This window comes from Epargyreus clarus, unplaced genomic scaffold (genome assembly GCF_041222505.1).
Source record: "Epargyreus clarus isolate Ecla_fem2 unplaced genomic scaffold, WU_Ecla_fem_2.2 ptg000027l, whole genome shotgun sequence".
In the NCBI taxonomy this organism is placed as follows: domain Eukaryota; kingdom Metazoa; phylum Arthropoda; class Insecta; order Lepidoptera; family Hesperiidae; genus Epargyreus; species Epargyreus clarus.
The window spans coordinates 7,815,438-8,103,795 of record NW_027332234.1 but is presented as its reverse complement, the minus strand read 5'-3'; the positions used below and the strand labels follow the sequence as shown (position 1 = coordinate 8,103,795).

Here is a 288,358-nt window from a genome sequence, read left to right as displayed (position 1 = left end):
GGTAAGAGTTGTTCTGTAAATTTCATTTGCTGTTTTTTTCCGACTACGGAGCGTATGTTAGAGCGTATGTATGTAAGTACGTAAGTATGTATGTCTCATGCTTTGTTACATGTTTTTTTCTAAAACTTAGTGAGTGTATTGTCGGTATTGATTTGCAAGTTAAATACTTTTGGATTATATAGGTAGCGCTATAGACGAGATATTTTTCGAAATTTACATACTTTTGTGGTGACTTCTACCCCAGACCACTATTACCTAATGACATTTATGTAGATTTCAATTCCTTTTTTGAAGTTGTGTATCAGAGTTTAATGTAATTAAGCGTGGCTTGTTCTGTAACTAGGAATACTCTTATCTTACATCACAAAACACACACTTCAACATTTATACCATACAAAATATTACAAGTTACGAAAGCGTGGAAGAAAACATATTTTACGAAACTCTATATAACTATGCTACGCCTCTACACTATCTGTAAAAGGAAATTCAAGTAAGCGGTGAAACAGAAACCGTAGCAGCCTTCTTACTGCGACTTTACTTTTTATCTTTGTTACTTTACGGCTCTACAGGCTTGTTTGAAATAAATATATTATTTCTTAGTAAGAATAGGCACAGTTACATTTCATGCCATTAAAATGTGTATAACTTGAGAATTGATGCCATAAGCCTTAATTTTTAAATATTAATATTAATAGTAATAATATAATGAAGCTTCTCTATTTATTTTCGGTTAGAGTTGTAGAAGGTGGACTATTTAAATATAACATTGAAGTCACGAACTGGCATAAAACCTACCTGATGACAGGTAGAGCTTGAGTCCTACCAGTACCCTTACCATGAGTTTTTACGTTTTGGTATTTGTTTATGTATTTGCCCATACAATTTCCAGTCAGCGCCCCTAGCGGATTGTGTCAGAACTTGGAAATTGTATGGGCTAATACGTAAACAAATACCAAAAGTCATATTTGTCAAAACGTAAAAACTCATTGTAAGGGTACAGAGATGAGTCCCAAATGCTGTTCTATCCTCCCGGTTACGTTAGAATGCCTCGTATAAGAGCTTCTCCCTTATTACACTCTTTAAAGTGCAATATAGCAAAACTTAATAATAATCATCATCATCAACCCATTACTGTCCCACTGCTGGGCACGGGTCTCCTCTCAGAATGAGAAGGAATAGGCCATAGTCCACCGCGCTGGCCAAGTGCGTATTGGAAGACTTCACACAACTTTGAGATTTTTTTTATAAAGTCTCTCTGGTGTGCAGGCTTCCTAACGATGTTTTCCTTCACCGTTTTAGCAAGTGATAATTAATTTCTAATACGCACATAATTTCGAAAAATCAGAAGTGCGTGCCTGGGATATGAGCCTCGGACCCCTCGATCGAGAGGCCGAGGTTCTTAAACCACTAGGCTATCACTGCTTTAACCTTAACAATATTGTTAAATAACTTCTCTTATTTGGGAAGTCTGTTAATGAGAGGCAAAAATACTTAACCCAACATGAAAACATTATATTATCTTGTTTTTATGCGTACTCAATGTTATAACTCATATAATATTTTTTTTAGGAATTTTGTGATCTCCATTTATTAGCGTCTCTCTAAAGGCCGCAAATCCAGGCTTTCCGTAGTAATACATTCGGACAGATCTTTCGGATGTTCGCATACGAATCTACGGTTCACGTTGACATGTTGACAAGTTTTGAGGCACGGGTCAGAGAGATCTCATCTACTATTTATGGTCATTTGCTAGCCCTTCAGTTTTGGAGTTTTCGAAAAACCACGGCACAAATGGAACCTTGATTTGACCATATTTTTATAGTTATCTAGTTTTAATACAAATCAAACAAGAGGCTTGTTTATTTAACAAATTACTACATAAATAGGTAGGTTTGCAATATTTGTTATAAATAAAGTAAATCAACGAACATCACATTAAATTCATATGATGATATAGTCTGGATTAAATACCAGAAATACAGTTTTGACACGAACAATAGAGCTTAATTTGTGTAAGAGTTCCTCTCTTCATGAGCAAATGTTCAGTCATTATTATAATACTGTTAATACCGCACATCAGCTTGGGTGCTCCTTGGGGACCTATTATAATAGTGGCAAGGATTACGGCGTAATTTGAGACTACACTTACCTCTTAAGCTACAGAAACTTGGTATGAAATGCCACGGAAGACATGGATTATGTCTTCCTACATACGTATTGTACAGGGCGCATTAAGTATAACGACTTACTTTGAAATTCGAGACTAAAATACTCCTCAGGTTTCCTTTGTTCGTGATACTATTATAGAAAAAGAATGTGCGGTAAAATGCGGTCAATATTTTTCTGTTAGGTAAGAGTTGTTTTGTAAATCTCACTTGCTTTTTGTATCCAACTACCGAAAGTAGCGTTGACATTGAAATTACCTGATGACAGGTAGAGCTTGAGTCCTACCAGAGATCTTTCAGACCTCAAATGCTGTTCTATCTCTCTTTTTCGTATAAGAGTTTCTCCCTTATTACACTCTTTAAACTGCAATATAGCTAAACTTAACAATCATCATCATCATCATCATCAGCCCATTACTGTCCCACTGCTGGGCACGGGTCTCCTCTCAGAATGAGAAGGAATAGGCCATAGTCCACCGCGCTGGCCAAGTGCGTATTGGAAGACTTCACACAACTTTGAGATTTTTTTTATAAAGTCTCTCTGGTGTGCAGGCTTCCTAACGATGTTTTCCTTCACCGTTTTAGCAAGTGATAATTAATTTCTAATACGCACATAATTTCGAAAAATCAGAAGTGCGTGCCTGGGATATGAGCCTCGGACCCCTCGATCGAGAGGCCGAGGTTCTTAAACCACTAGGCTATCACTGCATTAACCTTAACAATATTGTTAAATAACTTCTCTTATTTGGGAAGTCTGTTAATGAGAGGCAAAAATACTTAACCCAACATGAAAACATTATATTATCTTGTTTTTATGCGTACTCAATGTTATACCTCATATAATATTTCCAAATAATAAAACTAAAACCAAATCTCGCTGTATTTTATGAAAATAGGCTCCCATTTTGTTGATAAAACTCCATTTACTCGACTATATGCATAAATCGAACTCTCTAGTTTTGTAATAAAACTTTTACCTATAAAAATCTTACTTTGACAGTTTGGAAGTGAACTATTCACGCTTACTTGACGTCGGAAAATACATTTTCAAATATAAAATCCGGATTTCTTTCTTTTTTTATTTTTCGTTTTTGTGGTACATTTTTTGTACGGAAATTACGATCATTATGTCCATATAATTTTAATGTATGTTGGTAGATATTTTGTGTACAAATACTTATTAATAATGCTTCTTCATAATTCTAATTTATAACTTAGTTGCTGTGGTATTTTTTGATATTTACCTAAAAAAAATAGATGGTTGACTGGACCGGAATCCTTAAATAAAGCTTGTAAATATTAAATTTAATAAGTTAAAGATTTGTAGGTACAAAAGAATACGTTGCTTAGAACCGAACGGCTAAATACGACATTCAATACGTGCTCATAGAGCACATATGTATAAGCTAGTGATAGGCAGAGAGATCCGGTAAGTCCGAGGTATGTATCCTAGAATATTACAAAACTTTGACATATTATCTTCAATTTTTTAAAGTAATATGTTATTGCACGAAAACGTTCACATCTGAAAGTTCTAAAAAAAAATAATTCAAAAGTATTTGAAATCTACCAATCCGCACTTCCAGGACAGTGGTCATATCTTAAATCCATCTGACAAATAAAACTCTGAGAGGAGACCCGTGTCGAGCAGTGTGATGATGCATTTAAGTGTAACGATAGTGCTGCTTTAATATTTATCGCCAACTCCAATTATAGAATTACTATCCATAAACAAAAGCAATAAGAGCGTTGTAGTAGAAACATCTGTTTACATTTACAGAATATATTGTTTGAGGTCAGATACCACATATTTTCCGTGTGGGCACGCGTCCAATCTCAGAGGCGATATAATCGGAATTTTATCGTGTACCAACGACATCACTATAAAACAGTCCCTGTGTGCATTGGGACACCTATTTCTATTTACTCAACCCACAATTCATCTCAACCGTCCTTCACCCTTTAATTTATCTGTGTCAGTACACTTGAAAGCCGCTATTTCGGTGTGATTTTTTCTGTGATATTTGAAGGTACATTTTGTTTGCTTTTTAGTATAATAAATCAGATATGTAGAAGTTTTTCATTTTTTAAGAGTTAAACGAGTTAGAGACAAATAATGACTACTGAAGCTATCAGGTCGCAAAGTGTATATTGATCACAAGGTTGCACTTTCAAATTATAACTCTATTAAAATATTCTACACATGACGTTTAGAAAAGTTTGATAGCGTGATTTAGAAATGGTTCTAGTGGCGCCATCTATTGACGCGTTGTGATAGATCGCGACACTTTTACAAACATATTGACTTAAATTCTGAAGAGATTATTTATTGAGATAATTATTACTTAGATTTTTTATGATACTTTAATTCTTGAGAAGATGATTGGGGCTGCACATAAAGTAGAATCCATGCACAATATGTCATGCTCATTATCATCATAAATCTTCGACACGATCTACATTAGAATGACGGGCTCAAATTTAATTTTACACTTTACAAAAATATCCTAACAAGCTAGATAATCGACCTTTAGGAAATCATTACCCTATTAATACTGTAAAGGCCAAAAACAATATTAGAACACATTTTGCTACAGTAGGTACTTCTCAGTATTAGTTATCTTAAATATATAATTCTCGTGTCATAATGTTACTTACCGTACTCCTCCGAAACGGCTTTACTGATTTTCACCAAATTTTATATTCATATTCAGTAGGTCTGAGAATCGGCTACTATCTATTTTTCGTACCTCTAAGTGATAAGGTTGTTCACCCTTAACATTTTTTTATTTTTATGGCAACACAACGTTTGTCGGGTCAGTTAGTTGTTATATATAATACATATCATATTTCACGATCTCAGATTCTAGGTACTCCTTAGTTCAAGATATTGGTAACCCAATTACCTAACATTGCACCCAGTTTGCACATATCCGATTACAACATGGATATGGCTATTAAGGTTGTATGTGATACATGGCTGGAAGGGTGAATTAGGTCTGACTTGGTGTACAGAAATACATATTACAATCCGTTAGGGTTTTATTGCGGTTCTAGTCTTATCGGTTTATAGATAGGACTCAGATAATAAATTTAATATAATAATAATAAATGGCTTTGTTTAATTACTATAGTTTTATGTACCATTGTTGGAAATAGGTGTTTTAACGTATAAAATTTAACGCTTTTTACATTCATAGTATCACACTTATTTGTTCCTATGTGTTATGGGTGTCAAAGACGGAGAGAAGAAACACCTAACCTAACCTAACCTAAATCTAGAAGAAACATCTAACTCCACCGTTTATATCTGTCTGGCTGATAATCGAACCCGGAACCCATTGCCTCGACCGGTGCGGGAACAGTGACACGCAAGTCTTCAAAATCGATGTAGGAAGTTAACAATTAGTGCTACTCTGTACAATGAGGATATAGGAGACTGAAGAGTCTAGGCCACATACTGGTTTGCTTACGACTTATATGTATATTTTTTATCATACAGGAGTAGCAGACGAGCATACAGTCCACCTGATGGTAAGTGGGTACTGCCGCTCATGGACATCTGTAATCAACCCCAGATAGGATTAGATATTCCTACCTGAGGTCGGCCACAGATGCGCCGCTACCCCTGAGGACTAAGCTGGAACGCCTGGAAGTCTGTCTTTCTTACCACACCCTTCAAACCGGAACACAGCAGCGCCTAACACTGCTGTTATTAGGTAGAAATAGTTGTGGCGGTGGTGAAGCCGGAGTCGAACCACAAACGGTTCTACCACCTTCCTTTATATTACTTCTACTAAAGCACTTACATAACCTCTTCTCTAAAGAACATAGGGATACCTCTATTTTGGTTTGTCTGCCGGCATCCGTTTAAATGTTGACTATTTGCTTTTCGTGCTTTGTATTTAAATTGAATAGCCGCCTGACTACGTGGGAGTGCGACGTGAGGCGACTAACTTAGTCCTCAGTACCCTTACCAGGAGTTTTTACGTTTTGACAAATATGTCTGTTTTGGTATTTGTTTACGTATTGGCCCATACTATTTCCAAGTTCTGACACAATCCGCTAGGGCGCTGATTGGAATCTGTATGGGCAAATACGTAAATAAATCCCAAAACAGTCATATTTGTCAAAACGTACAAACTCCTGGTAAGGGTACTGCACACGAGTGGCCACGGTGGTCGGCTTCAGGTAGAACCTCTGCTCTATATGCAGTTGGTCACAAATGTCTATTGGTAACTATTCGGTGTGTTACTTACATATCGATACTTTAATTCGCAAATTAGCCAACTCCACTTTTTGTCAAAATGTTTTTTTTATTTATTTTGATAGTAAATGGCGTTAAACGAAATCAAAATATAGATATAAATAAGATTATATTTTAATTCGGTAATGTTGTAGGTTTTTTAAGACGGATATTTGTTAATTTTTATGTAGTTGTCGTATACATTGTAGTTTTCCTGGCACTTACATTTATACTTGGGTATGTTTAATATTTTGTCCCTGTAGTTCCGGGACTAGAATAGGGCTACGGTATGCCCTGCCTGTCGTAAGAGGCGACTAAAAGGGGGCTTCCGGGGTTGCGGGCGGCAAGAGTGGGAGCTCGAACCGTCCAGTATGCTACCCCGGGAAGGACGGCGGTATGTGTGGTCGCATACCGTCGTAATCACCAGCTCCCCTAGGGCAGAGCCCGATTCGGGCATCGCGCTTGGAGGACTCCGGTTGTGTTCCGTTGGAGATCCCGGAGTTCTCCAACAAGCGCCGAGGACGGCCACCGGGGTGGTTTTAGTGCGGTAAAAATCCCACATAACCCACGTCGTCGGGTACCTTCTGAAGGTTTCCCCCTCGAAAAGAAAAAAAAAAGGGTATGTTTAATATTTAATAATAATATGTTAGTGTACATTATACAGCATTTTGGTGACTAAATAAATAAGTAAATTATGTCAAGGTAAAAGACATATCATTTATTTTGTTTTACATAACGACATTCATCTAATTTGAATACAGAAAAAAATATTTCACGATTTTCCTTCTTTATAAAGTAGATTGGAGATATGAAGACATTATCGGCTAGCTAAAACTAACCAAGGTGGTGAGTGAAGTTGCTGGCTCCGAGCCAGAATATAGTAGGTCGAACTAACAGTCTTTGTTTAAACCTGCTATGGGTATTACAATGCCTAAATATTAAACTAGGGCGCCTTTGTTTACGCTATGTTTTCGCTAGTTTAAGATTTCTTTAGTACAAACTAGTTATGATGCGTATGGTTCATCTGAGAGTATGTTGTCGACGCCTTCAATTGGAAGTAGTTATGCAAAGTAGATCCAACCACAAAAACTAGCTTTAAAGAAATTAAGTCTTATAGTAAAAATTAAATGGCTTACTTTATGGTTGGTATCACTGATATTTCAAAAGAAAAAATGTAACATGCATAAGAAAGTTGATGTAGAGATGCCATTTGGGATCGTAACTAAAAGAACGGTTTTTGTGGGTTGATTCCATTTTGCATAACTACGTCCAATTGATAATGGTAATAGTTAAGGAGTTTACAGTCCTTGACTAGCATTGAAGGAGACCTTCTTTGATCATTTTTGTGGATTATAAGTGAAGGGTTCAGTACCCTTACCAGGAGTTATTACGTTTCGACAAATTTGACTGTTTTGGTATTTGTTTACGTATTGGCCCATAGTATTTCCTAGTTCTGACACGATCCGCTTGGGGCGCTGATTGGAATTTGTATGGGGAAATACGTAAACAAATACCAAAATAGTCATATTTGTCGAAACGTAAAAACTCCTGGTAAGGGTATAGGACATAGTCCACCGCGCGGGCCAAGTGCATGGTGGTAGACATAGGCTGTTACTACACTTATTACTGACTCACATTTATTGAATTTCTATAAACAAATGGTTAGTCCTGAATAACAACTTAAAATGTACATTTGATTGATTATGACTTTCATAAAACTAATAAAAGTTACACGTACGACGTATGGATATAAAATAAAAGAGTAGAATAAAAGTAAAACTCAGGTAACTACATGTTTGTGACAGCTCTAGTATTTTGACGTCACAGTTAACTTATAGAGACTGTCCTAAAATTTAGAAGGCAGAATACAGACTTATAGAGACTATCCTAAAGTTTAGAAGATAAAATAGAGAGAACTATATAGAGACAATCGTCAAATGAACTACAATTTTTGCCGTCATAATTTTCAATATCGATAAAATTATCCACATTAAACTACGTATTGGCACCCAAGCCGTTAATTGGTCGAATTCATTGAATTTGGAAGGCGGAAATGAAGGATAGATAGGATCAGTAGATTCAGAGGCGTGATACCGGTTTAACGCACCATTGGCGTTGTTTACACTTAATAAACCTCAAATGGAGCGAACCAAATGTTTATTGCGAAAGTAGTCTACATACTGCGGAACGAATGATATGGAATAAGTGCGATTTTCTACACTATTCAATAACATTTATGGGATACTGAAGTATTATTTTGGTACAAGATTTTAGTATGTTCATCAGTTGACATACTTTTAAGATTAGGCAAAAGCATATGCGATCCACTGAATTGGTTTGGGATTGATTAGGTGGTGATATATTCGCAAAAAAAACAGCGACGCTTTCGTGTTACCGTTAAAGTTTTTAATATTGTATTATCAATTAATTTAGATCTCTCAGTCTATTGATTATTATAATAATGTATGTGTAATGGAAGAGTGAGGCTGCTTGACACGAGTATAAATTTAATTATGCTTACAAAGCAGCTTCTACGAAATGTGTAAAACGAATGTTATAATTAATAAATAAACATTTCAAAAAAAAAAAAAACCGTGCTTTACCCAATTTTGCTGGAAACAGTCGCGCGTTAGTAGTTACGGAGACGCGCGTTATTTATATGCGCTATTGAAAAAAAAAACGCCGTGCAAAACCGTGTTTACTACTTTTGGTCATAGATTAGTAGTAGAATTTCAAGGCGGCGAAAGATACTTCGCCGCCTTGAAATTGAATGAAGCCACAAATGGCCTATTAGTAAGTTCTTTTATTGAATTCTTGACAAATAAAAACATTTTTAGATAAAATTTACTAATAAATAACTAATACCTACTGCGTAATTTACATAATAATTAAATAATTATTTCAAATATTTTAGGGACATTTGGGCACGGAGACGTGGCAAAACTTTTTTACGCAACTATTTCAATTCTCAAGACTGGGTACATTTTCTTGTTAGGAGTGAGTAATCTTTACTAATCTATGCTTTTGGTGCAAGGGTCGAATATAGATACCTGCTGATTTACGTACATGTTATTATAATCATGAGGCGAATATCTTAATGTCCTCGCATCGGTGATCGGTTTGAGGTAAAATCCCCGTTCTATAATATGAACTTCTTTATAGTTAATGCACGGCCTTGAATACTTACCATCGGGAGAACTAAAACCTCTTTTATGCTAATTAAACTATTATATAAAAACTGAGTAATAAAAAAAGTTTTTATTGTTATAAGTACCTACCGCTGTCGCAGAGGTCAGTATGAAAAAAATGTACATTAAATTTTTAAAGCGAAGATTTCAAGTCACCTTTATAGCAGTGTTGTCATAATAATGTTTAGTTACGAAGTTAATATGCCAGGAATAGTAATTAGAGTTGTGTTAGTATAACATTAAGCTTTGATTAATACAATCAAAGCGAGAGAAATTACCACACTACGAACACATTCATTATTCATGTACTACACATAATGTTGAACTTTGTAGCATGCTCAAAGTTTCTCTAACTTATCAATTAGGTAAATTGTGGCAATTAGTTTACTGAGTCTAGGTAAAATTAACATTTAGGAAGACGTAGGGCCTGTTTCCTGTCACGCATGTGTACGTCCGCACGCGTATCGTACTCACATGTGATTAAACTCGTTGCAGTCTCCACGACCCGCGGCCTTGTGAGTCTTGTGACATGCGTGGCATTAAACGTAAGGAGAGACGTAAAAAATAGTAGGATGCTATTATGCGGGTGAGACACGCGTGCTGGCGTAAGCCCGCGTGATAGGGAAAATGCTATTAATCCCTATTCACACGTAACAGAATCACACACCATCACTGTAACTTCCTGGGTGGGCGATTTATAAAAAAATGCATAGTTTTCTTAACACAGTGCACATTTTTCCAAATCAGTAGTATAGACAATAGTGACCAAATCGCAACCACAATATAACTACTAGTGACGCCATGATTAACTAGCCACTATATCACAAAGACACATTATTGTAGTTACCACAATTCCGCTACCAGAAGCTGCAGCCATCCTATTCACACGTTACCACTGCTTGCCCACTTTTTTCCCTGCGATATACACAATATCGTGTAGTGCATGTGAATAGACCCTTAGATTCCTATCGTACAGTCTTTAAACAAATGGGACTCATTAATTTTACCGCAAGTAGACACAAATAATTTGCTTACATTAAATTAATCCGTAATTAATAGTAGGTAGGTAATTTACGTAATTTAATTAACAGCTATTCACTATGTAAACGCCATTCAAAATAATTTGCTTTCATCACCTTACTATAAATATTTTTACATAATTGAATTAACTTTGAAAAAGTAAAAAGAAAAGACAATTAATTAAAAAAGATGTGAGATTTACTATATTCTTTAACGACTTTATAGATTTTTCTGTAAGAAATACTTGAGAAAACTCTTTCAAAGTACGATACATTTAATGTTAAAATGAAATCTGATAAAAGTCTATTTTCGTTAAATAGTCAATTCAAATAGGTACGCTATAAGATATAGCCACTGTCAACATTTGAAGACGCCCGGGCTATTTGCAAACTCCTATAGTTTTGACCTTTTGCCAAATTGCCTATTTATCGATAGTTGATGACAACGTACTATTATATTAAATGGAATAATTTTAACTTTATTCCGTGACCCATTTCGATATATTCGCTGAAATAGTGGGTGTGGATTGAGTGGGCTCGAGAATTGAGGCCTCGTGAACTAGTGATATCTTTACGATACGAATATTCAATATTGTGTCTAGATAAATTTTGAACGGGCATTTTATGGGAAGTTTTTTTATAATTTGGGTGTATTAGATAAGCATGCAGTCCACCTGATAATAAGTGGCTACTGCCGCCCATAGGCATTTGTATTCAACCCTTAATAAGATTTGATTCCTACCAGACGTTGGACACAGATGCGCCGTTACCAGTGAGGACTACGCTGGAACGCCTCAGAAAAGTATGTCTCCCTTACCAAAGCCTTTTGATTTGAATGCAAAAATATTGCTAAATTTTGCTGTTATTAGTTAGAAATAGGTGTGGCGGTGGTGCTGCCAGATTCGAGTCACAAGGAGTACTTGATAACCATGGATCTACAGGACTTCTATTGAAAGGATAACAGCTCCGAGGATTAAGATGACCACCTCATATATGTAAGTAAGCTGTACCCTTACCATGAGTTTTTACGTTTTGACAAATAGGTGTGACTGTTTTGGTATTTGTTTACATTTTTGCCCATACAAATTCGAATCAGCAATAGTGAGAATGTTTTTGAAACGACTGGTTAATCTTTAATTTTCATACCAACTACATCAATTACCAATTTTACTAGTTAACTAATTAATCGTAGTAAAGGTAGCCAAAACTGATTTACTTAAACGATCCTGCATATATATTTAACTGCCGTAAAGTGTCTTGAAAGCTAGTACGTAGTTTCACGATTAATTAATTGATTACTACGGTATATAGTTGGTGCCTACTTGATATTCATATATTGGTACCCTTTGGCTTGTTCAAACTAAATGAGTAAATACTTCATACTGCTCAAGAGAGGGCGCTGTCGGAATATCTTATTGATAATGATCCTTTATACTATTGACGAAAAAACGGTAATATCCTAGGGGTTTTAATTTCGGCCTCGATCTAGGGATCTATGTACAATACCCAGGCACGCATCTCTAATTATTTGTAGTTACGTGTAGTTAAAATGAATTATCATGTTTACTAGTCAGTTTACCCTGATCGTAGAGTCTAGGTTAAAAACGTGGTGTCCCTGTAGTCCCGGGACTTAGAATAGGGCTACGGTATCCCCTGCCTCTCGTAAGAGGCGACTAAAAGGGGGCTTCTGGGGTTGTGGACGGCAAGAGTGGAAGCTCGAACTGTCCAGTAAGCTCCGGAAAGGACGGCGATGTGTGTGACCGCATAACGTTCTAAACACATGGTGTGTGAGAGCGTAAACTGCTCCTCCCACGGCAGAGCCCGATACGGGCATCGCGCTCGGAGAACCTCGGGTTGTGTTCCATCGGATATCCCGGAGTTCTCCACCAAGCGCTGAGGGCGGCCACCGGGGGGGGGGGTTTTAGTGCGGTAAAAATCCCACATAACCCGGCGTCGCTCCAACGTCGTCGGGTATCTTTTGAAGGTTTGCCCCTCGTAAACAAAAAAAGAAAGGTTAAAAACGTGGTGGACTTAGTCCTCTTACTCTGAGATGTGACCCATGCCCACTCATTGCTACTGCAGTTTGGGAGACAACCAAGGAAACAAAACAACAAATGGGAGAGGTCTGTAGCGATTAGGGGAGGATGTATGAGTTAGTAACCGACCCGTATCAGATGTTTTCAAACTGCCCATGGGGTTTTAACAAGATTTAACGATTCTTACCCAATTATTTATATAACAGTGACGTCTTAAAATGGCCTCCGAAGCATAAAAGCATATGTAAACCTGCCACTAGCAGCAATCCATTCAATCCCGACCGCGTCCGATGTTTCTTAACTTTCTAGATTGTGATCTAAACAAACCGCGAGGCCACGCACTTCCAATCCCTTACAGTTACATGCTAATTACATTATAACACTAGATCACAGCGATAATGGTTATTTATCTCAAAATACATAACCGAAAAGAAGCTTTAAACGTAAATGTAGAATTATTCGGGTTGAGGTATAATTTATTGTTTATCCCGTGGGAGGAAAGTCGTGGGCATGTGTGTCATTTATTACCAGTTTACGGCCCATGATTTAAACTTGGCCTGGTAAATGGTACGTGTAATTGAAAACACGAATTCCTATTTTTTGTAAATAATAGTTTTTTTTTTGCTTAATTGATTGCATGTATTGGCTTACCCAAAGGGTCATAAGAAGTTAACATTTAGCTGTCATCTTGCGTCTTTTGTTTTTATTATTTTAACTTTTGTGATATTTTACATACTCGCCGAGTATAAACGAGTCGGCGCGAACACTAATAGATAAATACTGGATTCGGGTATACTTGGCATTCCGTTCTCCATAGGGTTGTAGGTTTTTCAGCGCGAATCAAACAATTGCGCATCTGTTCTCTTGCGCAGTATTTACATACTCGTAATTATTCAGTGAGTTATTTGGCCTATTGTTCACGTGTATCTATATCTGTATCTAGCATAAAACGATAGAAAATATCTACATTGCAGACTGTGCATCACATACTTTGGTACATAGAAAAAGAAAATATCCTTATTCCACTGCAATATTCTTGTTATCAAATTTTGTTATTTTATGAAAGTTACATATTTCCCTTCAAAAAATCTCCTTCGGATTTAGTTCCTGACTCTTTATTTTCAGAAAATAGCTGCCTACGGAAGTAATTGAAAATAGCATAAAGGTTCTCGTAAGAGTTTTCTTCATTTTAAGTTTGTAGTCTTGTTATACCTCGAATAAAGTCGCGATTGAGATAAATCTATTTAGAAAGAGCATAAAGCAAGAAATAAGATCACAGTTACAGTTTAAAGTTCACTGATTCATTTTTGCAATTTCATTATTTCGCGCGGGTTTTGGTTGTATACTGTGTGTATACTTTTATATTTGATTTGTTTTTCGCTTTGTTGACTTGTAATTTTAATATTTGCATATCTTGATTAAAAATGCTGATTGTCATAAAGTTTTGTCACTGTGAAATTTACCAGCATTTTTCACACATATAATTATACCCGGCAAACGTTGTGTTGCCATACCTATAAATAAAAAAATGTTAAGGGTGAACAACCCTTATCACTTAGGGGCACAGATTACTCACTCCTAACAAGAAAATGTAACCATTTTTGACAATTGAAATTGTCACTGTCATCTATTTTTGTTTGAAAAATATTTAAAAAATATAGTTTTTAGAGCATTTACGAATGAAACGATATTTCTCCGCATTAGTTCTTCGATTTTGTGTTTTTGCACCACTTAACTGCATATGTCGGCATTGTTCCGCGTAAGTTACACCATTACAGCCATTAACAGCTTTAACGGCTGACATAGTTGTCAGCCGTTTAAGCCAATTAATGGCTTCCTTCATTTACAAGGCGGTGAGATATCTATACTTATCTATTCTTAGGGGTATGAAAAATAGATAGTAGCCGATTCTCAGACGTACTGAATATGCATATAAAATTTGGTGAAAATCGTAAAAGCCGTTTCGGAGGAGTACGGTAACTAACATTGTGACACGAGAATTTTATATATAAGATAATCGAGGGGTATGTTGGTTTATGTTTTGTAAATAGAACCAAATTACTAATAGCACCGAGTAGTTCTTAGAAATATATTATAAAAGAATAAAAAAATCTAATGTTTAAATTATTATTATTTTTTGTTTTTTTTTTTCTTCCTATAAAACTTTTATTTACAGTACTTTGATATATGGCGTAGTACATTTCCCAGATACAAAATATGTAAGCATCTATAAAATAGATATAGAATATAGATAATAAATACTACTCTAACAATACAACGAACACATTAGAACCCATTTCAGATCTCCATTACAGATGGACTGGACATTGATAGCAAAATACAAGAAAACTATTATGAAATATCGCTTACGATACTTATCTTGAGAGACATCTTCATTTCTCCTCGATATGTGGGCCGAATCACTTAAATTGATATCATTAATAGCGAGGCCACTAGATCAGAGTTTCTCAAACTTATAGCTGTTTGTACCCCTCTAGAGATTTAATCAAAAGCGAACCTCTTTCAGGGAAGAGTTTATAAATAGGTGTTTTATTAGAACAAGAAATAGGTCATAGATATGTTATTAATTATTTATTGTAAGGGATTTGTTGCATATGTGACGGTTGGGTTCGTTCATTGTATCAAAATGACGATTTAAAGACAGAACTTGCTTTAATTTGCTAAGTAATATTGCTTTAGTTAACTAAATAGCAGCTATTAAGTAAGTTTTGTCGTGTACCCTATACTATTAACCGGCGTACCCCCAGAAGTTCGCATACCCAACTTTGAGAAACCTTGCACTAGAGTTTAGGCGGGTGGACCTTCACAGTCCCCGGGGCAGCACGCATGAAACGATTTGACTAGATCAGGTCAGATCTAAAATGTGTAAAGGGGCGTGAAAGCCTACTGACTGGAATTTTAAATAAGAAAATTGCGATATATAAATAGGTATTTCTAAAACATCTGTTGCTATGTTATGTATACGCAAAAAATACAGACCGTAACTAAACCTTTCCTGGAATAGAAAAAAAACACGCATTTTTGATACCGCGACCGAACGCAGCAAGTCGCCAAAACGTGATGCCTCATCGACGCAATCATCAAAACGCAAATCGCCGGTACTGAAAGACGCATATCTTCTAGTGTCATAGTAAAAGTATTTTCCCCAATCACATTACATATTTAGGCGCAATTCTCACGTACTCTGTTAGGGAAATATTTACTGTAAATGCGAAGCCTCGACTGTTTTGTGAATTTAACGACACGAATAATTTTCAACTCAAAATAAAGGTAAGGCCACGTACGCATCTGTAAGAACGTTTCGTGGCTTTCAGCGCACCGCCTTGTTGAGATAACGACGACCTCAAGAGCCTATAAAAATGCTAATGGAATGAAGGTGATGGGCTGTTTCAAAAGAAAAGTAGAGGTAATACGAAATTGGTTGGACTATTCCTCTTTTCCTGTAGGTTTTCCGTGTATCGACTTACTAAGGTAAGCTTACTAAGGTGAGATATTCAAGTCATTGATTCTAAACTATGAACACATAGAGTTCAATATGATGATTGAATTTTGAATTTTGTTTTAATAATTAAAGTTTACTTCGTTAGGGATATATGGGAAAATAATAAGAGTGATTTTCCAAAATGACATCAAAAACCGAGACATTTCTGTTAGAACGAAAAGACGTTCCAATATTCGGGTATGCTGCTAATGTGCTTCATTTGGATTGAACTTTATCCTAAGGTGCAAAAAAGCTATCTTTCAAAGGCAGTGCTGCATTGCCAACTCCTCTCGTGTTGCAAATGTCCATGGGCGATGGCTACTACTTTCCATTAGGTAGGCAGGCTACCTAATTATAAGATTTAATTATATAAAAGAATCATAACGTTTATGCTGCTTCAACTCCTCTGGCATTGCATGTCCATGTGTGAGTGCTACCTACTTCTTTCAATCAGGTAGCCTGCCTGTCTTATTACTAGGTTTAATAATATAAAAATGGCATTAAGTTATGCAGCTACTATTTACACAAGATGATGACAAACGTCTTATCAATTTCCCCAATCAGTTCAAGAGCTAAAATTCTATAAAGGCTTAGGATTTGTGAAACTTTGTAAAGTCTAACATTTTGCGTATTCTCTAGTGGTTGGAAGTACATTAATTATTCACGTTAAATATCGCCTTCCCTAGACCTATTAATTTAAGCCACATTTTGAGGGTTAAAATGTTCAAACGCCGCCGAAATATAAACCCTTTTTAAGAATTAAAGCCATGCCGTAATTTAATGGATATCATTCCTATTTGAGAGAGAAATGTGTGATACATATGTGTATGTATTCGTGGTAGCCAATCACATCCAACTATAATAGTACTATAGATTCACTAGTAATAGTATTATAGACAATATTATGGACATGGGAAAGAAAGTGTCATCTACGAATTATTACAAATTGGTAACTATAGATTTACTAGGCAGTCCGCCACGCTGGCCAAGTTCAGATTGGTAGACAAAACAACCTTGGGCAGAAAATGTTAATGTTTATATTTATTCAAATATCCTATTTATAAAATTTGAAGTTAAGAAAAGATTGGAATTCGAACCTCGAATCTTCGAATGGAATCGAGTTGTATGTATTTATTTCATCAGTTTAAAAATCTTGTTGAAGAAGTCTTCTGACAGTTTGCTGTTATTTTAATAGATAAAAACTTGCTCAGAGAACAAAATTAAAGTTTGGTAAAGTTACCCTTCCGCCGAACTCTGTGCAAAGTCTGTTTACTCTATATAGTGTAGAGTATTAACTATGATATACTCGTATTTAAATAGCTCACTGAGGCTTAATTGTGAAAAATGATGTATATGGAGCTGAAAGATGGCTAAAATGTTTAAAGTAACACTATATCAAGTAGAAGTATGAACTTTGTACAAGTAATATTGTGTATTATTATCTACTATTTACTTAAATGTGATATTTAAAAAAAAGTAGCATAATTATATATAAATTGTGTAATGTTTAAGATTGTGAATTATCACAAAATGATTTTTTCAATTGGATGGAGTACAGGACGCCTCCCGACCAGGTGGACTGCCGACCTGAAGCGGACGGCGGGTAACCGCTGGATGCAGACGGCCCAAGACCGGTCGGAGTGGCGCAGACTAGGGGAGGCCTATGTCCATCTGTGGACTAGTAAAGGCTGATGGATGGAATATCGTATTATTTTTAAAATCTATAATCTTAGTATGAATTTTCAATCGAGGATTCGATCAATCTAATCGTGTGCTCGATTGCCCATACAACACATGCAGCGCCTCTAGTGGTCATTTTAAGAATTACAACTCGAATCAAGCTCTCGATTCTAATGATCCAACAGTGAACATTCATCATGTATAAGTAGAATTTCTGGCCCTATATTTTCACGATTCCGGGTCTTATAGAAAAAATCTTTACGACTTTTATTTGCAATACACAAGTCAACAATCAACAAGCCGTAACTGCTATGGGCGCTTATGTAACACAGTTTCTAACAAGTCATGTTTGACTAGCATTGTATATATACCCGAAAGCTAGCGAAAAACTAAAGCGCAATTCGCGAAGAAAAATTACTAACAAAAGTCGGTTAAAGGAGGAAGGTATACGAAATTTCGCGCAAACAATAAAAACAATTCCTGACTCTCACTTGCAGCAACTTTCCGAAGCGTCTAAAAGTTTCGTGTCTTTATGTATAACTGAAAATGTTTCTCATTTATTACTTTGCCTTTTTTTTCTCCACGTGTGCTTATTTATAATATTGGGTTTTTATAATTTGTTTTTTTATAACAGTTCACCTGATGGTAGCTTTTTTATTCAGAGCACGAGGAAGGTCACCCACACGATGGACTGACCAAATCAAATCGGCCGTGGGCGGCCCATTGCATGAGTGCACCAGAAAATCGGCCAGCCGCGAGAAATGGCGTGACATCGTGAGGCGATATACATCAGGCCCGTAGGAGAGACAGACATGATGACCACGACCGCTCTGCCAAGAATGCAACGACAAAGAAGAGCTTTTTTATTATATAGGTGTAGCAGACGAGCATGCAGAGCATACAGAGGACTAAGCTGGAACGCCTCGAAAAGGTACTCGTATATCTCCTTTACCGCACCTTTCAAATCAGAACACGGCAGCGCTTAACACTGCTTTATGAGGCAAAAGTGGCGGAGGTGCTGCTGAAGTCGAACCACAAAGAGTTCTACCACCGTCAAATTCTATGTAGAGCGAACACTAAAAACATACGTCGCTGCGGTCTATTGCCTATAAAATAATAATAGATGAGTCTAATATATGGGTACAAACATATAATTATTCAGAAAGGTCTCACGATAGGTACATTTAAGCATCTGTCCGGATCCACAGGTCCTCTTTACAGGATAATTCTCAAGGGTTGACCCATAGTGTACCTCAGTGTATATCGAGGTTATGTTGAGTGGCCGTCATCCGTCGACCTGGGAAGGGAGACCTTTATCATTATTGTGTTAAGGTTATGTCGGGTTTATGGTGTCATCCCAACCTTTAATTAACTATTAACATATGTATGTATTATATTAGTTCAGGTCAATGAAGTAACGTACAGGACGTTATATTTGTATTATGCTATGGAAGAGCGGGGCTTCCTGTCACAGGTATAAATATACTTAAAAGGAGGCCCCAACAATGGATTACTGATGTAACTATATTGATACAAATAAAATATTTTGATTCTTTTAAATAATTTCATTTTTTTCACTGGACACCATGCCGACCATGATAAGTCTTTAAATATTAAATGTTGAATGCTTGATTAATTGTCATGATCGTTTCAAAAATATTCAACGTATTTTATATTTCACAATATGTTGCATTTGGTAGCGTAATAGAATATCGCAGAAAATCGGTGTTTCTCAAAGTGGGCGATAACACCTCCAAGGTGCTGAATGTCTTCAAGGGGGCATTGAAATGAGTGGCAAAAATGGGGGAACGTTGTGATCGTTAAGGGGTGCTGATTTGTGTTTTTGAGATTTGCATGGCCTATAAAAAGGAAGACCGTTTGTTTTCGCTGATCTGTATTTTCCCAAAAGAGTGAAAAACAGTAGGCACTCAGTAATTAAAGAGATTACTAGACGAAATAAATTTGAGAACCTCTGGACCACAGAAGTTCTCAAACATGCAACATTCTACACTCAATATGTGGCATGCCGCAATCGACTACGATACAAAGTTATAGCTTCACATTTAACTTGAGCGTTTTGACTATTTAGTCAAAAAGTATTTTTTCACAATCAAACTACAGCTTTCAAAACATTTGACGTTCAAAATGGTGCGCCAAAAATGTTTTTCTGGCTCCCAGTATTTCCTGTCAACTGTTTCAGAATTTTATTTTCTTTTTCTCATTCGTGATTCAGTTTTCAAAAAAGAAATCCGTTTCATTTCTTGTATGTGTAAGTTGGGAACTCAAGTGGAATATAGAAATTAAGTGCTTTTGGCTTTTTTTTTAAATATAGACTTTGAGATCCTCTGGACCGTAGAAATCCTCAAACTTGCAACATTCAACACTCAATGTATGGCATGCCACAACCGAGTTGGATACAAAGTTATAGCTTCACATTTAACTTGAGCGTTTTGACTATTTAGTCAAAAAGTATTTTTTCACAATCCAACTAGAGCTTACAAAACATTTGAAACGTTCAAAATTGTGCGCCAAAAATGTTTTTTCTGGCTCCCAGTATTTTCTGTCAACTGTTTCAGAATTTTATTTTCTTTTTCTCATTCGTGATTCAGTTTTCAAAAGGAAAACCATTTCATTTCCTGTATGTGTAAATGAGAAACTCAAGTCAAACATTGAAATTAAGTGTTTTGGCCGTTTTTTTTTTTAAATGAGCATCCTTCTTGTGATCGTCGTCGATTATAGACGAGTATTATACTAATAGTTAGTTTTGAAGACAGTTAAAAAATAAAGCAGTGATAGATTAGTGGACCCAGTGGTTTTAAATTCGATCACTCATGCTATTCCTAGCAAATTTCCAAATTTCATTTTCTTTTTTTTTTAAGTTATGTGCGTTTTAGAAATGAATTATCACTCCGTTAACAATGAAGGAAAATATTATGAAAATATATGCCTTCAACTTTTGTACAAAAGTGTTCACTTACATAGGTGTGAAGCTTACTAATCTCACTTGACAACGTTACTATGTCGTAATGAGAGGAGACCCATAAGCGGTGATGATGCAACTTTGGTGGTGGAAGGATTCCATACCACCAAACTTTCATTTTGTTTTCAAGTTTTAGTTACATTTTGAAAAACGATTCAAGTGTTAATGTACTATGGTTCAAAAGATAGAGTCCTGTCACAGACAAACAACAGAGGCTTAGGACTTTTTTTTTTTTTTTTTTTTTTTTTTTTTTTTTCACGAGGGGGAAACTTTCAAAAGGTACCCGGCGCCGTGGGAGCGACGCAGGGTTATGTGGGATTTTTACCGCACTAAAACCCCCCCGGTGGCCGTCCTCAGCGCTGCGTAGAGGGCTCCGGGATCTCCAAAGGAACGCAACCGGAGTCCTCTTAGCGCGTTGCCCCGTCGGGCTCTGCCCAGGTGAGCTTGACGCTCGCCTCACCATCTGGTGTGTACGACGGTATGCGACCACACATACCGCCGCCCTTCCCGGGGTCGCTAGAGGCTTAGGACTAGGGTTCCGTTTTTACCCTTTGGATGCGGAACCCTAACAATTAGAATCAGCTTGCAACGTTTATTCAAGCATAGAAATTTGATAAATGCTCTTACAAGCGATATAAAGTTCCTGTTACACGAAGCAAATATTTTATCTGTTGGCATTTATTTCTGGAACGGCTGTGCACTGTGCATGTCACGTGACTGTGCAATTTAAAAATGTTAGAGCGTTCGAGATTTAAATGTTGATATCGATTTAATTCCGTGTACAGCTTGATATTTCGCGATATCAGGATATCTGGGTCGGTCTATTCCTTTAAAATTTAAATAGAATAGTACTCGTATACTGTAGTGTATTAAATTTTTCGTGGTTTTAGCGTTTTTTGAAAAACTAATTTTTGCAATTTCTACAGTTTATCTAGTCGTAGGGAAATTCTGGAAATGACTGATACACCTATTTCTGCCTAAAAACATCAGTGATAGGCGCTGCTGTTTTCTTATTTGAACATAATTTTTCGACATAGTTATTCGAGGCGTTCCAGCATAGTCCTCAAGGGTGGCAGCGAATCTGTGGTCGACCTCAGGAAGGAATAACTAATCCTATCTTGGGTTTATTAAAGTCATCCACGGGCAGCAATAGCCACTTACCATGAGGTGGACTGCATGCTCGTCTGCTACTCCTATGTAATAAAAAAATACAAATAAACTGTATACTAAGTAACACAAAATTTTACGGTTACTGGATCACGTTCACCGCGGTACATTTGAGCCTTTATTAAAAAGAAACTTCGCAAAGCCGCACGTGACTTGGCACTTGTTCACAAACAGACAATAACCGATAGATTTAACCTTAACTTTGACGATAAATTTAAAACCGTAAAAAGATAGATAGTTCCGCAGACAAATAACCGAAGTCTTTAACAAAAACTCGTATGACTGATTAAAATGATTTATAGGGTTCCGTACCCAATGGGTAAAAACGGAACCCTATTACCAAGCCTCCGCTGTCTGTCCATCTGTCCGTTTATCACAGGTCTGTATCTTTGGAACCGTAGTAGACAGATACTTGAAATTTTCGCAGAATATGTATAATGATGGTCGCTATGACAACAAATATTAAACAACTCTTCAACATAAATGGGGATCGCCATACAACGAAGCGCTATTTTTCGATGTTTTTCGCTTTTTGTATTGTAAAAGGAACAAAGTATTGAGATGACCAGTGTCACCTATAGACATTTATAATAAACTCTATACAGGATTAGAATACTATCTGAGGTCGCTCATAGTTGCGTTAATACACCAGAAGATTTAGTTAGAACTTGGAACGTATAGTACAAGGATGTCCCTTGCGTCATCCCTTAAACTAGAACTGGGCGGAATTTAGCATAGAGTTTAGCTTGTGAATAAGTACCACCACCGCCGTCGCTGCGTAGAGTTTTTTTAATAATTATGTTAGAAATATAGGAATTATTTTACATTTCTATTCATATAACTTTTTATCTATACCGACATATGCATTTTTAAGTGTAAATATGTAATTGTACATATTTAAACGGCCACGTAAATATTATAATTTTTATTAAAGTTATTAACGGAACAATATAAGAGAATTATATCATTCTGTTTAAACGCTTTTTAAAGAAATGTATTAAATTATAACAAATATTTAAGTTTCGTAATAACAATACATAGAAAATGCATTCTCATAAGCAAACGATTGTGTTTTTGGGAAAACAAGAAGGAAAAACATATGATTAAAACGTAAAATAAAAGAATTTCCTGAACGCAAACCTAAAACAAAAGCGTATAAGTTTGCTTAAACTAGAAACAAAGGATACGTTTATATCCAAGTGCACAAATGAAATTTCTCTTAATGTAGGTACCTGTTACCGTATTTTCGTTTTAATTCTCTATTTTAACATCATTTTCTGCATTTCGGTGTATGTATGTGTAGATGAAGTACCTGGTTCCGTATTTTCGTTCTAATTCTCTATTTTATAATTATTTTCTCCATTTCTTGGATGTGGATGCATTGAGATGAATAGTCCTCAGGAGAGGGGGTGCATTTGTGAACGGTTTTGTGTATGTAGAACTAGTTCTAAACATCATACAGATGCTTATGGGCGGCAGAGACTACTTACCATAAGATGGACTGCTAACTCGTTTGTTATCCCAATTTTATAGAAAATCTTCCTCGGTTAGGCCATAGTCAACTACGCTAATGAGTGGGGATTAATACTCTTCATACTTTTTTTACAAAATTCTCGGACACATTTCACGATATTTTCCTTCACCGCTAAAGCAATTTCAAAATCATTTCTAATTCGTAATATAATAGCCATATATAAATTCAGTTGTTTGTCTATTCGTGTTAACTACATGCTCTGTTTAGGGGCTCATGGAATATGCATGGCGTTAATGGTGTCAGGGCGGCTCGCCCTTACTATGGCATCTTACTGGCAACATTAAACGTTCAAAATGTATGTCAGGCAAAGATGGTGAACTTTACTCTGGAAATTGAAGTAGGAAACGATATGTAGATGTGTTATGGGAAGTAATTGCTACTATCTAAGTAAATTTGTAATCTATACCAATGGATTAGAGTCTTGATTAGTAGGTAGGTATACCACAGATGCATTAATGTCGCTGAAGACTAATTTGTAACGCTTTGACTAAATGTTAAACCTTATCTTAGTAGTACATTACCGTAGTTACAGCTTTGTTAAGGGAGTCCAACAGCCACAGATACACAGGACGGCCACCGGGGGAGTTTTAATGCGGAAAGAGTCGCACATAAACCTTTGTCGCTCCCACTGCACCGGGATCTTTTAAAGGTTCCCCCCTTGTCTTAAGTCCAACAGTGGCGTCATTGTGGTCAACGAAAAAGTAAGTTCTGAACGTTTTTCTTACCTCCTTGCTAAGTGTAAGGGAGAGACCGGAATAAAAGTAGTAAGAGATCTTAGAATCTTTGTCTTCTAGCCTTAAGAGGTCCGTGTATAGTGTAAGGTTACATTTTAATTGAGTTTAAATAAAACAAAACATTGATTTTAAAAATGGATTAAAAACCTTGCATTCAGGTTACATTGTTGGCCGTATCTATGACATTCTGGTATGAAATTTAAAAAAATAAAATGGAAGCTTGGGCGCGAAAAAACGGAGGGAAAGGGGGCTAATATGGAAGTTTCTAGTGAAGCCGTGAAGGCTTGTGATTGTGATGTAATTATGTACTGGATGTATTATGGTAATATATTGGAAGAACAACAATCTGAGGCTTTGATTTGTTATCCTGAACTCCCAACAATAGGTACACATACAAATACTACTTCGCCACAACTTTAAAACGTAGCTTATGACATGATGAAAATAAAAAAATAAATAGCGTCTGTGAAATCATATTATATTTATAAGCACTGCTGAACCTGATTAAAAGGCGTTTGTACAGGCCAGCGCGTGACTTGGCATTCGAAACGCGACAAAGAAAGAATAGCTCTGCGAACTTTTGCAGAGAATATAGATACCTATACTTTAGATAGATTTTATATAGACACATTACCTACTCATGTTACGTTTATGACAGAAGATAACAGATTCCGAGAACGTCTAATTCCGAAGAGAAACTATTCTTTATTCGCATTAATTGTAAGACACTAACAACGTCATAAAATAGAATCGGTAGACTTTATTAATTTTGAAAATTTCGAAAAATCGGAGGCACGTTGGTGCCTGCGATTCGAAATTGTCGATGTTAAGTTAAGTTAAGATTCTTAAATCTTTGTCATAATAATTTAACGTTATTTGAAAATATTCAATATACTGAAAATACAGACAAAAATACCACTGTTTAGTGTACTTTTATGCGTAGTTATTCAGTGAAAGTTCGGCCTTCGATTAGAGGTTGTCAGTCGAGGAAGCTCTGATGACAGCGGACGCCTCTAAGGTGGTCAATCGTATAGAGGCGCGAAACTCTTTTAATGGGAGTACGGTCTGACCTCCGCCCGCTCATACAGTAGGCAAGCAAGGCGGATCACAAACTCCTTTGGCCGAGCAGGTTGACTTGCCATTGTCCAATATCCTATCAAAACGAAAAGGCCACAAACAATTATTTCACTTTATATTTCCGAAACGAATCCAATTTTAGTAACCAATTTAATTTAGAGCGTTTTTGTAAGATTTATCCTTAAGCTAAAGTGATTCCAATCCAAGATGAGTCCGACGATAAGGGAAGTCCATTCAATCCGGTGACGGGGCACTTCCCATAATTATGATAAAATTACACTTCCTTTTAGTAACGGTTTCATTCTTATACTTATTTTTTCATTATTACTAAGTAATAATAATAAAACCTCTTAAAGTCTCTAAGAGGATTTATTGTTTTAGAAGGGAGCTCTTAGTTCCGGTGCGAGAGTACAAAGTCATGGTGTTCAACTGTTCATATTGAAGCCAGTCTCTTGTATCGCCGCCTGTTCGTAATATCCGTTTTTTTTTATAAAATCGATGTGGCCAAAAGGAGTAACAACTCCATATAGAACGTATAAGGTTTCTAACAGATGATGATCACAGATGCATTACCAGTTTAACATAGTCGATTCGAATGCAATTCATATTCTTTGATTTTCGCTAGAAATGGGTAATGTATAAAGTAATGTCGTTAAAATGTAGTAGTAAATTGTTAAAGTATATAAAATGTAAGTAAGTTATAAGATAAATTTATATTTTGATTGCTTGTTAAACTTTGTTACTTATTTATTTTTAATTATGAAAAAAATACTAACATAGGTTTAAGTACAATGTAAATACTAACAAAATATGGACTACGTCTGAATCAAATGGAAATAAATAAATAAAATGAATTTTCAAAAAATTTAAACCTAATCACAATCTTATTTAATCCGACAATGTCTATTAACTCGATGTACCATTCTAACAGCGAAATAATAATTCTAACTAGTCGTTTTCAAAATTATATAAGTAAAAATCACTAGCTCTTCACAATATTATTAGGGTTATGACGAGCCGAATTCACAATTTCGAGTAATAAAGCTGAAAAGCTTCGGATTAGTCTACAAATTCGTTGAGCGAGCATTACACGATTGCACCGACTATTCCGAAATGACTAACCCACAGAAGCGCATTCGCGGCATACAAACCGACTGACCTATTTATCTAACGCGACCGCAGCTGTAAACAGGCCCTAAATATTATTCTTCGGTTGTTCGCATTTGTACGGCAAATATGCGGAATAGGCAAATTCTAAATTTAAATATTGGTAATACACTGCTTTTCTGACAAATGAATGTTTTTTTTGTAAACAGGCCCTAAGTATCATCATAGATGTGCTGTCAATCATGATGCCTAAGATGGTCGACCTCATAATAGATGAGTTTTCAAGAACAAATCTGACAACAATCTTTTTATTATCAGACGGCGGTTATTAGACCGTTAAACCACAGTGAAGGCATGATTCGATTACGTTTAGTATTTTTCATATACCTAATAAAATACAACGTTCCGCTCGTCACAATATTATTACCGTTATGACGAGCCGAATTCACAATTTCGAGTAATAAAGCTGAAAAGCTTCGGGTTAGTCTTTACAAATTCGTTGAGCGAGCATTACACGATTGCACCGACTATTCCGAAATGACTAACCCACAGAAGCGCATTCGCGGCATACAAACCGACTGACCTATTTATCTAACGCGACCGCAGCTGTAAACAGGCCCTAAGTATTATTCTTCGGAAGTTGGCTTGCATTTGAAACTTTGCATTCGAAAATAGGCAAATTTCACCTATTACATTTGTAATACACTGTTTTTCTGACTACTATTTTTTTTAAGATAAAAGAAACAAACACGCATGCAGTCCATTTGATGGTATGTAACCACTGCTTTCCCTCTTTCCAAATCCATATGTAACCATTTCCATAGAACAGGGATTCGACCTGAAACCGGGCATAGTTGTGTTGCCACTCGCGAGGAACAAGACACCTCATAAGGAAGTAAGTCAGCATCAGCACACCCTTCAAACATAACCCAAGAACTGCTTCACGCTATATATACCCGCAGGAATGGTATCTTCCCGGTCAAACCATACTAACTACAACCTTCCAAATTTAATTTGTAAAACTTATACTTCAAGTTGGCATTGATCAGGCCTAAGCCTTAAGCCTCTTTCCATATGTATTAGATTCCTAACATTACACTAAACGTACAAGTCACAGCTGTGAAAAATCCTAGCTCCTGATTCCAATATAGATTAATTCCGGAAAAGTGCGTGGACAACTTCGGCAATAAACATTTAGTACGGTTCATTTGAGCTTTATTTAGTGGAAACAAGAGCCAATGGTGCGTTGATCCGGTCTCTGAACCTTGTCGTCTACTTTTTCTATTAAAGAAATAGCAAACGAGCATCCAGCCCTGATTGTAAGTAAAAACTGGCGCTCATGGACATATTTATTCAACCCCAGATAGAATAAGTCCTATCTTATGCTGAGAATTATGTTAAAACGGTTCATTTTAGTGTTTCTCTCTTATTAAACCTTTCAAAAGCAGAATACAGTAGCACATAACATTGTTGTTATGAGGTTGAATTAAGAGTAGCGGTGTTGCCTCCGGGGTCGAAGATATAGGTTTCAATGGTCCTATTTAGCTTGCACGTGGATTCCATTATCGCAAGCATAGATTTCAAACAATTATTTAGAAACATATTGCCTATTCTATGCAGGTACAATGCGCTTGGTAATGTTTCGGTTTCGTGATAGGTTTAATCAGTGTTAGTTCAACCTACTATATTCTGGCAAATAGCCAATGGCAGGTTTGACCAGCACTTTGTGGATACACCAGTAAAACGACAGCTGTGTTTTCTTAAGTATTTTTTATTTCAACATTTGAGGTGTTGTTGCATTCGTCTTAATTGTGTGAATGACATAGGCCAATTAGGTACATACTTTAATTATTTTATATTATATAGTATATATAATAATATATAATTTTTATATATTAGTAGGCAGTGTTTTTATAATAGTAGTTTACTAGGCTTCATCATTACGGCATAACAAGGATGCTAGTGTTAAAATAAAAGGAATATTTCCAATATATCTTGTAGCAAATATTAGATTAACTCGGTCATTACACGACAGAAAAGAATTGAGTTGATTACATGAAGGTAAATATATAATAGAGTATTAACTATTTTCTAAGAAAATAAACCTCACGAAGAGCGAATGTTTACGTATAATTACATAGATAAATACAACTCGTTAAGTGAAATATATTATCATATAAAGATGTTTATATAAGCAATGTCCTTGAACGTCGGATGATGTTGAAAGGTAGAAGAGCTCTTAAACATTTTTGAGGCTTCTGACGCTTAAAATCAGGGACAAGAGGATACAGATTATAATTTTACCAAACGACGATGAGATCGGCTGATAGAATGATACTTCATACTTGCCTCTTTGTCAATTTGATGTTACAAGTATTTTTGAATAGCCTCTTCAGTTACCATTCCTTTTCACTTAGCTTAGTAAGATAAGTAAGTATGGTAAGTATACGTGCTGTGCCCAAAATTTGCCGATTTCCCGAATGCCCGATTTTTACGCAAGAGCCGAGAAATATTCTTTGGATGGCAGCGGTTTCTTTTAATTTTGGCGATACAGATCTCAGTGTTAAATATATGCGATCATCTGTGTCAATTTATTTATTTAGCTTGTATTATATATCATGGATATTTAATATATCATAGTTAGTTAATATATCACAGTTAACCATTCCATTTACAGGTTTCTATATTTCCTAGTAATGTAGCTACATATACATTACCTACTAGTTGTGCCCCGCGGTTTCGCCCTCGTTAAAAAGAAACAGGGGAACAGCAGTTCTAAAATATAAGTAGCCTAAGTTACTCCTTATTACATCAGCTACCTGCCAATAAAAAGTCCCGTCAAAATCGGTCCAGCCATTTCAGAGATTAGTCAGAACAAACAGACAGACAGACAAAAATTTTGAAAAATGTTATTTTGGTGTATGTACCGTATGTATATTCATATGCATGTAGTAAAAAGCGGTTATTTCAATATTAAAAACATACACTCCAATTTTATTTGTATGTATAGATATGTATGTATGTTCCCTTATTCATATAACTTCAATCCACAAATCACAATTTAAACAAATTGAATTTATAGGAATAAAATCATAAATAACCGGTACAAATTGTAGAAATTGCTATTTTTAACAATGATATTTCTACATTCAACATCCTTCAATATTTCTTTACTACTTTTATAATAAAAATCGTGTTCAAAGATCCATGACATACGAGTACCTAAATATAAATAAAACATACAAGTCAAGCTAATACAAAAGCGTGGTAAAATAAATTCTGTGTAGTGAATGAATTGAAAATAAAGAAATATATGAAATCATATCTCACAAAAGTATAAATAAACCTCATTATTTGTTTCCATGAGGCTTAGGAGGTAAAAACTTAAGAAATATTCTGATATTCCCGACAGTGCTTTGAAAGAATAACCATTATTTGTCAGTACCTACTGTATAGAAAAGTTTTCATATTTAGGCTTGTTATGAAGTGTTATGTGCCATGAAGACTTGTTTTCCACGTGTAGATATAATAACATCAGATAACCAGATAGTAAGAGAACCCTTACGAGATTATGTATTCGATAAATCTCAAGCGTTGAGATTTCCTGACAACGTTTTTCGCCGCTAAAACGATCATTAGAGTTCTTCATACCAATATTTTGGCAAATTATCACCCGCCAGGCTATATGATAGAAGATCAAGCTTGGGAAACCCACAGGTCCCACAGTCCCAGTTCGAGGTTTGTTTGAATGCAAGATGTTGAGAAAACTTCCATAGTGTGATTCAGAATTACTAGTGGCGCTATCTATTGACGAGTTATGGTTAGTCGCCATTATGAAAACGTGTGACAGATATTTGATCATAGTTAGGAGGCCTTTAGTTAACTGTAGGACCGTAATGTCATTGGCATTATGTTGTTTTATTTAGACCAAAAGACTGGGACCAGACTTTAAAGGCGATGTCATCAATATTGACCTCATCATTCTCAGTCCAATAATGTCCCACGGCATAGGGCTCTCGTAGTGGACCTACGCTGGCCAAATAAATTCGAATGCACATCAAGAAAAGTTTTGTTATACATCTGGGATTTGAACCCCATACCTCTAAAACTAAAAATATTAAACCTCATATCTTAAATTTCATGAGTATTGGTAATCTATTATACGTTACTGACACAAAACACGATTTTCATTCAATGCACAGATTGCCTTTCAATTACGACATTTTACTTGAAATTATTATGAAAACTGTTACGCAGTACATTATTATAGCTTAGCTGATGGAAGCTGCTCCACTTTCTGGGTAAGTACAGCGGAAACAATGTATCAGGCGGCATTTCCATAGGCCACGAACACAATACCGACATTTCGTTTTACAACTTGCATCGGCAGTCATATCGTGAGTGGATTTCCGACATTGTGCTGAAAAGTGCATCGCTATAAAGATAATACTTGTACCATTTGAATGACTTCGCGATTTAGGACTCGGAAAGTTCATGTTCACTTAGTTTTGTCTTATAATAGTATCACGCGCTGCTGTGTTCAGAAGGCTGTGCTAAGGGAAATATTAAACTTTGGCAAAGCTAGGGGCCAACCAGGAAGAAATTACCGCTACATCCATCTGTTTCGGTGGCAAAGTGTGGACGTCACCTGTTTGAAGGGTGTGGTAAGGGAAATATTTAAAAGTGGTCGAGCCAGTGGATCAATCAGGGACAAAACACCGCCATACCTATCGGAAGTGTGAAGCTGTTCTGTTTCCGCTTCGGTGAAAAGGTGTGGATGTCGCCTGATTTTTTTTTTTTTTTTATAATATAAGAATAGCAGACGAGCATGCAGTCCACCTGATGTGGCTACTGCCGCCCATGGACATCTGTAATCAACCCCAGATAGGATTAGATATTCCTACCTGAGGTCGGCCACAGATGCGCCGCTACCCCTGAGGACTAAGCTGGAACGCCTCGGAAAAGTCTGTCTCCCTTACCACACCCTTCAAACCGGAACACAGCAGCGCCTAACACTGCTGTTATTAGGTAGAAATAGGTGTGGCGGTGGTGCCGCCGGAGTCGAACCACAAAGGGTTCTACCACCTTTAAAATTTTCTTATGAGCTTAGCTTACAGCTTAGCTGATGGAACCTGCTCCACTTTCTGGGTAAGTACAGCGGAAACAATGTATCAGGCGGCATTTCCATAGGCCACGAACACAATACCTACTTTTCGTTTTACAACTTGCATCGGCAGTCATATCGTGAGTGGATTTCCGACATTGTGCTGAAAAGTGCATCGCTATAAAGATAATGCTTGAAGCCATTTCAACGACTTCGCGATTTAGGACTCGGAAAGTTCGTGATCACTTAGTTTTGTCTTATAATAGTAGTACGCGCTGCTGTGTTCAGAAGGCTGTGCTAAGGGAAATATTAAACGTTGGTAAAGCCAGAGGCCAACCAGAAAGAAATTACCGCCCATCTGTTTCGGTGGTAAAGTGTGGATGCCACCTCTTTGAAGGGTGTGGTAAAGGAAATATTTAAAAGCGGTGGAGCCAGTGGATCAATCAGCTGTGAGTGAAGCTGTCCCGTTTCCGCTTCGGTGAAAAGGTGTGAATGTCGCCTGAATTACTAATGAGCTTAGCTTACAGCTTAGCTGATGGAAGCTGCTCCACTTTCTGGGTAAGTACAGCGGAAACAATGTATCAGGCGGCATTTCCATAGGCCACGAGCACAATACCTACATTTCGTTTTACAACTTGCATCGGCAGTCATATCGTGAGTGGATTTCCGACATTGTGCTGAAAAGTGCATCGCTATAAAGATAATGCTTGAAGCCATTTCAATAACTTCGCGATTTATAGGACTAGAAAATTTGATGTTCGATTTTCGTTGTACCTTAAGATCGACTATTTTCTCCTTATAGCAATTAAGTGCTGGTGTTATGGTTTGAAGAGTATAAGGGACATATTTAAAGGTGGTAAAACTAATGGTAATGGTTTAAGATAATATTTTTTTTTTTTATAATATAAGAGTAGCAGACGAGCATGCAGTCCTTAGTAGGCGGCAGTAGCCACTTACCTGATGGTAAGTGGCTACTGCCGCCCATGGACATCTGTAATCAACCCCAGATAGGATTAGATATTCCTAAATGAGGTCGGCCACAGATGCGCCGCTACCCCTGAGGACTAAGCTGGAACGCCTCGGAAAAGTCTGTCTCCCTTACCACACCCTTCAAACCGGAACACAGCAGCTCTTAACACTGCTGTTATTAGGTAGAAATAGGTGTGGCGGTGGTGCCGCCGGAGTCGAACCACAAAGGGTTCTACCACCTTTTCGAATTCACCACGCAATACTTGAAGCTATTTCAATGACTTTGCGATTTATTAGAGTTGGGAAGTATTTGTACGATTTTCGTTGTACGAGTACCTTCGAGTCACATAGTTCTGCCTTATAATGGCAGCTAAGCGTTTCTGTATTCTATTGAAGGATGTGGTAAGGGAGATATGGAAAAGGGTAGAGCCAGTAGTTCAACTAGGGAGAAATTACCGCTACGCCCATTAGTAGCGTGAAGCAGTTCTGCATTTCGGTGCAAAAGGGTGGATGTCGCCTGAATCACTTATGAGGCGACCATCCTAGAGCTCAGGAGTTACAACTTTTTGATTCGTGAGTGGATTTCCGAGAGAACATTGCGCTGAAAAGAGCTTCACTATGAAGATAATGCTTGAAGCCATTTCAATAACTTCGCGATTTATAGGACTCTGAAAGTTCCTGAGCGATTTTCGTAGTACCTACGACTCACTTTGTTTTATCTTATATAGCAGTTAAACATTGCTATTTTCTGGTTCTCGGCCCCAGGCAGAGGTCCAAGAACCCCTCGAGATTCGACTCTGGTGGCACCACCGCCATACCTATTTCTGCCTTATAACAGCAATGGTAAGCTCATTTCCGTACAGTGTGTTGAAGTTTATAAGATGTACTAAGGAAGACATACATATTTAATGGCAGTGTTCCTACTTCCAATTGTAGCTGTTTTTTTTTGTTTACGAGGGGGAAACCTTCAAAAGGTACCCAGTGCCGTGGGAGCGACACAGGGTTATGTGGGATTTTTACCGCACTAAAACCCCCCCGGTGGCCGTCCTCTACGTTGCCAAGAGGAGTCCGGGATCTCCTACGGAACGCAACCGGAGTCCTGGCAGGGAATACCGTAGCCCTATTCTAGTCCCGGGACTACAGGGACAAATTGTAGCTGATCTAAGGTAGAATTATATGAAGGGTTGATTTACAGATGACCATAGGTCCAAGGCCACATACCATCAGATGGACCACATTTTATGCGCTACCTCTATATTCATCATCATCGACCCAATACTGCTGGGCACGGGTCTCAGAATGAGAAGGATTAGGCCATAGTCCACCGCGCTGGCCAAGTGCGTATTGGTAGACTTCACATACCTTTGAAATTTTCCTCACGATGTTTTTCCTTCACCGTTTAAGCAAGTGATAATTAATTAGAAATTAATACGCACGTAAATTTGAAAATCAGAGGTGCCTGAGATTTGAAACTCGGACCCCTCGATCAAGAGGCCGCGTTTCTTAACCACTAGGCTATCACGGCTTTTATTGTTAAATGTAATATACCTGAATCTGTGATTGTGATGGCTTACCAGGTAATCCGGTGCTAATCCATTTACTGTATTAGAGTTGATTGTCATTCCAACAACGGATATTGTCCTATTGTTCATTAATGACATTCATAAACATATTATTATAATGACATTGTGTCTGTTTCTTGATTCGATGTAACGTGACTACCCCGATGTAACGTGAATACCCTTTATTAAAATTGAACGATTTTTGACGAAGACAATGTCTAGTAGGTAGAAATACTGAAATGTTCAGCTTTCAGTCCCATGTCCCTAGTCCTAAGGACTAGCAACGCACTTTGGAACGCTTCGTATACAGAAGTCTCCTCCTATCACACCCTTTAAAGCAGAACACAGCAGCGTTTACCACTACTGTTATTAGGGAGAAATAGATGCGGCGGTGGTGCATTCAGAGTCGAATTACTTCTACCACAGCCTACCACCTTCAAAACTTCACCAATACCAAAAATGCTTACATTAAAAGTTTTTAAACTAATCTGCCTCTATCTAAGTCTACTTTGATTACTGACGTAGACGTAGTTCATTTATTGTGCAATTCCACCGCGTATTCTCAACTTGTTACAACTTACTACTTCAATTGGGATGAGCGAAAACTATTCAAGTACATTCTTATTCGTGCATATAGATGGAAACCTTGCTAAAGTTTCGCCAAGTTGCAAATGAAAGTTAACGAAGGTCTTTATTGTGTTTGCGCGGAATTTCGTATACTCGGAATAGAGTGTTAAGTACAAAGATTTGTACTTTGCACAGTTAAATACAAAGATTTGTACTTAACTGTTCGCGAGGATATAAACTTTAGTAATTCGCGAACTTATCGGTTTACGGAATTTTAAGTATATTAAATGCTTTTAATAGAAATGTTGTAATAAATATATAAAGTAATTTCTTAATTAACCTATTCATTAAAAATTAAAATTTGCAGTGTCTTTTATAAAAAAAATGCGCGGAGGAGCTTCCCGTTTAAGTCTTAAATTATTTTAATAAAAATTATTGAAGAAACATTGACATTTTGTAACATTAAAAGATTTGATACGTTTAGTTTTTAAACTAATCTGCCTGAGTAATCAAAGTCCGTTCATTTATTGTGCAATTCCGCTGCGTATTCCCAACTTGTTTCAACTTGTTCAGTTGGGATGAGCGAAAACTATTCAAGTACATTCTTATTCGTGCATATAGACGTAAGCCTTGCTAAAGTTTCGCCAAGTTGCAAATGAAAGTTAATGAAGGTCTTTATTGTGTTTGCGCGGAATTCGTATACTCGGAATAGAGTGTTAAGTACAAAGATTTCTACTTTGCACAGTTAAGTACAAAGATTTGTACTTTGCACAGTTGAGTACAAAGATTTGTACTTAACTGTTTGCGAGGAAATTAGCTTCAGTCATTCCGAAGTAATTCTATTACAATTTAAAGTACTTTTAATAGAACCATTGTTACAGGTATAAAGTTATTTTTAATAATACATAAGTAATAATAACCTATTCTTTTTAAATTTAAAATTTACAGTGTCTTTCATCAAAAAAATACGACAAGAACTTATTCCTGATTGAGTCTAATAAGAGTGTTTAATTAGAAATATGTAAGAAATGTTGAAATTTTATAACATAAAAAGTTTAGGTTCATTCGAAATTTATAAACTAGTCGGAATAGAGTGATAAGTACAAAAGTGTATTTTTCACAGTTAAATAAAGATTTGTCAGTACAAATATTTATTTAACTTAACTTAATTTTCTCGCAAACAGTTCAGTAACTGTTTGCGAGAAAATTAGCTTTACACATTACGAATTGATCCCACTATATACTTTAAATTACATTAAATAACATTATTCAAAAATAAAAAATCAATTTAATAAAACGATTTTAATAGATTTAAAGTAATTTCTTACAGGTTGAATACAGGTTAAACAGTTCTACCTAAAGTATAAGTTGAATGTAGGTTCTGTAGGAGAAATCTCACTAGGAGAGAATTGTATTATATTATGTATCACGTACACAAAGAGACAAACGTGAAAAAGAAAAACGTGATTACCTATTTCTAGTATTCCTATTCACTATAGCACACAATATAAGAAAAAAAATTACCCAAACTCCTAAATTACCTACCTAAAACGAGTAGGCACTCGTAACGCTGATGTATGAAGCTCGGTAAGGGTTAACGACATGGAAGAGGTAACATTACAAACAAGCATTAGGTACACGATGTAACGACACACCAGTACTCTACTGGATACTAAATATATTGTCTAAATAATTATTTGTGGCCAACAGATAAACTTTTAATATCGGCTATTCGCGTTTTGTGATTGCGTCAGTGCTGTATCACGTTTTACCGAATAAATTAAAAAAAAACGCTTCTAACACTAACAGCCCCACACTACGATTTTTATGTCGTAGTTATCATGAACACACAAAGACGAATAGACAAACACCCAGACCCCTACAAATATCGTCATTCAGATATTTGTTTGGCCGGGGATCGAACCAGGAACCGGTTTGGTGACCGCCCCGCTACGCTGGTCACCGTTAATACTGCATCGCGTTTTTCACGTTTAATTGTTACAACAAGTATCCAAAAGGAACTGCGACAGACTAAAATTTGTGGGGGTGTGACGTTTTATCGCTGCATGTTCAAAAACAGCTAAATTGCTAAATTTTCGTTCGCCCATGTTAAAAGTAGTATGTCTGCTCGGGCCTTTATAGCTAAAAACGGAAGGGGAAAACATGAGTGAAAAATTACACATATTTCAAATCCACATCTTGAGGGTGGTTATAGATTTAGTTTATCTTAATAGGAATACTTATAATAGGGAACGTGATAACGTAGGCTATGCGTACCTTTTTTTACGAACTAAATAAAATTACAGAAATTACGAAAATAGTATATAATAGCACAAACCGAATAAGAAGACATACTTTAAGTGAGTTCACCGCAATAGCCCAATGAGAATTAGTCGACTTCACTCACGCTTCAAAACTGTTTTTAGTGTAAAGGTTTTACCACAAAGTCTTCCTTCAACGTTATTATTTCTAGTACATACATAAGTTTAAAAGATGTGGCGTTCGATCAAACTCAGTGTTATAGTCCGCGTAAAACTGCTAGTCCGCTCTGAATATAGAAACAAATCGCGTCGCCATAGCAGATTGAATGACTACCTGCTCGCAACAACTTCAGAGCGGTCTAGCAGTTAGACGAGGACTATACTAAACGTTACGTAAATTAATAGTACATTACAATACGAGGACGAAAAATTTTTTTCTGACAAGTGTGAGTTTGCAGGCCGAGCCGCAGGCGAGGACTGCAATCACACGAGTCAGAAAAACATTTTTCGTCCGCGTGTTGTATAAAATTTTATATTACGGGGTCGGAAATGGGGGTTTTGCGCACGCGAAGCGTGCGTAAAACGTCCATTTACGCACGCCGTGATATAAAATATATTATGTGTTACTGTTACGGGTAGTGATAGCCTAGTGGTTAAGAAACCTCTGATTTTTCTGCGTATTACAAATAAGTTATCACTTGCTAAACGGTGAAGGAAAACATCGTGAGGAAACCTGCATACCTGAGAGATTTATAAAAAAAATCTCAAAGGTATGTGAAGTCTACCAATACGCACTTGGCCAGCGCGGTGGACTATGGCCTAATCCCTCTCATTCTGAGAGGAGACCCGTGCCCAGCAGTGGGACAGTAATGGGTTGATGATGATGTGTTACTGTTTATTTTCTGTAACTGTGACGGGTATCGATGGAGCAAGAACCGATGCGTGAAGGTTTTGTCTTATCTGCAATTTCCAGTTCACTTCGTAAATCGAATTTGCTCACTGACTGTTGATTTATTAAATGCCCTAACCCATTCATTTTATTGCACAGTATCGAAAGCTCTGGCGTTTGTAAAGTGAGTCGATAAAATACGTTGCATTTGAAGTAAGATTGTAGCTACGTTTTATTGATTGAGACCAAGATGGAATTTAAATTATACTAGAACGAGCTTTTGCCCGCGACTTCGCTCTCGTTACGAAGTACTATTTTCATGCCCTATTTTATCCCCTTGGGGGTAGAATTGATCAAAATCCTTTCTTAGCGGATGCCTACGTCATAACATCTACCTGCATGCCAAATTTCAGCCCGATAAATCCAGTGGTTTGGGCTGTTCGTTGATAGATCACTACGTCAGTCAGTAACCTTTGAGTTATATATATTTAGTATATATACACTAAATGTATGTGTTATCAGTTACACATATTTTATGACGACGATAACAATATTCTAAAATCTTATAAAAAACTATAACAATAAATAGTTATAATTATATTTATTGCATAAGTTTAATTGTAAAGTTGTAGAAAACGTAGATTTTTATAAATTCTTGAAGGTTTACGTGGAATAACATTTTACTTTAAATAGAAAGCTTTTGTTTTTGCGTGAGCACAATCATTTTGAAATCGACAGTCACTGATAATATACTTGAGCCCAGAAATTTTCGTGAATTTTGACTGAATAAAATTACGCTTACATCATGTACACTTACTGAACATAATATGTAGTGGACAGGTCTTTAAAAATATTCATTAAATATAAACGAACTAACTTAACCTAACCTACATTACCTAATAAATAATAGACTACAAAAATATCTACGAAAAATATTATAGAGTAGCCTCATATTCATATTCATTCGGTTTTCCGCACCAAACGAACTTATCTTTCTTTTTATCCACTTCAGAGTGCAAATTTCAGCTAGTGTATTTTTACCGAGGGAAGAAACGATCAGGTTATGCAAATGTACGTAAACTCATTTATATGCGTATAACTGATATTAGAACTTCGACTTTGTCCTTGCAAGATCAATATTAACTTATTTTTCCATTCAATATTTAAATTCTATTACATTGGTATCCTAAAGTTTCTTTATTGAAAGGTTTTGTTGATAAAATATACTAACGGGCAGGTTGACGTTGTCTTGTCTAAATCTGGACAACAACGCCACCTATTGAGTCCAAAAGTACTATTGAGTCTTTCAAGCTACAACTAACCATATACACAAAATATTATTGATTAAAACGAACTAACCTAACCTACATTACCTGACAATATAATAAACTACAAAAATATCTGCGAAAAATATGATAGAGCAGCCTCATATTCATATTCATTCGGTTTTCTGCACCAAACGAACTTATCTATCTTTTTATCCACTTCAAAGTGCAAATTTCAGCTAGTGTATTTACCGAGGGAAGAAACGATCAGTAGCATTACCATGAGTTGGCATAGAAACGCCACTATAGAAATGGTAAATAGAAAACTATTGTCATTTTGCTAGTGAATAACATAACTACTATCGTTACGGTATTTCTTGACAACGTCTGTCAAATTAATGACTCATGGGACCGAATTTGTATGGCAATAGATCATAATGACATTCGCTAGCGATTTGATTTCGATAGGTTTTTTACGTATCGAGTTACGTCACTACGGATTTTAGTTCTACGAGTAACCACCAGAGGCGCTGTACAATTTTTCATACATTTATTTTACGCAGTCGCTAGCGAGTAATACTTTTGTAAACTCATGGTAGTCCTACAGGTTATGCAAATGTACGTAAACTCATTTATATGCGTATAACTGATATCCAAACTTCGACTTTGTCCTTGCAAGATCAATATTAACTTATTTTTCCATTCAATATTTAAATTGTATTATATTGGCATCCTAAAGTTTCTTTATTGAAAGGTTTTGTTGATAAAATATACGAACGGACAGGTTGATGTTGTCTTGTCTAAATATCGACAACAGCGCCACCTATTGAGTCCAAAAGTACTATTGAATCTTTTAAGCTACAACTAACCATACACACTTACAAAATATTATTGATTTAAGTATATATCTTATTTTTTGTTTGAAGTCGGTTAAAATTTTAAACAGAGAAACAGATGGCGCCACGCGTTTCTGAATCACGCTATAGACGTTTTCTCAATATGTTGTATATACACAAGTTTGAATCTGAGCTTGTTGGAGCACGGCCGCTCCCCGGGCATGATCACCTAGTCTGGTGGAAGATCTCCCATTGCGAAACTATTTTGCTTAACATTGAGTATATAGATAACGTCGCCCAAACTTTCAATATTGAACGATTTTAACGTTGAATCTCTCGAGAACCAGTGTTTGACTCCTAAAATTCATCGAAGCAAGCAAGGACAGACTTAATGTAAATTATTAATTCTGTTTACATCCGCTCAAAGACCTTGTTTGAGTTTACGGTGTGTTTTGTGAACGCTAAACGCTTAGTAATAATTAACATACAGTGTATTCATGCCGTCGATCTCCAATTACAAAATTTACAAACGTACGTAATACATACGAACTTACGCACATAATTAAAAACTATTTATTGAAGTTTGTTTTTATAGATAAAATAACTTGGGGGTGGGCGATGTATGCTGTAACAGGGTAACACCTAGCACGGCAGACAATGCCTTCTGAAATATTTTGTTAAACACTAAGCTAATTTATTATGTATCATATTAACTTTGTAACATTCTTGGTCAAATAAAGAATTATTATTATTATTATTGTTTTATCTACCAAAGGTCGACATTAGTTGACCATTATTCATACTAGAAGTTACTTCATATTTACTAGAAATTGTCAAATTTCTATCATTAAAGTAACTAAAAATTGGATCGATTGGGTATTGATAATGAGCATTCGTTTGTTGTGAATTGTGAAATGTAAATGAAAGCATTTCTCAATATATTTTTTTTATATTTTTAAGTAATAAAATATATATGTGAATCGCTAGAAATAAGCCTAAATTATGATTGTTCATCCTTTACCGCGCATAGTGATTAGTGTTCTCAGCTGTGTACTGTTCATACCCAAGTTTGCCCGCTCTATACTTTATATTCTCTAAGGCTATACCTTTGTAGGATCCGGATACCTAATGCCACATCCGCATCATCTTGTATGTTACAAGTCTCCGAAAACATTGATCAAAGCTCATCAATGCGCCCTTTTGTAGAATTCCTTTTGAAATGTCACATCGTCTTCATTACATTTGCATTTTTATAGGCTTATGGGGTGTCGTTATTTCAGAGCGCGCAAAAGCCTCAAAATGATGCGTGGCCTTTTCATTTATTTTGAGTTGAAAATTATGCGTGTCGTTTGATAAAACAAAGCTGTCTAGAAAGCTGATTAAACATGGTAAGTAAATATCACCCGTTTGGAGGGAGTGTGAACAGCGCTTAATACATTCTTATTATAAGCATGAATACGCCTAAAACCCTAGACTTATGCTTCACTGTTAAATTGAACAAAACGAAGCGCATATTAAATCTTAGCTATTAGCTCTTATTGACATACGCGTATAGGATTAATGTTGTTTCTCCTTAAAAATAATCTTTTGCTCATTATGCGCAATTTATAGTGATTTTCTTAAACCCAGATGGATGGCAATGAAGGTTCGACTCCGGCGGCACCACCGCCACACCTATTTCTGCCTCATAACAGCAGTGTTAGGCGCTGCTGTGTTCCGGTTTGAAGGGTGTGGTAAGGGAGACATACTTTTCCGAGTCGTTCAAGCTTAGTCCTCAGAGGTAGCGGCGCATCTGTGGCCTACCTTGGTTAGGAATATCTAATCCTATCTGGGGTCGATTACAGTAGCCACTTACCATCAGGTGGACTGCATGCTCGTCTGCTACTCTCATATTATAAAAAAAACCCAAATGGCTAGGAATCACTACCATCCATGGACCTCTGTAGCTAGCTCCATGTGCAATAGGGATTGTACTTAAAGCCCATCGCAGATACATTGCCATTCCTGAGGGCTCAGATAAGACTTCGCCTCATTATGTATGTTAACGAATGCAGGAAACTGATAACATATTTTAACAATAAATAAATAAACGCTTTTTACACTCACAGCACTAGGATTCCCTGTGTCGCGGGTGCCATGGACACACACATGGACAAATATGCTAACACCCAGACCCAGAAACAGATATCTAAATTCATCATTTAGATATCTATTTAGCCGAGGAACGAACCCGGGACCCTCTGTGTGTCAGACCGGTATGGTGACCGCTCCGCCACGCGGGTCGTCAATGTAGTATGTTTACTTCCTTCTGAGGTATTCCCGGGGCGCTATGACACGGGGCTCTTCAAAAAAGGTGCAAAAAGAGCTCTCCTTCAAAGCCGGCGATGCATTGGCGACTCCTCTGGTGTTGTAAGTGTCCATAGGCGACGTTGACTACTTTCCATCAGGTAGCACGTCTGCTTTATCGTTAGGTTCAAATATAAAAAAAAAAGTTTATCAAAAAAAGAAACTGATGACACCCCGAGAAGTTTAACTATTATTCTAACTAATTTTTTTTTTTTATAACATAGGAGTAGCAGACGGGCATGCAGTCCACCTGATAGTAAGTGGCTACGGCCGCCCATGGACATCTGTAATCAACCCCAGATAGGATTAGATACTCCTACCTGAGGTCGGCCACAGATGCGCCGCTACCCCTGAGGACTTAGCTGGAACGCCTCGGAAAAGTCTGTCTCCCTTACCACACCCTTCAAACCGGAACACAGCAGCGCCTAACACTGCTGTTGTTAGGGAGAAATAGGTGTGGCGGTGGTGCCGCCGGAGTCGAACCGCAAAGGGTTCTACCACCTTCAAAAATCCTATATTAGGTCGGTCATTGCATTGAGCTTAACGTAAGAGCTGGTATGGCAATAATTAAATTTGTATATTCAGACATTTCCTTTTACTTAGTCCGTTCATCTTTGGGTCAAGGTTTTATAGATAGAATTCCAGATAAGTGGAGTACGTACCGTCTGCCGTTCACTAAACTTGTTAATATTCTAACTGAGTATCTTCAGCTTACTCCAAAATATATAAATAAACAAAATTTAGTAGTATCTATGCTTCTAAAGGATTTGCAATTAATATAAACACTCGTTGGTATGATATTAAGTTACTAAGACATGTGTAAGCTCATTATTCCTGAAATACTTTTTTATATAATAAAAGATTCAATCACAACTCCATTATTTATTTTCTCTGACAATTCATTCTATGACATCTTATTTTTCTAGAAAAATATAATTCGAATGAGACTAAATATGTTATATCCGTAGAAGAGAAGGTTATATCTATATGTTATATTGAAAATTGATTATTATAATAGTACCTCCAAGTAGAAACAGGAGACCTTATGCAAGGTAATTGAGGCTATGTTTTACCCTAAATCAACGCATGTAGTAGAATATCTAGAATTAATCTAAAATATACAAACTCTGGAGTATTTGCGTGAGAAATGTGCACACGATTGATTACGGCTACGAGTAAGACAGCGTTAAAAATGAATTACGCAAGAAAACAATATTAAAGGAATTAACTTTGTATCTTTCTTTTATAAATATCCGTTCAAAAAATTTTGCCAATCGTGTTAATTGAATTTTTGGTTGGCGTCGTGTTATGAATGATGCTCAAGTCTCACCGCAAGCGAATAAAAGGCAAACAATAAGCTATTATTTTCATTAAATATAAAACAATATGATAAACGTAAAATAAGTACTTATAATAAGTTGTTACTGTTACTGTTAAGAAGACATAAATATTGTCTTCTTTTCAATTTAACAATTTCCAAGATTTGTTGATGTATTCTATGTTTATCTTAGTTAGTTGTAGTGTGTTAAGTGCTTTGTAATTAACTTCAATCGAACAGACCTCTTAGCTAAAACCGACGTATTAATCCAATGAATAAATCGTACGGATAAGCTTTTTTTTATAATATATGAGCAGCAGACGAGCATGCAGTCCACCTGATGGACATCTGTGATCAACCCCAGATAGGATTAGATATTCCTACCTGAGGTCGGCCACAGATGTGCCGCTACCCCTGAGGACTAAGCTGGAACGCCTCGAAAAAGTCTGTCTCCCTTACCACACCCTTTAAAACGGAACACAGCAGCGTCTAACACTGCTGTTATTAGGCAGAAATAGTTGTGGCGGTGGTGCCGCCGGAGTCGAACTACAAAGGGTTCTACCACCTTCTATTTTTATATACACGAAAATACTCCAGGCTGTAGTTATAAGGCACAAATAGAGTACCAGTAGCAAAGTGAAACCACACAGCTTTACCAACTTTAGATGCGGTTAGAGTGGTTTAGCGTTGCGTAACTATTTTTAACCGACTTTTGCCTTTTATTCGCCTGTTCTAGAAAGAAATATAGTTTGCGCATGTATATTTATCCGGATTTAATTCAGAGAGGATTTATTTGTAACCGCCAACGGCTTTGTAGCCTGATCAGCTTAACGATTTTGAAAGAGGAGGGGGCATTAGATGTTTAGAATTTCATCAAAGTATGTCACAATTTTCGTATTTTCAGATCTATTTTTTTATTGCGCCAAAACGTAATGGTATTCGAGCATTTCTGTTTTTCCCCAACTTACATTACATTTAATATTTCATCTATATAAAATCTTAATCCCATTTTCATATTATACATACTTGTTTTTCCTTTTCATGGAATTGTGTTTATGCAGACGTTATTTTGTCATATTTTTTATATTTTAGTAGATTTTTTAATTTAATCTACGATCTTCACGCTACTCGTTATCCGTAAGCACGGTGACAAGTCCTCAATAAATAACGCTCTCGTACCAAAATCGTTCCCGCGCTCTCATCTACAGAACTGCTTAATATTCAGCCTTCGGATCCGGGTGTTGTAGTGCACATGCGAATTAAAAATTAATTTTAAATTGGAACTCGAATCCCGGGTCTCGTTTCCGGATTTCCCAAGTTTTTGATTCTTTTGGGAAATCCGAACATTCGAATTTGCGATTGACTTATTTTTCGTCGCGTTGGGAATATAAGATGAATGGTTATTTGGTTTTCGGATTAGATTCTAAAAGGTATGTGTCTTAAAAGTAAACATAATTTAGTAATATCTGCATTGGTATTTAGTAACATAGAAACATATTTATTAAATGCAGGCTTCTATAATATTTTTTTAAATACGAAAATAACTTTATCTTTTTAGTGAGTATAGCAAAGTTTCTAATTTACGACATAATTCAACCCGTCATGATTTAAACGTCGTCGGTAAAGAAGTTCAACAAAATATATTGTACATTTATTTTATGAACGAATAGTTAGCATAAGCAAAATAAATTTACATTAAAATGTTTTTAAAAACAAGCTTTTTCATAAAACGAAAATACAAAATTAATTCAATATCTTATTATGCAAAACCTAAACCTTTTAAATAATGGTTGTAACAAAGTGAGGCGAAATAATTAAAGTCGTATCAGAGGCACGACCAATTAAATAACTAAATGCTTGCTCGCCACTTCATTACCATAAAGTCAGGCTAACCGACTCTTAAGATGCCTTTCCACCAAGAATGTGCGAGGTTGAAGCTGAGCTACAAAGCGACGCTAAGCTACAAATGCCATTTTTAAATAATCAATCTTTCAAACCAACTTTGCCTACCAAAGATCTAAAGTTGTCAATCTCTTATCCCTTTACACCCGAGATGATATGAGCGTGAGTTTCACTTTAAAAAATTTCCACGTGATAGCTTCTTATTTTCCGAAACGCAACCGATGCCGATCGATCGTGAGGAGAGTATCGCACGTGCTACCGGCTAAGTGAGCGGGGTGCAGGCGGTCAGTTGTGCTAGGGACTCGTCCAAAGATGGCAGATTTTTTCGACCCGCGCACTGTCACAGGTATATAATTATTTTTGGTATTAAATGTTTAGTATCTATTATTAATTATAGCTAATTTGAAAGCTAAAAGAACACTAAATACGTGGAATTTAGTAGTTTATTCGATTAACTTGCAATTTAGATACAATTAGGTTGCAAATTTCAACTGTTACGATCGTGTGCCTACGGTTGTTGGTGCAGAATAACGTTTGATGAAAATGCTTTTATTGCTATTATCAGTTATGTGTAAGTTTCGTCAGTATCCATTTTGTTTGTTTCAATTTTAGGGGTACATTTAAATGACGATCAGATTTTGCCAGTGCGGGGTGAGGAGAAATGTATCGGACATTGAAGATCTTCATGAAAGTGAAGAGCTTCAACCAAATAGATTAGAAGAGTTTCAACTTGAAGAATTGTGCCCTGAAACCGATCCAGAAGCACATGCAGACCCTCAAATAGAAACTGACCTAGAATTGGATCTGGAACTTGAGCCTGAACCTCAACCATCTACTTTAAAATCATCCCTAGAAATTTCTCGCCGCCGAGCATCTTCACGTCCAACACATCGAAAAATAGCTAGGAAAAGAATACGTTTTCAGTCTTGAAAAGGTCTACACATCCCTACCAACATCTCCAGTAAAGTTTCCAAAGAAATATTTTTCTTAATATTTTAATTATGAGGCTCTTGTATGTAACCAGATGCACAAATTTATATTATCTAAGAAGAACCGGTCGAAAACTTAATTTAATTGCAATAGATATGGCTAAAGTTTTCTCCACCTGCATTATCATTGGATGTATTCCCTAGCCAAGAATGCCTACGCCTTGGAGACCTGGATTTAAGACGGAGGCAATAACGGAAGAAAGAAGAATGTTGATTTTCATAGAATTAAGTAGTTTAGGTTTCATTGCCAAGACAGATTTTTTATAAAGACTAATGAAAATAAAGGCAGTGATGTTAAATAACTCCAAATTGTTTTAATTTTCTAGTATTTTTTGATAAAAAACTATTTTTTTTTGCAATTTTCACGATCGTGAGTGTGACAGTTCCCACCGGAGACTCACGATCGTGCGGGTCGATTTCTGGATTACGTATAAACTCTGGATTTTTTTTCGTATTTTTTGTGGATCCCTTAAGCTATATAAAAAGCCGTAATAAACGTTTTGAATCGGAAATTGCGAAAAAAAATCTTCGGGTGTAAAGGGTTATAGGTAAACATTGTCAAATTTAATCCTTGATAAGTATAATATAGGATATATTGATTATTGACAACGGAAACGGAACGTTTATGTGGAACTCCTTTGCTCCAATCCTTACTGGAGCTAGGATTTTTGACACTTAAAGTAGGCAGAAATTCTCAAATTTCTGTTTTTCGGACGTAAAACGTTGAATAAATCAATAATAAGTAACGGGCGGATAACTTTTTTATAATATAGGTGTAGCAGATGAGTATGCAGTCCATCTGATGGTAAGTGGCTACTGCCTCCCATGGCCATGCCATCTGTAATCAACCCCAGATAGGTTTAGATATTCCTACCTGACGTCGACCACATATGCGCCGCTACCCCTGAGGACTAAGTTAGATTGTCTCGAAAAAGTATGTCTCACACCACACCCTTCAAATCAGAACACAGCAGCACTTAACACTAGGGTTTATAGGCAGAAATATGTAGGTGTGGCGTTGGTGCCGCCGGAGTTGAATCACAAAGGGTTCTACCCCCTTCATTCATAGCTTTATTAAACCATCTCCGTTAGATTACCTCTGACAAAGCAATGAAAATCAAACAATCCTATTAGCGACACATCCATAGCTTAGCTACCTCGCAAATCCCTGGTGGAAAGGCACCCTTATCGGCATATCTCGAGGGAATCTATAAAGGTCCATTTGCCTCCGGCTAGCTACTAATGAAATCAATTTAAGTGGTTCATGTAGCCAGTACGACAACCCGATAAAAATAAAATTTCCCTCGGGGAGGGAGAATCTATGTTTTTTATCCATCAGTTACGAGATAATACTTCGTTTTTTTTTCAAAATAATATAAAATTATTTATAGCTTAGAGAGCTATTTTAGTTCAATAGGTTGATTATATGTATGCATATACATAAACTTCTTATATGCAGTATATAATTCTAATTATAAATCATAAGTGGTTATTTAAAATCCAAAATAATTAACCCCAAATACGATTAGGCTCCTACCTGAGATCGACTCTGATGCTTCACCCTTCAGGACTAACTTGGGACGCCGTACTTAGTATATCTCTGTTACCACACTCTTTAAATCAGAACCCAGTAGGTAAAGTGCTACTGCAATGCTTATATTAGGCAGAAATCATGTCATACTTAGAAATTGGTAGTATTTCTAAAGTCGAACCACGGAGGGTTCTACCGCCTTCATTTATTTTATATACAAAGATACATAGTAGCTAATCTTACCTTTAAGAAACTACACAATCTAAGTTTCTTGAACAAAGATTTTCTATGTCCATGGGGACTGCACGTGTTTTCCGTTTATTGAAAAACTATAGTGAATTATGTTCCTGTGATTTCCTTGTTCTTACAGTTTTCAAAGTAGAATACGTAGTATATTGACTGTTGTAAGAGCATTTTTTTTTGATTTGTCGAATTACAGAACTATTCAAAATTTAAGATATGAGGCAGGTTACACTCGAGTGACATTCTGCGATAACTGACAGTCGGCGACGCTTTTCAGCGACCTCTGGCGGCTGCACGCGACCGCGTCCAAATTTATAAAAAATATAAAAATAAAATATAAATAATACTTATAAATATAATTATTTACTAATAAACTTTCGACACTCCTGCGCCACCACCACACCTATTGGCTGCTCAACAACAGCGCTTCTATTAGACGGACTGCATGTTATTTGGATACGTCTTGCTACGTTTGTATTATAAAAAATACAATATTCGTTTTATTTTATTTAATTCTACATTCATTTTCCTATTTCGTTTTGTAGGAACATTGAGGACCATCGTGTGGAGTGGCGACTACGTGACGAGGTTAGTGCTCTGCGTGGAGTGATGTGCTGCGGCGTGGCTTTAACAGGTTGTGTAACCCTCGTGTGTGAATCAAAAGTGCTATGTTCGTAGTATGAACTTATATTAGCAACATTAATAGTATTATTTTATGTTAGCACATTATATTTAGATAGATCTTGTTACTAATATTGGTTTTTAAAGGCTATGTAGAAAAAAGAGCTCTTGGTTCGACCGAAGAAGTAACTCCGCTAGACCCATTTCTAGCGTAAAGCAGTGCTGTTTAGGTGGAAAGGTGTGGATGCTGACATACTTGTGTTCATCTTAGTCCTCAGGAATGGCAATACATCTGTTATTGGATTCAGGTAGAACCTCTGTTTTATATCCAGTTGGTTATAGATTTCCTTGAACGACAGTGACCACTTACCAGCAGGTGGAATGCATATTTATTTTCTATGTTAATCTTTAAAAACACTCCTGCCGTGTTTCATTTTACAGAAACAGTAAGGACCATCATGTTGAGTGGCGACTGCGTGACGAGATTAGTGCTCCGTGTGGAGTGATGTGCTGCGGCGTGGCTTTAACAGGTTGTGTAACCCTCGTGTGTGAATCAAAACTGCTATGTCCGTAGAGTGTTTTATAACCCTTTTCCTTAACACAATTTTGGAGCTAAATATATAAAAGCTAAATAGTACGTAAACTACCAGTATCCCATAACTCACTTCATATTTATTATTAGATATTTATGGATATTTACGTGAACTGTATTTGATAGCAATGTCTTTTCAAGCGATATGAATAATAACCGTTAAATCGCAACTTTAGAACATCAATGGCATAAGTTTCATTCGTCAAAATCATTATCTTGACTCGTAAAAATATTATTTAAAATCACCATAACTATTGTAAATTTTATTAACTGAAAAATATTTGCAATTATAATGAAACTTATAGAAAATTAAATATAATAAAATAAACTATAGGTAAATATAAAACAACTTATTTACAAAATTTACATATATACAAAAATATAAAAACCTAAAAACTACCATAAAAAATTGTCACCATCACTGTCTTTGGTCAGGGTTCCCAAGACGCTGGCAACATTTCCTCTCTGAATTGCTATAGGTACCAATTCTTTGAGTAAAATGAATGCCAGCTTTCGGGTCCCCAGAGACGTCGACCAAATAAGTTGACAGCTGTTTAAACAACTGCCAAGCATCCGGATCCTGTAAATTCCACTAAATAATCCATAATACATATTCCATATTTATTTCAACCGTACTCAATACAGGACAGAAAGGGAACTGTAGGAAGCTTGATTCAAATATATTTTTTGAGTACACATGATATTTGTGATTTTTAATTTTATAGGTATTTTTAATGTTATTAACATATTCCAGAAATATGTTACGATAATATATAATAAGGTGGCATTTATAAATTAAATTATAGATAATTTTAGAATTATGATATGTAGTTTATTTTATTTTAGTCACCGACAAATTGTATTTGATAGCAACATAAATTTCGAAAATTAATAAAACTTATAAATTACAAATATTTTATTATAAGACGGAAATAATATTTTATAAGGCGTTGGAATAATGCCATTTATTTAAAAATGTTTGGGTCACTGACCTCGTGCTCGACGTAAACTAGAATAAAATTTTATAGAATTTTATTGAAGTAGTAAATATTTGCGCCGCATTTATTTTTTATCCAAAGGCAATTGAGTCAGAATAATTCTCGCCTATTTTTAAAGTTCCATTAATGTTAGAACAGATTTTATCAACTGAAAATTAAAAGTAACGGGATGTAAAGTGAAATATAATGATGTGCAAATTGTTTAATCTTATATATAAAATTCTCGTGTCAATGTTAGTTACCGTACTCCTCCGAAAGGGCTTTACCGATTTTCACCAAATTTTATATGCATGTTCAGTAGGTCTGAGAATCGGCTACTATCTATTTTTCATAGCCCTAAGTGATGAAGGTTGTTCACCCTTAAATTTTTTTATTTATATGGCAACACAACGTTTCCCGGGTCAGCTAGTAAATTTTTATAAGATTTCAATAGCAAACGATCAGTTCACGTGATGGTAAATGGCCACTACCGGTCATGGGCTTATGTAACTAACCTCATAAAGAACAGGGGTCCTACTTGAAGCCGACCACACAATACACATGTAGTGCTATTTCTGAGGATTAAGAGGGTATCTTATAATTAATGTAACTTCGCTGGTATCCACACTTAGTCGTAAGTGGTCGCTGCGGAAACAAATTTAAAGAAATTGCAATTGTTTCTAACGTTGTAGGCCTTCAGCAGTTGTAAAAAGAGATCCGTGACCAGCAATGGGGTATCTATCAAAGATTAGCAGCCCGGTGGTTTATGAAGAGCAGATAGCAATTTGATTTTTAATGCAAACTTACTATTCAAATTTAAAGAAATTGCAATTATTTCTAGTGTTGTAGGCCTTCATCAGTTGTAAAAAGAGATCCATGACCAGAAGTGGAATATGAAAGAATTGCCACCAGGTGTTTTATGAATAGCAGATAGCAATTTGATTTTCAATGCAAACTTACTATTCAAATTTTTCTTCTATCTTTGAGTGCAGGTCCCATTAAAATGTAGATAGGTATTATTTTAAAACCATTCCATTTGATTTATTTTCAACGAGTTCTTCAATGATTTATTTTTATACGAATGTCTGTATGATATGGCCACGTATCATTTGCGTTACGTTACGCTGTTATGAAGATTTATTGTGGTAATAACAAAAAATGTAAATATATACATTTTTTTTATAATATAGGAGTAGCAGACGAGCATGCAGTCCACCTGATGGTAAGTGGCTACTGCCGCCCATGGACATATGTAATCAACCCCAGATAGGATTAGATATGCGCCGCTACCCCTGAGGACTAAGCTGGAACGTCTCGGAAAAGTATGTCTCTCTTATAACACCCTTCAAAACGGAACACAGCAGCGCCTAACACTGCTGTTATGAGGTAGAAATAGGTGTAGCGGTAGTGCCGCCGGAGTCCAACCACAAAAGGTTCTACCACCTTCAATTCTGCTAGATTAATTTCCAATTGACCGCTACTAATAAAATAATAATGCGCATTTCCATGCTTCACAGACAGTAGGCACACAGACGCACATACAGACAGAACAAAATAAGCCATCGGTCCCTTTGTAGTCGTAGCATAGCAGTCGTTAAAACTTTTCGGAGGCCTTATAGTCGATTTAACATCTAGCTCAGATTGGCTGCTCTCTTCAGGCATACTGTCTCATTGCTGAAAAGAGTTTCTTCTCATTTTTACAAGAGTTTAGGCCATAGTCCACCGCGCTATTCAACTGGCAGACTTCATACAACTTTGAGATATTTTTATAAAGAAATCGCAAGTATAAAATTAGTTTTTCTCACAACGTTTTTCTTTACCATAAAAGCAGGTGATAATCAATTTCTAATACGCACTTAGCTTCCAAAAATCGAAATACTTGTTGGCTGGGGATTGAACCTCGGTCCCCCTAATAGGCCGAGTTTAAACCACTAAGCTATCACAGCTTATCTTCCCTTTTTAATTCTCATAAAAGTAATAATCTCAAAGGATTGTTATGCTAATGAGTTCTGATAGGGCTTCCTTTTGAGGGTTTAATGGCATTACTTTTTTAAACTAAGAAGCTAACTTGCATGCAGCCTTTTACTTTTAATTAACCACTGGGCTTCGCGAATATCCCTTAAAATTGTAATAGGCAAGTGCGAGTCGAACTCGCACACTGAGGGTTCCGTACAGGGTTACCAAATTTTCAGTTTTGCTTTTATTATTTTTTTTTATAATATAGGAGAAGCAGACGAGCATGCAGTCCACCTGATGGTAAGTTGCTATTGCCACCGACACCTGTAATCAACCCCAGATAGCATTAGATATTCTTACCTGAGATCGGCCACAGATGCGCAGCTACCCCTGAGGACTAAGCTGGAATGCCTCGAAAAAGTCTGTTTCCCTTACCACACCCTTCAATACGGAACACAGCAGCGCCTAATACTGCTGTTATTAGGTAGAAATAGGTGTAGCGGTGGTGCCGCCGGAGTCCAACCACAAAGGGTTCTACCACCTTCAATAACTGTTAGTATATGTTACAATAGTAGCTATAGAAATGTATTGTGAAATTTTGAACTATGACTATTACGGTTCCATAGACAGCGTAAAACGTCGAAAAATAGTGGTTTCTTGTATGCGACTCCCAATTAGTTTAAGCTCTTTTTTTTAATTTTTAGTATGTTTTGCTATAGCGCCAACAATACACATGTTCTGTGAAAATTTCAAGTGTCTATCTACTACATAAAAATATCTTCGCTGCCTAGTATGATTTAAAATTTAATAAAAAAATACGTTTGTAAAAAAAAATTACCGACATCAGTATATCAAAATGTTATATTAAAATGAACGTCCAATCTGTAAAAGTCGGGAACATAACGTGGATTTTTCGTTGAATGGGAAACCGGTAAAATCGGTTAGCCGTTGTGTGAAAAGCCGCTATGTGGGAAGTCCACGAATACTTTGCGAACGTGATGGAATTACGACCCCACATTTGAATGAACAAAGAGGATAGCTATAGAGCTATCGTCTTTGTTCATACGAGTACTATGCTCGCTGTAAATTTTTGGTATTTATTTACGTTTGCGGGAAACGTGTACGACTGTACGTCTTCGGTAATTTATTAAAATAATATATTTATTACGCAGTCTGCTGTAATAATGTAAAATACCTCACAGACCACCCCGTTGTGATGGGTGAGTCATACCTAGAAAATAAATATTACTTATGTGAAAATAAGTATTAACTGAGCCTAAGATCAGATAAAGAAAGAAAATACTAATAAATAATCAATTATGTGTAACATCAGCGCACGCAACTCCGTTCCATAATAAAATGTGTACGTTACATCGGCGCGTGCAACAATGTTCCACGCTAAAGTACTTATACTTTGTTCTGTTTTCCCAAAACCGCCAAAAGTAGTACAACTTCAAAAATAACTGTAACTTACTTATATACATTTTCTGTTTAATCACTTATAAACACTGCCTCGCTTTCTAGTATGGTTTAAAATTTTATTAAAAATACGTTTGTAAAAAAACATTTTAACGACATCAGTATATCAAAATGTTATATTAAAATGAACGTCCAATCTGTAAAAGTCGGGAACATAACGTGGATTTTTCGTTGAATGGGAAACCCGTAAAATCGGTTAGCCGTTGTGTGAAAAGCCGCTATGTGGAAAGTCCACGAATACTTTGCGAACGTGATGGAATTACGACCCCACATTTGAATGAACAAAGAGGATGACTATAGGGTTGTAAACTTATTTCTTTATATATGTGAGAAATGTGTGTTCAGTAATTTTATTAAAATAGTCAAAAACACGTATGATGCTGGTTTGATTTATTGGGAACTCGTGACCAGTAATACTTATAGTAACTAGGTTATTCCTTCATAAAATATATTCATTTATTACTTGACTATGGCGAAGCAAATAGAAGGGTTACGATTTTGATTGGTATTTATATGTATCTTTTTCCACTTTTCTCCTAAACACTTATGATAAACTTACATACTCTGGAAAATTTTCAAGTGTCTATCTATTACGGTTCTGGAGATAGAGCCCTGTGACAGACGGGCAGACGACAGACAGTACGAAACTCCAAAAATATTATAGATCTGTAGCACTACCATGAGTTTACAAAAGTATTACTCGCTAGCGACTGCGTAAAATAAATGTATGAAAAATTGTACAGCGCCTCTGGTGGTTACTCGTAGAACTAAAATCCGTAGTGACGTAACTCGATACGTAAAAAACCTATCGAAATCAAATCGCTAGCGAATGTCATTATTATCTATTGCCATACAAATTCGGTCCCATGAGTCATTAATTTGACAGACGTTGTCAAGAAATACCGTAACGATAGTAATGCGATAGTAGTTATGTTCACTAGCAAAATGACAATAGTTTTCTATTTACAATTTCTATAGTGGCGTTTCTATGCCAACTCATGGTAGTGCTACTGTTCTAGAATTCTAGTGCCCAGCTGTCATTTTATTCATTACACGCACATAAGCAGTTAATAGCTACTATAAGTTGTAATGGTGATTGCGTGATACTATCTTATCTATGTATTAGGTATAGGCAATAGAAACTAATTTAGCCAATCTATCGAGGGAGCATTGTTGGACACTAATTAGTTTGCTGTTATATAAAGACTAAAGTAGCCTATAGCCGTATAATGAATATTGGCACGACTTGTCAGAATAGTGCCAATTAAGGTGTAGATGAAGGGCTGGGTAGATAGAAATATTGGCTTATCAATCTAATATACATATTAATTTTTCAATGTGGTAGAACCCTTTGTGGTTCGACTCCGGCGGCACCACCGCCACACCTATTTCTACCTTATAACAGCAGTGTTAGGCGCTGCTGTGTTCCGGTTTGAAGGGTGTGGTAAGGGAGACAGACTTTTCCGAGGCGTTCCAGCTTAGTCCTCAGGGGTAGCGGCGCATCTGTGACCGACCTCAGGTAGGAATATCTAATCCTATCTGGGGTTGATTACAGATGTCCATGGGCGGCAGTAGCCACTTACCATCAGGTGGACTGCATGCTCGTCTGCTACTCTTATATTATAAAAAAAAAAAAAAAAAACTTACAATCAAACGAACTGATTGCTAGTTATTGGTAACGTGAAAAACAACGTAGGGCTCGAATCGTATCTGAGATTGATTACGAATGTCCATTTGCGACAGTTGGCACTTACTTCCATTAATAATTTGGGAAACCATTTTCTAATAATGAAGTCTTACTTGTATTATGTGAAGTCATACCTTACATTTCAGTTAGAGTTGACTAGTCAAATACAATTTACGAGAAATAATAAGGAAATTTATCAAAAGCGCTATTTCCTCCCTATAATATCGCTTTGTTTGCAGAAAAGGGCGCTTTGCTTTAAGATTTCCTTTGTAATATTAATAGTGGTGTGTTTTCAAACGGTTTTCGGAATCAAATTAGTCCCCTTTGAACATGAATAGTATTTGCATTATTACCTTAAATAAACCTCTGAGGTTCACAGAATGCAAACTTGGATGTTCCATTATTATGTATGTGTAGCTCTATTCCATTTGCATAAAATAATATTATTTATTGTATATCCATTATTATTAATAAAATAATTGTCTTTAAGTGAACAAATGGAAACGTTTTTTTATATTTTTCTGTAAAAAAATTTAATGTATTTTTATAGGAAAAAGACCTCTTTGGGAGTTCACTAATAAACAGTACATTTTAAAATTATGCCACTCGGAGTAGGAGTCATCAGTAATTCAAAGTTTTCTATAAAAAAGTTGATTGTTATATAATATCAAATACTAATATTAATAAAATGGTCATATAACGTAAGGAAGAATTCATACTTATACATTATAACTATTTATTTTAATATAGGACTGGCAGATGAGCACGCAATGCAGTGATGATAAGAAACTACTGCTGCCTATGGATATCTATAATTAATCAGACAAGATTAGATTCCTACATGAGATTGGCCACAGATGCGCCGCTAACCCGTCAAATCAGAACACAGCAGCGCTTAATACTGCTTTAACAAATTATGGAACGAACCATTTGCGGTTCGATTCCGAAGGCACCAGCGCCACGCCTATTTCTTCCTAAAACTAGCGACCTTAAACACTGGTCTGTAGGTAAGTAGAATATGCTTAGGGAAACGTACTTATCCAAGGCGTTCCAACTTAGCCCTCAGGGGTAGAAACACATCTGTGGCCGAACTCATATAGGACCACAATCTTATAAGAAGTTGATTACAGATTTTTTTTATAATATAGGAGTAGCAGACGAGCATGCAGTCCACCTGATGGTAAGTGGCTACTGCCGCCCATGGACATCTGTAATCAACCCCAGATAGGATTAGATATACCCACCTAAGGTTGGCCACAGATGCGCCGCTACCCCTGAGGGCTAAGCTGGAACGCCTCGAAAAAGTATGTCTCCCTTACCACACTCTTCAAAACGGAACACAGCAGCGCCTAACACTGCTGTTATTAGGCAGAAATAGGTGTGGCGGTGGTGCCACTGGAGTCGAACCACAAAGGGTTCAATCACCTTCAAAGATGTTACCACCTTCACAGATGTTTACGTGCAGTGGTATGTACTTACAATAAGGCGGACTGCATGTTCATTTCCTACTTCTATATTACAAACAATATATACTTTATACCTATTTAAAAATATATTTAATCTAACTAAAACAAGAGTATGAACATTTTCATGTCACTAACAAAGTCACGATTCAAAAGCAATTTTAATTAAAATCGAAGATTAAACTGTATTCTGATTGACGGTAATTAACAAGGTTGACGTTGCCTTAATTAAAAGATAGAAAAACCACGTGGAAGGATTTAGAAATGCGACTGCGATGTGATAAGAATTTATGAGAAATATGCTGAAATTCTTTCGTAGCATTCCAAACATAATTATTATAATATTAATTATATTAATTGTATGTATATATACGCATACTTAATTACTAGTTTAATAGTTTATAGTTTTGTTTTTATGCACGCTAAATTTGTTTTCATATGAGCATTCCGATCTCAGGGATGCTGGAAGAGATTTCAATTTTAAATAAGCAGCCCTTTGTACCATATTTTCATAATGTTTGCTTTTAATAATTGTTTTTTCCGTGTACAAAACTTATAAATAAATAAATCTTTTTTCGAGGCATTCCAGGTTAGTCCTCAGGGTTAGCAGTGCTTCTGTGGCTGGTCTCAGGTAGGAATCTAACCTTATCTGGATAGATTGATTGATTATAGATGTCTATGGGCGGCAATGTCTTACAATCCGGCGAACTACATCCTCGTTTCCTACTTCTTTCTATATTGCAAAAGAATTCATTTCTGTATCTATTTAAACAAATCTTTAATATAAAATGACATTTTTACACGATTCAAAAGCAATTTAATTAAAATCGAAGATTAAAGTGTATCCTGATTGACGGTAATTAACAAGTAAGATAACGTTGACGTTGCCTTGATTAAAAGATAGAAAAACCACGTATAAAGATTTAAAGGGACTGCGACGTGATAGGAATTTATGAGAAAATGCTGAAATTCTTTCGTAGACGTGGGAAATTGCCGTGCTAAGGAAGTGATGTGACTTGCGGCTTTAAGATGTTAACATGTTATAAATTCATTTCAATAATAATAATAATAATAATATTCTTTATTGTACCCAATATAGTAAACAAAAATAAAAACATACAATTTAGGACGATACAAAAGGCGGCCTTATCGCTAACACAGCGATTTCTTCCAGGCAACCTTAGGGTGAGGAGTTAAAGAGGGAATTTCAAATGTTTTATTTTTCATAAACTCTTAAACGCCGAAGGAAAACATCGTGATACAGGTTATATCATGATCATACCTGAGAAATCTAAAAACAAGTTTTCAAATGTATGTGAATTCTACCAATTCGCACTTAGCCAGCGCGGTGGTCTAATCCTTCTCATTTCGAGAGGAAACCCGTTCTCGGCAGGTTGATGATGATGATAATGACTATCTCACTGCTGGGCATGTGTCTCCCAGTCTCCCAGAGTGAAAGGGCTCTAGGCCATAGTCCACTGCGCTGGCCAAGTGCGAATTGTTACATGTCAAACACTTTTGGCATTTTCTTAAGGAACTTTCAGGCGAATAGGTTTCCCCATAATATTATCGACAAGATACAGATAAATTGTCATACAAGAAATTACGCAGAAGATAATGGTTAAAGGGAAACGCAGCATGAATAAGAACGGCGTAGAAAGGGGGTAGCCACCTCGATGAATTCGGCGACAGGTCCAGTCAATTGCGGCATGACAAAGAATAACCAGCGACCTTTTTTCCTCAACAATTGGTATGTATGTATTTTTTTTTGAAATCTTGACTTTTTTTTATGGACCGAAATTTCTGTGGAGTTTACCCCAATAACTATGGATTTGGTACACCGCACAGATTCTAATTAGTTAATAGTAGATCTCGAGTACAACAAAGTTGGCCTCCCCTAGCGTAGATTCCTTTATTCAAAGGCTATATAGGAATAAGCCGAAGAGACGACAAATTGTGGGTTCGAGGAACAAATCTTTTTTAATAATTACATCAAAGAAGGTAACCTGAATAAAAAAGAATAAAATATTCTTAAGCTATTAACTTTTTTATGTGCGAATTTTAATAGCTAAATGAAATTTTTCATATTGTGTCAATTGCAAACATATTAAAATTTAACAACAGCTTATTATTTAGTATCAGTAGTTAGAAAGCTCTTTTCTATTACCGAATACATGTACGAGAATTATGAAAAAAAATTTGAAAAAAGAACACGATGTAGTCCTGTAACGATTGTACGATTGACATAACTGTGCTTATATTAGATTGTATAAAAATCCGAAAAATCTTTCAGAATTTCCACTACTAGTAAATTTATTGAAAGATACTTAAAGAACACGAAATACAATATTCAAATTCCGAGTACGTAGAATGTGACGACACATGCATTTTATTCAAGACGCCGGCAAGCCTTTGCCGCCCGCCCTCAATATGTAAAGCATCTTTCTGACCTTATACGTTCTTTCAATAAAATAAATTTTACCTATGCATTGAGAAACCGCAAAACAATCTAATAGTTCCTGATAATGGAGGATTATACGGGTATAATATATAAAGGCTATGGGGTAGTTTCGATACGTCTTAATAGAGGTCCTACAGGTTTAAGATATCATTAATCATTATTTTCTTTATTTGTTTATTAACTTTCTGTTCAACAAATTTGATTTATTTTCATATATTGCGTACATTTTCTATGCACACAGAATATAAAAAATAAAAAAAAAAGTTTTATTCAGATACTGAAAAAAAGCTTCATCATAAGAGTCCGAAAAATGCATAATTATCTTAATTAGGTCCATTAAAAAAAGGCATAGTAACTTCATAAACATACTCACAGCTGCAGATTATCCTGAACAGGACACCGAACGTCAAATACAGGGATACAGTACAATGACGCACTACCACACACAACACACCTGTCCGGATTACCTGAACGTAGCGGGAAATGAAAATTCACGAGCGTGGAAAAGTGTGGGAACCGAACACACGTCCACACTGAGTCGCGGTCGGCGCGCTACTGGCCCGGGCGAGCTAGCTCTCCGCAGAGCGTAGCAGAGCTAAGCCATCTACCTAGGGTTGGAACTTTTAGCCTTTTTTGCTCGCATTACAACTTTTACACACCCTATATTACATACACTATATTGTACACAAACTTTTTTAATGATAGGATTTACCTACTGTGACATAATGATAAATTAAAATAAATAAAATTAGGTGAAACATAAACATTTAAAGTAACTATACAATAATTATAAATAGCGTGGTCATGTTTTATTTAACTTAATTATTTCGTAACAGTTATTGCGTAAAAACCATATTGATTGTCATGTATCACTTGCTTTAAATATTTTAATATCGTCCAAATTCAAAAGTGTCATGGAGTATTTTCATACAAATATCTTAAAAAAATTAAGCCGATATGAATATCCTTTTAGAACATTTAAAACTTTTACGGTATCCACTATAATTACCTTCATCGAATAAGGATACTTTGATACATTTTGCAATAACCGGGGAACGAAAGACGACTGAACAAAAAGAGAGAATTGTTGAAGCCGTTGAAATACACGCCACATGGTAAGCTGGCTCTGAATGTCTTCCCATTATTGGTAGCCTGAAGCATAATAGATGACAACGTAAAATAGAAAGCGAAAGAAAAAATGAGACATATAGTTAATACAAATACTGCGACAGTAATAAGAGGTAAATAAATACTTTTTCGAGCGTATGTAGGTATATATGGTTTATACATTGGCGCCTTCGATCAGTTGTTATTGTTGATCGAAGATTGGCGCGCTCTACAGCTTAAAGGGTTTGATAGATTTTAACATCATTATGAGGTTTTTTGAAGGTGGTAGAACCCTTTGTGGTTCGACTCCGGCGGCACCACCGCCACACCTATTTCTGCCTAATAACAGCAGTGTTAGGCGCTGCTGTGTTCCGTTTTGAAGGGTGTGGTAAGGAAGACAGACTTTTCCGAGGCGTTCCAGCTTAGACCTCAGGGATAGCGGCGCATCTGTGCCCAACCTCAGGTAGGAATATCTAATCCTATCTGGGGTTGATTACAGATGGCCATGGGCGGCAGTAGCCACTTACCATCAGATGGACTGCATGCTCGTCTGCTACTCCTATGTTATAAAAAACAAAAAAAGGTGTCGTTGGATTCGTTTCAATTGTGTGAGTGACATAAGCTATATTTTTTTAATATGGCGCTTGCAAAAAAAAAACATCAGCGGAGATTTATAATAATTACAGAAAGACTACTAAAATTACGTTTATCATTGCACCACCTTATACTATTTAACCTCTTTATAAATATTTTTATTTCATTTTGCAGAACTTACATCTTTTTCTCATTTTATCAATATTTTCAGATTACTTACATTAATTTGTTTAGTTTCTCTTTATTGTGTCAGTTAACTTAACTACTTAATATATTACCTACTAGCTGACCCGGCAAACTTTGTACCGCCTCAAAATCTATTTATCAAATATATTTCATATAAAATATAGCTTATGTTATTCGTGCTTAATGTAGCTTTCGAATGGTGAAAGAATTTTTAAAATCGGTCCAGTAGTTTTTGAGCCTATTTATTAAAACCAAACAAACAAACAAAGTTTTCCTCTTTATAATATTAGCGTAAATAATTAAAATGATCCCATAAGTAGTATTTCATAATACTTATGGTTTATTATTAAAACCTATCAAAAATTGTCACGCCCAACATTATTACGCTGTAACAAAGTTTCATGACCTAAAGCCTCTTGAAATTATTGCTGTCACTTGTTTATTTTATGGATGTTAATATATATATATTTTCGCATAGAAACTCTGCATGACCTGAGCCTTCCAAACACATTGGTTTTACTTTTTTTACTGTTGTTTAAATTATTTTTTACCGATCTTTTTGAATGTTTCAATATTAAATGTTTAGAAATTTTACATTACTGAAAATAAATACAACTTTTCATTAGTCTCCATGATACCCAAATTACTGTTAGTGGGTGCTAGTCGCCCCCCACAGTTTTTATCTCATAATTAGCAATGCTATGACTACCTTAATTTTTTTTTAAATTTAATTATTAATTTCCAAGAAAGAAACCATTTACATCAACATCATCAATATGGTTTAAGTAACCATAGTGTGGTTTGATAAGCTTAAAACACGCAGGTTTAGGTTTTTCCTTACGGCATTTTTCTTCGTTTCCAATGTAGACAAGTAAGACTTTACATGTGCTAATAACACTTAATAATATTAAATTGAAATCTGATGTTCTAAAAACTAAACTGTGTTCTGGTTGGAAAGGTGTGGTAAGGGATAATTTTCCAAGGCGTTCCAGCGTAGTCCTCAGGGGTAGCGGCGAATCTGTGGCCGACCTTAAGCAGGAATATATAATCATATCTGGGGTTGATTACAGATGTCCATGGTCGGCAGTAGCCACTTACCATCAAGTGGACTCTGCTACTCCTATATTATAAAAAACGTATAGATATATCTATGTGTTTTACTTTTCCAGCAAAATGAATGCTGTAAATAAAATAGAATAGCATAAAATAGATGTCTAGAAGTTAGGACGCGATTTGCAATATTTGCCCGAGGGAGAACGAATTCTCGCCACTCGACAATATCGCCTGTAACGTTACGATCAAATACATTTTTCATATATTCATTTCCTATATTTTGTTTCAACAATTGCTAGGTATAGTTTCTCCAATCATCAAAGGTTGACTGGTAGAGAGTGCCATTAGACATTAAGTCTGCCCTGTTGTAATATAACTTTGTAATACTTTTACAATAAATATATATATGTCGGAGTGGTCACCTGTGACGTCATAAAATGGGTACTTCAGAACACAAGCTACACCTAAAAGCACTTGGTGGAGCTTCGACAGAGAACGTATAGAGAGCGACTTGGGACCCGACGAGTGAAGTTGACTTGCGCGCACCGAGGAACTGTCTCCGTTTTGATAGTGTCCATTTAGTTGTAGTTGTATTAATTAGAATATTCTCAGTAAAGTTATTTAGGGACTATGTAAAGTATTACCAGTGATTGAGTTAAGAGACATAAGCTAGTGATAAAAATATCTGTGACTGTATACGTGATACCGGTATCATAATTATCCTGACAAATATGAAGTAACAAAGATGTCGGTTCGGGAACACATACAAAAATTAACTAATTCGGCCATCCTGTTTCGACATATATAAATAGTTTCATGATTAAAACGAATCCATATTAAATAAACGATGGGTGTAACTCCAAGTACATGTACCTAATGTAAATAATTAAAAGTCTAATAAATGCCATTTACTTATTAATAATACAAAAGAGGCACTGCTGTCCATAGATATGTAATCAAGCCCATATAGAATTAGAGCTCTACCTGAGGTACCACTGAAGATTAATTTGAAATTACTAATGTAACTGTCTCCTTTAGTACGGGACACATCGATAGTCCTTAAATTAGGGGACAAGGGTAGTATTTAAACCAAAAGGCAGCACTTAAAACTGTTGTTATAGGTCAAGAATAGGTGTTGGCATCTCTGGAATTGAAGGACGAAAAGTTCGACCCGGCTCAACAGCAAAACGCTTCTAGCTTTGGTAATCTCTTAAAACGCTGAGACATAATCTATATTCACCAAATTTGCGACTACTTTTCAAAAGCGATTTATAAAGACATTTCAATTATCATAAATAGTTATATTTACAATTATAAGCTGAACATTTACGGAAAAGGCATAGTTACGCATTTGTATATCTCCATAAGATGAACAAGCAAAATTATTCCGAAAACAATATATTTATTCCTAAATAAACAATGTACCTCCCGGAAAATCCCGTATACTTCAGTTACAAGCGAACAAGGAGATTATGAAAAAGATAATAAGATTATGCTTGAATATATTATGTGAGTTCCATAATATAGACTGAGGTTTCATAATAACTCATGTAATCTTATATATAAAATTCTCGTGTCACAATGTTAGTTACCGTACTCCTCCGAAACGGCTTTACGGATTTTTACCAAATTTTATATGCATATTCACTAGGTCTGAGAATCGGCTACTATCTATTTTTCATACCCCTAAGTGATAAGGTTTGTTCACCCTTAACATTTTTTTATTTATATGGCAACACAACGTTTGCCGCGTCAGCTAGTTTTATTATAAGTATAACTTATTTTTGATTAAGCTTATGACACCTTTTGAAAAAATGATTAGAGTATTTTTTTCCATTTTTAAATCAGTTACAAATAGTTACAAATAAGTCGCTATTCTTCAAAACTAAGGTGATCGTCTCATAATTATATTACTTAGTACCAGCTAGTTATAATCTGTTATTTAGAATTCTAATAAAAAGTATAACAGGCAACAAAATGGTTTACCAAAGCGATAGAGTCCTTCATGATACGACTCCGAGGGGACCATCGCCGCACTTATTTTCGTCTTTACACAACAGAGTCAAACACTCCTGGTTTGAAGAGTGTGATAAGAAAAAGATACTTATTACTTACACAAAGCTTTCCAGCTTAGTCCTCAACCATAGCACCTCATCTTTGGCCCACTGCATGTAGCCCTTTAGTTATATTTACGAGTAGAGTCGATTATCTACTGGTACCAATTTGTTTCAGCGATTTCGTACCATCAGTTACCTCTGCGATTTGCTATTCTTATTTTACAAAGAGATAATAATGACTATAAAATAACATAAGAGGTCACAGAATACCCTTTAAAACTTAATATCCTATGACCTGGTCTTGCGCTAATGGCCCATTAAATGTTACTTTGAACTCACAAACTATTAACGATCAGAACTTTTAATCTACTGTTACGGTGTAGTGGAAATTTATAATTTATCCACCCTCGACGCTTTAGTTTACCTATAACTTTTGATCGCCCCTGAAACATGTTTATAATTTACTAAAACAAGATTGTGTTAACCGTTCTACGATATAGCGTGTACCGATTTTAATATATCCTTACTAATATCCTTACTAATCCTTACTAATATTATAAATCCGAAAGTAACTCTGTCTGTCTTTCTGTCTGTCTGTCTGTCTGTCTGTCTGTCTGTCTGTCTGTCTGTCTGTCTGTCTGTCTGTCTGTCTGGTTGTCTCTTCTTCACGCCTAAACCACTGAACCGATTTTAATGAAATTTTGTACAAAGATAGTCTGAGACCCGAGAAAGGACATAGGATAGTTTTTGTCCCGGAAATCCTACGGGAACTAGGGATCTAAGATCGATTAATCGGAGAATCAATCTTTTGGACCAAAAGGATTTTAATAATTTTATCCCATTCACCTTATCAGGATCGTCAGGAATCAGGATTAACGATTTTCCCTGTGCGATTTTAGTGTGGTTTTTAGTTTTTAAACTATAATTTATTTAATAATAGCCCAGGAATTGTTTTACAATTTCAAAAGAGAAAACCACAAATGTCTTAACAATCTCGCATCCTCTTGACTTTATTGCAACAATATGTAAACTACGGTAACTTTATATTCTTACGCTTTGGTATATGTCACTTCGTGTTTCATTTTAAACGAAACATGAACTTACCGAACGAGCGTTGAGATGTCAACACGTATATTTGAAGACAAGGAAACGAAGATAAAGCAGAATATGGCCTCATTTAAACAGCTGGGATTTATCTCATCTATATATAAAAGAAAGTCGTGTTAGTTACTCCACTTATAACTCAAGAACGGCTGAACCGATTTAGCTGAAAATTGGTAGGGAGGTAGTTTAGAGCCAGGAGAAGGACATAGGATACTTTTTATCCCGTTCGACCGCGTTTCCTTGAAGTCATTTTATAACTCAAGAACGGTTGAACCGATTTAGCTGAAAATTGGTAAAGAGGTAGATTAGAACCAGGAAACGGACATAGGATACTTTTTATCCCGTTCGACCGCGTTTCCGTGAAGTCATTTTATAACTCAAGAACGGCTGAACCGATTTGACTGAAAATTAATCGAGAGGTAGCTTAGAAGCAGGAAAAGGACATAGGATACTTTTTATCCCGTTCGACCGCGTTTTCGTGAAGCATTTTATAACTCAACAACGGCTGAACCAATTTGACTGAAAATTGGTGGAGAGGTAGCTTAGAACCAGGAGACGGACATAGGATACTTTTTATCCTGTTCGACCGCGTTTCCGTGAATAAATAAGAGTTGAAAGTTTGTATTAAAGTCCCCCAGTTTTGATGCAAATCTATATGAAAATTGGTATTTGATAGGATTTCGATAGAAAGTAATTAAATATCTATTTTACGATATTTGCAAAATCAACCCTTAAGTTGGTTAAGTAGGGGTTGGAATTTTATTTTAAAATCCGTTAATTTGGAAGCAAAGACTGTAAAAATTTGCATTTGGCTTTAGAAGACACTTCGTTTAGAAGTCGGCAGATTTTGAAGCAAAGTCTATGAAAATTGGAATTTAGCTTTTTGATTCAAAATAATAGAACACATTTTTCACCGTTTTTGGAAAATCAACCCTTAGGGTCGTTTAATCGGGTATGGAACTTTAATTTAATATCCGTTAATTTGGAGCACTAAGAAAATTATCATAAGACATAATGAAGCATCTGAGTCACTGTTTGTTTTTTTAGATCAACCCTTAAGACTGTTATAAACCGCCTTTCTATTTACACACCTGTTTCAGCATTTTTAGCTATTCAACAACCCGATTAGAGTACTATAAGTAAATAAACTTTCTTTAAAAAAAAACCGTTATTGAAGTTATAGTTATACCGTTATTTCTTTTCGCGTGTTTGTAAAAAAAATAATAAAAAATACAACCGACTTCTATGTCACTACAAAGTAAAAAATAATTCGAACGAAATATATTGAGCGCCGACTTCAGAATTATTTTTTACTATGTAGTGACATAGAAGTCGGTCGTATTTTTTGTTAAAATTTTTTTTACCCTTTTTAGTGATGACATAATAACATTTATATTAATACAATATAAAATTGTATAAACGTGATCTTGAATTAAGGTAAGGTCTGAATTTACATTGATTGGAACCGCCCGCTCGCAGGGCGCTGCCGCGCCCTGCCCGCTTAGTTTTATATTGTCTTATGTGTTCCAACCTAACCTAACTAAATAGTCAATGATGAACTGGCTTTGCAATTTCATTAGAACCTCCTACACCAAATATCTTCAAACACGACTCAATTATTCCCATCGGTTGAGGAGTTACATATTTTGTCTCCGAGCCACATTATCAGACCCTTAAATAGTCAATGATGAACTGACTTTGCAATTTCGTTAGAACTTCCACCAAATATCTTCAAACACAACTCAAATATCCCCATCGGTTGAGGAGTTACATATTTTGTCTCCGAGCCACATTATCAGACCCTTAAATAGTCAATGATGAACTGACTTTGTAATTTCATTAGAACCTACAATAAAAAATAACACAATAAAAAAAGAATTATTAAAATCGGTTCACTAACGGCGGAGTAATTCGTGTACATACATAAAAAAAAGATACCGGCCGTTTTGATAACCACCGAGTAAAAAAATAACAGAGTTTAGAGAGGTAGAGTGAATTTTATTTAATTGTATTTTTTATTTTCCTGTTCTCCTGTGGCCATTTCCTAATATTTACCAGTAGTTTATGGACATAATACATAAATTACACGAGTGAAACCACGAGGTACAGATAAATAGTATTATAATTTTAAATAATACTCATAATTAGGTGGTACGAAGTTCACCGGGTCATCTAGTATTCTATAATATAAAGAAATATATCTCATATTCTGCGGTGATTAATAATTAGTAATAGTAGAATCATGCGAGCGGTCGACGGGCAGAGTGCTTTTCAATGCGATTTTTTTATAATATCGGAGTAGCAGACGAACAGCAGACGTACCTAACATAAAAGTAGCAAATGGGCATGCAATCCATTTGATGGTAAGTGTCTACTGCCGATGAACTTCTGTTTACTAGAAGATGAAAGTCCTGCCGAGGTCGGCCACGGTTGAGTTGCTAGCACTGAGGACTAAATTAAAACGCCTTGAATAAGTATGTCCTTTGCCATACTCTCCAAAGCAGAACATAGTAGCTCATTATATTATTAGTCACCTTCAGAAACTAAAGAAATTTTAAAGTTATAAATACATATACATTATACATATAACGTACGTTCAAGTTTTACGTACTTTAATGAGGAATTTAGGAAGGATTATTTAGGTATGTATGCGTTTAATAAGGACTTCAGCAAGTAATACCATATGCATTACTCTAATCTATGAATATAACTCAACAACACCACAGAAACGATATTTCGCCGCTCACACCAGTAAAAATATTACACTTTTACTTACGAATAAGTGTTGTATTTGTGTTGTCTCTCGCTTGGTTCGTTAGCTACCTCTCCGCTGTTTCCTTTCAACCTGATCACTCAATTTCCGAGAGAGTACCGAAGCAAGAAAATCGTAACATAACATGAAGTATAAGTAATATACGAGTATGTCTACTGAGAGTGATTGTAAAGGAAATACTATGTGCTATTAAAAAATATATGCATACATTACACATAAAGAAACGAAAAATAAGACATTGTACAACTTGATTTCAAACATTGTTATCCTATATTTTTCGCAAATTTTTGCTTTTGAATAACTTTTTTTTTATTGTTTAACCTAACGATCAAGCAGACGTGCTACCTGATGGAAAGTAGTCAACGCTGCATATGGACATTTGCAACACCATAGGAGTCGCCAATGCATCGCCGGCTTTGAAGGAGAGCTCTATTTGCACCTTTTTTGAAGAACCCCACGTCATAGCGCTCCTCAGGAGAAAGCTCATAGCTGTTTGCAAGGTTTGTCTTTTTCCATATATTCTGTTTTTCATGAGATTTACTTATACAGTTAATCAAAGTAGTGCAGAGTTACTTTATTTGCATCACAACTATTAAATATGTGTTACATTATGAACCTACTTTGTTTGCAAAATTACTTTTTGTTTTATCGATAACACACAATTTAAAGTTTAATTTTAAAAATTAATATGTAATTCTACAATACCGTTTTATCACACTTGTATTCACCACCAAACTGAAAACGAATTCGTATCCCTGATTAAGCAGCTATTAACTTAATTAACCAATGCTATTTACTTAATGTGATGTGCATAAATGATGCGTTGACATGCATATCAGTGCTTCAACTGTGTCAACCATAGAACAGATATCTAGTAGAAGTGTCTCATTCAAACTAATATAATAATTAGCATATTATACCTTAGTCTGAGAACTCACGGAGCTTTTTTTTCCGTCTACGCGGCGAACGTGTTTTGTGCAACGCAGTTTTGTGCGTTTTTTTATAATAAAGGAGTAGAAGTATAATAAAGGATGATAAGTGACTAAAGCCGCCCATGGACATCTGTAATCAACCCCAGATAGGATTAAATATTCCTACCTGAGGTCGGCCACAGATGCGCTACTACGCTTGAGGACTAACACTGTTGTTATTAGGCAGAAATACGCATTACGTTAGGTTAGGTTACGGAGTGGCCGGGTAACCCGGCAGAAAATGAGCGCAAATCGGAAGAGATCGATATAATTTAACCATCGCTAGAAAGGAAAAGCAAAAACGGACGCAAGTCGGACGGAAAGAGATCATTATAAGTTGACCATAATTATAGCGGAAACAGTAGTTAACCGTGGGTGCCGCAGAAATAAATAAAATAAATATACCTACGTTTTCATATTACTATGCGTGTTCCATGCCCGCGCGTTGCTTCGAAAGAAACGCTTCATGTGTTCTGAGCCTTAAGATATAACGTGCGGAAACAGATGCCTTCCAAGGATGCTAAAACATAGCTAAAACCTTTAGAGAATTACTATATTCATTTTTCAATCAATAAGAACAGAAAATAATGTATACCGTATGATAACATGTACGTCATTGTATAAGTAAGGAGGTAATTAAACAACGAAACAAAATAAATACGAGCCAAATGATCTTTAAATGTGAACTTTTTATTTAACCTATTAACTTTTTATTTACCTTACCATTTCTACTTGCTGACATTGGCCTCAACACGATGTAATATCAAATTTAAATAAAATGTCCCATATCACTTAGCACGTGATTGACACGAAATGGGCTCAATTTGTGTAATGCGTTTAAATTATATCTCTTGGTTTCAATGCGTATACATACATTGATATGCGCCAATTTTTAATGATAAATAGAATATATACGTATTATGATCATAGCTACACGCCATAGTTAGTATAATGATGGCATTAAAAAAAGAGACTAATTATTATTAAAAAAAAGAGACAAACCCACTGAGTTTCTTACCGGATCTTCTCAGTAGAGGTCGCGTTCCGATCCGGTAGTAGTTTAAGAAAAATATTGTACCTGACAATTTGTAAGTGCCGTCGTTGGCCTATAAAAATAAATGTATTTCATTTCATTTCATTTCGTTTCGTTTCGTTTCGTTCCGTTCCGTTCCGTTCCGTTCCGTTCCGTTCCGTTCCGTTCCGTTCCGTTCCGTTCCGTTCCGTTCCGTTCCGTTCCGTTCCGTTCCGTTCCGTTCCGTTCCGTTCCGTTCCGTTCCGTTCCGTTCCGTTCCGTTCCATTCCGTTCCGTTTCGTTACGTTCCGTTGTGTTCATAGCCTTCAGGAATAGCAAAGCGCGAATAAAATCTGTAATCGTTTTTAGGGCCTTTTCCCAATCACGCCGATTTTTGCTCACGTGACAATGCGGACTATCGGCATTCGTACCAATATTGCTACTGTCTTATACATACTTTTTCACTCATATGTGCTCCACATACGCAGATCACGAAAACACTGCGCCACGACTGCATATACTGCATTCACGCATGAGGGCCACGCTCGCATGCGGACATAAGACCGCATGACAAGAACGAGACGCTTATATTTTATAACAGTTTATTGAAACTTTTTTTTAAATATAAGCGCTTATTTCTTTCTGCATAATAAAAAGTTATCAGTGAATGTACTCTACGTTCAGAATTACCAAAAGCATTTAAACGCGAGCTTTTTAACGGTAGAGCGAAGCGTGCAAGCTTTAAGTGCTCTAGATTTTTATTTCGAAATTGCAACGAAGACCAATGGGCACTCAATCGACTGTAGAGCGCTTGCAAACACATTGCGGTGAAACTGTTGCTAGAGTTTACTCGCTTTTTTATCACTACTTGATGATTTCTTTGAACTTGCTCTCACTTGGTAGTCGGAATAAGATAAAAACCGTTATAGAAAATTTAAGAATTATCTTTAACAACATTAAAGCTTAGCAAAAGAGTTCATCAATAGCTACCAAACTAAATAATACAGATGATTAGACGAATTATTATAAAATGTAAAAACTCGGTCTTATTTGTATTGGTTTGTATTGTGGTTTTACGGGAGGATATGTTTGCCCATTGATAACGTATTTTAATAATTAAAATATATAAATAATAAAAACTCGACTGCTTCAAAATATAGCCCATGTCTCTTCCATATTTTAGAAGAATCCAACGACACCTCGTAAGTTAAAATCCGTCAAGCCACCTGAAATGGAGGGCGTGCCAAAAATGAAACATTAAACATTGGTGGAAAACATTGGAAAAATTACTGTAACGGTTTTGTATTATCCTATTAACATACTATTATTATTTGTATAATGATAATTAAGACCATCGTAATTCGTAACCCACGTTAAAATTAGTTTCTTTTACCGGTTAATTTATATTCACGTATAAGACAGACCCAAACATTTATAATATAAATATTTATCGATTAAATACATTTATAGTTCATTCTCAGAAAACGAAGTATCAAAATGTTATAAAATGTTTCAATTAAAAACTTATATTTGCTTTCAAAGTTACGCTTCAGGCGTAGGACAATATTAGTAGCACTACCATGAGTTTACAAAAGTATTACTCGCTAGCGACTGCGTAAAATAAATGTATGAAAAATTGTACAGCGCCTATGGTGGTTACTCGTAGAACTAAAATCCGTAGTGGCGTAACTCGATTCGTATAAAAACCTATCGAAATCAAATCGCTAGCGAATGTCATTATGATCTATTGCCATACAAATTCGGTCCCATGAGTCATTAATTTGACAGACGTTGTCAAGAAATACCGTAACGATAGTAGTTATGTTATTCACTAGCAAAATGACAATAGTTTTCTATTTACAATTTCTATAGTGGCGTTTCTATGCCAACTCATGGTAGTGCTACTGTAATGAACTTCAAATGGATTCCTGGTTAATTAGACGTTAAATTCCTTCATTATAACGGAAAATTAGAAATAACGGCATCAAATATTAATATAGTAAGTTAGCACGTTATTTCGTTAATGAAAAATTAAAAAAATATCGCTTTTTTACAGAATCTGTTAATTAAGTAGCTACTGCCATCTTAACAATCTTAAGTTCTTATTGAAGAGTATTCTGGTTCGAAAGATACTCTGGAGAAATTACTGTCACAGAAGGCATTTTAATTAAATCCCACAGTATTGCTACGGATATAATCTAGCGAGTGCCTACATTGAACAATATATTCGCGTACCTTGTTTTATGTAGTTGTCTTAATAAACTTTAGTCAAGCTTTGATTTAATGGCAAAAACATATTCTTTGTTAGTGACATCATTACTTCAATTATTCTTCGGATGACGATTTATTACTAGTCTATTCAGGGCCGAATTTAAGGGAGGGCAACCGGGGCGGTAGCCCCGGGGCCCCCACAATAGAGACGTCGGATTTTTTTTTAAATTCCGACTAGTGAAAAAAATATATGTTTTCCTTTGATATTTTTTTTCGCTGTTTTACCTTTATCTACAGTACTTTGTACAAACATGAATACTAGAAGAATCTACCTGCGTTTCACAATAAAATATTTATCGAAAAACTCAACTGAAAAAATTGTTAATTTTATTCGAAAAATAATTTGGGGCCAGGGGGCCTCCACTCCTTTGTTGCCCCAAGGTCTCTAGACCTCTAAATTCGGCCCTGAGTCTATTTTACCTATTCTTACTTCACTTATTCTTTGGATGACAGTTTATTGGCACTCTCTCTATATTCTGTGTTCCCTCTCTGTGTGTATGCCAGGATTTTAAATTTGATACTGAAACATACTGTCTGAATCATGTTTATTTGTTTAAAATATGAACTTTAAATTGGTCTCGAAAAAGATCTTTTGCCTGCAAACTAAAACCCAACACAACAATTAATATAATGTAGTTATCCAATGTCTTGCAATATGGGTATCAAATGAAAATGGTTTCTAAGAAGAACACAATAAAGCTTGCTGTTAAGAGCTTTTTATATACATTTTTCTATCTCTGAGAAATAAACAATAAAATATAATTTTAAACAAAAATCCCACTAAATTTAAATAAATAGGAAACGAATTGCCGTCGCCACGTAAGGCCTCGATCTTTTTTTTTTATAATATAGGAGTAGCAGACGAGCATGCAGTCCACCTGATGGTAAGTGGCTACTGCCGCCCATTGACATCTGCAATCAACCCCAGATAGGATTAGATATTCCTACCTGAGGTCGGCCACAGATGCGCCGCTACCCCTGAGGACTAAGCTGGAACGCCTCGGAAAAGTCTGTCTCCCTTACCACACTCTTCAAACCGGAACACAGCAGCGCCTAACACTGCTGTTATTAGGCAGAAATAGGTTTGGCGGTGGTGCCGCCGGAGTCGAACCACAAATGGTTCTACCACCTTCAGAATCTGTCGAAATTTTACGTCAGAAATATTCGCGATGTTAGAACTATTGAATATCCCAATCGATTTTCTTACGACTCAATGCCTACCCTTTCAACTTCAAACTTTATGCAAATTTTCAACAAGTTTCCCCAATTAAGACCGCGTCATTTGAATAACGGTATATTTTGCTGTAGGTATATTTGGTTTTTATTATTTGTACCGAGGCATATTCATTTAAAAATATTTTATCTAATATTCTTTCTTCTTAAGCTCAATATCTTTAATTATTTGTAAAATAAAATGTACTAAAATAAAATATTATTTGTATGTAAAACATCAAATATAATAGAATATAAACGAAATAAGGAAACAATAAAGTTATAAATTTAAAATCTAAAAACTTTTCCCAAAAATCAAAAATATTAATATTCACATCAAAAAGTTAATTAATATAATATAACTATTATTAAAGATATATTAATAATGTATTAGTTTGTTTGTTGTTAATAATTGTATTAGTTTTATTTTTATTTTAAATAGTGTTAAATTGTTTATTGTTTAAATTTATATTGTTGTTAAACTTAATAAAACATTAGCCGTGAAAGTGTAACGAATATAATATGTATAATTTAATAATGTAAGTATATGAAAATACGAATTAAGTAGGTATATCTATATATTGTCTATGGATATACGAGTACTAAGTGTAGTCTAACTAATGTTAGTACATTACCTTCTACTCTGGTCGTAGAGTACTAATTTAGTAGACCCGTAAAATTTTATGTAGGGCTCAAAAGGTTTGATTTACATGCAAGACCAGTATCACTGCCGTCCTTCGGACTCTTCGGAGCAACTGATGGCTTTCGTCAAGGATAACACCGGATCTTCCATTATTAAATCTTGAGTTACAGATACAGTAGAATTTCTAGTAAAATAATTGTATATCTACATGATTTCGTCCGAGTTTTTTTTTTGTTTCATATATTTATAACTTAAAGAGTTTATGTAAATTTTGAGACTTATATAAATTGTTAATTTTTTCAAACTATTTATACCTTTTAGGATATAGGAAATAGAGACCTTGTTAAGAAGCTATAACAACTTTTGAACAATGCGAGCCCCTATGTACCGATTACTATATTCTTATAACGCGCCCTAGTAAATTCAAAAGTCTAGTTATTAACATTATAAAATCCTGTAGAACATAAAACCTTTTTACATCAAACTTTCTATTGTTAACTATCATGGAATTAATATTTTTTGGAAAATTTCTCAAATATTGAATATCTTGCTTGTAAAAAATCTCATGAATATCTAATTATGTAGTATATTGTTTAAACATAAAAATAGACTCTATTTAATAAATGAAGTAATTTGTTTTTATAAGAACCACTAGTAAGCACCAGTAAATTGTGGAAAACGGTGCTGGTAGCAAAGTTAAATATAAATGTTGGATGTACTCATATTTCTGTAATATTTTATCATTGTAACTGTTTGCTTTCTCTAATACAAAAAAAATACACATTTATTTTATACAGCCATTAAAACTGACATATTATCAACGTATACATTACCAATCAATGTTACCCAATCTATATAATGCCTGAATTAAAATGTGTATCACACTATAATATTAAAAATATAGCATGTACCTAAAATGTAAAAGCATGTAAAAGAAAATGCAAAACTTCTCTGTCATCAATATGCAAAAGCAATATCGCTAGCCCAAACAGAAATAAACAAAAATATTAAGGTTTTAAGGTTAACACGAAACTTACATACAATTTTCTACGTTAGTAGTTGCTCTACTTCGTTAAATTGCTAGCATTATCCCACTGGCCGACATAGATACAAGTTTGAAAGATTCTAAGAAACAACCATTTTCTGTATTGTTGTGTAAAGAACGGAAATAAAATTAAAAGTGGGAATACGGATCCCGACTAACTAGGGCGGTAGTCTGCGACAGACACTGTTATGATCCTACTTGTGTAAAATACTTTTCAAGAAGTATTTCTTCGTTGTTCAGTGCAGTTTAGTTGAACTAAGTTGGTTTAAAAAATGTAGCCTTGGATTATTAATATATAGGCATTCCAAACTAGTACTCTGAAACTCTTTTGTGATGAATCGGAATGTTTATTTCATTACATTTATTAATATTTACAACTGCTTCCCGTACAATATCATAAGATAAAAATAACGATTCTTTTTTATCCCCAATAATATCCTTAAAATCCTCAAAAAAACGAAGTTGCTACACGGAAAGAACCTAAAAAATAAATGGACTCATGGCGATCCTTCCATTTGCACATTGTTTTTTATTACAAACGTGCAAGATGTGGAATTATCTCACTCCTCTACACCACATATGGATGACTTCTTTGGTATTGTAAATGTCACAAATATGGACTACTTGGAACTTCTCCATACATACATTAGCAAATCCTCTGATATTGCTAAAAATTACAGGTGACAGTGACTACCCTCCACCAACACCACCAATAATAATTACATTTGCGGTACATATGCAGATTTAGTTAGCCTTAATGGCGCCCCCGAGACTCGCATCCGTCATTAACATGACGCAGTAACGCGCCAATGTCGGTATTATCCGTGTTTGTGTATCCGCAAGCCACTGAATCTAGACATTGTATTTACCCTTATCTAGACGTGGTGCGCGTCTGATGCGGTTCGTGGTAAACCAAAATCATATCGTTATATACGAGTACAATGTCAATGAAAATATTTACCTATCCCACCGCTCAGACACGGGCCAAAACATTCTGTAAAAAATATTATTTTGTCTTATACGATACGGTTTATGTCTGTAGATGTAAATGGCGCCTTAATTGTATCGAAATTATAACAAAATGCCTGTCAAAATATTGTTTAGAAAATATTATTTTGTCTCACACGATACGCTCAATATCTGTAGATATTCCTACCTGTAAATAGTAATTATAATGCGTACAGTACATAAGCAGAATTACTTTGCCATAATGGCGCCCCCGAACCTCGCATCCGTCATTAACATGACGCAGTAACGCGCCAATGTCGGTGTTATCCGCGTTATTGTATTATCCGCACGCCACTGAATCTTGTTACAGCTACCAGCATTGTCTTTGTTAGGAACCTCATTAAGACTTCTATTTGACTGTCTTCGTTATAACAAGGATGCCTCTTTCTTTACTGCTACGCATTATGGCGCGTTTATCTACACACTTCATACGTGGCAAAACAAAATCATATCATTCTTTACATTTTATATAAACGTATTTATATCCTCCTTAACTGCTCAGTCACGGGCCGTGCCGGTCAAAAAATTGTGCACAAAAATATGATTTTGTCTGATACGACACGGTTTATGTCTGTAGATATAAATGGCGCCTTAATTGTATCGAAATTATAACAAGCGCAGTACATATGTAGATACAGTTTGCCATAATGGCGCCCCCGAGACTCGCATCCTTCATTAACATGACGCAGTAACGCGCCAATGTCGGTGTTATCCGCGTTATTGTATTATTCGCACGCCACTGGATCTTGTTACAGCTACCAGCATTGTTTTTGTTAGGAGCCTCATTAAGACTTCTATTTGACTGTCTTCGTTAGAACAAGGACGCGTCTTCCTTTATTTCGATTTTTAGTGCATTTATATCAACAGTAATTATAAGCGTCAGTCACTGTCTGTGGCAAGACAAAATCATATCGTTCTATACAATGTGTAGAAACGTATTAATATCATGTATTAAGTAACACGACCACACAGACACGAGACGTGCCTTTCAAAATATTGTGTACAAAAACATAATTTTGTCTGATACGACAGGGTTAATGCCTATATATATAAATCAGTAACAGCGCCAATGTCGGTGTTATCCGCGTTATTGTGTAGTATCCACATGCTAATGAATCTTGTTACAGCTACCAGCATTGTCTTTGAGCGTCACTAAGACCTCTTTTTTACTGTGTCCGTAAAAAAACAATGCATATTTCTTAAATTCGATTCATTATAGCGCATTTATAACTATCAGGCCGTGCCTGTCAAAATATTGTTTAGAAAATATAATTTTTTCTCACACGATACGCTCAATATCTGTAGATATTCCTACCTGTAAGTAGTAATTATAATGCGTACAGTACATAACCAGAATTACTTTGCCATAATGGCGCCCCCGAGACTCGCATCCGTCATTAACATGACGCAGTAACGCGCCAATGTCGGTGTTATCCGCGTTATTGTGTTATCCGCACGCCACTGGATCTTGTTACAGCTACCAGCATTGTCTTTGTTAGGAACCTCATTAAGACTTCTATTTGACTGTCTTCGTTAAAACAAGGATGCAGCTTTCTTTATTCCAAGGCATTGTGGGTAGACATGTTGTTACTATTTATACCTTCTTTAATCATCCATAATCCTTAAATTCTCGCTGCTTGGCACGAGCTCTTTTCAAAATGAGACGCAATTTCATCATGATTTAATATATTCAATATATCAAAGAGAGCTGATAGACTTCACACACATTGGAAAACATTATCAAACTCTCACTGATATTGTAATATTCCTTGAAATATTTTATTACTGTTAAAGTATGTTAAATTTAAGGTCAAAATGTATCATTATTTCTCTTTTTGATAATTGTTGAAACACGTATAGTAATTTAGTTACTTATACATACTTTCTGCAAATATTCATTATATAAACCATAGAACTTATAAGAAATTGAATCTAATTCTCTTGTATCTGAATCTAATTCTCTCTAAGAATATATTCAGGCTTTATGTAAAGGTTTACTGCGTTTAATATAAGATTCAATAAGGAGCGTAATTTAGGTCCCAATAATTTCTTAAGGGACCCAATATTCCTTCTATGGCGAGGAATTAGTTACTAATCCAATATAGGCGAAATTTCGAGACACTGGCTCTTAGAATAGTTAGTTACATAAGATACATATATAAATTAGATATGTAGCTCAAGTAGTCGATAGTACATTAATTTTGTAAAGCGAAACTTTATGCTTAGGTATTTATGTATTAGGTATTAGGTATGTATGCATGTGTACAAATAACCAATTTGTTTTTTTTTATGATACCAGGAAATACGATGTCTGTTATTTATTTATATAGACACGCATGTAAATTTTTCAACATTAATGAAAAAAAAATCTCGTCAATCAATGTTATTATCGAAAGCTATTAAGAAGGGTACCAGTATTTTAATATACTATTTTGATGTATATAGACGCAATAGATTGAAGTTGGGAAGCAAAAGTATTATTACTAATTGGTAGTATGTCGATCTGACTGTATGTATGTTATATGTTAATCGTAAATCAATCCAAGATATTGTTAGCCTGAAGCGGGATAAATGTTTTTGTATGAAAATCCTCACAACATACGCTCCATAGCCACTCCACATATTCGATCTCCATAAATGGACAATAAATCAGTCCTTTTTATTAAAAAACAATAACTTTGCCAAGTATTTTCCTAATCCCAAGTCCACTATAATACCTATTCCGTGAACCCAACACAATAATTTAATCAGTCGGTCGTTCTAATATTAACAATCGAAGCTCGGAACCAATAACCGCGCCTATAAAGGGCTTAAATCAAATTGGATCCCGTGTGTCGGGGACATTGTCGCAATCTAGATCGAAGCCATAATCCTGTGCGTTCACACCGAAGGCCATAAATATGGAGATTGGACCGCGGAGGTAATGGCGGGCGAGACGAGATCGCCCGGTAATCTATGTGCGGATGTATGGCCCCATTTACATGGCGAACCGACTGCAATTAGCTGAGTAGTTTGGGTCCAAGACTGTTTTAATAAGTTTCCTTTACTTTGATGCCTCTCCACACCGTTATAGTAACTTTGTCTTTCTATGAGTAGTGGTCTAAAGGAGAACTTTATCTGAGCTATTCACGATAATATTTTTTTTTAAAAAGCCTTAGAGTTCCTTTGTTTAAAAACTACCTGGCCACGTGGAACTTAGGTAATATAGGACGACAACTTACATTTTGTTGATAAAATAAATAACAGTCGTCCTATATATCAATGGTCTTGCTTTTTTCATAGACTAAATTTGGCATTACAAATGTAAGATCAATTTCATTTTAAGTAAATTAACAGATTAATTTCGTTAGTAATAATCGTCGCTCGGAACCAATAAGCGCGCCTATAAAGGGCTTAAATCAAATTGGATCCCGTGTGTCGGGGACATTGTCGCAATCTAGATCGAAGCCATAATCCTGTGCGTTCACACCGAAGGCCATAAATATGGAGATTGGACCGCGGAGGTAATGGCGGGCGAGACGAGATCGCCCGGTAATCTATGTGCGGATGTATGGCCCCATTTACATGGCGAACCGACTGCAATTAGCTGAGTAGTTTGGGTCCAAGACTGTTTTAATAAGTTTCCTTTACTTTGATGCCTCTCCACACCGTTATAGTAACTTTGTCTTTCTATGAGTAGTGGTCTAAAGGAGAACTTTATCTGAGCTATTCACGATAATATTTTTTTTTAAAAAGCCTTAGAGTTCCTTTGTTTAAAAACTACCTGGCCACGTGGAACTTAGGTAATATAGGACGACAACTTACATTTTGTTGATAAAATAAATAACAGTCGTCCTATATATCAATGGTCTTGCTTTTTTCATAGACTAAATTTGGCATTACAAATGTAAGATCAATTTCATTTTAAGTAAATTAACAGATTAATTTCGTTAGTAATAATCGTCGCTCGGAACCAATAAGCGCGCCTATAAAGGGCTTAAATCAAATTGGATCCCGTGTGTCGGGGACATTGTCGCAATCTAGATCGAAGCCATAATCCTGTGCGTTCACACCGAAGGCTATAAATATGGAGATTGGACCGAGGAGGTAATGGCGGGCGAGACGAGATCGCCCGGTAATCTATGTGCGGATGTATGGCCCCATTTACATGGCGAACCGACTGCAATTAGCTGAGTAGTTTGGGTCCAAGACTGTTTTAATAAGTTTCCTTTACTTTGATGCCTCTCCACACCGTTATATTAACTTTGTCTTTCTATGAGTAGTGGTCTAAAGGAGAACTTTATCTGAGCTATTCACGATAATATATATTTTTTTAAAAGCCTTAGAGTTCCTTTATTTAAAAACTACCTAGCCACGTGGAACTTAGGTAATATAGGACGACAACTTACATTTTGTTGATAAAATAAATAACAGTCGTCCTATATATCAATGGTCTTGCTTTTTTCATAGACTAAATTTGGCATTACAAATGTAAGATCAATTTCATTTTAAGTAACTTAGCAGATTCATTTCGTTAGTAATAATCGTCGCTTGGAACCAATAAGCGCGTCTATAAAGGGCTTAAATCAAATTGGATCCCGTGTGTCGGGGACATTGTCGCAATCTAGATCGAAGCCATAATCCTGTGCGTTCACACCGAAGGCCATAAATATGGAGATTGGACCGAGGAGGTAATGGCGGGCGAGACGAGATCGCCCGGTAATCTATGTGCTGTATGGCCCCATTTACATGGGAAACCGACTGCAATTAGCTGAGTAGTTTGGGTCCAAGACTGTTTTAATAAGTTTCCTTTACTTTGATACGTATCCACGGCGATGTAGTAGTAACTTGCGTTTATATTAGGAGTCTCTTTTTTATAATATAGGAGTAGCAGACGAGCATGCAGTCCACCTGATGGTAAGTGGCTACTGCCGCCCATGGACATCTGTAATCAACCCCAGATAGGATTAGATATTCCTACCTGAGGTCGGCCACAGATGCGCCGCTACCCCTGAGGACTAAGCTGGAACGCCTCGGAAAAGTCTGTCTCCCTTACCACACCCTTCAAACCGGAACACAGCGCCCAATACTGCTGTTATTTGGTAGAAATAAGTGTGGCGGTGGTGCCGCCAGAGTCGAACCACAAAGGGTTTTTCAAACCACCTTCAAAGGAAAGTATTAGCTTAAGCTTTTCACGGCCAGAGCCCCTATATGATACCTGCAGTACGTCTAGTATATAAGCTATAGGTAACTCGTTGTCGTTAAGTCATATTAAGGTATATAGTCTTAGTCCTGTAGCTTTCCCGACCGATGATGATCCCTTCACCTTTAAAGCTATAATAATTATTAATATCGATAATTAATTTGTAATACGTAGGTAGGTACATAATTTCGAAAAGTGTAGTACCTGGGATTTGAACCCTTGTTCAATGCAGATTTATTTAGCTCGACTATCACTGCTAGAATTCTCAAAAGTGCCTGGGAGTAGTAAATAATAATAACTATTCTAATGATTTATGTACTTCAAACAGTTTGATATAAGTATTACAATATGTTGTACCTATTTACTAAGAAATAGGTACTTCTAGTCATGAATACTTAACGTAAAATTGAACTTACTACAGAAGTCAAGAGCGCGAACCATTATTCAAATAGCGCGGCCCTAATTGGACTAAGTTTTATGATATTTGCATAAAGTTTGAAGGTGAGGTTTGGGTGATGAAAATTTGGAACAGTACCCTTACCATGAGTTTTTACGTTTCGACAAATATGACTGTTTTGGTATTTGTTTACGTATTTGCCCATACTATTTCCAATCAGCGCCCCTAGTGGATTATATCAGAACTGGAAATCAAGATGTATTCTAGCGTAGGACTAAATTGTGCGCCAATGTAACACACAATCTTTACCGTGGGACAAAGTTTCGCGCATTAATTTGTAAATACAACTTTCATCTGTTGATCGTTAGTTTATTTAAAACTGGTAGAAAATATATTTTATCAATGCGCAAAATGTGTATTACTTTTTACGTGTGTACACAACACACATACGCATTTTTGTCAGAGAACAGATCCCTTTTAAATAGCTTAACATGTAAAATAAAAAAAAAAAACATGTCTTCAATATTTTGTGGATTATCGGGACAACAGCCGCCTGGGGAGCAACATCATCTTCACACCCCTTCATTTCCATCCATGAGCTCACACGAGCATGTCGAAAACAATCGTGAATTAATAAAACGGCGCTGTTGTGTTCCAGCCAGGGTTCATTTACTGCTATTTCCTATCTGACTGAATGGAAATTGCTTGAAACCGTTACTAAATATAAAGTTACACTTTTAGTAATGGTGAAAAGCTTTTTTGTATTCGAAATATTAGTAATTTTGCAAATATTTCGATGGTGGTAGAACCCTTTTTGGTTTGACTCCGGCGGCACCACCGCCACTCCTATTTCTGCATATTAACAGTAATGTTAATCACAGCTGTGTACTGGTTCGAAGAGTTTGTTCAGGGTTACTTTTCCGAGGCGTATCAGCTTAGTCCTCGTGGGTAGCGGCGCATTTGTTGCCAACCTCAAATAGGAATATCTAATTCTATCTAAGGTTGAATACAAATGTCCATGGGCGGTTGTAACCATTAACCATCAGGTAGACTTCATGCTTGTCTGCTACACATTTATTATAAATAATAATAATGATTAAGAGATGACAGTAATTTCATCATTAAATCATAATTAAGTCTTATTGAAGAGTATTTCGCTTCACTATTTGTGTAAGTCATAATTGATCTACAAAGTTAAACAAGGACGGTCGAAAGTTGGAAGGTTCAGGGTAAATTTCATGCGCACTTCCGGGCTTCGGAGAGCCAATTAAGTCGTCGATTCCGGTTATTATCATTGGATAGCAGTCGTTAGCTTGTTAAAGGCCATAGGGGCAGTCTGAAAACATCCGATAGTTGAGTGTCATGCAGTCATGTTTCGCATGTAGGTATCCTTCATCAAGTTAAGATTAAAACTACTTCGCAACAATCCGCTACAAATATGTATGATGGTATATATTTTAAACCATGCAGTATGTACAGCACGGCACGGCTGTACAGGCTAGACTTTACATTAGAATTAACTATCCTTCATCAATCCGTTTGATGAGTAAATGAGTATGCTGTAGTTTAGTTGTGAGAAATAGTCAACGTGCTTATCAGTGGTATGTGAAGAAGAGCTGTAAACAAACTTTATTTTATAGTATTTACACATTTTCAACTGAGTTACTGGCTATAATGATTTAAATAAATATGGAAATTTTAACATTATTCATTGTGCAATTGACGTTAATACACAATTAACTATTTTCACTTTGAGACATTCAGTTTTGAATACGTTATAATGAATAGTGAATTTAAAAATTATTTGTGCTTTTGTATTGCTATCACGCTTCACAAGGCATACCGCACATAGCACTAATTTGCTACGAAATATCCGTAGGTGCGACGCTCTGTAACAAAAACGGTCCGAATGTTTTATTCACGTGGAACCAATCAGCAGCATGTACCTATTCCACTGAAAGCGGTTACGTTCCTTTGGAGATCCCGGAATCCTTTACAGAACGCTGAGGCCGGCCTCTAGGGGGGTTTTATTGCGGCAAGAATGCCACATAACTCTGTGTCGCTTCCATGGCACCGGGTACCTTTTGAAAATTATCCCTTCGAAAAAAAAACAAACTTTACCATCTTCAGACTATAACCTTCAAGCTACGTTCAGGTTTTAATACATTTTCGAGCGAGTATAGGCCATAATGCAATTAACGATTTATAGTAAAAAAAAAATTAAAGGGACTCTCTTAAAATAATTTATGTTTTTTTTCATTGCTATCAACATCACTTCACAAGGTATACCGCACATAGCACTAATTTGCTACGAAATATCCGTAGGTGCGACGCTCTGTAACAAAAACGGTCCGAATGTTTTATTCACGCGGAACCAATCAGCAGCTTGTACCTATTCCACTGAAAGCTTTACAGCGTATAAAAGAGTCGGCTCCCACAGCGTTCAGCGCCACCGCAGTCGCGTGGCGGCATTCACTCATGTTTTATTGATGGGTCTATTAAGTTTTTGTAAAACTTTCGTGTATAAAATAATTACACACGAATTTTAATTTATGTAATATTTTTCGGGAGTATGTATGTTTGTCTCATTTTTAAACACGCACTACAACCCAAACAGTTTGCCAGAAGTGTCATAATCTACATAATTTTATGTTTCTGTTTATTATTTTTAATATTCGTTTCTTTTTTGTTTTTATTATATTTTTACTATCAATGTGAAGCGCTGAAATATGCTGCTTTGTAATCCAGTAAGGCACAAACTTCAGTTAATAATAGTGATAAGTAGGTACTTAATAAGCGCGGTGACAATAAATTGTACATTTATAGTAAACTAGCTGACCCGAAAAATGTTAAGGGTGAACAACCCTTATCATTTAGGGGGATGAAAAATAGATGTTGGCCGATTCTTATAGATACCGGATAAACACAAAAAATTTCATCAAAATCGGTCAAGCCGTTTCGGAGGAGTATGGCAACGAAAACTGTGAGACGAGAATTTTATATATTAGAATTATCCACAGTAACATTATCTACGTCGTGGATGCCATAGAAACACACAAATATCTTAAGTTAGACCAGAATTCATCATGCATTTAGACATTTGCCAACCAGGGATAAATCTCTTTGTCTCTGAATTAAAATCTGGTTGCCTCTGTTATTGACTGATGATTGATTAAAATAGGTAGATCGAGATACATAACACTAATGGGAATAAGCACTTTTTTAAGAGTTCATTGTCACCCATAGACATTTATAAAGAACAATTTATATAGAGGACCGGATGGTTCGAAATTTTATATCATGAAATTACAAAAGTTTTGTATTGCTTTTAATTGATCCAACAACAGTGCCTGCAAAATTAGGGTACCAAAAACTGAACACCAAAACCATAGATAAGTAAAGATACTTCGCCGCCTTGAAATTGAATGAAGCCACAAACGGCTTATTTTAGTAAGTTCTTTTTTTGAATCCTTGACAAATAAAAACATTTTTAGAGAAAATTTACGAATAAATAACTAATTTACGTAATAATTACGTAATTTACGTAATAAATAAATAATTATTTCAAATATTTTAGGGACATTTTAGCACGGAGACGTGACAAAACTTTTCTACACAACTATTACAATTCTCAAAACTGGGTACATTTTCTTGTTAGGAGTGAGTAATCTTGTGATAATAAGTGAGGGACCAAAACAAGCAAATATTGGAAAACTCTGGCTGACTAATTATTACTTTTGCACTCACCACCAGATGGCAGCACGTAATCACGGTTCTTTCTGTTTTCATTATTACTTTTGTTACCCCCATTTTAACTAAGTACCTCACCGTAAATACAGTAGCATTACCATGAGTTGGCATAGAAACGCCACTATAGAAATGGTAAATAGAAAACTATTGTCATTTTGCTAGTGAATAACATAACTACTATCGTTACGGTATTTCTTGACAACGTCTGTCAAATCAATGACTCATGGGACCGAATTTGTATGGCAATAGATCATAATGACATTCGCTAGCGATTTGATTTCGATAGGTTTTTTTACGTATCGAGTTACGTCACTACGGATTTTAGTTCTACGAGTAACCACCAGAGGCGCTGTACAGTTTTTCATACATTTATTTTACGCAGTCGCTAGCGAGTAATACTTTTGTAAACTCATGGTAGTCCTACTGGTAAGATGAAAATAAACTTCAGATTTTTAACGTAAAAAATTAAAAAGTTTTTATAGTTTAAAATAACTGTTAACACAACTCGGCACCTGAGGGATTAATCAAGTTTGAGTTGGGTCTTAAAAGTCTTAAAACTAAAGTACTGGGACTTAATTTGAATAATTTTAGCAGTACCTAAGAGCTTTGCTGAAATGCAATAGAAATAAGGTTGAAAATTATGATAAACATTGTAATATATAATGTGCCTTTCATATATAATGTAGGTAATTTCATAAAATCATAGCTTCATTTGTGAAAATGAAGGATTCTGAAGGTGGTAGAACCCTTTGTGGTTCGACTCCGGCGGCACCACCGCCACTCCTATTTCTACCTAATAACAGCAGTGTTAGGCGCTCCTGTGTTCCGGTTTAAAGGGCGTGGTAAGGGAGACAAACTTTTCCGAGGCGTTCCAGCTTAGTCCTCAGGGGTAGCGGCGCATCTGTGGCCGACCTCAGGTAGGAATATCTAATCCTATCTGGGGTTGATTACAGATGTCCATGGGCGGCAGTAGCCACTTACCATCAGGTGGACTGCATGCTCGTCTGCTACTCTTATGTTATAAAATAAAAATAAAAATGTCTAAATGTGTGTAATAAGATATAAGTGAGAAATTCATTTTCATTTTAGTTTGCTTTGAATAGATTCAAGTTAGAGCATTCAGATTATGTTCTAGGAATATAAAAAGGAAGAACAAGTAAGGAATATTCTCTAAATAAGCTTATTATTAGGATCATTGCTAAATTCCATAATGAAAATGGAAATTTATAAAACTATAACCAATATAGCGATCGTTGGGGATTTTTTGAGTTTTATTTGTTTTGTTTTTTTTATATGATATCTTTCATATGATTTTTTTGATATTTACATCAACCAAAATAGATAAAGAAAGCTTATAAACGGTGAGTTTAGATCGAAAATAATAACCAATACGTAATATTATTTAGTGGTAGCGTGCATTTATCCCTGTAGTCTCAGGAATAGAATAGGGCTACGGTATCCCCTGCCTGTCGTAAGAGGCGACTAAAAGGGGGCTTCCGGGGTTGCGGGCGGCAAGAGTGGGAGCTCGAACCGTCCAGCAAGCAACCCCGGGAAGGACGACGGTATGTGTGGTCGCATACCGCCGTAAACACCAGATGGTGTGGGAGGAGCCAAAAGTGTCTCCCAGGGCAGAGCCCGATCGGGGCATCGCGCTTGGAAGACTCCGGTTGTGTTCCCTCGGAGATCCCGGAGTTCTCCACCAAGCGTTGAGGACGGCCACCGGGGGGGTTTTAGTGCGGTAAAAATCCCACATAACCCGGCGTCGCTACCACGTCGTCGGGTACCTTTTGAAGGTTTCCCCCTCGTAAATAAAAAAAGCGTGCATTTAACTTATGAACGAGTGTTACATAATTTAGAGGTTTGTAGCCAAACCTAAAAAATATTAATACTTTTACATTTTAGATTTATTATGTATTACAAGATTTGTTGGCATCACCTGCGCATTATAAGTGACAGTAGCTGTAAATATTGTATTCATAATTCATCCCTAAACATTGGATAAAGTTGTCAGAGATGTCCTGAATATTAAACATACAAGTTACAACGTTGTCTTGAAATGTCTCACTGAAATATGCAATATTAAAATGTATATTGTGTTGTATAAAATATACGCTGCATTGTGAGAACTGTGGGTCAATGTAGATTTCATACTTTCGTACTCTACAGGATAATATTGTTTAAGATCTTTACTAATATTTTTCTTAAGATTATACAATCGCTTACGTGAAATAAACTAAAAATTTACACAAACAATCAGTAATGTTTAGTAATGAATTGTGTTATTTTTTTTTAAAACGCCTGTAGTGGCCTACATAAAGTACATTTAAAATTATTATATTTAAAAGGGTATAAGTAACATTTTTTATAGGTACCTCAATGTTATCCGAGGTCATTCCGTTTTGCACCCCCTATATTACTGACTACAAAAGGAAAGAAGTACTATGTGCTTCTAAATATTTTTCATTTTCCAGAGACGTAACAGACACTTCTTATCTGTAAAGTAAATTTCAAAAACTTCTATTGCGTTCGAGTAAAAGTTAATGTTCACATTTTTATTTCTCGTATTCAATTCGTAAAATCCTTGACCATTCCTCTGATAAATATTTGTATATAGTTGTATTTTATTCAATGCTTTTAAAACTTTAATTAGTTTCCAAGCTTGGCTTCTACAAACATTCTGGCTGTATAGAACATTTTCCTTGCGGATTTTTCGCTGGATTTATTTGAAATACGGAAATTGGACTGAGATCTATACACAGTCCGATAAACACAAATAAGTTGCGAAGAGCAACAGACCACATGCAATTGAATTTATGCAAAGCACATTATTCTTTAAACTAGGTTAAGGGAACGGAGAGATTTTTAGTACCATATTTTACTTGTATGCTATATTAGTATGTTATATGGCAAAAATTTACTTATAAAAAATAGCAATGATTAAAATTGTATCGAACTAAATTATAAAATAATATCAGAGTTCTTCAAATGAAAATAATATCCTGATAAACTTACGCTCAAATCTATTATTTAATAGTGCTTATAAACATTGGCTAAGTTCGGCAAATATTGAAAATCTGTTCACATGAAATTTGACTTTGTTGAGGTAGATACATTTCTTGCATCTTTAAAAGAAAGGGTTCATTAATAAGACGTACATACCAGACTTCATTATTGTCTGCTTGAAAGTCAAACCACGGACTCTCAAAGTGAAAGCAGCATTTATTCCACTGGACATCATATTCGACACTAAAGTTCACGATTATCACATTCCGCACAAAAGCTGAGGATAATTACTCCAAAAGTAACAAAATGGCCGCTACCCTCCTCTGCTAATAGCCACTTTACACATTTCCGACTATTTCACCGACAAATGTACGTCATTATATTTGAGATGACACGAAAATATTATTCGGTTAATTTTTCTTGTGAGTTTCGTACTGTAATTAGGTAAAATGTTTTGCGTTAAAATCAGAAATTTATGGTTACGATTTACTTTAATTAGTTTAACTTAACCACAACGGCAAATTATTTTAAGCTTAACAACTACCCACGGAATAAAAATTAAAAATCTTAAACCCGAATACAGAAGTAAACTAAAAAAAATATTTTTTATCGATACATTTTATTCGAAAATCGTTTATGTATTTAACAACCCTTCCTTCAAATTCCTCTAAATCTTTTATTTGTACAGTCACGAACGAATATAAGGCCGTTTTATTGACTTGAGAGATTGAAAGGCGATCTGGAGTACCTTGGACAAGGGGTAAATGGCAAATAAAAGCAACAATAGAAATCCGCTAAAGGTTTTTATTACACTACTTAAGGGTCCATTTTGTATTTGGTACTTACTCTTTAAGCATTGAATTATATTTATATCTCAAGTTGAGGAGGTATAGTCAGCGCCGAACTGCTAGTCTGCTCTGAATATAGAAACGAGTCGCGTCGAATAGCAAATTGTAGATAGTGGGACCCGTTCGGGGGCTCTCGCTCGCGGGTACATAGCTGCATTACTATTCCCTTACGTTATTTACTACGGAATATATACTAGTCTAATCCTTCTCATTATGAGAGGAGACCCGTGCCCAGTAGTGGGACAGTAATGGGTTGCTGCTGCTGATGATGATGATGATGATATGCTAGTAGTTGTACGCAACAACTTCAGAGCGGACTAGCAGCTTGACGAGGACTATATCACTGTCACACTTGTTCTTGCGTTTCAATGTATGTGGATACAGGCTGATTTATGAGACAACCATCTTACTCCTCCGGGGTGGTAACACATCTGTGATCGGATTCAGGCAAAAACCCTGTTCTATATATCTTATATATAAAATTCTCGTTTCACAATGTTAGTTACCGTACTCCTCCAAAACGGCTTTACCGATTTTCACTAAGTTTTATATGCATATTCAGTAGGTCTGAGAATCGGCTACTGTCTATTATTCATACCCCTAAGTGATAAGGGTTGTTCACCTTAACATTTTTTTATTTATATGGCAACACAACGTGTGCCGGGTCAGCTAGTTTTTTTTTTTATATAATATAGATGCTAAGTGGCTACTGCCGCCCATGGACATCTGTAATCAACCGGCCACAGATGCGCGGCTACCCTTGAGGACTAACAATGCCCGTCAAAGCACAAAATATGTCTCCCTTACCACACCCTTCAAACTAGAACACACGTTTGATACTGCTGTTATTATGCAGAAATAGGTGTAGCGGTGGTACCGCCGGAGACGAACCACTAAGGTTCTTCTAAGGTTCAGCTTCAGGATATGGAGTTGGTTACAGATGGTACATGATATGTGTTAAGTACTTATTGGCAGGATGAGCTAGGACTAGACTATAGGCTGGCAAGACTCTTTAAATACTAACGGTTGATAGGAAGGCTAGATTCCTTACAATCGCCATAACACAAGCTGTAGAGACTGATGTGATTTGATCTTAATTCGAGACAACAGCTAAAATACACATAGAAATGCTCTTTAGATTCTTTCAACCCGATAACATAAGCTTAGAACAGCCATGAAAATGGTTTTCCGTTAAATTATCCCGGAAATAAGCTATCCCTTGTTTTTGCTTCCATTTCTTTGTATTGTATTAGTAAAGGTTAAATAAATAATCATCTATGAGTTTCTGTAAGAAAAAAGATGTGGTAAAGGCCTCTATCTATTACTGACATAATAGAGTCTGGGTTCCGAATTTAATACGCTTTGAACGTATATATTTTAAGTGATTTCTTATGCAGCAATTATTGCAGTTGATTTACTTATAAGGGAATGGAAATGCATTTCAATTTTTTTTCAAAATCATGTCCATGGACAGGAATTCACGAACATTAATTTTTCTAAGCTTTCCATCTATAGACAACTTTAGGGTTTCCATTCTACGACCAAAGTAGGTATAGTTTTATTGATAACGAGCTTTTTCACGCGGCTTCGCTCGCGTTACGAAGTAATATTTTCATCCCCTATTTTATCCCCTTGGGGGAAGAATTGATCAAAATCCTTTCTTAGCGGATGCCTACGTCATAACATCTACCTGCATGCCAAATTTCAGCCCGATCCGTCCAGTGATTTGGGCTGTGCGTTGATAGATCACTATGTAAGTCAGTCCTTTGTCAAGTCAGTGTAACCTTTGAGTTATAAATATTGATAATTTTGAAACAAAACTCCAGCATAACTAATATTTCCTCCACCCTCTTATTGTCGTAGTACCGGCTCATCGTAGTGGCGAAATAAAAACAAAATAATACAAATAAAAACAAGAGTATTTCACGAACTTTTTAATTTTTTTGCTTACAAAGTTTTCCGTCGCTCCTAACAACAACACAACTCAGCACCTGGGATTACTCGCTCAACTTCGCTCTTCAAATTAAAGCAACGCGGCATTTTATTTATCTGGAAATGTGATTACCTCTAAGATAAAATAAATATACGAGGGAAAACAGAAGACTTTGTACCATTTTACAGTGATCGACACTATATTCTATTTTATACAGAAGAAATACCACACCTATTTTCTTCCTAATAACAGCAGTGTTAGGCGCTGCTGTGTTCTGGTTTGAAGGGTGTGGTAAGGGAGACAAAATTTTCCGAGGCGTTCTAACTTAGTCCTCAGGGGTAGCGGCGCATCTGTGGCCGACCTCAGGTAGTAATATCTAATCCTATCTGGTGTTGATTACACATGTCCATGGGCGGCAGTAGCCACTTACCATCAGGTGGACTGCATGCTCATCTGCTACTCTTATATTATAAAAAATGAAAGCAGTTTATCTCATGGTAAGTATTCATTACTAAAATGGTAAAGTCGTTGTTCGAGTCCGAAGGCACAACCGCTGCACTTACAATCTGCATACATCTGCCTTCTAACAATGCCAAGCTATGTTGTGTTCTCGTTCAAAGATTATGGTAAAGGATTATAGGAGGTGCTTCGACTTAACGGTGCAGTCTGAATTAGCTCCAGCTCCACATTACCATGTACCATTACGTTAAGTTAACATTGTCAAAAACATTTTTTTTTTAAAGATGTGTGTTATGGAGTTTCTTTCGCCGCTTCTTCTCCATAACGAAACACCTTTTGAAGTGGTGGTAGTTGTATTGACATTCAAAAATTGCTCTGTAAAGAACCTATTTTGAATAAAAAAAATTGATTTGATTTGATTTGATTTGGAATCTACGTATATTTGGTCAACCTCAAGTAGGACTCGAATCCCATCTGGGATCGATTACAGATATCCATGGACGGCAGCGGCCTCTAACTGCCAGATGAAACCCATTTGCTTCTTTTATATTGTAAAAAAATTGAATACAGCACATTAGTCTAACAATTCATTAATATGGTATTGATATCTTTTAAGAATTTAGTAAAATTGAAGTTCACGAAATAAATCTATGATGAAATGATTTTTCCTGAATTTAGCCAAAAATATATCTAATGTTTGTGACTGTACCTTACTTAATAGGAGAGCTACCTTCTTTGTCAAACCCCCGAGAGTTCTGCCACCTTTACAATACGAAACGTGTACACACAATACAAATTTCGCGTTAATATACAAGCCAGGGACAAATATAAAGGCCGGGCAGCTGTCAGAAACACGGCAGCTCTCGCCTGAAGAGAATTAGGAACTCCGGCATAGTTGCCCTGTTGCGATGGCTTCGCTAATTAGTCATCAAAGTTTTGTTGGTTAGTTTTACTAGTAAAAAATATAAACTATTATAATGTTTTGTGACCGTAATTTTTATTTTGACGAATAGCGAAGCAGAAATTTTTGAAATAGACGTAGCAGCAAGCATTCTGTTCATCTTATGCTAACTGGCCACTGCCGACCATAGACCCAAGGAGCCCAGTTAGGGGAATCCTACTTTCTAATGCTGAGGATAAGATTGGATTACCTTGTATAATTGCAAAAAGAAAGACCATTAGGCAAAAATTGGTGTGTTTAAACGCATAATATATATTTTTGTAACAGTGAGACACATATTCTAGAGCGCTAGTTCCTTATGACCTAAAAGCATACAGGGCATATAAGTTGAAACTGTGTTGATACGCCTTAAGGAAGAGCAAAGAAACACCCCATTACTGAGACCTCGCTGGGTTTGGAGCGCGGCCCGATAAGCTATTGCCTTGGGCGAATAGGCCACATTCATTTAGTATGTGAGGTTTCTTTATACGAATAATTTTGGTGGCTGTTAATTTAAGGGTAGGACTTCTGTCTGCTGTCCCTGTAGTTCCGGGACCAGAATAGGGCTACGGTATCCCCTGCCTGTCGTAAGAGGCGACTAAAAGGGGCTTCCGGGGTTGCGGGCGGCAAGAGTGGGAGCTCGAACCGCCCGGCTAGTGACCCCGGGAAGGACGGCGGTATGTGTGGTCGCATACCGTCGTGCCCACCAGACGGTGTGGCGAGCATCAAGCTCACCTGGGCAGAGCCCGATGGGGCAACGCGCTAAGAGGACTCCGGTTGCGTTCCTTTGGAGATCCCGGAGTCCTCTACCAAGCGCAGAGGACGGCCACCGGGGGGGTTTAGTGCGGTAAGAATCCCACATAACTCCGTGCCGCTCCCACGGCATAGGGTACCTTTTGAAGGTTTCCCCCTCGTAAACAAAAAAAAAAAAGGACTTCTGTCTGTAACTATAACTACTGCTAGGGAAACATTATATTAATTCTTTAAAATAATTGTCATTGTATAATTAATTCTATCTTGAATTACAATTGATATAATTATTACTATTAATTTAAAAATATTTGTTTAATGATGATAAAGATATTTCGGTGTTAAAAAATAAAATTGTAAATATTATATTGCAATACTCTAGCATGGTGCATGCTTGCACTATAATTAATTTGTAAGACCTATGATAATTAGCATAAGCAATAAAGAATTTGAATTTGAATTCGAATTTGAAACTGTTTCAGTTTGAAGATCATGGTGAAGCACATTTGATCTAGCGTCATTCTGATATTTAATGGAATCTTTTTTTAATAAGGAATATTATTCAATTTCCCTGGGAAATGTTTATTGTAGTCACCATGTTTTAAAACACACAAATTTGATAACACTGAAAATTTTACCAGTAAATTAAAGTAGACCTTACTTCAACTTTCAGTAATATTATCAGTTTTACGAGCATTTATTGGTAATTCCTAAAAACAATATATTCTCCACGCAACTAGCCATTCTGCTTTCATGTGTCATAAAATAAATGCCCAGGGAATAAAATTTATCATGTCATATTACACGTTGTTTCGGGGTTAGATCAAAATAAAACAATAACAGATTAAAACCGTTCCCATTACCTGCTATTGAGGGTTAATCCAAAATATATAATTTCGGGATAACATATACATCTTACTCCATATTACAACATATTATACGACATATTAGATAAGGGTTAATCCAAAATATAGAAGTTTAGCACAATATTTTGTCCCGAACAGCCATAAAGGTGTAACTATGTTTTTCTAGGTAGTGGTTCCCGGTAAGGGTGGTGAAAATGTTGCTCCAACTAAGTGCTCCATCTGACGTGAAAACAAAACAAATTATACACAACGAGGCACCATTAGGGTGTCTTTCCACCAGTATGTGCGAGGTAACTAAGCTATGGATGTATGTCAAGTCCAGGGCCGGATTTGAGGTCCTGAAGCCCGTGGGCAACGAAGAAGTTGAGACCCCCAATTATTTTTAATAAACCCGCCAAATAAAAGGACTTTCTCTCCGTCAAGTCTTTCAAAAATATATGTCAAGTAATAAAATTATTTTCACAATGAATGTAGTATTGATTAGTTAAGTGCAAGTACTGTTGGTAAAGATGTGAAAAATGACTGTTTAAAAAAATGTAAAATTTGAAGGTCCGTCGAAACTCAGATAGTTTTTTCTCTCTATTGTGGGATCCCAGGCAGTAGTCCTGCCTGCCGTCCCCTAAATCCGGCCCTGGTCAAATCTACCATTAGAATTGCTTCATTTTCATTCGTTTAACTTAGATTACCCCTCCTACGCGCTAGCAGTAGCTACCCTCACAAGCGGCTAAGCTCGCGGCTAGCCGCTTATTCTGTTTAATATGTACTTAATTTGCCATATAATGAAAAAAGATGCTAGTCGCGATGTTAACCACCTCGTGGTTTATCACGTAGAAGGGCTAACCCCTCCGATAGCTTAGAATAGTTATAACCGTTTTTTATATAGAAGAATGCGATTAATAAATGCGATTAAACTAAGGATTGCGACTGGTGTATCTAAATATTTTCATAGTATATTTTACTCGCTTAGCTTAGCTTAGCTTCGTTCTCGCACACCGCTTAGCTACAACACAAATCCTTAGTGGAAAGATACCCTTATGCTTACATATTCATGTGGTCGCTGAATATGTAATTCGCTCAGCAGAATAGCGCTTCCGTACTATTTTAATGATATCCGTAAAAAATATTGAATAATTGCATATATTAAGGAATATTGCGGATGTTTAGGAGATATGTTTTTTGGTAATAGTGCCAACAGGGATATTTACAACTGTACATATATTATGGTATATTACTATTGTCACTCATGAATACTATTAACTCTAAATATAATAGAATTCCTATCTATGTTGACGATATATTATTACCTCTAATAATTATACATAGTTTAAAAACTAAAAACCATGCTAAAATCCCACAAGGAAAATCGTTAATCCTGACCATCCTGATGAGGAGAGTGGGATAAAGAAAAATCGTGCTTTGTCATCGGTTCTTGATAATTGTTCAAAATTTTAAATTAATCGAACCCTTTAAAGTGGGTAAAAATCGAGTTCAAAGATTCCGTTACGTATATATATACATACAACCCAAGCTAATAAAAGTGTGGTAAAAAGTAAGTTAACCTGTTATTGGGTAAATTTGTAAAGTAATTGCAACGGATATGTGGGCGACTTCATATGTGATTCTAGTTCTACTGGAGGCTCTTGATATACAAATATATCAATAGCCACTATATATACAAATGAATATAAAAAAAATACGCTTTCTACACTAGGATTTCCTGTATCGTGGGTGCCATGGACATACACAAAGACAAATACACAAACACCCAGACCCAGAAACATAACCTAAATTATTCATTCAGATTTCTTTCTGGCCGGGGATCGAACCCGGGACCCTTTGCGCGTCAGACCAATTACCACTTACCATCAGATGAACTGCATACTCTTTCTACACTCAGTGCTTCTATGAATTTCTGTGAATATTTTTTTTTTTATATGTACCCTAACGATAAGGCAGACGGGCTACCTGATGGAAAGCAGTCACCGTCGCCTATGGACATTTGCAACACCAGAGGAGTCGCCAATGCATCGCCGGCTTTGAAGGAGAGCTCTTTTTACACCCCTCTTGAAGAGCCCCATGTCATAGTCCTGAGGGAATACCTCAGGAGGAAGTTCATTCCACATTTTGCACGTACGCGGCAAAAATGAACGATTAAACCGAACCGTGGAGGACCGCCACGGGTCCAATTGGTGTGGAATATATTCTATTCTGTGAATGAATTACAAGGGCTTAACGTTAACATGCCAAATTATTGATGATATAGAGCTAGTTAGCAAATTAGTCTACATCAGTGATTTTGCATGTGTAGCCCCGAGTACGTCAATTCATCAATTAGCACACTTTCGTTGCTAACCAACGCAAATTGGAGTCAGCCGGCCAAACGCTGTACAAACTGCGTGTAATCTGGGTGTAGTTTGACCAATCAGTAGCACTACCATGAGTTGGCATAGAAACGCCACTATAGAAATTGTAAATAGAAAACTATTGTCATTTTGCTAGTGAATAACATAACTACTATCGTTACGGTATTTCTTGACAACGTCTGTCAAATTAATGACTCATGGGACTGAATTTGTATGGCAATAGATAATAATGACATTCGCTAGCGATTTGATTTCGATAGGTTTTTTACGTATCGAGTTACGCCACTACGGATTTTAGTTCTACGAGTAACCACCAGAGGCGCTGTACAATTTTTCATACATTTATTTTACGCAGTCGCTAGCGAGTAATACTTTTGTAAACTCATGGTAGTGCTACAGTTCAAAATAGAGTGCTTCCTTCCGATCGTTTCGAAATTTTGAACGTGCGCTCAAAATATGTTAGACTGCAAAAAGGAATCAAACATAACTATTTCTCTGTTTCGTATAAAAATGTTTCATAAACGTTATATTGCTACGAACATATTATTATTACATTTCCTACAAATATTTTTTTCACGAATTTAGTACTAAGTAGATCCAACGTTGAATGACGCTGGTTAATGATAATTAGCCACAAAATATTGTAGGTAGTCGCTACCAAATATTGTCCCATTTTATATCACATTGCAATATTCTAATTGAGGCTTTCGATTGGTTGTGGCTAAATTTTAGCTACAAAATTTGTACAAGTTTACAATGATACAATCATAGATTAGTAGATACAATTTATTCGTTATTGCGTAAATATTTAGAGCGTTTGTTTTACTAGTTTATTTGATAAAATGTACATTTCACAAAGATTTGACAAGTGGAATACCTTACAGATACCTAAGGGCAACGGTGATCACTTATCATCAGATGGACTGCATTCGAGCTTTCTACTTCCATGTTGTAAGAAAAACCACTATTTTTACTCACTATTTTCCCTCGTATGAACAGACCGGGGCCGTAGTCCAGCTTATCCGTGATTTTCCTGTCACTATGCTGATCACAGCCAATATATCATTTCCGGTAATCCTCCTTATTCACGCGAGTAGCCAGATGTCGAAATAAACCAACATTTTCATAGCTATTGGAAATATCTTCAGAAAAGCAAAATTGTTCACGATTTTTATGCTCGTATTGTGTCTTCTTTATTTTGATTTTAAATACATATTGGATTTAAAAAATATTTTAAAAACAAGTTTTTCAAAGCTTAAAAAAGTTTGGAAAATCCAAAAGTGCACGACTCATAATGCTCATTTAATTATGAAATATAAAAAAAAAAAAAAAAAACTTAAGTCGTTCAAAATTAATTGCCGAAAAAACAGCTGTAGTAGGAAGAAGGTACTGCACAAGCACAAGGTGGAATAAATGTACATAATATCTATAGATATACAGTCTTGTAGTTTTCGTTTTTTATTAATTGCAATTAAACGACACTGAATTAATAATCATTCGCATTCAGTGACCTACAATCGTCGATTAGAATTTTTAAAAAAAAAATTTAACTCAAATGATGGATTTTTTCACAAGTTACAGTGTTTTCAGGTTTCACACATGACGGACAGGAAAATCTTTTGACCTATTTTGGTGTTTTTTTCCAATTCTATTGCAGTAAATCAATTTTTAAAAAGTATGGAATTAATCTCCATTAAATTATCTCGACAATAGTATGCAAAATATCTTGATTCCGTGAACTATCAAGGCTATAATAATAAAAATAGCCGCCAAAATGAAGCGAAAAAAAATTTTCGATCGTAAAGCACTCTCTGATGCTTCGCATCATGAGTCGTCCAATTCACTGTCATCATTATTCCGAAAACGCGCCAAAATAAGTATTACTCAGTATTAAAACATCCTTTCAAATAACCAAAACCCCATCCAAATTGGATCAGTAGTTTTTGAGTAAATCACATACATAAATAGCGGTCGAATACAGAACCAAATTTTTTAAGTCGGTTAAAATCGTAGATGAACCATTCTTTCGGTAAGCAAAAGCTCTTGGCTTATATATGTTACGAGAGATTTATGGCTTTTAGAAGGAATGATTCGTATGTCGTAATGGAATGTTCGTGCAGAATTAAACGCAGGGACCGCATTCCCACGGGATAACCGACGGGCAGCCAGTTAACTTTGGATTTAAATCCTTTTTTATCCCAACAACACACTGGAGTGTCCTTGTTTAAATGGACTTGTTATATTTAAATATATTGAGGTACCGAAAACGGCTTGTGTGGTATGGGTACTTTTTCGAAGCGTTCCAGCTTAGTCCTCAGGGTTAGCGGTGCATCTGTGACCGACCTTAATTAGGAATGTCTTATCCTATCTGGTGTTGATTTCAGATGTCCATGGGCGGCAGTAGCCACTTACCATCAGGTGGACTGCATGCTCGTCTGCTACTTCTATATTATATATAGAAAAACAGCTTTTGGATACCATAATATTAGAACCATCGGGCAGAGAGGTAGTGCAGGCTTCGTTATTACTAAACTTTCCTTTCCTTTCTGAATGGAACCTCAAAGTAATAAATAAATGGAGGTTGCTAATGTTACTATCGACCTGAAATAGTGTTCAACTTTACCTATAAATGCTGTGGGATGAGATCGGTTGTACTGATACTTCAAATAGAATACCTAATTCCTTTTGTGTATCGCATACAAAACGCAGAAGTCCTTATAATTAGGGAAAGTATAATCCATTCAATTGATAATCCATTTGGTTCAGTATTTCAGATATCTTTCGATTTTATGTATTAGAATAGGTTACGATTTAAATAATAGTTACTAGCACTATCGGTTGACTAGTACTTAGTCAACCGAAAATATATTGCGCCGATATTATTTTTTCAATGTTTAAAATAAAAAGTCCAATATGCTCCTTCTAATACACTGTATTTTGTATTTTAAAATGTTCGCTAATTGTTAGCAAAGGAGGAGCTCGGCAGTAGCGAGTAGCATAGTGACAAATTTAAACAGATTTCCTTGTTTCCGTGAAATATCTCTCAAGCGGATCGCACGCGTACAATTTTCGCGCCAAAAATGCGAGAAATCCATGATATTTTCCTCGGAAATGAAAACTCTTTTCTTCTCTTTTTGGATCGTTTTATAAAAGAAATGGTATCCAATGTAATCTTCTTACATTAAAATAATATGGTGAAGTATATTATGTTAAAGTATTCTCCATTAATAGATTTGTTGAATAAAAATATATTTATTTGTTATAGTAGGAGTGTTAGCGCCGTTGTGTCATAGTTCAAAGGGCCTGTAAAAAAGAGACACCTCTACAACCTGTCCTGAGGACCTGTATCTTCGGAAATAGTAACGTATCTGTGGCTAATCTTGGGTTTGATTGCAATCCCACCACGGTTTATTACGGTTATTCGTGTAGTAATTTAAAAAAATATAAAAGCTACGTAAAATAATTTCGAAATTAAATAAGTACCTTAATTTTATTTATATTTATAAATGTAACATTACTCTATAGTAACGTTTAATGTGTCGTTTACTACCCCTAAAAGCGTATATTGCTCAGGGTAGTTACGTCAAAGGCCATAATAATTTCATTAGCCGCCATTAGAACGTGGAAAAGCTAAGAATTACGAGATCGTAAGGTTTTCCTCTATTTACACCTGTTTCATAATTCAGGCTCCCTGGGGTTGGGCTACTTAGAAGAGTATTGAGTAATACCTATATATTAGCTTCGAAGGTTTATTAAAAGGATTCTCTTTATGATTATATTTTTCTTAGAAGATTTTCAGATTAACTGTTATAATATCGCAATTGCATTTTATACGGCTCGAGACATACGGATTTCATTAATTTACAATTTTTGCATTTTTATTACATAAAAAATTATAATTAATACGCCAGTGTGAAGTATTGAAAATTCATATAAAAAATTAAAAGGACTTATTTTTGAGATAAGTCGGATTTATTTAATTACAGTTACGATAACTTATTTTCAATTATTTTTTACACGTCTGCAAAACCAGAAAATATCGTTGCTTTGACTCTATAGAACTCTTAGTATTAATAAGCAGAGTAATATTAAGTATTTTAAGCGCATTTATTTCGTAAAACAATGAATTTATAACATGTTTTACTCAAAATAACACAATTAAAGTTAAATATTTTGAAGTTGAAGTATTACTCGATCTACTAACAGTAGGACTACCATGAGTTTACAAAAGTATTACTCGCTAGCGACTGCGTAAAATAAATGTATGAAAAATTGTACAGCGCCTCTGGTGGTTACTCGTAGAACTAAAATCCGTAGTGGCGTAACTCGATACGTAAAAAACCTATCGAAATCAAATCGCTAGCGAATGTCATTATTATCTATTGCCATACAAATTCGGTCCCATGAGTCATTAATTTGACAGACGTTGTCAAGAAATACCGTAACGATAGTAGTTATGTTATTCACTAGCAAAATGACAATAGTTTTCTATTTACAATTTCTATAGTTGCGTTTCTATGCCAACTCATGGTAGTGCTACAGAACGAGTATTTTTTTACACTGAATAGTAAAAACATCAATATTCCGTTTTCAAATATTATTTCATTCGTTCGAACGTAGCTTGCAATGGTCGCTCGAAGTTATAATTTTGCCGCGAGCTCCATCGCGAGTTGCCGCCAGTTCACTCAGTTACGTAACTTCATAGCGAGTTTCCGTTCGATTAAAATTATAAAGTCCTTACATGATTGGTCTGTGCATAATAGCATAGAAGTTAGTTAAGTGTCGCAGTTTCTCAGCCTGAAAGATGAAATTAGGTGCGTCCCATCGGGATATAAATTGCAAATTAAGATTTAGTAAGAATTTGTAACAATTTTTTTGTATTTTGACATAATTTTCAGTAACATTTAAATCATTAATATTACAATAATACATTTAAACGACAAGTAACAAGTATTAAGCACATTTACCAACATCGTATAAAAATACAGAGTTTATTTTTTATAACTTATTGTCGTAACTACCTCGGGCAGCAAGGAGACTTAGCGCAAAACTTTCCGTTTTCATTATAACTTTTTTAATAAAAATTGCTAGGTCCCAGTTGTCAAAATAAAAAATATAAATAAAATATACACTTTGACAATAATATCTTGGCAGTTATAAATGTACTCGTACCCGAACACCTGTAGTAATAATACTTAACAGGTTCCCAGCCCAGTAGTAAGATCTTTGTATTAAGTTGGAAGGTTGAAGTTTGAGGTTCGAGTCTAGCAACACCACCGCCACACCTATTTCTGCCTAATAACAGCAGTGCTAAGCGTTGTTGTTCTGATTTGAAGGGTGTGGGAAGAGAGACGTACTTATCCGAGGCGTTCCAGCTTTCCAGTCCTCTGGTAGGAATATCTAATCCTATCTATGGTTGATTACAGATGTCCATGGGCAGCAGCCACTTATAATCAAGTCGACTGCATGCGTAAAAGTATTACCTCACCCTAATAAAAGTAGCAGCTAAGGCCCTCAGGGAAGTGTCACTCCATCAACGTTTTAAGAATGTACTCGTAATTTAAATTCGGGCGTCATGGGATTTCATGGAAGGGCGGAATGTGATTACTCTAAAGATGAAACAACTAATAACTTCTCCACGGAGAACAAACGATAATTTTAACAAGGTAACGAAAAACTTCCACCTGCTTCGTAATTTGATTGCAATAATCACTTTCTTTGTGCGAATTTCGCGTAAAATACGAAGACATTTTAAGGTGGGAGAGGATATTACATTTTTTTGGATGAGAAGGTAAATTGTATTGATGTTTTCAGTGGTTTATTTTTATCAAAATGTGTTAGTATTGATTAGTTATATTTGGATGATTATGGTTAATAGACTCTCTTATTGGTCTCTTATTATTCTTCTTGGTTGAATCCGGTCGATTTACTTATATACATACTTCCAATTCGAACCTTTCAGAGATTAAGACCTTAGATGACGACTCGCGTGGCGGAGCGGTCACCATACCGGTCTGACGTGCAAAAGGGTCCCGGGTTCGATCCCCGGCCAGACATAAATCTAAATGATGAATTTAGGTTTATGTTTCTGGGTCTGGGTGTTTGGGTGTCTATGTGTGTGAACATGGCACCCGAGTTACAGGAAATCCTAGTGTGGGGCTGTGAGTGTAGAAAGCGTTTATTCGGAGGAAACACGGATTTAATGGCTATTAATTTTCTCAAATATGTAAAATTAAAGCAATATGTAATGTAAGCAATCTAAAGATATGATTTAATGAATCTAAATTCTGACCTTACACAAAATGAATATTTCTTACCACCTAAAGTTAGTATTGGTTACATATATACCAACTAACTAACCAGTACTCGAAATTTAGTTCTATTTAGACAACTAGTGCTAAATTTCTAGACTGGGTCTCAGCCGCAAACCGGATTGGGGCGTATTTACCGAATATAACTCAGTAATCCAGTGAGCTGTCGGCTAACTTGGTTATAAACTACGCTTCAGCTCAACTGACCTTAGATCATGCCCTCTAGGGTGTAAGCTGTGCATTACGATTTGAAAGAGATTGTTAGAATTACTGAAAGGTATACCTTGTTTTATAATATAGAAATAGCAAACTAACATACACTTCACTTTTTTATTTGCCGCGTACGTGCAAAATGTGGAATGAACTTCCTCCTGAAGTATTCCCTGAGCGCTATGACATGGGGCTCTTCAAGAGGGGTGCAAAGAGTTCTCCGTCGAAGCCGGCGATGCATTGGCGATTCCTCTGATGTCGCGAATGTCCATAGGTGACGGCTGCGTGACTGCTTTCCACCAGGTAGCCCGTCTACCTTATCGTTAGATATAAATATATATATCGGGGAAAACACGATTAGGACTTCAAAGGGGCACGTCAGTCAGTAATTCAGTAATAATAAAATAAGTTATCACAGTTAGTCGGTCAAGTATATAGCAAAATAACCATAGCGATCAAACGCGTTAATTAGGTAAACCGACAGTTTCGCATTGGAGATGCGACCGGGTCCGTGTCTCACGGTAAACTACCCTCATTCTCGAATACGACTCTATCCGCATGGCGCACTATTTTTAAATAAAAGTGACGTCACGGCGTCTACCTGAGGTACAGATAATAAAATTAGCAATCTTATTAAACAACTATATCGATATCCACGACATATATATATAAAACACCCTGCAACACTTTTGGAACACAGCAACATTTAACACTGGTATTAATTGGCAGAATTTAAGCATAAATAGTAGGACCTCCGGAATCGAACCACAAGGAATACTACCACCTTCAAAATACCTCTTTTACTGGCTGTACCTACTTAACTGGAAAGTCTTTCCATCGAGACGTAATTAATACGACAAGTAGCAAGCGAGCACTCAATTACTTCAGTATCTCTGAAGTTAAAGTTAAAGTTCTCAATGTTTGCCCAATACAGAGTTGACAGAAAGACCTTTGAGAACATGAGTAGTTTGCCCAGTGGTAGAAATTCTAGTCTAAACATAGTTTTTCTAAAATTTTAAAGTTCGTCAATACCTACCGCTACAATCGATTAACAAATACCACATAACTTTAAAACTTAAGACATAATGCCTTAATACAATTACCGTATTGTACTACAATTAATTGAACATGTGTTTTAATTATTACCTCACATTTTCACATTTTCATCGAACAAAAACTCATGTACGCTCTTCATTGAACAACTTTGTACTCGAGTACGCGTGATTGAAACGAGAAAATTACAATTTCATGCGGCATTATTAAATTGTTCCCTTGCTTTATATAATTATTTTGTTCCTTAACATTTGTTGTGAATTAAGTGGGATTAAACGGAGACTAACTTTAAAACCTTAGACAATGTGCTTATAGATCAAGTTGGATTATGAGATATTTTGAGACTAGATTTTGTATGTCTATTTTAATCTTCTTAAACTAGAGCAGTGATTTGGCAATGGAAATACGAGTATAAGTAAATTTTATAATTTGTAATGAATGCAATAATACTGTTCGATGTTCCCTACAAAAGTGCATGTTGTGGAATTAACTTCTTTCCCAAATATTCCCGTATGGCTATAACAACCATCTAAAAAGGTGCAAAAAGTGCTCGTTGAAGCCAGGCAACTCCTTAGATATTAAAAATATCCAATGTCGGTCCATCTGCCTTATCACAAGGCTTAAATATATAAAATACGTGTCAGTTAGACTTCTTTGATATTTCCATATTTCACGATATTTCTGCATCTCATATTGCACTTCTTTGACTTTTAATTTCAACACAAATCCTTCAAATATGAATGCAGACCATCAAAACCCAAATTTATGTAGGCTTACGTCATGTTATCCAACAGTGTACATATAACTAAAGCAATGTCCATAAACTTAAATATTTATGAAAAGGCCTCCTTTTATGGGCTCAATGGGGTAACATTTTTGCGCACACAACAATGCTTTACATTTTAATGCAAAGTAATGCGACCAATAAATCTAAACGGTAAGCACGAACTTTACATAAGCGTCTTGCATAAATAAAACGAGCTTTCTACACCGAGCATTGCACTTTTCTATTTTAATTCTAGACTTTTAAAGACAGTGCAAGAAATGAGTTTTTGGTATCATTAAACCACGGATTAAATTTTACGGATGAAATTCTAACAAAATCACGTTTATATTTAAGAATCTTATTCACAAAATGTGTTAAGAAAGACAACTCTTTTAATACAATGTTATCTGTTTTAGTCGCAGCCTTTTAATGAATTAGTAATTAAACGTAATCCCTGGTTTAATATGTGTTTATTTCTTCAATAATTGTAAACAAAATAAAGTATCTTTAAAGATTTTTACACTTGGTATTATAAAATCTAAGGCTTCGATAATTAAGCTATTGCCTAAGATAGTTTTATTTTGACAGCTTAAAATTGGTCACACTTTTTTTCTTTTATTAAAATAGATATCACAAAAGTGTAATCTGTTAATTAATGATGCAATTTAGTATAGATAACTATGCAATCACTGATGAATTTTACACAGCCTGATGTTAATTTTAAAAAATGTTTGGCTATTTAAAACATAACTTATCCTGCTTGGCTTAAAGATAAGTGTACTCTAACTTTACGTGGTAAAATGTTATATCTTTTAATATATAATGTTTCATCCGTGCATAGTAAATGTTCTTGAGACTATCCTGTACTATTCTGAGCCACTCTGCTCACAAGAGTGCTACACACGGCTGCTCTATTGTCTACCTATTCTGCACGAGCTTACTTGCGCTTTCAGGTTTAAGAGAACACAGTTATTATTCTTTACATAAAAATCTACACTACAGAAGGAGAACGTTGATAGATGTTATTTAAAAACTGAACCTTGTATGAAAGTATATCAATCTCAACAATTTTTCGTACACTATAAAAAATCGAAATAAAAAAGATTTCCCAATTATAGAAATTATTTAAAGGTCCATAAACTGAATCTTGTATGAAAGTGTATCCTATAACAATTACACTGTTAAAGGTCAAAATAAAAAAGACTTCCTATATTTTAATTCCAGGAATATAGTGAAGCGAAATTAATTCCCGGGAAAGCGGGCTCAAGAAAATCGTACATTCAACAACAATTAAACGTTCTAGGGTACAAAATGATTCATTAAAGGGTGGAAAAAGCCCCAACGGCCTTAAATACTCCTCTTATTTGTTCTTTGCTGTATTCGAGATCCTTTATTACTCCCACCTATACAATTCTACGGGATGGTCCATTTTCGAAAAGCTCCGATGGAAATAATTTCAACTGGAAAGATGGTTGTACTATATTTTTTGTTACTGACACCTTTAGTGCCTTTGATGTAACAATAATAGGATTTGAAAAAAAATAATAATAAAGTAAACAAGTTTTTTTAACTTAACCGTTGTTTTATAAAAGTATTTTTTTTTTATAAAATAAGAGTAGCAGGCGAACATGCACTCCACCTGATAGTAAGTAGCTACTGCCGCTATATACACCTGTAAGGAATCTCAAATAAGATTAGATATTCCTACTTGAGGTCGGCCACAGATGCGCCGCTAACCCTGAGGATTAAGCTGAAACTCCTCGGATAAGCATGCAGCAGCGCTTAACACTGCTGTTGTTAGGCAGAAATAAGGTGTGACGGACGGAAGACATGGCTATTACAGTTGACGTTCTATAATGCCTTTGACGGAAGCAACTGTAAACAAAAGCGTAAAGCGCCTTGATTCAAGCTGAAAACAGCGCTGCAATTTAATAGTCAACTAACGAACTCCATACAAGTTAAATTGCTGAAACGTATGTAGATAAATGTTTCTTTTTCATATAAAAAGGTAGGAATTAGTTCGCATTTTATAATATTATAAGATTTTAAAACATGATTTGTATGTAGTAGTTACTTATTATTTTCTTTAGACTTTATATCATTTGTCATTAATCAATGTACGAGTAGTATGCAAATGTGATGCAAATAATTGTATAATTGCATTTCACAATTTAATAGTGCAGTGGCGATACTTTGATATGATATAATGAACAGTATCCGGCCTCGATTCTCATATTCCCCAGATAGCATCACAGTCCTACCTGAGGTCAGCTGTAGGTGTGTCGCTACCCCAAGGACTAAATTGGAACGCCTCGGATGAGAATGGTTCCTTTACCACATCCTTCAGTCCTGACAGATACAGTAGCGCTTGCAACATTGCACCTAATAGGTTGAAATAGATGGGACAGTGGTGCCACCGGATTTAAACTACACCTTTAGAAAGGGTTCTACCACCCACTCATTTATAGCCGAAGGTGCATCGGAAATTATAATATTACAAATACTTCACGGCATCCGTGATTACCTTCCTTCAAATAACCCAAATACCTTAATCCGCAACAAGTGGTCTCCGTAGCACATTTATTTATCCACACCACACACAAGTAACATGTGTTGAAATATGTTTTAATCCAAACTCAACAACCTAGCGGTCCTCTGGGCATGCGGTCCCAGTTTAATTTCACACGTTCATACCATTACTACGGAATCCTTTTACAGTTAAGGCCAAGTAAAGCCTTTTAGCGCTGATTTATTGTTACCCGTGATAGCCCTTAGGGCTTTGTACCTACCAGATTTGTTAGCTTAGAGTTAGAAGTAGATTTTAGATTTAAGTCAATTATAAGACCTATCCTTCGATCGTTATTGGACACGACACAATGGCGGTAACCAATTACTGTCTCACTGCTGGGCACGGGTCTCATCCCAGATTGTGAAGGATCAGGCCTAGTCCATAGTCCACGCGCTAGCCATGTGCGTATTTGTAGACGTCAAATACCTTTGATAACTTTTTTAACATAGGCTTAGGTAGGCTTTACGATGTTTTCCTTCACCATCAAGTAAGTGATAATTGATTATATGCACATAACTTTTAAAAATCACAGATACCTGCAAACCTCAGACCTATCGATCGTGACGTCGAGTCAACCAACTTGGCTACCGAAGATACATTACATACAGGAAATTGGAAAATTAAAAACAAACATGTTAATAATTGACACTCTAGCTAGCTGGACACCGTATATATCAAACCAGCAGAGAATTCCAGTTTCAATATGTGGTCAGAGAGACTAGATGATGAATTTAGATTGCTACTTTGGATCAAGTTACTTTGCACGTTTGTGTGTGTCTGTCTATAGTATCTAAGACAAAGAGAATCGTAAGGGGCCATAAAAGTAAAAAACATGATTATCGTACTTTTGTCCAATATTTAAATATGTTATGTTATGTTTGTATTCAATAGTTAATTATAATGAACTGTCGAATTACTATGACTAAATTAACTTTCAGATTAGTTGTCAGAGTTCATAAATATATTAATGCTAATATAATTTATTAATGCTATTATAAGTGTCTTCTTGTGATCCAACGTCTCTGTATTTAGACATTGTTTCTATAACAGTTTTTAAATACATTTTTATTTGTAAAAATGTAAAAGCAATATGATCCGACATTGGTCGACATTGTAGTTAGACTCCGGCGGCACCACCGCCACACCTGTTTCTGCCTCATAACAGCAGTGTTAAACGCTGCTGTGTTCTGGTTTGAAGGGTGTGGTAAGAGAGACATACTTTTCCGAGGCATTCCAGCTTAGTCCTCAGGGCGCATCTGGTGGATTGCATGCTCGTCTGCTACTCCCATATTATATAAAAAAAGGTGAAACATGGACGGGACTACTTATAATCAGACGGACTGCATGCTTGCTACTTCAATAAAATAAAGAAAGATTACCGCTTAATGTTAAATTGACCTTTCAAAGATTGTAGCTGCATTTAATCCTCTAGGTACTAACGTTTCATTTCTATAGTGAAATTGTTACGAGTCGTCTGCAGTACGGACCACAATGAGCCCTTTTAGCGGTGATTTATCGTAACCCGGGTAACCCTCGGAGAAGTGTTATAGCTACGTGTAAAAGATTAGTTACACTAACAAATGAACATATCTAGGGAACATTCGCAGTAGGTAAGATTCTCTTAAATTTCCATTTTATAAAGGGTTAGTTTCTTCACTCATATTCGCATTTTAATTTCGCATATTTTTATATCGCCAACGGATGTGAATCCAGAAAAGGATATTTTTTGCAGTTTCCATTGAACAAGTTCTACCTGAAGCCGCTCACATACCTGAGTGTGATGTGCAACTTATTTTGCCGGCCACCGGACACTCCCTCTGAAATGCACAACTGCTTCACACTAGAAATAGAAACATTTCATAATTTTGCATAACCAAAAATATGCTGGGATTTATATGTACCTATTGTTATTGTTTTCATATGTTTTGTTTTTCCATATGGACTATCTAAAACAACTATGGTCACTGTGCTGTATTTTCGTGCTAAATCAACACATATGGAAATACGGAAAAACGTACCATTTCTCTTATTGTGAGATTTATGGAAACATTTTTATCAAAGTATGTATTATTATTTTTTATTTACGGCATAACGTGAATAATAGGCAGTCAGCTCCAAAAGTAGATGAACAGATTAAGGTTTCAAAAATCACTATACACCCAAGCTTTCATAAGTAGCTAGACACAACTAGAGCCATAATTATATGAACGTAGTAAAGTTTCAAAAGTAGATGAACACTTCAGTGTCAAAAGTAGCTGAACAATGACATATCATATACGTGACGTTAGCCATTACATTACAATAGTATTTGTAACAAAATCCACAAAAAATAGTTCACCGGAGCGTGTACAAAAAATCCTATTTCTGTGACATTAAGTGAAATATGACATTAAATGGAATAACGGCATTAGTCACAGGCGGAGAAATGTATAAAGTGGGCTATTAGCTGAAAGAAACGAGTGGCCTCGTCCATTTTGAGTGTGTTCGGTGTAATTACGAGTTACCTTTTGTGAAGGGACGAGTAATCGGGCGAAGCGTTTTACATCATTACTGTTATACCTAACTATAACTTTTTTGTTATATGAAGTAGCTGACTTACATGCAGTCTACCTGATGGTAAGTGGCTACTGCTGCCCATGGACATTGTAATCAACCCCAGATAGGGTTAGATATTCCTACCTGAGGTCGGCCACAGATGCGCCGCTACCCCTAAGGACTAAGCTGGAACGCCTCCGAAAAGTCTGTCTCCATTGCCACACCCTTCAAACCGGAACACAGCAGTGCCTAACACTGCTGTTATTAGGTAGAAATAGGTGTGGCGATGGTGCCGCCGGAGTCGAACCGCAAAGGTTTCTACCACCTTTAAAACATCTGTGATCAACTCGAGGTAAGATTATAGTTGTATGTATCTTGGATCGTCTCATGTAGGTTTCTGACTCTGAAGCCTGTTATAAAGTAGAAAGAGTGGCGCTGGTGTCTTCAAATCAGAACACGGCATTGCATAACATGGCTATTATAACGCAATTGCATATATTACCTTCTTATGAAACTATGGCATACATATAATGCAAGTATCTAAGTCCTCGGGATTCGTAGCGCTATACTTAGAACGTTGGTTACTGACGACCGTGCGAGGTAGGGAGAGCTCATTCACTTCATCAATCTTATGAAAAATATTTAAGTTATGCTGAAAATCATGTTTACAAAACGTACTAGTATTTTGCGTTCCTTTTCGCCACACAAAACCTCTACAGCGCTATGTGAGCACTTTTCGATATCCCTGTGAGGAATTTTCTTCATTGCGTCATTCAAACTGTGCAATGGTGCACGTATAATGTGAATACCACACAAATCCTTAGTCACATCGTCTGTAACCGATCTTCGTAGCACTCCAATCCTATCTGGTTCATAATTGAAATCGTCCATAGATGACAGTGGACACTTTGAACGTGGTAGAACACTTCGACTCCAGCGGCACCACCGCCACACTTATTTCTGCTTAATAACAGCAGTGTTAAGTCTACTGTCTTCTGGTTTGAAGGGTGTAGTATAAGAGACACACTTTTCCGAGCTTAGTCCTCAGGGGTATGGGCGCATCTGTGGCCTACTTCAGGTAGGAATATCTAATATCCATGCTATCTGGGATTGATTACTGATGTCCATACATATTAAAAATACTAGTCCTAGATATATATGTATGTATAATTGGTATACCTAATAACAATTTTAATAACTAAATACCATTTCCTCTTAATGTACTGATAACATTTCAATTCAGCTCTAAACAGCATTCATCCGTGAATATCAAACCGCGATTAAGTATGATAATCGCAATCAGGGCACTAGCGTCACACAATATGACCATTAAATACCAAATGTATATTTTATGGCATGCGGCATCAAATGTTAGCATCGCTTAACGTAATATACCGCATCGGAAATAAGAATTTATTATTTATCGCGCTGTTCCGATGTGATATGGATGAAATGTTTCTCTATTATCCATTTTTAGTACAGTGAGTAACATTTGAAAGGTAACAGGACCGGTTCAGTCAGTAAGGTACCACCGCCATCCTATTTTAACGTGAAGCTGTTAATGTGTTTCAGTGGAAGTGGAAGTTTTAGTAGATGCCGGCTCGTTTGTACATATGTATACAAACTGAGCATATACTTTGCCAACAAACTGTATGTACGGTTTGGCAAATTATAATTAAATGTATGTCATGTGTACTAATTTTAGAATAAATAAATAAAAAAAAATACATATACGGAGAACCTCTGGTCTAACTTTTAACAGCGAAAAAAATGGAACTCTGTTGCATTCTGGGTTTATGGATTTGGAAAAGCAGAAGTGGATACGAAGTGTTCTAACTTAATCCACATAATAATGGATCGACTTTAGATGACTTTTGAAGGTGGTAGAACCCTTTGTGGTTCGACTCCGGCAGCACCATCGTCACACCTAATTCTGCCTAATAACAGCAGTGCAGGGGTAGCGGCGCGTCTGTGGCCGACCTCAGGTAGGAATATCTAATCCTATCTCGGGTTGGTGACTGAAGTCCATGGGCGGCAGTAGCCACTTACCATCAGGTGGACTGCATGTTCGTCTGCTACTCCTATATTATGAAAAAAAAGATAGGATTCCGCTCCTATTTTAAGTCACTTGACCAGCATTGTTGAAAGTGGCCTTAAACTGGTTCATGTATGAAATACACAATCAACAACTTTATTGTCCCACGGTTGGACTTCTATCAGATAGAGAACGGTTAGGTTAGGTTAGGTTACATTATTATTGTTATTTCACCAATTTAGCTAAATTTACGGTTTATTCAACATAAGAAAAATTATATAAGTGCTTAATATTTTATTTATAGTAACTTGTGAACTACTTATAAATAAACTGAACGATGAATGTACAAGTAGGATTTATTCAAAGTTTATGCATATCATAGTGCATCCTTGTAATCCATGCAATAATTATAAGATATTCTCCAAGTTTGGCTAGGCAAATGAAGTGGGGGATGGAGTGAAGGTAATATTGCTTCTGGCGGCGGGTATTAGCTATAATCCGACCAATATTGAAGGGTAGAATCCGGCCAGACCACCCGCTACGCTATAGTTACAGCTAATACTTTAAGCTGAAAACTTTCAGTACAAAACCGATGTGTAATCGCCTCAAATATATTAAACAGGAAAACATTATACGAGAGTTTGAAAAGTATTAACCGGGTCATTAGTTTACAGATATAAATTATGCAAAACCGAATATTTATTTATACTAACATAATGTAAATAGCGGTTTCTTGTACGGCGACTCCCATTTATTTTCTACTTTTTATTTTTAGTACCTTCTTCCTGCCATCCTTATAAAAAAAATATATCTATTCCGGTTCAGGAGATAGCCCTGTGACAGACGAACAGACAGCGGAGGCTTAGTAATAGGGTTCCGCACTTACCTTTGCGTACGGGACCCTAAAAAACCCTTGATATTATGTAAATTATATGTAAAAATAATGGCATTAAAAAAAGAGAATAATTATTATTAAAAAAAAAAAGACAAACCCACTGAGTTTCTTACCGGATCTTCTGAGTCCGTCGCGTTCCGATCCGGTAGTAGTTTAAGAAAATATTGTAATTGAAAATTTGTAAGTGCCGTTGGCCGTTTTAACATTACCAAAACGTAAAACTCTTTAAATTACTTACAACATTACCTACTTATGTTTTTATAGACTAATCATGAAAGAATAAATAACTCCACAAAATATCGCATTACTATGTTCACCTCAAAATGTAAAAATTGAAAAATCGTGAGTGAAGATTGGATTATGAAAAATGTAAGATGTATGTTTCGATTGGGAATATGTATGCAATACATATTGCTCAGTACGTACATACACTAGATGCACAGATGCTGCCAGCAAATTTCGTTCAATATTTTCCATCGCGTGCCAATATTACACTTTTTCTTTTTGTTTACTTATAAATTGAATTTTACATGTTACTTACAAATAACAGAGTATTACTAAGAATGCAATATATAAGAACTTGTTATTTGTGTATCGTCTACCTTTTTCGTGACAGGGAAAACCTTTAGATACCATTTAAAAGATGCAAATATGCACACGTATGGAGTTTCTTGCGCCGCTTCTTCTCCATAGCGAAATACCTTCCGAAGCGGTGGTAGTTTGTTGACTTTCAAAAAGTATTCTATATGAATCAATTTTGAATAAATGAGATTTGAATTTGAATTTACCCGGTGCATTGGGGCTGTATAAGAACTTTCTATTTGTGTATCCTTTTATGGTGACGGGGAACTTTCTAAAGGTGCCGGTACATTAAGCGACATTGGAGTATGTGGGTTTTTTGTCCACTAAAACTTAGTCCTCAGGGGTAGCAACGCACCTAGCCTACCTTAGGTAGGACTCACATTTGTAAGTCAGCAGCAACTCTTCTACTGAAACACAAGAACTGCTTCATATTAAGTAGATGTAGCGGCGATACCTCCCCTTGTATCCAACTTGTAACAACATAGGGAGAAACAATCAAACCACAATTGCAAGTGAAACTGCACATTTATCCGATTTTGTATAGCAACCATTAAACCTTTTGGGTCGGTTGTGATAATTCTAAAAACTTGATTTGACTCCGTAAGCACCAGCTATTTCTCACATCGATATTAAGGGAAACTAATTTACACGTTCCAACTGGTAACACCGACCTCAGATAAGACTCTAATCCTATCTGGGATTGATTACAGAAGTCATTCCATCAGACGAATAGTAAGTCCGTTTACTACTTCTATTATGTTTAAAATGTTATTGCATATTGTTCTTCCAACTTACAAATTTTATGTGACTTTACTTTTTATAAGTTATTCTCCATTTTACTCTCAGCACAGCATAGTGACAAATTATCCAGAGATTAAAAATCTTAAACATCTGACCTATTAGCCGGCGGCAAGCACCATATTGGGTCGCGCGTAGACCCAGAAAAGAGGTCTTATCCCACTTTCAAGCAAGTAATGGGGTGCTTCTTTGCATTACCTCCCGGCTGTGTGGGTAACATCGTTTTAAATCCTTTGGTTTTGTGGTCCATGCCCTTCAAATTACCATATAGAAACGAGGACGAAGTTAAAGATATACAGACTATTATTTTACTTTAACATGGGCTAGATTGTAATTAATATAAAGTACCTTATTACTCATTCGGTACTTTATACAAAAACAAAAAACTTTAACATGGGACATTTTGGCCTGTGCTTTATAGGAAACTAGTTTTTGCCCGCGGCTTCACCCGCGTTTAAAAGAAAATAATATGACATATTAACATACATAAAACTGAAAATTCGTACCGTTATTAGAACGACAGAAGCACCATCTGGCGAAAATTGATCGTACCAACTCTGGAAACTTAGTGGGCTCATGGACAACAACTTTGCTCATCACTTGATCAAATGCATAGTTTACGATTCAATCCTTACTAATATCGATTAAAATAATCGATTTTTTTGGTCCAAAAGATCGATTCTCCGATTAATCGATCTTAGATCGCCATCCCTAGTTCTCGTGGGATTTCCGGGATAAAAACTATCCTATGTCCTTTCTCGGGTCTCAGACTATCTTTGTACAAAATTTCATTAAAATCGATTCAGTGGTTTAGGCGTGAAGAAGAGACAACCAGACAGACAGACAGAGTTACTTTCGGATTTATAATATTAGTAAGGATAAGGATTTTGGATGCAACTTCTTATCATATGGATCATTTTATTTCAATGGCGTATCGTTGGTTCGCGTCACTTGGGACAGAAGTTCCATTCGGCGAATTAGTCCACGAAAAGAAAATGATTGTGAAGATTAAGTACTCTCTGAAATATGTATCTCAACGTTTTAAAAACGCAGGAAAGTCTTCCTATTTACAATTTTGCTGACTAACAGCAACGATTTTAATTTTTACTTAAATGGGACGTCGCTTCGGAACGTAGTAGCACAACATGGGACAGTCCCGTTCAAAACGGGACAAATAGTCATGTTAACTATAGAGCTGTACTTGCGTATCTATACTTTATCGGGTAGGCTATCCCAACTTCAAACTATTATAGTCTTCATCAGAATTTTGGGAAACTAAAACAAGTTTTACTTAGCAATAGTAATGGTACCCAGAACCTTCTTGAAAGGTTGCCTTACTGTGATAATGTGCGGTGATAGTAGACATAGCTAGGAGTTTACTGAAATGGAATATTGGAAATGGCAGATCCTACGAAGGCCTAAACCAACATTTCTACGTCAATATACAGTAGAACTCAGCATGGTTCGCCACTGCCACTCAGGGATCATAGAGTGAGCTATTTCCTAACATTATAGGACATAATAGAATTAAATTATAATTTCGTGTAGGTATCATTAGAACATTACTTTGAGTTTTTTATCTGTACTTTAAAAAATAAAGTATAATTTGAAATTGTTTAATAAGTTCAGTTATATTTTTATACACAATAATAAACTTTTTATGTGTATATATTTAGTAAGTTTGTATGTTTGCGGTTTTCTCAAAAACTATTGTAACTATTGTAACCAATTTGTATGAGCTTTTGGTTCAAGTTATCTTACAAGATAGGTTTGTATATAATACTAGCTGACCCGGCAAACGTTGTGTTGCCATATAAATAAAAAAATGTTAAAGGTGAACTACCCTTATCACCTAGGAGTATGAAAATAGATAGTAGCCGATTCACTGACTGACTATGCATATAAAATTTGGAGAAAATCGGTAAAGCCGTTTCGGAGGAGAACGGTAATTAACATACGAGAATTTTATATATAAGATGGTACATACATTAGTTAATAAAGTATACCAGGTTTTTTAACTTTCAACTTACCCTCTTTTAGTTAAAAGTAACTATAAACTACATTTAAAAGCCAACGAGACCGTAGTCTTCTAAAAACTTACTCTGAAAACGGGTCACACTTCATTACGTTGTTTTATTTCAGTGCACGCTCTGTACCCTTACCATGAGTTTTCAAAACATCCCACAATTTTACGTTACGTTTACTCAATCCATTATTCTGTTCCGTTTGCTTCAGTAGACTGAGTAAACGTAACAATAAGTGCTCAAGTCTTTTTGTCTGCCTCACATGTTCGCATAATAGAGAGACAAGACATAAAGCGCCATTTTGTCAATTTAGACATTTAATGTTACGTTACTAACACTATAATTCTGATACAATCCGCTAGGGGCGCTGATTGGAATTTGTATGGACAGATACGTAAACAAATACCAAAACAGTCATATTTGTCAAAACGTAAAAACTCGTGGTAAGGGTACTGTCAGACGGTAAACAGGAATACTACACAACTTTGCACTTTTCGTCTCCATTACCATTTTGAAAATTTGACCCAATTCTGACAAAAGGGGATGAATAGTCGTAATACTGAACTGCCAAAAGCCATCGTTTTTTGGACTATTGGCAGTAGCGCTATACAAAGCAAAAGTTAGAAAACATGAATTCCCTATAATTCCCTTTATAGTATAATTATTAATATAATATATGTTCCCTACATACAATAACCCTTTCTTGTCAGTGGGGTAAAAAGCTGTAGAAATACAAAATACTAGTATAGTAAAATGAGAGAACGATTATCAATATTTATTTTTCCGAAATTATTTCGGTCCTTCTATAAAGTCGTCTTTCTATGAAGTCGGCCACTTCCATGAAGATGCGTTACTTGCTCATGAAGACCGACTAAGTTACAATACTTCGTGGATATATCCCTCCCTTACCATACCTTTCGAACTAGAACTCATCAATTACATTCAAAATAGACACTGCTGTTATTAGGCACATGTAGGTGTAGCTTCCGGAATTTAACCACAAAGCTTCCTATTGCATTTTACTATACTTTTATATTAGCTTGACCTGTATTAGATATGTATGTATATAACGGAAACTTTGAACTCGATTTTTACCTACTTTGAACGGTCCGATTAATTTAAAATTTTAAACATTTATCAGGTACCGAAGACAAAATACGATTTTAATAACTTTGCTTCATTCTCCTCATCAGGATCATCAGAATCCTGATCGTCAAGATCTTTTTTATTATATCCTTATTGTTACATAATAGATAATGTTCAAAAACCAGATTGTTCAGACCATTAAGATTTTTCTACAACGCCTGAACGGAACAAATATAAAAGCCACGCTTTTACTTTCACGTTTCCATTAGTATTTGGAGAATTAATCCCTGTAGCACAAACAATAGAGGACGGATGGAAACGTCAGGCCGCTCCGTTCCGGAGATATTGAAGTATGCGGCAGGAATATTGAACAAAAAGTTGCTAGTGAAACGCTGTCAAACGTTGTGTGACTTTGTAACGTTTTATATAGCGGTGAAGCTAAGCTTTGAGCTGGGTGGCGATCATCGTACTGTACCCTTACCATGAGTTTTTACGTTTTGACAAATATGACCGTTTTGGTATTTGTTTACGTATTTGCCTATACAATTTCCAATCAGCGCCCCTAGCGGATTGTATCAGAACTATAGTGTCAGTAACGTAACATTAAATGTCTAAATTGACAAAATGGCGCTTTATGTTTTGTCTCTCTTTTTTGCGAACATGTGAGGTAGACAAAAAGACTTGAGCACTTACTTATTGTTACGTTTAATCAGTCTACTAAGCAAATGGAACAGAATAATGGATTGAGTAAACGTAACGTAAAATTGTGGGATGTTTTGAAAACTCATGGTAAGAGTACTGAATAGGCAGCGGACAAATACGATTACCCACAAAGCAGAAATCTGAATTATGATGTGATTTTTAAGGTTAGTTTATCCGTGTCTTTCGTCTTTGTGTCTATAACCACTGCCACATAACTAAGAACTAATCAGCTAGTTATAAGTATAGATAACGTTATTTATTTATTCCAAAAAGTAAAAGTATATGTTTGTCCATCTTTTAGTCTTCACTTCTGTACGTACCAATCTTGGAAACTATTAAACTTATTTTTTTTAAATAGTATGTACTTTTAATGTAATATAGAGAATTTCAAAGACAGGACAGGTATTTTTGATTCTCAAATGTTTGGAGTCGCTGGGAGAAATAAAAAAAATCGTAACTTATAAAAAATTTAAGATATCGTTCGGCATTAATTATTTTTATTACTGAACATTTTAAATGTAAAGAGCTTCAAAAAGCAAAACAACCGGCACTTTCCGACACTTGTTAATGACACGTCAACAGGCCTTTTAAAGATACAAAAGAATTTAAAACCACCCAAATGGCAATTTCTTTCCTTTTTAATAGTTATAAATAATTCTATGTGACCATTACGACGAGACTATGTCTATACAGGATTCAAACAATGGTAAGGTGGTAAGGTGGTACGGTGGTAGAACCCTTTGTGGTTCGACTCCGGCGGCACCACCGCCACACCATTTCTACCTAATAACAGCAGTGTTAGGCGATGCTGTGTTCCGGTTTGAAGGGTGTGGTAAGGGGGACATACTTTTCCGAGGCGTTCCAGCTTAGTCCTCAGGGGGTAGCGGCGCTGTGGTCGACCTCAGGTAGGAATATCTAATCCTAGTTGGGCTTTATTACACATGTCCGTGGGCGGCAATAGCCACTTAACATAAGGTGGACTGCATGCTCGTCTGCTACTCTCCTATATTAAAAAAAAAAACAGATATTGTACTACTAATAAATTACCTTTAAGAACTCAGCGCCACTTATCACACCTAATCTTTTAAGCTTAAACCTAACCATACATACTCAAAAAGCATTGAAATATAGGTATTAAGCGGTTTTGGAAGTTAGCTTGAACTTACTACATAATAACATGTGATTTATATACAGTAAGATAATATTTATTACAATCTTTACAAGCTTTATTAGTTTTGTAAAGAAAACTATGTAACTATAGAGACATGTTTTATTCCATTATGTGAACAGAGGTGTTTAATTGTTATTATTATATTATTTATTACCACGCTATTATTAGCTTGACCTGATGTATGTATGAATCTTGGAACACGATTTTTACCCACTTTGAACCGTCCGATGAATTTAAAATTTTGAACAATTATCAAGAACCGATGACAATACACGATTTTAATAATTTTATCCCATTCTCCTCATCAGGATCGTCAGGAATCAGCATTAACGATTTTCCTTGTGCGATTTTAGCGTGGTTTTTAGTTTTTAAAATATAATTATGTAAATATACATTTACACTGTAGGTTTTCCAATAAAACAACATACTTTCCACTTTAATGTATTTTAAATACATTTTGTTTGTTCTCAAGTGATCATGATAAAACAACGATAGCCAGAACGAAATCAAAAACAAACACACCAAGGAGAAAACCGATGAAAGAAAATAAACCAACAACGGGTTTTTCAATCGCGTAATAAAAACACTAGATGGCGTGTCGAATTTTGAAAGAGCCTCGTTAGCCGCGTGACAATTTGTTCTCTCTAGGGATGGCGATTGTTTCCGAAAAATATCGATTCTTGAATCGATTTGAATCGAAGTGCAATAAATCGATTCACAAAAAAATTGAGGCCCAAAGTATCGATTCTCCAAAAATCAATCTTCGATCTTTTCAGCTGAAAAAGGGCGATGATAGATTCGTTTCCGTCAGCAAAAAAATATCTACAACACATTCAACCAACTTCGAAAAGATCGACTTTCGATTTTCTAGGATAAAAGATCGATTCACTGAGTCGATACATTACTGAAGATCGTTTAAAATAATCGATTATTTTGGTTAAAAAGATCGATGCTTCGATTAATCGATCTCAGATCGCCATCCCTACCTGACAATTTGTACGCTCCACGAGAACGCATGTCCAATTACGAGGAGTGACGCAACGCCTTTGTTACAATAATTTGCCTGCCCATTTTAACGTCCTTTCTGATTTAGAAATTATGTCAGCAATATATGGAATGAAGATTTTTATTAAGGTATTATTTCACGATGAGTTTTTTAGAGTTCCGTACCCACAGGGTAAAAACGGAACCCTATTACTAAGACCTCGCTGTCTGTCCGTCCGTCACAGGGCTATATCTCCGGAACCATAATAGATAGACACATGATTTTTTTACAGAGAATGCATAACGATAACCGCTATAACAACAAATACTTAAAATAAAATGAAGTTGAATATTAAAGGGGGTCTCCATACAACAAACCGATTTTTTTCGGCATTTTTTGATCTAACTGTTAAACCGTACTAGGAAGACGGTTGAAATTTTTACAATCCGTTTACTAATAACTGGTTATAATAAATACAAATAAGAACCATAAAACATATTTTAATATAGTTATTTTAATTTTATTATACGTTGCTTACGTATCATTCTACATCACCCCAACTCGATCTATTGTTGTGTCATATAAGTAAGTATTGTTAAAAATAAGTAAAAAATAATGAACATTTGGTGGTACGGAAGCCTCCATGTGCGAGTTCGACTGTTACTTGGCGAATTATTAGACAATAATAAATAATAAACAATAATCCGAAAATTGTCGCGATATATGTATTGATATTGTTGGTAGTCGTTAAACTTAACGGAGGTTTTATGATGGTAGAAACCTTCATGGCTGGAGACCGAAGAACACTGCTTAATAACGGTGTTAAACGTCAGTTTGAAGGGCGTCGTAGGGAAGGTACTTAAACGAGTTAGTTTATTAGTTCTCAAAGATAGCATATCAAAATGAAAAATTTAAACAAAAAAGGTTTTTAAAAACAAGCTTTTGTGTCATTTTATTATGTAACGGGTACGCACGATATGCGATTTAAATTTCTTTATTGCCGATATTTCGATCCAGTTGCATGGATCGTGGGGAGAAACCGTTGACCAAGTACTAGTGGTAGATTAATCTATCTACCCTACGTCTAATTCGTTTTTCTTTTCTAGGTTCCATATCACGACACACAACACTAATTGTATACTTACGCACCGTACCTTACAATACCTGTGACGATCAGACCAATTTTGATTTACTAACTTTATATTTGTGTATAAACTTCTTATATTTTACAACTACAAGTACATTAATATGAGAAAGGAGAGACACCTGTGCTCAGCTGTAGACTTTCAGCCATAGAAATATATGTGAAAACAAAATTAAATTTTAAGAAGAAAAAGTCGACTCTACGTCTTTTTGATACAAAAAGTGAATTTTCATTACCTTAAGTGTTGGAAACAATACAGGAAAAACGTTCGATAGTATTATCCCTCATCATCTGAAATGAATTTCAGCGGCGTTTGATCAGAAAGTTCAAAGGGAGTGAATAACAAAGCGAAAATACATAGAAACAATAATGTATTGATTTCATCGACTGAGACTAAAATAATGAAATAGTTAAACTGATAACAAATAAGGAATTTGATAAGAGAATCAAAAATGCATGTCGCAGCGAAGTAGCCTAACTAGCCGTTTAATAAACAGCCTAGCCTCGTTACTAAACGGCGCCTTTAATGTTATCCTGAAAAGTAGGCCTAATGACTAGTATCGATGCCATTTAACAAATTTCCCAGTGTAGTCATTTAAATTTAATTCTACTTGCAATTAATTGGACTTTTATAAAAAACGCAAATATTATGGCATTAATTTAACAGAACAAAAAATAAAGAAAAGGGGAGAAAGAAAATATAAGATAGAAAAAAAGAACATGAAATGTGCATCTAACTATTTTGTGATTGAGAGTATTGAGACATTTAAGTATTTAATAGACATACATGTTATCAAATGTGTTTTGTTTTCAAAACGTTGTTAACATCTTAGGAATATATAGGCTGAAGTTAGATGTAAATATATACTTGTATACGTAAAACGATACATGTTAAAGCATATCCTGGACTTCAAGATATTTGAAAATAAAAAACATAATTTTGGCATAAAAAAAATTCTTGAGCAGATCTCGAAAGTTAATATAAGTACATACCGTTAACATAAGTACAATGGAAGTTTATAGAACGTGCAGTTTTAAACAATAAAAACCACTTTTGTAGAACACCCATTGTTTTTCTTTTTAATAATTTCTGCTCTGAGAATTCACAATAGGCCGATATTGGTTTACTACCCTTGCAGATAAAGAACTTTGACTATTTTCATATTTATTCTGCTCGTAAAAGCAGGGTCGACTGGACCACTTATATAATAATTTAGATTAAACGTATTTTTCTATTAAAATCGAAATTACAAAAAAATGGTGAAGGTAGTCATATTTTTAGCATTACTTATTTCATTTGGTAAGTTAAGAATCCTAGTATTAAAATAATTATTTATTTACTTTGATTTATTTTGTCCAATAACACTATACATCATTTTTCTTTAGTTTATTCAAAGAATGAAGACGACTTTAGCGGATCTAATTTAGCTTCGGGCGAAATACAAACAAAATCGGATGAAAATATTGTTCATCCTAATAAAGATCTTTCTATTGAAGAAAAACGTGTTACAAAACCATGCACAGTAGATGTTTATCTCTCGAGCAATAATGACGAATCAGAAGCTTCAACCCAAAAAGACGCTGGTGTTAAAACGACTTCCATTAATAATTTAAATGCAATAAATAAAATTCCGTCAAATTTAATTAATTTTGAAAGTATGACCGGTAGCAATGATCCAACTATAAATAAAGAAAGCAAAAAGCGTGCAAGTATTGATGATATACATGAAGACACACTTCCTAAAAGGCGTCTATTACTTGGAATAAAAGAAAATCTTACTAAGCTGCAATCAGAAGATAACAAATTGTCTCGAGATAAACCGCTACATGATGAAGATAACATATGGAATCATCGCAATAATTTATTTGCAAACATAGATGAAATATCCAATAGCTTTGATTCGGAAAAAATTAAAAAAAGAGATATAAATGAATTGTCAGCTCAGGAAGCTATAAGCGAAGATTCAGTTGAAAACAAATTCATTGATCCAGCAATTGGCAAAGGTATATACGACATGAAAAATACAAAAGTTATGTTACTGGAAAATACCAGAGTGTGTTATGCTTGTAGCACTATGAGTAATCCAACATGCTGGTCTCCGGACAAGCAAACGACTGTAAAATATTGCCAGAAAGGACATCAGTCTTGTTTGACGACAACTTTTCAACACAAAGGTATGTATTGTATATCCAACATTCACCAATATTAAGTTTCCTTCTACAGCAAAATAAAGAAATACAATAACAGGAATTATGACTAGAACTAGTGTAGAAGTAAGTTGGAAGCTTCGTTTTAGGATATTTCCCTTTAAATTGTTTTTTTTTTTTATAATATGAGAGTAGCAGACGAGCATGCAGTCCACCTGATGGTAAGTGGCTACTGCCGCCCATGGACATCTGTAATCAACCCCAGATAGGATTAGATATTCCTACCTGAGGTCGGCCACAGATGCGCCGCTACCCCTGAGGACTAAGCTGGAACGCCTCGGAAAAGTCTATCTCCCTTACCACACCCTTCAAACCGGAACACAGCAGCGCCTAACACTGCTGTTATTAGGTAGAAATAGGTGTGGCGGTGGTGCCGCCGGAGTCGAACCACAAAGGGTTCTACCACCTTCAGAAATTCACCAGGTTCTTCACCTTCTTTAAATTGTAAATTTTAAACCAAACCACAACAATAATTAATAATAATGTTATTCGGCAAAACATACGATTTTTTGTTAATCATAAAAAAAGAAAGATGTTGTATCATCACCCAAGGAGTTATCCAAATCCATAAAAAATCCAACATCAAGCATAAATAAAATCAGGAACCAACAAGACTACATAACTGCCATGAGACAGATATATCTGACGATACTTTTTTTATAATATAAGATTAGCAAATGAGCATGGTACGTGGCTACTGCGACCCAAAAAAATCTGTAAGCAACCCCAGATAAAATTAGATATTCCTACCTGAGGTCGGCCACAGATGCACCGCTACCCCTGAGGACTAAGCTGGAACGCCTCAGAAAAGTCTGTCAACCTTACCACACCCTTCAAACCGGAACACAGCAGCGCCTAACACTGCTGTTATTAGGTAGAAATAGGTGTGGCGGTGGTGCCGCCAGAGTCGAACCACAAAGGGTTCTACCACCTTCAATACATATTTCTACCTAAGGTCAGCCACATATGCGCTTGTACCCCTGAGGACGAAACTGGAACGCCTCGGAAAACTACGTCTTCCTTACATACCCTCCAAACCAAAACATATCAGCGCTTAAAACTGCTGTTCATTATTAGTTAAAAATAGATATGGCGGAGGTGCCACCGGAGTCGAACCACAAAGGGTTCTACCACCTTCAAAACTGCCCACAAATCACAATTTTCTTTATTTATTTAAACGCACAGCCGTGCGTCCACCAAATTTGGGGAATGCATACAATTCCAGGCAATGTGTATAATTCAAACGATTAATTATGTCTTTATTTTTATTACAGGAACTTCGCTCATAATCCGAGACTGTGGCAGCAGTTGTGAAAGCCAAAACGCCAAGGAGAAATACAGCGCTTGCACAACGTGTCATACTGACCTCTGCAACGGTGCTTCAACTGTCATTAACACCAGTGTTGCTATGATTGTCCTTCTTGGAATATTATTCAGCAGGCAGTAGATATATTATTTGATGTATATATTTTAACAAATTCAACTGTATTTATTAAAGGACCTTCCTTAACTCTTATTTTTCAAAATAAACTTTCCAATGTCATTAAATAGGTACTTGTACTTATTTCTTGCTATTTCAATTAAGTTAAATATAATTAAGTTACATAAATCGAAGTAAAACGAAACCTAAGCAAGTTTTGGGGTAAATCCCTCAAGAGAGTCCTCCACAATAAAGGAAAAATATGCAAATTTCAACGGGTTAACTACTTTTACGTTTTTTTTTTTCAAACAGTATTTTTCACATTTACCGACAATCCTTGCACTTAACTAATTACTAAATTCTGTATTGAAATCATTTCATTTGACAGACAAAAGGCTCTTTTTATTCGGAATGTAATTAGGGGCCCCTCCGCTTCTTCTTTTCTCCATGCCTTCAAATCCGGCCCGCATTCACTCACAAATTCACATTATACCTATGGACATTAAATTATGTTAAAAAGGTTATTTAAATCCTACTTGAATTAATATAATATTTCTTTAAAGTATGTAAGTTTATATACATTTTATGATATAAACTTGTATACAGTTACAACACATAATGTATGTACTAAACTTCATCTGTAAGGAACATTACACATGCGCGACAGTTCTTATCGACAACTTTCGCTCGTTTAGTAACTCCCTAAGGAATCGACGATCGACAACCAACACTCCATTCTCCATTTCCGCTACCCAGTCATATAAATTGAGGGGAACTGTAAGGCGTAGTTTGATTTTCACTCCTGCGCCTCAATTTTCGATAGGAAATAGCTATCTGATAAAACATTAAACCCATTTTTGGAATGAATAGAGAGGGGAAATGTTTTAAACCAATTTATGAAGTAAGGTATCTATTAGAAACGGGTTAGGAGATAATTCATCATCATCAACCCATTACTGTCCCACTGCTGGGCACGGGTCTCCTCTCAGAATGAGAAGGATTAGGCCATAGTCCACCGCGCTGGCCAAGTGCGTATTGGTAGACTTCACATACCTTTGAGATTTCTTTTTTTTTTATAAATCTCTTAGGTATGCAGGTTTCCTCACGATGTTTTCCTTCATCGTTTAGCAAGTGATAATTAATTTCTAATGCACACATAAATATGAAAATCATAGGTGCGTGCCTGGGATTTGAACCACGGACCCCTCGATCGAGAGGCCGCGTTTCTTAACCACTAGGCTATCACTGCTTACTATATTATAGCATATTTTATTCAACTCGATTATGTTTTTTTTTGATTGTCATTGTTGTCAAATGTAGCAGCCGGCATCTACATCCTCCCACCGAATGACAGAACAGCTTCAGGCTGGAAATAGGCGCGGCAGTGATAGATAGATATATCTCCCGAGTAGTATCTATCCTTCCTTTGAGCCATACTGCCTATACCACCTTTCAAATTTTCATATAATTTGAAAAAATCTTTTAAAACACTGGCAACATTAAGTTATATGTAAAATCACGCGCGACTAACATGCTGATAACACATGATATGGATATCACTTCCGCGTTCGCTAAGTGACGTCGTTTGAGTTCGTTATCTATGTTATTATTAGCTATTGATATGTACTTAATGGGTATTTTATCTCATCGACGTAAAAAATGACGTGGGATTTCCTTTGGGAAGTTGTCATTGACGCTCATTATTTTGCAGTCACTTTAAATTCATTATTTTTACTCGTTATGACTAAGATGGAACTCCTTACAATAATTTATTATTTATAGCAGTAGCAAACAAGCTTGCAGTCTACCTGATGGAAGTGTTAACTGTCGTCCTAGAATAACAATAATAAATCCCAGATAGGATTGGAACCCTACATTTTTTTTTTATAATATAGGTGTAGCAGACGAGCATTCAGTCCACCTGATGGTAAGTGGCTACTGCCGCCCATGGACATCTGTAATCGACCTCAGATAGGATTAGATATTCATACCTGAGGTCGGCCACAGATGCGCCGCTACCCCTGAGGACTAAGCTTGAACGCCTCGGAAAAGTCTGTCTCCCTTACCACATCCTTCAAACCGGAACACAGCACCGCCTTACACTGCTGTTATTAGGTAGAAATAAGTGTGGCGGTGGTGCCGCCGGAGTCGAAGCACAAAGTGTTCTACCACCTTCAATTCGTACTTTCTTCAGTTCTTTTACGTGAACTCGGCACTAGAATTGTTGGTTTATGAGGATCAAGTTGAACCGCCTCGTATAAATCTCTTCCTTACCACACCTTTCAAACCTGAAAACAGCAGCACCTAACATTGCTGTTATGAAACATAAAGAGATGGTGATGTTGCCTTCCGGAAAAATTCTGCCGCCTTTATACATGTATCCTTAATTCCATAAGCAAATTATTTGTCTTACCACACACTGCATGAACACACACAATGTAAAAAATGCAGATAATACCTACATAAAGTCAGAACTTAAAGAACTACATTTTGGTAAATAAAAAAGGTATGGCAATTTGCCACGACGTATAAAAGTTTTAAGGTAATGACTAATGAATGACAATTAAAAAGAACACGACTTCAATGTATTATATTGGTACCTCGTAGCGTGATGCGAGCGAAATATAATTAACCACATTATTAAATATATCACATATATAATATATTATTATTTGTGATTCTGTTAACATAAGAAATTAACACTGTTTATTGCTTCATGCCACGTTGTTAAGTTTCTTATGTATTTTAACATGTAATGATAATATACGAACAATAAATATTTCTCTAGACACTGAGATTACTTCATAGTTGGTTCAAATAATATTTAACTTGTGTTTCTAGACCTATGTTTAGTTATTACCTGTTTCACAAGTTCTCAGAAATGGCAATACAGCTACAATTCATTTCAGTAAAGTGGCATAAGGTGATTTCTTTTATTCAAAATATTTGCCGCCTCTAAATGTGCCGCCCGCAAGCGCACATTTACTTTGCTAGGTCTTTCAATAGAAAATACGCATTAAATAATATGAAAAGGCTGTAATTTATGGTTTTGCCGTTCCCAAAAAAGTGCCGCCCGGGCAAGCTTCCCCCTCCGCCCCTAGACCGCTATGCCTTTACTTGATGTTGGGTAGAACTGGGAAGGCTTACAGAAATTCATGAGCCGCAGTGATATGACTTGAGATTAATGATGACGATTACTTAAAATTTTTGGAAACATTTATCACCTAAAATAATGAAACTAAAATGAAGTAAAAGCGTTGTTTTATTAACTTTTTCGTAGATGTAACGAAATGCGATCTTTTGGTTCATTGAACTTAATTCAGTCGGCGTAACGTGACAAACATGAAAACTCGATGTTCCAACATTTCTCCATTTTGTTCATAATTACATTTTGTCGGTCTTCAGAAGTGAGCAGCTTGTGCAAAAGTCAAAGATATATCTCAATAAATATAGTTCGAAAAACTAAAAAACACGCTTTTATGATCAAATCAAATAAAAAGTAGAAAATAATTTTCAATCTAGGAATCAATTAAGGAACAGTAAATTGTATAATTCTGAAAAAAGCGTAGAGTGCTCCACTTATCAATTTTCAAAAAGCACCCCAGCAAATAATAATAAAAATGTATTCAAATTGTAATACCTAGATTTACTCGACAACAGAATTCTTATACAAAGGTACTTAATACACGACCGAAACAATAACGAAGCCATTTAAAATAATTGTATTGTAAGCAGAGCTGTAGCGCTGTAAGCAGTTTTAGCAGAAGAAAATGTAGCAAAATTATAAGCATTGAGTGTTTTTGCTAAGTATGAAATGTCAGCGTTTGGTTCGCTGGATCTTTGATCTCATTCAGCTCACGGAAGCGCAGCGGGTTCCGCTTGCTTCTTCACGCGTGAAAATAACTTTTTTATAATAATTGCTTCATTATTTAAAACAACATTTTAGTATAATTTTAAGCCAGAAAATGGTGCTTAAATATTAGTTGCACATCAATCAATGAAGATTAGGTATTTACATGGAATGGTTAACAATTAGGTGTTAACCGTAGATGTTAACAATTTGTCAAACCTATTCCTGATTTAGTTCTCATCATCAAATTATTTGCTTGCATGTTATCATTTAATTGTGACTAATACCTATTTGTTAACGTAATAAAGTATTTTGAATTTGAATTTGAATTTGAATACCTTTACAGATTTCAACTGTGAAACTGCCCATAAACTACATTCATATTCAAGTTATTATTAAACAGTTACTTGATTCCGCAAGTTAATTACCTATCTGATACTATGTATATTGAGTTAATCAATTTTAGTATTATGATACCCAACCGGAATTTTGTTTATCTTTTCAATCTCCTTCCAATAGCCACTGTCTACTTTCGCCACTTTCGCAAATAACGCCTAAAACAGTAAAGCTTCGCCGAATGGAAAGGAATGTAAGCCAAATCCTTAATTAGTAATGTTGTTCGAGGGTTTCGAAACAATTAAAGGGCGCAAAGGAATACCTTGGATTACACAAATAGCTAAAGAAAATTTACTACCTACGGACCATTATCAGAACCCAATTCTAATTCTATTCTCTCTTTGGCTAAAATGGCCTTTCTTATTCTGAACACATTCTGATAATCGTTTTAAGATATCCACAAGTTTTTCTCGCACATAAGGATAAAATATAATAGACCCTACATGAACGAGATATTGTTATTACATTTTAACTACCATTTTTTTTTGTTATCGAGGGGGAAACCTTCAAAAGGTACCCGGTGCCGTGGGAGCGACACAGAGTTATTTGGGATTCTTACCGCACTAAAAACCCGGGATCTTCAAAGGAACGCAACCGAAGTCCTCTTAGCGCGTTGTCCCGTCGGGCTCCGCCCAGGTGAGCTTGACGCTCGCCACACCGTCTGGTGCGTACGACGGTATGCGACCAAACATATAACACATATAAAAATTAAAATTTATTGTGTGTCCTGAGTCCTTAAGTCAGAATAATTAGGTACCTATGTGTAGGTGAAAGGAAAGGGGACTTTTTGTATAAACTTGTATATAATGGTTTATAAAGAATAAAAACAGGAAAAGCAATCAATATTTAATACCTACAAGCAAAAAGAGTATAGGTACTCGTACTTCGGCGTGCTTATTTGGTAACGGTAAATTTTGTATATATTAATTATCTCATTAAAAAGTTATGTTCAATGGATATGTGATCAGATCTTCATTAAAAAAAGAAAATGTTTAAAAATTACATAACTATTTGACTAAGGCACAGCCCTTTTACTCTTTACATACAAAATATTACAATACATCTGGGAAATCTTACGCAGATAAGTGTAAAAACTGTAATTCCACAGAATTCAGCCAACGTTATCGGCCACTGGGCGTAGTTAAGAAACTCTTTCTTAATTTCTTTTTGTTTGAGGTTACTTTAGCCGAAACAAATAAAACTTTGGGCGATCGTAATACTTATGCATATTTAATGGATTATTTTTATTAACTTTATGAACTTTAAATTTATTCTGCGAAGAGTATAATGATTTATTGACAAACCGACCCATTTCTTATAGATTTCTCTTTAAATTAAGAATAAAGATAATTGTATAACTTTTTTTTAAACATAAATAAAAGTTTAGAAGTTAAAATTCCATTATATAGAAAATTAGTAGAGGCAGTATGGTTCTAACAGGGTGATGCAGTTTTTGTGTTTCGTTTGAAGGTCGTGAACGACGCATCTTTGACTGCCTTATTTAGATATAAAGTAAATCTCCATATATTTTCCTTCACTTTTAAAGCAAATTTGTCTTCTTATACCTATAAGACTGAAAAATGCCGAGGTCCACAGTTGTATCACTGCCTTTATACTCGTAAGTAGGCGTAATATTTTCTGTCGTCCTTATTTTGCGAGTTTCGACAAGGATTTCTAAAAATAAGTCAAGTGTCATTCCCTAGGGAAATCAAGCAAAAGTCCGACCTCTCGTCTTTGGCGTCTAGTGAGTTCCTATAGATACCTACTACATTTGTTTGATAAGATGACGTTAAAAAATTGGGCAATAATCTTGAAATTTCTTCAACAATTTCTCGCAAAATGAAATGTTCGGGTAGATTATTTAAGAAACAATCTCTACGACAGACGATCGACAGTTACATGAAATCCTAAGTTCTTGCTTCGATAACTAGCCAAAAACGCATGATGAAGTGATAGAAACAAGGCTTGATAACTCACATAATAATATGTTCAGACTGCCTTGAAGGAAATATTAGATCAATCGTAAAATAATCTATTGCAAAAATTCTAACAGATACAACTACCTAGTTATCTAATTTATCTATCTATTTATCCTATCGCTCCCCGACCAGGTGGACCGACGACCTGAAGAAGACGGCGGGAAACCGCTGGCTTCAAAGGGCACCGGGTGGAGTGGTGCCAATTGGGGGGGGTCTATGTCCAGCAGTGGACAAAAGGCTGATGGATGGATGGATGGGATTTATCCTATCAATAAATCGTATTCAATAAATTGTGTTTTTTTAGGCACTTCTATTGATGACAATTTAATATTGGCTATCTATCTAAATGGCTACTTATTGAAATTAATGAATGTACATACCTAATTACCTATTTATTAATAATCATAATAACAATAATTTCCTTGGGTATTGTAAGGATTATTAATTAGCGTTCTGTGATTCGTTTTTGTCCACCACGTCAGTGGGAAACTCATTTTCTCCGTAAACGAATGAATGTAAGACAAAATGGCGTATTTGTTATCTGTTATGAGACAGTGGTCCTCTAGGATTTATTTATCTGAGCGACTTTAATCTCAAAGCGCCGGGCACTGAAGAAAACTTAATGACAAGACAAAGGCCTAATTACGATATTAGAACTTAGAAACTGTCTTACGAAGTTTAATCTTTATCTTTATGTGCCTATTATCTCTTATGGTCGTAATCTTATCTTTATATTAATAATAATTAGACACAATACAAATTAGACAGGATAATCTATTTAATGTTAAAATACGTACTTATTAAATAAACTATTTTTTTTACTATATTATGTAGTACTCGTATGTACCTACTAAGTTGAGTAGGTTGAACTGTCCTGTGAGATATGTCCTATGTCATGTCCGATGGATAAGGGTGTCCATTCACCAATTGATCAAACGACGATCGAATATTGATCGATTGATGTAACCCGTACAGAGGATCCAAAGTACCTGGGCACCCATGTTTTTCGGCAAGTACCTAAGTAGGAAAGTAAATAAAAATAGGCATATAGGCAGGGATTTACTTCTGAGTTGTGACTTGTGACTGACTCGTAGGCTACTAAACGGATTATCGGATTTTTTCATGAAGAGATATTATTATGTCGATAGATCATCGTACATTATGTAGTAGCACACACACTGGGACACACTGAAAATCAGTGGCCGTGGTTCGCCGCGGTGAGGCTGAGTGTGGACCCTTTTGTTAAATTTTACTGCAGTAATGTTCTGATTTGAGAATCATGTTTACTATTAATTATGTCATATAATGTTGTATTATTTACAAATAAATATTTCTTTCTTTTTTTCTTTCTAGCATGGTATAGGTCAATGTCAAGAAATAATCATTGTAAATTTTGTAAACAAAAAACAAAGATTTTTAGAAGAGCTAAAGTTGTTCGAATGACATTGCAATACGTACCTAGTAAATAGGATCTGAACATCACCCGTTCGGCAGATACAAGATAATAAAAAAATGAACAAACGTACAAGATACACACAAAAACATACCTAACCCTTCCTTGGCAGTAGGGAAAAAGCAATAGAAGGGTTTTAAAAAAATCTATTCAAAAAAGTTTGCTTTTATCCTAATAAACAATCCAGATTGAATTGCGTAAATTTACATGTCATAAAATAAGATTATTAAATAAGAAATACACATATATAAACAACATTAGATACTGGGAGCTCGAACCGTCCAGCAAGCAACCCCGGGAAGGACGACGGTATATGTGGTCGCATACCGTCGTAAACACTAGATGGTGTGAGAGGAGCCAAAAGTGCTCCCCCAGGGCAGAGCCCGATCGGGGTATTGTGCTTGGAGGACTCCGGTTGTGTTCCCTCGGAGATCCCGGAGTTCTCCATCAAGCGTTGAGGACGACCACCGGGCGAGTTTTAGTGCGGTAAAAATCCCACATAACCCGGCGTCGCTCCCACGTCGTCGGGTACCTTTTAAAGGTTTCCCCCTCTTAAACAAAAAAAAAAGGTACATACTTCAAAAAGTTCACTACTTCTTGTAAAGCGATATCTAAAGTTACGTAGATTTCGTGAAATATATCTATTGTGCTGTTAAGTATAACTTTCTTACCGTTACGTTTCCATTGTTCATAAAATCCGAATCCTAAGATATCTATTCAAGAAATCTTCCTCAAAGGCAAATGTCTCCTTTCATTAATTTGCCGTTCGCTAACTAATGACGATTTTGCTAAAGGCCAAGGATAGTTAAGATAAATGATAGCATTGTGGTTGTTACTTTGTTTGCTATTGTTTTATATATGCAATGCTTAATTTACTTAGATGCTATATTTTTTATTATATGGCGAAATGTAAGCACCTGCTTAACATTTGCACCTCATTTTTTATCTAAAATTTAAATTTCAAAAGTATGTTGGCAATTTTGGGTTTATTTTTCTATACCCGGCAGATAAGTAGAAACTATAACTACCTTATTTCCATCAGATATATAAAGTAAGAGTACAATTCGTAATTATGATAAATCTTCTTTATAAAATAAACTCACGAATTACATACATAGCACATTGTGCTGCCATCTAAAAGATTAATTAGAACACCAGTTGACATTTGCATGTAGTTAGTAGGAAAACTGCGAGAAAAATGTTGTAGATGGCACTTACTTCGCATACTATGACAAAAGGGGAAAGCGATAATTAATGTTGCCATCTTCGAGAATTTTAGCATTAACACTTAACAGGACTTGCAAAATCGATAAAACGTTCGTCCCTCAGACTAAAGAACTTATAAAATATTCGAGAAAATATGTACAGGTAAACGATATTTAGCTGTAGAATATTTAAAGGTAAATAATTCATTCTACCAGAGTTCATCCAAGTGGCATGACAAAGCTTAGATTGAATTAAAATGGGAGCAACACTAGAGTCGTTCCCCGGGAACGTGAGTTAATTTGAAAATAATAACGTCCTTTCATAAAATGTCCCTTTTAACTCAGTTTGTAATTACCCTATTCTCCAGAATCCAGATTGTTTCTGTTAAAAAAAATCATTATCATTGCAGAAACATCCCCTAAATTAAAAAAAATGTTTCGGAAATATCATTCATGGTTGCATAACCAAGGTGCCGTGCCCTCCATAAATTTCGGGATAGTACGCATTTCACAAAAGGTTAATTCTATTTACGACTTTATTGCGGCGATGATTACTGAATATCCAACGTTTAAGATTATTACTATCAAATCCTGATCCTACAAAAATTCGGACAGGACTCCTTATGAAATGTTACGCCAATGAATGGTTTCGTAACCTATTTACCATAGTGATCAAAGGGTATTTTCCATGACGTAAGCCCAAAAGTTCCACGAGAACTCATCACTAAGCTGACGCAATTTTGTACAACATTTGGGATTTCATTCATTTATCCTTATCTTCTCATAGGTAAATATATAATGTTAAATACTTATAAGGAAATTTCCACACATTGGGATTTGGTGTTATGGTTCATAAGCAAAATAAAAGGAACATAAAATCCTTTATTAAAAATTGTCATAACATTAACAATGGTAACATTTCATAAATTAGGTATACTTTTTATCGAATAAAAAGCTAGTCAGGTCATCTATTAATAATTTAATAACATTAAAAATCACTCACATCATTGTTATGCCAGGCAAAGATTTTGTCTCAATACAAGTGACCCTTGTACTCACAATACTCGCAATAATTATCAACTATTAATTAATGAATAATGAGGTGTAAATCCTAATGTCTTGTGGCATACACATAAATATGTTAAATAATGATGATACTGATTGGGCTAAGAAATAAGAAGCACACTCCAATAATATAATGGAACATACTCCTTATTTTTTTCGTTAATTTTCCTAAGATGATTGTAATTACTTAGTGGCCTCTTTTAAGTAGGCAATGAGATCCGCGCGCTCATTGGCCTTCTTCAAGCCAGCGAACACCATCTTGGTTCCGGGGATATACTTCTTTGGGTTCTCCAAGTATTCGAACAGGGTGTCTTCATTCCATGTGATACCTGTAAAACATAGTGAAAAAATCATATAAAATGCTAAAAATGGTTACACTTTACTTATCTTATCTAGATTACCAGCTTGAATCATTTTTATAATCTGTGGCTCTAAGTACATGTTATCGATACATTCCTCTACTTGTATAATCTCAACAGGAATGTATTATATAACAATAGTAATCTGTTTTAAGACAAGAGTATACTATGTGCATTATACATCAATAATATTTTCTCATAACATCACACCTTTACAATTACAATTATATAACTGCTAAAAATCAACAAAGTTGTAATTGTGAAGGCGAGTATTACCCATAAACTAATAAGAAAAAATACTTTTAAGTGACATAGTTTATGGACTTCGTGGGGATACCTATGGTTAATAAAAATAAAATTGTGGAAACTTTCAAATCTAAATAAAACAATTACTTTAATTTGCTTAATCTAATGCTAATATCATGCTGTGTGCATTAACTTATGTACATACTTATGTAAGGTCTACAACTTAATATAATATAGGATATGTGTTTGTGTGTGATGCATTGTTTCTTTTGATACAAAATGCAAAATGCAGTCAGCTGCAAGTTATCTCAACAAAGTTATACATTATTATACAATACATACATAAGTAGTACATCACGAAGTATGTCACGAAGAAAATATAAGCTATAAAAAGGTTTTATAAAATGACCTTTGAAACAATTACCGTTCAAACTGCAAATATTATCTTTTAATTGGCCATACTATAATCGACGACCTATTAACATACATGTAGTATGGAGTTTATCTATATTTTATATTATGCAATGTGCATACCTTTGGCTTTGTTGGCATCCGAGTATGAGAAGCCGGAAGCCTGGCCGGTTTTGCGGCCAAAGAATCCATGAAGGTTGGGGCCTACTTTGTGCTTGCCACCAGCCTCAACCTGTAAAAGATAATACAATCATCATTTATAGTAAAACAAGCTGTTGTTCCAGTCTTGTGCACAATATTTTTGATTAATGTTCTCTTTCTGGTGAATCAGTTTAATTGATAAACTGATGGCAACCTTCAACAATGATGAAAAAAAGTATAATATAATTTTAAATTATAATTATATTACATATCAGTATATAGTTATAATACAAAAATTTAATTAATGATATTATTTAGTATTATAGTATTAGTAAGTATACTATAGTAGGTATAGTATTAATCATAGTAATTATAATTAATATTAATGACATTTAAAACATAAGTATACAGTTACTCAATAAAATTAAGTCCCTGGAATTTCCCAACATACATAATTCAATTAAATTGATAAGTGTTACTAAGCACAAATTTAATAGCGATATAAATGTGTATTGATAAAAACTAAGTTTAAATTAGTTAAGTGATTATTTTTTCGCGCGCTTTTTTTTCAAACTACTTCTAATGTGGGTATGTATTTTTTATAAATAAAACTGTGTATAAAAAAGAAAATACTTACAGTATGGCATTGAGCACACCTCTGCACGAAGATTTTCTTGCCATTTTCAGAGTTGCCAGCAGGTACGCCCATCTTGAACTGGAGGAAAGAATACGAAAATCATTTTATAGAAACGAACTTCACAGGAGAGTTACATGATATGCAAAATTAAACACATTGATGCAAATTTTCATTGATAAAACCAATTATATAACAGTGCAATCTGTTCACATGAACTATTTCACAAGGTGATCGATATTTTTACACGAGGAGCACGTAATCTTTGATATATCACCTGGCTTACGAGGAAATCTTCAGATAAAGGCTGAATTAAAACAATTATCTATTTAGGATTAGAATTAGGCCAAGGAGACTATGACTTCTATGCAGGTCAGGATCAATGTCAATGGGAAATTCAAGGCATAGGTGTCGTAAGTATTACGTAAGCGTGTGCAGTTGTATGTAATACAATGAATTCCATTGAAAAGATTTTCCACGAAACAATTACCTAACACTCAAAGCTGCACAAAATTTATGAACACTATAAGGAACACCAGGATTTACCCTTTTTAAGGTTATTACATCTCAATGAAAGGTATGATTCATGTAAAATAACGTTAATTTTACTTACGAATAATAATTACACGTAAGACTTGAAAAAATCCTACTTACAATTTACGCTTCAATAAATTTAAAAATAGGAATTTTGTACGTCTGCCAAAGCTCGAAAGACACAAAAATGATCAATACGCACGTTGCCAATTCAATTCACCCTCCCTTTCTTTGGCGCTGAAATCACAAGACTGAGTTGCGACGAATGAATGAACTAACTACTGCTACGAAGCATTGAATGAAACTCGATGATACCCTATCACAAAATTATTTTTTCCCCATAATGTATCTGATAATTTGATTAAAGTACTGTGATAATATAGAATCTACGCCAGAACTACAATTTGATCATCGTAAAGATAATTCTTATTTTATAATTATTATAATACGGAAGAGATTGTTTGTTTGTTCTACTAGTTTGTGAAAGTGAAAAGTGTGATAATTTATATTTTGTATGGAGCCCTATCATACTTAATTTGCAAGAAAAACAGCCGTCTGCTTTATTTGACATTTATTAGATGACTCGTGACTGACTTGTTTGACATCACATATTACTAAATTTATAATGAAAACTTCTCGGTAAAATACAAAAAGGTTGATTGTAGCTTTTAACATTATGCAGCATGTAAAACATAAAACTATTATTGGAGCATTATTCCTTCTCTTAGGACAATTTATGCACTGTACGCATACTGCGAAATAATTGGTATATTTCTATAAAGTGCCAACATTAGAATGAAATGAACGATGCTGGAACTGCAGAAATTATAATCGATTAGTTGTTACTAGAAAGTATTTCAATATAATGATTCTTAATTAAATAAACAAAACTCCAAACAGAGGTAAAGCCAATAATAATAAAAATAGATCGAAAAATTGCATACTTTTTACTCTGTCCTTCGATTTTTCATGTTTTTTTTTATCTGTATTAAAACCACCAATATGATGTCAAGTGAACGTTGGAATGTAAAGTCAATTATGCACTTCTGACAGTTTAGACAGTGACAATTGACAGCTAAAGTCAAAATTTCGTTTTTGCCAATCTGATGAATCTAATCTGACCAGTTCTATTTAAACTTGATCAAATTAGGTGTTGTATATTAAAATTACTGTGCTTGTGATTATAAAAACTCAACCGATGCAAGTTTCATCGAAGTAATTGATTTTTTTGGACATAACCTATACGATTTAGTTGTTTTAGTGGAAGTGAAATCTGATATTATCAATTAAGACTGTGCTGATGGTCATTGCATGATCTTAAAAACAGAAAGAATCGGTAAGTTTTCGTGGAATATAAACTTTTTATGGACGCCTTGCTTGATTTTGTCTATATTTTTGGTTATTGTTTTGTGTTAGTCCTTATTGTTTCCCTTATTAGCAGATGTAACGGACTGGTGTTAGACCTCAACTAGAAGATATTTAAGGATATGCGTTAAATATGGCTAGAGCATCAGTGGTACTAAGTTTCCATGAGATACTGCTTCATCATTCGGACGTAGAGCTGTTAAAGGGGCCATACTGGCTCAATGATACTATAATCTCATTTTATTTTGAGTACTTAGAAAAAGTGGTTTTTAGTCAGAGAAATGACTTACTCTTTGTATCGCCGGAAGTGACCCAGTGCATTAAAATGGTGCAAGCTGAAGAAATAAAGATCTTTCTGGAGCCCTTATCAATTGATACAAAGAAATATGTGTTTTTTGCTCTGAACGACAATAACTCGCCAGATATGGCAGGCGGTTCACATTGGAGTCTTCTAGTTTATTCAAAAATGGAAAACACCTTTTTTCACCTTGATTCATCATCTGGGAGCAATCATAGCGTCGCTTGGGATTTTGCCAGTCATTTAATGTCATACTTTTCAAAAGGAGGTAAGGCTTTTTATTATAGTGTGTGTCTAATACATAATCAGATTCATTACACTTACATAAAAATACGGAATCTTCATTTAAAAAAATATTTAAAAGACACACTATTCATATATTCATTTAATTTCATAAGACATGGTCTAAAGCATTATTGTTTTAGGGCATATAAATTTCGTGGACAAGGAATGTTTACAACAAAGCAATGGGTATGACTGTGGAATCCATGTCATATGCAACACCCAGAGGTTGGCAGAACATGCTCAAAGTGGACGACAGATCGGTTCCTGTGACATGTTGATCAAAATTAATCCTAGTGCTAAAAGGAAAGAGATACTTGCAACTATCCAGAACCTAGCAAATCGTAAATAAAGTATTTAAATGTTTATTCGTAATTGTTGTAAATCCATCATAATTGTTGAATTTTGTTTTGTTGTTAATTATTTCACATTAAATGTATTTAATGAAGATTGAATTTTATTAAGTATGCATTATTTCATAAAAATAATTCAAAAAATATTGTGGATACTTTTAATAATTGTTGTGTATCCATAATTTTAATTATTCAATTATAATTGATGAATATATTCATTCAATATAATAGTAATACTTGCTGTTCCATTCAAATTTTTCAAACTAAAAATAAAACTTAAAAATAGACTAGTATTGATTAACTGTCTATATAATTAATATTTTGTATTTTACCAGAGTTTTAAAATTGTAGATCAAGTTCTCAATTTTATTGCCTCATATCTAATATTGTCGTATTACTGTGATGTTAACCTTGGTTTCAATTTATGTGGATTGATTCTAGCCAATGACGTTTCATTTGACAATATACTCTAATGATGTCATGTGCCATATGTTATCCATAAATAATTCCACATATCCGTACCACGCGTGAATATGTTGATATGTCGATCTACTGTACATATATTTATGTACATTATTTTGTTTTAAACATAATAAACATTAGGATTGTTTAATAATTTTAATTTTAATTTTAATTACCGTACATACACAACTTGTCAAATTTTAAAATAACCCTCTCACAAAAGAGTACAAATAGCTGCAATGAACATTGTGCATTTTCAATTTATTAACTTATTCACGCGTGGTAAGGATATAATGTCTGTGTGTACATTTATCTTATGTTATGTATATATATGCATGTTTTATTGTTAGTGTTCAGTTGTTACCCTATTAACACGTTAATGAAGACATTGTAAATATGTAAACATATTTATTTGTACGTTTAAAGTATATATGTATATGTAAATGTGTATGTGGCATGGTTGGTTTGTCTTCTCAAGGATTACTAAAGCAATTGTTGTAGTGCAGTGTTTTTCAAACCTTACCATAAAATTACCCTCTTATTATGTAAAAAAATTGTTTACCCTTACTTTTATTGTTGCTAACATGTATTTTAATATATAACAATTGAAAAATCTGTAATAACAAATTTATTTGTACTCTCATAATTAGGTGTTTTTGTCTATGGTGAAATATCTGAACAGACTTTAATTAGCATTATGTTTACTCAAATGTGTTTTTTAACTTTTTATGGGGCATCTAGACCGCTCACTATACCTACTTTGAAAAACACTGTTCTAGCAACTCACATTGTTTTGTTGTGTTTGGTATTTCTTAATTATTGTTATATTGTTGTCTATGAATTAAAGATACATTATAGAAAATGTTCAATTTTTTTTTCATATCATGATAATTATAAGGTGCATGCTATATAAATAAAATAACACACATTTAATTTCTGAAATACCAACATATATTTGTGGAAATGTTTCATTTATTCATATTATTGTGAAATGTAAATACTGAAATTCACAGCTATATCTATAAAAATATTCGTATCACATTGATTTTTTGCATGGTATATAAATAAAAGTACTCATTATTAAATTCAGTTAGGTACAATCATATTATGTTTATCTTATAACTATAAATCTTAAAGCAAATGCTAAGTGATGTAAGTAGTTCAAATATTCTATCACACCATCATTAACACAACTTATATATCATTTTACAAAGATAAGTAAATATTTTTATAGTAGACATTTATCTGCATTACATACAAAAACTCTTATCTTAAATAAGGTATGTTATCAAAGATAAAAACTATTAACGATAAACAATTAAAGATCATAGACAAAATACGAGTTCTCCTTACATAAATAGAAATGTATACAGTCTAGTTACATAAAATGCATTCACCCTGTTGTAAAAACAAATTGAAAGAATGCTGCAACATATTTGATCAAGTACACTTAAAGGCGCTTCTCCTGTCGAGCGTGACAATGCCCGCACGCGTGTCATACCAACATCCACTCACAGCTGTCTCTTTCACGCAGTTTCTTTCTGAAGCTCTTTTTCACGCACATAGGCTATGTGCGTGTGCGTATAAAACGATAGGATGCACGTGGCATGCGTGGCAGACGTTATCATGGGCCATAGGACGCTCTTGTCATGCGTGTTTACGAGCGTCCGCATACATGGATACTTCACTACAATTTCTTCGCGACCGGTGCGAATGATAGGAATACATCCTGCTAGGGCAGTACCTACGTCAGTGGGGCATGCGTGCGGGCGTAAACACGCGTGATACAAAAAGTCCTTGTATACAATAAATGTAGGGGAGATATTTATGATTTTTGAGGTTCTACCCACCCACCAAAATATCTGTTAACTTCTTCCGCCACAGCGAGGCACAGCCTGTCATTATTATGATTTGCTATAACTTGGAACCCTAACGGGAGACCTTCCTTGCCCAGCCCTATTGGAATATTAGTTGCCGGCATCCCCAAACAATTTATTATCGAGGTGTAAGAGAAGTTCATGGCTTTGAACAAAGGTTCATTGTGATACGGGGCAGCTGTCGGGTGCGTAGGATATAGGAAGACTCCGTCATCTCCTAACATTTCCTTGAAGTGTGCTTCCAAATCGTCGCGGACCTTAAGAAAGTGTTTATGGCGTTCCCCACCGACTTTCACTCCGCCGTAATCAAATAGAGCCGTAAAGAGTCCTATCAATGTGTTACCAGATAAGCCAAATATGTTCTTAACAATCTCCCAACAAATTTGGCCCGGCGTGTCTTTCTTCATTATAAATGTTCCAAAGGTAGTCTTAGTTTTCATTGTAGCGAACCAAATCGCAAGTGATTTCTTCAGTATCCCGATATTTATCTCTTTGGCCGTTACATTATGTTTTGCGCTAAAGAATCCTATAATTGCCTTCATTGTTTCTACAATGTCTGTGTCAACGTCATCAGCTAGAGGAGCATTGTTGCTAAACTGATAGAAGATTTTTATTTTACTTATGTCTACAGGAGTGTCTAAGTTAAGTTTGCTGCTATTTTCTCCCGACATGATCTTGAGAAGTGGATTCAGGTCTACGGCATGTCTCGTCATGGGTCCAACACCTAGAAATATGAAAATTCGTTTCAGATACAACCAAGTGATGAATACACGCATTTGATTTTGAATACATTTTAAAGTTATTTTTGAGAGCGTCATACCGTTTACCGTTTTATTAATTTTTTTAATTTTAAATTAGAGGAAACTTTTACTTAGATTACTTTTACTTCTAAGACATATTTTCAAAGACATACAATTAGTTATTATTGAAATCTATGTATTTTCGATATATTTTCACTCAAATGCAAATGGTAATCGTAATCAAGCAATCGGATCGTATGTACATTGTACATACGTGGAAGTCGTATGTAGTAGGTGTTTAGCCGAGATAAATAATTACGTAATGATGTTCTACTCGTGACTTGTGGCTGCACTCATTGACTCTAAAGATGATATTTTTCCTTTGCGTTTATAAATATTGTAGGATAAACGAAACAATATTGAAATATCGCTACTGGTCCAGATGCAAATACGCGCTGATTTTAAATGAATCTGCCCACTACATCGTACCGTACCATGACCGGACCGTGCTGTAAACGTGTCAAGCAAATATTCTTTACATTTAACAGTATGAGAATATGTCTTCTAGACTAAACCGTCTCCGAACAAGATCTTTAATACCTACTTTATTACGAAGAGTTATTTATTATTGACTGTCACGTTCCTAGCACGGTCATGGTATAATATGGTATAGCTTACAAATTGATCTATACAATCATGATAAATAATGATCAGCTCCGAATTTTGTGTACTGCTCGACCAAGCCAACTAGACGAATGTCAAACGTGACGTCACTGTGCGTACCGCTGGCAAAAAAAATAATAACTTGTTGTGAAATGTTGATTTATACCCATGAAATGTAAATTTTAATAAATTTCTGTCTAATAGTTTATACTTTAATGTCTGTTACGGAAACTAATGAGTACAAAAAAATAATGTAAAACGTAAAACTCGCAATATCATTGTTCGCTTTCCGCTATGAATAGTCTTATTTTTCCCCATTTTCATGCTCACGGCACAGTCAAAACTTAACAATAAATAACATACTAAATAACAAAGAAACAATAACTATGTACATTCATCGATATGCTACTGATAAAGACGTTATTAGTAGTATATCTATGTGTACATTGATAAAAATAACAACATTAAACAAAAACTATAATCCAGAAATTATTTGTGAATTGTGAGAGTGAGAGTTTAGCTGCGAACAGTACTAGGATGTGATCGGGGCATGATGCGGTACTCAAAGAGGGAGGCGGCATTACACCTGTTCGTCTAGTTGGCTTGGTCGGGTAGTATGTATGAGTTTATGGTATATAGAACAGAGAATTCTTCATATTTACCTAAAAATGAATTTTGAAGTTCTGATTCTGGCATTGGATACTGTCCTCCATTAGACACAACACCTCTTGAAGGCTTGTGCCCATAAATGCCGTTGAAAAATGCTGGCATCCTGATCGAACCTCCTATGTCTGAACCTGTAACAAGTAAATAAATATAAATATTGACCAAATTATATGCGTGAATAATAATAGTTGAATTTTGCCGGAGATGTACAATTTTATACGTAACTTTTTATCATACTATTAGTATCAAGCAGAAATAGGAGTGTCATAGTTAACACTTTTATTTAAGTACGTACCTACAGCGGTTCGGACATAATTCACATAATCATAAATTTTCAATTTTCATTTTCGTTTTCATTTTAATTATCAATGATAAAGCTAGTTAATTGCTACCAAGAAAAACAAAAATCGATTGACAATAAAACAAAAAGGATCTTAACTGTTTTATCTTAGCCAATTTACATAAAGATGGTCTTACCATTGCTGGCTATAGATTAGACTCGTTTAACAACTTAAGCTGTTTCCTACGACATCCAAGGAAAGAGGAAGTGCTATTATTTTTATAATAATATGGGTGTAGCAGACAAGCAAGCAGTCCACCTGATGGTAAGTGGCTACAGCCACCCATGGACATCTGTAATCAACCCTAGATACGATTAAATATTCCTACTCGAGGTCGGCCACAGATGCGCCGCTATCCCTGAGGACTAAGCTAGACGGAAAAGTATGCCTCCCTTACCACACTCTTAAACAAGAATACGGCAGCGCTTAACACTATAGTCCGATTCATAATTAGGTGTCCAAAATGTAAACAAAGGCGTTGACTGATAATAAAATAATAATCTAAATAAATTAAAATCAATTCACATTTTCCAATATTTATATTAACTCAATTTCATTTCATACAGTAATAATAATAAAAAACAAGATTTATGAGAGAAAATTAAATTGTGATAATGGTCACACAATCGGCATCCAACACATTTTTTGTGCCGCCATTTTTAAGTTTCGTAGTTGATATTATTCATTTTTGTGATCGTGATCGAACTCAATTTTTTTCTAGTTTTCTTAGCGCGTTTTTTTAATTGTGTGCAGTTATTAAGTTTTTGTTTTATGTTGAATTTTGTGAAATTTTTCGTTTCTTGTAAATTTGTTAAGGTTTACAATACCTGTAATCGAATTTTGACAATGACATTTCTTTGTTTACACTTTGGACACCTAATTATGAATCAGACTATAGTGTTATGAGGCAGACAATAGGTGTGGCGGTGGTGCCGGAGTCGAACCACTAAGGGTTCTACCTTGATTTACGGAACACCAATATACTGTGTATTAACGAATGTTTAGCCAAGTAAAAGAGAACTAACCCACTCCGAAGATGCTCCCGGCGGCTGCCTGTATACAACCCTCGCCTCCTGACGATCCACCGACTATCCTTGTCGTGTTGTAAGGATTATTGGTCCTTCCATGTATGTGGTTGTGCGTCTCCCACCTAAAATATATATTTTATTTTAAATGAAAAATATATGGTTATATCTTCAAACACATACTCAGGGTCAAAAAAATATAATTTATTAGAATTATGTAGATATGCACCTTTAACCTACAATGGCATAGTAAATGCAAACGAAAAAATTGCAAATGCAAAAAATTGTCAAACTGGCTTATGTACAAAAACCTTTTGAAAATGGAAATTATACAACCTTGACTTTCGTATACCTAATTACTGTATACGCAAATTAAAGTAGTTTTAAAATATAATTATAGTTTAAAACCTAAAAACCACGCTGAAATCGCACAAGGAACTCGATAATCCTGATTCCTGACTATCCTGATGAGGAGAATGGGATAAAATGATTAAAATCGTGTATTGTCATCGGTTCTTGATAATTGTTCAAAATTTTAAATTAATCGGACCTTTCAACCCAGGTAAAAATCGAGTTCAAAGATTCCGTTACATACATACAGGTCAATTTAATAAAAGCGTGGTAAAAAATGAATGCAATAGGTAGATCTGATTCAGACGTATTTTCGCGTGTAGATGATATTGATAATGATATAAAGGTTTGGTATTTATCTCACCGGGTTTGAACACATTAGCCATCGAATGTCACACCGCCATGATAAAATACCTTACATATAGTTATAAGTTTACTGTTTCTTTTATAAAAGATAAGATATATATCTTTATATCACTGCTCGTAATTATATCATAATCCTTTCGCATAAAAAGCTTAAGTACGTATTTATAACTAAGAATGAAGCCGGTTAAAAATGTGGTAAACGTCGTATTAATATTCTATCTACACAAAGAACATTGAAATGTTTTTTTATAATGTGCTATTCATGGCATGTCACAAAAACTTAGAGAATATATTATTAAGGTGTATCATATTTAAATTGCGTTAACTGCGGTAAGGAAAAACCGTTGTTTGTTTTCGGTGTAATAACAAAATATAGTATGTACTTATTTTAACCCGGCCCGAATATTTTACAATACTAGGTATAGATTGAAATAAAATTTGATCCTTACTAATATTATAAATCCGAAAGTTACTCCGTCTTGTCTGTCTGTCTGGTTGTCTTTTCTTCACGCCTAAACCACTGAACCGATTTTAATGAAATATTATACAAAGATAGTCTAAAACCCGAGAAAGGACATAGGATAGTTTTTATTCCGGAAATTCCACGGGAACTAGAGATGGCGATCTAAGATCGATTATTCGGAGAATCGACCAAAAAGTCGATTATTTTAATCGATATAAAAAGTAAGGATTGAATCGTAAACTATGCATTTGATCAAGTGATGATCTTTAGCAAAGTTGTTGTCCATGAGCCCACGAAGGTTTCAAAGTTGGTACGACCCATTTTCGCCAGATAGCGCAACTGTCATTCCAATGAAGGTAAGAATTTTCAGTTTTATGTATGTTGTCATATTATGTTCTTTTAAACGCGGGCGAAGCCGCGGGCAAAACTAGTATTAAATATGTAAACAAGATTGTCGTTTCATAACCATGACCTTAATAGTAGTTTGTCGAAACAAAAGGTTATTTGTACTAAAATAAATAACTAATTATATGCAACAGCAAGTTAAATAAATGCTCGTAAAATAGTGTTTATGTCACTATGTTATGTTTTGAAAAGATAGACTATATTACTTAACATTACCTCACTTAGTTATCAGGAATAGCAATGCCTTTATAATCAACATTTGGTAAGTTTAAATTACATCTGGTGAGTCTGCTTTTTGGAGTTGGTTACAAAAATATTTATCAAAGGGACAGTTATAATTTGAACCTAGGCTGACAGTATGTCCATTTGCTTTTATTAAATTCTATTTAATTAAAATCCTTACCACATGCACAGTTCTGGTACATTTGTGAGACCAATGATGATAGCACCCTTGTCACGTAAATGCCTGATTGAGTCTGCATCTTCGTCGGCGATCACGTCTTTACGAAGCACTACGCCAGCAGTGTGGTGCAGACCTAAAGAAAAGAGCAGGGAATTGGTTTATTATTTAATATCCGGCTCGAAGGACCAAAATTTGCAGCACTCGCACTCGTAGGACCGCAATGTGTAAGTCGATTCTAAAGGACCTACTTGTTCAATATGACATCAAACGACTGCGACAAATGTCCGCAAGAAAACATAAATTAAAATCCGACTTCATGAAGATTATTAATTTATTATCCTCAAACAGCTGAACAGATTACCTTTATTCATAGCTAAGAACAATCTTGACCAAGTTACATTTCAAACAAAAGTAGCTAAATTAAAATCGATTCATTCCTTTAGAAACAATAATGCAACACAGAGGTAAATTAATAATATCCCTATTATTACGATGAGGCTTAAAATAAGTACTGATAGACAGGATATATTTTCAGTTAAAATAAGCTGTACTAAATATAAATAACTCCTAAAAATAATACAGCAGTAGTACCTAAGTATAACTTTGCCTACCTACAGCATCATATAACAGGAAAACGAAGTAATTTTATTCCATGGTGGCTACCCACTGCTGATATATTTTATATGCGATTACGCAAGTTACAGAAAAAACCTCATTTTGTCCTATATTTATCATCATATATAAAATATCGGTTGATAAACAAAACGAAAAGTACTGAACTGCTTTATCTTGTGATATAATGTTAATTAGTCTACTAAAAAGTTGCATGGCTTGAAATGGTCCGAGGACGCAAAAGCCGACATTCGTCCACAAACAATAATATTAACACTATCAAGCTAAAATAGCTTAACAAATATAAAACAAAGTATGTAAATAGGTTTTCAAGCTAAAGAGAAAAATGTTCTTAACCATTGCATCTTAACTCTATTCATATAGGGCTATGATACTTATTATTATAGTTACCTTTAACAGCGATACAGTCCTTCGTAGTAAAAGGGACGCCAAGAAAAGGCTTCTCCCGTTCTATCTGTTGTACTGTGTTCGTTCCGCTGCGTACGAGTTCATCGGCCTCACGGGCTTCCTTCATGGCCAGTTCGAAACGATCCTCAACGAAGCAATTGAGAACTGAGTTCACGTCTTTTATTCGACGAATACATGCTTCCAGCACCTCCACACTCGACGTCTGAAATTTAAATTGGTTTAATTAAATTGTGCTTCAGTGTTATCTAGTTGGTACTTTTTTTGAAGAATAATCGTATTTCTTACAAAATATCCAGTGGGAGGTACTGTTCAGGAAGGGTATAGGTTAAGGCGACAATTTTTCTTATTTCTCAGGCATATGTAAAACATTGGAAACCGCTGCTCATGAAACAATTTCGGGTGAGAGCCCCACGATGTCCCAAATGCCAATGAAAATATAGCATTTGTCGCATTTTATTATTGTCTTTCATATAAGTAATACTATTGCATTAAATATATCACCATGATATAGAATATAATATGGGTGGCAACTGGCAGTTGTCTAGTCTTACCTCTAATTTACATAAAACATACCACGCAGTACAAGCATACAAAATTAACATTTGCTTTATAAGGAGTTATTCGCATAAAAACAGCACTAATAACAAGTTTTATTACTTAAATTTAGTTTAGTATTTCCTGCTAAAATTATTTTTGTGTGAATATTTGTTTTTATTGACACATGTTGATATAAATACAAAGGTTTTATTCAAAACGTTTTCCCTTCCTGATAACTTGATACCTTTGTTCTAATAGGTATTCAGGTAGGTTGTAGATAGGTTTTTTAGGTTTGTAGGTAGGTTTTTTATGTTTTTAATTACGTACATTTTATTTCTTGTTTGTACGCACGACGTACATACTCGAAAATGTACATAAATATTTGTCTAACTTGTGTCAATCGAATTTAACAACTTTTTCAATTTTGAATTTAGCTCTTGTTTCTTATTGTGATTGTAACAAATGTACCACAATTGCTATAGGTATATTATCAATATAACTACAATATTTGAAAATATAAAAGAAAACTCAGAATAAATTAATAATTAGGTACTCCGAGAGTGAAATACCTAATATTATAAATTACTCACTCACTTTATCATGGACCTATAAAATTCAAACTGCAACTGAGTGCTTATCGCAGTTTCGTGCTGCATAAAAATACTCGTTAGTCAATTCATTTATTTAAAACATTAATGCAGCAATAACGCTCGGAATGTTTATGTATATTTTTCATACCAAAAATAGGTTCGCATTATTACGTAGTCTAGAAAAATACAATGAATGGAAAACTTTATTTTTATTCACCTACCTCTAATAGAGCAATAATGATCTTAACTCTTTACTCTTACGTTTAGAATCTAGAGGACTGCTATGAATGGAAAGCTTTATTTTTATTTACCTATCCTATTGTTAAATAACAAAGTCTCTGCTTAGGTGACTAGCGCAGGAAAAAGTACTAAATAATATTGTTTTTACCCGTCAGAGCTATTTGCATTTTTTGCAAAAGATAATCGGTTGACAAACAACTGAAAAAACCCACTATTATATATTTTAATTTTTCGCTTATCCATTGGATAAAACCAACTGAAATTGTCATATTTTGCTTAAAAAGTTAAATTTCCTGCAAAAAAGTAAAAGTATGATTAAAATAATATTGTTTTAAGCGATGGTAGTAACCCCCCAGGTAGGTTACTCTTTATTCATTAACGGGGGAAACAATTTCCAGTTATGTATTGTAAGTCTTGGCGTGAGCTAAGCTACTCGTAATTACCTACTGCACTTGACCCGCTTTCATTGAACTAACGTACCTTAGGTACCTTGTATACCATTCATTTTCATTTTACTCAGTTATGCAAGAGAAAGCGATTTTGTCTATGTAATACTCGTATATACGTCCATGGATTTTTTTATAATTTAATACGTCAAATAACGAAACCAACACCGATGAAGAAAAAAACGCTCTTCTTGTCCCGAATTTGAAAACAATAAGCAAGGACTACGTTACCAAATTCCGGTAACGCACGCAGTACTGTAAGGTTTCAACACTTTTTCCCCTAATATAACTTTATCATTTATTAGTGATTAAATACATAAAAGATTAACCTATATTGGTAAGGGGGACATACTTTTCCGAGGCGTTCCAGCTTAGTCCTCAGGGATAGCAGCGCATCTGTGGCCGACATTCGATCGGAATAGCTAATCCTATCTAGGGTTGATTACACATGTCAATGAGCGGCAGTAGCCATTTACCGTCAGGTCACAGTACAATCTACTGTGGTCAGGTGGACAGCATACACGTCTGCTACTCTACGACTTAAGGAGGTCACATGACATGACACGTACTTGTGAGTTGACGTAACAAAAATGGACACAAATTCGACATTAAAACGCTTCACTTAAATGCGACCATGTTACAATCTGACCGCGCCAAAACTACTTTCACTTTAATAAAACAAATATAGACACAAAAGGCCTTAAATAAACAGCGGCGAAAAGATCGAACACACTTAAGAAAGAGCAATACTTTAGTAAAAGTAAGGTCGATTACGATGGATGTAAATTTTAACATTTTTCGAAAACTCGTAAAATGTCTCGCATCAAATATTTATTTATGATGTTAAATTATATATTTAACGAGCACGTTTTATGGTTATCTACATATAATTGTGCACATAAATCTAACTATAAATGCACAATCATTTAAGTATCCACAGTTTAATAACAATAATAAAATGTATAATATAATAACCATAATATAAATTTAAACCATTTAGAAATAGGAACATTATGTAGACTGATCGTGTGTTTTAATATATTAGAATGGTTTTGGTTCCACCCATTACATAATATTTTTTAATAAATAATCAATATTTTGCCTACCACAGAACGAAATTTAACAATTTCTGCCTTCTAAAAATTTACAAGTTTTAATGTTTGGTTGGCAAACATTCGATAGTTTTATTATGAATAAAAAGCGATAGCAGTAGCAATCAGTAGGTAATCAGCGGTTTAATTAAATAGTACAAATTTGATAAATGTCGTCATGCAGGATGGCACGCCCTTAACAAGGTTTAAATTTTGAGTCCTTGAAAGAAGATCATGGTACCCTTTTTTTAGAGAAAATTATAATTTATACATATGCAACGTAATCCTTATATGACGATCTTTTTTTCGCCGGCTCATAATATTATGGACATATTTTATTTCTCTAATGTGATCGGTCGGCAAGATGCCTTCCTCCCTATTAGCAAAAAGTAACTAAGAATAAAAGCAAACTGAAATACCAAATCGATGCAGCCGATTACAAATTATTGTACTTATACTATCTAAGGAAATCCAATATTTGTTCGTTTTATAGTCTACAATGTCTTGCAAACAACTCCTGAGTCATGTTTTACAGGAAAATGGTCCACGTGGTCAAATCCTTGTCAGCTAGCAGATAATACTTTGTATGTAGGTACACGTATATACGATGTATGAAATGAGAACAAGTTTGATATGCACTTGAAAGCTAGAACGTACGGAGTGGGTTAATGCAACACTGGAATCTCACATCTAATTTAATAGAAATTTACACAAGTGTCAATAGAGGGCAATTGATCTCACAAGCCAATAATCAACGTCTGAGTCGTCCGAACTGAATCTGAACGACTCCATTCCACACAGAATGAATCATTTAATAATTTAACTTAAAATATCATCCTTTAATATCAGCTTTTCTTTCGATTATAATAACGAAAGTATAAATTAACAAAGAAATAATAAACTTTATTTTTTTCAGGGTAAAGTGAACATATTGTTTTCTTAGAAGTCTTAGGGCTCGAACACAAAACTGCGATGCGACGCGATGCGAATTCGCAACGCAGAAAATTGCGATGCGAATTGCTGCGATGCGATATCGTGCGGCGTAGCGTCTCTCAGGGTGACCAACAACAACAACCACTGTGCGATGCGAATCAATTCGCAAGTTCTTGCGATGCGTCGAGGGAGCTCGCAGATTTTTGCGATGCGACGTCGCATCGCAGTTTTGTGTACGAACCCTTAAACTGTTTTGTACATGTATCGATGTAATTCGAATGCCTTTGGTCACGACATGCACGGAAAGGTTTCCTATGAATAAATGAAACAATAAACAAACGCTTATGAGTTCACACTACGATTTTTAAACAGGCATAAAAATACCCAAACCCACAACACTACCCACAGCTTAGGCCTCAGGGGTAGCAGCGCATCTGGCCGACCTCAGGTAGGAATATCTAATCCTATCTGGGGTTGATAACAGATGTCCATGGGCGGCAGTAGCCACTTACCATCAGGTGGACTGTATGCTCGTCTGCTACTCCTATATTATAAACAAAAGTATTAAAATTCTTTATTTATATGCTGATTGCATGAATTCGCCTAAACTTGTTTGAATGAATCCGTCAGTCTGATGTAAATTTGGATTCCTCCGCGCAGCAGACCGTTGTAATGACCATAACGTGGTTTTGTTATTCACGTTCATAATAAATAGCAATTTTTAGTCAGATAACAGGTTAGGCAGTTCTCTGTAGCTGTAGTTGCGATCATCCAGTAACTGCCATTATAGTTGTGTCGGAGTCATTGTGCCTATTAGGTGACTGGTAAGATCTATTAACTATTGTGGAGGCGTTTGCCCGGATTAGATCTAACAAAAGCCGTAAAGTTATTGTTGTAGTCGTTCGGACGGATAAGTGGAACTGCTTACAAGCGGAAAGGATAGAAGGCTGACTAGGTAACACTAGCGAAAGCCATAAAATATTAACATCGGAGGGACCCGGCGGACTAGATTTTCCTTTTTTATTGTCAGTTCGAGTTACTGTTTCTAGCTAGGCTTCCTAATCTCCAGAATGGTAATTGGAGACACGCGTAATTTAGATAACACGCATAATATTTTCATATCATTATCAATAGCGTGGTGGAATTGTTAAATATTGGAGAGATAGATATGGTGTAGAAACAGTCACATTAAAAAATTTTGTTTTTTAACAGTCTGGTTGGTTACTTACGAAAGTAAACTATATTGTCGAGACATTTAGGTAAAATATTACTCACAGGATATTATAGATGTTTTTAATGGCTGGAAAACACCCACAAATTTAACGATTGTTGCCATTATACCTTTGAATCGAGACTGACTATTTAACGCTTCGGAAGGTTTGAAGCACGGAATCTCAATTTGCCTTAAATGGCATCCGCGCCAAACCACTTTGTTGCTTGACTTCTCGGATCACTTGGAAGTCTTGCAACCCGTCAGTGCTACGTAGAATTATTATTTTGGTTTCTAAGTCTAGTGTACTTTATAAAAAGACATAATGTTCTAATTTAGCTAAGTGAGAAAAAGTAGTAGTTTTTTTACAGCGTCTAAAATGTACACTTTCCTTAACATAATGCCGTCTATGTAAATAATGTTAATGTTATGCAAACATAAATTAATTTAATACAATTAATGTTATGCAAAACAAAATTAATTATTTCCACTCTATTTCAGGGAAAGTATATAATTTTGTTACTACAAAAATGTATAGTTTTATTTGTACAAAAATGTATAGGTGTATTTTACATTTTTACTAAAATTGACAACCCTTATCCTAAACATTCAACTGTTGCCTGTTCCTGACGCACAAAAATGACGACACACTGTGACTCATACTTATTGCAATAAAATTTTCAAGTAGTTTCATAATAGGACAACGAAAAGTATATTTTCAGTATACATACCTCCTTGTTTCTTATTCTCCTAGCAACTTCAATAGCCGGTTGTTTCAGGATATCGTCAGTTATGGGCGGAATCTTCTCACCTCCGCTTCCATAGTAAAAACTGAAGAAAAACCTTGCAATCTTCCCGAGAATTAATCTCAGCACATGAAGCACTCTCAATTTTAGCGGGATCGAACTACTCATTATCTCAGTAGTCATGTTTACCTTATTATTTTAAAACACGTCTATTAATACGTTTAGTGTTCACATGGGCGCGGTGTTAACGAGTTACGAAACTTTAATACGAATCGTGTGTCAATTTACGATTAACGTTTGAATCGCGAGCACAACGTACACTTCACATCAACTCATTGAGTTGAGTGGAGGTCTGTGGAACAATGCGCGATGCACGCTCCGTTCAGCCGGCCGGTATGCGTCACACAACATCGCTGTCTCACTCGCGTACGTGCTAGTCACGAAACGCGCCCGTAGCGACGGCGGCCTCCGCGTCCTACGGTGATAGGCAGAACTATCACCGCTACAGATACACAGCGATGCGGATTACTAACTAAATGAGTTGATTTGTAAACAATCCGAACTCCTCAATCGCTGTATCAACTCTGAATGTAGATTATACGAAAATCGACAAGATAACGAGCCGCCGTCACCTAACTCGTTTATCAACTTTTTATCATTCAAACTGTATCATCGTGACTTCATAAAGACCTTCAGTTCGGTTATCGAATCCAATACAATGAAGCTTTGATAAAATACACCAAGCTTTATACTACATATATGAATGTTGACCCAATTTTAGAAAAACATGATGCGAAGAGCATCGATCATGTTTGTAGGGCAATCGACAAAGTATTTTGCTGACTATAAAAGTTTGTTCTAGGTTCTGGCAAAGTAAATATCAAATTGTTCATGAAAAATAGTCACAGTAGAATATTGATGTTAGAAGCATAGCTGTAGGTACATGTAACTATGAGAGGGATTTTTTCTTCAAGAACTTATACGGTCTTTAAATGTACATTTAAAGATTTTTATTAGTGGGTTCTTTTTATTTACTCTTTCAATCGCGACTCTATCAACGCGTAATCAGTTGGCTGAATTTTCACTTTCATAAAATTAGGCCTCGTAAGTTGCTAAGTAGAACAGTAGTCAGAAAATTAATAAGATAATGTAGTTATGCCATTGACTTAGATTTTTTCGACGAGTTAAGCAGTATATAAGGTAAACGTGAAATTTAATTCAAAAGTTTTGTCCAGCATAGCTCTACAACCGGCGAAGTATCGATTTTGACTACTAAAATATTTCTACTAGTCTAGGCACTTTAGGCGTCCAGTTAAGTTTAACTAGGGCTGTCTCACCTCTTGACCTATTAAGTTTGTTAAGTACCTACTGTTAAAATAGTTCGATGTAACTGATCCTTGATGTGATTGAATCCTGATAACTGATCCAGTGATAGTGTAGTGGTTAAGAAACTCGGCCTCTTGATCGAGGCTCAAATCCCATGCACGCACTTCAGATTTTTCACAGTTATGTTCGGTTTAGAATTCAATTATCACTTGTTTAAACTGTGACGGAAAATATTGTGAGAAAACCTGCATACCAGAGAGATCTTATAAAAAAGTTCTCGAAGGTATGTGAAGTCTACCAATACCAGCACTTGACCAGCGCGATTGACTACGTCCTAATCCTTATCATTCTGAGAGTAGACCCGTGTCCTGCAGTGGGATAGTGATTGGTTGTTAATGATGCGCCTTTAATGTAAGTCCTTTGATATTTAAAAGTATTTAAAGCAGTCATAAGAGATAGATATACGTTATATAACATAAGAAAAAAAATATTACAGTCTTAAGAGATATACGTCATATAACAAGAAAAATAAGTAAATTCCTAGTATTTGAGATTTAAAACAAAACCAGTTTTTATAACCAGATTTTTGTCTGCGGCACCCAGCCTAGGTGACCTTTGTTGTACAACTGTATACTGTTATTGACTGCTATTTTATCAGTGATAACAACCGGAACATATTTCATGTCATGCTCTTGAAATACGGAATAGGGATGGCGATTCTTGCCGATAAATATCGATTCTTGAATCGATTCGAATCGAAGTAGGATAATTTGATCCAAAAAATTCGAGGCCCAAAGAATCGATCCTCCAAAAATCAATCTTCGGTCCTTTCAGGAGAAAAGAGTGAAGAAAGCGAAAAAATGGTCATCATAATCCAACAAGCATATCCGATATCCTAAAATACGTATCCGACAGCAAAAAAATGTCTATAACAAATTCAACTAACTTCGAAAAAATCGACTTTCGATTTTCTAGGATGAAAGATCGATTCACTGAATCGATCCATTACAGGAGATATGTTAAAATAATTGATTTTTTTAGCCCAAAAGATTTTTCTTTAATTAATCGATCTCAAATCGCCATCCTTAATACGGAAACCACTTTACAAATTATATTACGTTACGGATTTACGGTTTTTATCATAGGAAATACTGAAATTAATATAAATGTAGAGTTTATAGAAAAGTTAAGCGTACTTTTTTTTTAACTCCTTCAACTCTTTCAAATTCCACCAAAGTGCCGCCAAATATATGTGATATGATAATTATGGATTAAAAAGATCTAAAATTCGAAGTTGGACCATGTTATTTGTGATACCGAAATTCATACCGGGCTCCAAGACTCATATTAGCTACTTTTTGACCACTTATAGCCACTTTGGAGCATAAAGTTAAAATATATAAAGCTGATACATGCCTAAATAAAGGACCTATTATTCTTTTATTATGCAGAATAAAAATGTATAAACATACAGTTTCAAAAAGCTCGTAAGATAAATTAAAACAACGAACAAACGACAGGAAAATATGAGTCATAAAAAAAGTCATTTGCAAGCCATTAACCTGTTCTAAAGTGCTCATTTCATGCATACTCTACCCCTTTGCTTTGACAAAGACTATAACACAGGTATTAAAAAGGCGGATACATACAGCTGAATAGGGTACTACCGCAGTTATTTCTATGTTCATTTTGTTGCGTAATATAGACAGTCGAACATAGAACCTCCTTGTTTGAAGTCGGTTAAAAACAGTAGACGAATGCAATGTAATTCTATACCATGATGATTTTAAGACGTTAAGAATTTATGTTTTTGTCTTAATAAGTGCTAAAACACATAATATATAAGTTATGATGTCACACGCTAGGCCGAAATAGGTGTGACGGTGGTCCCTCTGAAATATTTAGTACAATATTCGCTGATAAAATATATTATATTCTCCTTTATTATTTATTTAATATTTCAGAATATAACAAAGCAATACTTACTAGTATAAACGTAGACATCATTAAAGGTAAGCGGCTCTGGAGTTTAGACCTTACCTTTGTCCTTTGTACACATATGTCATATAAGTACTACTGCATAGGTAGTTATTATACTTATACAAGATCATAAAATCAGCGTATATAATATGTAATATTAAGTCGAGCTTATTCATCACGTGGTATTTACTCCAGTATACGAGTAATTATCCCACGTGTATGACATGGTATTTACCTATACAAGTTAACAATTTGGACTAGGATACTGTTAGGACTGTTTATTTTGGAAAATGAGTTTGTCTCGCGTAGTAAGTACTGTAGTAAGTCAATAAACTGCAATGTAATAAAACGCTACTTCAATACAAATTAGAGAAAGTATTGTAGCAACATAGACCAAAATATTACAGGTAATCAAACTAAAGACTATATTATTATTACCTAAAAAAAAGTAATAATTAATAAACTTGTTTTCAAAAATTTAAATACTGCATGAAGTAAAAGTTATTGCGTTTCTGGAACGTAGTTTGGTGGACTTGCGGAAGTGCGTCTAGATTTAGAAAACCTACATACACGACAGAGAATTAAAAAATGTTCTTGTAAATGTGTGAAATCTACCAATATGCACTTGGCAAGCGTGGACTATCCTAACTTAACCTAAACCTTTCTTACTCTTAGAGAGGACATGTGCTCAGTTGTGGATTCAAAATCTATTGGTGTCGATGAAGTAGAAAATAAAAATACAGCACCAAGTTCACTTGAGATGTATTTTTATTATTTGTATTGTAATATAAATAAATATTATGAACAAGCCCTAGATGGTGAACTTGATAACAATTTCATTACTTTAAGTGTTTATGTTTGAAGGCTAAAATTATTAATATGAGGCGATTGATACTGAGCTTTTACACAAAAAATATTTTAAAACTAGGCATACGAAGAAATAGGTACAATAACTCTCTATCTTTCTAGTAAAGATGTTAAAAGCTATAGAAAGTAGCAACCTTTATTAACTTAACATTGTCAACTATAGTATTATACACACCTATTTCTGCCTCATAACAGCAGCTGCTGTGTTCTGGTTTGGAGGGTGTGGTAAGAGAGACATACTTTTCCGGGGCGTTCCAGCTTAGTCCTCAGGAGTAGCGGTGCATCTGTGGCCGATGTCAGTTAGGAATATCTAATGCTATCTGGGGTTGATTACAGATGTCCATGAGCGACAGTACCAACTTACCATCAGGTGGACTGCATGCTCGTCTGCTACTCCAATATTTGAATAGAGTTTGTAAGTTAGTACTCTAACGTAGACCATAAAATTGAACTATTAAGTACGTAAGTACTCTACTACTTCATTAGACATAGCCCAATTTTATTACACATTTATAGTAACTCTAATGTGTATATGTATATATAATATGCCAATGTATTTTACACATAAATTGTTGGTAATGTTACATAAATGGAGTTATATTAATTTATTTTGTTCGATTAAAAAAATTATGAACTAGGTACCTATAGTTCAAAATACAGGTCCTCGTATCTACCTACCTATATATAATATGTACAACAACTATGTTAAAATGGGTGTACGGAAATATACCGTAGAAGCGTTTGTAACAAATAGGCCCAAGTATGAAGGGTGTGGGGAGTGTAGATAATGGAAAATTGCCCTATTATCCCAGGAGGGATATTGCTTTGACTTTTTATACCCACTCTCGTCAATGAGGACCGGTGGCTATTAAGAAAAACGAAGTAGAATTGGAGAGGCCGACCGGGGAAAATAAACGATCAGATGGTTTTGAAGGCTGTATTTTTAAAAGCTTTTATTTAACTTGCTTTGTTAGTTCCTTTGTATGTGAGGGTCAAAACTGGCAAGTGAATTTTCAACCAGGTAACCCCTTTTTTGTTGACGAGGGGGAAACCTTCAAAAGGTATCCGATGCCATAGGAGTGACGCCGGGTTATGTGGGAATTTTACTGCACTAAAACCCCCCGGTGGACGTCCTCGGCGTTTGGTGGAGAACTCCGGGATCTCCAAACGGAACACAACCGGAGTCCTCCTAACGCGATGCCCTTCTATCGGGCTCTGCCCTGGTGGGAGCAATTTACGTTCCTCTCACATCCCCTGGTGATTACAGCGATATGCGACTACACAAATCGCTGTCCTTCCCGGGCTCGCTTCCTGGACGGTTTGAGCTCCCACTCTTGCCGCCCGCAACCCCGGAAGCACCTTTTAGTCGCCTCTTACGAACGGCAGGGTATACCGTAGCCCTAATCTGGTATCGGTACTACAGGGACAAAACCAGTTAACCCCTACCAATTAAACTGCAAAATTTGCTTTGGATATCACTATGCATTATTAACTTAGTAACGTCAGACTAAATGCAATATAGCAGGCGCCCCAAGATAGCAGATCAATTATTATTATTTACGTATTAAATATAAAACGTCGTTTGTGTGTTTTTCTTCCAGGGAAATAATATTTTCGATAAAATTTCAGCCTTTTTACCATATTTTCTATGCATTTCTATCTTTTATATTGCACAAGCAAAATATATTTTATTTTATTTTACTCTACTCTACTCTACTCTACTCTACTCTATTCTATTCTATTCTATTCTATTCTATTTTATTTCATTTTTCTAAACAAACACGATGATGAATGTATGAATGTCTAAAGAAGACAAGAAACCAGAAATGAATACCAAGATATTGCTCGGTATACTTAGGAATACAAAGAAAATCTAAGTTACTGCTTCTATTTTCTAAGTTTGCATTGTTACACATAGCAACCACGACTCAACGTTGCGGAGTCACTAGTATCACACTTCATGCTTTATGCTTCACCACAAAGAAATAACCGAATACTTTTGAAGTTATACTTCTTTTGGAGCATTCGGGAAAGTGACGAGAGTGAATTTTTCAAACATGATGAAATCGATGCCACAAAGTTAGCTAGTATATATTGTAAGTTGTGGAGAAATTATCATTTTTAGATCACGATACCTGTCGTGTCGTGTCGTATCATTTTAAAATATTTTTGTTATTTTATAATACTCGTAGTTTCACTTTTTCCGCGCCTATACTTGATACTCATTTCATCTGTAATAAACCATGTTTAGAATTTGAGTTTTACCTAAACTTGGCCGCAGACGTTACAACTCCAGAGGACTGTTGGAATTTCTAATGTAACTGTCTTTGCTATACCACATCTATCAAAGCAGAACACAACAACGCTTACCTAATACTACTGTTGTGCTGTTATCGCTGTCGCACTGCTTAGGGTTTCACCACCTGAAATAATCCAACACAAATAGACAGTTGCATTGTGCACGTCAGTTCTGTGAATATGTGGATGAATATATGCTCGTGTGATACATACGTGCGTATGCGTGTGGCCTGTTCGTTGATTGGTACGGGATGCACGTCATTGGTTTGCCCAACATGTTGATTGCTTCGGGCAAACACACTACGATACGACTAGTTTTTTTAGGATTCCGTACGCAAAGGGTAAAAAGCTAACTCTTTTACCTACTAAGCCACCGCTGTCTGTCCGTCTATCACAGGGCTCTATTTCTTAAATCGTAAGGTGTTTAAATTTTTATAGAAGTTGTTTTTGTACATATTCTGTAAAAAAATTGGTGGCCGCCATAACAACAGATACTATAAATAAAAAAAAATTGAAAAAAAAAAATGGGGGTTGACGTACAAGAAACTGCTATTTCTCGACGTTTTTTGCTTTATCTTTCTAACCGAGGAAAATATGGTGGTACGGAACTCTCCGTCATTTATTTATTTATTTATTTGGTTTACCAACAATTGTTACATTCTTACAATAACTTCTTACAACATAACCTATAATATAGCTAAATGCACAATCACTTATAGGTAAACACTGCATGCAATGAACATAATACCTAAGTACCAGAGGCGCTTGACTTAAAAAACTTGGCTTGTCATAGATACGACCACTGCGATCTTCCAGATAATTATAGTAATTTCGCATGTGATCTTGCTAATCACGGGACATACAAGAGTGAAAGCAAAATTCTCATATTCCTACTTGATTTATTTATAGACAAAGACATATTTGTAGAAAAGTTTTGGTTTTCTAATCAACCCGTATAATACCAAAAGCTATTCCACATTTGATAGAAATACAAAGATACTAGATATTGAACAAATTCTTCAACCTTTCTCGCAAAATTTTCTAAATTTTCTCTTAGCTTTTCTTATGTGGAACTTGTTCCTTATATCGGAAGAATTGCTGTATCATTTTCCACGTCTATTGCAAGTAAAAGCGACCCTTGGCCATTACGGAAAACGACTTAAAGAGGATTGGGACAATCTCGCTACGAAATATCGTAGAAAATCGAAAAAAAATATACATGGATATTTTTTTAAATGTATATATTCTACGTACATACTTCATTTTCACTGTGTAGTAATTGATTCTAAATACCGACAGTATTAAGTATCTTATTTATTTTACTATGTATCTTATGACCATTTATGATGCCAGAGGATTATATAAATAATTGTCATTAAAGTTTAGGTAAAAATTAATTCTACCCTTCTCTTTTCAGATCATGTCGGACGCACCAAAAGCAGAGGGATTGCCTCCAGCAAGTAATAGTCCATTAAAGATATCCCTCCCCACCGTCCTTTGCACTGAAGATACGCCAGATAAATCAAGTATTCCTAAACCCGCACCATTCACGTCTTCAGATTCTAAACTGTCGTTACCTTCAAACCTTGGGACCCCGACCTCACCATTACGTTTATCGTCACCGTTGTCGCTACCGACATCGCCGACTCCATTCATAAAGACCCCGCTCCAGACTCGCTCGAATAAATCCTTAGACGAGTCTCCGCAATTAGGTTCCCCGCCCCAGAAAGTAAATCAACAAAGTGTCTCCGTGAATAAGCCACTTGTCAACACCGGTTCAGCTACAGGTAAGTTCTGTACCTAATTGTAACGTTTCGGATTTCACAGAACCGCTTATGTCGTATTTACTTGAGCTTTAGTATGAATTTTATTAAAACGATTGTCTTAAACCGCCTTTAATGTAAGAAAATTATTTTCGCCAAGTATATTTGCTTATGTACATAATATATGTATGCGCACTCGGAGATGCCGTAAGCTATTTAAATGATTTTGACGGTGTTTTGTCTGGCTTTTCTCCAAGTTAGACCCAGATTCATTTTTATTAAACCTATTCAGTGATGGTTAAAATCAAAAGAAAAGTCTAAACACAAGTATAATGATTCTTAAGAAGATATTTCTGAAGTAGACGCTAAAAAGCCTTTGTGATCATTTACGAGATCCATGAAATAGAAAATATAGCAATGTTAGCGTCAACTTCAAAAGTATCCATTAAACTGAGACCATTTGAGATCTTTTTACAATAGGGAACAAATAAACGAATTTCTTGTAACTTGGCCCTTGACGATAACGTTTATGGGCTATCAATATCGCTTCCAATAAAAACAAACATCAAACGGAATTCAACCCAAACTCAATTAAAAGTTTTAACATCAAGTATCAACGCAGCCGCTTAATCAGACCCAAAGGGGTGTTTGTGTACCATACATACACAAAGGCATCGCATGACGGGAACCTACGAATATATGAAGCTCTTAGACCTCTATATCGCACATGCAGTTGAATTGTATGTAATTTTCATTTGAATACGCCATTACTTTCATGTGGAGGTTTGTGAATTTGCTTCATAAATAATGAAACAACTGAAAAATGAAAATGGAAACCCTCTCGACCGCAGTTAAGCGCAGAGCGCGGCCGGAGGCGGGCGTGTCCTCGCGGTGGCCTCACACAATGCCAGCGTTCCCTATTTTGCTACGTAAAGTGATAGTATCGTAAAATCACCTAATCTCCATCAAATGTTTTATTGATGTATTATTATGTTGAACGCAAGCCTGTCATTAAAAGTTCGGCAACTTTGCGATTACACTGATGACGTAAAAGTTTTAAGGATCTGTTTTTCAAACAAACTTATCTGTTTTTAAGATTTTTGACTGTACGAGTAAGTCGAAATGGAAGTGTGTGATAAGCATATGAATTCCAAACGAAACATGAGTAGTGCGATGTGAGAAGTCATAATGCCTTGTTGTGGTTGCTGGTGGAATGGCAGGCAGAGACATCGGCCTCCCGACCCGGATACTACAGGTTATTTTCCATTAAATTTTCATCAACTTTGACTCGCAACCCGTTCTCGCAACTCAGCCTACGGCTAAATATTTTATATGAAACGACCGTGAAAATGTGCAGAACTGAAACTGTTTTATCTAAAATCTTACGTGTTTATTCAATAGTGGTTTCCTCTATTCTTATCACACCTAGCTCTGATAAATTTACCGAAATATCCACGCCATGTATTTACTAGCTCAAACTGATATCATTATGAATACGCGTGATGTGTTTACCAACACTGTTGTTGAAATAATAAATATTATAGGTACCTACATGTAAACAGTCGTACCTTATGAGATTCTATTAGTATTAATCGTACATATTAAGTGATTATAAAGTAAGTTTGTGTCAAAAATATGCTTACTTCTAACTAATTACCTATATGAAGTTGATATACATGGTAAATTCACTCTTAACCACACATACCTCTAGAATGTATTACGATTGTTATCTATATAGGTACGTATGTTTTCTCGTTAAAAACTTTAAGTCCTAATATTGTAGGTAAAAAAATCTCTTTTTCAATTAAAATATTAGTTAAAGTATAAGCTGCCTATTTCGGTAAATGTAATGATAATCATACTAATTGAATTTGAATTAATGAAGTAGCGATGACGCTGGTACTTGATTCTGAAAGAGCTTTCACGATCCACACGAAAAAAAGAATTTCCCTACAGAGTTTAAGATAGTATGGATAATTATTATTTGATAGTAAGACCTTAATGACAGTGGCAAAGCGCCAAAAATATTGCTACCTATATTTAAGGTTCCTAAATAGTATTGGGCCCAAAATTTTTCCATGAGAGGAGTCTATGTGTATTGACTATTTCTCATACTCGTATCATTAACATCTCTACAAAAATATTTTGGAGGGAGTATTTACGAGTATAGAGCAGTAGAGAACTACTGCCCTATGAAATTTTTCTGTCAATTGATAATAATCTAATAATTTTGAAGCTTTTAACCTAAAGTGTAATGCAAATAAACGGAGTCATGCAAAATATAATTGTTTCAAGATCACAAAAATAATTTTCGATTTATTTGTATGTGTAGAAGAGTATCGCCCTATTTTGGGCTCGCGTCATACGTCACGATATGTCAACACATTATAATAGGTATTTTATAAACATTTCACATCAACATCTCGCAATAGGATTCTCTGAATTGGTGCCGTGGATACGCAGACAAAAACATAAACACCTAGACTGGGAATAGATAGACCAATTCATCTTGTAATTGCCTAAAAACTTACGCAAGTAGAAACTTTTATACAAGTTGCAAATTTTTAGCAGACGAGCATGCAGTCCACCTGATGGTAAGTGGCCACTGCCGCACATGGACATCTGTAATCAACCCCAGATAGGATTCAGATGCGATGCGCCGCTAACCCTGAGGACTAAGCTGGAACGCCTCGGAAAAGTCTGTCTCCCTTACCACACCCTTCAAACCGGGACATAGCAGCGCCTAACACTGCTGTTATTAGGTAGAAATAGGTGTGGCGGTGGTGCCGCAGGAGTCGAACCACGAAGGGTTCTACCACCTTCTAGAGCCTCGTGAGCTCCTCATGAGTCCTCGTGAGCGGCACTTCAAACATCAGGTAGAACTCTTGTTTCATACGGAGTTGGTTACAGATATCTATAGGCCGCAGTTGCCACTTATCTTTAACAAGTATAAAAAAAAACTAGTGTGTCTCACATAGTTAATAGAATACACATATTTATCGATGCCAATTAATTTGAAAAAATGCTGCATATGTTTCAATTAACACGTAAAAAGGAAAAAGCTGATACAGCTGACATAGCAAGTGACATCAATTTTTATCACTTTTGTGCCGTGTTCGGTAGTGCATTGCTTCTCCAAAAGGCTGGCTGCAGAAGAACTCCACCTATATTCTGAAGAGGAATATTTTATATCTTCAGCAATTTTACACTATGTGGACTAGTTTATGCCTTTGAAATTACATGGAAAACGTTGAATGCGTGTGACTAAAATGCGTTAGTACTTTAGTAGTGACACTTTTTTGCTTCAATTCAGATCCTGTCGGTTTCATGTGACTGTTGGCGTGCGTATAATCAGATTTTAATGTCATCTTTGTACCGAATGCCTTAAAAAAACAAAAATTCCTTGATAAATAACTTATTTATGAATCTATCAAACTATACCAGATCTGTTACAAAGTTTTGGGCTTAGTTTTAATTATCAATCTATTCGTATTGAAATTTTCAATATAACTATGGAGGTATTATGGAACTCAATAAGGTAGCGATGGGTATGCGATACACCAAATTTAATTAGTCCAACACAATGGGGCCGCTATATTCGAGGGATGGGCAATCCATTCAAATTATAGGACCATGAAACTAAATCTGAGGAATTGATTTGCTGTACATACATCGTATTCTCATGGAAACCTCTTTGAAGTCTGTTAATTATTAATTACGAGAAAGTGGCGGTTTTCGACAAAATTACTCCCGATTTTTGAAGGAAAGATTTTCGACGTTAAAAGTACCTTTGAAAAAACTGCCTTACAAAGCAATGGCTTACAGAAAGTACAATTTTTTAATTGTTTATTATTTTACTTCGTTCATATAACCGAATTGTAAGTTACACTAACTTTTGCCGCAACCAACTACACAATTTTATTTTAACAATGTATATCGATAAATGATTCAAGTATATCACGAATTATAATGAATGGCTAACTAGTCTTATTGTGCCCTACCAAAACGGGGACGAACGTTGTTACTAATAGCATATTGATTGGACCTTGATTCACATCCATTAGGCAGTAGACCGATATATTTACGAAGGCAAGACGTCCGCGATGTCGATGTTCTGTTGTGTGTCGCCCAGGAAAAGTGTCGCGCGCAGCGATATATCTTCATCCAACTCCAGTATCTCGAGTAAGATGCAATTTTGCAACCTTTTATTTGACTTGCTTTGTTTTATGTATGTGAGGGTACAATCTTGTAATTGAATTTATACCAGTTAACCCCAACAGAGTGAGGTGCAATTCTGCGTATTCATTTGGTTAGGATGCCAATGCATGATTACTTCATTATTTTAGTGACGTTTTTTCTAAATCCAACATGGCGGATGTTATTATTTATGCCCCTCCATGATTGATAAAAGCTTGTTTTTTATATGCTCATATAAATGAAAATCAATGAAAGGGAAAAGTATTTGTGTAACTATTTTTATAACGGAAACATTTACATTGGTACTGTAACCTTATAATAGGTAATATTATAACATAAAAATACGAATATTTAATAATAATTTTCTAATATTTTTTGGCCTGTACTTTGCTTTTACCTTATTGAAGTAGCAAGTGAATATGCCATCCGCTTATTTTTATATCAACATACACTCTCCCTTAACCACCAAAGAGATAAAATATAAATTTAATTGAATGTCTAGTTTAAATAATCACTATGAAACTCATTCCAAATACGAAGTTCTATCTCTACTTAACAGATGCGTTCCTTCCTTTGAGGATTAAGTAATTTCATTGTGAAGACAGTTCACTTATAATTCTGATTGTTAAATGCTATTGTTAGCTGTTATTATGCTTTACTATCCAGTAATACCTTGACTTACGCTACCCAGACTTACGCGTATTCGGAGTTACGCGATTTTCAAATCTCGTGGATTCCTCTCTTCCTCTCTCGTGATTTCCTTAGGTTTGAGTGTCCTGCAACTCCCCTTTTATAAATAATAAGCTTACTATCCCTACAATTATTGATGTAATGAGAGACACTTGAATTTTACAATACCGGAATCATACCATACGATATTATTTACATGCATATCCCGGCTTACGCGAATTCGACTTACGCGGGTATCACTCGGTCCCACCAATCACGTAAGTCCGGGGTATTACCTTACCCTTAAAACAGAACACAGAAGCGCTATACAGCTGATTTAAGGCTAAAAGTTGTGGCGAAATCTGTCCATAACTCAAGTATGATGATTTAGCATTCAGTTTGATCCATGCAAATTTGCTTTAATAAGCAAAGGACAATGCCCATGAATGTATTTTTATCGACGGACAAAAGTTCAAACAAAATCCATTAATAAATCATTTATTTATCATAATTGTCACATGTATCAATAATATTTTGTCTATTTATTTGTCTATTTTCCACAATATTAATTTATGAACCATTATTTTTCATCATCATCAATCATCAACCCATTACTGTCCCACTGCTGGGCACGGGTCTCCTCTCAGAATGAGAAGGATTAGGCCATAGTCCACCGCGCTGGCCAAGTGCGTATTGGTAGACTTCACATACCTTTAAGATTTTTTTTTATAAATCTCTCAGGTATGCAGGTTTCCTCACGATGTTTTCCTTCACCGTTTAAGCAAGTGATAATTAATTTCTATTTTATTAATTATTTTTCTATCATGCGTAATTGCGTAGTATCCCAAGCCTGTTCCAAATTTGAATGTCGCGCCATTCAATGTACTTGTGATTAAAGTTTTTAATAAGTTAAACTAACGAAGATACAATAGATATGCATCCATTTTATAACATTATCATAAAACGACTATGTATTATTATTGTAATAAATTTATAATATAGCCTATGCCCTAAATTAGTATATTTATTTATTAATTGTTATTATATGGGATAAATCCATAGATCACCTAGCTCTATAAATACAACTTTATATTATGACGCTAACAGTTCGGCCATCCTGTTTACCGCGAGTCCCATCGCGGCTAGCAAAAATTAAAACAAAGAAAATAAACTATAACACAATAAAAGCAGTACGCACTTATTTGCTAAAAATAACATATTAATTATATTATATTCCAAGCCTAATAATTATATTAAATAATTTAATGTTTAACTTACACGATATTATTAATTATTTAAAACGAATAATCAATGGCCTTTGACTGAAATCAACATAAATTAATATAATAAAATTACATTTTAAACCGATTACTTTCTAACATCTTTAGTACATTGCATTAATAAAATTATGTTATTGATCAATATAAATTCAATTATGCACTAATTATTTTTTTATCAGTTAAACTAATATTTATAATTTTATTCGTAAAACCAACATAAATTAATATAACAAAATCACATTTTAAATTCATTACTTTCCAACAATATTTGCATTTATAAAAGTATGTTTTAATTAATATAAATTCATTATCCATTATCCATTAATTATCTTTTCCAGTTAAACTAATAATGCTAATAATAATTCATAAAATTATCATTTCTAACACACTCTTTCGTGGAATCATCAGGATCCCCATTATTTTCTTATCAGAACTATTATCGAATTTACAAACAAAGCTCCACCAAGGTTGAATTTTACCCAAAGCTACAATCCCATTACATCGTTGACCACTTTTGTGGTCAATTACAGGATGAACAATCCACTATGCGACAGGGGTTATTGCATTGCATTATTATTTTTTTCGATCGACCACCGCGCGGTACCGGTTTTAAATTCTAAGCAAGTCACTCATTCTATACTCTCTACCTCCCTTTCTGCCTGTCACAAAACATACCCCTGCCGCTGCACCCGCCTCAACTCGTTCAGCAGCCACCTCCCCAACCTAATAAGAGTATTTAATGCATGGTATGGGGTGCAATGTCCCATTAATTATCGAATCCAATCTGCCTTTAATATGACTCCTATGATTGGCACCAAAACCAAATAAAAGCCTTGATGCAGACAACTGTGTAGTTTTGTATACCTACCAGTAGTATTTAAGCCTATCTGAACATTGCGTAATTTCTCGTCCCATCTTTTTTTTTTTTATCCATGTCATGATTTGACGTAGCTAATGCCTCCCCCATCGCTCAGTTATACCTCTCTACCTAACCATCAACTCTAGGAGTTCCAATTACACCCGTTTACATGTTCATTCCAAACTCTACAGCAAATTCTCCCTTCGCCATTGGTGCTCTGTGATAAGTTCACTCTAAACAAGACGTGACATGTATATATTTTTTTAATATATTTTTATTTCGTTCGAGTGCTCCCTCGTGCCCACAACGCTGAACATGGACGCGGTTCCTCTCAACCACTTGCCAACGTGCACCTTTATGTACTGAACAATTCAACGCATCTCCCACTACGCGATTCGTGAACTCGCCCGCCATTAAATTTAAAGTGTTTATGAGCATCAGCTACATATTTACATAGATTTACTATCATTCTGTATATTCTTTATCCCAACCACTCTCTCATCCGCCGATTGGACTGTCGAGACATCAAGGACACGCGATTTATTTGTTGGAGAAGCCTCTATCGCCCCCCCCCCTCCTAAGACATGGTTACTACACCTGGTTTATTTATACTCAATCGTACCATTTTAATTGGAATCACCATCCGGCAATAATAGGAATTAAAACTCTTTTGGTCATAGTTGATCCAAGAGCGTTACAATCCGTCAGCATCCCAAAAGGAATTTCAAGGTAGACTCGAAACCTATTCAAGCTGCACTCCATAAGAGTGACGCCCCTTGAGTCGTTATTTTAATTACGTTGTAGTCAAATACCCTCCATATCATTGTTGCCAGCAACAGTGTGGAGGTATATTTCTGGCTGGGGCTAAAAGGGATCGCGTGGATACTAAATCTTTAATTCACTCCATTTTTTTTCAATTTGGCCAATTACTTACCAAAACCATTGTGCCAGGGTATGAAAAGGATGGATCCCGTATAATACAAGCATTTCCTGTATCATATCAGCACCAAACACCTCTCTGAACATGCCATACTATGTCTGTAAACCACAGGCTTCCAATTCTATACTCATTTCAGTGGCACTAACAATTCCAATCCGAGATGAAGAGCCAGGCGTTGTTCGGTATTTTAGCCGGGATTATATTCATTTCAGTCTTTATAGTGACCCTGCATATATCTAGTGTATTAGGCAGTATAATAGATCTAGTTAGCAATAACGGTTGATAATTATTATTGATATACGTTATGACTAAGAAGTGTACCATAATTGTTTAAATATTCGTGACCATTGTGCCTTCCACACACTAATTAACAGGAACAGCACATAAATTATTAAGTAACAGGAATTTTAATTTCATTGCTCGAAACTGCATAGGTTAATTCTTTTATTACTATTAGTGAATTGAAATACAACCTTGTCAGAAGCTTTTGTTATAATTAAATTCGATTTTTCTGTATACGATTGTCCCAATAAAAATTGATGACTTAGTCGATAACATATATGTCTATAAATATCTGTTTTTTTTTTTTTTATTTTGAACATTAGGCACCAATAGCTCTAAGCACTGATAATTCTAATCAGTTAAATTAATATTGAATTTAAGAACATTGCATCGCTTTCTGTAATTAATTTTACTTGGCAGACCAGATTCATATTAATATGACATTCACAAGTTAATTAATTATTGTTTTTTTTTTTATATATATAATAACATTTTTGTTTATGATGACAAGCTAAAAGCATGCAAGATGGAGTAACCATGTTTTCAATTTCCAGTATGAGCAGGGAGTGATGTAAAGTGAAATAAATAATCATCTGTATAACCTTAGTAGCTACGATTGATATTAAAACGTATGCCAAACTCGAAGAGCTTCTTTATCTTAAATATTTATAACATATTTACCAAATTTCATCTGTTTTATTTTCTGCTACTTTTTTTGTCTTTTGTGCCTCATTCTGCTCATCATACATTTACTCTCATTTATTTATTTGACACATATAGTTGTCTGCCAATTTTAATGTTTATCACAAAAAACTCGAATGCCCTATTTGATTACAGTTAAAACATCTTATACCAGTGTAGCTGACGAATTTACTATTTATTTATTTATTTATTTATTTAATTATTACAAAATCCACAGCTCTTAAAATCATACAAATACATTTCTTATATAGTATGTCTTATTGTTAAGTTTATTACCGGTTTTTATCATACTTTTATCAATTTAATTTATTTTAAAAAAATTGTTGCTACCAACCCTATTATATGAAGTTAAACGTAATATTGACATGGTGGACAAGATTCTAAAAGTATATTATTCCACTCCGACTATTGGACCTTAAAGTTGGATGACCGTGTTATCATGACTTAACAACCCCTTATGATTTTGGAAGATAATAGTGAATAATATCTTTTTAATTCCGATCGTAAATTGCCGTACACTCTTTTAATTTATTAATCCACCTTAATATGGTATTTTTTTTTAGTCATAGTATCAAAGTTAGGTATCACTTTCACATTAAAACATAATTTAGGCTTATAAGATTTCACATCTTTCGACATAGTTCTAGTCCTCACAGACTCACCTGATGATTCCCACGAACATCGGTATCTATACCTCAGATTTCACATTAAAACATAATTTTAGGCTTATAAGATTTCACATCTTTCGACATAGTTCTAGTCCTCACAGACTCACCTGATGATTCCCACGAACATCGGTATCTATACCTCAGATTGTTGCCTTGTACACAAGCACTTTTCATACCTGAATTCCTTGCATAAGCGCCATCGTCATCAAATAATGTCATTTTTCTTACTTTGCAAGATGGTCTCTCCGGCCTCAATCCCTTCCTATTTGTCTCTCCAGGTGCACTTATGTTCAGTTCCCTTGTACGCCTTCATCACCGTAAATTCCTGACCCTCAACCTCGGGTATTTTCATCATTGGGCCCCCAACCTCGGGTGGTGCCGTCCACAAGCCCTTAACATCGAGCATTAATATTTATTAACCCTTAACCTCGGGTGTTGTTGTCCATAAGCCCTTAACCTCGAGCATTCATATTTATTAACCCTTAACCTCGGGTGTTGTTGTCCATAAGCCCTTAACCTCGAGCATTTATATTTATTAACCCTTAACCTCGGGTGTTGTTGTCCATAAGCCCTTAACCTCGAGCTTTATTATTTATTAACCCTTAACCTCGGGTGTTGTTGTCCATAAGCCCTTAACCTCGAGCATTCATATTTATTAACCCTTAACCTCGGGTGTTGTTGTCCATAAGCCCTTAACCTCGAGCATTCATATTTATTAACCCTTAACCTCGGGTGTTGTTGTCCATAAGCCCTTAACCTCGAGCTTTATTATTTATTAACCCTTAACCTCGGGTGGTTTAGACCATAAGCTCTTAACCTCGAGCTTTATTATTTATTAACCCTTAACCTCGGGTGTTGTTGTCCATAAGCCCTTAACCTCGAGCATTCATATTTATTAACCCTTAACCTCGGGTGTTGTTGTCCATAAGCCCTTAACCTCGAGCATTCATATTTATTAACCCTTAACCTCGGGTGTTGTTGTCCATAAGCCCTTAACCTCGAGCTTTATTATTTATTAACCCTTAACCTCGGGTGGTTTAGACCATAAGTTCTTAACCTCGAGCTTTATTATTTATTAACCCTAAACCTCGGGTATCATCACTGCAAGACCCTTAACCTCGAGTGGTGTTAACCATAAGCATATGACCTCATGTTTCACTATCATCCATGTGCTCTAAAACTTAAAACAATAAATTATTACAAAAATTGCCAATATAATTCCGGAGCTAAGAAAAATAAACTAAGATAATTTATTATTGTTGTTGTTTAAAAACAGAACCCACACTAGTACTTTCCTGTGTCATAGATGCCATGAACACACAAAACAAAACCAGAATAGATATAAAAATTCATCAATTACATATCATTATGGCCGGGTATCGAACCTGGGACCACCAAACCAAATAACAGGCCATAAAGTTGGTTAGTAACATAATCACTAACATTGTTTTTTTTGTTTTCTGTGATGTACCTATAATTTATAATGCATGTATCTAATTAATAAATAATCAAAATAAATAAAATGTGAATATTATAATCTTAAAAAAAACGTCAATATACATAAAATCATTAGCTTGTAACCATTTTATATTAATCATTTGTCATAAGGGTTATAAAAAGGTTAGTCTATCTATACGAACGATATCAACGCTAATATAAGTACTTCACGTGCATGCAAGTTAAAATTTCGAGTTTCAAGTTAGAATAAAAGAAAGTAGTGTGACATAAAAACAACCAAAAAATAATAATTTAACAATTTCTAAAAAGAATTCAAAATTTCAATTTCAAAATTTGGTATAAAATTATTTTGTTTTACTTAACTTCAGTCTGTAGGCGTGTAAGGAAGTTTTATGTATCCTTTCGTATCCCCGCTTCTGAACTTTTATCGACGGACAAAAGTTCAAACAAAATCCATTAATAAATCATTTATTTATCATAATTGTCACATGTATCAATAATATTTTGTCTATTTATTTGTCTATTTTCCACAATATTAATTTATGAACCATTATTTTTCTATCATGCGTAATTGCGTAGTATCCCAAGCCTGTTCCAAATTTGAATGTCGCGCCATTCAATGTACTTGTGATTAAAGTTTTTAATAAGTTAAACTAACGAAGATACAATAGATATGCATCCATTTTATAACATTATCATAAAACGACTATGTATTATTATTGTAATAAATTTATAATATAGCCTATGCCCTAAATTAGTATATTTATTTATTAATTGTTATTATATGGGATAAATCCATAGATCACCTAGCTCTATAAATACAACTTTATATTATGACGCTAACAGTATGGACCGCCGTCCAGACTTGCATCAAATTGAAACTTGTTGTAGACGATGTATAATTAACCAAATACTACCACCAATAATTATTTTTTAGATTAGCACCCGGGTTCTGAAGTTATTTACCGAAATGTTACATAACCTCAACATCGAAAACATCCGACGATAGATTCATGGTCGGTTTTAACTGATAGTAGGTACCTATAATGTAGTTCGATTAACATATTCCATTTACTTTTAAAGGTAGTAGGTAAAAAACCTAAAATAATCCTAAAAACCTAAAATAATGAATTCCGAGTATAAAATACAGCCATTTTAATTTTTAAGAACAACAATCAACATTTCGTCTTATTTTATCTAAAATGGAATCCCCTGTTCAAAGAAACTATTCTGATCGACAAACTAGGTATAAAAATGAAAAAATAATTTTAATATTACTTTCATTTTGACACATGATAAAAATCATTAGCCAAAACACTAATTGATCTTATTGAATTTCGAGTCTAAAATACCGCCATTTTAATTTTCAAGAACAACAATCAACATTTCGTCTTATTTTATCTTAAATGGAATCCCCTGTTCAAAGAAACTATTCTGATCGACAAATCATGTACAAAATTAAAAAATAATTTTAATATTACTTTCATTTTGACGCATGAGAAAAATCAGTACCAAGAATGGGCATTCTCCTTTGAAAGAAATTGTCAAACGTCGGAACAATCTTTGGAAGGCAAAACATTGGAAATCTAGGGGGGTAATCAACCTGTTTAAAATAAGTGACGTAACCATTTCGTTTCTACGGTAGCGCAGTAGATTCCATGACAACAAGGCTATTTCAAGTAACTTTATACTGCCAAACTCGCAAAACTAGTCGCATTGCGTACTTTGACAATTTGGAATATCGGCCAAACTATAAATGTGTGGTGGAGCCATAAAGAGCCCAATAATGTGAATTCCTCGTGATCGTATGAACAGTTAAGCATAATAATTATTACGATCCGATGTTTATTTGTTTTCAGTGTGTGATAGACAGACAGATTTGTACACGTTTTTATTAACATATTTATTTGTATTTTTAGGGTTCCATTACTAAGCCTCCGTTGTCTGTCCGTCCATCACAGGGCTCTATCTCCTGAACCGTGATAGATAGACACTTGAATTTTACAGAGTATGTATAACGATGGCTGATTTAACAACAAATATTATAAAAAAAATACATTAATGGTATGAAAAAATTTTCAATAATCGATCTTTGGCAGGCAAAACATTGGAAATCTAGGGGGTTATTGAACTTAACTTAAAATACTCGTAAGTGACGTAACCATTTCGTTTCTTCACTAACGCAGATTCCATGACAACAATACTATTTCAGGGAACTCCATACATTAGTAAACTCGCAAATCTAGTCGCATTGCGTACTTTGACAATTTGGAATATCGGCCAAACTATAAATGTGTGGTGGAGCCATAAAGAGCCCAATAATGTGAATTCCTCGTGATCGTATGAACAGCTAAGTATAATAATTATTACGATCCGATGTTTATTTGTTTTCAGTGTGTGATAGACAGACAGATTTTTATAAACTTTTTATAAATATATTTATTTGTATTTTTAGGGTACCATACCCAAAGGGTGAAAACGGTACCCTATTACTAAGCCTCCGTTGTCTGTCCGCCTGCCACGGTGTTCTATCTCTGGAACTGTAATAGACAGACGCTTAAATTTTACAGAGTAGGTATAACGATGGCCGATATAACAACAAATACTAAAAATAAAAACAAATCTGACATTTATGGTATGAAGAATAATCGATCTTTAGTAAGCAAAACAATGGAAATCTAGGGGGTTAGTGAACTTAACTTATAATACTCGTAAGTGACGTAACCATTTCGTTTCTTCAGTAGCGCAGATTCCATGACAACAAGACTATTTCAGAGAACTCCATACATTAGTAAACTCGCAAATCTAGTCACATTGCGTACTGTGACAATTTGGAATATCGGCCAAACTATAAATGTGTGGTGGAGCTATAAAGAGCCCAATAATGTGATTTCGTCGTGATCGTGTAAACAGCTAAGTATAACGATTATTACGACCACACATATATTTATTTTCTTTTGACCACACATATATTTGTTTTCTTTTTCGGATAGAAGACTGATTTGTAAACGTTCTTATAAACATGTATATTTGTATTTTTAGGGTTATGGTATTTTTAAGGTTATATGTACCCCAATAACCCAACGGAACGCAATAATATTTAATTTAAAAGAAGTTAGGTAAATTTAAACGGAAGTATATGAAGTTTATGAGTTATTTAAAAAATTGTAAATTCGTAATTGGGTGTAAGAAATACTGTATAAAAAATGTATTTGTATGGTTTTAAGAGCTGTGGATCTTGTAATAATTAAAAAAATAAATAAATGACATATTTAATCTTTAATAGGGAGAAAACAAAATTTTCATGTGACACCTAAACAAAATTATTCCTTAAAAAATAAAACTTCATATGAGAAATGAGAATTTAGCCCTTTTGCCGTATGAGAGCTACATTAATATTAAACACTTTGGCTTTCGTCACGGGTCGTGGGTCACGTGACAAATTATTAAAATGGAAGGTCAGTTTTAAAAACAGTTTTACAAAAAAAGTTTTTTAAAGATTTTGCAAAGGATTCAAGTAGTAAATGAGTAGGCAGTCCGCCTAAAGGTAAGTGGGCACTGCTGCCCATGGACATCTACAAACAATTCCATATAGAGTCAGGGTGCTATCTGAAGATGAGCACAGAACCGTTGGCACTCCTGAGGACTAAATTGGTGGCCTCATATGCATATCTGCTGGTTTGCAAACCCTTCTATGTAATCCCTCTTCTTCTGACGCTAGAAATACGTGTAGTAATACCGTTCGAATCTTACTGACTCTACCACCTAATACCATTCCTTCTGAAAAAAAAGTCGTTTCAAATGTCTCAACGACACTGACTCGATTGCTATAGGTGTAGCAAAAATATTAGCAATATTCCATACCGTATATATCCCATATATATGGGTGACGTATAGCACAAAACGGAATATATTATCAGTGCAGATTATGTTCCGCAGGTTGAGTGAAACAGCTTATCTAACGTTGTTTCATACGGCACGTGCTAACCATCGGATGATTAAACTTCACTAGTTTGTAACACTAGTGTACCTGCTTACTAATCTAGGGATTCTCAAACTTCTAGCGCTACCCATATTACATTTTGGAAACAACGCGCAACGGCGAGCTCCTATATAATACCTAATAGTGTTGGTATGGAACAAAATAATGTGTTTTTTTTATTATAAAGCCAAATTAAATATATAACTTGTTTTATTTTAATTATTGTGATATATGGCTTTTATTTCTTGTTGCAATTTTTTTATTCTGTTAGTTCGTTTTCGTAGAATTTTTTTATTCTGTTATTTCGTTTCAATAATCGGGCGTGCACTCACGAGTTATCACGAGGTGTGGAAAGAAACAGTAAACTGCGTGAGCTTAATACATGAGCGACAGAATGTGTAGGTGACGGGCGTAGGCGTGAGCTGTTTCTCATGTATTAGCTCCCTAAACAACGACCATCATGTATCCTCTACGATTAATAAGCTTCTGCGTACCCCTAAAAATACGCAAACTTTGAGAACCTCTGCCTAATCTAACACACGAAGCCAACAGAATAAACTTCAGCTCTGAACCCCAGTTTGTTGTTAGTTGTTTATTTCCAGCGCATTCTAGTTTATACAAACTACAAACTTTTTGTCGCTTGTTATTTTAATTGACAGAAAGTTGTTCCACTGGCACAAACTAGTAAATACCGTTATTATATTCATGGAAATAAAACTGAATATTCGCTTTTCTATTCGAATTATAATTTTAATGAAAATTCAAACGGTTTGGGTTTTAATAATAAACACTTAAACGCTTAATAAACGCTATGGACACACAGAGACAAATACACAAACACGCAGACCCAGAAACCTAAATTAATCATTTAGACATCCGTCTGGCCGGGGATCGTACCCGGGACCCTCTGCGCGTCAGACTGGTATGGTGACCGCTCAGCCACGCGGGTATTCAAGTAATAATAATTGTAATATAAAACTAGCAAAGGAGCATGGAGTCCACCTGATGGTAAATACAGATGCCCATGACATCCTTACCACATCATTTGGACCAGAACATAGCAATGCTTAAAACTGATGTTATTAGGCAAATAAAAGCTTGTAAAAATTGGTGATACAGTGGTGCCTCCGGACTCAGGAGTCGAATCAGAAAGGGTTCTAACACCTTCAAAATACGTATATTTCATATTTCTTTTTCATTATTCGCTTTTGTTTAATTGCTCCTAAATTGACATACCCTTTGAGAAGAACAAATGGAAATTAAAAGAGCTTTGTCTCTAATTGGATGACGTTATCAGAAAATCTTTATCTTCCGTTTTCAATTGTCGTGATCGAGCGAATGAACGTGCTTGAATCCAGGCTTCTTTCTGCTTTACAATATAAAAGCAAAAAAGTTATAGATTAGGTAGATATAGGCGAAGGAAAACTTTGTGAGGAAACCTACATTCCTGAAAGTTCCTGGAAAAAAGCTATGTTAAAGTCTTCCAATCTGCACTTGGCCAGCACTGTGGACTATAGTCTTATTGCTCTTACGCTGAGAAGAGATCTGTACTTAATAGTGAGAAAATAACCTGAAGTATAAATTTCAAGATTACTAATTTTATTTCTAATCAATTAACATTAATGAAGAAACGAATACCTAATGATTCTGTACTCTATGATATACAACGATGTTCTAGCAAGATCATGAATTTTGTAGTTATGCTAGCAAAGTGCTTTCAAACAAACTTTTCGTTGAATTCGCTTGAATTATACATAAGAAAGATAAATCATGTCACGTAGCAGGTGCGCTGGAAGTGAACGTTAAAGGTATGCAGACTTAAATTAATTCATTTACATTTCACCAGCAGCTCGGGTTGTAACCGCAAACGTTTTATATAGCCGGCAATCGTAGACGGAATTTCTAAAACTAGTGTAAATAGGGTTGTCACTCTTATTTAAAAATGTAGTAGTTTTGGGAAATTTAGGAAATAACATGCAAAAAATTTTAGTTTAGTGCCAAATGTTAAATTGTTGTTCTGATATTTTGTTTAATACACGATAAACTATGAAAAATGGTAGAGCCAGTATGGTGTGACTGCACATGTAATACCGCTACACCCATTTATACCCGTGAAGCAGTTCTACGTTCCAGTGAAAGGGTATTAAAGCCGGCTGACTTACATTTAATCCTCAGGAGTGACAAGGCATCTAATCAACTTTAACTAGAACATGTTTTGTATGGAGCTGGTTACAGAGCTCCATGGGCGGCAGTGACCTATTACCATCAGGTGGACTGCAAGCTCGATTGTCATTCAAATAATATAAGAAGCCTAAATATTGTACGTCACATTTTTGACTCAGAAGTCACAAAATATGAATTAGCGATAAAAAATTTGTCCCTGCTTACCTACTATATTATTGACTAAAATAATACTATATATTTATAGTACAGATGGTAACCCTAAGTCTAGATGCTACATCATTATCTCAGTCTGCGCTTAATTATTTAATAGCTTTCTGTTTCAGTCTTCGTTTGTTCAGAATTTAAATTGTAGTGATTAACACTATGATACAAACTAATAATTAACTAACTCAAGTGAGTCTTTAGTAAGAAGTACTACTATTAGTTTACGTAGATATTTAGTTTAGGTAGTACTACCTTTTTTTTTTCAAGAGGGGGAAACCTTCAAAAGGTACCCGACGACGTGGGAGCGACGCCGGGTTATGTGGAATTTTTACCGCACTAACACTTTTCTTTCGTTTATGACAGTGACAGTGGTAAGGGAGACATGCTTTTCCGAGGCGTTCCAGCTTAGTCCTCAGGGGTAGCGGCGCATCTGTGGCCGACCTCAGGTAGGAATATCTAATTCTATCTGAGGTTGATTACATGGATTACATGGACATGGCCGGCAGTAGCCACTTACCATCAGGTGGACTGTATGCTGGGCTGCTACTCCTATATTATAAAAAAGTGACCTTTGAACAAGTCAAGGTTAATGATGAATGTCAATGAGTTGCAGTAAACATTTATCTCATAAATTGTATATTCATTCACTTTTATCGTTTTACTGTCAATCATTATCCATACCAAGAGGGGATCTTTAACCAAGCTTCCGCTGTCCGTCCGTCTTTCACAAGGTCTCTTGAATCGTAATAAATAGACACTTGAAATGTTTGCAGACTATGCATAACTATAGTCACTTTCATAACAAATAAAAAAGTTAAAAATAGAGAGCTGATGCTGATGATGCTGATAGCTGAAAATACCGACTATTGCTACGGGGACTCTGTAGCAATAGTCGGTATTTTCAGCTTTCGGATTATCTAAAAAAAAATGCTTCAATAGTTCATAGTGGTAAAAACCCGTATTCGACTCGTAATAACACTTATTAAAAGCTAAACTAAAGTTACGTATACTTCATTATTTTTAGAAACAGGTCTACAATTCTTCAAGCTGAAATGTAACAAACCCACACAGTAACTTGTAGTGCCTTTAAGTGGATTGTCTTTCACGCCATTTCCTCCTACACGCGTCTGAAAGAACACTTATCTTCTTAAATAGGTCGGCAAATGGCTTTAGCAAACCTTCTAGGACATACCACAGTTTTATTGTAAATGTACTAAAATAGAAATATCGCCGTCAACCCCGAGGATATTTAAGTACGTAATTAGATATTTAAGTAAGTAAAAGTATAATCCACGACTTATTAACTATTGGTATAAAGTTGTTATGAAATACATATATGTCACACGTCACTCAATTCTCTAAAAATTTGATAGGTATGTGAAGTCTACCAATTCGCACTTGGCCAGTGTGCTGGCCTTAGCCTTCTCATTCTGAGAAAAGACCCGTACCCAGCTGTAGGACAGTAATGGGTTGATGATATATAAACAATTCTAGGAGGTAGAACGCCAAGTAAAGTTTATGTGTGAAAATCTTAAAAAAAATCTTTTCTATATCCCTATGTATTAAATCTCTTTAATCAACCTACACATTAGTCCTTCGTTCACTAATGTATTGAAGTTAGGTTCTTAAAATATATATTTAAAGGATTCTAACCTCGTACTTGAGAGTACCAGTTTCAAGGATACTTGGAACTGGTACTCTATACCTATATACTGGTACTGTATATTACATAGATAGATATATCTATCACTGCATTAGACATAGATTAGTAAAGATTACTCGCTTCGAACAAGACAATGTAACCTTTTGACAATTGTCTACACTATTACTTCTTACTACATTGTCACTGTCATCTATTTTCGTGCCATGTATTCGTTTCGTGTCATTTCGTGTCATGTATTTTCGTGTTTGAAAAATATTAAAAAAATGTAGTTTTTAGATCATTTACGAATGAAACGATATTTCTCCGCACTTTTTCTTCGATTTCGTGTCTTAACTGCGCATGTCGGCATTGTTCCGCGTAAATTACACCATGACAGCCATTAAATGGCTGACAAAATTGTCAGCCGTTTAAGTCATTTAATGGCTTCCTTCAATTGCAAGGCGGTGAGATATCTATACTTATCTATGGCATTAGAAAAAAATAAACAATAGCAAATCATCACGTGAAAGCGAACTTTTCACGCCAATAAATAAATTATCTTTGTTTGGCTGTTTGAACGAAACTTTGTGAACTTCAAAGGGAATTCTGACCTCTGATTAACATTTTGATGAAAGCGGAGTACTTACTTAATTATGAAAATTAAAGGGATTTTTGGTTCGGTACCTATCTGACACTGCCATACCCGAAAGTTCGATAATGTTTGGAATTCCAAACTTTTTTGGTGGTTGAGGACTGTTTTGCGGTAGTAACATCTTTTCAATTTCAATGGATTAATGATGGATGGGGTAGATTAGATATAAAATTATTTCCATGACTTTGATGACTTTTAAATACTTGTATCATTAATTATTTTGCTTTAAAATAAAATAACACTTGGTACACTCATAGCCTTTTTTAGCACACAAGGATTTTTCGCGTATGTGGCCATGAAGCCCACGATAAACCTTGCCTCCGGAGTTGAACCACACAGGATTCCCTTTACATACTTCGAAAAATCAAAAATGCGTGGGATTCGAACCTGGGACCCCAGATTGATAGATGGTGACCGTTCAGTAAGATCGTCGCTAATTCGTTTCAATAAATAATATACTGAATAAAAATGTAATACATTTTCACACAGTATTTTATCTCACCTTTATTTCTGATGATACATCTATAGTTTACGACTTGTCGGTGTAATAAAAATTCAGGGCATGTAGAAAGCCAAACTCGCTGAATACATAAACCCAATAGCCTAAGGATATACGTATGTTCACATTATGTAGACGTTCATTCGTTACCTTCTGTTTGAGTTCGATAAATTAATTAAAGTAATCCGAACAGAATTATTTATTTCTCTAACGTAGAGTATTTATTACCTTAGAGATATGTAGCGAATCAAATTAAAATTCGATACCTGTCTTCAAAGTCTTACTCGAAAATAAAAGGAATTGGAATAGTCTTTATTCTGCAAACACTGTTTAACTTAGTTTTCTCATCAGCTCCTTAATACACCGATCATCAGCATCAATGAAGGTGGTAGAACTCTTTGTGGTTCGACTCCGGCAGCACCAACAACACATATATTTCTCCTTAATAAGTGTTGTAAGGGAGGAATACTTTACAGAGGCGTTCCAGCTTAGTCCTCAGGGGTAGCGGCGCATCAGTGGCCGACCTCAGATAGAAATATGTAATCCTATCTGGGGTTGATTACAGATGTCCATTGGCGGCAGTAGCCACTTAATGTCAGGTAGACTGCATACACGCATTAGAGGTGCGTGCCTGGGGTTCGAACCTTGAACTGCCCCATTGAGAGACCCAGTTACTAACCATGAGGTTATAACTGTTTCCAATCCAGTAATAATATTAAGTATCATACCTACTCCATATGAATTACATCGTCTGATTTAGGTGGGACCCCTGGTCCCACCTAAATCAGACGAGATATTGAGGTATACTCCATTACTAAGGACCAGCCAATCGGTGGAGGGGGTGGATCGCTCTTCCACCAAAATGCAAGAACTTCATCAAGCTAGGAATAGGTGTGGCGGTTATTGATAAAAAAAAACTCGAATATCTATTATATTATTTACCCCTTACTACCCCAACTAACCACCTCTCAATCAAAACTAAATTAGTTAGGCGGAAGATATTTCGTATGCATGATCCGTCGCAATCTGGATTATCTTATCTTAAACTATTATAATGGAAAGGGAGGCTTTCGCTTCAAAACCCCGGGTCCCTTTGATCCAAAGGGATCTATTGTGACACTATGTGAGGGTGGAGAACAGAATAGACTACGAAAGTAGGCAGTTGAAGGGTAGTTTCTGAACTATTAAGTGTTGCGTGATGGTCTAATAATTAAGAATTTAATGATAATTAAATAATAATAATGACGCAGTGATAGTGATAAAGAAACTCGGCCTCTTAATACCCAGGCATGGACAACTGAATTTTCAATGTACGTCTAGTAAATTAATTATCAATTGTTTAAACGGTGAAGAAAAGCATTGTGAGGAAAGCTGCACGCTTGAGAGTTCGAAAAAATATGTCCCAAAGATGTGTGAAGTCTACCAATTCGCACTTGGACAGTGCGGTGGACTTTGGCCTAATTAATGCCTTATCCTTCTCATTCCCAGAGAAGACCCGTGCCCAGCAGTGGGACAGGAACGCGTTAACGACGTATTATTATGATATTGTACTGTCATTATTTGTAGGCTTCGTCTAAATGTGTACGTCATTAAAGCATTGTTTTATGTGTTTGAGGAAAATTAAACGAAGTCGTGATACTTTGAAATTACACTTGATTTTATCTTGGCCTTGGCTCTTGTTTGTTGTTTAAATTTAAACGTATACATTTAGGTGAACATACAGATAGCGGAATATTTGCTTATATTTTTCGCTTTGGTACTTTTATCATATTCATTTTTAAAATGCTTAAGTCCCAAAAAACAAGCATTAGTTTAACACAACCTTTTAGACGATACATTTATATTAATGAAATAAAAGTCTTATTAAACCTAAAGATATATTTTTGTTTTTTCGTAAGCATGTTATTTTTCAGGATTGAAGCTGGATTAAGAATAAACCGGTCTTAATACGTGTAATATACGAGTATGTATATCGTATCTATTCGATCTTTTCATCTTTTATATTTAAAGAAAGCGAAGAACAAATTCATAAGAAAGTTTCGAATTTAAAATATTAATATCCATTCCCGTAACTCAAACACGTTGAACGAAATTCATGAATATAAAGTACATTAAATGAAATCTATTTATAAAGAAGCGAACTTTAGAAGATAAGAGGATTTGGCTCGGATCTGTAGGTACTAAACCTACAAAGCGCTATAAAAGTAAATGACTTATAAATGTGGTAGAACCTTGCGTGCTTCGATGATGGAGGTACCACCGCCACACCTATCTTTGCCTTGTCAGAGCAATGTTAAACGCTGCTGTGTTCTGGTTTCAAGTTTGTGGTAAGGTTAGGTTAGTTTAGTAAATACAAGGGTGTCCAATTAGTTCTCAAGAGCAGCAACTCATGTACGATTGACTGCAATCCTTAATTAGAACGCTAGTTCTAACTAGAGTTGATTATAGATATCAATGGAATGTCCCTGTAGTCCCGGGACTAGAATAGGGCTACGGTATCCTCTGCCTGTCGTAAAAGGCGACAAAAGGGGGCTTCCGGGATTGCGGGCGGCAAGAGTGGGAGCTCGAACCGTCCAACAAGCAACCCCGGGAAGGACGGCGGTGTGTGTGGCCGCATACCGTCGTAAACACCAGGTGTGCGGGAGGAGCGTAAAATGCTCCCCCAAGGGTAGAGCCCGATAGGGGCATCGCGCTCGGAGGACTCCGGTTGTGTTCCATCGGAGATCCCGGAGTTCTCCGCCAAGCGCTCAGGACGGCTACCGGGGGGGGTTTTAGTGCGGTAAAAGTCCCACATAACCCGGCGTCGCTCCCACGTCCTCGGGTACCTTTTGAAGGTTTCCGCCTCGTTAACAAAAAAAAAAGGTATCCATGGAAGACAGTTGCGACTATTAAGTGGACTGTTCACTCATTTACTATTTGTATAAGCAGCCTATAGAAATGCGTGTGCAAAGTATTGTCTGTATCTAGCTTAACAAGACGTTGAATAACATTAACTATTAAAATGCGTGTGTAAAGTAAACGTGTCTGTACCTAGCTTAACAAGGCATTAACATTAAGCCGGAGGAATAAGCTTTATTTTACTCATAATGATAATTTTAAGACACCCTAACAATGTGACTTGATCGTGATTTAATGTCCGTGATCCTAATTTAGAAGCAAATTTCGCGAAACGTTCATGCGAGACCCTGGCGGCGGGATTTACGTTTTGTTATGTAAATAGGTATTTAAGGCTATACATTTTGTGTTTTAATTTGTTTGCCTAAAATACCAAACTGATTATAATAATACCGAAGAAGTTTTAGAGCAATTTCTGTACTACTGAGATCGTAGGAGAACAAAAGAGACTTCGTGGAAGATTTTGTAAGATTAGGATTATCAATTTCCTACATATGTAAATCTATTGATCCAGATATTGTATTGAATACGTTTAGCATTCAATATAGTATCTTCATGTTAGATTGGTGGGATTGGTCTTGAAGGTGGTAGAACCCTTTGTGGTTCGACTCCGGCGGCACCACCGCCACACCTATTTCTACCAAATACCAGCAGTGTTAGGCGCTGCTGTGTTCCGGTTTGAAGGGTGTGGTAAGGGAGACAGACTTTTCCGAGGCGTTCCAGCTTAGTCCTCAGTGGTAGCGGCGCATCTGTGGCCGATCTCAGGTAGGAATATCTAATCCTATCTGGGGTTGATTACAGATATCCATGGGCGGCAGTAGCCACTTACCATCAGGTGGACTGCATGCTCGTCTGCTACTCTTATATTATAAAAAAAAGGATTCAACTTTGCGTCTAGAGATGGCACCAAAAGTATTCTGGATCACGCTATTGAAGTTTTCAAAACACCTTGCATATATAGAAGCTCTGAACTGAAACTATTGAAGAACGACAGCTTCACAGCCGATGACCTCACCTGGCGAGAGATCTCTCTCTGCCAAAAATACATAGAATTTTAAATAATATCCGTTATTTTTAGGGTAGTGACCCAAAAAGCTTTAATTGGATCGAATAGCGGCTCGCGACACCTGTCGCGTAATCTCGAATACAAGTTTTTAATTATTTTTACACGCTTTTTGTTTGTATGTTTGTAACCGACTTCTTTGGGCGCGATTTTGACCCACTTTAAACGGCCAGATTTCGTTCAAACTTTGTAGATTTATTTCACAATTATACTATTTACTGTTCCTTAATTGATTCCTAGATTCATTTAGATTTTCTACTTTTTAGTTAATTTTATCATAAAAGCGTGTTTTTTAGTTTTTTGAACTATATTTATTCGATGTAAAAGTTGTCCATTCGAACTAAAAGTGTCTTTTGCATGAATTTTCTATTAAAATCATTCAGCCGTTTCCAGGATGAAACATTAAGATACCTATCTACACAAATATTATAAAGAGGAAATCTTTGTTTGTTTGTTTGGTTGTAATGAATAGGCTCAAAAACTACTGGACCGATTTTAAAAAATCTTTCACCATTCGAAAGCTACATTATCCACGAGTAACATAGGCTATAATTTATAAGAAATATATTTGATAAATAGATTTTGAGGCGGTACAAAGTTTGCCGGGTCAGCTAGTATACAATAAACTAAGAAAATAATCTGTATTATGCTATTCATTTAATATACATAACAGCAGTGTTAAGCGGTTTGAATAGTTTGGTAAGGGAGACATACTTTTCCGAGGGATTTTGCGACCGACCTCAGGTCGGTATCTCTATCTAATCCTATCTGGGGTTGATTACAGATATACTAGCAGTAGCCACTTACCATCAGGCGGACTTCATGCTCTTCTACTCCTATTTCATATAAAAAAACATATTATAATAAAACGACATACAGTTTTATTTTACTGTATTGATTAAGTCTCAATAGGAAAAAATAGGGACTCGTATCTGACCGGATTTTCCTAAATTTGTCGTTTTTGGGGCCATTAGCCAGCGTCCGGTCAGTTTTTTGCGACCTTGATCTTATCAGGTCGATCTACGAGTGTATAGATATCATATCATACTAGAATCAAATTTATCTATAACGTAACACATATTCAATGTTATGTCAGCGTTTTATCACAATCAGAAGTACGTCTTTCTCTCTTATCTCGTCTCTTACATATCTTCATTAATAATATCATCATCATCATCATCATTTCAGCCTTTATTATTCCACTGCTGGACATAGGCCTCCCCTAAGGTGTGCCACAACACTCGGTCCTCCGCTGCTCTCATCCAGCCACTACCACCAGCCCTCTTAAGGTCGTCGGTCCAGCGTGCCGGTGGACGTCCTACACTCCGTCTGCCTATACGTGGTCGCCATTCGAGAACTCGCCTGCCCCATCGGCCATCGGTTCTGCGACATATGTGACCAGCCCACTGCTACTTCAGCTTGCTAATTCTTTGAGCTATGTCGGTTACTCCCGTTCTTTGCCGGATCTCCGTATTACGGATTTTATCCCGCAAAGAGTATTATAATATATCAAAGATTAATAAGAGATTAATAATATATCAAATACATATATAGAGGTTAATTTGCCGTAACCAATGCAGTCACTTTCCCCGATTGCAAATGCCCGGCTTCTGCTAGAACTAAGTTGGAATGCCTCATTTAAGTTTGACTACTTACTACACCCTTCAAACCAGAGACCTTACTTGTATTATATTAAGCGTATAATCCTCAATATCTAAAAGCGTATCGCCTTCAATATAATTGTGGTTACTACGAAAAAGGTTATCTTGAGAAAATTATTTTCGTAAATGTTATCTTGTCATTTCACTTTTGGTGGAATTTTAATTTATAAAAAAGACGGCTGGCTGTTATCTAAATGATTCATGTCACGTTACGCAGCGATGAAGTTGCCGCCCACGACGGTTTCCGTGAAGGCTGGGAAACTTCGATCTTGATTGCTTTGTGTCGTGCCGTGACGCAACGCTCACTATGCGTTTAAATACATCTAATTTAAAACACACTCGGAAGTACACTTTGTAAAAGTAAGAGCAAAATATCAGATGGCATGTAACGTATCTAATGTAAAGTGACTCACAGTGCTCATATACATCTGTGACTATAAAAAGGATAGGGTTCCTACTAAAATTTTGTGATTATTGCATCGCTACTTTTAATTTTGAAATGGAATCCCCTGAAAACGTAAAGATCCATGTTTTTCTAGGCCTTATCCCTTTCGAAATTTCGATAACCTTTAAATTAGTACTTCACGTTAGGCACACGCTTGATTTAAAGCAGAAATACATAAGCGTGGCATGAGTGCCTGATGACAAATTTTACTACCTTTAGTTTAAAAGTAAGTAAAAAAAGTAAAATAAAAGGCGACTGGCTGTTATCTAAATGATACATGTCACGTTACGCAGCGATGAAGTTGCCGCCCACGACGGTTTCCGTGAAGGCTGGGAAACTTCGATCTTGATTGCTTTGTTTCGTGCCGTGACGCAACGCTCACTGTGCGTTTAAATACTTCAAGCAATAAGAAACTAAGAGATACTTTTCTTGCAATAAAAATAGCGAATGAGAATACAATTCATACTGTGGTCACTATCGTTTATAAACTAATTGATTCAACTAACCATAACTCCTTATGGGTAACAGGAGATCATGCATTACTTACATTGCTGTTGATTGACTAATTTTAGCAAGATGTCCAAGCACACTCTTAATTTCACTTCTTTCTTTTTATTATGTAGAAATATGTACCTACCTAAGTATGGTAGGTCTGCTGTCAAGGACAAACATCAAAGTTTTACCACTCAAGCCCGCAAGCATTTCTATTAACTATGCAATTTCACTATCAATGAAATTCCTTGCTGTTTCTGAAGAGAGTTTGAGTTCTCCAAATTGCTTTTGTACGCTTGAAGCTCGAGTAGCGTCACGAACTGTATAATCCAATACAATCAATTTGCGATGTGGAGTAGTGCTCATATATTGATTTAAGGGAAGTTCTGTTCCAGCGATAAATATACACGCTAATGGTATTGTCTCTGGCTCAAGGGGTTTATACTGGGAAACAATTACTTTCGTGCGGTTGGGGCTGAGTTTCTACTCGTGTACATTTCTATGAACACGAACATTTTATCGAACAAAATGAATAGTCATATTAATTTAGAGTAAAAGTTGTTATGGCAATTGATAGTTAATGTTGTCCCTTGACTCGGGGAGTTTATTCTATTGAAATCATTAATTTCCTGTGCTTATGACTTCGATTAGCAAGGAATACTCGTAGCTTGTACTAGTAGTGAAAACCTAATACATTCAAGAGTTTAAGTTTTAATGTAGCAATTAAATTGATCACTAATGTTATTTTTTCTTGGCTTAATGTGACGCTTGAAACGAGCACTTACGGGCGGTTTTGACTGTAAAAAGAAACACAAACAAAGTAACTACTATCTATTAGAGTTTCATATTAAATCAAAGGCAGATCCAGCAATGACATTACTAGTTAATAATGTTATCTACGATTGCTCAGGGTCGTAGTATTATTGCAAAGATTGCTTTAGCTTACTATTTCGTAAGCAAACAACAAAATAGAATTGTAGACGGGAACACTGAAAATAATCGCTAAGTATTGTTTTTGCAGACTCAAAAGTTTGCGCTCAAGACAATTGAATTAGTTTGGCAGTAGCTCAGTGTAAATGAGCAATCTGATTCTAATTATACTTTTTGTTTACTCCAATATAATCATTCTTATTATATTATCCTTTTGTATAATGTGACTAGTTTCTCGCGATATGCAATACAATGATAATGTAATTGTCTTTTATTTATATCACTGTCAAGTTAGGTATATTATAATTTAATTTTGTGAACATAAATGTGTTATATTTATGAATAAATGGGCTAAGAATATTTGGGAACATTTTCGCTTTTTTTTCTATCTAGAACATATTTCTTTACCACTGAGAAGCCTCGTAAAAAGTAATATAATTCCTACGGGAGCTGCAGGAATTTATGCTTTCGCATAACTCGATAGCTTATATCCCGGTGCTGCACAGTCAAGCACTGAACATAGTTCTACAATTACTCTTTTGAGGTACTTTCTGTCTCAAATAGAACGTGGAATTTTTCGCAAACAATAATCTCACGAGAACTCGGGGTTAGTATGCCTTTAAAGGGTGGACTTAGTTGGATAATAACGAACAAAAAAGTTTAAAGATAGAAGATAGATAGATCTTTATGTTTTTTTTAACCGATTATCTTTATTATTTTATTTAGTACCTTTAAAGCGATCAATAAAAATATTGCAAAAAAAATATGATTATGTTCGAATTTTGACCACTAAAGACACTTATAAAGTTCACAATAAAATGAGAATACCTGCTATAAATTCAAGAATTTAAAATTTAATACCACAGAATATTGGATGTTATATCATGCTCCGAGATGCGAGTAGACAAGTATTTCACTTTACTTGTGATATCGCTCGCTAATATATTTTCTACGGGAGCTCGAGGAATTTATGCTCTCGCATCTCGATGGGTTATGTCCCGCTGCAGCACAGTCAAGTACTGAACATAGTTGTACAATAAAACTTTTGTGGTACATGCCATCTGAAATACGACCTGGAATTTTTCGCAAAAATGAATTCTACGAGAGCTTAGGAAAGGTGTACCTTTATAAAGTGAAAGTCAACGTTTTATAACTATCTTTCGCGTTAGTTGGGTTATAACGTTTATAAATGTTTAATGGTGGTAGAACTGCGTGGCTCGGCTCAGTAAACCCCACTGCGCTCATAACAGCGGCACTGCTGTGTTTTAGTTTGGTTTTAGTTCTTGGTGTGGTCTGGTAAAAGAGAGTCAGTTATAAAATGATATGATATGCTACGATTCACTTGGTCCTCAGGAATACCAAAGCATCTGTCGCCAGTTTCAAGGAGTGATCAGGTAGACTAAATGTTCGTTTGGTGAATGTATAATATAAAAAAATACCAGTAAAAATCCGAATATTACAGCCCGAATAAGAGTAGGTATTTCACTGCACTAGACATATTACTTGCTTATATTATTCCAACGAAAACTTGAGGAATTTGCTTTCTCATATAAAGCGATAGCTTTTGTGTCGAAACTGCTTCGTGAAGCACTTTTCTATACATTTTTTTGGCTTTTTTGATCCAAGATATAATGAGGTTCTGCGTAAAATTAATAAAATTTACCACATTCTCCACGTAGAGATGGATGGATAGAACATAACTTAATAACTTAAATAACTCTGCTTTATTATCACGTATTTCTTGTCTTGAAATAAAATATTGATAGATAAAATAAATCTATTATGGAGCTATTTCACGTTAAAATACTATTGAATTATTGGAAATGGACTACTTGAAAAGCGATTAAACTATCAAAACCATTCGAACTTTTTTGAACGAAAAGATTTCAATATAATTTGGAAGTCTGTTAGATCTATTTTCATCAATTTTGTATTCTGTTCGATACCTATTACTGATTAATTTATTAATTCATTTCAGCTTGTCCTTCAAATTCTAATTCAAGTCAGTTCAGACTAGATTTTACTTGTAACAATGACTTGTTTTTTAAGTATAAACTCTCGTAGCAGACGAGTAGACAGTCCACCTCATAAAAAGTAGTTTGCCGCCCTTGGAAATCTGTAATCAATCTTAGATAAGGTTAGATTTCTACATGAAGTCGGCTACAGATGCACTCGCTACACCGCTCCTGAAGACAATGCTGGAATGTCTTAGAGAAGTATGTCACTCTTGCAAACAGAACACAGAAGCGCTAAACACTGCTGGTATTAAGCAGAAATATTTGTTGTAGAGATGCCGCTGGAGTCGTATCACAGAAGGTTCCACTTCAATACTTACTATACCTACTTAAAAGTAAGTATCTCTGGTCTTAACACAAGTAAAGTCTTATAAAGACCATCGTTTTTAAACAAAGCTGCCGCAGAAATCGAAAAGCCGATTTATCAATACGCTCTTTTCGTTGGAGTGGCAACCTTAACCGTATCAATTCACAAATATCTAAACATCTCAAGTTTATTTGAAAATATATTTCCCTATTTCCCTAACAAGCTTACGGGTCTTTCTCCTTCAAAATAAAATACCAAACCGACAAACCTAACCGATCTTATTTACGATTTTCTTTTTGAAGTCATTATAAAGGTAGAAATGTGGGTGCTATTCGGGACACGAATGAAGTCATATTTTTTCTCAAGCATTTGACTTGGAAAGTTATCCTTTGTTCAAAACGCTCGTAAACCTTTCTTTTGTCCTTTTAAGAAAGTTGGAAACTCTAATTCGGTGTAAAAAATATGGTAGAGGAAGGTATCTTTTTTCAAATATAAAACCCGTCGTGTTTTGGGCTATTATAGCTCCACTTCCTTATCTCTCTCTTATACCATAGCATAATCCTTTATAAGAGAAATGCTCCTCTTTGTCTCCTCTTATAATAAAAAGGATTAATACCTTGAGTTACGACTGTTAAGAGACTCTCCATACATTTGAATATTATCAAACAGATGTGCTACATCATTATAATATTTATAATTTCTAAAAGCTAGCGACTAACAGCTAAAGACTAACATTCAATCCCGGACGTAACTAACGTAATCCCATGCCAATTGAACAATGACTATTTTTAATTAAAACTTGTTGTAATTTCCTGTAAAACAGCTTTTGTAGGACTCCTTCATCTTTTCCTGGGTTATTTTTGAATACGACGCTCTATATAAACATTGTAAAATGTTACCAAAACTTGTTACATATCTAAAGGTTACGCGTTGTGTTACGAGCGCTGGTAAAACAAGAAGCGTTTTGTATGAAATAAAAATAATGGAGGTCCTGACAAAAGGTCGGCGTAACTTCGCGCTGTACTTGATGTAAACAAGTTCTTTAATGTACGGTACGGGCGCCGTGTTTCCTGGAGCCCAGAAAAACATACGATCTTTTGATGTCACTATTTTGCCAACTGTAAGATTTACGTCTGGAAGATTAAATCAGGTGTAAGAACAGGTAATTATTATAAAAAACAAGAAATCCGACTGATTAAAAATAATTACCTGAAAAGGAATTATGTATTTATTTATTTTATTTATTTATTATTTATGCACACACAATACAGATATAAGAAAAAATACTTTGATACTTATGTGTATGTCTTTATGTACTTTATATTACTTGGCGACTTGGCGATTCCACAGACAATTTATATGTTAAAAGCCGTTAAGCCGTTTGGACTATAGGGTGTACCAAAACAAGACCTACTCTTAAAGCATTATACAGTAGGATAAAAAACAATTGACTTAAAAAAAACAAGCCTCAGGTGAATAAGTAACTTTAATTTTGAAAAACGTATTAGATAGTGAATGAAATTGTTTTATAAATATCGCTGTGAAAGTCTTTAAAAACTAGTTTCTTTTTATATACGCTTCGGTACTCTAAAAAGAATCGATCCCCGTTCAAGATTAAATTTTCTTCTCCATTCTTAATTTCGTATAATTTCTATCTTATCATATAAAACAATTATCTCATGAAGCAACATAAACACACATGACATAAATATTCCCCGATAAAATTGTGCATGCTTGAGACATCTTGATTAAATCAGAAAATATGGCAACACTATTTGCAAACTACTCTTCTTCCGTCTGTTTGCGTTACGTAATCAAATATTGCAATGTATTTTCCTTTAAGTTAAGTGTCTGTTCACATGTACGACCACAACACACGGCAGCGACATGTCAGCAAGCAGTATGTGTTTGCGTTGTGGCAACTACAAAAAAATGTTTTTGCGATTAAGTTACCGAATTATCGTGCGTTATATCGCTTGTATTTGTGCTGTGATTACGATGTAATCAGTACCTGTCTACACACTGTCGGTTTAAATAGCAAAATGTGATCCATTTAAATAAAACTTTGCATTTTCGTACAAAGCGTCCTACCACACAGTCGCATTGTGATACATGTGAATAGGCAGGAACTCTTTGTTTGTTGTATCAGCACGCGAACCTTTGAGCGTCGACTGCCTTCTATATTGTTTTCTTTTAGACTGGGAACTTGCTTGGAGTTTATATTGAAAATCCATTAGTTTAATGGACCATAGAATTCTTAATAGCTTTTCCCGAGTTTAAGTTTGTTAAAACTTTTATTCGATGCAACGGTAAGATTGCTAAGCTGTTTCTCGACTGTAGGAACATTGAGCTAATAAATTTCGTAAAGGACAAAACACGACAGTGTTGGCAAATCCCCAAAACCCATTATAGTTATAAGACCTGTTTCTTGGATAGAAATCTTTGTAAATGTACAAATAGATAAAGTTAAAAGGATTGTCGGGGTCATTGAAATTAAAAAGATAAAATAATTATCATTTTTTTAACTTACTATGCTTATTGATACAAACCGAATTATAGGGTCAAGTCTCATAGAATATAAATAGTTGTTTAACTAATTCTAATTTTACTTAATTTGACAGCAGTCAAACCATGTTTAATACGTTTTCAGTCAAATAAAAAGGAAGTGATTTACTTGTACCGACATAGGAAGTCATACGCTTATCATTTATCTACATCATGCCGGAAATAGAACCCAAACCCTCATCGGCGTAATGATAACAATTTCAGTCAGTACTTGCGTTTGTCGCTCGCTCGTTAATCTTTAAGACTTGACCATTACTTCTATAGATCCTAAAGACGTTTTGTAAGGACCAATCTTGTCTTCAGTCGAGCGATCAATGCCCACCCCTGTGATTACTTCCTTTAATTAAAAGGGAGCGGTTTCAAACAAAGACGAGGAAGGTACGCCATTTTACCTGAATAATCACGCTTAAGCAGTAATGGGCTGAATCAAGAAATAATAATAATGAATATCTGCCTGTCATGGGTAGGTATCTCATCAGTCATCACCATTATCATCGTCAGTACACTACTACTGGGCACGGATGCTCAGAATGCGAAGGATTAGACCATAGTCCACCGCGCTGTCCAAGTTCGAAGTGGTAGAATTCACATACATCTTGAAAACGTTTTTTTCAGATTTCTCTGGCATGCAGATTTCCTCACGATGTTTTCTTTCACTGTTTAAGCAAGCGGTTATTAATTTCTAATACGTAGATACATAAATTTGAAAAATCATAGGTCATAGTCATAGGAACCTCGGGCCCCTCGATCAAGAGCAGAGTTTCCTAACCCCTCTGCTATCACTGCTTGAATCAAGAAATAATAATGAGTATCTTTCTACCTGTCATAGGTCTACCTGTCATCTACTGGTATTTAATGCAAAGGTTTGAAGACAACCTTACAGCACTTAAGTTCAAGGGGAAACTCGGAAACCTTAATGAACTTCCTGTAATTTACTTACAAAGGGCAGTAGAAAACTTAATTAAGGTTACATCATTGTTCACCTCAAAATAAGACGAATTTGGCCATGCTGGTCAAGTTCGAATTGGTAGATTGCACACGGCTTTGGAAACTTTAAGATATCTTATACGTGTAGGTTCTTTCACAATATTTTCTTTTACCGATGAAATTTTAATACGCACATAGCTTCATCAGAGATGCGTGCCTGGAACTCGAACCTTGGAATCTCAGAGGGAGAGTTCGAATTACAAACCACTACGCCATCACAGGTTTTTACTTAGCTTTTCATTTAATTACAAAATGGTTTAATTAAATATTCAAAACTGTTATTTCATAAAGCAAACTAGCATTAAATTATGTTTACGCGTTAGGTATAACCTACGCAGTATCGAACTAGGTCATAATTGTTGGCCCGTTTAGTACAAATTGGCAAGCAGAGTTATATAATATACTATTCGCAGCGCCAATTTGCCTATAACTAGATTATATACTATTGTGTATATGTTCATGTCGTTAATAATATTATGATAGATATAAGCCAGCGCTGAACAAATAGTACTATAACGATAAAATTATGCGATGACCCTATTTATTTAATAGGCAAAATGGAACGCGAAAATATACTTTCGGCCTGCTTTGGTGCTTTCTAGGGAAGTAGGTATGAATAAATTTACCCGGTATTCATATGTGACACTATTTTGACGGGGAAAATTTCTATAAGGTATCCGGTGCCGTAGGAGCGTCATCGGGTTATATGGGAATTTTACCTCTCTCTCAGTGCTACTGAGTGGATTTTTAGCTCAGGCGCTGCTCGAGAAAGCTTTACGCTTTATAATGGGCCTTCGGATCACAGACCTTAGATAAAGGTCTGTACTTCGAATGTTTATGACGGTATGGGGTTTCATCGTCGTCCTTCTGCGGTGACGCTTGACGGTTTGAGCACTCTGGTCCTCAATTCTGGTTTTATACTTATCCAGCCTGACCTGCCGTCTGTCTTTCTAGGAAACACCCAGTAAAAGAAAATGAGTAAAATAATAAGCGAATGATACTTAATATAATGATTTGGAACCTTTCATAGAGAACATCTTTTACCTTTAATAAAATCATAATTAAATTATAATAAAAACGACATAATAATAATTAAATTATATTGTTATTCGTGAACCAACACTACTATTCACGGTTTAAGGGTAAGAATTTAGATAACAACTAGCCTAGTTAAAACTGAATTTATTCGGAAAAACATAACATTTATACAATAGATATATACATACAATAGATATATAGCTAGGTATAAATTGCTGAACAAATAAATTGTCCATTGTTCGTACCGGTTTCTTTACCATGCAATAAGTGCAGAATGCTGTATTTATATTTAAATAAATGTATTTGGTGACAAAGTTATTACACTGATTTACTTTAACTATACTGGCATCCATTGTTTTAGCGAGACAAAGGGAAACTGCAAGTTTTACGTCTCGCTATGTAGTCGGTTATAACGTTTGAACTATTTACTTGGTGCGAACAGGTATATACAGTAATATGTTACAGTCACATCACACCGTCATGTCGTACATGTGATGTGATGTGTAGATCACATAATTGTCGGTTTTTTATAATTTACATCAGTTTTAAACACTTTGAGTGCTTTGAGTTATGCAATGTCATCTAAATTTTGCAATGTCTTTAAAGAAAGTGTAATAAAATAAAGATGTATTATTGGAAAAAATTAACATTAGGAAAGAATATATTGTATTTTCGAAATCCCTTCTAAGCGTTTTGAAAATACTATTAGTAATGCATTTTACTTATGTAAGGTGCATACGTATGTATTTGCTGGTATCAAATTAGTACTCCATGACCGCAAATTACATGGTATGTGCCAAGTCACAGATTACGTCGCCCCATAAGGGTATCACCTGGCAACCACCCATCTTATTGTTTTATGCTTTAATAGTTAAGGAGTCCAATTTTAAACTGGCTTCCTTTAAATATATTTAAGAGCAAAACTATTCCAAAAAGAAAGAGATAAACCATAATCTTTTATTTAAAAGCTACCAGACTTTACTCTTATTATAAATTCTTTGGTGTAATTAATAAAATACTTTTCAAGTATTCAAACAATCTATACTTATAATAAGTCTGTAGAGAGGTCAATTCTGTACCTGAAATATATTTCCAAAATAACTATCAGGGGGTGATTAGGGATCGATACTGATGCCAAAAATGCAATCAGTAAAATTTTTGTCTGTCTGTCTGTCTGTCTGTCCGTCTGTCTGTCTGTCTGTCTGTCTGTCTGTCTGTCTGTCTGTCTGTCTGTCTGTCTGTCTATCTGTATAACCGTTATAGAAACAAAAAGTACTCGACGGATTTTAACGAAACTTGGTACAATTATTTTTATACCCCTGAGCTAGTTATAGTATACTTTTAATCACACTACAATTAGTAGGAGCAGAGCAGTGTAGAAGTTACTCCATTTTTTAAGCTTCCGTCGCGGGTACAACCTAAATGGTTAAAGGTACATAGAAATCATGTATGACGGAAATGTTCTCCTTAAAATTATATAAAACTTATCCTACGACAGCATATGTCTATCTTTTATGGTTGACTCACAATAACACGTGTAACTCCCGATAGCTTAGCAGTTCAAAGCTTTCTGATTATATTTATCTATTCCTACGTTTATAACACTCTCAGTCATCCCTAATTAAAAAAGTATCCCTAATTAATATAGTATTAACTATTCCATAAAAAAGAATCATAGAAATCATACCCCTGAGTGATGAGGGTTGTCCACCCTTAACATTTTTTTATTTATATGGCAACACAACGTTTGCCGGGTCAGCTAGTCTTAACTAAGGAAATAATCTACTGTTGAAAATAATTACGACAAATAAATTATGTGTTACACTGGCGCGCAACTTCGTCCTATGCTAAAAATACTGTATATCTGTTATGCCAAATGCGCAACAAGAAGTATAATTTCAAAAATATTATATGGTTTGCTTTCCAAAATATAATATTAGGACGTTACTAGTATTTGATACAGTTAAACACGCATATGTCGCATATGCAGAGAAACCCATCGGTTTTATTGACTTCCATAACTCGGAAACTGACGTAGTTATAAAGTTGACGTTCCCTCGTATATCGATTCGACGATACTACACACAATAGGTGTATATTGTCTTTAGTGTATCTTCCGTGTTACAGGCAAGAGCTTTTAGAGAAATAATATTGTTACAGTGACAATAAGATTTATATTCCACAAGAAAATTTATTTCACCGTCTCGAGTGTTCTACTTAAGGCTTTGTTAGTTCCTTGTTATAATGATACCTTCTTTACCTAGTTTGTCATATATCGGAACATGTCTGACTCGTCCTGTTACGTTGATATGAGAACTACATTGTTATTTTAAACGCAATTTCTACGTTTTATCTATTTCGTGTATTTTACGGTGAGACCGTAAAAGTACAAAGTAAGCTTTCTTGATATACTTCATTTTTGGAATGAAGTTTCTTGAAACAGCTTGTGGTAAGAATTACCTGACAGTAATTGTCAGAAGGAGGAGGAGGAGGACGGAACCAGCGTTATGTCCTTCCATGCGACTCTCTCGATTCTTTACGAGTGAGTGTGCGTGCGATTATCAATTTTCGATCAAATAAGTATCGTGCGCGTCCGGATCTATAACCTCAACAGTATCGATACGCTCGGTAACTTTATTAAAACGTATTTATTTTTTGTTTTTATTCTAAATTATTGAGTTATTATATTATCTCATTATGGCAATTTTACATTAAAGATGAAGAAAATTTATCAATCCTCGTCCATTATCCTCGTTTGTTACGCATCAAAACATGTATGTATTTAATTACGTTGTGTAACTAAAACATTTATCTTGTTTTGTTTATTGGAAAATTATTTTGAGTTTCCTTCTCAGCCTTCTCTTCTCAGGGTTTCCGATGTTTTCCGTCATCGTTAAACTTAATTGACAATTGTAATGCATACCTACATGTTTTTGAACCCAGCCACAGACATAAATTAGTGCCTAACAGTACGGATTCTTAAAGAAAACAGAGATTAACTTGTTTAGGAGGTGGTAAAACGCTTCGTAATTCGAATTCGGAAGCGCAACTGCTATTTCTGTTTTAAACAAAGGTATTAAAAATTTCATTATAATTGTCTCGTTTGAAGGGTGTGTTAAGGGCTGCACATATACCTACGAGGTGTTGCAACTTAGTCCTGAAGGGTCTGTGGCCGTTTTCAGATAGGACTCAAACTCTATCTAGGCTTGAATATAGACATTGATGGAAGTCAGTTACCTGTTAGACTGTACTTTGGTTTGCTCCTTTCAAGAAAATCGATATTGGAATTTTAAGACAGGTCAAATACATTAATATAAGAAGTCAATATACACATTTATTTTCGGTACTTCTAATAATATACTTCTATAATATACCTATTTACCTATATCATCTCGCGATGTGTTCGAAATAAATATTGATTGATCGGTAAATCCGTCAACAGTTCTAAATATAACTATTACAATAATATAACGCCTTCACGCTTCTTTAGACGTGAACACATCACTTAATTATATTACGTAGATATGTTTATTTTTAAATATTTCCTACCATATGAATATATTTTAATATGAAACTAGATACAATAAGATAATCTCTGCGTTTTACACATAACAAATACGTTTTTTTTGTAAAACTATTTTGGTCGATAGTTCTAATTGGTAAGTAGTAAAAATAACATGTATTATTTTTTTGTTATCATTTTAAAAATCCTGTTTATTTTTTGTTCTAGAGATTAATAGATACATATTTAGGAGTAGTTTTTGTTCGAGTATTTTTAGTTAATCTACCGATAAGTAATAATAATAAGATGTATATATTTTTGTTGTGTTTTTATAAAGGCCTCTTTTTACCCGACTGCCAAGGAAGGGTTATGTTTTTCGCGCGTATCTTGTATGTTTGTATTTCTTTATTTGATCGGATCTAACAAACGGCTGGATGAATTTCGACAGTTAAGGTGTCATTATATACGTCTCAATGACCCGAGTGCCCTTAGATTGGTGTTAGAAGAAAAAAAAATGGTGGATTTTTGGCGCAAAATAGTAACACATTTAAAAAATAAATATAGTTTAAAAAACTAAAAAACACGCTTTTATGTTAAAATCAACTAAAAAGCAAAAAATAATCTTCAATCTAGGAATCAATTAAGGAACAGTAAATAGTATAATTGTGGAAAAAGTGTGGGGCGCTTTTCGAACCAGATAAATGGAGCACCCCACACTTTTTCCACAATTATACTATTTACTGTTCCTTAATTGATTCCTAGATTGAAGATTATTTTTTGCTTTTTAGTTGATTTTAACATAAAAGCGTGTTTTTTAGTTTTTTAAACTATATTTATTTTATTATTTTTAGTATTTGTTGTTATAGCGACCACCATCATGCATCGTTTGTAAAAAAATCAAGTGTCTATCTATTACGGTTTAAGAGATAAAGCCCTGTGACTCACGAACAGACAGCGGAGGGTTTCGTTTTATCCTTTGAGTACGGAATCCTAAAAATCATTCTACAAGATGGCATTATAGATATGTTTCAGTACATTTGAGTTATAGGGAAATAATATTATTATTTTCCAAAGCTAAAAATCAATCTAGTAACTTTGCCTGAACGCTCCATAAGGCGCTTTCTCTCGCCTCGAAAATCGTTAATCCTGAGGATATTGATAAGGACAATGGTACAAAATTATTAAAATCGTGTATTGTCATCGGTCCTCAATAAATCTGCAAAGTTTGAACGAAATCTGGCCGTTTAAAGTGGGTCAAAATCGCGCCCAAAGAAGTCGGTTACAAACAAACATACAGGTGAAGCTAATAAAAAGCGTGTAAAAAGCTAACCGAACCTATCGAATAAGGTATCAAATGAAAGGAAATTAAACGGAGATTATAAAAACATATTTGTATATATACAGGGTGAATTTTTAAAACGGGCCTTCAGGGCCAAATCCGAAACTATAAGGATTAGCGAAAAATGCTGTAAGGAGTTACGAGGCCGATTTTGATAAAAACTAAAACTGCATCATTAGTTTTTTAAAATATCTTTTTCCTTAGCCGGGAATCGAACGAGTTAATTTTGAAAAAAAATACACCCTCTATATTATTCCACCATCTGATAGTGTCGCTTATAAGGAACAAGTTCTGGGAAGTAATGTTATGTGACAAATTAAAGGAAAAGGAAAATTTTGAAGAAAATACATATTTTTCCATACATTGCCATACTAATCCTTAAGGATTATACATAACAAATGATTTATGTATAATTATTTAGAAACATACGTAAGTCATACGTAATAACATTGAAGAATTTGTTGGTTAATCAACTAATTATTCGATGTTATAACCGTGACATACGGCTTAATAAGAGAAAGTAATAGTTTGGCAAGTAAATTACTGCCGTTTTTAGGATTTATTTTTAATAAAAATAGATAAGTGATTAAATAGTAAATTGATATTGTTTGTTGTTTATAACTATGTTTCAACAGTAAATATGAATTTCTATATCTCTTTGTTTAGTTATCACTCGGATTTGACTCGAAAAAGACATTCTCGCAAATTGTCAATTTTACATCTGTATTAAACGAAACTCCCCCCATAGCAAGTTAAATCTATTATAATGGTCCTAAAAGTAACCTTAACTAAGTTGGACATAAAAATATAAATTCTTGAAGAACAAAACGTCCATTTCGAATGATTTGAAACATTGAGCCAAAAAATTGTTAATATGCGAAATGTTTAAATTGATGAATGGCGGGAACTTAACTGCCAAATTAATATGAAAAAATATGTATTTTCTTAAAATTGAGGCTGTTCCTTTAGTTTGTCATTTATCATTACTTCCCAGATTTTAATCCTTATAAGCAACACTATCAGATAGTGGAATAATATAGAGAGTTTATTTTTTTTGAAAAAGAACTCGTTCGATTCCCGGCTAGGGAAAAAGTTATTTTAAAAAAGTAATGATGCAGTTTTAGTTTTTATCAAAATCGACCTCGTAACTCCTTTCAGCATTTTTCGCTAATCTTTACAGTTTCGGATTTGGCCCTGAAGGCCCGTTTTAAAAATTCACCCTGTATATATAAAAAAGCAAGGTGACTGACTGACTGACTAACTAAATGACTTTTTCATTTTTTAGAAATCAAAGTACAGCCAAAACCGCTCAACTTAGAGTTCTGAAATTTTGCACAAAGGTTTGCTATATAGCGTAAATAAGTACTAAGAAAGGCCTTTTGGAAATTCTACCCCTAAGAGGGTAAAATAGGGGAAAACAGTTTTTTTGAAATCCTTTAATTTTGAAGCAACTGCTACAAAATTGGGAGTAAAACTTCAACGTTATTGTCAGCGTGGTATGGTGACAATATAATCGTTATCGTCGTGTTTAGTACAAAACGATTTAAGTTGTAAAAATAACAATGAAATAAAATGAAGGACAGAAACATTAAAACCATTAAGGCAGTGCCGAGCGCCGGCAAATTTCCAAATTAAGTGCCGCCAAAAATACGCTTTCAGGGCTTAGAGCGGTGTCCTCTAAGTTTTATGTTTTAACTCATGACATTAACCTGAAAATACAAAACGCACGTTGAAACTTTTAACTTATATTCCTACTGAATGATAGCATAGACTTGGAATTTTTATACGCTTATGTAAGGACTATGGTAGATAAAATGATGTTTATCCATAGATATGCTACTAATAAAGACGTAGTGGTATATCTATGTTTGTCCTTAACACGACCGCGAAAAGGTCCTTCCTGCCTGTCACAGTACTGTAGCTAAAGAAAATGGTTTTGTCTTTTTTTTATAATATAGGAGTAGCAGACGAGCATGCAGTCCACCTGATGGTAAGTGGCTACTGTCGCCCATGGACATCTGTAATCAACTCCAGATAGGATTAGATATTCCTACCTGAGGTCGGCCACAGATGCGCCGCTACCCCTGAGGACTAAGCTGAAACGCCTCGGAAGTCTGTCTCCCTTACCACACCCTTCAAACTGGAACACAGCAGCGCCTAACACTGTTGTTATTAGGTAGAAATAGGTGTGGCGGTGGTGCCGCCGGAGTCGAACCGCAAACGGTTCTACCCATAGAATGTTCTACCACCTTCAATGTTCACCACCACACGACACGTTCAATGTCTGTAGATATAAATGGGCCTTGGTGGTATCAGTTTGTTTATTCAGTTTTGAAAGGTAAATCCTTTGAGCGAACACTTGTTCTAGTAGAAAAACGTACGTGTCCCTTGAACAGAACAGTCATATAGTCATAATTCAAACTCAGGTTTCCCTGTACCGTTCTTTTTAACTTCAAAGAGTTCGTATTCTTTATTTTACAGAAAAGTCAGTATATTTTCTCATCTAGTGTACTATTTTGCTTTAGAAGAACGATCTACTTTCTTTTACTTTTAACTCTAATTGGCCTTTATAACGACGTATGCTTGTAACTTCTGTTGGAGAGTTGTCAGCATAATAAACATACTTTCTTTCTTCTTTAACTTTCTTGTGTGATTATCAAAATGTACAATATTTCTACTGAATGATTGTTAACATTGATCTTCCAGTAGTTTCTATTTCATGAATATATCTATTTTTCCTTTAAGAATTCCTAAGTAAAGTTTATTCGAACAGCGCATCTGTGGTCAATTTAATAAAGAATTCTTTCTTATATAGTTAATTATATCAGCCCTTACTCAACTAAAATTGACAAAGAGTTTCCTTATCACAGTCAGCGAGCGCATGAAGATCTAAATACCGGTATATCTATTTTGAATAATTCGTATTCTATTCCGAGATTTTTGGGTAAGTTTTTATATCGAATCTTTGTTACGTGTAGGTACAATATAAATAAGGATTTTCTTTTTCCGACGAAATAAAGTTTCGGCCGTTCAAGTTGTACTCCTGGTATTCTGAAATAAAAACAACGTATTCAAAAACATCCTTGAAACTTTTCGAAATAAATCAATATGGATCAGTAGGTTTACGTACGCGTTGGGAATCTTCGGCCCTTTTTATCTTTATACCTAGAGAAATATCGGAATGGAATGGGATTTACGAAGGGATTTTCATCATGACGGCCCGACGGTGGCGCGTGTCGGTCACAGTACGTGACACTGCAGAAATGATGTTACAGCGGATTGAATACCTACTCAGCTATATTTTTAAGGGAATTCTTTTACCAGAAAAGGCGTGAATTTAGTGGATATACCTACGCCTTACTTTACAAATGGATATAACTTTGGAGTTCGATCGTGGAAACATTAGCGTCACTATTTCTGACACTGTTAAGCGCTTCTGTATTTTTGTTTGATATTTGTGATAAATATACTTGTACGAAGCGATCTAATCATATTAGGGGTAGAATAGAATAGCTAATAACTAATAACGCTGAAGCTGGCCTCAGGTACGAGTGTGGTACTCCCTCGGGTTAATTATAGATGACCATGTGTAGTTTCCACTTACCATCAGGTGGACTCTATTTGCTACTACTGCAAAAAATATTCTCATTGAGTAAAGATTTTGATTATTTTAAGCAAATTTTCTCGGAACCTCGTATAAAAGAAATATAGGACTTATAATACTGACATTTGTTTTTAAATGTTGTGAGAGATTAAACTTTTGTTGATACAATAAATCTGCAGCTAAAACGAATTCGATAAACTGAGCGGCATCGCGTTTTCTCTGAGTTATTTTTCCATTTCGCAAAAGAGCGATCTGGATTCTGTGTTTATTATTTTTTAACTCTTCACGAATGTGGAATTATCTGAGAATCAAAGACTTGTACTGTTAAAACTATTGCTTTGAAGATAACTAGAAAAAGACTATAAAATAAATAACTGCTTAGAAATATAGCCTATGTTACTCCAATTGAGGAATCCAGCGATACCTCATACTATAAATCCGTTAAGCAGTTTTCACATAGAGACATATATTTACATGAAAAGTCGGGTATAAGAGATAGAGATTTAGTAACTAGGCATCAAGAAAAAAATACACAAATATAAATAGTCATTTGTTACCGAATTCTACTTTATAAAACCAAAGCTCATTAAATTTTTAACCGACTTCAAAAAAGGAGGAGGTTACTCAATTTTTTTTTTTTTTTTTATGTTTGTTCGGCCATTTTTTCGCGATGACGCGACCGATCAACATGATTCATCCATTGTATGCGGCTAGTTTCACAGCGGGTCCCATTTCAAAGAAATTTGAAAATTTTCCCCAAAATTTGAAAATTTCCTGGATAATTGGAAAAACCTGATTTCATATAAACTTCAATAACTCGAGTATTTCTTAACCAATTTCATATTTTTTTATCTTTAACTAAATCACAATAGATATAATATCTTTATACTAAACTGCAACGAATACAGGTCCTTACGATTCTTCGTTACCTATTTATGTAAGTTTATATATTTATTTATGCAAAAATGTTGACCATGACTTCAAATAAAAATATATGGAACGAATTGTATATATGCTTTGCATTTGACCGAATTGTTAAAAAAGTTTCAGCTTTTAACATGCAAATGGAAAATTGGATTCCGTACCAAATAAAGCTTTTAACAAAGAGTAAATCTTTACGCTTTCCAAATTGACATTTATCGAATCACGGAATTCGTCAGCGGAAACGAACTTATTGAATAATGTAACATTGAACTTATTGATAAAGACCTTTGTTACTCGACAACGGAGGGGAATGTTTTTCGAGCATATTTTTTTATAATATAGGAGTAGCAGACGAGCATGCAGTCCACCTGATGGTAAGTGGCTACTGCCGCCCATGGACATGTGTAATCAACCCCATATTAGATTAGATATTCCTACCTGAGGTCGCCACAGATGCGCCGCTACCCCTGAGACCAAGCTGGAACGTCTCGGAAAAGTATGTCTCCCTTCCCCACACCCTTCAAAACGGAACACAGCAGCGCCTAACACTGCTGTTATTAGGCAGAAATGGGATTATAGGAAATAGGATATGTATCGTTCTTAGGCACGCCTTACAGCCTAAATGTACTTCTGTATTTTCCTTGAATAGTAAGGTGAATTTATACAAAAACGCAGTTTTAATAAATCTTCCCTGCAGACTATAATATTTTAAAAATGTCTTTCTAAGTAACTCAAAATTATATTTACGGATTTACGTATAAATGATCGTATACTTAAAATTTATTTTGGCTATTAAATTATTATAAAAGTAATTTTCTTTGATTAATAGTACATAAGTACATACAAACATTAATTAGAAATCGAAAAAAATCGTTCGCCAAATACTAGGGGATGAATTATGGTACACCGGATCCGAGTGAAATTTACGACGTTCGGACGACACAAAATTGAACATTTTATGTGAAGTAGCCACGTTCGACTTTAAAACTGCCCCTGCTCGGTGCACTTGCACATTAAATCACAGGTTCTCTCTTTCTCCTCTCCCATGTACCTTGTAGTTTATTTGTGAAAGTGATGAAGGTGATTCGACTCATAACAGCAGTCTTAAGCGCTGCTGTATTTTGGTTTGAAGGGTGTGGTAAGGGAGACATACTTTTCTGAAGCGTTCCAGCTTAGTCCTCAGGCGGCGCTTCTATGGCCGACCTCAGCTGGAAATATCTAATCATATTTGGGGTTGATTACAAATGTATATGAGCATGGCATCGTTTCTTTAAGCTATTGTTATTCAGTTTTACATTAAATAAGTAACCGCTGTGACGTGCTTCAGAATATTATAAAAATCGAGAATACTTTTATCAGTTTTAAATTATTTCACAAATGTATACAAACATTCGCAAAGCTATTTGTGTCGCACAAAGTATAAAAATGTGCCGCTAACCCTCACATTTTTGTTTAATTCATGTTTTATTCAACGCCAGGGACACGTGAGGTTAGGGAAGGATTAAATTAAGATCATTCATTAAATTCCCTTCATTCATTTATCGTCCCATTTCGGTCGCACTTGTCAAAGTTTAAAATTTTTGTCATTTTTCCTTTTCAAATTTTCGCATAATTAAACTGAAATTTCTGTCAATGGTGTTAAAAAATTCGTCGCCCGCGTTTCGGTACACAGATCGAATTAAATTATGATTACTCATTAAATTAGGCACATTCATTCATTTATTGACACATTTTCCTAGTTTTTCCAAAACTTTAAAAATATTTTGTTATATTTCTACTCATTTCACATAATCAAAATAAAAAAATATGATGATGTACACAAAGTGGGGAAAATAAAATTATAACGTGGCAACTTTTTTCTTCATCCGTAATTGTTTCGTCAGCGGTCTGTCGGGCGTAAGGAAAGCCGTCTAAGTACTTTTTCCGAGCTTAAGACTCTAATTAAGGCTTCTCCGCCCACCCTTGTAAACATTATCTACAGGGAAAGTTTTATTATTAATTCAATATACAATGTTATATCTTCTGTAAAGAGATATTTTTATTTTTCAATAAATTTTTGATGTAAAGACTACCTATTTGGGTGAAATTTAGGTTCAGATGATAAAAACGCGCTTAGGTTCCTTATAAAAATAAAAATTCGCGAAGTGCGAGCTGAACTCACAAATGGAGGGTTCCTTACCACCATTTTTTGCATTTTAGTAATTGTTATTATATTATAGAGGCTATTGAAGAAGATGCATCGTGAAAATGTAAAATGTCTATTCCGAAAAATATCGGCTTCTTGTATGGCGACCCCCATTTATTTTCAACTTTATATTTAATTTTAAGTATGTGTTGTTATAGCGGTTACCGTTATGCATAGTCTGTAAAAAGTTTAATTGTTTATATTACAGTTCAGAAGGAGAGCCATGTGACAGACGGACATATAGCAAAACCCTGTGAATACGGAACGCTAAAAACAGACCAAGTGGTGTCGGACCAAGCTGAGTGTATGACTCTCTAATGTAATGTAAAGGAATATAAATTCTATGGGCAGCAGAAACATGTTTGTGTTCGTAGTATTTCTCTAGGGCATCTACCAAATTAGAGTACCGTAAATTTTTGGGGACTTACTATTTGAAAGGAGACCATATTAAAGTAGTACTTGAGAAGTGCTTTAGAAGTGTATTTCACAAACGATGGACTTAAATAAAAAAGTTATTAATAAGTACTATAAAAACAAAAAGCCTTACTGCTTAAGAATAGTCTATGTCACTCCCACAATTTAAACGAATGAAACAGCAGCTCATGTTTTGTCAAATCGATCAAGTCGTTTGGGCATATACTCGAAAAACATTACACAGTCGGGTAAATATATACGAGTACTATTCGCTAATGTGCACTCTTTTTTGCAATTTGTGTTTAAGTTGCCCTTCATTGTATGTGGTATGATTTTTTTCTAGTTTCCAGTTGCTACGTTTCTCGCTCGCCTTGAATGTTCAGATATCTGTATTTAAACACTGTATTTGCTCACAAAGAGCAATTTAGTTCTCTTCCATAGCTCTTTGAATAATTTGCAGACTGTTGAACGTTTGTTGTGAATATAAATATCGAAGTTTCACCAAAACAGACGCTCGATTTTTAGGGTTCCGTACCCAAAGGGTAAAAACGGAACTCTATTACTAAGACTCCGCTGTCTGTCCGCCTGTCCGTCTGTCACAGGGCTCTATCTGTGGAACCGTAATATGTAGTTACTTGATTTTTCTACAGAGAATGTATAACTGTGGCCGCTATAACAACAAATATTAAAAAATGGGATCTCCATACAAGAGTATTTTTCGAAGTAACTGTTGAACCGTTACAGGTAGATAGTTCAAATTTACATAATGTATGTCCTTAAAAGGCTGCTATAAAAACAAATACTAGAAATTTAACATTAAATATTAACATTTTCGACTCGCACTTGGCCAATTATTATGATAAAACTCAATATTCTACAGTTAATATTCTACAGAGACCTGTAAATAAACATTAAATTGAGCTATTAGCAAACTTTCTAAGTTAACATTACGAAATTGAGATTTGAAATGACTTGTAAAACTTGTTCGCTCTATTAAGTCTGAGTTTAGTTAACTGGCACGTTTCCCAGATTTAGATCCAACCCCTAACTTTTCAACTAACAATAAAATACATAAATTGGAAGAAATGATAAATTTAAACGTTCTTACAATTATTAATGTTTCGTAAAATCATTATAATCTTGTGTACTAATTATACATAATATATAAAAACATCTAATGTATGGAGCACGTCACATTTTGGGATATAGATTAATGAGATAACCTATATCACAATCTTATTTTTGTCTTCATAATTAATACTTTATACATTATGCATATTTATAATATGTGATAAAATAAACTAACGTAACAGTGACTCGGACAACCAGAGGATTTCATTTCCGTGTAACGGAAATTAAACGATGCTATGAAGTGAATAAATACGGCTAGATGGATTCTTAATAAACTAATTTTCATTTCAGTCTTATTTAAAGTGTACAAGGCTTTTTAATTGATTTTGATTAATAATTAGTGTACATATTTATAAACAAATATTTAATCGAGTCGACATTTAAATAATATTAGGTAAGGCCGTACAAAGGCCGTAAGGCCCTTTCTGGTTCGAAACAGAGTTCATGCGTCGACTCTGGAGGCGTCACCGAAGCATGCAGTCCATCTGATAGTCATTTGTTTACTGCGGCTCGTGACATATGTAATCAATCAACCCCATAGATGTTTTTTTATATGTAACCTTTTTTTTTTTGTTTACGAGGGGGAAACCTTCAAAAGGTACCCAGTGTCGTAGGAGCAACACGGGGTTATGTGGGATTCTTACCGCACTAAAACCCCCTCGGTGGCCGTCCTCAGCGTTGCAAGAGGACTCCGGGATCTCCTACGGAACACAACCGGAGTCCTCTGAACGCGTTGCCCCTTCGGGCTCCTCCTAGGTGAGCTTCAGGACTCACCACACCGTCTGGTGTTTACGACGGTATGCGACCACACATACCGCCGTCCTTCCCGGAGTTGCTTGCTGGACGGCTCGACCTCGCAATCTTGCCGCCCGCAACCCCGGAAGCCCCCTTTTAGTCGCCTCTTACGACAGGCAGGGGATACCGTAGCCCTATTCTAGTCCCGAGACTACAGGGACATTTTTATATGTAACCTAACGATACGGCACACGGGCTACCTGATGGAAAGCAGTCACCGTCGCCTATGGAAATTTGCAACACCAGAGGAGTCGCCAATGCATCACCGGCTTTGAAGGAGAGCTCTTTTTACACCCCTCTTAAATAGCCCCATGTCATATTTCTGAGGGGCTACCTCAGCAAGAAGTTCATTCCACATTTTGCACTCTTATCGGAGTCATACAGTTATGGTTGGGCGTAAAAATACTGAATGATTCGTCTAAAAAAGTAATCTTTTTTAAATGTATAATTGATAGACAAAAATAGTTTTAGGGTGCTGTTTGAGATCGGCCGCACATACCTTGCTACCCGCGAGAACTAAATTGTAACGCTTTATTTAAATTTATCACACTTATCCACTCTTTAAACTAAAAAGCATCAGCGCTTAATAGGTCCTACTGTTGAACCAGAAATAAAAGTAACAGTTTTGCTTCTGGAGTCGAACCGCACGAGGCTCTACCACCCTCAAGATCTTGGTAATTTAGAAAAGATGCTACACAAACATAATGATCAAGCCCACGGCAATGGGGAACTAAGGCCTAAACCCTTATCGTTTTGAAAGGAAATCCCTACCCGACTGTCAGATAGTAACGGCTTGACGATAATTAAGCTCGTTAAGGACTATGAAACAGAAATTAATTAGTAAAATTCTTTAACGAAGATGTAACTTAAGTGCGAAGTGTAACCGTGTCATTCAAATTTTAATCAAATTAAGAATTCCTTCGTTAAATTTCCATTAAAACATTTACGTTTCAGTATTTCATTTAAATTAACTAAGTAGTTCAATGGCTTCTTGAACGTTAATAATATAATTGAAAATCGATAAATTGGACTCTCGACTCGGAATATCTGAACGTAAAATTTTCATATCGCTTCTTGATCGGAAATACTGTTAGCAATTTAATGTTCAACTTATTTTTTTACTTTCTGTTAAATGCGCGTTGTATTATCGTTATATTAGTTATCTCATACGAATGTGCTGTCACAATGATTTCAGTTATTTATATATTAGAAAAGAAGCAAAAGAGTACGGTGTTATATTCAACTCCGGATATGGTTAGTGTATATCTGAGGTCGACCACATATCGATACCTTAATTCGCAAATCAGCCAACTGCACTTTTTGTCAAAATGTTTTTTTTTGTTTATTTATTTTGATAGTTAATGGCGTTGAACGAAACCAACTATTCTTTCTACTACTGAGAACTACTATTTCATTCTACTACTGAGAACTAAGTTGAAACGCCTCGGATAAATGTCTCCCTCACCACACCCTTCAAACCTTAACCCAGAAGCGTTTAACAGTGTTGTTATTAGGCAGACATAGGTGTGGTGGCCTCTCCCTAACCACGCAAATATATTTGTAGTGCACGGAACTTCGAGGCACGGTAGATCTCGGATTTACTTAATTTAATGAAGCGTAGATGCTACACGCTATGCTATATTGAACTTTTTATTCGCAAGTGCACGTTGGCTTAGGGATTTTCAACCTGATTCAACAAGATTAAACTCAATGTGTAAACAGCTGTGGATTTAAAAAAAATGTTAAAACATCAAAGCATACAAGCATTTCTTTAAACATTACGAAATCCTTCGACTTTTTATTAAATATTCGATCAATCGACTTTTTAAACTTAATCTTAATAGACGGTTTATAATAAGTTTGAGTGACGTAAAATTTTATTCCAAACAAGCCACTTTTATGATCTGTCTAAACCAAATTTGAGTTGAAGCGCTATCTCATCACTGTGAGTTATTTTTCCATTTCGCGAATAAATAAGCTGTGCGAAAATCGCATTATGATGTTATTATGACTCTTATCGGTGTCATACAGTTATGGTTGGGCGTAAAAATACTGAATGACTCTACTAAAAAGTAATCTTTTGTAAATGTATTTTTGATAGACAAAAATATTTTTAACTTAATCTCGATGGGGACCGAAGAGGGTTCTAATTTTACATATATATTTTTTGATAATACGTCAGTGCTTTAGAACTTAAGTAAATCTATGCCGATGGTCATTAGTCTCTTTAAAATGCGTGGTAACTTAGTCCACTCAGTGAATACTCCAAGCTATTCGGCATCTCTCATTTCGAAAGTCATGCCTTGTCTTTAATGAATGTTGTTCCCAAAAATCTTACGTATTTTCTACTTTGATGTATTTTTAGTTACTATTATTATGAAGCTTGTGATGTTTAGTACTAGTCAGAAGTCTTCAATTCCTTTCCTATACCTCGGATGACCAACGTAAGACGTACCAAGTGTAAAAATCACTTACAATTTTATTTCCATGCATTCAGCGTCTATATTCGAACAAAAACAATGATAATGAAAACAATTACTTAATATATTATGTTGTTCTGTTGGTGGTCTTCAATAACAACCTAAAATAAAGAGAAAGTAGCAATAAAAGTATATTAGGTACTAGTTAGTTCTACTTTTATAACTTCACTCTGTCCGCGTACGAAAACACCGACCCTCACATTTGCATTTCATTCATCTTTTATTCAAGGCCCTCCAAGTCGATCGGACGGGAAGGATTAACTTGAGATCAATCTTTAAATAGATTGACCTACTTTATTGTTACCGGTAGTTCGTATAAGTAGCTACTATTGGTAGTATAAAAAAGTAGTGAAACCACTTTTAGTATTTTTATACGTCTTTAAGCAAGAGTATGCGAATAAATAAAATCGTAAGCGGCCAGTAATTTTCAATTTATTACTTTTTGTAGTTAACTTTGTAATCATAGAAAAATATTTAAAAATATATTATATTATTTTTAGTTGGTTAAACGATTATCTTTAAAAGAGAAGAAAAGATCTTTAACGTATAGGTTTAATGGTAGAACCTAGAAGCAAAATATTTAAGTATGTGCGTAAAAATTTAAGAAAGCAACTAGAAAATATACTGCTTTAATACTCGATGTAGAGTAGAAATAGGTGTGACAATGGGGCCGCCACAATCGATCCACAAACACGTCTACCTTCTTCAACCTTGACAGTCATAAACAAAATAAACATGTTTATTTTCTTCTTTTTTCGTAGCTTTCTGGTAAGTGTGGTAAAATATCCAAATCCAATCCATAATCTTAAGGTATTTTCATAATAAAAACGTTTGTTTTATAAATAGTTATGTTGTCATCACATTCCTAACGCAAAGAGGTTTGTTTTTATCACTTATCCGACCTGAAGATCATTCATCTTTCACACACTAACATTATTCTAAGAACATAAAATATATCCAATAATAAAAAGGAGATAAAATCCATATAAAACCAATTTATATCCCTCGTTACCGTTGCCATCCAAAATATATTTGGTAAGAATAAGATAATATGAAAGCCCTTAAAACCCTTATCAGAAAAACGTTATATTAAACGTTTATATCCCGTCGCGATAAAACCTTTTCTTTTACTGTGAAAATACGTGTAACTGTTCACACGTGGCGCCGGAAACATTTACGTACATGGACTTAAAATAAAGCCGAATGTTATAAAAATTGACCAAGTGCGAGTTAAAGTCGTGCATGGAGGGTTCCTTCGATTGTTTATGGAAGTATATGTATTGTGAAAATTTTAATGTACTATTACGGTTCAATAGATAAACCAAAAACTCTGAACAACGCTAGTTATTTTATGAGAACCTTCATTTCTATTATTTTTAGTTTGTAGTGATATAGCGCCATAGCAATACGCACTCTGTAAATTTAAGGAATTTTAGCAAGCAATTTCAAAAGTGTTAACCTATTACGATTCAGTTAGAGCCCTGCGACAGACGGTTAGGCAGCAGAAGCTTAACAATATGATCCTTTGGGTACGGATTCCTAAAAATAAGGCATGTAGGCTATATATACATCAATGCCAGTAATAAAACATACACGTTATGAAAAAGCCCTATCGTAATAAGCGTTTAACGAAACTTCCTTATGCCAGAAAATTCAAATATTAATAAATATGAAATTTTGTGCCCGTTACGTACGCGAAGGGGATTATATCTAGGAGTTTAATAATCATTACGCTCTGTTTAATATTAGTCTTGGGGATTGCTTATTTTGTTCAATAGCTTAAGGACTTTGCGAAGGAGGGAAATAAACTTAGTGAGCGAAAATTTAAACGATTACGATTTTAAAACATCACAAATTAGATAGATACGTACATAAAATTGTTAATTAATTAGATTTTTTGTACTAAAAAGCATTTTTTAATGTTTCTACGCTCTACAACGCAACATGGAAGCATTATATCTGTAACAGTTTGATTAATTTGAAAATATATCATTGTGTTTATCTGTGTATCTGTATGCATGTGTATTATGTATCCGTCTGTGGTATTGTATGATTCAAAGGGTAGAGAGATTTGATGTGGTTTATAATGATTCTTGTTAAAAAAAATGGATACAAATGTAAGAAGAAGACATGGTCGGATCTCGTACTATATAAATTGAAACATTTTGCGTTTCCCGTTCCCAGACGTACAACCTTTGGCTAGACATTGTTAGCGAGCGCTAATGAACGAGACTCATTAGCAAAGCAGACCAACTTCTAGATGTTAAATCTGTCTAATTTCCAGTCTTTATAAAACTTTTATTTCTATGTAAGTAAAGTATAACATTACCCATTGTTCTATTTACTAAGGATAAAATAATTCTTATAAAAACATAGAAGAAAAGCCGCCAAAGAAATGTTATCCTAATTTATAGTAATTAACTCTTAGAAGAAACTCTATTGTTATTTCATTAAGAATTGTTAATTAACAAGAAATTTAATCAAATCAAATCAAATGTAACATAGCGTAACGTTAATCAAACGTGTTTCGTCAAAGCATCAATTTGTAATACCACCAACTTCCATTTAATTTACTTTATTAGATGTATTCTCAAAGGTAACAAAGACCAGCTTTTAAATTGAGAATTTGATTTGTATATGTGTGCGTATATGTACGTAACAGGCGCCTACGGGTCTATGTGTAGGCGTTTATGGTGCCATATGTTATGGCGGCAAAAGCAATTTATTCCAATTTGGCACTACATTTACTTGGCTTAATGCTCTAATCCAACTGTAGGTTCTATGCTAAATATTTAGGTTAGTATCAATGACGTTTCATACTTATAGACGGGTTATACGCCTACTAACTTGAGTGAAAACTTGAGCTAAACTCCATTGATAGCACACATGCACGTTTTTTATTTTACTTACCTTTCACTACTTAGACAAATATTCTATAAGGGACAGAGCTATTAGAACAATGTGATAAAAAAAGACAACTAGTATTTGACCTTGCGTTTCAAGTCTACGCAAACGTAAATATTGACCATGGAATATAGTGACCAATGATTACTTCAGTCAAAACGGGACATCGATTTTTTATGTCAAATACTTTTTACTTGAAGAAATATAGTTACAAATACTAAAAAACACGCTTTTATGGTAAAATTAACTAAAAAGTAGAAAATAATTTTCAATCTATGAATCATTTAAGGAACAGTAAATAGTATAACCGTGGAAAAAATGTGGGGCGCTTCTTGAAAACTGGTAAATGGAGCGCCCCATGTTTTTTTTACAATTATACTATATATTGTTACTTAATTGACAATGGCAACGGTACATTTCGGAGACAACGGCACGAAGCATCGAAAAAAGGGACTCTCCTGTTAAAAACAGGACGTATGGTGATTTTGCCATTGATCCGCATGCTTGTCAAAGACAAAGAAATAATGGAACAGAAGGTAAAAAATGTCCAAAACTGTCGATAATAGTTTTAGTACGTCGTTTACGTAGAAATGTTATAGTACAGTTTAATTAAATAAATTATTATTATATAGAAATATAATTTGAAAGAATGTATCTATACAGATGTATCGACTGGTTTAAAATATACGATTTAAAAATAGTTTGTTTATTAATTTCTGGCTTAGGTTTCTGGTTAAGGAAGAAATACGACCTTAATGATTGAAATATTTATTCAATTAAAGAAATTTTAAAATACCGTATACTATCCTATATAAATTTTATGGTAATATTTTTTATTATTTACCACAGGTATCGAAGAAAATTTAGAGATTAGGATACAGAATTTCCCATATATCGATTTTATTTTATTAAAATAAACTATAAAAAGTTATATTTTGAGTAAAAACACACTAATATAAAAATTAAGTAGTGGGATCTTAAACTATAACATACGACATATGAACATCGTCAGCTTCAATAAAATGTCACTTCTGTTCTGTTGATCTATGACCATGCATTTTGCGTCTTTATCACTTTCATTGACAAAAACATACTTTGTCTCTTTCTGGCTACTCACGTTATCATGGCGGATCGAACACGAAAAATAAACAAAATTTAATAATTTCTCTTCATTTACGTGTGATAGGTGATTCCATGAAGCTTGTTTCTTTTTCGAGCATAATTTGTGCATTTACGCATTGCACAAGAAGGCATTTTGAGGCTTAAAATTCAAAATGATGACGTTTAACGTGTTCAGTGACATTCGTGTGTATTACTACGCCGCGCGAGAGCGACTGGAGTCGTTTTAACTCGTTTTACACAACTTGACGTATTTTGTATGTTTCAAGTTTTGCCCGCTTGCGGCGCATCTTTAGTTATAGATCAATGGTTAGTATTTAGTTGTAAGAAGCTGAATATAACTATTATTCATAAAAGGACATGTTAAAACATAAATCTAATGTATTTTGCGTTCAAATAAATCTTTGGTTGCTGTGTAATTTAAACATTAATATCATATTATTATACTTACCTACTGTTCTTGTGAAGGTCCATTTAATTATGCATTTCGCTAAAAGTTAACAATCAGTTATACAGCACACAACATTTATTCAGCGTACCTACAGTTTATTTTATTGTTAGAAAATAATAAAATTCACACACGGCATTGACATTAGTATTCGCGCCTTTTACCTTGACGCGCTTATTCTATTATCTTTGATTTTATTACCTAAAATATCGCAGCCAAAAGTCACATCACACCCGACGTGCCACCCAAACCCATTGATTCAACCTCCCACGCTAACGCCGGCTCACGTCAACCGCACAGATTATCCTTTCCCGACAAAAATACGCTTTATTTTTTACTTTTTAAAATCCGTTCAGCCTATGTAGATTAATAAAAAGACAGGCATTGTACTGGTAATTTTTATTCACAGAAGGCGTAAGAATAAAATAATTTGAGTGATTGTTGTTCTAAGTTATTCACTATGACATTTTTTAAAAAAGTTTTACGGATACATTCAATTATTCTCATATGATTTGCCTAGTTATTTTATTCTAAGTTAGGTCTTTATATACTTTTCTATCTAGAAAAATTACAAATAAATGCTGGCCTGCAATAATAAGAGGAAAAAAATATCCATTGTGATCTGTGTTCAAGTACACAGAGTAAAGAAAAAAATAACTATTTTTTCTTGTGAATCTTTGCAAACTTAATTTCAAGATAAGTAAATAATTTTGAATTTATATAAGAAACTACGATGCGTTCCACTACGTTAAACGTTCAGTTGTATTATATTGTTTTACAACAATTCATCTTTTACAGTAACTAATCGCTACCTTGTAGGTAGTTGAGAAGCTAATTAAGAGATTAAAGCTGGATTTTCGGTGTTTATCCCCAAATTAATTATTCTCCTGGCATTTACACTAGGTATAATGGATGCTAACCAAAATTCCAATTATTCGTGTGTAATATATAATAATAATATGTAAACACCTTATCACCTTAATGTAATATATAAACACCTTATTAGTAAGTTCTTTTTTTGAATTCTTGACAAATAAAAACATTTTTAGAGAAAAGTTACGAATAAATAACTAAGTAATACTGCGTAATTTACATAATAAATAAATAATTATTTGAAATATTTTAGGGACATTTTAACATGGAGACGTGGCAAAACTTTTTTACGCTACTATTTCAATCTCAAAAGTGGGTACATTTTCTTGTTAGGAGTGAGTAATATTTACTAATCTATGGTTTAAAGTAAAAACCATGGATTCTTCGTGGTTCAACTCCAGAAGCACCTCCGTACTCTACTCGTATTAAAAAATTGTTACATTTACTATAAACAGCAATGTCCATTATAAAACTGATAGAAAGCAAAACCAAATTATATTTTTATGAAGCAAAAAATAATTCGTCCATTTTATAATTATACTGAAACACAATATCGTTAAATTTATTAGGAAATTATTTTCCTTTATTAGACTCTGAACAAATATTTCAGAACTTTGTGTCTACCTGGTTTACCTGTTAAAATGAAATCTTGCGAAAAACTATATTTCACTTATAACCGATGGAATGGAAAAGGTCAGATAATACCAGCTTAATGGATACCGATGTGTCCGAGAAATGAATGCACGGTTTGTCCAGCAAACACGCCATATTTGTTTTACCCATAGATTAGTAAAGATTACTCACTCCTAACAAGAAAATGTACCCAGTTTTGAGAATAGAAATATTTGCGTAAATAAGTTTTGCCACGTCTCCGTACTAAAATGACCCTAAAATATTTGAAATAATTATTTATTTATTATGTAAATTACGCAGTATTAGTTATTTATTCGTAAATTTTCTCTAAAGCCGTTTGTGGCTTCATTCAATTTCAAGGCGGCGAAGTATCTTTACTAATCTATGGTTTTACCGTGTTGAATAAAACTGGTTAACGTGTATTCCTGACGCCTAGATGGTAAAATACACGAAAATAGGAATAGAAAAACAACCTCTAATATTATTTTATAGTTTGGTAATTTTATTTGCTTAAGCATTTTGATATATTTTTTTTACAATACCGCAAAAACTACGATACTACGATATTATTATATAATGGAAATTGAACTGTATGGCTATCTTAAACATAACTATAACTATATTTTCACAAAACACATTTACATATTATTGTTAATTAATAAAATAATTTTGTAAAGTTTAAATGTGACGAAATCTTGCGAAAAACTATATTTCAGCTTATAACCAATGGAATGGAAAAGGTCAGATAATACCAGCTTAATGGATGCTGAGTGTCCGGGAAATGAACGCACGTTTGTCCAGCAAACACGCCATATTTGTTTTACCGCGTTGAATTAAGTTGGTAAATGTTTATTCCTGACGCCGAAATGGTACACGAAAGTGAGAATAGAAAAATAACCTCTGATATTTATTTTATAGTTTGGTAATTTTATTTGCTTAAGCTTTTAGATCATTTGTTTACAATACTCATAGATTAGTAAAGATTACTCACTCCTAACAAGAAAATGTACCCAGTTTTGAGAATTGAAACAGTTGCGTAAAAAAATTTTGCCACGTCTCCGTGCTAAAATGTCCCTAAAATATTTGAAATTATTATTAAAAAAATATTTAATTATCATGAAAATTACGCAGTATTAGTTATTTATTCGTAAATTTTCTCTAAAAATGTTTTTATTTGTCAAGAATTCAAAAAAAGAACTTACTATAATAAGCCATTTGCGGCTTCATTCAATTTCAAGGCGGCGAAGTATCTTTACTGATCTATGACAATACTGCAAAAACTAACGATATGATTATGTAATGGAAATTGAATTGTATGTCTATTTTATACTTCACTATGACAATATTTTCACAAAACATATTTAAGTACATATTATTTTAAATTATGTGATCAGTCTTCTTGAAGGTAGTCATGTATAAATATAGTCACATATACGGTTCAGAGTAACGATATTACAATTACACGTAAGCAAGTACACACTAGTGAATAGAGGTATTATATCTATATTGTTATTAAACTGTTAGATTGCTGAATTCTCCGACCAGAATGCCACTCTCTGTTAACTCGAGCGCCGCCATGATATCATCCCCACTTGACATCCCCACTGCATCTATGTTTGAACTGTAATGTCAAATGAGTTACTTATTATTTTAAAGTGCTATTATAAAAATGTGATATCGTCAATATCCAAGCTTCGCATTAACGACGATAACAATTAATAAATTAATTTTGTAAAGTATAAATGTGATGAAATCTTGCGAAAAATTATATTTCAGGTTATAACCAATGGAATGGAAAAGGTCAGATAAAACCAGCTTAATGGATGCCGATGTGTCCGGGAAATGAACGCACGGTTTGTCCAGCAAACACGCCATATTTGTTTTACCGCGTTGAATTAAGTTTATTCCTGACGCCAAAATGGTACACGAAAGTGGGAATAGAAAAATAACCTCTGATATTTATTTTATAGTTTGGTAATTTTATTTTATTTACTTAACGATATTTTGTAAACTTGCGTACATGTTATACATATCTAATTATCTATCAATCAGCACATGTATAGGTGCAGTTATGATAAAGTTATGTACTAAAAGAAAAACTTGTTTAAAAATCAGTGCATGTCCATTAGGACATTTTACCACCCTTTTATTAGCTTGACCTGTATGTACTCGTATGTAACATAATCGTTGAACTCGATTTTGTCCCACTTTGAACGGTCCGATTAATTTAAAATTTTAAACAATTATCAAGAACCGATAACAATACACGATTTTGATACAATTTTATCCCATTCTCCTCATTAGGATCTTCAGGAATCAGGATTAAAGATTTACCTTGTGCGATTTTAGCATATATTCTACTCAGCTACTTGCACGAGCTACTCTGAGTATAGTCTGCGTAAAACTGCTAGTCCGCTCTGATTGGCTCTGAATATAGAAATGAATCGCGTCGCCATAACAAATTGTATGACTACACCCGCTCGCAACAACTTCAGAGCGGACTAGCAATTTGGCGCGGACTATACCTCAAGAAAATCTAAGGTTTCTGCGAAAAACAAACTGTACGCGGCTTGTTAATATAATTTACAGACCTATTATTATTATTTGCTTATGTTTCTCTGGCGTTGCTTTTATCTTAAGAGCTTATGCAAATAACGGAATTTTGTGAAAATAACAATGATTAAAAGCTTTAAACGGAACGGAAATGTTCCTGTTTATTTTACTCAGAAGTATCTTTTAAGTAATTAATTAAGATGCAGAATTCTTTGAGGTTCAAGTGCGAGAGTAACACAGTCAGATCTTTACCTCAGACTCAGAGTGCCGCAACTGATTCCGGTTTGATGGATGTCAAACCGGAGAACAGTAGCGGCATTGTTTTAAAGGTGGTAGATACCTTTTGTGGTTCGACTCCGGCGGCACCAGCGCCACACCTATTTCAGCCTCATAACAGCAGTAGTGTTAAGCGCTGCTGTGTTCTGGTTCGAAGTATGTGGTAAGGGAGACATGCTTTTCCGAGGTGTTCCAGCTCTAGTACTCTAGTACACAGGGGTAGCGGCGCATCTATGGCCGACCTCAAGTAGGAATATCTAATCCTATCTGGGGTTGATTACAGATATCCATGGACGGCAGTAGCCACTTACCATCAGACTGACTGCATGCTCGTCTGCTTTTAATAATTTATTGTTAGTTATAGTCGTCACAATTTAATAGGCCCATTTTGACACAAGCCATCGTTAGGCTCTAAGCATGAGATATACAAATCGATAACCAAAGAAATCGATTTGTACGACAAATCGATTAAAACCGAGATCGTATTGTATAGATTACTTAATATCTTGTAAACAGAATATTTATTAAATATTTTTCTAAATCGTGTAAATATTTAATAAAAAGAAGAAAAGAAAATAAATTGTAGTGAAATTTAAAAATTTAATCATTTTTAGAAGATGAAATAAAGCATCGCTCGTAAACTGTTTGGTTTTTTCGTTTCATCATTCACTAAGAAATAAAGTCTTGATTATTTTATTGTTGTTGTGATGAAAAAGGGATAAATAATTTATTATTGGTAATTCTAAGTTTCGATTACTTGAAAGTAAATCGATTATGGCTTCTTCCGAATGGTTTGAAGCCGCAAGCTCTAGCCGTCACGTGGTCGTAAACTCCCTACAAAAAAGTTAGTTTAAAACATTTATGACATTAGCATGGCATGTGTCAAAATGGGCCTATTAAATAATTATTGATCATCTGTGTTGATATGGGATCTTAAACTGAATGTACCATGCACGTTACGCCAGCCCTTATAAAGCTGCGCTTTTTGCTTGTATGTAATTAAAGAATGACATGACAATGCCATTTTGTATTAAATGTAATTTAAATTACAAAGCTTATTTAATTACTTGCTTAATTGAACTGCGACCATATGTGATAGAGTTGTCTGTGTACCTATAACATATTGTGTGCCAACATATAATATGTCGTAGTAGTAACAGGGATTGCAATTAAGGAACGTGGGTACAAGGATATGACACAATTTCAATATATTTCGGGCGTACTTTGTATTCATATGTACATTGTACATGGGTGTGATTTGAGTGCAAATGTGTACATGAGAAAAACAATTGACGGTTTTACAGTGGTCTTATCTTATCACTCACGAGTAGTAAGTTGGAACGTCTCCCATAAGTATGTCACTTTCACCTCTCTCTTCAAACTGAACCACAGTAGCGCTTTACGCTGTTATTAGACCGAAATAGGTGTGGCGGTGGTGCCTCCGTAGTCGAACCACAAAGACTGACTTAAGGTAAGTCCACACTTCAAAATGTGCTATTGCTCTTGTTTAAAACAGCAATTATTACTAAACTTTGCCTTGACGTAGACCGTAATTTATGTGTCCAAGTTTTCGCACATACACGTACTCGAGAGCTATGTATGTAAAGTATATTAGGTCATTGTGGAAAATGCAAGCAGTTGAAATTGTTATAAACTTTAATAATGTTATCATAGATTAGTAAATGTTATGTATTTATAGGAATACCTTTTTAGAATTATACATTTCTAGACAAGCGTGTTTTATCCAAGGCTGTATCTCACTTAACATCAGTAGCCTTACCATGAATTTTCAAAACAATCCACAAGTTTACGTTACGTTTACTCACTACCATTATTCTGTTCCGTTTGCTTAGTAGACTGAGTAAACGTAACAATAAGTAAGTGCTGAAGTCTTTTTGTCTACCTCACATAGAAAGAGAGACAAAACATAAAGCGCCATTTTGTTTAATGTTTCGTTATTGACACTATAGTTCTGATACAATCCGCTGGGGTACGCTGATTGGAATTTGTATGGGCAAATACGTAAACAAATACCAAAACAGTCATATTTGTCAAAACGTAAAAACTCATAGTAAGGGTACAGGTAACGTTGCAGCCAAACGCAAGCCTATAGGATAAAATAAAAAATACAACACTGCTCCGAAACGAATACAATACGAAGCCATCATTTTGTAAGGAATGTTAAAGATTATTTTTTGTATTTTTATTAATTACGTCAAGAATGTATAACTCTTCACGTAACTACTATTTATTCTTTAAGTATAAATGTCGACCTTTTGAGTTTAAATTCTTTGACGTCATAAATTCTCTCTGAGAAATTCTCTAGATTTAACTTTTTAATTCCTTAGAATGCCTTAGATTCTTAGATAATTGAAATTTAGATAGAATCATAAGACAGATATTAAAATTATTATCGTCCTTCGAGTGTATCGACACTACCCACTATTGTAAAGCTGCCGTGTTGTGGTTTGTTGTATTAATTTATCACTACAAATTACATACATATAGTAATGAGACAGTCGCTCACTGTAAATTACATGTTATACCAACGGGTATAATGAGACCTTCGCAACGAGATTCAGAATCAGAGTATGATATTGTCAGGCAACTATAGTTAAGTTTGTTAAATAAACACCGTATGTCTACCGACGTAGTTACAGGTTGAGGTTTGCGAGGTAAATAGATTATACCACAGAGTGATAATTAGCGTAGAGCGCGCCATACCGCCAACATTTTGATAGGGCTCGGTATGCGCTGTACTGTTTAAAACGTTGTAAAATTTAATAAATTACTAATGTACACAGCACAACCAGAGTTACGATACTACTAAAATAACGCAATTTAGCTCATCTCGCTCCACCTGAAATTGAGCTATGAGTTATGATTATTCGCAGTGTTCGTGTATCTACCGCGTATAGTGATACTGTTCTCAACAGTGCCTACTGTTCGTATCCGAGTTATCGCCCTATACTTTATTATCACTCTGAGCATTATTTGCATCCGGTTGTTTATTACTGTTTACTTAAGTTTCTCAGACATCGCGGGTATCTACATAGTACAACATTAAATATACCCGCCCGCGACTTAACAACCGTTATAAATATAATAAAGCTATCGAAATTCTAATTACCAAATTGCATGCAACTCTAAATGTAAATCATTGGATAGATTGAATATTAACAACGGGCATAAATAATAAAATTGCGAAACACGGTCTTACACGAGTATTTTAGATTTATAAGTCGATCTCTTGTAGGTATAATAAGATATAATCGTTTTAAAGAACTACCTTGGAACGCCTCATTTTAACTTTTATTGCTTGTCTATACTAATATTATAAAGAGGAAAACTTTGTTTGTTTGTTTGGTTGTAATGAATAGGCTCAGAAACTACTGGACCGATTTTAAAAATTCTTTCACCATTCGAAAGCTACATTATCTACGAGTAACATAGGCTATATTTTATATGAAATATATTTGATAAATAAATTTTAAGGCGGTACAAAGTTTGCCGGGTCTGCTAGTACCTTATATAAAAACTTGTATTGTATCTAGATTTTCTCTGTCTATAATTGTTAGACAAAACAGAGTTATTACTTTCAACATGATACAGCTACATCCTGAACAGGAGTGAGAAAGGTTCGATTAATGAGTGTGGAAGAGGGGGATGCTGATTTATTGATATCCCGCCACGCGTAGCTCACGCATGGGGTGTCGGACACTATTTTTATAGAAAGCCTCTGTGTTACCTGTAGATCTATACAGATGTATGCATTTGTATATGTAACAATGGATATTACAATACTGTTATAAGTTGTAACGCCTTATTTTATATTTCTGCTAAAATACACTCGAACTAACGGGTTGGATATAGCAGGTATGGTTTTCCTAATGTACTGCGGTAGTGAAACTGCAACAAATTTTGCCACTTTTATTAAAACTTGAACGATTTTTAGTAGAATAGATGTACATGCAATGCACTTAAACACTTTATTTTCTCATAAGCTAGAGTAACAAAATCGCGAGCGGAAGTTGAGGTAAATGAGACATTTTTTGTCATTTAAAAATTTAAACTTTTTTATTATAGGCTCAACTACCCGGCCTATGTAGAAAACGGGTAAGTCGATTTGATAAAACTTTCACCAAAGAGACACTTTTAACGAAAGAAGGTAATTTTTGGCCTTAGTCTATTTTTCGGCCTTAACATCAAGGTATAAATCCAGAATTTTTCTGTTATAGTCCCTTCTTATTTGGGTACCTGAACTACATTGACATAGGAAGTCTATACCTATAGGTTATGATGAGGTCTAAAATGTAGGCAACAGCTCTACACTGAAGTGATAGATAAGGCACGTTTGCTTATTGAATTTTATTCACGCTGAATACGAACCAAGCTCAGCAGATATATTAAAAAGAGCAATCAATAAAAAATGCTTGACCTGTGTAATTTTTGTACGAAAAATGTTTTTTTTTTTTATAATATAGGAGTAGCAGACGAGCATGCAGTCCACCCTAATGGTAAGTGGCTACTGCCGCGCATGGACATCTGTAATCAGCCCCAGATAGGATTAGATATTCCTACCCGAGGTCGGCCACAGATGCGCCGCTACCCCTGAGGGCTAAGCTGGAACGCCACGGAAAAGTCTGTGTCCCTTACCACACCCTTCAAAACGGAACACAGCAGCGCCTAACACTGCTGTTATTAGGTAGAAATAGGTATGGCGGTGGCGCCGCCGGAGTCGAACCACAAAGGGTTCTACCACCTTCAAGTATTGTTTGTACCTTCAAGTAGTTGATTTTAAACCTTTATATGTTGTAACGCAGCAGTGGTGAGATGCTTTAATGTGGTGAGTTGTGATGGCAGATGGGGAGAGGTGAGGTGAAACAAGGGAGAGAGATGATTGACTTTTGTCGGGCTGTCTTCTTCTTGTTCTTCTTGTTTCTTGGAACATATGACAAAACAATTTTTGTTAGGAAAGGTTTATTAAATACTAGCTGACCCGGCAAACTTTGTTCTGCCTTAAAATCTATTTATCAAATATATTTCATATAAAATATAGCCTATGTTACTCCTGGATAATGTAGCTTTCGAATGGTGAAAGAATTTTTAAAACGGGTCCAGTAGTTTTTGAGCCTATTCATTACAACCAAACAAACAAACAAGTTTTCCTCTTTATAATATTAGTGTAGATATCTCCCTCTCTCTATTTCTTTTATTGTGATACTCGAGAAATATAACGTAATGTAAGCCACACCGATCCCGCCGGAACTTCTTTTATCATGCAAATATTTAGTCTTAGTCACTATTTAAATACAAGATACAAATTCCTAATTTACTTGCCTACTTCAACATCAAGTGGACATAAGGTTCGATTTTCTCCATCGTAAAACATTATTGCAGTCAAATTATATTGTTACACAATAACTTACCTTTGATAAAAGCCAATATCATACATTGAACGGTTGGTTAGAAGCGAGCGGGTACAAAATTGAATTTCCTGTTAATTTTAGTTCAAATTTCCTGTTCCTGCTAAATTTTGATGACAATAATTTGCGTTGAACACGCGAAAATCATAGTATGTAACAATAATTTACGTCGAACATGCGAAAATCATAGAATGTAATAACAGTAACAATAATATTTCTTTCAATTCAATTTACACCTTATAATATGTAGCGATACCCGATTAAAAGCGATTCGTATACAAATTTAATATATGACTCCCAAAAGTTACCGTTTTAAACATATAACCTTTATTTCAAACTTTTATTTTGAGATATTTAACATATATTTGTACCGACCATCGTAATATACACAGTAAAAATTTCAAGTGTCGCTCTACATACAATAATTCAAAAGATAGAACCCTGTGACTGACAGATTATGGTTTTTACGCTTGGGGTGCGGTACCCTAAAACCTGAAAAACAGACGGAACCGCGGACAAAACAGACGTGGACGGTCGAACGGAAACTCCAACAAAATTGAATTTCGTTCACGTTAATTACAGATAACCCACGTAATATCGACGTTACCAATAACACCACCGATATCCTGGCTAACCCAAACCTACCATTATTCAAAGTAACCAAAGTTCAATATTGCCTGTTTGATTCCATCCCTATCAGACCAGATTGCCAAACTATTATAACTCTTAAGTCAACAGCAAAAGCGATATAATTGCGTGTAATGAACGCTTGATTACTTTAGTTTTGATCAAACCTTTGGGTAGGGATCGGAGTACAAATTAGAGATTAAGGAAGAATTCCTTTTATTAGTATCGATCAATCATAATTACTTTCTTTGTGTGTTACATCTTATAATGTCTATATAGAAAATAATTGACGACTTGAAATTAATGAGGAGCCGCGTGGCGGAGCGGTTACCATCCGGTCTGGGGCACAAGTTTCCGAATTCGATCCCCGGCCAGACACATATCTGAATGATGAATTCAGATTTATGTTCTGGGTGTTTGTGTATTCGTTTTTGTGTGTGTTCATGGTACCCACAGGGAATCCTAGTGGGAGGCTGTGAGGATAGAAAACGTCTTTTTAAAGCGTCTGTTTATTTATATTTTTTCCATCACCTGTTGTCTACACATCACTGTCCCATTGCTAGGTCCGGGTCTCCCCGATTTAGAGTAATTTTGGCCATATTCTACCAGGTTGACCCATTGGTCACTAACCAATTTACGCCTCGGAGGTAGCAATGCATCTGCGTTCAACCTTAATTAAGTCTCGAATCGTATCTAGGTTGATTATTTTAGATGTCCACAGGGCCGGATTTAGAGGTCTAGAGGCCTTGGGGCAACAAAGGAGTGGTGGCCCCCTGGCCCCAAATTATTTTCCGAATAAAATGAACAATTTTTTCAGTCGAGTTTTTATTATAAATATTTTATTATGAGATGTAATATTTTATTATTATGAATATTTTATTAAGAATCTGCCTGCGTTTCATAATAAATATTTTATTATGAAACGCAGGCAGATTCTTCTAGTATTCATGTTTGTACATAGTAATGTAGATAAAGGTAAAAGGTTGCCCTCCCTTAAATCCGGCCCTGGATGTCTATGGGCGGCAGTTACCACTTACCAACGGGGGTTTGCCTAATCTTTAATTATTTGCTACTTCTGTATAAATTATATTCAGTTACATTTTGTAACAACATCCTACACATTCTTGATTAACTGGTTTCTTTTTATGAGATTTTGACTCATTAAAGTCTACAAAATTTAATACGAAAAATAAAACACAAGTTATTGATCGCTTAACATGTCACATCATAAATGCGGAAACTATTACGGTTACCATAAGCAGGCAGAATCTTAAATGTCAACGGCGTGGTATGGCATAAAGTGCTCTATAATTTGAGATGCGCTGACATCAAACTATCAGACCTTAGTAACCGTGATACCTTACTATATAAACACATAATACATATTTTTCATGTCCACCTGATGGTAAGTGGCTACTGCCGCGGACATCTGTAATCAATCCCAGATAGGATAAGATATTCCTACCTGAGGTCGGCCACAGATCCGCCGCTACCCCTGAGGACTAAGCTGGAACGCCTCGGATAAGTATGTCTCCCTTACACCCTTTAATCCAAAACACAGCAGCTTATAACTCTGCTGTTATTAGGCAGAAATATGCGTGGCGGTGGTGCCGCCGGAGTCGAACTACAGAGGGTTCTTTGAAATCATCCAAAAATCCTGAATGTAGAAGAGAGTTTTTTTTAGAGATGCGCCGAATAGTGGTTTCACCGAATAACCGAATACCGAATAATATTCGGTTTACCCTTAACCGAACCGAGTATTCGGCCGAATTATTCGGTTTACCATTTCTCTATTATAAATTTACCAGTTATGTGTGTTCATTAACCCTTTAAAATTTTGATTTGAGTTTTAAAAATAAATACTTATTTAAGGTTAAAAATAAATGTTGACTATACTAACTAACTAGATTATACTAGATTAAGTAATAAATGTGTTGACTTGAGGTTTCAAAATAACTGTTGATTTGAAGTTTGATAACTTTATTTTTTTAGATTTATTCAACACATACTTCATAGGATTTTAGTTTGACTTATAATATAACATAAATCTTATAGAAGTTTTGTGTTTTAGTCCTTGTACCATGTCGTGTATACAAGAAAATAGAAATAGTCGAACCGAATATATTCGGCACCAAAACCGAATAATTCGACCGAATACAAATAGCAAAAAAGATGCCGAATACGCCGAATACCGAATACCAAACGAATATTCGGCGCATCTCTAGTTTTTTTAATACTAAGGTAACATTTATATGGTCCATTTGATGGATAGTAAAAGAACGTCATGGTAGTCAGCTCCATATAGGAGAACGGTTGTACTTAAAGCCACATCACAGATACGTTGCTACTTTTGAGGGCTAAGAGGATCGCCTGATAAATAGGTATGTAAAGTTTTGAGGTACCTGTAAATAACTATATGTAACCACTCGGCTCCAAAGTTGCGATGAAATTTTAATATCAAATTAAACCCACTTCCGCATCATAACAGTTCTGAATAGAATATCCGTCCTCTAAACGTACGAACAAAATTCCCATCATAAATCCCATTAACAGTTTTATGATGTAATGTTATGATTGATCACCCTTCACGTAAATAAATGGTATATCGCCTCTGACACGAGCCTAACAGTCTATAATACTCTATACTTCTATAGGTTCATATGTGCTATTAGAAAATTCCTGTATACATGGGGGAAATCTTCCAAAGATATCCAACTCTCAAAGGGATTGGGTTCTATGTATTACGTTGTAATGTTATATTATAATGCGGTCGTATTTATACGAGTATATAAAACTTTAATTAAGAAAGTAAATCGTAGATCAAATTAATTAAAGTAAACCAAGTGATGTTATTTATTATGATTAACATATAAAATGGTTCATCACGTCATCTACCGATATCTATCTTAAAAGTTTAAATCACACTTACATAATGAATTATTAGCAATCTCCAGAAAAAATACCAATTTTATGTTAATCCTCTGGTAATACCAGAATCTACTTGCCTGATCTACCTAAAGTCAATCACAGATGTGTTCCATGCGACCCATGAGGATTGTTGGATAAATATCTCATTTTACCTTACCACCTCATTACCACCACATTACCACTTAACAATAGTAAAGTTTATTTAGATTTCTGTTCCTGGGTCTGGGTGTTTGTGTATTTGTCTATGTGTGTGTCCATGGCACCCACGACACAGGGAATCCTAGTGTGGGGCTGTGAGTGTAGAAAGCGTCTATAGTCGTTTATGGTTTATGCAGAAAGGTATTCCGGGGCTAACTTGATACTTTTACTTCAAGAATATAAAACCAAAAATTAAAACAAAACAAAACTTACTAACAAAAACAAGCTATACCATTTAAATAACATTATATATATAAGACTAAGTGACTTAAACAAATCCAATAAATTGAAGAACAAAACACCAAAAGCCGAGTACGTGCTTATTTTCGAAAACGCCGAGAACTCGTATTTCCTTAAGCGATCTTTTATTACGAGTTCACGGCGCACGTTTGTTATATTATCTCTGAAGGAAAGGGGATCAAATAGGGGCAGGCACCTGTGTAACGTTTCATGTTTTCCAATTCATACACGTACTCACACAGGGCTCTTTATTATGACGACACGACACGACGACAGCGTCAATTTTTTTGACAATATTTCAATCATTTTAGATCAATTTAGATGTTACATTAGATTAGATTAGAAGTGTGATTTGTGTCTTAATTAGTTAAGGTACTTATTATCGTCCGATATTAATATTCAATCTATCTAATTTCTATCTACCAAAGATCGAATTTTGACAATTTCTAGTATGGAGAAATTATCAAATGTCGATCTTTCGTAGGAAAAATGTTGGATAGACACATGGAAGCACCATGGATGGTTACGTGTTACAGAGATGTCGACATGACATTGACATGCCGTTATATACGCTATATAAATATATATATATAAATACGCTTCCGCTAATGTCGTAGCCGTGGCCGTGCCGACGTCGTGTCGTTCCAATGAAGAAGACACGGGCTTGGCGGTAATCTTTTCTCGGATCATCCCAGTAGACTGCCCTCAGGGAATATTTTCCGGATTATGTCAGTAAATTTGCCAACCGTTAATGTTTTTGCACATTGTCTTCAATTCAAGGGTCCGGAAACATTTAAGACGGTTGTGTGAACATCTCTTTCCGTTAATCCGTTTTCTTGTAATTCTACCTGCCTAATGGTAATGTTTATATCCATAAAAACGCAAATGGCACCACACCAAACATAACATTAATGATTAATTATTATTAAATATTTGTGGTTAATGGTTAATGATGATGTTAATTAAAAGTGTTATTATGGAACAGATAAATGGCATTAATGCATATTGTGTAGAATTGAGAAAAAATGGAAAATGATTTTTTTGTTGTCCCAATTTCCTATACCAAAAAAGAAAACTCATAAAAATGTCTAAGAATTATATTAAATTTGAAACGTTTCAACCCTGACCTGACTTATGAAAGTAGCTTTTATCGTAGAATTCGAGAAATTAAGAAAATGTATCATACAGGCGTAACTGTACTCGTAGGTATCTTGGCACTTCGTTTCACGTACAAATGGAGATATATAAAATGCGTATTATTATTTAACGTAATAGAGGTGCCATTTTATAAATTAAAGCTTTTAGCCTGGATAATACACTGTTCTTTATTCTGCTTATTTCTAGATACCTACTTCAGATAAGGATAAGTCCGATATAGTTAAATAACGCACTTCGCAAACTCTATATTCGATTTTTTAGATATGTCTTCAATCTTCATCATTGTCATTTGTTCAAAATTTCTAAAATGTAATTTTATTTTTCCGTCGCAAGTGAAAGTGTTTTGATAATTAAATTTCCTGTGAATGTAATAAAGGAATTCTGGAAATTGTTTTTATTAAGATCGCGATTGTTTATAACAAAACTTTTTCCTTAATATTAATGAAAAAGAAGTCTAACAAATTCCATCTCTCGTAAACTTTGTTGGATCATTAACGTTATAACTTTTATATTGCGTTATTTTTTACACGCTTTCTTAAAGCTTTTACCAGTAACTTGCTATTATTCAGTTTTTCATCAAGTATTTAATACTTAATTCAACTTATATCGTATTTCGTTATAAGTTTATCGAGAGGTTGCAATTTTTTTTACTAATGACATAGTAAGTGGGTAAGCAAGTTTTTAATGTCAATATTAAAATGTGGCACATTTTGCATCCTATTATATAATATTTGTAATCGTCGGATCCCGGTAAATTTATAAAACTAAAAATCTAAGGTATAAAACATATATAGGTATCTACTATTATCTATTATTATTAGCCGTACGAACATTGAATATATTTTGTAAGGCAATTTTTTGCAGTGTCTAATTAAGGATTAATTAGTCAATTCAATAAAACAAACAGTGTTTTAATACATCAGTGTTATTATTGAAATAATGTAGCAAATAAATCGTCTGAACATCCCAAAGGGTTGCTCTAAGTAGGTGCTTGTTTAATAAAGGATATAATTAAGCAGCTTTGAGCCTCACGATACATACTATATGTGGGAGAATGCTTCATTTCATATATAAATATTCCGTTTTTAAAATCACATGATATTAATTTCGAACTACCGCTCCGTATTAACAATTGGCTACCTGTATCATGGTATAAAAAAGGGGCGCGCAACTGTCAACAGATCAGAAGTTGTCCAATAGTGGGCACGGCACGGTGGTGCTCTGAACTGTTTGGTGTTTTGCTTGGGTGTTATTGTTACTATCGTGGCATTAACGCTTATTCATTTAATTATTTTAACTATATTTTTATAAATATTGGTTAAATTAGTTGAATCGAAATACCATTGTAGATCTACCTACCGGCGCGCCCACATATATTTATAGACGTCATAGCTTCACATATAAGTATTATAAGTTCTTCTACTACCTAAGTATGTATACACGTTTTCTGCGCCGATCACAGATCAAAGCTTCTAAGAACAAAAATATATGCCTCAGTTCCCTCACGACATAATTTAAGCATAAACTTACAAAAGGTAAGCTTTAGATCTTAAAATTATTATCGGTAACGAAATCTTTAAGATAGAATTTGCAACTAAACTGAAATGGGTCATCTCAACTAATGCATCTATGAAAAATCATTTAAGTAACATTTATCTTAAGCGTAAAAAAATAAACATTAAAAGTAAGCTGACTTTTTAACAAAATTAACTACTTGTCTACGTGGAATCTAAAAAGAAAAAATAATTTAATAATGAAATTGAAGCCAGCGGATCTCGTCACCGAAAATGTCCCAAGCTCGCTCCAACCTCGCTCGCTTTGGAAGGAATTAATTAGATTCCATTGATGACTTTTTCATTTTCTTTTAGATCCTAATTCTTTTAAAGGTTTTGGCACAATTTAAGGGACCGACGGTTATTTCTGTAGTTTCTCTCTACTTATGTTTTTTTTCAGTCAAGTAATTAAAACGAGTCAGTCCGAATCATTCCATTTTACCAGTCAAACTTGTACCTAAAACAAATAACACTTCATTTTCGTAGTTTAAAGTCCAAAGATCCTTTTTGTGCCGAGTTCTATGAACTTAATTTTTAATACTAAAACAACAATTTTCAATCTCCATAAAACATTTAATTCACTTTCTAGATGTGTGTCGCAAGTACCAATTAAAGATATAGAAAACATTTGTTTTTTACAATATTGGAGTAGCAGACGAGCATGCAGTCCACCTGATTTTAAGTGGCTACTGCCACTCTTGGACATCTGTAATCAACCCCAGATAACATTAGACATTCCTACCTGAGGTCGGCCACAGATGCGCCGCTACTCCTGAGGACTAAGCTGGAACGCCTCGGAAAAGTCTGTCTCCCTTACCACACCCTTCAAAACGGAACACAGCAGCGCCTAACACTGCTGTTATTAGGTAGAAATAGGTGTGGCGGTGGTGCCGCCGGAGTCGAACCACAAAGGGTTCTACCACCTTCAGATGTTACTACACAAGTAAAATAACTCGTATTGTCGCAATTTTGTACATACCTATGGAGACTAAAAATAAATATAACATTAAGAAATTATCGAATAAACTTTATTTTGGATTTCTTTGCGTAGATGTGATGTCTCCACAAATTACCCTGTTCATGATTTATTTTTTTGTTACAGGCAACCCCCGTAACAAATGTGCTCTTCAACCTGGCCACAGTCTGATGGACTGGATCCGGCTGGGCAACTCGGGCAAGGACCTCACTGGCGTCGGTGGCCGTATCAGACCAATCTCCCCAGCTGAACTCGCTACTCATAATACACAAAGTAAGTATCATCGTGGTTTGATTGAACATCAACTGGCTTGTGTCCCGCTGCTGGACACCTCTCGTCTAGAAGAGTGAAAGGTTTTTGCCATAACTCACGCGGCCCAGTACAGATTGGTAGACTTCCTGCATCTTTGAAGATCTATTTTTATTTATTTATTTATTTATTCATCGGGATATACATCGGGATAAAACTTTTATTTGCAAAATGCTGACGTAATATTATGAGTATTTCATCCATCCATATAACAAAAGAACTAATAATAAATCCTCGCTGATCTCTGCTTGACCTAAAGGTTGATTGATAGAGAATGCTCATAGCATTAACTCCGCCTTTGTACCATATTCTAGGTATAAGAAAAATAAATAAATAATTAAAATTAAAATTAAATTAATTAAGAGTGCAAGTATCTACTCTGCCCTTTACGCTATTGGCTGGAAAATGCGCCAAGTGTAAATTATTACAATGTATTTTAGGAAATCCTATTGTTGAAGAGATGCGTCAATTAACACAAGTATATTATTGTTTCAGAGGACGCCTGGCTAGCAATACGTGGACGAGTATACAATATCACTCACTACCTGCCTTATCATCCCGGAGGTAAGTCAAAAATAAATATACTTATTTACTAAACTTTTAAATATACATATATGAGTAAAAAGGTTACGAAATCTAAGTGACTCTTATTTATCACTTCCTTAATGTAAAATTTATATTTCTTTCATAGTTGTCACACGAAAACTAAAAACTACATTTAACTTTCTGATTCTACAGGACCCGAAGAATTAATGCGCGGAGCTGGTATAGACGCAACGGAATTATTTGACAAAATACATCCCTGGGTTAATTACGACTCTCTCTTAGCTAAATGTCTCGTCGGACCTCTCAGGTTCGATGCACCTGACGCCGACGAACTCTTTGGTCCAGCCAATCCGTCTCCCAAATCAGATCGCCTCAGAGAACCATCTAAAGCCCAAGAGCTAGTCCGAAAATCGATGGAGAACTTAGCAAATTGTATCACGCCTGTTAGAAAAAAAATTACCGCCAAAAGCGAAGAGAACGTCAAAGGCAGTCCCCCAAGTAAAATCATGCAAAGCTTAATCCACTCCAGCGATCTTCCCGTTTCAATAAGCCGGAGAGCTGGATCGAGTCCCGTAAAAAATGTACAGAAAACTTCCGAGGACACGCCACTTCCATTACGCTTTGATTGGATTCAAACTTCGACGAAACTGACGATTTCAATATACACGGGGCAGCTAGCTAATCCTGGGGGATGTGCAGGACTTACGGACGGAGCTCTTTTGATCGAAGTCGCGACTAATAGCTGGCTTAGAACAGTGAAGTTAGTGCCAGAAGAAAGTTTGAAGGAGCCTCTGCAACTGCGAGTTTTTTCTGAGAGCGGGAAGTTAGAGGTAAGTTTAGGTACTTGTGAAACTCATTAAAACTATTCGCTAATGTAATGAGAAAAACTGTTAACAGAATTTGCCCAACGAGATTATACTCATCTCTAATTTTCGTATAATTGTTGATTAATTGATGATAAATATCTGTAATTCCATATAGATCAGGCTCTATTTGAACCCGAAAACAGATCCGTTACACTCCTAAGAAATTAAAGATGATCACCCCCAATGTAATTTCACACCCTTTGATGATCTAAGAACTGATTGATCTAAGAACTGATTGAACGAATATAGATGTAGGAACCTTGTTTTTACATTGAGGCATTTGTTATGAAGTGTATCCCTACTACATATTATTATCTATATTCACTGGAAATCGCTCTATTTCAACATGGTATATATGTAATATGGCTTTATTTCGATTCAGGTAATAGCACATAAGTCAGAAAGTAAAATCTGGAAAGGCTGTGGTGAGACAGTCTTCGGAGTAGCTACCCAGATCTCGTCACCTCGCACGGTGGAATGCCGCGTGGTCCACGTGAGCCCGGTGTCCCACGACACCACTCTGCTGGCCCTCGCGCCGCTCCCGGGACCAGTGGTTGTACCCTTAGGACACCATGTTCGGGTACATCATAAAACTAATGGTAAGTTATTTTGAAGTTACTGAGTTTGGTTTCAGAAAAATGACCTATGAAAGTGAATTGTAACAATACCGACATCTAATATTTATATGTAGTTGGCTAATAGGTAAATGCCGCAAGATTTGCTAAAACGGCTACTAATAAAATACCTGAAGATGACCTTAGATGCATACCACCTTTGAGGTCTAAGATGGTCACAGGAATATTAATAGGAATATCATTTATGGTTATTTGGTTTATAAATCAACCGGTATCCATACCCTTTCACTGAAACTCAGAACTGCTTCACGATAGTAATAGGTTGTGACGGTGGTACCTCCCCGGAACTATCCTGGATCTATCGTACTACTGACCTACTTAGGTGTATTAGTATATGAAAATGTAAACAAACTTAGGTAACAAGCTTAAAAAAAATAAAGTGAAACTTTCATTGAATAACAAGAAAACTTCAAAGCCAAGTTTGAAGATTATCGGCTCCTTTGTAGTTGGAGCCCCACTCCAAGTCTATTCCTAGTTAGAGCTGACGATCGTCAAACAACTAAAGAGGTTTTAATCATAGTTCCATTCGATCCAGTCAATTTTGAAACAAAATAGATTTAATTTAATCTATAAAAAATATAGCTTTTTGGTGTCTAACATTTTTGTTTATGGTATTATTCTCTGAAAACATTTTATATGATACCAATATAGAATGCAGTGCATTGTGCGACAGAATGCAACCTGCTGTCGCCCACAAATGCGTTGCGAAGCGTAAGATTAACGCCTCGGAAAAGTAAGTCTCCCGTACCACACCTACCATCCAGAACGCAGGGCATAATAGGTAATGCTGTAATAGGGCCAGTAATAGATGTAGTGGTGGTGCCGGAGACGTACCAAAAAGGGTTTTACCACTTTGGAGCCTTTATGTGTTAGTTTTAAAATGATTTCAGATTCAGATTGCGTCCGGTCGTACACGCCAGTGGGAGATACGTGGGATGACAGTGCAAATGAGTTCAGTGCACTCAAACTTGCAGTGAAGCGATATGACCAGGGAGCACTGTCGCCGCACCTCGCGTCTTTAAAAGTTGGCGATTCCGTCACTGTTTCTGGGCCTTACGGGAATTTTCAGCTGAACAAGGTAATACATTGTTGTAAGCAGTGCTAGGTTTGGGGGAAGGCAGACGGGGCTACTGCCACGGGGCTTCGAAAGCCCCCCATAATACAGAAAAAAATCAACTTTGGAGAGGTCAACAACTTTTAGGATTCTGTTACACAAACCGTTTTTTTCATTTTTTTTACCTGTTTTGTTGAAATATCTTAATTTAAAATAGTTAAGGCCTCTGCACTTTTGTTGATGATACTGTAGCGGTAAGAAACTCGGCATCTCAATTGGAAGGACCAAAATTCGAATTACGCATGCACCTTTGATATTTAAACTATGTGTCCAAAACACTTAAAAACATTGTGAGGATTACACGCCTGAGAGTTCTAAAAAAGTCCTCAAAGGAATTGAAGTCTATTATTCGCACTTGCCAAGCGCGGTAGACATAAGTGTTTGACCTCTGAAAACAACGTTAACAAGGGCTTAGCTTTCCCCATTAAAATAATAATTGCTCAGTCTACTTCTACCAATACTTGACACTAATGGGTGCTTACCCACATTGCTGAGACGCAATTAAATAAACTTGACTGTCTTAAATTTATGTAGGTATACTGTTAGGAGTTAGCTTTCGCAAATATGACTATTTCTAAGTATCACACTAAACTTAAGTGGTTCCACGTCCCAATTAATTTATGCTGAAATGCTCTCACTGTACTGCTCCTCTTATAAATATTATTTACTTATACGCTTTCCTTTAAGTCAATGACTATGATTTTCCACCTCGTTTTCGTATTTTTCATCGGTATACGTGTCGTTGTTTGTATATGTTTTTTGATAATTTTCTGTTGCTTGTATTTATTTGATTCCAACATATAATTGCTTTAAGACTAATTGTTTGTATCCTATCCTTCATAACATATTGCTACTCTAACTTCGCGCACACTATCCTTCTTTCTTCGCTTGTCCCTCTTTTCTTTTTCATGCAAAGGTTGTCTGGAAGAGACAAGACAAGACTGCCTATTGCATACTGCTTGACTTGTGTATGTATATTGCTTATTGTTTAAATTCTACTGTAAGTGTGCAATAATAGTACATTACAATACGAGGACGAAAAATTTTTTTCTGACAAGTGTGAGTTTGCAGGCCGAGCCGCAGGCGAGGACTGCGATCACACGAGTCAGAAAAACATTTTATATCACGGCGTGCGTAAATTGACGTTTTACGCACGCTTCGCGTGCGCAAAACCCCAATTTCCGACCCCGTAATATAAAATTTTATACAACACGCGGACGAAAAATGTTTTTCTGACTCGTGTGATTGCAGTCCTCGCCTGCGGCTCGGCCTGCAAACTCACACTTGTCAGAAAAAAATTTTTCGTCCTCGTATTGTAATGTACTATTTCGTCCGCGTGTTGTATAAAATTTTATATTACGGGGTCGGAAACGGGGGTTTTGCGCACGCGAAGCGTGCGTAAAACGTCCATTTACGCACGCCGTGATATAAAGAGTATTATATCTATCTATCGAAAAGTAAATAAGTTCTATAATATGTATTTATACATATGATACAAAAGTGAGTGTACTCTATATTATTTTAATGTTTTTCAGCTGAAGGGAGTAAAGAAAATGTATTTATTAGCAGCCGGTACGGGAATAACGCCAATGCTGGGCTTAGTGAAATTCATGCTCACCAGATCAAATCCTAGATGGTAAGCAAACAATATGCTATTTACCTTATTTTAACCTTATTTTTTATAGTTACTCACTGGCATTAACAAGTAGGCAATAGAAGATACACCGGACGAGGATGAAGCGCAGATAACGCGCACAATTTAATGGCTTTCATAGAATACATACAGAATATCATAGAAGCTTTATTTTATATGAAACACACCTTTTTATTTACACTGTTTTTTCGTTCCGCTTCCCACGACGTATCGTCCAACTGGCTTCCGACGTAGAGCGAAATTTCTAAATAATTCTTTTCTACTTTCAGCGAAAGTGTACATTTAGTGTTCTTCAACAAAACAGAAGAAGATATTTTGTTCCGCAAAAAACTTGAGGAAATTGCCGAGCAAGACAATAGGTAAGATAAATTAAATTTCGTGTTTATTAGATATTTTTCTTACCTATAAAATCCCTTACAAAAATTAACGGAAAAGTTACAAAGGTGTTTCATCTCCCTCAAAACCTCCAGTATATAATTATAATTGATGATCACTATACAAATACATATTTATTTAACATTTCACATAATAGGAATGAAGTTTTGCGTGCAAGCACATGGCAAGCCCTATAATGCTGGTACAAAATTTACGGTGTACATTTAAATATTAATGAAGTTTATTATAAATAAATTTAATAGATAATTTTAGTAGGTTTAACCACAGATTAATAAATAGTTACTACGTAAGTTTAACCCACAATTTTATTTTGTATAATAAATGTTTTTGCAAATGCTTTATTATTACAACCTGTTCTCCATAATGTCAAGTTTACCTAAAACTCGTTTTAATTAGCTCATAACGGCCGTCATAATTTATACCAACCCAACATTAATGTTTATTAAAATCCTCTGAGATTTCTTAATCTCGCTGTTTTATTAGCAGGTATATGTATCGAACATTCTTTGGTTGTGTGTGGTTATTCCAATTTTTCCCCATTTTTCATTGTGTTGCTTTGTATCAAAATAACATCGAAATACGATCTTTCACTACTTTATTGAGGTAAATTTTTACTTAAAAAATAAGGCATATCATAGAATATATTTGACGGGACGTCATATAAATAATGCGTGACAAATTGTTATTAAAACCTTAATAAATTTGATTAAATTTTCAGATTGCACACCACACACGTTCTGTCAAACGCAAACTCAACTTGGTCGGGTCTCAGAGGGCGTATTAGCAACGAAATTCTTGTTGAGGCGCTCGGCAAAATGGATCTAACTGTCGAAGTTGGAACTCATTTCGTATGTCTCTGCGGACCCACAGAGTTCACGCACACTGGCCTTGATTTGTTGAAGAAACTTGGCGTTGACGAGAGTTATATGCATGCTTTTATAGGATAAGGATAAATGTTGTTGTCTGTCGCTAGATAGACATTTGGGCTTGGGTTAAAATAAGAATATATGATACAACATTTTGATGTTTTTCGCCACAAATGATGAGTATAGAGAGTCTACAGCCCCATTATTGACGCCGGCTTAAAGTTATCAATCATATGTATATTATTAATTATCAGATAACGTTTCACGTGTCTATTTATTTACGAAGACCAAAGCGTTTTTAAGTTATGATTACTGGATGATTAAGATGATGGAATGATGATAACTTTTTACAGTCAGTAAATATATTTGTGTCACGACGATTTTGTGAAACCACAAAATGAATGTCGCAATTTTAGGAGCAATAAAACAACGTAATAAGTTATACCCCTTTGTTCTGTTTTATGCCAAATCACGTGTTAAGTAAATTAGTTCAAGTTGCGTATATGATTTAATATATGGGAAGTCATACTTTAGGTAGCTAATGTAACACCTAATCGGGTGACATCTACTGTGCTTTTAGTAAGAATTGAAGCGTTTGACGAGTTATAATTGAGATCAGTCTCAACAATTTATTAAGTATGTACTTAAAAGAGAATGTGTGTAACTGTGTATGATGGCATAGGTATATGTGTGCCTAAGCTTGATAGTTTCTCGTTTATTTCGCAGTTCCAGATAAACAAAATATTTAGGAATACACTCAAACATAATAATAATAAATTTTACAATAACTTATCATAACATATTGCACGAACTCTTTTTATATAATAACTCAAATATAAAAATGGAATTGAAATATGAAACCGCAATATTTTTTTGTAAAACTGTTTTGTAATTTTAATTGTATCTGAAAGAAATATATCTGAAAGAAATTATAAATAATTTGTATAACGGTTTATAAATAAAATTATTGATAGATTTTATTACTTTCTCTATAGTAAAATATGAGTATGGGCTTATATATAAACGCTTATATAAAATGTACGTCCTCAGAGTGAGAAAATAATGTAATTTTGACATATTCCCAACTACATAATTTATGCACAAATTGTAAATTCAAATTATAATGCCACTGAATAAATAAATAGTATTTCAATAGTTTAAAACCAAAGTGTGATAAATTAGTACATAAATAAATGTAAGTAGTTCCAAAGGCATTTCGTAGCTCAATGTACATATAGTGAGATTAGTGAGTGTCATATCTATAGGATAATTTTAATTAGATATTTTTTAACTATTTGTTAAAATACTTGGCCATAGTCGTAGTCAAGAAGTCAATCTATCCTCTCCTTTCGAATGCCGCCAGGCTCAAAATGAGTAACTAAATAATATAATAAAATCAGGGCCGGATTTAGAGGTCTAGAGGCCTTAAATTTCCGAATAAAATGAAAATTTTTTTCAGTTGAGTTTTTCAATAAATATTTTATTGTGAAACGCAGGTAGATTCTTCTAGTATTCATGTTTGTACAAAGTACTGTAGATAAAGGTAAAACAGCGAAAAAAAATATCAAAGGAAAAGCTATATTTCTTTACTAGTGTTTACAAGTCGGAATTTTAAAAAAATCCGACGTCTCTATTGTGGGGGCCTTTTGTGGAAGCCCCGGGGCGGCCGCCCCGGTTGCCCTCCCGTAAATCCGGCCCTGAATAAAATAAAAATCTAGTGGACAAAAAATAAGGCCACCTATTAAATTCGATTGTAGTAGCTGTAGTAACTGTAGTACAAAAAACAATTGAATTATGAATTCCTTATTTATTCTTAACTGAAATAACGCATTTTTAAGTTAAACCATTTTCTTAGCATACACGAGAAAAAGCAAAATAAGAAAAGCAGAGAAAAAAAATGGCCTAGGTTTTTGTCCATTACTATATATTTTAAAAGTAACTCCTTACTTACCTAATTTCAACCACATTGACTACGTCTATGTACTTGGTAATTTCATAGTTTATTAGTATTCCATCCAATTAGATTCCGAATTACTTAACAATCTTTTAAAATTCTAATATCAACCTATAAAGATAATTAACTGTCCTATTAACTGTTATGAATATTCAATTACTTCTTTATGCTATATTTTGGATACCTACTTATATAAATACTTTTCTCGTAGTCGTCATTTTTGAAAAACTTTGAACATACTTCTGTGTATTTCAAATATATTCAGCGCCTCTTGTGTAAACTATATTTTTTTTATTAACATGATGATAAATATAAAGCAACATTACCTACTTACGAACAATACGCCGAATAATGACAAGTATGTGAACGACTCACACACATACAAATGCATAACCTTTGGTCCTCGCCAATAATTCGTAAATAATGTACGCGCCTATTTGTCTGTATTCGGCGTGTAACTAAATATTGCATTACGTATTTGGTCCTCTTTACTCGTTTCTAAATTTCGCCATTAGGGGAGCATAATTATCATTTAGAAAATCGGATTCCAAAATTTTAACACTTCAATAAACTCCTTACTTAAAAACCTGTTATAACTGTGAACTTATTCGAATGAGCTTGTAAAAGTATACCTTATTATAGTCCGCGCCAAGCTGCTAGTCCGCTCTGAAGTTGCGAGCAGGTGTAGTCAATTTGCTATGGGGACGAGATTCATTTCTATATTCAGAGCGGACTATATAGCAGTTTTACGCGGACTATATGATTTCGTTTACAATATAATAAAGAGCAGTAATCAACGCTAGTTTCCATGATACATATAGAATAGTAATATTTTATTTACAATAGAAACTAAGTTTTAAAAATGGTTTGTGATTTTTAGGGTACCTATTCGTATTTTGTAAAATAAATTCGGATTTTATAAGTCGGAGTTCGTATGTTACCGAATATTTGGATTTTAATGTAATTTTGTGTCAGTGTAAAATAATATAAAGTGCCTACATTCCAGGTGAGAGATGTATTAGTTTTTGTTGTGCATCCTATTGTTTTATATTAATTACATAATTTTAAAACATTTCGTTTTTTATTGCAGATTGCTTTCCTACCATCAATATTATTCACTAAATTCTATACTTATTTTTACTTTTGAATAATTTGGTATGAACTTAAAACGTTACATACTAATCCCTACCTACGGCTATAACTCCAGAAAATGCTGCAGGTATTCAGAAATACTTATACTCGCATGTCTACGTATATGTGGTCTTCCCCTTTTATTATATTTATCCCTGACGAATAGGCAGACGGACTGCCTGATGGACGGCAACTAGCAATCAACGTCGCCTATGGACGTTGGCTTTGAAAAAGAGCTATTTTTTTCCTTGAAGAGCCCCATGTCTTTTCGCTCCGGGAATACCTCGGGATAAAATTCGTTAATTTCTTAATCTCATTCATTTAATGTGTTTTCCTTTCTGCTGTCCATTTCATTTTTAACATACGAAAATAATAAATAATAAAACAACTATATGTAAGGAACATCATTATATTACAACAAAACATAATATATTACACATTCTGTCTTCCAAGTAAATGCTTGCACAGTCACTGTCTCGACACAGCACCTTTGGTGTTTCCACAGCTACAACACTCCACAACGACCAATATCACAAAATGAAACAAGCTGAATGTGCACTAAGCGAAAGCAAACTTAAAATGTAAATAACCTTAATATAACCATCCTCGATTACCTACTAACTTATTGACAACCAACTTATATTAATATGGGTCGAAGTGAAAGTGAGAAAGGGGAAATTTAATGTACATTTTTAGGGCAATTATGACTTTAATGAAATAGACATAGAAATGATATCCTTAATAATTAATGTGTAAAATTAAAGATCTATTTCTTATCACGGGCGCAGGTAATACACGCACGCGGACATAAAACCACGTGACATGAAAAAGTCCTTAATACAGCCGAAATAAGAATATATAATAATATTTTTATTAAAACATCATAATTCATATATTGTTTATGAATAATCCGTTAAAAAATGTAATTACAAACGGGTAATTCGTTTTTGATTACATGTTTTAACCACGTGGCCAGTTTAAATGGTTACATAATAAAATCAATTAACAAAGTTAAGTATCTCACTTTAACTTCAACCCTGTGAATATAACTATAATGTCAAAATATTTTTAGAATATCTGCACAGATGAGTGTAGTACTCAAATAAGAACCAATAATAATATGTTTAAGTGTAGATACTGACTGAGAGCATTTATATGTAATATAATAATTTTAGTTTTATTTTGAGTATTAAATTACTTTCGCGCTAACTGATTTATGATACTGACAGATTTTTTAACGATCTTTTATATAAACTCGAGATAACGTAATAATATCGTGTATAACACATAAATGTGTGCACTATGATGATCAACGTTAATTATAATAACATTTAGATACTCGCCAAGCACAGAGTACAAAAATATATGTACGTGATCGCGAGTTATATATTTTAAATAGTATACAATACTCAGGTTACTTCTTAGCGTACAGTCATAATATTACACATGTATGCTTTCTGTCAGCACCATTACCTTTATTAAGAACTTTTTCCATTGACATGTCCGGCACAGTTAAAGTCGGACAAAAAAATGACAATTTTGTACAAAAAATGTCATATATTTAATGTGGAATGCGACCGATTGTTGCGTACATTTTAGTACACTGGACATTTTGCAGGTTTAGATAAATTCTGTGAAGACATTTTTTACATTGATTACATACTGAAGTTAACTTAAAAGCCATGGACTTAACGCTTCAACAAGATTTCAAACAAACATTAATATCAAGTAATGAAGTGTCGGTAATAATATCAATTCCACAGTGTAATCTTAAATTAAGTATGTCAATATTTTTTAATAGTTTTGTAGATTTTATACATGAAATACTTGCATATTTCATGAATATTTAGTTTCTGGACAGATTGAAAATTTATCCACGTTACCATACGACTTCATATTTTTATATGTATTTTAATATGATCTAGTAAAATAATATGATACCACTACGACAATGCTAAGATCACTTGTATTAAAGTAGTAGTGGTGTTCATTGCCATGTATACCGGTAATTCTATTAAATCAGTCAATTAGAAAAGTCGCTACCCCTGATGTCCAAGGCTGACCACCAATTGGCTACATCGCGTGATCCATTGTTGCTACCATCATGTCGTTTAAGCTACTGAACTGATGCCGCTATGTTTGAACAGCTTATGACTGGCACATGTATGATTTAATTCGAAAAATGTCAACAGTCGATATTTATTTTTACAACGCTTTTATCAGCTTGACCTGTATGTATCTATGTAACGGAATCTATGAACACGATTTTTACCCGCTTTGAATGGTCCGAATAATTTTAAATTTTGAACACTTATCAAGAACAGATGACAATACACGATTTTAATAATTTTGTCCTATTCTCCTCAGGATCGTCAGGATTAACGAATTTCCTTGTGCGATTTTAGGCGTGGTTTTTAGTTTGTAGTAGTTTACCAATGATCGAGATTTTAATATTAATAAAGGATATCAAACGCTAAAGCGATACAAACCAATCGGCGGCCACCTTAAATTTGGACACTTCCATAATTGTATTCATATAAATGTACCGCATAAATGTAGACTGGGCGCACAATAATATCAATAATACTCTTTACACTGATTGGCACATGGACTAAAAATACCATCTGCACACTTCTTCAAAACATATATTTACTTACGCAGCATGTACTAAGAACATTATCAACAAACTGTTCTCTTTTAAAATGAGTTATTTCCTTTTCCTTATTTTCCTTTTAATTAAAAGCCCCAAAAAGATATTTTAATCAAAAAAGTTTATTTACCTTTTAACTCACAAATTCACTTCGATCTATATACATTTTAACCAAATACTCACAAAATAATTTGACTTCACAGAAAACTTGATACGTAAAGTTTCGTTTTCAATATATCCTAAGCACATAAAATATAATGAACGCCACATTCATTTTATTCTACCACCATACAAACAAAACCCTATCATAAATTGTAGCGTTTGCTTAAAAGACTCGCTTAACATAACCAATTATAGTGAGTCATAATTTTCTCGAACAAATACACATTTCAAATGCACAGATTTGAAACATGAAAATTATTATGATTTAAAACTGCCCCAAGTTCTGTATGTGTAATTGTGAAGCCGCAATAAGTCCATATTTGCGCAAAAAAATGCCGCTTTTAAATTTCCTTTAACATATTTTTAATAATAATTGTGACAGTACAAAATTTTCTATTACGCGCCAAATACAAGTTTGAAATTATAGAGTACGTAAAACTATAGAGTAAAAGAGCAAGTGGCGGCTTCGCCATTCGCGTTCATAAATACCTTATGTTAACCATATTTTAAATTATATCAATAAATTGTTCGGCGACTATAAAATAACGAATCCCTCTCGTTTTGAAAATGGTTCACACAATTTTTGAAACATTTTTTGTATTTCATAACATATTGTTTTTGTAATACATTATGTTTTTTATATTCGATTCTATTAGTTATTAATTGAATCATATTATTAATTAAAGTTCAATCACCCGAGAATTAAAAATATCCCCTGTGCTTTAAAAATAAGATAAAATGCTTTTTACTTTTTTAGAAACCAAATGTATAGTAATTATAGTAGTTTGATTCTATTCAGTATATAAAGTTATAAGAACAACATGACCATATACACACATTTATTACACAGCTATTGTAAATGACACCGATATATTACATCTTTTCGTTCAAACATTGATGTTTTATGACACAAATTCAGAATGGAACACCAATATACTATTTCTAGTATTCTACGGATGCGATACAAACACCAATTTTATAATCCTAGCTAAATTAATTGAAATACACTTTCCACGGTACTTATACTTACCAGCTTATCATTGATATTTGTTACATCATCATACAGATCCAATTTTGTATGTTAAAATAATTTAAAAATCATTGCATCGCCAACATCAAACTGTAGAATCCTTTATTCACATAGCTACAACAAAATCGCACGACAATACTTTGCAGTACTTATTTACTTTGGACTGTCAGGCGTAAGAACCATACATAAATTACGTCACACATTTTTTTTTTTTTTTATTTTTGAGCCTTCCCAATCTGTCTTTGGTGTGACATCACATATTATATTCAAATTTTATACATTGAAATGATGAAACGAAAAACAACAGTTAAATTTTGTTTCAAAGTTTACAAGGTTTACAACAAACAAAGTATAATCAACGAACTATAAACCCAACTCTGTAACTATTTGTATTTTTGAAAGATACAAAACTTAATCATCTTGTTTCCATGGCCTAACAATTTTAATAAATCAAGTTTTTCACAATTACAATTTAACTAAATTAATACTTAAAAATTTGACATGTGACGTCACGAGGCTTGACTCCTCCCACCGCTTATTACAAACGTCACAACTTCATAACCTAACCTCTTCCCTTAACCTGTGACGTAATTTACAGACAACCGCATAGAAACAGAAAGACCATACAACCGCTCGCCCAACCCTCAATCCGTATCGTAACATTTACATCGAAATAAGTTATCCTAACATAATCTAGACGTTACTTAAGTGTATTATTATGCATTAATGTCATTGACAAAGAGTACGTCGCGGTCTTTAAGACCCACTTCGAGCAGGCTAGCGCTACCCCGCGCGATGGTACGCTTGGGGAAGTTTGTGGTAATCTCGAACTCCTCTGGTGATTGTGGGTGACTGAACACGAAATCATACAAGTCCTGCAAGAAATAAGATACTGATGAAATAAGATAAAATTGTCGATAATAAAAAAGTTATAATATGTTCCTTATTGAATGATGAAATTCAGCGAGATGCTTAGGATCCAACAGAATACCTAGCTTAGAAGTGGAAAGGCATGCAATAATATACTCGTAGTTAACTCTAGAGTAAAGTTAACTAGTTGTACAGAAAATAGTACATTGTGAAAAATATTTTTCTCGTACATTTTTTTTTACTTAGACAAAAGGATTTTGAATAAATTAGTATGTGTGATACTTGTTTAGAAGAGTGAAATCAGTTACACGATTATGTGCAATGTGAGTTTAGTAGTGTGAGGAACATGTTGCCTAGTGCAGTAGAGTCCACCACTGTCATTACGCAGTGTGTGTGGCTAGTAGAGCGTAAATAAGTAACAACTAAATAAATACTACGTGGGGCTTAGTTACATGCGGCTATATGCGATAGAAGCAGTGACAGCCTAGTGGTTAAGAAACTCGGCCTCCCGATCGAGGAGTCCGAGGTTCAAATCCCAGGCACGCACCTCTGATTTTTCAAAGTTATGTGCGTATTAGAAATTAATTATCACTTGCTAAACGGTGAAGGAAAACGTCGTGAGGAAACCTGCATACCTGAGAGATTTATAAAAAAAATCTCCAAAGTATGTGAAATCACCAATACGCACTTGGCCAGCGCGGTGGACTATGGCCTAATCCTTCTCACTATGAGAGGAGACCTGTGCCCAGCAGTGGGACAGTAATGGGTTGTTGGTGATATGTGATGGATCTACCATAAAGTATGGAGTATGACGTCATCAGTGCATATTTGCGTGGTGTGACCATAGATTAGTAAAGATTACTCACTCCTAACAAGAAAATGTACCCAGTTTTGAGAATTGAAATAGTTGCGTAAAAAAGTTTTGCCACGTCTCCGTGCTAATATGTCCCTAAAATATTTGAAATAATTATTTAATTATTACGTAAATTACGCAGTATTAGTTATTTATTCGTAGATTTTCTCTAAAAAAAATGCTTTTATTTGTATCTTTACTAATCTATGGGTGTGATCAGTAGAGGTGCGTGCATTGTGCAGCGTGTACCTGCGTGGTGTGCGCGAGCAGGAAGCGGCGCGTGAGGCGGTCGCCGGCGGGCAGGCGGATGAGCAGCGCCACCGCGCTCGGGCCCGCCGCCGGCTCGCGCGGCAGCCGCGCGCCGCGCGCCGTGCGCGCCTCCGCCACCTGATCACAAACATATACAAATACTAGTGTTGCCCGCAGCTTCGCCCGCCTTTTAAAGAAATAACATGACATACATAAAACGGAAAATTTGTACCTGCATTGGAATGACAGTGGTGCCATCTGTCGAAAATTGGTCTTACCAACTCCCAAACCCTCGTGGGCTCTTGGACAACAACTTTGCTAAAGATCATCACTTGATCAAATGCATAGTTTCCGATTCTATAACTACTTACGAATTAAAAAATAATTTTCCCATGGACTAAATTGTGAATCTAAACCATTCTCAAGTCCCCTTGAACACACACAACAAATTTCATCAAAATCAGTCCAGTCGTTTAGGAGGAGTTCAGTGACATACACACGCACATAAGAAATATATATATATATAAAGATAACTAGCTTCATATTATACAAATAGGCATAGATAAAACATTCAAGTATATTTCTTTATTTTGTTTGTCAAGCGTGTCGTTTGTTTTTGTATGTTTTGAAGGTGAATCCTTTGTGGTTCGACTCCTTTGCCAGCGGCACCACCGTCGAACCTATTTCTGCCTAATAACAGCAATGTTAGGCATTTCTGTGCTCTGGTTTGAAGGATGTGGTGAGGGAGACATTATATTCTAGCTTAGTCCTCAATGGGAGCGGCGCGTCTATTGCCGATCTCAAATAGGAATCTAATCATATTTGGAGTAGATCACAGATATCCATGGGCAACAGTAGCCACTTACCATCAGGTGGACTGCAGGCTCGTCTGCTGCTCTTATATTATAAAAAAAAAATAGATAAAACAGCTAAATATATTTTTTCCATTTGTTAGTTAACCGGTTTTCTTTGTCTTTATTTTTCTTATATATTACTAATGGATTGGTGTATTCAAACTCGTCCCAAATAATCGTCCATTATCTGCGAGATTAACGTTTTCTAGCACAAACCATAGGATGAATGTATTTTGAACTGCTGTGGTTACAATTAATTGTTCGGCAAGTTACGCAGTGGACTGTTCGTGTGTATCTAATTGCTGCCTCCTTCTTTCGTCTCAACTCCTGCTCACAACACATAAAATCCCCCTACTCGCTTCTTCTAATAGTCTGACGTTAATTACACCGCATACTCTTCATCCTATTAAGCGCCGTTACCTTACATTGCACTCTAAAAATATAACAGTAGAATCCCATCCTATATATATTAGGGAGTGACTAAATTTTATATTTATTACTATGTAAATTTAAGACACTTGCTGAGTACAGACGAATAACCACAAATACATATATGTAAAAATCTAGTCGACTATATTCGGTATTCGCTACGAACACTCGTCCGATCTCCACGCTGTATCTGTTTTACTCGTCAATATTCGTGCGCGGCGTTCACACGTTCGTCAACATTCGTCGCAATGTTCGCGAGTGCGCACCTCCTCCTTGCGGCGCTCCTCCTGCTCGCGGCGCTGCAGGTCCTCGTGCTCGCGCTGAGCGCGCGCGGCGCGGTCGGCCGCCCGCCGCCGCTCCTTCTCCTGGTCCGCCGCCAGCGACTCCGCGTACGCCTCGTCCTGCGCCGCGCGGAGACGCGCCGTCACCTCGCGCTCCACTCTGCGAATGGATAGCGTGTTTATTGATAGACTATTTACCCGAACTTTGCCTACTTAAGTAATGTAGAAATTGTCAATATCAATCTTCGATAGGCTAAACATGGCATAGGTTAATAACAAGCACAAATAGAACATGAATGATGTAATTTTACATCTCAGTTCAAAGTGGTAATTTAGGAAACTTATTATAGTAAATGCTGCTATAATATGATGTGAAGATTAAACAGTGATATAAGGCAGAAAGATTGATGTGAGGTGTTGCAACAAAATTCCCACACTATGTTTTCTTTTCAACTGATGTATTATGTATCTTTCTGTCTATGAACAGGTAATACAAGACTAATATTTTACCCCTGTTACTATTTTCATTTAATTCACATTACATGTAACCTATCTTTTAAAATCTTACTTACTTTATATGAGATATTATAATATTATTATTCAGACACACCATTAATATTATAACAATATAGAATATTAACAGTCACCATTAGATACAAGGCCTAAATATAGAACAATATTTGGTATAAAACATTCTTGACTATATAATCAATCTCACCTGTCAGCCCTAGCTGCAGCGAGATGCGGCTCATTATCAGTGACGACACGCCTCAGCCGTTGCAGCAGTTGTTGTCCGGAGCACGCGCCCTCAGACCTCGCCACCACCGTCATGCGGTGGTCGCGCACACACACCACGCACAGCAGGGGGTAACGACGACCACCCACCGATTGCGCTACCCTCCACCCTTCGGATGAGTCCACAGAACAACCCCAGAAGAGGGCGTGTGTGTTTATGTACTGGATTACCTCTGGGTCTGCTAGCGTTGTCCTGGAAATGGTTATAACAATAGATTATATGGTTTATGGATTGATAACTGTGTTTAATGAAATATTAACTATTTAAATGCACATAATTGAAATGGTGACATAACTTTTTACTATAAATCTTTAGCAGCATCAACTCCACACCTAATTCCGAATTAACAACAGGATAACTGTGGTCTGAAAAGTGTGATAAAGTTGCTTCAATATTTGAGGGCTCCTGTCTTAGTTCTTAATAGTATCAATGCATCTGTGGTTGTATTCACTTAATACCACCGTTATAAATAAAACTTAGTAAGTGTACAACCAGCAATTATTATAAAGACAAAAACTGCTTACTATATAGCCTACTAGCTGACGCGGCAAAGTTTGTACCGGCCTCAAAATCTATTTATCAAATATATTTCATATAAAATATAGCCTATGTTACTCGTGGAAAATGTAGCTTTCGAATGGTGAAAGAATTTTTAAAATCGGTCCAGTAGTTTTCAAGCCTATTCATTACAATTAAACTAACAAACAAAGTTTTCCTCTTTATAATTTCATTCAGTCATTTAGACGAATCCAACAACACCTCATATGTTAAAATCTGTCAAACCGTCAAACCTGCACTGTAGCACCTGACAAAGGATGAGACATATGTACGTAAATACGCTCAAGAAACATTACCCATCGCAATCATGAAAAATATACATAACATCACTCACCTGCAGAAGTTTTGAGTCTCAGTTGCGGATTCTGAATGCAGATATACAATAAGGAATCTCAGTTCATTCTTGGCGTCATTGAGGGCTTGTGCATACGTGCCCTGGTAGAACACGGGATGGGGGGTGTATCTTGCTGTGTAACTGTTTATGAAACCCATCACGTCCCCTAAAGGGTCTGTCACCACTAAAAAGAAATAAAATTAAATAGAATTGCGATTAATGATCGAACTTTTATATTTTGTGGAATAATAGCTGTGGAAACCATTAATGGTATTAAAACTTTCAAGTGAAGCACTGGTGTGTTCTGGTTTGAAGGATGTAGCCAAACTTAGGTTGGTTGCTAATCTTATCTACAAATGTCTATGGGTGGTAGTAGCGCTGGAATGCAAGCTACTTCATTATTGTCATTATAAAAGAAACATAAAAGACAACTTACGTCTTCTCTCATCATTCCTTATGAAGCTTAATAGTAAATTCATTATTGACGATAGTGTGTTATAGCACATTGATACAACAAAGTTGACCACATATCGGAACAGCCCCTGCACGCCTGCCGGTGCTTCTGGGGAGTCATCGGTGAACACTTGTTGTGCTATGTGGTCATGGACCACTGGTGGCGCTCGAGCCTCAGTGGCAAATACTGATGGTCTACCTTCACGAATATTCAGTTGTTCCTGTATTGCTACCTGCAATTTATCATTACGATTATATAGGCTGTTGAAAGAGTAAGCTGCATTTATATGAAGACATGTCAGACAATATAATAACTTTTTTCTTAATTTGTACAAAGGTTTTTATATCTTCTGTAACACGACACGATGGGCTATGTCTGTCAGATTAATATATAGAAAGATACTCAGCCATAACACTTGAATTTATGAGGTTTTCCTATATAAAGTTAGGAAAAGTAACAACATGCATTACTGATGTGTCATATACAGATTCAAGTAAAATAATATAAAGTATTTGACATAGGACATTGAGGAAAAATATGGAAAAAATACGACGTTTTAAAATTATATACATGATTTCCTTTATTTGTGGCTTACCTGAGTAAGTCATTGGCAAAGTCCCATTATTTTTTTAAATTTTAATGCAATTGTATTAAAGCAAATAAACACTAAAATTATTAATACTTTCTCTTTTAATTTATGTCAAAAGCCAACCAGACTACGCGCTAATGCGAATGACCTATAATCCTTACTCAAGCAATACTAATTGATTTATGTAAACGAAAGATACCTCTAAATCCCACTGGTGTCTCTGCAAAACATCTCTGCATACCGACATATCTTCTATGCCTGTTAAGTCTTGGAACTGAAGTATTTTATCAGTTTGGTCATGGGTCAGGCCCATTGCATTGTCCTCAAGATCCATACTTAAGATATTAATACAAGAAAATAATAATCAAACTTCAAAAAATAGGTAGCTCAACCTACGAGGCTACATAAATGTGCTTAAATTATAAGGAATTAACACAAAAAGATAATTAAACAAGGCGAAAGACTACAGTATTTCCCCAAAATCCAATTTCCACACATTATCTGTATGAGTGATGCGAAGTTGACATGTCATGCATGTCATGTCATGTCATTTTTTTATTGCTACAAAAACCAGAGACAACTAACGTTTTTTTGATAATTATTGACAAAGATTAACGTTGAGTTTATGTTGATATCGTAACATAGGTACCTATTTAAAATATGTACGATTTTATAAAAAATTAAAATGAACTTCGCATAGGAAAATATAATAAATTATATTATAGAATCTAGGGAAATTATTAAGTGATAACTGTGAACATGTAGTAAGGCTAACAAAAGTAACAAAGCCATGATATACATACCAGACAATGAATAATAAGTAGTTATAATAACATGATTTTTTTAGTGTTTGATTCCAAATAATTAATTGCGTAATTGTTATAATATTTAAAAATTACTTCAGAGTTAAATATGAAAATAATTTCCTTCAATCTATTAGATACTAGAAGATTAATGAACATAATAACGAAATGATTTACTTATTTTTAACGTTATATGCACAATGACGCAAAATCGTAACATATTAAAAATAAAACAATATAAATACTAAACGCTTTAATGCTATACATAATTTGAAAAGCGTGACTATTTTCCTTTCTTTGGAGGAGGAGGTGGAGGAGCTTTAGGTGGTGCTGGCGGTGGCGGTGGCGGTGGCGGTGGTGGCGGTTCTTCTTCGATAACAGGATCTGGAGGCACTGAAGGATCTTCATCAGGGTTTTCATATAGGTATTCTGCCTAAAAACAACTATACTATTTCATACATAGACAAGCTATACATTTTGATGTAGATTTCGTTAGTTTTATTAATATAAATAATAATATGGTCTTAATGCCATCTTTTGTAAAATGGGAGATGGGGTCGTGGATTCTATTTTCATTACCTGCAGTTTATATAATTCAGGAGCAACACTAAATAAACTCTCAACAAAGTCGTCATAAAATATATTTCCATCGCCTCGCACGTTGGCGTCTCGTAGCATTTCCTGAGTTTCATCTTTATCAAAGATATCTCCATAAGTCGTAACAATAGATTGAAGTTCTTCCATCTCAAAGAAATCCCTCTTTTCTGTATCGAATACCTATAATGTATCATGAAATTATTCTTTGCAAGAGAAATAATTGTCATTAGTTAAACTTATTTTTAATAATAATTATAAACTTTGGTAAGACTAGAGTCTGTAGGCCTGGCTAATCCTAAATAATTAAAACGATTTTGAAAAAACTGTTGTCTAAATATAATATTTATAAATAGATTGGGTCTTATTTACAAAGAATTACTTAAATTGATTTTGATGTCATAAATATTACTTAAATCAATAGATGCCATCATAAAATAACTATATAAAGAAAACCTTGAAAGCTAATTTTAATTCATGCTTGAGGTCTGGTTCAAGTATCCATTTATCTAGCATGTATATAAGTTGGTCTCTTGTGAGCATTTTTGTAACTCCTGCTTTTAATTTCTCTGCTTCCCTCATTATTTCTCCATAACTAGGATAGTGAAAACTTCTTTTATGATACCTAAACATACGAAGACATATTCATACACGTATATTACACATATTACATAAAAACTAAATTATTAGATGATGAATTAGTTATTTTTTACTTTTTTAATCCCAGGAATTGTTTAAGTTGTTCAATAGTGATAATATCAACAGGTTGTTGATTAATTAATAGCAGTGGTTTAGCATTTTCAGTAAACCACTCGTCGATCTCCTCTAATTCTTCTGGTGCAAACCGTGTTTCTATATTTTGTAAAGGATTGAAAGGGTCAAACATTTTATTTTCTACAATGAATTTAAAGTTCACATAAATACCAAAATCTAAAAAAAATATGAAAATACTAAAAGCCTCATGTGCTTTTAATTATGAATATTGACATGAATTAAATATTGTCAAATTCATGTAATATGTAAAATATTATTGTCGGTAAACCAGCTTCATGGGATTTGAACCTAAATAAAGTAAATAAACTTGTCAACGTAGAAGTTGTTGATGCAGCGATTATTAATAAATCTAGCCAAATTTGTATTAATTTTATGAATTTTTCAACCCAAAGACTAAAATCAAAAGATTTTTTATGCTATGATTCAATATTATATTGGGAAGGGTTAATGAGAGCATTAGGAATAATTAGAGATCAAATAAGATTTATTGGGATAAATAGTCCCCGGTGCTATTAATAACTTTGTCGTCAAATTATTATTGTCCCACAGCTGAGACACAGGTCTACTCTCACAGAGAGAACGCTGAGGCCATAGTCCGTATCATATCGTATCAAAAGATATTTTTTTTGGAAAACTTTCAAAACTGAAATATTTTCAAGAACAAAAAAAGGAAGTCAGAACTTCAAAAAATCCAAAATGTCATAGACTGTCACTTAATGTCACTGTCACAAAGACCGAAATATTTGTTTTCTTCTCGACTGTTTTTGAGTTTTCGACTTTTCGAGTTATTCAATTCAAGTGTTGATTTGGATGCGAATTTCTCATCTCAGGCTTTTGTCCCAAGTTGTTTATATGCATTTTCCACTTGAGTTCTTAAAAGTTGTGTGCGTTATTAAATCTTTATGTATGTTATTATAACAATAATCTGATTTATGATCCAAAATGTTCGAATCAGATGACTTTGATCAGGTAAATAGTTCATTTTCGTGTAGTATTATAGACACAGTAAACAGGGTTGAATGTTAAGTTTAACAGGTAAATTAAATACAGTAAACAAAAATTATGCACTTTTTCATTTCAGATTTTATCCCAGCTAGATTTACCTGAACCATGTGATAATTCTGAAACAATTGAGATAAACAATGAGTCGACGATACGGGATGATTCTGAAAGTGCAGACTTTAATACAGAAGTAAAATGTCTATCACAAACAATACCAGCATATAATTGTAAAGAAAACAATGTTAATAGTAAAAATATGATTATACTCAAGAGCACTGAGACTACTGGAATATTAACTGAAGAGAATAAACACATGTCACCTAAACATACAAAGAGGAAATTGATTAATTCTTATTTTGATCACAAAAGTAAAAGAAAATTTCCCGGACCTGCTGGACTATTGAATGGTACATTTGAAGAGTCTAAGGAAGATGATATTTGCCATATGGAGTTACTTTCTCAGGTATAAAATAAAACGTGATTAGTATAAATAAATAAATAATCAACTGTGTTATAGGAACAGTGCAGTAGGAAACAAGTTATGTTTATTAAATATAAACGAAATTGAAAGTTTATGGTCTGTGAGTCATCTAAATAATATATTTGGACACCCTTTTTTATAAGCTAGACAGAGTCTTATACAAGTTGTTAATGATCTTTGTATAGCCCGTGCCAAAGTGCTAGTCTGCTCTGAAGTTCTCGAGTGCAATTACAAGCATAAATTCTGTAGCAAAGGAAGGGCATATGCAGCTATGTATCCGTGGGCGAGAGCAGGCAGCGGATGGGTGCTGGGAGGGGTCCTGGGCTGTCTTCGCCCCGCTAATATCTACAACTTGCTATTTGACACAACTCATTTCTATATTCAGAGTGGACTAGCAGTTTGGCGCAGACTATCTAAATAAATTATTGTAATTTTGAAGGTGGTAGAACCCTTTGTAGTTCGACTTCGGCGGCACCACTGCCACTCCTATTTCTGCCTAATAATAGCAGTGTGAGGTGCTGCTGTGTTCCGTTTTGTAGGGTGTGGTAAGGGAGACATACTTTTCCGAGGCGTTGCAGCTTAGTCCTCAGGGGTAGCGGCGTATTGGTGGCCGACCTCAGGTAGGAATATCTAATTCTATCAGGGGTTGATTACAGATGTCCATGGGCGGCTGTAGCCACTTACCATCAGATGGACTGCATGTTCGTCTGCTACTCCTATATTATAAAAAAAATATATATATTAACAATTATTGATGTTTTGTCCTTTTTACAGGATATAGACTACACACAAAGCTTTTTACACAAAGGTATCTTTGAATCTCCTTTATGGGCGAGACTTTTACAAGATACAAAAGATCTGTATAAAGTGGATACTATTAAGAGTATCAAACAACAGGCTTTGAAAGGCAACTTGAGGCGGAGGAAAGCTGAGGCCATTACAGCCTATGTGGAGAGTGTGGACAGATCTGATATTGATCCACTTATAGTTATAAGAGATACAACAGGTAAGCTATTCCGCAATTGATAATTTTTGATGTGCCAGGTTATTCAAGGCAAAACGTCTTGAGTAATCATACCCCAGTTTTTATTTATATTCCCAAAGGTTTGTAAGGTCCTACAACTCAGTTGTTCAGTATGTCAATTTTTACTAAGATTATAATTCTATTAGTCTATTAGAAATAACAACAGAGTATGCAGTAAAGTTTTTGAATTATTTGGCCTCCCAAAGTTCATCTGTCTGTAAAATGTTCTCCTGAAAAATATTTTGAGCATTTATTGAAAAGCCAAATTACCATTTTATTTCAGTTACTCAAACCTGGTTATACTTTTTTAAGCAAGTCTATATGTATATCCTTTTTTGGTTTGCAGAAAACATAAAGTGCACTTTGCACAGAGATGCTTGGGTAGCTTTCTCACCATATATTGTATCAGAGTGCTGTGCATTAGTGTTACACAGTCCCACTGTGTTGACAACTGGCAGCGCCTTCAAGAAACACTATCTAAATATAACACTGAGCAATATAGCCGCTGTTTACAGTTCAAGTATCATAAAACAAGAGGATGAAACATTTCCCCCTGGTTTTAGCAAGATTTATGAGGAAGATTACACTATTATTAAGAATGAAAAAGAAAATACTGGTAAGAATTTATTTTAAAGCTGCAATGTTACAAGTAACTTTTATATGTGTCACATTTCATTACAAACACCCATAAATATGTATATTTTATTAATTACAGACATTGCATTTGTCAGTGTTGGCTTTCAAACAAAATCATATTTATTCCATACAACATTATTAATATTTACATGTAATTACAAATTGTAAAGAATACTTTTTGTCTGCCTGTCATGGCAGGCCTAATAAACCCTAAAAAAATTCATATGTATGTCTGTCTAATTCATTTGTATTCTTTTTCAGAAGCAAGTACCTCTGCAGAATTATTCGATGATTCTAATCTATTAGATGGATTGGATGGTGCATTTTCAGATGATTTATTTTAACAATACTCATAAGATTTTTTGTAATACTATATTAATCTACGCAGCAAATTTTAGATTACATGTTACAATTATTTTTCTATCTTTGTCTGAATATTTCCATCCCAAATCCAGACCTAACAACAACTTTAGATGTATTATTTTTTCACTATTGCAAAGCACGTAGAAAATCTATATTTGGTAATCAAATTTGTATCAAATATGCAGCTTATGAAGCAAATACATTTAAAATAAATACACTTGCATTTACTAATGCATTATGCAGGATATGCATTATACAATGCAGAACATCTGCATATGCAAGATTGAAAAGTGAACATGTTAAATGTCCAACATTTCGACACTTGGCGCAGGCGAAGTGCATTTTGTCCTTATTTTATTTTAAGAACAGACCTATTCTTACGGTTATATGATTAAACAGTCTACGATTTCACTATGTTGATATGCTTAGCTAGTATATGTTTTGTGAGTGAGGAGGAGTGGAAATATGTATTTGGGCACATTTTACACTTATGAACGTCTTTCGTAGGCGCCTTGTTATTAGGAACAGATTCTAGGTATTTTGCGACGGCAGCAGCCTCTTGATCATTTTCACTGGAATGAATTACTACATGTTTTTGGCAATCTTTACGTCTTATAAATTTCTCCTGAAACAAAAAATGATTATGAATTACTAATACGGGGGTGATAAATTAGTAGCCAGTCCATTTGATATTTAATTAAATGTTAATAACCAAACATACAAATGTTTGGTTCTTGTCTTTCTTATATAAATAAGAAAGACAAGAAGGGACATGCGGTGCAGTACAACATTTGAAATCATATTACAACACTTACAATCCTTACCTACATTTTATTTTTAACATATACCCCATATGCTTGGATGCAACAAAATTAAATTAGTTAAGCAACACGGGCCACTTACTAATTACATGATGGCGGGCTGCTTTTGGTAGTTTCTAAAATGTGAGGACGAAAAAAATAAGGTTCTAAGAAGTCCCACGGGCCGTAAGGGGGTTTGCCGACTAGGAAAAGGTGGTAACTCTTACAAAAAAAATAAGGTTCTAAGAAGTCCTAAGGGCCGTAAGGGGGTTTGCTGACTAGGAAAAGGTGGTAAATCTTGCGGATGCGAGCGACTACCGTTCCCCTATCTCACGTATGTAAGCGACGCGTACGATGTAAGCTACATTTATATGATCGTCTTTTGTAAATTAACATAAAAATAAATAGCACAACTTACATTGCAGTTTTTACACATGAAAATGGTTATATTACTACGAGTTTTCACGACGGTGTAGAGGTGTTCGTTGTCGTCAGGAAATATGGGAGCATCGGGGCATTTGTACTGTAACAAGACAGTGGTGATCAATGATTTCAATATGTACCGTCAGTGGGTACTTGAAGCAACTTCCATGTAATTTAATGTTTAAACTATCTGTTCCATACAACAATACATTCTTAGTTTCTTACTATTATTTTCTGATATTTTTTATTATCTGATGTTAAGTAGCCACTCGCCAGTTCGTTACTGTTCTACTGCTGAGCAAGGGTTTTCATTACAAACTAACTATAGTAAGGGTTTACACCATAGTTCACCAGACTGGCCAAGTGTGAATAGGTACTTGAAAAAATACCCATGAGACATGAAAATTTTTTCATGATATTTTAGTTCACATGCAACTTATAATTAATATACACATAGCTTCGAAAAATCAGAGATGAGACTCGCATGACCCTACAGCTGCTAGGCTAAATTAAAAAAAAACTAATACTTTAGTGACTTAATATATTCACTAAAGCTTATTAAAATGTTATGATATACAAGAATATAAGGTCTATCTAAATACTTATTATAATATACTCTCACCTCTTGGTGATTTTCAAGGTCTTCATTTGTCTTGAATACCTTCGCGCAAGCACTACATGCATAAACCGCAGTTGATAGCTTCGTTTTCATTTTGTAAATCTGGGCCAGTGGTAGATCTAGAACAAGTTTACATACATAGATAATACAACAAGAATATTATTTTTTAGGAATCTCGTAAAACTAAACAATTAAGAGACTGAATTGACACTAAACTAAAGAATTATTATAAAAACAAATAACTGTCGAAATTCATCCGGCCGTTTGTTAGGTCCGAGGGTATATATAAAGACAAACGAGATACGCGCGAAGAACATAACCCTTCCTTAGCAGTCGGGTAAAAAAGTAACTTAAAAATATAGCCTATATCACTCAAAAATAAGTCGAGTGCAACGACACATTGTATAATAAAATACGTTCAGTTATTTGGATTGCAGAGCAAGTATAAAATATTACTCTAAAAATATACCTCTCCCCAGTCAGGAAAAGTAGAAAAAGGTTGAAGGCTTTTGTGGTTCGACTTCACCGACCACCACACCTATTTCTGCCTAATAACAGCAGCATTAAGCGCTACTGTGTTCTGATTTGAATGTGATAAGGGAGACATACTTTTTCGAGGTGTTCCAGCTTAGTCCTCAGGGGTAGCAGCGCATCTGTAGCCGACCTCAGGTCGATATTCCTAATATGTAATCCTATCTGGAATTGATTACAAATGTCCATGATCGGCAGTAGTCACTTACAATCAGGTGGACTGCATGCTCGTCTGCTACTCCTGTATTATAAAAAAAAAACAATGATATACCATACTTACACTGTCTATTTACTATTACCGATATACGAGAAATGTTATCGGCACTTTTGGTTTCCGTTATGTTAATATGCAAAAACATGTCTTCTTCTAAATTTTCCGGTTCACCTTTTTCGTCATTTTTCTTCTTTTTTTCTAGTTCTGCAAATAAAATATATGCGTAACAATATTAATATGTTGTAATATTATTATATAGCTTTGTTAATTGAGATCCAAAAGGTTAACTATTTTTGTAATAACTTTTGATAGAATTGATCGATTTGAAGAAAAAAAAACTAAATGTTAAGTCAAGATACGGATTATGTATATACAGCTAATGCATTGAATTCACTGTAGGAGTTTTGGTGTGATACTATTTCAGACACACAGACAAACAGGCAGACAAAACCTCTAAAAACTAGATAAATTGCTAAGCAATAAGCTTATTGTCAATTCTTCTATTTTTTGCATATTTTTGTACAGACATACGAAGCTTAAGTTAAAGTAAAAATTACACTTTTGTAAAATATTTGTTTACGTATTAGTAAAAAAATTACCGGCGTTCTTCATATGTTCATTAAGCATGTCAGGTATGTGAACGAATTTTTCCTTGCTTTCTTCCAGTACTAAACGGCCGGTTATAATCACGGTATTGGTCTGGTTGTCTATCAGCCCATCTTCATTTTCTTCTCTAGTTGTCTGCAAAGTGGCCCAAACATCTTAGGGTTGCAATATTAAATAATAAAGGAAAATCTGCCGCATAGCAAGCTTATTAGTTGATCCAGTATATCCAGAAATGACGATAAAAGTTTATGGTCGTCAAATCTGTGAATTTCGCAGAGTGGGTTTAAACCCGACCAGCTAGTTAAGTAAATCTAAAACACATTAATTCAGATTTCTGTTCTGTATTTGAAAGTTTGTTGTATTCCTTATTTCCTTTTATAACAATTGATGACATCCACGAACTAAGTTTTGTTATGAGATTGAAGCACTAAAAAAGCATGCAGTCAACCTGATGCTTAGTGGTCGTGCCGTCCATGAAGGACTATCGAAATTCGATCACAGGTGCGTCACCAGTAACATGGTTCATCATAAACCCACGGGTCTCCTCTCAGAATGAGAAGGTTTAGGCCATAGTCCACCACGCTGGCCAAGTGCGTATTGGTGGACTTCACATACCTTTGAGATTTTTTTTTATAAATCTCTCAGGTATGCAGGTTTCTGCACGATGTTTTCCTTCACCGTTTTAGAAAGTGATAATTAATTTCTAATACGCACATAATTTTGAAAAATCAGAGGTACGTGCCTGGGATTTGAACCTCGGACCCCTCGATCGAGACCCACTAGGCTATCACTGCCTGTAAGATGATTACCTCATATATAATTAGTGTAGCAAATTACCTTAGTTATAATCAAATTTTCCTTGGGCAACGTCGGCGTAAAGTCAGGCACTCGGCCAAGTTGCGTCACGACCGCTTCAGCTGCCGTTATGTCTTCGTCACGACACTTCTCGGCGGTGCCTTGTAGAACTTGCTGCACTAGTTTAGCTAGGTCCTTCTCGCTTACAATGAAATCTTCTGTAAAAAGCATTGATCACACTTTGACGTTCGTGAGCAGAAACGGTTGGTTGGTCTTAGTGCTTTAGCAGCAGTCTTCTGTTAAGACCGTAGAGTTCGCTATGCCCAAATTCATATGCTCTAGGGCTGGCTGCGATCACTATTTACTTATAGTCTGATTCATAATTAGGTGTCCAAAATGTAAACAAAGGTGTTGACCTATCAAGAAAATACGTTTGCAATGGTAGTTTCTTATTTTTGTCGATATTAAAGCAATACAACAATAATAAAATAATAATCTAAATAAATTAAGATTAATTCACATTTTCTAATATTTATATCACTTCAATTTCGTTCCATACAGTAATAATAATAATAAAAAACAAAGTTTATGGTAGAAAAATAAAATTTGATAATGGTAACACAATCGGAATCCAAAACATTTCTTGTACCGTCATTAACACGCTTTTATTAGCTTCAGACGTATGTATGTTGGTATGTTGGTATGTTAGTATGTAACGGAATCTTTGAACATGATTTTAACCCCCTTCAAAACGTCGGATTAACTCGAAATTTGGCATACTTATTAAGGACCGATGACAATTCAATATTTTAAACATTAATAGTTTTGTACCATTGTCCTTATCAACATCCTCTGGATTAACGATTTTCGAGGCGAGATTTTTCAAACACCTTCAGCAAAGTTCATCGCAACTTTAGATTGCAAATAATAATTATTGCTATTTAGTTTCAATAGGCGTAACTTTTGTATCGTGATTTTTAGTTTAGAAAATAATAATGTTATTTCCCTATAACTCAAATGTTCTGAAACATATCTATAATGCGCTCTTTTAGAATGATTTTTAGGATTCCGTACTCAAAGGTTAAAACGAAACCCTTTGCGGTCTGTTCGTCTGTCGTTGGGCTTTATCTCTTAAATCGTAATAGAGAAACACTTGATTTTTTTACAAACGATGAATAATGGTGGTCGCTATAACGAGAAATACTAAAAATTAATAAATAATTATAGTTCAAAAAACTAAAAAACACGCTTTTATGATAAAATCAACTAAAAAGTAGAAAATAATTTTCAATCTAAGAATCAATTAAGGAACAGTAAATAGTATAATTGTGGAAAAAGTGTGGGGTGCTCCATTTATCAGGTTCGAAAAGCACCCCACACTTTTTCCACAATTATACTATTTACTGTTCCTTAATTGATTCTTAGATTGAAAATTATTTTCTACTTTTTAGTTGATTTTATCATAAAAGCGTGTTTTTTAGTTTTTTGAACTATAATTATTTTTAAGTTTCGTAGCTGATGTTATTCATTTTCGTGATTGTGATCGAACTCGAATGTTTTCTAGTTTACATAACGCGTTTGTTAAATTGTGTATACTTGTTAAAGTATTAGTTTTTTGTTGAGTTTGTTAAAGTTTTTGTTTCTTGTTAATTTTGACAGTGACATTTCTGTGTTTACATTTTGGACACCTAATTATGAATCAGACTATGGATATATCTAAAGGCAGACTCTTACCTTTCTTTGCTGTTACAGAAGTGTAATATTGCCGTTTTGCCTTATAAGATCTAAGAAGTCACATTTGTAACCAAACTAAAGTCATGGAAGAATGACGACGTTGTTGTTGTTGTTGTTGATTACAGACATCAATCGACATCGGCAACCACACATAATTGCACATTTGCTTCTTCATAACTTAATGAATTATAAGAAGCATGTGCAAATATGTGAGGCATATAACTTTGGACATTACCTTCCATTACCATGTACAATAATGTCACAGGTAATTAATTTATCATAAATATAAAGTCTAGTGACCACATATATAAGGTAGTTTGCATATTGATTACAAATAATTATTAACATTTAACATATACTTTAACTAACTTACTTCCCGCATCAGTTTTTGCTTTCCTTGATCTCCTCAAAGTTTTGAAAAAACCTTTTCCTTTAACAACTCGTGCAATTAAATTTTTACCATTCACTGTTTTGCCCAAAACAATTTCCTTAGGAATATCTAGAACAAAAATTAACCAATATATTTCACCATATCGCTATCAATATACAATCATAGATTAGTAAAGATTACTCACTCCTAACAAGAGAATGTAACCAGTTTGGACAATTGAAATTGTCACCGTCATCTATTTTCGTGTTTGATAAATATAAAAAAAAATAGTTTTTAGATCATTTACGAATAAAACGATATTTCTTGTATTTCGTGTCTTAACTGCGCATGTCGGCATTTTTCCGCGTAAATTACACAATGACAACCTGCAAATGGCTGACAGAATTGTCAGCCGTTTGAAGGCTGTTTAATGACTTCCTTCAATTACGAGGTGGTGAGATATCTATACTTATCTATGTATATAATATGAATTTTGAAATTAATAATCTGTTGATATCATACATACCTTTTAATAGGTATTGAGATTTCAAGAGTACTCTGTTTGACTTCTTTTTTGGGTCTGTACTTTTTGATGTGTCATTTACTTGTAATTGGGTTGGTTCTTCTTTTTGGACACTTAAATCCTGTACAATCACTGAAAAATATATGAATGACTTTATTACTTAGTCTATACAGATAAATATTGTTATGTATGTTGGTAATGATTAATTGATGTAGGGTATATTGATTTACTTTTGTACTAATATGTCACTCATAATAAATGTTGTTCGTACCTGCAATTAAATGTATTTTTGTCGAAATACCAAGTTATAACAAATATAATTATGGGACCACCCCAAAATACAGTGTCATAAAATTTTGGGCTGATACAGCAAACAGCATTGTCTATGGTTTGTATCAAATTTAAATTATCATCAGAAGTAAGAGATAGAGATCAAATTAAAAAGTGAAAGCAATTTAATAAAAACGTCTTTATTTTTACAAATCGGGAGGGTTTCCAGATTTGGTAGTGTCGGATTTACCAATAGTGTCGGAGTTTAGGCGGCAATTTTCGGGGGCAGGGAACTTATCATGGGCGGCCAACTTTAGCCAGAAATTTTTGTATGCCGACTTTCCTTCCTTTCATCAGGCAGGGCAGGGAAAAAGATTACTATAGTATTTCTTTTTATGGTTCTCAAATTTACGTATATGGCTCACAGTCTCGTGTCTATCATCAGTCTGGACAGCCTAGAACTAGGTTATTGACTTCAAGAGGTCCGTAGGGCAGGCAAAATTTGAGATTTAGAGCCTGGAGATATCATTATATTCATCCTACGATCTAACCCACTAGAGCAAAGTTAAAAAATATGAAATTAAATTTCTACCTTGTTCATCATAATCAACATTATCTTGTAGTCTGTAGTTGTCCTGCATCACTATTTCTGTTCCAACTCCAATGTCCATTGATTCGCCTTCATTAACTTCAACATTTTCGCCAGTATTTTCATATACAGTTGGTATCATTACTACCTTCATGGAACATCTGGTAAATTTTATTTTCTTTTATCTATACATTTTATTTTCTTTTATCTATACTTCTATACTAATATTATAAAGAGGAAAACTTTTTTTGTTTGTTTGATTGTAATGAATAGGCTCAAAACTACTGGACCGATTTTAAAAAATCTTTCACCATTCGAAAGCTACAGTATCCACGAGTAACATAGGCTATATTTTATATGAAATATATTTGATAAATAGATTTTGAGGCGGTACAAAGTTTGCCGGGTCAGCTAGTAAAACGATAATTTATAAGTAAAGGTAGGTTTGAAGTTAGTAGAACCCTTTGTGGTTCAAATCTGGCGGCACTACCGCCACATCTAACATTGTTCTGGTTTGAATGGTGTGATACTTATCCCTCATGAGTACAATGTCAGGTAGAAATCATCTTATCAGGGGTTGATTACAGATGTCCATGAGGGGTAGTAGTCACATAACATCAGTTGGGTTGCACACCCATTTTCTACTTCTACATTATAATAAAACAGTAGTGAAATACATTACCCAGCCATTTCATTATTGCTACAAACAATTTGACTTTGATCTTGTTTTAGTCTCTCTATCAATCCTGTAAGAACAAAAATATAAATTGGTATTTTTCTATATAGTAATGACATTTAAATGTATGTAATATTATTTTATAATACTGGTATTATATAGACCTGTACATTTTATAAACAGCTTAAAATTAATTGAATAAATGTCATAATAAAATACTAAATGTAATGATCTTTCTTTACATAAATGAAGATTACTTTGTATGAAATTGTTAACTTTAAATGTGAAAAAAAAAAAAATAGTAAAATGAAATAGTATTACGCTGTTTACATACTAGGATCATTTGTTATTTCATGCAGGCCTGAAGAGTCCAATAAAAATGCTTTGTCTTTCAACTCTAGTAAGATCCATCCTTTCTGTCTCAATGTTTCATATTGTTCATCAGATAGAGTGATCTGCAATTAAGAATGAAAAGGTTAACTAGTGCAAGTGTTTGCATTTGTTTATTGGGTAACTATGACACCATATAATTTAAAATGTACACTAACTTATTTTCAAAAATTTGCATTATGTATAGTCAATTAACGCATGATTTAGGAGGGGATTCAAACAAAGAAATTTTAACTGAAAAAAAGAAACAGAAAACAGGGAGGGTTCTGTGCATTTAAACTCCCCTTAGTAAGAAACACCAACTATTTAAAAATATATGTATTTAGTCATTAAAAATTGTTTATCACAAAGATTTAACTTCTTATTTTATTCAACCTCTTAATAAATAAAAGTATAGTAAGCTTCAAACTGAAAGTCTGCTCTGAAGTTGTTGCAACCAGGTGTAATCAAACAATTTTGCTATGATGACGCGATTCATTCCTATATTCAGAGCGGATTAGCAGTTTTATGCAGACTATATTACTTAAATTAAACATACCTAAATTAAATTAGCCTGTAAACATACTCACCTCAGCATAACTATCCGCTTGTTTGTTGTTATCTACAATCATATTCTCATTTGTCTGTTTTATTAAATTAATTCCATTTTCAGGTATCTGAAATTGAAATTCAAGCATTTGATTTCTTATGTAATTTTAGCATAACACTGAGTACTAGATATAGCTTGTTATCATCATACAATTAAACTGTTAAACAAGCAAGGGATTATATCTTAGGGAAATGTAAATTTGACACAATTGTAAGTTAAGGCGGGTACAAATTAATGCTTAAATATATAAAATCCTCAATGATTAGTTTTCTATTTTTCATCATCATCATATACCCATTACTGTCCCACTGCTGGGCACGGGTCTCCTCTCAGAATGAGAAAGATTAGGCCATAGTCCACCGCGCTGGCCTAGTGTGTATTGGTAGACTTCACATACCTTTGAGATTTTTTTTATATATTTCAGGCATGCAGGTTTCCTCACAATGTTTTCCTTCACCATTTAGCAAGTGATAATTAATTTCTAATCTGCACATAACTTTGAAAAATCAGAGGTTGGCCTGGGAATTAAATCTCAGACCCCTCGATCGAGAGGCCAAGTTTCTTAACCACTAGGCTATCACTGCATCTGCATTTTTATTTTTAGATTCATTTTATATGTTTAATCTAAATTTATTGTTACCATTTCAACACCTGATGTTGGGAGCAAATAGTTATTTTCATACACTGACACAGAAGGTTGAATTGAGTCTCCTTGAACTGGAAGAATAAGAACAAAGTACTATTAGCTTAGCACATACTTTAGTGAAGCACAAATATCTGGTATTTCAATACATTGGATATTTATGAAACTTTTAAACAACCTCCTAAAAGGGAGCCACAATAAAATATTCAGTATTGCTTAAGGTGATTTACTGTAAGTAATTTTAAGGTACTATTGGATATTGAGATATATGAACTGAAAGACTTCTGAAAAGTATATCTCTTTTACCACACCCTTCGAACCAGAACACAGCAGCACATAACACTACTGTTATGCCACAGAAATGGGTGTGAAATTTTTATGAAGGATCTTTTTGTATTTTCTTATAAAATATTCAGCTTACCTGTAATAGGTACTAGTCCTGATGAGGTATTGAGATCAATATAATATGGCTGTGAGTCATATACAGGACACTCAATACTTTCAATAACCTGCTTTCCATCTTGTAATTGTGTAATATATTGAATGGGCTTGTCAACTGAAACATAAATATATAAATATATGAATATACATTGTTCATATTTTAATAACATCCCATTTAGACAAGGAGTTAAGAATATATATTGGTTGATTTTTTAGAACTCCTTTATTTTGTTACATTTCCATTCTGTAAATGGAAGTAGGGGAGTGGTAAATGACTATAAGTGTCTCCCTTAACCAGAACACAGCAGCTGACAACAATTAGGCAGGAATAGGTGTAGTGGTGGTCCCAAGGTGAATCACAAATGGTTCTAACTTTAAATCTTCATCACAACTTTGTAGACTGTTATAAATAAATGAGAATATTTATGCATTAACTATTTCTTACCTCACTGCCCTTTAGCCAGTTTAGGCAAAATAAATATCTATACTAATATATAAGGTGATTAACTAACATAAACATCATATGGTTCATAATTAATAATATTAGAAAAAAAAGCTTACCAGTCATTAGGGTACAGTTATCTTGAACGATATAAAATTGCTCTTCCGTATTTAAGTCATTATCTACCCTGTTAGTGGTCAAAAATTGGTATGTTTCGTACTCTTGTTCCATTCTGTAAATTATTTGTTTTCGTTATGAGAGTACGAAAATTTGGAAAATAAAATTCATGGATAAAATGAAACCATACTTGCTTTTCCAAACGGGTTTTGTTAGCAATACTTTAACTTTTATTTCTTAAGAAAAAATCAAAGTCAGATATTGTATAAATAAATTATAATTAAACAAATTCGTAAAAAATAATTCCGCTCAAGGTAGTAAATCAATTTGACTTTCATTTGACAATGACATGTGATAGTGACTTTTGACCAAAATTTCAATCAAAAAATTCCGTTTTACGCATAAATTTCTAAGGTAAAGTTAAATCAAATACGAAATTAATAGTCGCAAAAGCTTCGCAGTTAACAGTGTTTCTAAAAGCATGAACATAATTTTTCAGTTCTATTGGTTGATATATTGGAGCTCGGAGTTTTCCAATAACCATTGTTTGAACAATATCATTCATCATAACATCTTTGCAGAGTATACCGGCATGAGCATCCCAATCACATAAATGAAATCTTTCAAAATTAACATCAGGACGTACAAATTGCTTCACTATCGGCAAATCAAAAGCACATCCATAGTATACCATCACTCCACAACTATCTAACAATTTTATCATTACATCTTCAAATCTTCCTCCTAAGCAATTTAGTCCTAAAACAGGTCTTGATAGGGATGTGTCGAAAGCAGTCAGTGCTTCTGCTTCTTCTATAGTATAAACCGCTGTTGCACCCAAGCCCATTAAATATTCCTTTACTTCTTCATATCCACAATGATTTGCAACTATGTTGAATGTGTTTATGCCCCAAGCTTTACATAACTGAATGACACATTGTCCACAGGGACTGTTGGCTGCGTTTTGAATTACTGTATCTCCAGGTTTTAGTTTTTTAAAATCTCTAAGCATTCTGTAAGCATTGCATGGTGCTATCGTTAACATGGATGCCTCAGGGAGTGGTAACTTAGATGATATAACATGTACATCTCTTTCATGGAAGACACCATAGTAACGCCATGTACCTAGGAGTCTAGACGTTAGAACGACTCTGTCGCCTAATTCTACTGTACATACACGGTCTCCAATCTCCACTACTTCGCCTACACCTTCATCTCCTGGAATACTTGGCAAGCAGGGTAAACATAAGTTTCTACCTGAAAAGAAAAAAAATAAAAAAAAATGAAGAGAAAATGTGGAAAAAAAAAATTATTTTTTAGGAAAAGATTAGTATGAAAAAAACGTGGACAAGAAAGGAAGGAGAAAGAAGGGAAAGAAATTGTACAATTAAAAACAATTCAATTTTAAAATAAGATTTATTACATTAATGCTATATACAGTGATACATAAATATTCGCTTGATATACATTTCGTTAATTAATACTAATCCTATCACAACTTAATTATGTAATCAGCATCTAGCTGGTAAAATCTAAAATATATTTACAACCGATAAAGCCTGTTGGAGTCAGAGCATTTCCTAAGGCCTCCTCGTAGTTTGAAAACTTCACCATTTTATGTGCAGGTCCCTTAAGCTTCCCTTCACACATTAACTTAACAATATCATCAATCATCTTGTCTTTCTCAGTAGCGGTCGCTTTCTCATTCCACGCAGTCATCCAAAATCCATAAAAGGACAGGTTTTTGAAAATAAATGCAGATGTTGGAATGTTAACGGGTTCCCTTGACATACCACCATAGGTCACCATTGTGCCTGAATGTTGTAATTGCCTGAGCATTTCTAAGGAACTTTTACCTCCTACACAGTTCAATGCTAGGACAGGTCTATCAATTTCTTTATCTTTAAAAATTTTTGTTGATCTTACTTCTTCCTCTGTCAGGACGTATGTAGCTCCTAAGCATTCTAAATATTTCTTCAACTCCGCTATCTCTGGTCTGTTTCTTACAATGTTTACATTTTTTACGCCCCAAGCTTTACAGAGTTGGATAACATTTTGACCACAGGCACTGTTAGCTCCATTTTGTATGACTACAAGTCCATCTCTCACTGGTTTGAAATCTGTCAACATTCTATATGCAGTGCAAGGGTTAACTGTAAGAGTTGCAGCTTCTACTGTACCTAAACCATCAGGTACAACTCTTACAACATCTTGTTTAAAGGCAGCAATATCTCGCCAAGTGCCTTGGACAGGTTTTGTCACGATGACTTTGTTTCCGGGACAAATACCCTTGACATCTTTACCTACTTCCTCAATAATACCCACCCCTTCATTACCAGGTATGCAAGGTAAATTTACTTTCACTGGATACTTTCCTGAAACAAAAATTATATAATAAGTACACAATTTAATATAAAGATATAAATGAAAAATAACAAAAGCAATAATAAAACATGCATAATAAAAATACCTTTTGTAGGTAAACTTGATTTCTGTAACAGCAGACTTTACAATTTTTAAATTTCGAACCTGTAACAAAGCTTATACTTCAATATTTTTGTCTTAGTACCTTGTATAGTATTGATGTCGGCAGGGTTTACGGGCGCTGCCAACATTCGCACCAATACCTCCTGGCTGTCTAGCGGAGGTACTTCGACTTCTCTGAACTTCACAACTTGAAGTGGATCCCCGAATTCACTGTATACCAGTTGTTTGGAAATTAGATTTCTAATACTCCCTTTGAGGCTCATACCACCGACAGATGTACATTTTACTGCTGAGAATAAAGCTCGAGAGTATGGTAAGAGCGCCATAATAATCCTGATTATTAATTTTATTTAGACTGTTATTTATTATCACGAAAAGATTTTATTCCGGTATCCACAAAAAATATAAGAAGAATGACAGAACTATTCAATATTTGTTGATAATGTTGACATGACAGTGACGTATCAAATATCGATGTGTCAAAATCACATTTTTTTGTTTTTGACACAGAAGAATGTGTAAGAGCATAGATAATAATATATTAATGATTTGGTTGAGTTTGGTTGCAACTTTTGGTTGCGATATGATAACGTATTAAAATCAGATTATTGGACGTAGCTTTGAATCTACAAGCTCCGGAATTTCTGAAGGTCTAGATTCGAATGATCTATGGCGATGTGGTGGTCGACCGTTACTCCTACACTACGTTCGTTACTCCTTTTTTTGCTTTTAGTTTCATGAGGTTACTCTTTGGTTTCTTGGGTACAGTTTCGTGATGCACCAAACTTCACCAGAGGCGTTAAGATGACATTATAATTCGGTCTTTCTGGTTGGACCGACGATGCGCTTTAATCTTTGCACAACTTCGAACAACTTCTAGTTTCATTAAAAGTCTACGTACAGGCAGAGATAGATGAGGTGTGTTAAAAAATAGAAGTTTTCATTATGAAGTTCTTTATTGAAGTATATAAGTATAGTAAAATTTTCAGAACTAAACGTCTATCCCATTAAAATGAAGTGGATACCTGGAGCATAATCATAGTCCTCAAGACTTAAAGTATAGGTAGTTAGGGCTTGATTTATTGCCTGTTTTAATGATGGAAGGTTACGTATTTATTGTTGTATAGCTAGTATTCGTCCTTCATAAAACGCATGATACGGAGGTCTAAGTCCTTCCTAGCCATAGGTGCAGCACAGCTTGGTGGTGCGGTGTCTTCGGGTGGAGGCATCACAGGTTTGGGTATTCTAAAACGGCGCGCTCGAGTGAGTTGCCAAGTGGTGCTTGTGCGACGAAGGCCGCCATTTACGATTCCGACATCTTTGTCAATCGCAGCGGGGACGGGACGAGGAGTACTAAAACAAATACAGACTAATTTTAATAAAAAAACTTTTTTTCCGTAAGTAATCAGTAAAATTCCTACTAGTAATATATTATTTGTTGCCTTTAAACAAATAAGTTTTATGCGTTCTTAGTTCTAAGGACAAAAAATGCGAGAAGTAATTCCCCATTTGTTTTTTATGTAGCTTGTTACAGCCAACATCATCTATATCGAGAGTGTAGGTAATCTAATTATTCATGTGTGCAGATGAAGGAGTACGCACGCGCGACAGGAAAAGCGTTGTACATTCATTCAATGTGCGTATTAATCCAAATATTAATCCAAATTGTAAAGCAACACACTTTCGATACAGATTTAAATATAGGTGAAAGTTAAAACTAAAGACTACCTAGTTAGGCATGAGTTCTAAAACCTATTAAATAAATAGGATGTTTATCTTAAACCGTGTGAGAACAGTCTAGGAATGTTCACAATGGTTAGGGCAAAAAGAAACTAACTAAAACGACTTTTTCTATGTTACGATATTATTATATCTACAATATCCATAGCCTACAATGGTTATAAAAGTGCATATTAAGTTTTATTACTATCCACATGTAACCGAAGTTCGTAGCCGCGCTGGGGCTATTACTGAAGGCAATTCAGTTGATGAGTTTCGTTTCAATCCTGTAGATAATAATATAGGACACGGTATGAGATATCATAAAGCATTTAATCTGTTTAAAGATATGTGACAATAAAATTAACAAAGTTTTCGCAAATATAACAGAAACACATGGTAAATTTGAAAAGTAGCTACTTACCAGAACTTTTAACTTTAATAATAGAGCTTCGATCTTTCCACTTTTGTGAACAGACAGGACAAATAGATCGTCGAATGGACCATTTTGGAATGCTTTCTTTTTCGATCATCGGAGCTTTCTGGAAGGCTGGAATTTCTAACTGGACCTATAACAGTTTACTTTATAAAAAACAATATCTAAAATCTGCAATATAGAGTATTATATAAAACCTGCAACATATTATTCTATAATAAGCGACTAGCAAATTTTATTGGAACAGCAACCGATATATAAAAAAAACCATAGGTAAGTGTCATAACAGACAAGGAATAAAAATACATCAGCTGAATTTTGTGAAGCTTTGATTCCGACAAAAATTGATTTTAAACCAACATGACATTGGTATAAGTAAACATTCGTCTAACTCTAATTGAATAGTAAATATTATCATTATTTAAAGACGACATGTCGATATTGTCTTTTGGTTTTCCTTCATTATTTTTTTGGTACTCAAATACTATCAAAGCTATCTAAATAAAAGCACTTCACAGATGGTCTTCTTGGTATTTTTTCTTGTTTTTTTTTATAATATAAGAGTAGCAGACGAGCATGCAGTCCACCTGATGGTATGTGGCTACTGCCGCCCATGGACATCTGTAATCAACCCCAGATAGGATTAGATATTCCTACCTGAGGTCGGCCACAGGTGCGCCGCTATCCCTGAGGACTAAGCTGGAACTCCTCGGAAAAGTCTGTCTCCCTTACCACACCCTTCAAACCGGAACACAGCAGCTCCTAACACTGCTGTTATTAGGTAGGTCTTGTTCTCCCGAGGCACCATAACAACACTATAATGGGTGCAACCGTAGCAACATCTAGCGGCAAATGCCTTATTTACCATCACGTGGACTGCATGCTTGCTTGCTAGTGGCTACTTCTATATTATAAAATATACGAAATGTCTCTTTCTCTATTTCCACTAACTTATATCTCCCTATTAACTTGAAGCCTCGTCCGATCACACTCTTTGTAACGATCTCGTTACGCATTTTCTAGCTTAGGTACTTCCCAAGTTAGCGTGCGTAAAGAAGTTTTACTTCAAAAATATAAAATACAAACCGGAGCAGTGATGTTAGTGGGAAAAGCGAGGATGGATGGTATGTCCATGTCACGGCGCATGGACATTCTGGACACGCGGGAACGGGATACGCTCCGCTCCGTCATGCGATAGTTCAGCCCATGCATGCACACGTCGTTCGATTCTCTATAGAACGGAGAAATAATTTGGATGAGATATCTAGTAAACTGGGCGTAATGGTATGAATGGACTTTGTCCTGTGGAGTATGGAGATAGAATCGTTCATCTAAGATTGTTTTGTATAACTATTTATTTATACTTATTCGTTATTAAGACATGCTACATACTTTTTAAAGTGGTCAAGGAAGTGTAAAATCGTTCAAACCGCGTATTGTAAGCTTGGTGTACGGCGAAAGCTCTTCTCAGGTAAGACCCGTCCCAGGTAGAGTTAAAAAAGATTAACTATCAGGCATAAAATATGATTATCCCATTAAACGGTAAGCTTTTTTTTTTCTTTTTTTGTTTACGAGGGGGAAACCTTCAAAAGGTACCCGGCGCCGTGGGAGCGACGCAGGGTTATGTGGGATTTTTACCGCACTAAAACCCCCCCGGTGGCCGTCCTCGGCGCTGCGTAGAGGGCTCCGGGATCTCCAAAGGAACGCAACCGGAGTCCTCTTAGCGCGTTGCCCCGTCGGGCTCTGCCCAGGTGAGCTTGACGCTCGCCACACCGTCTGGTGCGTACGACGGTATGCGACCACACATACCGCCGCCCTTCCCGGGGTCGCTTACCGGGCGGTTCGAGCTACCCACTCTTGCCGCCCGCAACCCCGGAAGCCCCCTTTTAGTCGCCTCTTACGACAGGCAGGGGATACCGTAGCCCTATTCTGGTCCCGAAACTACAGGGACAATTAAACGGTAAGCTAAGCGATAAGTAATTACTTATAATTTCGACGATCACTCAATTTAAGCTCAACAATACAATAATAAGCGTTAAAATGCATGCGTGTCGTAATAGTAACTGTTAACATAATTATTATTGCCATTCTTCAACGACCTTAGTGAGTCTATTCATTTCATAGATCTGTGAGAAAGCTGCTGGTAATATACATAATTGAATTGAGAGTGAAAGTCTTGCGGGAAAATTTGTTCTCTTGTTTCCCAATCCTGTACTAAGTAATTAAGCAATAATTAATTTATATTACAAACGTAGGTTTCTTTTTTAAAATATAAGAGTAGCAGACGAGCATGCAGTCCACCTGATAGTAAGTGGCTACTGCCGCCCATGGACATCTGTAATCAACTCCAGATAGGATTAGATATTCCTACCTGAGGTTGGCCACAGATGCGCCGCTACCCCTGAGGATTAAGCTGGAACGCCTCGGAAAAGTCTGTCTCCCTTACCACACCCTTCAAACCGGAACACAGCAGCGCCTAAAACTGCTGTTAGGTAGGTAGAAATAGGTCTGGCGGTGGTGCCGCCGGAGTCGAACCACAAAGGGTTCTCCCACCTTCAAACCTACCTACTTACATACCTACATTTTTTAAGCTATTACATTATTTTTAGTTAGAACCTTTTGTGGTTCGACTCCGGGGGCACCTCCGCCACACCTATTTCTGCTTCATAGTAGCAGTGTTACGTGTTGCTGTGTTCTGCTATGAAGTTTACGGGTAAGAGACAAACACTTATCCACTTTTAGGCGTTCTAACTTAAATCTTAGGAGTAGCAACGCATCTATGGCTGACGGTATCTTAAATAAATATACTACGTTAGCATAATTATGACACTATAATAAATTTAAAACGTTTTAAAATACCCCGCACTAGGATTCACTATCCTGCTTCATGGGTGTCATGGACACCCACAAAGATTATACAAACACCCAGACCTAGAAAGAAGATCTATCATTTCTCTGATCGGCGATCGAACCTTATCCCTTAGCGTGTCAAACAAACAAACAAACAAACGCTTTCTACACTCACAGCCCCACACTAGGATTCCCTGTATCGTGGGTGCCATGGACACACACATAGACAAATACACAAACACCCAGACCCAGAAACAGAAATCTAAATTCATCATTTAGATATCTGGTCTGGCCGGGGATCGAACCCGGGACCCTCTGCGTGTCAGATCGGTATGGTGACCGCTCCGACATGCGGGTCGTCAAAATAATGATAAGCTAATAGCTAACGGGAATTCAGTTGCACACAAAGGCACTACCTACGTATATTTCTTAGTAGCTGTTTATGTACTGTCATTAAATATGCCATTCTAACAACTATCTCTGCCGAGTTGTTTAAAATAATATTACAATGTTGCGAATTTATATTAAACAGTCATATCCCGTTAAATATACAGACATTCAACGTGTCAGACATGGATCGTTGTAGACAAAACAATATACTTGTATACAATATTTTCATAGGCATATTTTTGTATCTATGCGGATCTGTAGTAGATATAAAAGAATGCATTAGTACTATACATACTTTTTGAAGGTGGTAGAACTCTTTGTGGTTCGACCCCGGCGTCACTACCACAGCTATTTACCTAAAAACAGCGCTACTGTGTTCTCGTTTGAATGGTATGGTAAGGGAGACATACATTTCTGAGGCGTCCCAGCCAGGCGGTAGGAATCTGATTTTATATGGGGTTGATTACAGATGTCCGTGGGTGGCGGTAGCCACTTACCATCAGATGGACTCCATGTTCGCGCGACTCCTGTATTATAAAAAAAAACATATTGTGTAGGAGAATACTTTTAGTTTGTCACGGCAATGATTGTAGATGTAAATGAACCCTTACTCTTCAGATTCATCATGATGTGGCAAGCTGGAAGCCTTGTCCCGCGCCTCGCTTTGTTGTTCTGAACTTCGTGACCTCACCATGTCTAATAGCTGTGTTTCCATTCCTCCCCAATTGTCACTCCTATTTTAGAGAAAAATAAATCGCTTTAACATTACTTCACTTCCAGATTTTGTTAAATTGTTAGTGTAATACTTATAGGAAGTAAGCGAGCCCAGTAGAGTCAGTGTGGTTAGATAATTGAGGTTATATCGCCTTATCTTTGGAAGCAGTACTTGAATTTTGGTGGAAAGATGTGGATGATGACTGACTTGCTCATAACGACGTCTCTATTGCGTGCTTCAGGTAGGTCCTTGTAGGAGTTGGTTGCAGATGTTCATGCGCGGCAGTGTGCATTTTTGTGTGGATGCAGACCACTTATTTTTTATAAAAAATAATATATTTGGTAGAATCGTTCAGAAGAGTTATTATTTGTGTTATTGGTGTACAAAATCAAGTTTTTACTTATTATATTATTATGATAATTTTTATTTATTGAAATATTACAAAAACAAAATTGTGCACACTTATTTAAAATGATTGTGACATCTTCTTTAAAGTTTTGCGACATAATAAATGCATCCATCAAGTTTTCTAAAGAATTCTATTTATAAGCATCTCATCTTGACAAACAAAGCGTGACAATATGACGAAACTGACTTAGATGATGATTTTATCAGTTTGCAAAACGATATTTATATTAATAGCACGTGTTGTAATTTTATGATGATGGATAAAATCAGAACCACTGATAGATAGTTTGAAATGTGGTCTTTCAATCTGGAGCCTGAGGTTCAAATATTTATTTTTCATTTGCTTTAATGGCGAAGGGAAACATAAAAGGAAAGTTACCGTAAGAGAACTATTGAAAAAGAAGAAAAATTGGCCAAGTGCAAGTCCAACTCGCACACGGAGGATACGGTATCACAAAATATTGTTTTTTTTTATTTTTACCTTTATTTGTTTTGTGTTTGTTATATTAGAAGCGGAGGTTTAGAAATAGGGTTCCGTTTGTGCCCTTTGGCTACGACACCCTAAAAAAGTCCACACTCGAGAAGATGTGTTAAGTCTACCAATCTTGCGTGGTGGACTATGGCCTAAGAAAAAGAGAGGAGATCCATGCCCAGCAGGGGACAGTAATGGGTTGACGATGACAAAAGCAGCCAGACAGCCAGACAAATAAGTATGATAAACAAATGACATTAAGCTAAGATTGATAATGGTGTTGTCAGAGTAATACATTACTATTTCTTTAAGCAAATATTTTGAGGGCAAATGCTATTCCATGCAAATAATAAATAGACTAAGGCTGACCGCCCATTGGCTACCATCTCTTAAGTAGCGGTAGTGAGTGAACCGGTAGTAGTGGCTAACTCGTGTGAAGTAGCTGTAAACCTCGTCGGCGACTATTTAGGACCTGAAGAATCTAAGTCTCCTAATGCCCGTTATTAATAATCAATCTATCCAAAGATCTGCCAAGGAACGATATTTAACAATTCCTTAGTGTTAGACATTGTCAATTTAAATTTTTGGTAGTTAAAAAACGGGCGTAAAATTTACCATTTATTTATTTAACGGATACGTAAACAATTGACTGTTGACAGATATTTAGGTATAGTCCGCGTAAAAGTGCTATTCCGCTGCTAGTCAGAATATAGAAATGAATCGCGTCGCCATAGCAAATGACTACATCTGCTCACAACAACTTTAGAGCGGACTAGCAGTTTGGCGCGGACTATAGCAACTTAACCGTTCAGTAGCTTAAGCACCAACATTACAGTCTTAGTGTGCGGTCAGCCTATGTCTCAGAGGATAGTAATTTTACATGTAATGTCAGCGCTGTACATCGTGATCATCTGTTGCTGTAAATATTTGGGTTAGTTCGGTTGTTCAATTACGTCTCAACCTATATTTCAAAGACGCCATTTTTAAAACAATTATGTACAGTGATCGCTTGTCTTTTTCCTCGACGTTACATAAAAAATAAAGCAATTACAAAACTCATTTACTCAATGTCAATCTTCACTCTATGTAGCGATATTTTGAGGACATTGTTTCAAGTTTTTGTTTCATTCAATAATAATTATAAAGTATGTATTAGGTATTCTATTTTAGGAAAATATGCATTAGGCTGTTAGTAGGCAGTGTAAATTGAAAATATAATATGTAATATTTTATGAAATGAAAGCCGCATTTTTTTCTTTTAGAAGTTTCTCCTACAAATTTATCTAAAATAGGTCAGTTTTAAAACGATTAATTTAATTTTATGTATGGCTGTATTGATGTCGAAAATTAATTCAAAGGAAATTAGTAACATTTTTCCTAAGAAAGTGGTGAAAGCAAGATAAATACTTCAGTATAGGTACTTATCTATACTGAAGTATATATCATATAGAATCAAAATGTGCAAGATATGGCATAATTCTTCCTGAACTCCTGAGGTATTTCAAGAGCGCTATGATGTAGAGCTTTATCAATGCACCGGCGATGCTTTATCAATTCCTCTGGTATTGCAGATCTGCACAGACGAGTGTGACTGCTGTTTATCAGGTAGCTCATCGTCCTTATCTCTAGATTTAAGTATAAAAAAGGTTATTAAATACTAACACATTGCTCGAATAGGAGTCATTGCGATGCGAGAGAATGGATTTCAGAAAATGTGGCTGTGATACGCCAGAGTCGGCTGTAGAGTTGTTTGATCGCATTCTTGAGAGAAGTGTTGCGTACGGTGTAGAGTCATTGCTCATGAACGATATTCGTCGTGGCTCTTCTTGTTTCACCCTAGAAGAAACACGGGAAAGTTTTAATAGGAAATAACATATAAAGAATAATTTCAATCTACTTATTGATATACTTTTATCAGGCGTTACCCCGGCATATAAAACGTTCTAAATACGTGTGCTCCACAGTTTAAAAAAGTATGTCTCATGTGAATCGAAGCGTGATGTTACAAAGCCTAAAACAGCACAATGCCTAAACTTCCATCTTTAAATGACCAATCAAATATATTTTGTTAGTCTGAGTAGTAGGAATTAGGTACTTATTTCTAACTAGCTGACCCGGCAAACTTTGTACCGCCTCATTCTATTTATCAAATATATTTCATATAAAATATAGCCTATGTTACTCGTGGGTAATGTAGCTTTCGAATGGTGAAAGAATTTTTAAAATCGGTCCAGTAGTTTTTGAGCCTATTCATTACAATCAAACAAACAAACAAAGTTTTCTTCTTTATAATATTAGTATAGATTATATTCAAAAACCACCTCTTCAGCTTCATGATATTCATGATATTATAAAGAAATAGGAACATTATTGTACTACACCACATATTTGTTACCACAGTTTGTTTATTAATAACCAATTTAAGAAGGTGAAGGTTGTCTATATTTAAAATATGACATACCACACGTGGTTTTAGTTGCGTGTGTCAAATTTCACGACAGAATCCTACATGTTTTGAACTAAATAGAAGTAGGTATGTGTACATTTGTATAATCTCCTATTTTTGGGTTTTAGTAAGGGTTTATGTTTTGTTAATGGTGGTCTTTGTTATGATTAAACGCTTAAACGCTTTCTACACTCACAGCCCCACACTAGGATTCCTTGTGTCGTGGGTGCCATACACACACATAGACAAATACACAAATACCCAGACCCAGGAACAGAAATCTAATTTCATCATTAGATATCTGTCTGGCCGAGGATCGAACCCGGGATCCTTTGCGCGTCAGACCGGTATGGTGACCGCTCTGCAACGCGGGTCGTCATTATTCCGTAATTGCAAACATAATTTACAATTATATCTGGTTATGTGCCAATAATCTGACACTTCAATATGAGTGCTTCATAAAATTTAACTATCGAAAGAGAATATGGGGTTGAAAACATTGTTAGTAATATTCATTTCGTCGAAATCTCTTAAACCTCAGACTGAACAATAGTGATGTACACGTATTAAATAAATTAAATAGACCCTCAAGTTTCATCGAAAAACGCAAATTGGACACGTCGTAAACATTTCGTCGGTAGTTGATTTTACGACGAACTACAGAATACAGTCGTGATTCCATAACAGTGATGCTGTGTTGACTTTTTCTGTATCCGTGAGTCACGTTGCATGATTCAGAGGTAAGTAGAGCCGAGTTGGCCCGTAGGCCTTGAGAAGTAACATTACGGCGAATTGAGCGAAATAATTAACGCCGGATTAGTAAAACAAGTGTCAAAGAAAGGAAATCCTAGCCAATTTTGTAGCTAATGTTGCGAATTAGGCTTTATGGGGGCATTCTTTAGCGTGTCAACTCTTACTAAGTCGTTGAGTAAAGTTTGTATTTAGGTTCAAAGTAGCTATGCATCTTATGGTAAGATGGATTGTATTTCAATTGAGAGCCGCGTGGCGGAGTGGTCTGAAATGCAGAGGGTTCCATTCCCGGCCAGACAAATATCTAAATTATGAATTAGATTTCTGTACTGGGTCTAGGCGTCATTTTAATTCTAACCAAACATTTTTTATTTCCTTTCTTAATTTTTAACACAGATTTCTTTTTGACGTTGGAAACGTTGACTAAGTTACCCAAGTTAGTCCTGTTTGCAAGGGATACAGATAATCTAGTCTACGTGCATTATGTAAGCATTCATCATTTTAAAAACTAACTGCTACACGATAAGTGATCCAAAATGCAAATAGAACAGAAGTCTTATATGAAGCAAGTTATATTAAATTTGGGGACTAAATTGAAACGCCTTATTTAAGTAAACATTCTTTAGCACTATCTTAAAACTAGACCTAGTAAAGCTACTTTAATACGTATCAGGTAGAAATAGGTGTGGCGTTGGCGCCACCGGGATAATCGAATGACAAAATGTAAGACCTTTAAACTTCGATCACTAATAGGTTATTATTAGTGATCGAAGCCTTTAAACTATGAATATTATATTATTTAACAGCGACATTCTTTTTTAATATAGGATTAACAGACGAGCCTGCTTGATAGTAAGTGGTTACTGCCGCCTATATGCATTTATAATCTACCCCAAATTGAATTAAATTTCTACGCGGTCGGCCACAGATGCGCCGTTACCCCTAAGGACCAAGCTGGAACGGCTCGGAAAAGTATCTCCTTTAACACACCCCTCAAAACATAACACAGCAGCACTTAACACTCCTCTTATTAGATAGAAATAGGTCGTGATATACTTACAACGATATTCGTTGAGATGAATATAATTTTGAGTACCGAGCCTTCCAATTGCTACTACTGCGCCATGTCGTTTCAATTTTCCTGTAATAATGTAAATTATTCAGCACAAACTATTTTAATGTCGAAAGTAAAAAATCTTTCTAAACTATTTTAAGTAAGTTTATTTTTGTTTAATCAAATCCATGGCCAAATTCTATTTCCAGTAATAGTTTGTACAATCTATGTCAGGATATAAAACGGAACTGAGATAGATTACATACTTAGACTTAGACTTACATACTTAGATCAAATAACTAACATGATTATAAAGTAGGTAATTAAAAATACCGACTCCACGATCGCAATATATGTTTTTTCTCACAGTACTAATTTTTAATTATATTTAAGTTCAGACTGGATACAGACAGACAGACAGACAGACGAACAGAGACCCTCAAGGGTGTGATAAAATTTCTTCCGGAATACAAGAGTGTTTAACGCGTAGCACAGATATAAGAGACAGAACATGACTTTATCAATGAATACTATTGTGGCGACCTCCCCCTACTCGACAAGAGATGGCGCCACGAGTATTCTGAATCACGCTATTGAAGTTTTCTAATTATCCTGCATATATACAAGCTCCGAACTGAGACTGTCGGAGCACGGCCGCTCCCCGAGCACGATCACATAGCCCGGCGGGAGATCTCCCTTTGCCAAACTATATTTACATTTAATGGGAAGAAACAAAAAACATAGAAATTATTTTCTACTTGTACGAGTATTGTCTCTACTTTATTTATTAATACATTTTCCGTAGGATCAAATGTCGTGATAAAATGTCATCCTGTTAGTTGGTAATCCTCTTTGGAGGGATTATAGCGTAAGGCCCTTTATTGACGGTCGAACATCCCAAAGCAATTACAAAATTGATTGATAGGACAGAAACTCTGGTACATAACACTGATGTTACAGGTGTGGTTGTCAGTGGCGGACTAAGGCTGTCGGAATCCCGAGGAGGAAAGTTAAATGGGGCCCTGGGTGGAAAGTTGAATGGGGCCCTCAGTTTGGGCCTCCAGGACTAGAAGTCCGGGGCGGTAACCTACCCCTAGTCTGCCAGTGTTGGTGGTGCCTCCGAACTAAAAATGATTCTATCACCTTGAAATTGTCTTTTAATAACAGAACTATGTGGTTAGTACAAACAGCAATTATTCACATAATTCTAGTGTATTTGAAAGTCTCGTAAGCCTAGCACGCTCTGGCTCGAAGGTCGGCTACTTCGTAACGCCCAGTGCACAATACCGTGGATAGATGAAAGAACTCACTGATGAATGTTTCTCGAAATAGGTGTAATAATTCGTTCATACACCATTTAATTTAATGACTTCTAATATCTACGGCCCACATAACTGTTATATGAATTTGTTGTTGTTTGAAGAGGACAGGCGATGCTTTGTCAGCCCGCTATATCTATGATCTGTAAATTTGTGATCAAGAAAATGTAGAACGTAAGGTACTTGTGATAATGTAGCAAAAACTTACAGCCTCAATTTGATTATTATGATTAACATTGATTTATTGATTAACATCAGTAACAAAAACTGGTCACAAATTAATATTTTGATATGTCTCTTTACTGATAAGTAATTCACACTGTAGTAAAGTGGAAAGTATATGAATTGAATCGCAATGCTTATATATATTTATGTAGTTTGCCTGGTGTTGGTGTTGACTACAGACCTGTATGTTGACTCAACATTGGATTGACATGCCACTACCACTCAATTTTTCCCGATTAATCTATGTAATTTCACTTATTATCTTGTAAATCATCGTACTCACAAGAGTAAAAGAAATATTCCTGCTCAATCCTCTTTTGAACAATGAAGAACAAGTTTAACACCTCATACACGTAGGGGAAGTTACGTGGTATTTCGTTGTTCTTCCGGAAAGAAGTAAACCCATTGCACCATTCATAAAAATATAACAAATCATCACGTAGGAACAAGTATTACAATCATATACAAGAATACTTACTGCATATTAGATAAGAAGACGTGTAAATATATTAAAAAACTAACATTTATTAACAAAATATTTTAGGTTACAGCTATATAAAAGGCACTCTGTGACAGTGACTAATAAAATTTGATTGTTAATTTTGACATGTAGTACTTATATCTTATACTGTGAAAAAGATTTCCTCAAAAAGTTTACAATAATTTGATAAACACCTTGTTAAAGTTTGATAGATGATATGAAGATTTTCTAAAACTATGCCTTGCATTTACAGATAATTGTGTGGAAAGGTTCAAGCATTGAGACTTTAATATGTTGTAGAAACATGTTTTATACTTATTTAAATAAAAAATACATAAGCATGTTATTCTGTACTATAATAATGTTGTTAAGGTAGGTATAAAAATTCTAACGCTCTACCAGGATGAAGTTACAAATATAGAGTCTCGTTAATACAAAGTAGATATTTTCTAAATTCCGTTAACACATTTTTTTACAATGTTATTGTAACGAGATAAGGTAAGTGACCATCGATGTATATGGACATCTGCGATAATTAACCTCAGATAGGTTTGAAGTTCTATCTGAGAACGGTTACTGATGCGTTGCGCCTGTTAAGGCCAAATATGGAATACGTTACATAAGTGATTTTACATTTACACATCCTTCAAAAATTTTAGATTGCATAAATCGTTCGCTGCGGTAAAAATGGATTTAAACCGAAATATGCACAGCGGTGATTCTCCAAAATCAATCTACGAAGCGTCCTCCACCTTCTAAAATAGGAATCGCGTACTACAAGTTTTAATAAAACAAAT

At 35.1% G+C, this 288,358-nt stretch overlaps 8 protein-coding genes across 15 annotated transcripts; 2 read left to right on the top strand and 6 right to left on the bottom strand.

Moving 5' to 3' along the window:
- Positions 1 to 135,222: 135,222 nt before the first annotated feature.
- Positions 135,223 to 138,082, bottom strand: LOC140753944 (cytochrome c). Of its 4 annotated transcripts, none has more exons than XM_073088796.1 (4): positions 137,953 to 138,082; positions 137,220 to 137,297; positions 136,565 to 136,673; positions 135,223 to 135,754 (listed from the first exon to the last, which is right to left on the bottom strand). In XM_073088796.1, exons 2-4 carry the CDS (start codon positions 137,289 to 137,291, stop codon positions 135,609 to 135,611), a joined length of 327 nt encoding a protein of 108 aa, XP_072944897.1. In that variant the 5' UTR covers positions 137,292 to 137,297; positions 137,953 to 138,082; the 3' UTR covers positions 135,223 to 135,608. The 4 variants fall into 4 exon arrangements, with proteins under 4 accessions (XP_072944897.1, XP_072944898.1, XP_072944899.1 ...); XM_073088797.1 differs by having other exon boundaries at positions 137,871 to 138,025; XM_073088798.1 differs by lacking the exon at positions 137,953 to 138,082 and adding an exon at positions 137,830 to 137,899.
- A 718-nt stretch (positions 138,083 to 138,800) lies between these two features.
- On the top strand, positions 138,801 to 242,908 carry LOC140754173 (cytochrome b5 reductase 4). 3 transcript variants are annotated; one of them, XM_073089125.1, is made up of 10 exons: positions 138,801 to 139,086; positions 162,533 to 162,902; positions 235,907 to 236,053; positions 236,585 to 236,653; positions 236,828 to 237,465; positions 237,884 to 238,100; positions 239,027 to 239,214; positions 240,786 to 240,886; positions 241,174 to 241,263; positions 242,019 to 242,908. In XM_073089125.1, the coding sequence occupies exons 2-10, from the start codon at positions 162,536 to 162,538 to the stop codon at positions 242,245 to 242,247; spliced, it is 2,046 nt and encodes a 681-aa protein (XP_072945226.1). In that variant the 5' UTR covers positions 138,801 to 139,086; positions 162,533 to 162,535; the 3' UTR covers positions 242,248 to 242,908. The 3 variants fall into 3 exon arrangements, with proteins under 3 accessions (XP_072945226.1, XP_072945228.1, XP_072945227.1); XM_073089127.1 differs by lacking the exons at positions 138,801 to 139,086; positions 162,533 to 162,902 and adding an exon at positions 163,748 to 164,133; XM_073089126.1 differs by lacking the exons at positions 138,801 to 139,086; positions 162,533 to 162,902 and adding an exon at positions 166,936 to 167,060.
- On the bottom strand, positions 141,439 to 155,018 carry LOC140754174 (fatty-acid amide hydrolase 2-B). The gene is made up of 6 exons (XM_073089128.1): positions 154,630 to 155,018; positions 148,834 to 149,053; positions 147,811 to 147,943; positions 145,823 to 145,947; positions 144,453 to 144,587; positions 141,439 to 143,111 (listed from the first exon to the last, which is right to left on the bottom strand). The coding sequence occupies exons 1-6, from the start codon at positions 154,825 to 154,827 to the stop codon at positions 142,336 to 142,338; spliced, it is 1,587 nt and encodes a 528-aa protein (XP_072945229.1). The 5' UTR covers positions 154,828 to 155,018; the 3' UTR covers positions 141,439 to 142,335.
- A 2,736-nt stretch (positions 242,909 to 245,644) lies between the features above and the next one.
- Positions 245,645 to 255,900, bottom strand: Faf2 (Fas-associated factor 2). The gene is made up of 7 exons (XM_073088473.1): positions 255,560 to 255,900; positions 254,754 to 255,003; positions 254,318 to 254,501; positions 253,348 to 253,617; positions 252,615 to 252,789; positions 251,066 to 251,203; positions 245,645 to 249,968 (listed from the first exon to the last, which is right to left on the bottom strand). The coding sequence occupies exons 1-7, from the start codon at positions 255,692 to 255,694 to the stop codon at positions 249,810 to 249,812; spliced, it is 1,311 nt and encodes a 436-aa protein (XP_072944574.1). The 5' UTR covers positions 255,695 to 255,900; the 3' UTR covers positions 245,645 to 249,809.
- A 503-nt stretch (positions 255,901 to 256,403) lies between these two features.
- Positions 256,404 to 257,786, bottom strand: LOC140753995 (uncharacterized). Its single transcript, XM_073088889.1, has 4 exons — positions 257,471 to 257,786; positions 257,214 to 257,382; positions 256,743 to 256,940; positions 256,404 to 256,596 (listed from the first exon to the last, which is right to left on the bottom strand). Exons 1-4 carry the CDS (start codon positions 257,641 to 257,643, stop codon positions 256,447 to 256,449), a joined length of 690 nt encoding a protein of 229 aa, XP_072944990.1. The 5' UTR covers positions 257,644 to 257,786; the 3' UTR covers positions 256,404 to 256,446.
- A 520-nt stretch (positions 257,787 to 258,306) lies between these two features.
- On the top strand, positions 258,307 to 261,095 carry LOC140753705 (homologous recombination OB-fold protein). Of its 2 annotated transcripts, none has more exons than XM_073088467.1 (5): positions 258,307 to 258,500; positions 258,625 to 258,996; positions 259,789 to 260,020; positions 260,385 to 260,654; positions 260,936 to 261,095. In XM_073088467.1, the coding sequence occupies exons 1-5, from the start codon at positions 258,474 to 258,476 to the stop codon at positions 261,016 to 261,018; spliced, it is 984 nt and encodes a 327-aa protein (XP_072944568.1). In that variant the 5' UTR covers positions 258,307 to 258,473; the 3' UTR covers positions 261,019 to 261,095. The 2 variants fall into 2 exon arrangements, with proteins under 2 accessions (XP_072944568.1, XP_072944567.1); XM_073088466.1 differs by having other exon boundaries at positions 258,613 to 258,996.
- A 22-nt stretch (positions 261,096 to 261,117) lies between these two features.
- Positions 261,118 to 274,720, bottom strand: LOC140754087 (uncharacterized). Its single transcript, XM_073088999.1, has 19 exons — positions 274,379 to 274,720; positions 273,360 to 274,184; positions 272,230 to 273,066; positions 272,000 to 272,045; positions 271,812 to 271,924; positions 271,231 to 271,365; positions 270,807 to 270,883; positions 270,147 to 270,233; positions 269,522 to 269,642; positions 269,194 to 269,257; positions 268,515 to 268,672; positions 267,656 to 267,784; positions 267,133 to 267,258; positions 265,068 to 265,243; positions 264,224 to 264,365; positions 263,691 to 263,828; positions 262,883 to 262,998; positions 262,256 to 262,360; positions 261,118 to 261,662 (listed from the first exon to the last, which is right to left on the bottom strand). Exons 1-19 carry the CDS (start codon positions 274,620 to 274,622, stop codon positions 261,438 to 261,440), a joined length of 3,864 nt encoding a protein of 1,287 aa, XP_072945100.1. The 5' UTR covers positions 274,623 to 274,720; the 3' UTR covers positions 261,118 to 261,437.
- Positions 274,721 to 275,364: 644 nt separating this feature from the next.
- LOC140753949 (uncharacterized) lies at positions 275,365 to 287,703 on the bottom strand. Of its 2 annotated transcripts, XM_073088806.1 has the most exons (8): positions 287,559 to 287,703; positions 285,543 to 285,623; positions 282,949 to 283,122; positions 280,303 to 280,425; positions 277,538 to 277,682; positions 276,440 to 276,584; positions 276,224 to 276,302; positions 275,365 to 275,649 (listed from the first exon to the last, which is right to left on the bottom strand). In XM_073088806.1, exons 1-8 carry the CDS (start codon positions 287,561 to 287,563, stop codon positions 275,424 to 275,426), a joined length of 978 nt encoding a protein of 325 aa, XP_072944907.1. In that variant the 5' UTR covers positions 287,564 to 287,703; the 3' UTR covers positions 275,365 to 275,423. The 2 variants fall into 2 exon arrangements, with proteins under 2 accessions (XP_072944907.1, XP_072944908.1); XM_073088807.1 differs by lacking the exon at positions 276,224 to 276,302 and having other exon boundaries at positions 275,452 to 275,649.
- Positions 287,704 to 288,358: the final 655 nt, after the last annotated feature.

Coding starts and splice junctions, on each gene's coding strand:
- Faf2 (XM_073088473.1), bottom strand. CDS start 255,694: ATGGATCTTGAGGACAATGCAATGGGCCTGACCCATGACCAAACTGAT. Junction 254,502..254,753: donor AAGGAATGATGAGAGAAGAC/GTAAGTTGTCTT, acceptor ATTTCTTTTTAG/TGGTGACAGACCCTTTAGGG. Junction 251,204..252,614: donor AGGAGCGCCGCAAGGAGGAG/GTGCGCACTCGC, acceptor GTTTGTGATCAG/GTGGCGGAGGCGCGCACGGC.
- LOC140753995 (XM_073088889.1), bottom strand. CDS start 257,643: ATGTTTGACCCTTTCAATCCTTTACAAAATATAGAAACACGGTTTGCA. Junction 256,941..257,213: donor AATTAAAATTAGCTTTCAAG/GTTTTCTTTATA, acceptor GATACATTATAG/GTATTCGATACAGAAAAGAG. Junction 256,597..256,742: donor CTGAATTATATAAACTGCAG/GTAATGAAAATA, acceptor AGTTGTTTTTAG/GCAGAATACCTATATGAAAA.
- LOC140754173 (XM_073089125.1), top strand. CDS start 162,536: ATGTCGGACGCACCAAAAGCAGAGGGATTGCCTCCAGCAAGTAATAGT. Junction 236,654..236,827: donor CCTGCCTTATCATCCCGGAG/GTAAGTCAAAAA, acceptor CTGATTCTACAG/GACCCGAAGAATTAATGCGC. Junction 240,887..241,173: donor ACCAGATCAAATCCTAGATG/GTAAGCAAACAA, acceptor TTCTACTTTCAG/CGAAAGTGTACATTTAGTGT.
- LOC140754087 (XM_073088999.1), bottom strand. CDS start 274,622: ATGGCGCTCTTACCATACTCTCGAGCTTTATTCTCAGCAGTAAAATGT. Junction 267,785..268,514: donor TGTTGATTATGATGAACAAG/GTAGAAATTTAA, acceptor TATATTTTTCAG/TGATTGTACAGGATTTAAGT. Junction 263,829..264,223: donor TGAACATATGAAGAACGCCG/GTAATTTTTTTA, acceptor TTTTATTTGCAG/AACTAGAAAAAAAGAAGAAA.
- LOC140753944 (XM_073088796.1), bottom strand. CDS start 137,291: ATGGGCGTACCTGCTGGCAACTCTGAAAATGGCAAGAAAATCTTCGTG. Junction 136,674..137,219: donor GGTGTGCTCAATGCCATACT/GTAAGTATTTTC, acceptor TATCTTTTACAG/GTTGAGGCTGGTGGCAAGCA. Junction 135,755..136,564: donor GGATGCCAACAAAGCCAAAG/GTATGCACATTG, acceptor TATGTTTTACAG/GTATCACATGGAATGAAGAC.
- LOC140753705 (XM_073088466.1), top strand. CDS start 258,474: ATGTTCGAATCAGATGACTTTGATCAG. Junction 258,501..258,612: donor AATCAGATGACTTTGATCAG/GTAAATAGTTCA, acceptor TTTTCATTTCAG/ATTTTATCCCAGCTAGATTT. Junction 260,655..260,935: donor GAATGAAAAAGAAAATACTG/GTAAGAATTTAT, acceptor ATTCTTTTTCAG/AAGCAAGTACCTCTGCAGAA.
- LOC140754174 (XM_073089128.1), bottom strand. CDS start 154,827: ATGACTACTGAGATAATGAGTAGTTCGATCCCGCTAAAATTGAGAGTG. Junction 149,054..154,629: donor GGAGAATAAGAAACAAGGAG/GTATGTATACTG, acceptor TTTAAATTTCAG/ACGTCGAGTGTGGAGGTGCT. Junction 143,112..144,452: donor ACTTCAAAATTCATTTTTAG/GTAAATATGAAG, acceptor TCATATTTCTAG/GTGTTGGACCCATGACGAGA.
- LOC140753949 (XM_073088806.1), bottom strand. Junction 276,303..276,439: donor TATTAAAGTTAAAAGTTCTG/GTAAGTAGCTAC, acceptor TATTATCTACAG/GATTGAAACGAAACTCATCA. Junction 275,650..276,223: donor ACTTCGGTTACATGTGGATA/GTAATAAAACTT, acceptor TATTTGTTTTAG/TACTCCTCGTCCCGTCCCCG.